At 45.8% G+C, this 242,707-nt stretch overlaps 3 protein-coding genes across 29 annotated transcripts; 1 reads left to right on the top strand and 2 right to left on the bottom strand.

Moving 5' to 3' along the window:
- The first annotated feature begins 28,714 nt into the window (after positions 1–28,714).
- RASD2 (RASD family member 2) lies at positions 28,715–34,976 on the top strand. Its single transcript, XM_003202348.5, has 3 exons — positions 28,715–28,853; positions 32,485–32,764; positions 34,296–34,976. Exons 2-3 carry the CDS (start codon positions 32,494–32,496, stop codon positions 34,823–34,825), a joined length of 801 nt encoding a protein of 266 aa, XP_003202396.1. The 5' UTR covers positions 28,715–28,853; positions 32,485–32,493; the 3' UTR covers positions 34,826–34,976.
- Positions 34,977–63,471: 28,495 nt separating this feature from the next.
- Positions 63,472–67,165, bottom strand: MB (myoglobin). The gene is made up of 3 exons (XM_003202347.5): positions 66,986–67,165; positions 64,782–65,004; positions 63,472–63,875 (listed from the first exon to the last, which is right to left on the bottom strand). Exons 1-3 carry the CDS (start codon positions 67,078–67,080, stop codon positions 63,729–63,731), a joined length of 465 nt encoding a protein of 154 aa, XP_003202395.1. The 5' UTR covers positions 67,081–67,165; the 3' UTR covers positions 63,472–63,728.
- A 9,000-nt stretch (positions 67,166–76,165) lies between these two features.
- On the bottom strand, positions 76,166–239,002 carry RBFOX2 (RNA binding fox-1 homolog 2). 27 transcript variants are annotated; one of them, XM_085227325.1, is made up of 15 exons: positions 238,523–239,002; positions 205,869–205,919; positions 133,612–133,836; positions 123,434–123,580; positions 112,496–112,549; positions 103,499–103,591; positions 100,801–100,861; positions 98,361–98,414; positions 98,120–98,212; positions 96,943–97,075; positions 91,597–91,636; positions 86,541–86,617; positions 83,710–83,798; positions 82,705–82,777; positions 76,166–81,593 (listed from the first exon to the last, which is right to left on the bottom strand). In XM_085227325.1, exons 1-15 carry the CDS (start codon positions 238,727–238,729, stop codon positions 81,539–81,541), a joined length of 1,452 nt encoding a protein of 483 aa, XP_085083451.1. In that variant the 5' UTR covers positions 238,730–239,002; the 3' UTR covers positions 76,166–81,538. The 27 variants fall into 27 exon arrangements, 22 of the variants coding, with proteins under 22 accessions (XP_085083451.1, XP_085083444.1, XP_085083291.1 ...); XM_085227318.1 differs by lacking the exon at positions 91,597–91,636 and adding an exon at positions 88,935–88,977; XM_085227165.1 differs by lacking the exon at positions 86,541–86,617.
- Positions 239,003–242,707: the final 3,705 nt, after the last annotated feature.

Raw genomic sequence — 242,707 nt, 5'->3', positions numbered from 1 at the left:
CACTTTCCCTTGTTGCAGGATGGATATCCCATGTACCTTGCACAGGACAAGGCATTCGGCTCTCTCCTTTGGCCTAGCCTCCTTTGTGTCAGAAAGAGTTGGAAGTTCCAGGTGGCTTCAGGTTTACAGTGCCCCGGGGTGGGAGAGGTCATGCAGTGCCACACCATTCCCACAGCCCCTCCCTGACATGCTGGCTGTGTCCCATCATATAATATGACCCCTCAAGCATCACACAGGAGAACGCTCCAGAGATATGGGCAAGGAAGATAAACCTCTAACTGAAAAGAAGGGGAAAAATCTATTTGTAACTTCAGGGTTAATTAGAAGGAGTTATTGCAAACTATAGTTTTCTCTCTGTATAGAGGAGTAGTGGGTTAGATACTCAGCTGGAATGAATCAGCATTGCCACACAGCCAAATGAGCATCCCTCACCATGTACGGCAAGCTGTTTTCACACAGAGCTTCCTCTGCCAGTAAATCCAGAGCACCCCTCTCACTTCAACATAAGATTAAATCTCTAATTCCTGATGGTGCCATTGCTCTGGCAGCTCTCCCTGGCTTTGGATCATATGATATCCATATGTCCTGTGTATACTGTCCTTAATTCCCCGATCCTTATATCTCACTTTTTCATTATACGAAAGCTTTTCCAGTGAAAATAACAACACAGAAAAACAGAGATCCTGGGCATATTTAGAAAGGAAGAACAAGTTCATGATGAGGGCTGCAGTTTGGCCTCACCATACTCAAGTCCCTGCCCTAAGCAACCCAGGCAAATTCCCTGGCTTTTTATCCAAGAAAACAACCTCCTGTCAAAATAGTAGCTGGAAGGAAAAAGCCCAGTGCTGTGGTACTGGAGAACCTCAACACCCTCACTCAGTCACCACCTCATCCCACAAGTCATAAGTGCAATTCTGCCCTGACTGCACACTGCCTCATGCACAGATAATGGAAATGTGCCTTGGGGAGTCTATCAGCAGCACCAAGTGGAGCAAGGATCTGGGTTGTGCAGAGGGTGGTATTGCACAAGGCTCACCTCTTAAAGAAGAGATGCTTGGCTTCGGGTAATCATAAAACGTCATTGCCTCAGCAGGAGATGGAGACAATAGAAACCCCAACCTGAGATAGAATTGACTGAAAATGTAAAATTGAAGGACAAAATTGTGCTGCATTCTGTATTTGCAAGCAGGGAATGCCGGGGCTGGGAGAGGGGGAAATGGACTGGTAGAAAATGTCAAGGTTGAAATGGAACATCAGAGTGAAGTGTTTGTAAACAAAGTAAAAGATCTGGTAGAAATGGTAGAAAAGTTTTATTTCTAAAAAAACAGCACTGCAAGCCAAGCTAGCTGATTGTCTGGGCTAATCTCTTCACTTAAATTCATGAAAGCATTTTTGTCGTGGCAGTAGCTGCAGGCATACAAATTCAGTGCTGGGATGTAGTAGATCCAGGAAATCCCCTTCACTGAGGGGAATGGCAGTGACCCTCTGCATACTGTCCCACACAGTTCTGGCATGCATTGAACTTCTTGGTTTGCTGATTTGACTCACTAAGTTGGCAGAAAATTAGCTCAGTCACAAAATATAAATGGTTAGTCTGATGTTAAGTTACTGAGCTCAGCATGGGAAGAACAAGAGCTTGTGGATGGGCTGGATTTTGGTTCAGGAGAGTGTGGTACCTGGGTGCTAAGGAGCACAAGGACCCCTGGGCTGTATGGTTCTGGGGGAGGATGAGTGAACATCAGAGGACTTATATACAAAGCACACAGTACAAGATGCTTGACTCCACCCAAACACCTCCACAGAAGATTTTCATTTGTATCTATAATTTATTCAACCTGAGTTTGTTGCATCCTCTCCCTGCCATCCTGGAGTGTATCTGTCAGTGCTGCTATTGGTGTTAAGCTCTTTTTCTCACTGGCGAACTGTAAGAATATTTCTGTTAGCCCCAAACTGCCTGTCTGTAGCAGACTGAAGACCATGATATGGTGCTTTCCATCCATCCTGGCCATGCATCCTCTTACTGATCTCTTTCCCCAGAGCAACACAGAGATGCCACTCCCTGGCTTATTGTGTATAGAGCCAACAAGGCTAAGCTTCTCAAACAGAAATGCCCTTGGAGTGATTCACAAGCTTTTAAAATCCAAGAACAACCTTTCACTTCTGTAAGGGCTTTCAGGACATCTTATGCTATGTGCCATCACAGGACACACTTCATTTTACCATCAAGTAACAGTTAAACCATTAGAAATGCTTCTCTTAGTTTTGTTTATTCCACCTTTGTGTGTATTTTCCAGCTCCTACAGCAGGTGAATGGTGAGTGGGAGGAGGTTAAAAAAGAAGCAGATTTGCAATCATTTTCATGGCCACAGTCTGACGTTTCTCAAGGATATCATCCTATAAGGTATGCTTCTTTCTTTCTCTACGACAGCTACCATGTCCTCTCCTTCTCAATGGGACCAGGGCTCGTTCGATCCTTCAGTATGCTGGCTTAGAGACCAAAAGCAGTGGTGCTTGTGCTGTGGATCACCCCAAAGACAGAGAATCACCAGTGTGAGGACAAGAGAAGGGGTGAGAGCATGTGGCTTGGGACTGCATACAGGAGCCTTCCCAGAGGCAGGTGGGTTTGGGACCACACCACTCACACTGTACTGACCTGGTGAAGGGGAGTACTGCCCAAGGACCTTGATTCTAGCTGAGATGCTAAACTCCCAGTCCCTTCCATTTGCCTAAAATTGTTGAGCTTCCCTAGCATCTTTCTTCTCTCACTGTAGATATTCAGGAAAAATAGTCATATTATCGTATGCTCTCTACAACAACCTAAAAAGAGGTTGTAGCAAGGTGAGGGTCAGCCTCTTCTGTCAGGTAATAGTGATAGGAGAGGGAAGTTCAGATTGGACATTAGGGAAAATTTATTCTTCAAAAGAGCAGGCTGCCCAGGGAGGTGGTGCAGTCACCATCCCTGGAGGTGTTCCAGAATTATGTGGATGTGGTACTGAGGGACATGGTCAGTGAGCATGGTGGGGATGGGCTGGTGGGTGGACCAGGTGATCTTAGAGGTCTGTTCAAACCCTAATGATTCTGTGATTCAAATTGAAAAATTTTCTCTAACAATAATAATCAAATCCTCAATAATGCTAGATACAGATTTGACAGTCCTTGCAAAAAGAACTGAATGTGTTTCCTCCACCATCCATTCATTCAAACCCCACCTTGGCTATTAGTAACTGCAACTGGTTCCTGTCAGATGGATTTTTTCATTCATCTACAATAAAAAAAGAGAAAAAAGGTGAAATGAAGAAGATTCTTAATCCAGTAGCCAGATGCCAACACCACAGCCCTTGATACCACTTTCAGTAGAGCTGAATAGATCTAATGAATTATGAACAGCATCTTTTTCACTTGGTCTAAATATTTTCCTCTTGGGTCCTCTCCTGATGGAGAGTAGCTTACCTCACTGCAACTGCAGATGTAGTTTTTTTGTGTGTGGATAAATGGAAGATCTCATTCTTCCGGGCTGTCAATTAGGTGGTTTTCACTAATAGCTGGAGTCAGGGGAACGATTAAAATGAAGCACAGACTTTTGTACCTGTCCTTTGCAAAAGGAACAAGCAGCCATTCAGGATAAGAACAGAGACTTCTCCCACTTCCAGCAGTCTGAAAGATGGAATAAAATAACTTTCAAAACATTAGAAACGTTGATATATCACAATTTTTGTCTTCTATTTAAAGAAGCAAGTTGTCTTTTTTCTATGACTCTTGACATTTTTTTATTAAGTGCTTTGCCTTTGTCCTGGACCTCTGCTCACAGGGGGTAACAGCAAACATTAGTGACCAGCTCTAGCCTATCTCTTACTCACAAAATAGTAATTTCCTTTGCCACTACTCAGCGTAACTGTACAATTTTCTATTCTCAGAAATCTATGAGTGTCTTTTATAGGAAACTGACATTCAGGTATCAAAAGACCTTCTAAATTCTAATCAGAAAATTTTTAAAAAGACAAGAAAAACTATTTATGGCAATTCACAAGTAAGAAGTGTTTTCTCAAAGAGTAGCAGCCAGTTTATATCCTGGCCAGATCCCAGTCTGGTAAACTTGGATTTCAGTTTGGGCTAGAATATTCTTTTTCACTCCCAACACTAAAGCTTTCTGCAGGCTGTTAAGCAGATGCCACATTTCATACCAGATGTGAGTTTCCTCAAGTAATTCCTGCTGTATACAGAGAGGATGAATCCAAAGCCTTTGAAGTAAACAGTAAGATCTGCTGTTGACTTTGGATCACATATATATGGGCTGTAAGGATATTTGCAGTTTTGGGGGATAAGAAAACTGAACATTACCGCAGGCTTGTATAAGAGGCTGTGATTCATTGAAGATGAGAATCTCCTGCCTGCTTTTCTCAATGGAAAATACATTTCAGACAAAATCTAGAGAGCACATCTATTTTTTCACCATGACAAGTTTTTGGAGTTTCAAATCATAGGATCATTAAGGTTGGAAAAGACCTCTAAGTTCACCTGGTCCAACCATCAGCCCATTCCCACCATGCCCACTGACCATGTCCTCAGTGCCACACGCACACAGTTCTGGAACACCCCTAGGGATGACGACTCCACCACTCACTTGGGTAGAATGCTCTTCTGTTTCTGCACAAGTACAACTCAAAGATGTTTCAAAGCTTCTAAGGGGCATGCACACTTTCCAGTGCAAGAATGGCCAAGCAGGAGCTCCTTTGCCAACTTGTAGGCTACAGCCTTTGCTCTAACCTGTTATTAGAGTCAGCAGGACATAAGGTCAACAACAAATACACAGTGTGGTGCTGAACAACGACAAAGACACCCCAAGGACAATTTCATCCTAAGTGGCAAAAAAAAAAATCTGCAAAAATTCTCCCGTTTCAGCAGATGGGCATGGCAAGATGTAAAGACAAATGCTTCTTTGGAAAATTCCTGACCAGGAGTTCTGTTACAGGCAGTTCTGAGCAGAAGCTACTACTGAGAAGGAGACTCGGAGGTATTTGGCTCCTGCCAGGCATTGTTTCTCAGTTTGATTAAGCTCTTAATCTTGTGTTTCCTCTGTGGGTATCAAGCTCCAGGAAACTGCCTCATGATAAAGGATTCAGATGCCTAAAGGGAAATAAAATTCAACTTCAAACAAACAATAATCACCGCTCCATTTTTGATCGTGATCTGGGGGGAAATGTATCATGAAGCACCACAGCCCAATACCTCCAAAAATCAACTTTGGGAGTCAGAATTTAAGAATCTGTCAAAGCTAATCACTTCAAATAATGCTGCAATAGAAAATTGGACTCACCACATGAAGCAATTGCAGCAGGAGATAAAAAGATTACATGCTGAATGATCTGATGTGAATAGGAAAGATGCTATTCTTAAAGCTCTGAGCTCCCATGATGCATTATTTTAGCTTTGGGCTGAAGTGGCAAAGATAAACTAGAGCTGTGCACCGATAACGTCAGAGCAATCAGCCTCTGGGATGGGAGGAGAATTCCTATCCCAAAAGCATTTTTTGTTGAATCAGGATTATTAGTATTTAAAACACAGCAGCAACTGGAGTTACTGAATCTGAGCTGCGTTATGCTAGGCTTTATTCCATACATTATAATGCACAGCCATTGCCCCAGGGAGTACTGATGCATAAAAAAGAGAAAACAGACATATGGTTGGAGGGGACATGGAGAAGTAATGATCTGCCTAATGCTTCGTAACAGAACAGTGTCAGAGCCAAAAATGTGATACAGGGTTCTAGTATTCCACCTGCTTCAACCAAACATCTCCCACAGCTGCCTTCCACTGAGGATTCACATTTTACATTAAAAGAATCTCATGATGAGACTTAACCTTGGCAGAAGAGGGGAGGGAAATGACTGCCTCTTCTATAAGGTAAATCTCCTGGATTAATTACCTCTTCAGCTTCCACCTCTGAAATGAAAAGCCTTTTGGAAAGACATTCCTAAGGGAACAGGGTTTGAGTCCAAGCCTTCCTAGCATATATCTGAGCACCTCTTTGGGAAAATAAAATTACTCTGCAGATGCTCAAACATCTGAAGGATGGTGGGTATCAGCTGTGGTGAAACCTGGGCTGGCAAGCTGCACCCAACCCAACCCAAGCCATGGCCAGGACAGATGAATTCAACAGATTGAGAGGGGAGTTTCTTGGGAAGGTTAAGGAAATGGAAATCTGGCATATTGGGAGAGAGCAGAAGAACCTATCTGTTTAGGCTCCAGCTAAGCACAGCAGGAGGAAAATACCAGACTGAGAGAGCAGATGTTAAAGCCACAGGAGGATGTTAACAAAACAGAAAATGAGAAAAAGTTTTTCACAATTGAATTTAACCTTATATCAACACCCACTGATAGGACTAGTAGGGCCAAAGCTACTGATGATTTCAAAATGGAGCTAAGAAAGCTAATGAAATGGGTATTGAGTTACGCTCGTGCATGGAAAAGGGAATTGAGCTAGTTGGCCCTCCCAGGCTTTTGTTTCCAAGATGCTACTGTTCTTCAAAATATACTATTTTAGCCAAAATAAATAAATAAAGCTCTGCTTTTCTCAGATGTCTTGTAGAGTCTGCCTTCCATCATGACATCATGAAACAGCTTATGAAACATGGGAATATCTGATAATGTCTTTGAAAGGCTCTTGTGATACTGTGAACTCAGTTTTGTTTGGGGTTTTTTCAGCACAATCTTTCACATTTTCAGGAATGATACTTTTAAATCCCAAATCCTTTTAGCCAAAAAAAAAGCTCAGACTTCCCCCAAAATGCAGGAAACTGAAAGAACGACTGTCCCCATCTGAAATACAAGCCGGTGAACTGCAGTTATCTCAGAGTTTGTAACAGGAGTGTTTTGTAACAGATATGTTTATAGCAATCTTTTGGCCCACCCGTCAAGATGATTCATTTTTTGAGAAAGTTTGAAGCCTGCCTTTAAAGGGTATCTTCACTACCACAGACACTCTCTGTGTGTAGTGGAAAAAATCAAAAACACCTTTATAATACAATGTGTTATGTTGGTATATTAATCACACATATGTGATGATTATTCTTGATCATACAGCTTAACAATACAATGCAGCATTAAGGTAGGGGTCAGATTACTTGCCATTCAGCAAGGATTGAGCTGCTATATTTAGATGCTGACTAATTTGGAAGAGCTTGTATCCACATTTCTGAGGAATTTCTGTAGCTCACCTTCCTGAGGTGTCTGAAGTGTTTCGGTGCTAGTACTCCTGCACACTGGACAATGCTATCCTTTCCAGCCTCATATCTGCTTCATGGGGCTACCTGCCTCCTTGTGGCACCATGGCCTGCAGGTATCACCCCTCCTTCTGGCTTTCTCTAGGGTAACAAAGTCCTCACTCTGGACATTGTGATGAGGGTTGAACTTTTCCAATAAAGCAGTGTCTGTGATGATGTGGATATGATTCCTCTGCCAGGACATCACACAGACATATGCTTGCTTTGTATGTCTTAGAATATTGGTTTGACTTGACTGAGCCTGATTCTTGGAACTTTCCTTTTCTCTGGCAGTGTGTGTAGGAAAAGAGGAGTAGAGAGTTCTTGAGAGAGTATAAATGTTTTCATCTATATTCCCCTCACAGTGCCCCAGAGTGTATTTCTAGCTAGGCCACTCCGTCTTCCCGCAAGGTGGAATCAGAGAATCAAAGAATGGCTCAGGTTGAAAGGGATCTCAAAGATCATCCAGTTCCAACCCCTTCCATGAGCACGATTGCCAACCACTAAAGCAGACACTGGAACAGATTGCCCCTGGCCCCCTCCAACTTGGCCTTGAACACCTTCAGGGTTGAGGCATTTACAGCTTCTCTGGGCAGCATCTCATTACTCTCTCATTGAAAATTTTTGTCCTGATGTCATCTAAATCTCCCCTCTTTTGGTTCAAAACCATTTCCCCCCTGTTCCATCACTATCTACTTGTATAAAAAGTTGGTTCCCCTCCTTCTTGTAAACTCCCTTCAAGTACTGGAAGGCTGTAGTGATGTTTCTCCACAGCCTTTTCTTTTCCAGTCTGAACAAGCCAAACTCCCTCAGCTTTTCTTCACAGGAGAGATGCTCCAGCCCTCTAATCTTCCTCAAGACTCTCCTCTGGTCCCACTCCAACATCTCTACGTATTTCTTGCATTGGAAGCCCCAGACTTGGATGCAGTACTCCAGATGGGGCCTCATGAGGGCACAGATGAGGGGGACAATCACTTCCCTCCCCCTCTGGCCACCCCTCTTTTGATACAACCTAGGATTCTGTTGGCCTTCCGGGCTGCAAGCGTACACAAGTTAGCTCCAAGAAAACTTAGATCTTGAAGGCATGAGGTCCCCATGTCCCCAGTGCTGCTGAAATAGGCTTGCTAGGGGATGGTAGAAACACCGCTCACCTCTGAGGCAAGGAGCCAGGGTTGCAAAGCCCTCAGGGACAGCAGAAGTCAACTAAAACAGTAACTTTCTCAGATTGAAATATCCCTATGCCTGGGACAGACCCAAGGACTTGTTCCAAAGCTTTTTTCAGAGCTGGTGAGCAGATCACACAGGCAGTCCCCATCAGCGGCCAAAACTGGAAGAGGCAACAAGTGGTTGGCAGCCAGGTTGACAGGGAGAGGTTGCAGGGGTGAGTCCAGGCCAAGAGAGCCAAGGTCCATCCATCACTCAGCCCAGAGCTATAGCAACATGAAGAGACAAGACAATCAATCTTTCTAGCTTACTTGGCTACATCATCGAAGAACATTAAGCACTGCATCATAAGGTTGCTGTACTTGGAAAGATATTTCAAGTCCACAGTGTACTGAACCGTAGCATACCAAGCAAGGATGGATGGGAGATTATTGAGTGCTTTGTATAGAGACAGCGAGCTTCTTGGTGCAGCAAGAAAGGACCACACAAAGATCACAGACATGACCTATACAGATCTTACGCTCGTTTAATCATGCCCCAGGATCCATGCAATGAAATACATCTGAATCTCTCTGGCAAGAACGCAATCCTGCGGAGCGCAAAGACACTGCAGTACAAGCAAGGTCAGAGATGGCTGAGACAGAGGACATAAGAACTCAATCTCACTTTGGCACAAGGACCCATCTATCCCTGCCTTGTAACAGGTGGAAGACCAAATAACAGGATGATATATGACAGCTCCCCACAGAAATGTCAGGTTGCCACTCACAAGGGCAACTGGATTAAATCAATGTGGTTTTTAAATTACCATCTTTAGCTGTGATTAAAACTACCAAACAAAAAACGTTGACTTATTATTACTGATTTTTTTTTTCTTGTTAACTTGCTTCTCAGGGAAAAAAAAGTTGCTAGTCTTTGAGGCTAATAAACAGATTCACATTTTACTACAATTTGAATAATAAATAAGACATATACTTCCATTAATCAAGGTGATAACCTGTGTGCATTTTTAAACACGTTAATATATTGGAGCTGCCATTCACAATTGTCTAAAAAGATATGTTCCTTTTAATCATAATCTATGTAAAGATCATTCTGGATAAAGATTAAGAAACAACTAGGATCCAGAAAACAAACATTTGAACTGATGTTATTAGCTAAGTCAAACGATATTTGTACTAGATAGATGTACTATATAGAAGTCAGTTATCAAAATATTATACATTAATACATTTGGTTTGTTTTACAAGGGAAACATCTTAATGGAAATCCTTGTTCCCTTGGCTTTCATCAGGGCTGTAGAATTAGTAGAGCTCAGTCTAATTGTCAGTTCTAGCTTGGAAGATAAAAGCAAGCTTTTATTTTCCAATGTTGATTCTGTCTCTTACCTTTGAGTAACTGTTAGGCTGATGTAAACTGGGGAAAAAAAAAAAAAAAGTTAGTCGTCTGCAAAGGGGATCTCAGTTATCCAAGTGATCCACCAACTTGATGCACTCTTGATCCTGGCAATTAGCCAGCTCAGCTGTTCTTTTAATTGTCTCTAAATGTAGAGTGGCTCATATCCTTTGACAACTATCATTGTTAAACCTTGGCCCTTCACCCTTCTTATCCCCAAGAGGAAACAGCCCAGGCCTCCCAGACCAGCAGCAGCTCATCCCATCCCATCCCTTGTTCCCTGCCAGGCAGAGGCTGCCAACAGGGTATGGAAACTCATGGGAGAATTAGGATTTGCAACTGGATTCCTCATAAGCTGAACAAGGCAGTGCCTGAACTAGCCCATATGTGCCTGAGAGCTATGGATTAATGCCATCACTACTGGGTGGCAAAGATGAGGGAGTAGATGCTGCAAAAAGATAAAGGTGTTCAGATATCACTGCAAGAAGCAGTTAGGGGCCTGACTGCATTTTAAAGAATGTACATAACCATGACTTATTTTTGTTCTGAAAGCAACTTATGTTCTTCACATATGGGTGTTTTAGAACACAGCCCCAAAGTAACAATCTCCAATTTGTTGGAAGTGAGAGTATGGAAGAGCAGCAAATAGCCAGATTCTCCAGGAAAATAAGTAGCAATTAGGAGGTTCAAATCAAAGGCTACTTCATCTCTTTACAGGTACTATCAGACGCTTAAAAGAGGAAGTTTGTCTTGGGAACTCCCGATCTGTGTGATTTCCTCTGGCAAGGAAATCTTAGGCGCAAATTACAAGATGTCTCACCACCAAGTCTCATGCTTGAAAAGCACTGGCTACCAGTTGCTGAGGACATTGGCTGTTCCCCAAAAAAAGCAGCTCAAAAGCTGTTTCCATAGATCTGGAAGGTGCATAAAACTGCTTTGGGGGCTGTGGAGACTGCTGAGTGATTATTTTGAGGCCCATAGCAGATGTTCAGTGACAGGAAAGGCAGAAAAGTGCCATGTCAGAAGATTTTGACTACACTGTGAGGAAGACCTCTCCATCCCCTGGCCATACAGTGCACTGTGGGTTGTGCACCTTGCTAGGAGCCACCATGAGAGGGGCCTGGATGTCTACAAGCCATGGCCTTCAGCCTTGAGTCTTTTCAGGCACCTATGTGCACTAAAGACACATTTCTGTGTATACAAATGGCCCATCTGGACGCTTCCCTGTGCAACCTACTGTACAAAACCTGTTTTAGCAGGGAGCTTGGATTTGATCTTCAGAGATCCCTTCCAAATTCTACAACTCTGCAATTCTGTGATTTATTACCATTATTACTATCCTCGTGTCCACTCTTCCCCCACCAGCCCATGTGCTGTCTGAAAATATACTCCATATAGACTCCATGTGGAGTCTGAAAATACGTAAGGGCTGCACTGCAACCCACTAGGGTGGAGTTTTTTCAGCCCCATGCTGTGTGCATATGTTACATGCCTGGAAATTAGTGTAAGGGACATGTAAGCATGCATTGCCTATGGGGAGAATGCCCCAGAGGAAACTAAGTATGGTGAAGACTGCACCATGCCTCCTGAAGGGCAGAGGCAAATGTCCATAGAAGGACACTCAGTTTTTGCTTCAGAAGCAGTTGGTTTACCCATTCTAAAAGAGAAGCCAGGAGCAAGCTAACATATGTGCAATCGGGATGATCTCATGACCAGCACTCAGGAACAAGGCAGGGAGCTGAGTTACTGGCATTGTGGACATGCTCTGTGATGTCCTGTCTCCCAAAAAAGCTGCACAGTGCCAGTTCACTGCACAGCATTTGGGAGATGTTGGGTCCCATCTCCCACATGTGCACAGGCAGCTCTCAGAATCACACCAGCATGGAATAGAACTGTTCCATCCATCAGCCCCTGCTATTTATTTTCATCTGACAAGAAACAAATCTGAGCCTGAAGGCTCCAGGAAGATCCTGGGGCCAGGCACCAGACTGAGATCAGAACAATTGAAAGTCACAGGTGTTTATATTAACATGTACAGTTCTGTGCATGTGAAAAACATTTTAAGGAAAACAAAAGTATCAAATATTCAGCAGATTTGTATTGTATCTTTAATGTTTAGCTCAGCATTTATGCTTAAGTTCAGGTTCAATAATGTTTTGCAGTCATCAGATGCTGTATTTTGGTCCTGGTATTAAAGAAGGCTCTTTCAGTAAAATAGTCCTGAAAGAATAGTCTGGTATACCAGTTGTGAGTACAAATAATAGACTTACATTTCAAAGGCTTAACCAGTGAGACAGAGATGCAAGGTGGGAAGGGCTGCTTAATCCCCATGTCTTTTTTAGGAATAGGCATTACCTTCAAATTCTCCCTAAACGTGAATACAAGGCAGCCTCCAGAAAGGACTCCAGTCAATGTATCCATGTATCCATGATATGTCTCTTCCCAAAACCTTTTCCTTAAACCTTCCCCTCTGCAGAATATTTTCCTGGACTGTGCCAATGCACAGACCACTCAAGAGCCAGGCTCTAACAGTTATTCCAGGCTGTAAGGGCCACACAAAGCTTAGACCATGGATGTGGATTATCCCAATGGAAACCTCAGCAATCTTTCACCAGTGGGTACGTAATTCCCCATGATACATTGGGATACTTTACAGGTCAGGAATGGCTTTGAATGTAAATCATGTCAGTCTGTCCATATGTCATGCATCCTGACTCTAAGGTAAAAAGAAAGCCTCTTAGTTCCTTGCACTTAAAATCTAGTGTAAACTGTGAATTACAAGGTTGAATATCTTATCCAGGGTAGATTAACGTGTTCTAACTCTACCCTCTTTTAACTCTGATGGGGATTTGCAGCTGTGTAAACGAAATGAGAATTACATCCATATCTGTGCCAAAAAAAAACCATGCTAAATATACAAATAGGCTCAACAGAATATGATTTAATCTTCAAAGCAGACATATTTTGAAGGTTTTTATTTCCCTTTCCTTCTAAAAGTCAAGATCTTGTTGCAAGCCAGATGTACAGAAGGAGACTCTCTGCAGGAATCCACCAGTTTTTCCATTGGCCGAGGGAGCACCATGACCTACACCAGCCAGGGAATGGAGCAATCTCTGTCTCAAGGACCTAATAAAGGATGGGGACACCTCAGAGGAGCTTGCTGGGCCTCACATACAGTGAAAATGATGATAGCACTGAGCTAAGTGCAGGGCAAAGGAGATGAGATTATTTTAAACGTTCATCCAAACAGTGTGCCTCTATACACCCAGTGATGCCAGTATACAACAAATCTGCCTTTATGTCCCGAGTCTTTAAAGGAGCAGAGATAGTCTATAAAGGCTCAAAGAATCATAGAATCATTGAGGTTGGAAAAGACCTCTAAGATCACCAAGCCCAACTGTCAGCCCATCCCCACCATGCCCACTGACCATGTCCCTCAGTGCCACACAGTTCTTGAACATCTCCAGGGACGGTGACTCCACCACCTCCCTGGGCAGCTTGTTCTGATGCCTCACTACTCTTTTGGAGAAGAAATGTTTCCTAATACCCAATCTTAACCTCCCCTGGTGCAGCCATTAAGCAAAACCTTCCCTTATTTTGGTGGATATTAGACTGAAATCTGGTACCAGAAACCCTGTGGTCATTCAGAGACCTGTTATCTTCAAGCAGCTTGCAAAAGGTGCACCTGTTGGGCTAGGTTATCCAGCGTGCTATAAAAGGCAACCTGTCAGTGCACTCAGCTGATGGGGGTTTAGGACAGGTGCTGCATGCCTGGATTAGCTCTGCAACAAGGATGCCTGTTTCTCTGTACTACAATATTTCATCTTCCAGAAGCTGGAGAGGCCACGGCTCAGTCAGCCACGCACTCGTGCCCTTTCTGAAGACAGACTGGGAGCAGTGCTTGGGGCTGTTCTGGCAGTGTTGGTGGCTTGAGTTAAGTCCGCCTACTTATTAAGGTGACATTTGCCCAAACACCCTCCAGAGCTCTGCCACCACTGCCTGCATGGATGGTCTCTTAGCATTTCTGCATTTTTATTGTCTAGAGATTTTTGTGCGAGAATGTCCCTGGTTTGCTTCAAGTGCCAGGAATGTGAAAGGAACTGCTGCTGGCAGACTCAGCCAAGGGCCACCAAAGCACTCCTTTAAGGGAAAGAGGTGCTTGTGTAGGTGCTACTGGTGAGTAGAATGGACAGGAGAAGAGCAGAGATGGTTGTATCCATTGCAGGCAATAACATACACTAGGAAAATGGGATGTGTGGGCAGAAGAGGTCTGTACCTACTTACAAACGTGGACAGGGACCCCATTCCATCTGGAATGTGGCATTTAGGTGAACTTCTGCCATGTCTGTGCTAACACTGCTTATGCGTGATAAAGCTTTCAGCTGCAAAATGTCACATTCTTTAAAGCCTAACCAGCCTGTCGTGCTCTAGGCTTTAACAGCTGTAACTCTAATTGGACCATGAAAATTAATTGATCTGCAGCACGAAAACAGAAGACATAGCAAAAAGAAACCTAACTGCATTTGCATGGAGGGAGGGTGTGCGCCTCATAGGCGCCACATAGGTGCTCCCCTTCACTGTCACCTCCCCTGCTGACAGAACCCTCCAAAACACTACAGCCTCTGAGATGCAACTATCACATCAATCTGCTCCATAAGCAATGCAGTATTGCTGCTATCAATCAGCTGGTGAGCAGAGAGATAACCAGCTCAGCTGGGTGATTTGCCTTCCTGCAGCTGCAAGGCCATAAGGTCAGCATCATCGAGGGATGCAAACATAGGCTGACATCATCTTCCCACCCTCACCTGGCTGCTGCCTTCTTCCTGGGGAGAAGAGCAAGGACCCCTGTGTCCATACAGACAGCATCGTACATCATTTCTCAGCAAAATTATTTCTCCTGCAATATGCATCCCATCATGCCAACAAGAATAGCTCCAGATCTCAGCGCGGGGAGGGGAATGTACAGGGTTGCATTACAGAAGCAAAGAAAATTCTTCCAAGAGACACTCAAATGCACAGGCTCCCGTTTCTTATTTATTTATCCTCACTGCTACAGAGCAGATCTGGAAATCTGCAGTGGAGAGTGCTGAGGGCTGAGGTGTGTTGCAGCCTGCCATGGGAGGGCTGCTGGGTCCTGTCACAGGGCTATCCCCAGTGAGCAGGGTGGTGAATGTTCCTGGGTTGTTTAGGGGCCAGGAAGGCTGGTGTTCATAGCAATGGCATGTTTACTTGCCAAGTCCTAGAGATGGAAGAGGTGCTAAGATGGTAACTCCTTGCACACTCCAGAGTCTGAGTCACATGAGGCGTGCAAGTGATAGAAAGCAGTGTGACTCTCATCGCTTCCCCTGGAGATGAGCCCAAAGCCAGCTACATCCAAGCTTCCAGACACTGTCAGGGCATCAGATTAAGTGTTCTGCTTTCAGACTCACACTTAACAGTTCTCCCTCCTCCTTGATGTCTGCATCCTTAGAGTGTTTTTGGACTGTGGTTCTATCCTCTGTTAATCTTCCTGTCTCAAACATGTCCTATGTGTGAAGGTTTTACCACTTACAGAGGGACAGATTAACAGCTGTTATCCCTCTTCAACCAAAGGGACTTGTATTTGAGGTAGAGAATGCTCTTGTTTTAATTTCTGACTTCATAAAAGAGCTTATCTGCTCTCTTGTAAGAAAGGCTTGATGGTTGTTTCATATATAAAGCTGCTTAATTCCTTGATTTGCTGAGGGATCACAAAGATCTTCGTGAGATCCACATGAGCAGCTCAAGAGACCAGAGAAGGAAAGGGAAAGGAATTTCTCCAGGGAGTATTGAAGAACTGCACTGCCATCCCTGCTCTCAGCAGTAACAGATTTTTGGACAGGTTTGGCCTCATCAGGAGGCCTCTTCTGTTCTTGAAATATCGGGGTCAGACCATGATCCCAGGGGTGTGGGTTCAATCCTCACTCTGTGTAGGGCAAAATGGGTATCTCAAAAGCAGACGTCTCCTCTACATATTTTTGTGGTGGATTCTGGCAAGGTATAGCTGAGAGAACAAAGAGATGTGGTCCTCTGCGAGAAGAGGGTGATTTCAGCTGGGTTCCAGGCAAAGGAGTCACAAGGCACTCCACAATTCCCAAAACCTTGTTGGTAACAAAAGGATCACACATTAGCTCATATTTTTCCAATGATTTACTGGCCAGAATCACGTAAAGAGAAGGTATTGCCTTTCAAGGCTGTGACAGAAACCAATGTAGGCCAAATTGTGTTTGTTTTCTGGCTGACACGCATGGCCTGCACAGCCAAGATCAATTTGCTGCCCTTTATTTCTCTCAAGTGGCTCTTTAGACACTGATGCTTCGCATTTCTCCCTCCCAGGGCACGTCTGTGCTTTTTGCTGTTTTCCACAGTTATTGTTTTATGCAATGTGATCTTACTGTCCTCTTTTACATATACCTTCCCTCTCTAGGCTGTTGATGTGCTGATGCTTTTGAGCTTGGATCGGTGAACATGTTGAGACAATTTGTGACTGTAGGCTGGGTTTCAGAATCAAGTGCTTTGTTGGGGTCCTTTCTGAGAACTGGAGGAGGGCCAGGCATGTCCACTTTACTATGCAGCCATCCATCTCCCTGGAGTTTCATAATAATACCCATCTGTTCTCTAGCTTGCTTACGAGAAAGGACCGTGGGGTTACAGTGGTACCAATTAGCACATCTTGTTGAGACTGCATTTAAAAATATTCACTGCCCATCTGCGTGGAGAGAAAAATCCATTTCTGTTAACGAGGTTGTTTTTCTCCTGATTCTTGCTGTCTGCGTGGTACAATGAGACTTGGGGGGAGAGCCTTATACCAGTGCCTTACTTTGAATGAAACTGGCCAGAGTCAGCTCTGGGGGGTGAGAGAAAAGTTCTAGGATGTGACAAGTGACAGAAGAAAACGAAGTAGGGGAAGTATTTGTAATGTTCTCCCTTCTCATCCCCAAATCCCACTGGAGACAAAGCCTACAGAGGTATGTTGCTATGCCTGGCGTGTTCTATCAAGCAGGACTCTGCTAAGTGCATGCTCACTTGCATTCTGCTGATTAAAAAAAAAGGACCCTGAAGAGCAGTTTAGTAGTTTTCCATAACACAGCTGCTGCACAAAACTCAACTGAGATATGCTTGTCTTACAGAGGCCCTTAAAGATCTCATAGCAAATGTGTCAGACATATCTCACATCCAGTGACTCCAGCTCCATATTGTTTGAGTGCTTTATGTAGGATCATTTTTACTCTCCATGACAATGGCAGACAACAGAAAGCAGCAGAGATGTGAAAGAATTTGGCTGTACTCTCATCTGAGGGCAGCTTTGGCAGTCAAGCTAAGCTCAAGAAAATGGCTGGCATTCTCTCACTGTGCGAACAGACAGACGTCATGGCGGCAGCGGAACAATGAGAAGGCTCTCCACAGCTCAGGAGCCACCCCCCTCCAAGAGCTCTTCATTCCATTTTTGGATCTGTTCACTGATGACTTTCTCCTCTAAGCTGACAGTAGCAGTGAAGCACCATGAAGGCACTGATGGTGCCTCCTATATCTCCTCTGAATGCCTGGGATCTGACTTCATAGCTGCGTCCAAATGCCAGGCTGGGCTTGCTAATGGTGCCACAGTAGGAGGAACACAAAGCAACCATGGTTAAAGAGGGTCCTGATGGACAAAAACCTGGACATGTGACAGCACTGTGTTCTTGCAGTCCAGAAGGCCAACAGTATCTTAGGCTGCATCAAAAGAAGGGCAGCCAGCAGGGAGAGGGAAGGGATTGCCATTCTCTGTTCCACTCTCATGAGGCCCCAACTGGAGTACCGCATCCAAGCTTGAGGCCCCATCACAGGAAGGATGGGGAGCTGTTGAAGTTGGGTCCAGAGGAGGGGCACAATGATGATAAGAAGGATGGAGTACCTCTCATATGAAGAAGGGTTGAGGGAGTTGGGCTTGTTCAACCTGGAAAAGAGACAGGTCCGGGGAGACCTCATTGCTGCCTTCCAGTACTTGAGGGGAACTTACAAGCAGGAGGAGGACTGACTTTTTACAAGGTCTGATAATGATAGGACAAGGGGGAATGGCATTAAACTAAAAGAGGCAAGATTCAGGCTATATGTTAGGAAGAAAATTTTTCCTCAGAGCATAGTGAGGCACTGGCACAGCTGCCCAGAAAGACTGTAGGTGCTCTATCACTGGAGATTCAAGGCCAGATTGGAGGGGCCCTGGGCAGCCTAAGCTGGTGGGTGGTAGCCCTGCCTATGGCAGGGGGTTGGAACTGCATGATCTTTAAGGTCCCCTAACCCATTCTATGATTCTATGATTCTGTGACTCTATGAAATAGCCAGCAGCAAATCTGGCTTGACTGTGTGGTGTATATGTCTGCCAGCCAGAAAACTAAGTGCAACCTTGGCCTACGTTATGCATTATTCTCTGTCACAACTTCAAAAGGCCATACCTTCTCTTTACAAAAGTCTCCATCACCATAAGCAGATGCAGACTATATTCCAGGACTACTCTATGTCTGTGGGACAGTTAGAGAATGCCTTTAGTTAGACAGTAAACCTTTAGTGCAAGCAAGAGTTAAAAACTGAGTTGCAACATGTTTCTCAACTATTTATGACTTGTGTGATCTCAGGGGAGTTGCTAGTGACGTGCTTCAGTCGTAGGTCTGCCTACCTTCCTTCAGCAATGAGCAGAGGGAGGTGACAGTACCTGCCATATCATTCTCACTGCTACCCACTATTTTCTCCTTGGTGTCATAACATGGGCTTGATAGAACAAGTGAGCCAAGTGGAGCTTACAGACACAGGCCACCGAATCTGAGGACCTTTTGGGCTGGACTACATTCAGGTATTATCTCACCCAGGCAATGATGAACAGACAGTAACTTTCTTCTCACCTGTGAGCCCACTGAGTCTGGGCTTATTGTGAGCAGGCTGTAGGAGCAGCATTCCCCTCTGGAGGTGGCAGGGCATGGTGTGGCCATCCCTCCCTCCTTTCCCATCACAGATCCATTATTAGGAGTCCTGTGGGCCATACACAGACTGGCTGTGAGACAGAAGTTGGGGCAGAGTTGTCCCAGTTGTCCCAGGGCCTGAAACAAACTCTCCTGACTCCAGTCCATCACAGCAACCTATTTGTGACAGTCTTCCTTACGTTGCATCTCAAGTGCCTCTTCAGCTGATATCTCAGCTGGATTTGTGGGATGCGTTTTTGACAGCTGTTAAAGGACACTGAAGGCAGCTTGTGTAACTGTTCCCCTTTCATAGGCGTGTGTGGATTTATATCAGATCAGTTGGGATGAGCTTGCTGACTCCCTCCGTCACCTTCCCCTGCTCCCTGCCATCCAGAGGATGAGAAATGCGTAGACATACCACCAAAAAAATAAAAATAAAAATCATGTATGTTAGCTTTCCCCCAGCAAACCGTATAACAAAGGCCCTGAAGCTCAGAGTCTGGAGTGCTGGAAAGCTGCATCCTGTTGAGAGGTGCTTTCCATAAAGAAAGAAGCTGTCCAGACACAGGTAGAGAACAGGCTGAGCTTTGCCCAGCCAAACGCTCCCCACATCTTCTGATTATCCGTTGTTTAAAGAAACCTGGCCAGCTTCATTGAGAAACATAGCAGGGCATGCTTGGCAAGCCAAGGCAGAAAGGATATCAAAATGTTAAGATCTGGGCAGCCAAGGCTCTGTGCTTATGAGGCAGCTATACAGGAAGCCCTAGCACCTCTGACTAGGTGTTAATGGGGCACTGAAGTTGTTCCCAGCAGTGTCAATACCACCTCCCCAAACATTTTGAAGCATGAGTCACCTTCCCTAGAATCATGAGACTGGTTTGCATGCTATTAATATTTATTTTCTAATTGAAAATAGGAAGAACCTGTCATTACTTCCAAACCTTTGGGTTCGTAGGGTAAATTTAAATGACACAGTGATGTTTCTGTAAGCACAGAGACTTTGGCTTGTTGTCTTTGCGTTGCTTTTCCTGCTTTAAATGAAAGCTGAGATTTCTTTTTCTCATCACATGGATCCAAATCTGGGACAGATTGAATCTTGTCAGCTGTTAGGAGATTTACCATAAAATCACAGGGATTTGCACTGGTTATTGAGTAGCGATATGCTAGGCTCAGTGCAGCACCCTTTTTCAACTCTGCCCAGGCTTCCTGTCTGTCCACTTTAAAGCTGTCCTTGCTGGCAAGAGCTTAAACTAGTTCAGATAGAGTGAGGACAACATATTTATTCTCTCTTTGCCCTTTTCAGTATTCTCAAATAAGCATGATAGATACAGCTGCTAAAAAACTCATAACTAAGGATGCAATGAGCAAAGACAGCTGATGAAAGCAAATCACCAGTCGTCTCCATAAACTGCCTTATGATGGAAAAGCCACTTGGCAATCCATTCTGCAAACAAAAGCCCCGTCTTCTCACTGTCTTTCTTGCAGGGGAGAAGAGAAAATGGGCATGAAGACCCAGCTGGTCACCCTTATCAGTGCAGTCCTGGCTGTGCTCTGGTAGGTGACAGATGGGGTGAGAGGTGCTTTGGAGGTCTCTGCTGTTGCCCAAAGGCTTGCAAAGCCAGAAGAAAAAGCATGGCAAGGTGAGGACTTTTGGGGAAGCACAGAGCTCTGGCAGACTGCTGATTTCCACACAGCTGCCTGGGATGCAAAGTGCATGCCAATGAGGCTTTGTGCAAAGTGCCCTTTCACACTTTCCCAACCTGTGTGTGATTGCATAAGCCTGAAGAGGCAGATACTGGGGTTGCCATGCCAACTGGTGTCCCCAGTTCCTTCCATTCATCCTCCCAACAGAAAAAGCACCCAGGAATGGTCCAGATGCCATACCCATTAGTGGGATAGGCTCTAGGGCCTGGGAATTGTGCATCCCCATCTCCCTTGTGCCTCTGATGAGGCATTGCAGACCAGCAGCAGTTCTACAACATCCTCCCAGTCTGTCACCTAGGCTGCTGAACTGGTTTTCAATCTGCACCAGCACCCTTGAGCCTGTGCTGTCACTCAACAGAGGAATTGCAAGCATGGCATGAATCCGTGTGCCTGGTTTCCTTTCTGCCGCATTAAAATAGCATAAAGTGTCTCTCAGAGACAACAAGAAGAAGGAATTGCTATTTTGGGGCACTTATGTAAACTGACTTCAAACGCAAAAATGAAAAAAAAATCAAACTCCTTATGTTTCTTCCCCTGCCCCCTCCCTTATAAAGAGCACTGTACAGAGTTTTTCTGCATGATAAAAGGGTCAAATCCTCAAGACAGAACATAAAGGCGAGGTAGCTTAGGTTTGTACCGCATGGAGCTGCATGGCAGAGGAAGCAGCTCTGAGTTTTTGCATCCTATCCCAATTAGCAGAGATTTCCAGCAGTGAACAAATTCTTGTGGTTATCCTCTTCCTTTCCCTGCCTTTGTTTGACCTGCCACATAAATCAGAGCTCCTTTTCTCTGCACTCCGCCACTATCAGGAGTGGGAATCCTGATGGGTGAGTTTGGCACTAATTAAATTTGTCCCTTCTGTTCATTTCACGGATGTAGTTGCCCTCTGCTTTGAAGCAAAGCGCAGGTCAGAGCCAATGGGAGCCTTTAATAATGTGGCCGTCTCATCTGGCGCTGAAGGCAGAAAGTTTTCTTGCTAATTGGATTGTTGTGAGATTAGCTGAGGAGGAACAAGCTCCTCTGGACAGAGGAGGTCTGAGAGCACACAGAGTCGTGGAGAAGGTAATGGGCAAATTTATACTTCTGTACACGTCCTCTGAGCCTTCAGCCAGAACAAACACACAGAAAATGCCTTGGGCCTTATTTCCTATGCCTCAGCAGCTAGCTTAGTCATTTGAACCAGAGTACAATTGTGATAGACTTCCATGTCAAAATGATAGCTTTTTACACCACTGAAAGCAGGGTTCTAAGTTTGTACAGCATGGCAAGAGTGCTTGCAGCAAAGCTAGGTTGGTGCTGCATCTGCTGCAGGGCATTGCCCCAGCCTAAGCACCCCCATGAAAATACAGAAGTTCAGTCTGAGTTCTGATTTTTTACTTAAAAACTGAGATGCCGGTCTCTGCTGTTGCAGAGAAAAACCTGACCTTGCAGTACCCCGAGGGTTTTTTTCCTCTTTTCTAGTTTGTTTTAATCTTGCAGCTTTTCAGGCTGCCTCGAGCTGTTGAGGGTCTGACATACATTCGTGGCAAGCTTGCAGCAGGCAACACAACCTTTTGAAAGCCAAAGTGGCTTTGCGTGCGGGTTCCCTCCAAGGACACGGACGAGGTTATCAATGCATCCATTATTAGCTTTACTTCCCTGGGAGGTTTTGGTATTCCACAGCCAGTGCTTGCTATATACACACCTCTTGGCCATCCAGCTGGTGCCCTGCACAGAGGAGGAGATGAGGACTCTATTTCCAGCCCTGCTGCCTGGAGGCTGCTATTTGCATGGCCCTTTGCAGACAGATACAACTTATTCTGCTCATGCCCCGAGCAGGCCAACAGCCACAGAGCTGATTAGCTCAGGCTCAACAACTCCTCAACGATAGTTGCTCAGTTTCCAGATAGTTTCGAGTGTGGGCAGAGGGAGCTCACATCTGGAGGTGTTCACTCTCCTGAGTCAACTGAGACTCATCACTTAAAAACCTGCATCCACATTTGGTTTTCCCATCTCTAACCTGTCCCTGCTTGTTGCAGGGGAATTGACTGGCCTTTAACGGTCCCTTCCAGCTCAAATGATTCTATGACTCTATGATTCTACAAAACTGCTGAAATATTTGTGCTCCGGCTCCTTTCTAGGAGTTGCAGTGCGTGTGGAGATATTAGCAGTAGTTACACTAAGAGTACACAGTATTACCATCATTATTATTATAATGGATTTCATTCCGGATCTTGAGTACATGATTGCAGTCCTCTGAGAGGGAAAAACTGAACAAGAACAAAAAGAAATATAAAAAATGATCTGTCATTCTCACCTGTTCTTTACTCTGGAATTATTCTCATTCACTGACTCCCTTTGATTATAAATAAAGGCGTATAATATTTCTTGGATCAAAGGAATAAGACATTTTTCAATCCCCCAAACTTCCTTTTTTTTTTTTTTTTTTCCCTTTTCTTAATGAAAGGAGCAGTAAAAAAAAAAAAAGAACCGAGCAACAGAAAAAAAGAAAAAGCACTGTACTCACACAAGCTCTAGCATAAGACTGGTCTGCTATAGAGGAGGGCACAGCAACAATCAACCCCATGCTGAGGACACAGCATCCATACTGACCATCAGCAGGCGGCAGCTGTTCTTCTGGAAGGAGCCAGTGAAGCTCAGAGCCAAACAAAATGTGCCCAGAGTCACAGAGATGTACAGCCAGTACCAACATGCAGCATCAGAGAAGGTGACTGAAGAAGGTCTCTTCATACTGCACAGCTGCAGTGGAAGATAAGGACCATCAAGTCCAAATCTTGGCTCTACACAAAACCACTCAAAAGTCAGACTATATGTCTGAGTGCGTTGACCAGATGAACTCTGGTATCTCGGGGCTGTGCTCACTGCCCTGGGCAGCCTGTTCCATGCCCACCACCCTCTGGTGAAGAACCTCATCCTAACCTCCAGCCTGATCTTCCCCTGACACAGCTCCATGCTGTGCCCTCAGGCCCTATCGCTGTCACAGAGAGCAAGCTCAGCGTTTCCCCTCTTCTCCCCAAATGGAGACCAAAATAGAACAACTGGTCACGGTTAGCAGAGCGTGTGCTACGGTGGGCTCAAGCTCATCAGTCTGTCTCCATTTCATGCATTTTTCATGCATTGCCTCTTACTTCTAAGCTATCCATTATATCTTTGTTTTTACCTGCATTTAATGAGTCTTTACTGTGCTTTTGATCAGAGATTTTTCTGTGAAGACTTTTGCAAGGCTTTTCTCTTTTCATCTTCCTCAAGTCCTCCTTCTCTTCTGCCCTCCTTAGTTGTTCATTTCCCATCACAGGTAAAAATGTTTGAGAGACAATCATCAGCCCTGGTAAATGAGTCAGGATAGTGAAAGGGAGGAAATAAGGGCACATCCTGCGGTGCCAAATAGCAGCAGCTATAGAAATGGCCCCAACAGCATCCTTTCTCTCTCTCTTCTGGAAGAACCTGGATGGTGCCATCTAAAGGAGAGCCTTGGGGGCATGCTGAATGAACCCTTCCTCTCAGCATCATACACCAGAAGAGACAAGCATGGGCTCACTGCCATCCATGCCGTTATCACTGGGCCAGGAGCAGCTAGTGAGATGGGTCCTGAATGGGGACTGAACATCATGATTTCTCCCTATGCCTACTCCTTCCTGCAGTGTCAGTACAGTCACTGTCAGGTGAGTGCATCACTTCTCCTTCTGCATGGGTAGGACATGATTTGGTGGCTTTTCCTCCAGTAAGGATTGGGAGACCAAATAACAACCCCCTTAAGTACTCACTCAGTGTACAGGAATGAATTGTTATCCACTTATCCAAAGAAGGGCAACAAAGCTAGTGAGGGGTCTGGAGCACAAGCCTGATGGGGAGCAGCTGAGGGAAGTGGGATTGTTCAGTCTAGAGAAGAGGAGCTCAGGGGAGACCTTGTGGCGCTCTACAGTGACCCAAAACAAGGTTGTAGCAAGGTGGGGGTCAGCCTCTGCTCCCAGGTAGCAGTGATAGAATGAGAGGGAATGGCCTAAAGTTGCACCAGGGGAGGTTAAAGTTGGGTATTAGGAAAAAATTATTCTCAGAAAGAGTGGTGCTGAGTGGCACAGGCTGCCCAGGGAGGTGGTGGAGTCACTGTCCCTTCCGTCTGGAGATGTTCCAGAACCGTGTGGATGTGGCACTGAGGACATGGTCAGTGGGCATAGTGGGGATGGGCTGCTAGTTGGAATAAATGATCCTAGAGGTCTTTACAAGCTTAATGATTCTGTGAATCATTATTTTTTCTCATGTTCTTCCCTGAAATATTATTGAATACACTTTTACTGATGGTTTTTGGAGGGTTTTTTTTTAGCCTTAATCTTGATTCCTACCAATTTTCCAGAGATGGGGAAAGTTTTAAAAAGTTTTCAACAATGGGATGAAAATGAAAGGGTGCGTGCATATCTGGTGAGTAAATCCAGATGCACTGTGCCCTTAGTGGCAAAAGGAAAGAGAGAGCCTAGAAATGCAATCCTTTTTCCATAGTATTTCATTAAAATATAATTTAAAAATGATTCATAGCAAATGCAGCAAATAAGAAGTGATCTGGATGCTCTTCACATCCAAAGTAATGCTTTTCCATTTTGCAGAGATCTCAGTAAATATTATTAACCCATCTCACACCCTGGGACGCTGAGAAATTACAGATTCATAAAGAAATGTGGACAGTTGCCTTTTTAAGGGAACAATAAGACAAGCCAGATCACCATCTTCTCAAATGTGTGCCTTCTCTACCCGTATTCTCCCCAAATGCTACTGCTCTCACAGCTGATGATCATCACTTATTTTCCTGCACACCATAATACCTCTGGAGGAGTTTAGATGCCCAGGGAGTACAAGTAATTCAGGGGAAGCATTGTGTTTGCCCATCTATGTGCTGTTCAGAGCATAATACCTACCTGCAGCTGAGTGGCTCCTGAACACTAACTTCCCAGCATTGCCTGAAGGGAGGGGCACCACGAAGGAGAAATAAATGTGGGAGGGAAGGAGGGAAGGTGAGGGGGTGGAAAAATGAGCCTGCTTTACTGAATAATGAGGGGAGTGAAAATGAATGGGAAGAGAGAGAGAATAGCTGGTTTAAATATTTAATCTCTGTTGCATATGCTTTTGAAGAGGAGACAAAAGCCGTGGAACATCTTTTGTCTTGAACTAATTCTGACCAGAACTGAACAGCATGTGATTGTCACTTCTGTCGTTTTTCTTAAGGTGGAGAGAAACAGACTGGTCCTGCTGCAGCAGCCCATCGTATCAGTCTGCATCTCCAGCCAGCATCGGGAGCTGCAGAAGGGATGGCTCCAGATGGTGACACCTCTGCTCCACGAGTGTGCACTGCCCAAATGCTGATGCTGGTGAGTGCACCAAGCAGGCGGGCATAGCCCCTGGTAGTCATGGTGGTTCTTGCAGCCACAGCCTGCAATGCTCTGAGACTGCATTAGCCACATAAGAAGCTCAGCTTGGATTTCTTCATACAGTAGGAGTAGGAGGAATAAATGCCTTTGGAGCATATTTCATTGTATGTCTGACTTTTATATCAGTAAATAGTCACAAGCTCTAAGAAAGATTGATGGTCTCTGATTGACCAGAGAAAACTGCTGAGATGGGGATCTTTTTCTCTTCTTATGGCCATAGCTTTAACACTCTGATTTACTTATTCCCTTTTCAGCCCTGGAAGCAGAGAGGTACTGCCATCCCTGCTTCTCCAGTGGGCAAGTACTCAGAATTAACATTATTTCTCCACAAGGTACACCAAGAAGCCATGGGAAAAGCAGCGATACTTGAGCCACAAGGGAAGTCTTGGCCTTTTGTTAACTGCTGAGCACACTCAGAAAAAAATAAAAAAAAGGAAAAAAAAAAAAGGAAAAAAATACTCAACAACATAGCCACAGCAATATCTGTGAGCCTCTGAAGACTCATAGTCAGCAGCTGTCTTTTGAAGGCTTTCTTTAAAAGTAACTTCTTACTAGCTATCTGCTGAGAGACCAAATAATGCCAAGGTGCCTAGCCGAGAATGTTCCCATCCTATTTTGATGTACTTAAAGGAAATGGAATGGCTAGCTTAAATGCTGGAGAAGACAACTGAGTGGGAGTCCGGGCTTGGTGGCTTGGTGAAGGTAGCTAGGCAAGAGTTTTGCATTTGGTTTACAAAGATCTTGAGTAGGCTGAGATTCCAGGCTGATGAGATGGTCTCTGCAATGACTACATTTCTCTACACTTTTTTTTTTTTTTTTTTTGCAAAGAACTCAGGTTCTTGCAAACTATAGACATGAAAGAGGAGTATATTCTCTGTAGCAGTATAGAACTTGAATTTTATGTTAATTTTGTCAGCAGCAATTCTTCCTGTGGCATCAACACCAGCATGCTGGCCACTTAGTTTGGATCTAAGCTACACAGATTGCAGACAAGTCATCAAAGATGACACCTTTCGGTGAAGGTTTGATCTGAACCAATGGCTTAGGAGCAAAAAGCATCGTATCTTATTTCTATCTGAGCTCTAAAAATGCTCATCAACTTTGTACCAAAGAGAAAAGATTCGAGTTGACAGAGGTGTTGTGGTCTAAAAAGAGCTGAGTTCAGATCATGACCCATTAGCAGTTAACTGGCTCCTGAAAGAAGCCAGCAATGTTTTGGTGGTTCTGTGCCAAGCTGTGCTCTTCCTTCCCAAATTTGAAGCTGCCTGTACAAGGAGCTGCTGCTTCCCAAAAGAAAAGAACCTGTGGAATTCCACCAAAACAGCACAAATTCTTGTGGGGATTCTTGAGAGGAAACAGATGATGAAGTTGGACGATTATTTTCTTCAAAGAATAGTACATTTGCTCAAAGAGAAAGTGAGAGAAAAGGTTGAGAGACTCGAAACTACAAGTATATTTGGATTTGAGAAATCATACCTCCCTTCTATTTGTTTTTTTGTTTGTTTGTTTTTGTTTTTTTTAATTGTCGAAGTATCTTGAAAATCTGTGTTCTTCTTCTTCTATCTGATTAGAAGTCGTAAGTAGGCAATGCTGAAATACTTCATTTTAACTCTTTTTTAAATGATTTTTTTTCATCTTTTATAATAGACATTATGATCTAAACTATTACTACTTCAGCTCAAAAAGGAGAAAAGCACAGTTAGCAAATGATGAAATAAATTGCAAACATACTTCTTTAACAAGGGCAAAGCAAACTGCCTGAATTCACTCTAATTTTCCTTTGTTACTCTGATTTGTCTGCCTCCCCACGATGCTTGTTTAGCTTATTTAAATATTAATGAATTAACATCACCCTTATTTCTTAATCAGACCAACCATCAATCCCAAGACAGTGACACTGAGGGTGAGGGAAAGGGAGACTGTATTCCATACGGCAAAAGAGTTACGGGAATTCTGGACAGAAAGCCCCTACTTGGGAAATGAGTCAGTCCACTTCTGCCTTGCAGAAAATATCAGTGCTGAAGTATAGAAGCAGTCTTTAGAAACAGCTTCTGAATTTGCAGCTGGCAAAGTGAAGTCTCTGTCTCTCACACGCATCCACTAACTGGCTCCCCACACATGCATACGTACAGGTTTCTGGTGGGAAGAAAAGGAATGTGCAGTCTGGGATGCATATGAACTTTCTATTCAGAAGGAAAAAAATAAAAGATTTTTCAACAGGCTCAAAATCCCACCCCCTCAGCACCCCTCCTTCCCCTGTGTCTGACACCGACTTCAAGGGAGGAGTTGAGCCAATTATCTGAGTCCTACAGAAGGGAAATCTGCAATTTGCCGGTAGTTGTGAGAGCCACGGAGAGAAAGGCAGGGAGAGAAGGAGAAAAACTTAATTGGCAAACGTAAAGGAAAGCCCCTTCTGTCCTGGAAAGAGAATAGCACAATACCAATCCCAGGTCAGAAGAAAAGAAGCTTGTGGGGAGAGGGTTGTGTGCAAGGAGAGACCTGGGGAAGCTTAGGCTTGCCGTAGATAACTTCCATGCCCTCAGTGATTTTTTCCCATAGGGACTGAGGTGGCATAGAGTGCATGAACCCCCAGCTCTGCAGGACTAGGTGTTGCTCAAGGTACCCCAGCAGAGCTGCCCAGAGGAGACTCTGCCTCTCCTCCTCACTTGAGGCTGGGAGCAGAAGAGCTCATCTCACTAAAGAGAAAAGCTGCTGCTGGTCCGGAGACCCTTCTTTAGCCCTGATCTAGTAATTGCCTTCCATGGGGGGACGTCCTCTGGAGCCCTGCAGTCCCTCCCAGTCCTGCTAAGTTCCCAGGAAATACTGGTGAAGAGCTGAGCCCCAGGCAAGCAACGTGGGATCCACAGAACAACAGCCTTCTACAGCATAGCTGCTTCTGATTAAAATTACCGATTTCATCAGACAACGCCCAGACCCAAGGCTGCTCCTCGGAGGAGAGAGAGGTAAGAGAGCAGTGTGGAGTTTGGGATGGCAGTGGGAGACAAACATCCCAAAGGAGTGATTTGAGTGTGCATGGGAACTGAGGGGTACTAGTGGTGACTAACAGGTGCCAGGTCTGTTGCGCATGATGCAGTTTGTATATCTGCCTATGTTATTTTCAGCTGGATGCACTGAAGTACGTTTGGATGGCAAACGGAAGCAACAAACTGTAGATAAAGACAGTGGAGTGCAAGAAGGGTGCTCTGGGAATGTGCTCGTGGATGGGGAGCAGTAGGGAGGATAAGCAGATGTCACTGCATTTTCTGATAGGAGCTGGGGAGCTTGGGTGGAAAAGCTGCTGGCAGGTTGAATGAGGAATGTCTTTCTTAAGTAGTTCTCTCCAGGTGCTCAGGACTAAACCTGGCAGCACCACAGAGGAATTCAGACAAGTGCTTTTCGGAGTGAGGAAAATCAGGTGCATTGTCATTTGCTCTGATATGCACCTACAGAACAGGCAGCGGGGGTCAGCAGGTAGAGGATGCGGGGAGTCCAATGAAACGAGGCTTGATGCTGATTTTGGACAGCTGTTTCATTTCTCTATGGGCACACAAGCCTTTCCCTTTATTGACTGGAGATAATACTCACTACCTGTATTTCTCTGGCATTCTGAAATCCCTTTACCACTATAAAATACTAATGCAAAGTTTCTGCCATGGAGACAGTGCATAAAGAAAAAGGTACCACTGAGAATTAATCTATGCTTAAGCATTTAATAAACTGGAAGGAAAAGATGTAGATTAAAGCCAGCTGGAGGTTGTTTGCCTCCTCATTTTCTTCTGATTGATTTTGCTTTATTTAGTACATGAGCATGTGGCTCCTTTCTAGTTCTTTTCCTCTGTCTTTAATCTTTTTCAATGTATGAGTGCCTGTGCTGGGAGTGAGGGCTGAAGTTTCTTTCCTTTTTTGAGGAGGAAAGAAGGAAGACTGTGCTGAACTGGAGAAAAGCTGAAGTGGGGGGATAAGGAGAGAGCACACACACACAAAAAAAACATAAGCTCCCAGCTCAATGGCATGCTCTGAGTCAGATTTGCAGCAGAGGTGATGAGATGAATAGAAACTCCAGGAATCAAAGTGCTGAAAAGCACCGTTAGATTCCATGTGAAATGAAAAGCAGTCAGAAAAACATAGGAGACCTCTTAACTGAATGCCTGGACAGGCAGAATGAGGACAGTATAGAGTGACTATTTAATACATTAAAATCTTACCTCCCTTCCTTCTCAGTGCATGTGCATCCTTGGGGCAAAGCGTCCTGAAACGCACACGCCTGCAGATAGGATTTTGTCTTTGATGGAGGTGGGAGGCATCATGATTTAGTGGCCAAAGGTGCCAGAGTGTCAATTCCTTCTCCAAGGTGTTTTGGGTCCTGTGGCATTAGAATCTTAGAACCACTGAGGTTGGAAAAGACCTCTGGTCCTACAGTCAACTCATCACCCACCATGCTCACAAATTAACTGAGGTCTAAGACAATGGAGTCCATGTCAAGGAGGAAGACAGAAGCACCTCTTGCCCTTGGGGTGCAAAACCAGCTGTCCAAGAAGCACGGTAACACATCCAGCTCCCTTGATACCTGATGGGGGTTTCTGATGGCCAGCAGCTCAGTGGTTACCTGTCAGAAAACAGTACACATAGTAGGAGTCAGCCAGGAGTGCAACTATACCAGTCCCTCCTGGTCCAAGGAGCTGACTCATTTCTAAGCACTGAGCACAGCCTGTAGAGAAACTGGTGTTTTTTCTCATAAAATCTATCTCCCTGCCTTTCTCTGTCAGCTAAATATAGCCTGAGAGAGTGAAAGGAAGTATCCCATACTGTTCTGTTGACATTTGTCTGGCTTATGGATGCCTGACAACACTGGACTGGCCATGTAGGATAGAGACACTGCACGTGGAAGTGTTGTTTCAGATTAAATTTGGTGTTTCTGCGGTGCTGGAGATGGGTCCTATTCTAAACAAAGCAATCCAATCCATAACAGGTGTGCTCCTTGTTGTCACTTCAGCAGCACCATAACTGTGTGTGTGTGTTTACATCCAAAGTTATAATCTGACATTACTGTCTGCCTCTAATATTGTTCAGCCCTGACCTCTGTGTGTAATTTAGACCATACGACACTTCAAGGAAAGTGCTGCATTTTCTTCTATGCTTTATATAGGGATGAATGTGCTGCTAGCAAATGATGGCAATAATCATAAATAGTCATGTTTTGCTGTTGCCTCGGGCTATAGCACTTGTAATGATTCTGGATTAGAATTCCAGAGACTCCTTTATTTAGCAGTGGCCGTATCTTCACTTGTGCTTTGGTGCTTTGCACATGTTAAACAAAGTCAAAGATTTTAAGCTCTTGACTGAGATAAGTGTCAGCTGCATAAACGCTTGGGAGATAAAATTCACTCAAGGGAAAGACAAGAATCCAGATCTTAACCCAGAGATGATATTTCAGTGTACATAAAGTGCTCAAATTATAATATTAAGTAAACAATACCTAAGTTAAATAAACGGCACAGTGGGAACTTGATTATTCTTTAATAAGATCCTAGTAACCAAAATAAACTGCCCAGAATGTACTTTCTTTGCTTTAATGTTAGCTTTCCCCACACTGGGGTTGTATTTTTCCTTTCAGCACACAATGTATTTGAAATAGCACATGTAAAATGTCTGTGCAACCCTCTTTTTTATTTTCCCATCAAAGCTACTGCATCTGAGTAGCATCAAAACATGATCTCCAAGGTCTCGAGACACATTTTCCTTGACAGGGGTTGGAAATCTAGTCAGATAGTAATTTAAGATGGCTGTCCTTTGTCCTTTCTCCTCCTGTACTAGCACACTCAATGACTGCGGCACCCACAACATCTGTGTATGTATAAAGATTGAAACTCCTATGAAATCTTTATTACTGCAACTCTATCCATTGTCAGCCGTCATACTGCAAGGCAGTGATAATTGCAGCACTGATAGTTTCTTGGTAGGGAGTTTCCACACTATCAGTCCAAGCAGCTAGATTAAATTCTGGTTTCTGAAAGGTCACTGAAGGCACAGAATTTATCACTACTCAGTGCTATTTTGCGTCTTGAACTCCTCGCGTCAGCAATGTAGGCTATATGGGACCAGCTATTTAAAATAACTGAGATGTCTAGCTTCCACAGATGTCAAACGTGATTTGGGCTTCTGTCTGACTTTTGGTTGATCTCAGAAAATGAATGCTGTGAGCTGTTCCTATTTAGGCAACCAAATGAAGTGGTCTAGGTCCTGACAACAGCTGCAGTGGATGTAGTACATTAGGAAATGTGATGGTAACCTCAGTGGGCGCAGTATATTGGGAAATCTGACCTCTGTGTTTATGCATCTAAAACAGAACCAGAATTGAAAAATCTGGTAATGTCTAAGTGACGCAAATGGTGGGAAGGAACCTGGTGTCCAAGTTCAAACACAGCCGATAAAATTAGCCCTTAATGCTTAAACAAAATAGCAAATTACAATTAAAAACCATACTATCTTCAGTGTAAATGCCGGAGCGCTCTTTGACCAACTCATGGTATGGAACATCCCTATTCTGTCCTCCACACAGTTTCTTACCTTCAACTTTGTCGTTCCCTCCTTCAGGCCCAAGCAATGATGAAAACTATGTCCAGTGGAAACTGCACCCTGAATGTGCCAGCCAAGAATTCGTACCGCATGGTGGTGCTGGGAGCCTCCAGGGTGGGGAAAAGCTCCATAGTCTCACGCTTTCTCAATGGCCGGTTTGAGGACCAGTACACTCCCACCATTGAGGATTTTCACCGCAAGGTCTACAATATCCGGGGAGATATGTATCAGCTGGACATCCTGGACACCTCAGGGAATCACCCTTTCCCTGCTATGAGGAGGCTTTCTATCTTGACAGGTGAGAAAGTGAAGAAAGTTTGCAAACAGGGAACAATGGATAAAATATTATAATGAAAAAGTGTAGCTTGAAAATTGTATCATGGAGACGAGTGTTTCTTGGGGATCGGGTGCATTTGGGAGACAGCAAAATGGGCTGTGGGATTTCACTGCAAGATTCACTTCTCCAGAGGGATGTTTCCTGGCTGGTATGTATGCTTCCTATGCTGTATGGAATGCACTAGCCGCAGAGGAGAAGTCCACTGGGTGAAGGTCTGAAATTAAGATTTCCCCCTAGTTTACTCCCCTGCTCTACCACCTCCCTCTCCTGCGGTCACAAATGAATGGTTGAATAAAATCTCGTGGGCAATAAAGAGCAGCAAGGGACAAAACAGGCATGTCATTACAAGACACCAGCAGTGAAAAGCAAATGCAAAATGCACAGGCAGGGAATTCAAACTGAGAAAAGCTCAAAGATTTTTTTTTTCTTAAAAGTTCCAGCCTGATTCCCTTGATTTAATATACCAGTAAAAAAGATCACTCTACTTTTATCCTTTCTCCTTAAGTCTACAATTAATCAAATGAATTAAAGAGGGAAAATAGTGGACTCATTTTGTACATCCCCATTGTCGAGCGGTTCCTGTTGTGAACTAAGATATGTTCTTGAACTGCAAAAGTGACAGTGGAGATATATATTCGGCCACAGCTCACAACAAACCAACTCTCTGGGTCTGCTATCTTCCCTTCTAGATAACCATTGAAACATGACATTCATATCAGACCAGGCTACCATCTGCATTCAGGGAGGTCCTAGGGCCAGTTTCTGGGACGTGGATGTGAGCTTTTGTCCATGAAATCTCTTCACACTTTCAAGATGACTGTCATTCAACAGGCAATGATTCCTTTGCAAAAGGAATTGTATGTCAGAAAATGTCAAAAGGAAATGCCAGGGGATCTGTGTCATTTATGTATTTCTTTTTTTCCATGGTCTATTTCTCTTGAGAAAATGAAATGGCAGCAGAGCAGTGAACATTGGGAAAGCACTCATTCCTCATTTAGGCATTTGGGACTGACTAGCTGGAAATCTTTCACTCAGGTGTTTCTTGTACTGCGTAATCAAAAGGCCAAGGCTGAATGGATACTAGTTCTCCACTTTTCCCGGTATAAAAATAGCTGTTTTACACAGCAATACAGACAAAATGAAGAAAAAGAAAAGTGATGCAGCAAAGCTGGATAGAAACTTGTTTACAAAGGACAATACAAATGGGCAATAACTTGCAAGTCCAGTGCAAACTGTGGGTATATACTCAAATATGGCTGAAATAACATCAAAGCCATAAGCAATTGCACTACAGAAATGAGTGGGGAGTTGGATTGGAAGAACTGGAACTAAAGTAAAGCAGAATGAAGAGATTCAAAAGGACCACATGAAAAAAAAAAAAAAAAAGAACAACTATGGGGGGGGGACAGCAAATAAATGTATTGTTTTCTGAAAATTAGCTTATCTAACACAGGTTGTTCTAAACATTTACAGTTTCCTTTTTCAATTGCAGGTGATGTTTTCATCCTGGTATTCAGCTTGGATAACAGAGAATCCTTTGATGAGGTCAAGAGACTCCAGAAGCAGATCCTCGAGGTCAAATCCTGCCTGAAGAACAAGACCAAGGAATCAGCTGACCTCCCCATGGTGATCTGTGGCAACAAAAATGACCACAGTGAAATCTACCGCAAAGTGCGCTCAGATGAAGGTGAGAACCTTGTGTCCAGTGATGAAAACTGTGCTTACTTTGAAGTTTCAGCTAAGAAGAACACCAACGTGGATGAGATGTTCTATGTTCTCTTCAGCATGGCCAAGTTACCTCATGAGATGAGCCCTGCTCTCCACAGGAAAATCTCCATCCAGTATGGGGACACTTTCCAGCAGAAATCCTTCCGGATGCGGCGAGTGAAGGACATGGATGCCTATGGCATGATCTCTCCCTTTGCTCGCCGGCCAAGTGTCAACAGTGACCTGAAGTACATCAAATCGAAAGTTCTCAGGGAAGGTCAGTCAAGGGAGAGGGAGAAATGCACAATCCAGTGAAGAGGGCTTGTGCTTCTGGCTGAAGTCATCATCCACATGAAGTGCCTTAAAGAAAAATGGTCTGTGGAAGCACAGAACGGGCTCACTGGGTTCATCGAGGAAACCCTACACAGCAAAAGGGTAACTCTTCCTGCGGATTCTGCTGAGTCAACGAATGTAAATAACATCAACCTCATAAGCAACTAGGAAAAATCATACGCCTGAGTGTGCATTTCTCTATAATGTAGTCCATCTTCATTCCCCTTTTTGTCTAAAGAAAACTGACTTGAGAAGTAAAGAAAAATCAACCTCATCCTTACAAAGAAAGGTCAAAAATGCACAGAAGGCATCAGCAGTTACCCAGTGTGCAGAACTTGCTAAGAGAGGAGGTTATGTCTTTATATGTGTGTGTGTATGTGCATGTGAGGAGCACTCCGTTAAAAAAAAATGGGACTTTCATTTCAAAGAACAGCAGTCCTACCAAGGGAGTGGACTCTGCATACGAACACAAGGCTCTAAGTCACTTCTGAGAGGGCCTGCAAGAAGGTCCTGATATTATGCTTGCTGGGTCAGTTATTGACATGAATGTTGTTTTGTATTATAGATTTTATTTGGGGTTTGCTTTTTTTATTGTGTGGATTCTTAGAAAAATCAGATGGCAGATGTGCTTGATATCAAAACAGTGTTTACTTTCTAGAAGTGAAAGGTGTTTTCCATCTGTAAAACTACGTAATATTTACATTGATTGAAAATGAAATTGTTCTGCAAAAGGCCAATACATTTGACTTCTTTGGAAGCATGGTGTGATAGTTTCTCAAACCAGCCACACCAACTCTAAACTTCACAGTACAAATGCCATCCTTTGCCTTGCTGGCCACCAGACCAATGGTTCCTTCCCTCTGCCTGTATCAGCTGAGACTGACCACATGTTGGCTTAGACCACTTCATGGCAGGACTAGGTTTTCCTCCAACAGTAGAAACTGATTGATTATAGACTTTTGATCTGGGACCAGCTGCATTGGATTTATTTTGTTAATGTATCTCTAGTCATTTTGTTCATGAATTTTCCTCTTGTCTGATAAAGGTTACCTTGACGGAAACCTTTGTGCTACAGAAGACCTCCAGAAGTGAAGCTTCATGCTGGCTGTCCAAACGGGGCTGAATTGGCTGGCTAGATAAATCTGCAGCCATCATTCACATCTTCCCTTCCTCAAATCCATCCAGGCTTCTTTGTCTTTAGCTCTCTCCCTGTCCTGTTTCTGGTTTTGTTGTTTGATCTGCTTTTCTTTGCCATCAAAGCCACATATATTCCCTTAGATGTACGCTTGCTACTCTCACCGACTGAAACAAGAGGTGTGCATGCATAACTGTGGGCAGAATGTGGCCCCCAAAATGTACACAACAGCAGAGCATATATATGGTTTATATACCTCAGAGTGGCCTTCGGTACCTTGTGTCTCTCCCTCACCTTCCTCTGTTCTTGGCTGTATTTGCTTTGCTGTGTCCTGGTCAGAGCTGTAAGCTAGTTCATTCTGTAATTTGACAGAAAACTAGGAATTATGGTTGACCGTGAAAATTAGCCGCTGGGACAAAAAATCCCATATTCATTTATCAGTTCCACCCTTCACAGGTACTGTATATTGACTGGTAAAATACACTGTTCTATTAACCCCATTTCCAGGGCAGCAACTTCCCAATCATTTCTCCCTCTCATCTATAAATATGTATGCCACTTATGATTAAACCTGTTTTATTTATTAGCTGTGTTCCAGTCCATTTTTACTTTCTCCAAGAACAAGGAAGGTCCTATTTTGTTCTTGTGTAAGTGCAACTAAGCAAGTGCGGTATGAGTTGAGAGCCCAGATGAGATCTCCAGTAAATTCTGGAGGAGTTTTTTTCTGTCCTCCAGAGACTAGGACCTTAAAAGTGGTCTGTCTGAAACAGAACTGTATCTATAACTACATCTATCTATCTCTCCCTCTCTTTCTCCCTTCCTTCCTTCTTATCTGTCTATCTCAACACCAATATATATGTACAGATATCCTCTCAAGTAGAAGCAGACAGCTAGTCTTTCCAGTGCTGCCTCCAGCAGTGGAGAACAGTCTCCCATACACAGAGCTGGTGTGCTCATCCCTAGTGTGATTTACCAAGGTCTCTGCAGAAACATCACTGTTTCTCTCAGCAGTTTCTCCATCGCACCATCTGCATCTCTCAGCTATATGAGTCTTGAGCCCCCTGAGCACTTGCCTAGCTCCTTACAGACCCTCTGTCTAAGGCTATGACTGGTTGTGTCAGTGATCAAGCTCTGGGACGCATGTGCCGCATGGACACGGGTGGAGGGTTGAAAATGGAGCATGAGCACTGGGCACTGATTAGGATTTCAGGAAGCTAGAAAAGAGTTCCTTGGACTATAGCCTATACACTGCATTACTGAACTCTCCTTGTCCTGCTTAATAAAGCTGAGTTTTTTAAGAGCCTTTATGATCATCAACTCTCTGTCCCTACCTTACAATATTGACCTTACAATTATTTTCCCTACTGCACTTCTACCCTCACAAAGACCCCCAGCTTTTCTAACTCTTCCATGTCTTCCCATTCCTCTTTTCTGGCATGGGTAGGAAGACACTGGGTGCAGAAAAACTTTATAGAGACAGCCAGGGCACAACAGTAGGGGAGGGTAAAGACCAAGCAGTAGCAGCTGACTGGATCTCATAGGACAGAGAGCGAGACTCCTCTTCAGCATCCAACATGGCCTGCCAATGGTTGGAGTGAGTAGCATCTGTGAAACTGACGGAGAGAGAAGGTGAAACAGCATCACAGGCAGTGACAGAAACAAATGAGAAAAATCAGATAATCTTATTAAAGTAATCCTAGATTTCTCTCTGCATTTTGTTACTGATGGTAATTGCTTTTGAAGTTAGATTATCATGTTCCCAAGGACATTTATTGCTTTGCTTTTATTATATCATTGCGGTCATTCTATTAATATTCATATATTATTTGGACTCTAGAAGTGCTTACAGCCCCTAAGACAGACAGAATGTCTCAATTGTTTATTCACAGTTAGCAGCCGTTATGTTCTGTGAAAAGGGTTGGGGCTGTTAGCAAGGCTACCTGTCTGCACAGAGGGCACAAGGCAAGAGAGGCAGAGGAAAGGTGAACTGTTTCCTCTCTGCCAGCAGTTTATATCCGGCTTCAAGGCAGAACAGGGCATGATGCTATTGCTATGGGGAGCTCTATTAAGTACATGCAGAGGCTGAGAACCAGAAAGCAGCAGAGAGCAGACTCACAGCTAGTCTCAGAGGCAATGAAAGGAGATAACTTTTTTCCTCATGGGATTTTTTCCTCATGGGATCATGGAATCTGCTTACTGTGACCCCCAAAACATGGCATATTGCTTATCCCTTGGAAAGAGATATGTATCTCTCAGAAGTCATTGTGATAGGACAAGGAGAAATGGTTTCAAACTAAAAACAGGGAGATTTAGACTGGATATAAGTAACAAGTTTCTTACAATAAGGGTGGTGAGGAACTGGCACAGGTTGCTCAGAGAGGTGGTGGATGCCCCATCCCTGAACACATCCAAGGTCAGGATGGAGGAGCTCTGAGTAACCTGTATCTGCACTCTGTACACTACATGGGAATTGGACTAGATGATTTTTAGAGGTTCCTTCCAACTTTTGTGATTCTAGGATTCCATGATTCTAAGTTACTAAATGTGCTGGACTAAGGGCAAGCCTAGAGGAAGAGATCCGTCCTGAAAAGATGCTGCAAGAATGTAGAGAAGTTTGTTCATCGACAATCCACCCTTAATTGGGCTTACCTAGCATAATTAAATTGCTTTATTTCAAGACCTACCTTGTTCTGCATTGCAGTCTATAAACCTAGCATTAGTGAAGCAAAGCCTCAGTGGGTTTTTCTTGTTTTTTTTTTTTTGTGTACCCTCTATCAGGGCAAGGAGCAGGGACATGCAACTGACTTAAGATCAGTCATAGTCATGGAATAAGACAGGGCTGAGATTAATTTTGTACAGTGCTGTACACAGTGAAAAAGTCCTTGTCTTGAAGAAATTACAACTCAACATATTATAGAAGCTACTATAAAAAATTAGGAAAATCTAATTAAGCCACAGGGTCAGAACAAATCAGGAAGGAAATAATGGTCACAGTGAATTAAGAAAAGAATAATTTGAGGGTGGAAAGGGCAGAGTGAAAGCCTGTTTTGACATCCAGAGGACTAAATTAGATTTCTGTTCTGAAGGATCCCCAGGACGACTGCTGCCACTAGGCCAGACTGGTGCTAGAGAAAGTCTCTCAGGGTGCAGCACTCAAACAACATCATCTCCTTGAAACCCCAGAGTGTCAGTAGGAGGATGGGTGAGCAAAAGAAAGATAGATTTGGCTGTACATTAAGAAATGTAGCTTTCACCCTATTTCGTGTTTCATTACACATAAAGAAAGTATGACTACAGTTTATTTAGACTTCGTCCTTCTTCAAATGTTAACCTCTGCTTGCTGCATCAGACCCACACACAGCCTCATTTTCCACCACTTTTTTTTTTTTTTTTTTTTTTTGGCCTTAGTTTTATCTTCCTCTCACGTTCCATGTCATAGCTAATCTTTCTATCCCTCTCCCAGCATCTTGGCTAGGGTTGAGGGTTATGAGTAGAAGTGTTTTTGAAATAAGTGATGATTATTTCATTTGATTTGATATTGCTGCTACTACTCTTAGGGTTTTTATTAGCAATATTGTTTCTGTAAAAATACATAGTGGCAGGCTAAGATTAAAGGGTCTTCTTAGAACAAGATATAAAATGTGATAAAATGTACATTTTCCCCATTGGTTTCTATAGCAACACTCTTCTTTCTGCATTCAGAAAGATCAAAGAATTTGCAGGGGGGAGATGAGTAGCGTTGAGCTGTCCTAGATCCTTCACCTCTGAGCCCTCACAGGAAGTTCTCCTCCCTTCAGTTTCTGTGATGTGGAGAAACAAAGACCACCAACCAGACCTACATTGCCAACCACTCAATATGTCTGGTAAAGCTGTGGGATATCCTATAACAGATAAGAAAGTAATTTCCATGGTAATATTGTAAACTGAAGCATTGCTTGTATCACAGTACCTATGATTCCTTGGGGAATCATAGAGGCTGAAAAAGACCACTAAGAACATCTAGTCCAACCATCAAACCGTCACCACCATGCCCACTAAACCACATTACTCAGTGCCATATCTACCCTTTTCTTGAAAACCTCCAGTGACAATGACTCCACCGCCTTCTTGGACAGCCTGTTCCTATAACTACGTATCACCATTATAAACCCAACTTCTATACTCAAGTTTAGAGCTCAAGGTTATAGCTATGAGATTTTACCCACTTTTCTCTTTCCTGTGTCTTTGCAGGCTGCCATAGGATTCAGTCAGAGCCTGAGACTTCCTGGAGATGTATTTTTTTTGGCTTTCATGACAATATCAGTCAAAGGCCTTTCCCTGCCCCCGTCATCATCAGACATCCACAGCAAGCAAAGCTGCCCTGAGTCCCAGGCACCACATTCCTAGAAAGTTATTGACTGTTTGGAAGGAGGCCAAGGACCAGCAAGAATAAACATTTTATGAGCGTAGGGGGATTGACTTGAGTAAGCCTTGAAGGAAGTCTGAAAGGGATAATTCTATGCCACATAGGAAAACAAAGTCTGAGAAAGGCTGGCTGGAAACCCCTAGACATGTTCAAAAGATAGAGATGACAGCTAAGACAGCACATTGTTTGGAGTTGGACAGTGGGATATCTCAGTGGGAGCAAGAGTATTAAGTGGGAAGTCATTGGCGAAAGAGCAGGGCAGACTTTAGGGCGATGTAATCTATTTGCAAATTTTCTGAGATGTCATCAAAGTCCCATTGGGAAAATATTGGGAAAAAACACTGATATCTACATAGCCAATATGGGTAATTCAGTGTTGACAGTGAGATGGACTGGCTGAGCCAGTAGAGTATTCTAGCCCTCACACTTCACTTGCTTCTGCAATGGAGCCTGATCTAAATCTTCAAAGCAATTCCCCAGATTGCCCATCCTCATTGCAGTCTCCTGACCCTCCATGCAGAGGGTCGGTAAGTCGCCAGTCCCCTCCAGCCAGACCACTAACAATAGAGACAAGGCTTCTTACGTCAAAGCCTGTTGATTAAACTATTTCTACAAAGATCTAGGACTGCTTGCAGCAAAGAACCCTTTCAGCAAACTATCCTTGAACAGTTCCTTGCGTATTTGTTTATTGTTCAGAAGTATTTGATGAATGATTTATGCAGAAGTGTACTGTGCTGTGGCTGGGATGGATAGCTGAGATTAGCTCAGATTAAACATGGAAACAAAGAGGGATGAGATCACTGTGTTTCAGGACATTTAGTAGCAAAGTAAAAGAATTTAAATGGAAAAAAAAACAACCAACAACTTGAATATGTGTCCTCATATCACTCTGACATAGAGGGAAGAAAACTTCCTTTTTAGCCCCTTATTCCTCCTCTCCAGGCTGCTGAAAAACTACAGTTATTCAAGACTATAGTTATTCAAGACTGTCCACTTGCAAGCTTTTGACATTCGGCAGTAAAACAGTTCACAGATGAGAGCACTGAATACTTTAGTTTGGTTTCAGCAGTATGTCAAGTCCATATTTTGAAATTAAAAAAAAAAAAAAGAGAATGAGAGAAAATAAGCTCTACAATTGTAGTGAATAAAACGGAGAGGAAAAAAAAAAAAAAAAAAGAAAAGAAAAGAAAAGAAAAGAAAAGAAAAAAGGACATTTCTGTCTCCAAGAAGCAATTGCTTCACACACTGAGACCTTATCTGGAAAACTACAGAAACCTACTAAAATAAGACTGGTGAACTGGGAACCAAAGCGGCACAGAAACACACTCCCAGAAGCGAAGTCAGAGCCTGCATTTCAGATCCTACTAACGTGAGGTTGGATATTATGGAAAACTTGTTCTCTGAAAGAGTGGTGAGGCATCAGAACAGGCTGCCCAAGGAGGTGGTGGAGTCACGGTCCCTGGAGGTGTTCCAGAACCATGTGGATGTGGCTCTGAGGGATGTGGTGGGCAAGATGGGGATGGGCTGATGATTGGACTAGGTCATCTTAGAGGTCTTTTCCAACCTTAATGATTCTATGATCAGAGCAGTAGCAGAACTCACCTAGTCCCTCAAGATCTCTGCAAAGCTCCCAGAAGCCCTGGGGTTAAAGTATGTTCAACTTGCTAAAATACACGTTAGGTACCAAGGATTTATATTCTGCTCCTTGAGACAGCCCAGAGGAACAGCCCTACAAGGCTCCAATCTCTTTACATAAATCAGCCTCTTCGTTTCCCATCCCTGACACAGGGCCAAAAGCACTCACGGGAGAGCTGAGAGAGGATAAACACCTAGATTGTGAGGCACTTGGGTTACGGCAGCAATGGATAAACATGTTACAGGCAAAGAGGCAGACCTGAAACAAATATCACCTCATCAGAGCCACACTGTGGCAGTGCCAGCTACACAGGAGAGCAATTACATTTTGCATAATCCTTGATTTCTGCAGTACTTACGGTCTTGTTCAGCTCAGCATCCACTGAGCTGGCAATTCCCAGGAGCCTCAGGACTAAAATTACGCACCAGATTCCCCCAGCTCTTACATCACTTCCTACCTGCATGCTAAATGGGAACATGCTGCAGAAAGGTTTGGGCACAAGGAGCTTTGGGCAGACACACAGAATAAGCTCTTCTTTTACCCTCTTGCTGCTGGAGAAATGAGTCTCAGGGAAATGCAGCCTCGTTAAATGCAACCTGGGGGGTTTAAAAGACAGCACAGTGAAGATCAGGGGCCATTGCTTTAGGCTGATCCAAGGCAGAATGTCTCATCTTTTCTGCCACAAAACAGTTTGTTCCTTGCTGGTTGGCTCACTGCCAAGGTAATAAATACAAGTTTCTAAAAAAGAATAAAATAAAAAGGAAAAATAAACACAGAGCAATGACTTGCTCTGCAAATTGACAGGAGACCTGCCTGAGGCAATGGACAAGGGGTGACAGGGATGAACAGCTCTCTTGTGGAGACTTATTAAAGAGTGGATCACAGCTCTTCACAGATACTCTTTATGAGATGCTGCCATCTGGGAGAAATCCAGATTGGCAATTATCAGAGAGAACAATTCCAGCTGGTCACAACACTGCCAAAGCAGAAATTATCCCCTTACACAATGGCACTGACTCAGACCACTCACAACTTTTATCAAGTATGGGGCAGTTACACAAGGGTCTGTCATTAGTCATGGTGGTATTTGTTTATGTTATAGAACCCTGCCCACAGATCAGGACCCAATTATACCAGTCAATATACAGATATAAAACAAATAAAAAGTCCTAATGTACACAAAAGCCAGGGTAGAATGTCAGTCATTACCTGCATCAGTTATACCCATCCTGTGCTACGCAGCATCTGTCCCATCCTATCATGGCTATCTACCTCTCTCCTACCAGGATCCTACATGGAAGCTGAAGTGAAAATGAGCTGTTGTATGCAATGCTAAAACACCACTTTGCCAATTAATATATGAGAGCTGATTATTTCTGTGGAGATCTTGTAGCTACTACATTGAGGTAGCATCAAAACTTGGTCTAATTTAGTAGTGCTCTACCTTCAGTTGGATGCATTGAAACAGAGAAAGCAGATGTAAGGGTTATGTACAATTTCCAAAATGTTCAAGAAATGGGTAGTTTCATTATTATTCTTGTACTAAGAGGTGATTCTTTGTAGTTTTTCCAAGGAGAAATGTCTTTAGGTAGAAGCAGATTGTTTGTGCCATGTACATTGTCCAGCGGCTGTGCAAACCTCAAGGCAGCTGTGACCCATTCAGGAGTTGAGACCCAGCTCCAAGTTGTGCTCTTTGACAGTCAGCAAGCTGCCTGAAACTTTGCTGTCATGAAATCTGGGCCCACACTGGCTGAGACAGAGAGGTAGCTATGCTGGCATTGCCAAGTAATGACAAAAGCCTGCTAACTGTCCTGTCCTTTAGTGATCAGCTGATGCTTCAAGGGACATCTGCTTCTCTCTTGCCTGTGAGCTGCTCCGGGACTTCCCATAGCTCTCAGAAAAAAGAAGTGGGTAATACACTCCCAAGAGCAGGGCATCTACCCACCTCTGAAATACAAATTAAGCTATGGCCTGAAGATCAGGAAGAATTTTTATCCACTCAGAGGTTTAAAGTTGAAAACAGTGAAAAAAGAGAGAGAGGATGGAGGCCCTCCTTGGTGGCCCACACAAAAATCTGTTGTGTGCCCTTGATCTCCCAAAGTCAAGTAACCCTGAAACAAGCTTTGACGAAACACTTCACAGTATCATAAAACATCCTTTCTTCCCTCCACAGCATGATGGCTAGATAAAGGTTTTCCATTAGAAGAATGGTAAAACCTTTCCCAATCATAAAGATCCCAGCTGATAGAAAGTACCCCAGCTGTGGCAGGACACTTCAATGTGCTAGACAGCAAGCAGATGAAAAAGACATGAACGTCCCTGATTGTAGAAAGAGCCTTGTACAAGTTTTTTTTTATCCCTTCTTGGGAGTTGAGACATCTTCCACACCATACTTTTCTCTTGTCAGAAAAGAATTCTACCAAAGAGGAAAATTCATGAAAGCACGTCATTAATTAAGGAGCCTTGATTTTTGCTGATTTTCCATGAGACTTTAGACTCTGAATTGACTGTTGAAAATGAGATAAGCTTTGGCTCGCTTAAGCACTTTCTCAACTTTATCCAAATGTGTTGCTTGAAGAGGGATCATCTAAGGACTCAGATTTATCAGGAGGCAATGTTGTTCTGAACCAAAATTCTACTGAAGAAGAAAACTGAAAAGATAAGTAATTTTGCATGAGAGATGCTTGAAGTGGGAAAGTTTCATCAGTAAAACTAGAATTGTCTGAGAGGCCCTTCTGCTTTCCCACTAATTTACATCAGAAGAAAAGATAAGATTTTGCTTAAAAGAACTGAGAAAAGGAGCACATGCCAGTGATGTGCTGCTACACAGTGAAAAGTTTTCCCAGCTTTTTTTTCCCCCAAATGATATCACAAAAGCCACAGAATTAAGATTTGCACAGACATCTTGTCCATCTGTTCCAGCCGCTGCTCAAGCAAGGACACTCAGAGTAAGATGCCCAGGACCACATTCAGATGGCTTCTGAAGATCTTCAAGAAAGAGAACTCACAGCCTCTCTGGGCAACCTGTGCCAATGCTCCATCAGCTGCACAATATAGTTGTATTCCATATGAGCTGTGTCTAAACCACAAGATATTCCCTATCTTGCACATCATCCATTATCCTCAGGTTGTCATCAAAATCCACATGCTGGTACATTCTGTGACACACTGGAGCCTGCTTCGTGGCTTTTGGTACAAGATCTCGTTCAAGGCTTCTACAGATTCTCAAGCTTGTACAAATGCTGTTCTCAGATGCTATTCCCTTCTGGCACTTCTAGGAAGGTGCCTACGGTGACACAGGCTTTTTGTCTCCAAAAGCACAGCATAGTGACTTCTATTGTCACCCTCACTCTTCGCTGCAATCTATTGCGTTTCACCTCACAATGCCATCAGATGTCATTTCAATTCATGATAGCAACACGTAAAATGATAAGTGCCAGAACTGCAGGACTTGCCCTGTTTTATCTTTCTTCAGCCATTTAAGTAATGGTACCAGGCAAAGCATTAAAAACTATACTTTTAAAAGAACAATGTGATGGAAAGTACAGTGATAATAACAGCATGGCAATAAATGAGGACAAGCCCAAATGCAGCAACTGTTGGCACAGAAACAAAAGGGAAAAGCTGCTTACCTTTAAAAGGCTTCAGATATATAAGGATCTCCAACAAGATACCCTTGCTTCCACTGCCAGACCTTACATGAGGTCTGGAAACGGGTGGATCTTGGCTCCACCCCTTCTGGTCACTCAGGTGCATTGCATGCAGCTGAGCTCCTCTGGGTTGGCCGTGCCTTCCTACCAGGTGCTCAATCACTGTTTTAGGCCATGACTTAGCATTTCTACTACAGTACTGTAAAGAGTAAGCTGAGACTAAAGGAGTCTTTCCAAATTTCTATACTTCAATGCCTATCCTTCCTGTGTTGCTTCTACATGTCAGGCACATGCTAGTCATCCACAGTTTGCTTTGCAGAGACAAGAGAGTTGGGTGAATATAAGAAACTTGTGATGTGGTCCAAGAGATACTTCGTGTGTTCTAATATTGTACATGGAACAAGGTAAGGTCAAGAGATGGTAGGAGATAATCTTTAGGTTGCCCCAAAACACCTAAACTCCATTCATATTCTGGAGCCTGGAAGGGGCAGAAAAGAGAATGCACAAAATATTTGGAGGAACAGGCAAAAACAAAGCTGTCATTGGGTGAAGTCTGTCCTCTGGGCAGAAAATATTGCTTTGAGACTGTTTTACAAGTTTGGTTTTTGGCCTGTGCTCCAGAGGCCAATTTCAAGCAGTCTGACTATTTTTAAAGATAAGCTTGACGCACTGGGAAAGAGCTTCTGTGACAAAATAGGCAGGAAATGGACATCCTGACCCAGGAGAGGCATTCCAGTGATGTGCTCCTGAGCTCAGGCTCTGGCTTTCTGCAGATTTCTTTCTCAGGAGGAGGCAGGAAAAGAAGAAAGCCTTTAGTTTCAACCCAAGTGAAGGCAACCCTGAGGAAAATAGAGGTCTTGGAAAAGCAAACCCAGATTAGCAAAAAATGTGGAAGTAGATGTGTATGTCAGATGTCTCAGTTAACTAACTGACTGGTAGTGCTATTTCTTGGCTTGGAAGTTGATATCAGGTCAGCAATAGCTGGGCACCAAGGACTTACAACTTGCTGAGTTAATGTAAAATCAACTGTCCATGAGAGGTCTGTGCCTTCAAATCAGCTGTAGGAACATGTTGGCAAGGTAAGGCCATGCTAGCATGTAATAAAAACCAAAAAGCTGGAGGTACTGATTTTTGAATGTTAACCAAAGACGCAGGAAATTAATATACCAACAAATTTTTGATACCTGATTAAAAAAAAACTGAAGAAGTTGAACAGTAGTTAAAGGGGCAAGTTATCTCTTGGAAGTACAGGTCTCAGATTCTGGAACTGAATCACTCGTTCTGTTAATTTGTAAATTTCCTGTCACAGCTTTGCCCATACTAAAGGGGTCTTCCCAGAAAACTCCTTCAAGTCACATGAGGTCTAGCCATGTCAAGGAACAATTTTTAGTAAGAAGCTTGCAGGCAGCCACCCAGTTCTGAAGGGTAATGAGGTTAAACGGAGTGTCTACAGACCATTTCAGCTGGTGTCAGTGCCAGAGAAAAAGCCTGCATTTAATTTTCTAGTATAGCTACAGCCTATATTACCACTGAAGGAAGGCAGAAAAGGTTACAGGACTTGTAAATGTATTTTCTGTAACCTGCCCATCATGTGAAACAACGTAACTCTTTACATTTCTTCAAGAGAGTTGTGTCTGTCTTCTTCAGCTCTACCTCTCTTTATAAAACATCCACTGGTAAATTAATGGAAATAAACTAGAACCAGCACAGAAGGAACTGTGGAGAAACAGCAGAACATTTCTACATTTAGGTCTCTTGCCTGGCAAGAGAAAAGTGGTGGGGATGAGGGAAGAAAGAATGTTTAAAATGAAAACAAGGAGGGAAAGACTAGGTTGCTGACTCTAACCACGCCTCAAGGGGCTCGTGCCAATTTATGTTGCCAAGCTAATGCTATGTAAAAAACCTACGTGTAAATGAACAAGTCAAGTTGCAAACTTTCAGCTCCATTCATCTTTTGCATCAGAAGTACTTGGAGCACAACAGCAATAAATTTATGCCAGCCCTCCTGCTGAGATAATTCAAAGTATCTTTCCCTGCCCAGCAGGGCCTGATATTTCATGTTGTTTACAGATTGTTATTAATATGGAGTTATTTGCTCATTTAATGAGGGAAAATATATTAAACAAAAACAAAAAAAAAAAAAAAAACAACCCTAAAACCCTCACCAAATAGGGCTTTTGGGGGGAAAAAAATCCCTGTTTATTCTTTTCTTCTTAGTGAACTATTAACTTAAATGAAGAACTGTCGCAAGCAATGGGCAATGATACAAAGATACAATGATAGATCCACTCTATTTCGCCCTCATGTATCTATTGGAGTACATGTAAATTCTGAGTGAGGCTTGTCAGTCACCTCGGTGCTTGATATTGTCCCTACCTCCCACACCACTGATTAGTGTCACTCACTGAATGAGCACGGAGAGCGCGGAGGCAGATTCTGCCAGCAGTAAGAAACTTATTTCAAATCAAGTATGTGAAATACAGCCTGAGATTCATGCCACGTAGGTGGAGGGAGGAGGAGATGAAAACATCTTGGAGGACTCATAGCTGATTTTATTTTGTGCGAGAAAGAAATGATCTAATTTACTAAAGGGAAAAAAGAGAAGGCAGGTTGACTTCAGGAGTACCATTTGATGTCCTGGCAATGAAATGGTTCAGGGCCAGGGGGTTGTGATATATACTGGGAAATTATGTTTGTTATGGCGTGTCCCTTGTGAAGGCAGGTGATCAATATCCATCTGGCAGAGATAGCTTGATTGTCTTTATGGGATTAGCTCCATGTGGCAGGAGCCCAAAAAGCTCTGCAGTATGAAACACAGGCAAGGAAGGAAAGGGGAGGGAGGCAGGAGGATGATTTTCATGTCTGCACGTTGGCAGCCAACATCCTGGAAGCTTTGCACAAAAGAATTTTGCCAAGGATTGGTCTAAGGAGAGGTGACGTCGGTGGCTACCAGTTGCAAAGATCTGAACAGGAATCTTGCCAAAACCTCCCTGGGAATTGGAGTTGCGGCCACCATCCTGTGTGTTTATTTGGATGCTGCAGAGTTGGAAAGTGAGTTACGGAGAGTCCCAGGTGAAATCTTGTTGAAGACAAAAAACAGGAATTTATGCCCTAGACTACAGCGTGACAGAAACGTCTGTGTTGCTTAGTAGCTATTCAATGCACTTCAGCCAGGACTTATGCAGCAAGAGGGAGAGAGATCAGTTATGTAGTATAAGTTCCAGTTTCTGTAAAACTAGGCTATTAATACTGCTAAGATAGAGACTATGAGGCTTATTCATCACCCTCCACCAAATCTCTGGGAGCCCCAGCCACTTCACCTTCACGGTGCTGGTGGAGGGAATCAGCAGCTGAAGCTGCCTGACATCTTTCTAACAAACCACTGCTCAAGGAAGCTCTGTTGTGCTTCTGCCCAGATTTGTTTGCCTCACCTGTAATGCCTGTGAAAGCAACAGCTTCTATGTTATCCCAGCCCTTTGCAGCACCTGGCACATACAAATCTACCCTCTTCTTGGGGTACTCACTACAATCCACAAAACTACTGCTACCACTAAAAGGCCGTTATCTGCTAACATAAAACTACATATTACAACAGAGACTGAATCCGCACACTCTGAAATTGCTGACAAAGCTTTGCAATGGTAAGAGTCCTTTCTAAAGCTGTGATGGGGCTCTCCCACATGAAGTTCACACTTTCTGAGGAACTGATCATTTGACTGTCAAACAAAAGCCATACAGCTGAATTCCGTACACAAATGACTCTATCCAGAAATAGATGTCCAATTAAGGGAAAATATGTTTCCAAAAATCAGTTTGTCTCCTGCAGTTTATAAACCTCCTCTCCTCTCCCCAGCCCTGCCCTCCCTTTCTTTTTAACTGATTGTATGTCAGTCAATTTGGGGTCATTTTATTCTTAACTGAGTTAGTAATCTCCTACAAACCAAAACCCCTTAGTTGCTTAGAGAAAGCAACCTTCACTATTTGTTTGGGTTTTTTTTTTTTCAGTAGCTGAACTATCATTTTTTCCACTCTTTCTCTTGCCCAAAAGCCATTGCAATTCAATGGACATAAGACCTTTTTTAAGGGAACATGTAGAGGCTCTGAAAACATCAACAGCAGGCCCTGCAAGCTTTCCAGTGCTGCTAAGGATGATAAAGATAAGTCAATATTTTAAGATGAGGTATGCAAAAATTTTAACATAGGAAGAGATGAGCACAATGATGTGGTTTATACTCCCTAACAAAAGTACATCCAACAGTCCCAGCATCAAACTAAATGACTTCTAAAGAGCAAAAAAAAAGCTGAGTTCACAAAGCACGCTCTTATTTCCAACAGAGATGCTTATATTCCTCAGACGTTATCATTCCTTGGAGGTGGTGAAGGCTACAGGATGCACGGAAGAGAGGAAGGCAAGCTGCTGAGAGCAGGCATGTACTGGGCAGGTTTGGATGACAGGAGTGTTCGGGTGCCACATCTTTCATCTGGGCTCATCATAGACTTTAGTGAAGTCTTTGACTCTGTCTCCCACAGTATTCTCCTGGAAAAGCTGGCAGTCCATGGCTTGAACAGGCGTGCTCTTCGCATGGTAAGAAACTGGCTGAAAGGAAAAGGTTCTGGAGGTGTTAATTGACAGCCGGCTGAACATGAGCCAGCAGTGTGCCCAGGTAGCAAGAAGGTTTGTATCAGAAATAGTGCAGCCAGCAGGAGCAGGGAGGTGACCATCTCTTTGTACTCAGCTCTGGTGAGGCTGCACCTCGAGTGCTCAGTTCGGAGTGTTCAGTTCCAGCCCCTCACTACCAGAAAGGCATGGAGGCCCTGGAGTGTGTCCAGAGAAGGGTAACAGAGCTGCGAGGGGTCTGGAACGCAAGTCTGATGGGGAGCAGCTGAGGGAACTGGGATTGTTCAGTCTGGAGGAGCTGAAGGGAGATTTTATTGCTCTCTACAATGACCTGAAAGGATGTGGGAAGGTGGGGTTCAGCCTTTTCTCCCAGGTAACAGAGATAGCACAGAAGAGAATAGCCTCAAGCTGCTCCAGGGGACATTCAGGTTGGATATTAGCAACAGTTTATTCTCAGAAAAAGTGATGCTGCGGTGGCACAGGCTGACCAGGGAGGTGGTGGAGTCATCATCCCTGGAGGTGTTCCAGAACCGTGTGGATGTGGCACTGAGGACATGATCAGTGGGCATGGTGAGGGGAAAAGGCAGATCTCAGAGGTTCTTTCCAGCCTTCAAGATTCAATGATGCCATGATCCTGAACCTCTTCAGTGAGTGCTGACATGGTAATCCTGTGCTTCCTAAGCCTTAGGTTAGAGCTGCATTTCGGCAGCGACAGAGGGCAGGCGTGAGAGAGGAGCAGCCGTTAGCTCATTTTCCTTCCAAATGCTGTGTCTATTACAGGAGAAAATGCCAAATTATTTCACTACAGGACCTCACACACTCAAGGCAGGTTTAAACTGCACAGAAGCTGCTGTAGAGGGCTAGGAAGAGACCCAGCCGCAGGGCAGCGTGTGGCAGGAGGGTAATGCCATCAAACCCAAGTGTCAGCGTGGCAGCCCAGATGACATTTGTCACAGTCTACTGCCGTGAAAAGAAAATTAATAATAATAAAATAAATAAATAAATAATGTCGAGAGCGAGGAGGGGGGGAAAAAAAGAAAAGAAAAAAAAAAAAAAAAAGAAGAAGCACCCAACCGACCCCGCTGCAGGCCCACCCCAGGCCGCCATGGCTCCACCCCCGGCGGCTGTAGCGGGGCGCGAGGCGCCAGGACGCCATCTTGTGGCGCACCGCTGGCAGCCGGGATCTGGCACTCCCGCCTCCTACGGCCCGGGGCGGGCCCTCTGCACGTCGGTCTCCGATCCGGCCTTTGCCCCATCCTATCTTCTGAGGGGAAGCGAATCTCATGACAGTACCAATTAAAAATGTTACGTGTACTGGCTAATAGCTGTACAAGATGTTCATGTTTGCCCTAGCGTCTTTGGTGTACCTTACAAGTTCACGTGTCTTTGGATTTCTTTTCTAGTTCTCTTCAAAGATGACGTGCAGTTAAGTCAGATTTGGCAAACAAGTTTCTTACGTACTCTGAAATGAACATGAGGGGTGAAGATCTGTGGAAAATGCACTCTTATGTGCAGTTTTCTTTCATCTGATCTCCTTATAAGTTTGTTTTATTTTCTTCAGGGAAGGCAAATGCCCTCCTGCCTATATGTTCCTCAGGTGGTGCTACTGTTTCTGCTGAAGAAATGACTACCTTGGGCCAGAAAGCAGCTTACTGTCAAAACAGGATCCAGGTCTGGGTTTGCACTCTTCTAAAGGTTATAGTTCTCTTAGTTCAGTCCTGCAACATAGGCCACTATATGGCAGGGCATGAGATGTGATATCCTCTGGAGGTGATGTCTGTCCTTCTGCTGTCTCTCCTTCCTTAGCACAGATTCATATAAAAACTTTTCCTAAAAATCTGAGAGAATGAATGGAGTTGAAACATTTACTCCAAAGTTCCCAATATAAAAAGATTTTGAACTTCCAGTGCGAATGCATCCCAGACAAGTCTTAGTAGGATCCTTTGTACAAAGTCTTGTGCTCTGTTGCATAGTGATGCATGGATATGCTCACACAATGGTATAGCTAGTTATGAACCTCATGTCTTAGAATATCACATCTCTTTGGTTATGTTTCTTTTCCCATACTTCACATCTAAGAGTCCTGCACATTTTGAAAGCTGTTCCACATCTCCTGCTTTGTCCGTATCCAATGCTCATTCTCTCAGGTCAGCTCAAATGACCGTCACTGGAAATGCTTTGATGTCTTTTTTCCTTAAACTAGAACGAACAGGTTGATATTTTTCTGTAGAAAGTAGTAGAGATCATCCATAAAGTCTGAGATCATCTTGTCTTCAGTCATCCTTCATCCTTCAGTACAACATAGCTAAAGAATTTCCCTCTATAAACATGGAGTCCTTAATAAACTAATGTTCCTTGTGCTATGGGTTTTGTTGTTGTTGTTGTTTTTAATCAGCACTTGATTTCAGTGTTGTTGCAAACTACACCCTGGCTACCCTACTTCAAGCAGCCTCTTCTGACACCTCTCTATCTGAATGAGTCTTTAAAGTCCTTTGTGTCTTGGTGCTTTTCCTACAGATAGTATGTTGTCTTTCATGACCACTCAGAGGAGCTGTGTGGAGAGCAGACAATGGAGTGTTTTGTGTCTGAATGGTGTTGCTTCTGTTTTATGTAGAGTCAAGTATATGTGGTAATATAATGAAATAAAAATCACATTACCTTGCACAACAGGACATAGCGTTTGGAAGCAAATGAGACAAAGTTTATTTTTCATTGAAGTGAATGGCCTTTCCTGCAGCATGTTATACTTAGATGAGAAACACAAAGAATCAACAGGAATCAACAACTGCTTTTCAGGTATTCTATGCTTGCACCCAACTTTTCTCGAGGAACATTAGAAGTTGCTCTTCAAAATTGCACATGGTCTTCTGCTACAGTTTTGTTGATACAAAGACAAACCTCCAAAAGAGAGCAGAAGGGTAGCTTAGAAAATGATAGTCATGCTCGTCTCATTTAATTTTGCCTGTTTTTGTATTCAGGTAGAGTGAAGCCCCTGTAACATTACATAAGCAGATTACTTTTTCTTTATTGGGAAAAGTCATGGTGCAGACCTCATTAGCAAGAACAACCTAGGTCAGCAAGGTTGTCTTTGTTTCTGTGGGACAGAGACTGTGCATTCTTGGGTGTTTTGTATTTTGTCCAAACAACTGTTGATCCGTCACCTATTACCATAAAGGCAGTATCGCAAACAAATCAAAGGACCTTCGTTGAGGAAGGGTGCTTTTTCGTTCCTTGTCAGACAAATGGTGCCTTGTGGGAGGCTGTATAATGAAATTATGCAGCTTGTCACCTGAATGTGGACCTGTGTAGCCCTTTGCTGTATCTGTGATCTAGAAGCAGGTGGAAACAGAAGACCCTAGCCTCCTTCCCTCCACTCTAATTCTCATTCCAGTGTGAGTTGTGGTTAGATGTTTCTGTGTTAGCAACTTGTCTCACACTTGGGACATTAGACAGTAACACTGGAAGAAAGGGTGTGAACCACAAGTCCCAGCTGTCCTGATTTGAAAAGGACTTTAGGATTTACTGGGAGGTTGGGAGGAAGGAGTCAGAGACGTACTTAGACCAAACAGTTTCTCCTCCAGTAATACAGGAGGCAACATCCCAAGGAAACAAAGAGTGATCACACTGCTGCTTAGAGCTCTTTCTTTTTTCTTTTCTTTTCTTTTCTTTTTTTTTTTTTTTTTTTTTCATTTTTCCTTGTTTTGTTTCCCAGAGATCTGTTTCTCAAGTCGACTGTGCTGTGGTACCAGGTGTGACTCAAATCACTACTTGACTAATGTTTAGTACCTCATCCAAAAGCATTCTCAGAAGCCTGGGTTGGCTAATATGTTTCCCATTCTTGTCTGTCACAAGCCAAATACCAATTATTCAGATATATTTCAGGGAAATAAAAGAATGAACAAGTGACGTCATGACAACTAATTTAGGCTGTACTAGGGGTTTGCATTAATTACTCTGTATTTTTCTTAGGAGACAACAGTCTGAAACTCGAGTAGAGCAAAACTTGGCCTCTTGTGATCCGAGCACCCATGATGTTCACCAGTTGGTTGTGAGCTGCACAGTCCTCTCTTTCACCAACTTGGTGGACATCATGTACAACAATGTGGCTGCAAGAGAAAAGCTGTCACTGGGGAGTCTGGGTGGCATTTTTGTCTGGTTGTATCATTGACAGAACTTTTTATCTCCAGGCGTTAGCCTGACAAAGCTTGGTAAAAACAGCACATGCCCCTTTGGACTAGGAAAACCCAGATACTGACTATACTCCAGTAGAAAAATAGCTATGCTTCTTCCCTGTCGCCTACACCTCTTCTAAACAAAAATACTCTGCTGTTGCTATGCATGAACTAAGGCTTAAACAGCTGATTCTCAGCCATGGCTTTTTTTTTTTTTTTTTTCTGTTGTTTTTCCCCTTTGGAAATGTAAAAGGGTTTTCATGGGATTAACGTGTCTTTAAGAAACCTTTTCTTAGCAAGTATAAATTGTATTTCTTTTTATAAGAGCCATGACAGTGTGAGGCCTACAGGAACAAGACTGCAGCCATGAGGTGTTGCAACTTCATGATACTGTGTGTGGTGCTTTAAAACTTGCTTCCTGAGTGAGAATGAGATGATTTCATTCATTCAGGCCCTGATAGGATGGGCAGAATAGAAAAACTGAGAATGAGGGTAAGAAGACATGATCAAGGGACACCACAGAGGACACCACTCTGCCTTCACAGGACACATACATAAGTGCCTCTTTTCTGTTTCTTTCATTTGCTCCATTCCCACTCCAATGAGAAAAGCCTGGCAGACAACAGTTTTTATGAGCCTTTAAGTAGAATTTTGTAGCCAAACTTTTACTATCCAGAGTTCTTTATAGCTCTTCATGGTATTCTGCCAGGCTATTGTCCAAGCAGAGAAACCCTGTGCTTGAATGGCTCTGATACTGATCAGTGTAGTGCAAAGTTAATAAAATGGTCAGTACAGAAAAAAATAGAAGAAATATCTCAGCAGTTTCTCTTATAAAAGGGTCTGTCCGAGGCCCTCTCATTTCCTGCAATATTTATCCATTCATGCAGCTGTAAAGTTCATATTTAAGGACCAACTGCTGGGTTGAGAATGAGTTTGGTGCTGTTAACTTGGGACTGAGGCTGGCAGTCATGCCACACGGATTTAGCCATGACGTCTCTGAGGACGCAGACGCAGATAGGCCACGAGAACAGAATGTCTCCTTCTCCTTGAATACCCTCTAAGGGGAAAAAAATGAAAGAACATGAGTATGAGACAGGGAATATAAACTGCAGCACAACTTTCCCAGGAAGCCTAACCTCCTTCTAAGCTCCCAACCATCAAAGAAGGAACCAAAATCCATCTTCAAGTGGCAGGACCTGGATAACTGTTGCTGCTTGGGTGGATCCTGGCCTTTAGCAGCAACACGATGAGTTCATTTTGCCTCACTTCCATGGATATCTGCTGCTACATCTGCTGCAGGGAATTGCAGTTTGAAGGCTTAGCACTTTAAATAGATCACAGCTATTGCCACAAAAGGCACTAATAAAGGGGCTCACACTGCAGCTGATGAATAGACGCAGAGCTGGTTTCCAAGTTTCTACTGCATCATGAGCAGAATGAAATGAGTGGTCCCAAGACTGTGGCAAAGAATTTGCTGTACGAATCCTTGTCTTTGAAAGGCCTCACCTTCACTGAAATTAATGAATACTTAGAGGCTGTGTACCTTTGGGGCTCCAGAACAAAACATTTAGTTCTGTGTTCTAACTATAGACTTTGTGCTGTACATGCGTACACACACACACACCTCCACATGCACACTCTCATCACAGAATTAATTGTAAACTAAAGACTCCCAACAGGAATGAAATGAAATACCCGAAGAAAAGACTATAACTTAAATTTATTTCTGAGGTACTCTGCCCTCAAGATACAAGGAATGTATGTTCTCTCTCTCTTTCTCTTTCTCTCTCTCTCTCTCAATATATACTCTCAAAGTAAATATTATCTCTTATCTTGCCAGCGCCAGTGCTTAAAAGGATGATGTACTCTGAAGCACTGATTCTGTTTTGGTCTATTTCTCACGTTCAGAGGCTCTAGCAATCTTCATAGATACGATTAACTCCTTTACTGCTGAGATGGTTGCAGTATTGAGACTAAATTTGTCTATCTTCAAGCTTACTAGAGATGAAAAAGAAAAAAACATTACTTCCGTTTCCTTCAATTTTTCCCAGCAGAGGAGATGTTCTCGATCGTTGTGCATGAGATCTGTAAATTCCTTCTAGGTCGGCACAGCTGCAAGCAAAAAGGAAAGAAATATCTTTCTGCCATTGCACTGCCTCTCTTCCGTAGAGAACTGAGCACAGATAGATCCAGATGCTACTGCCAGTGAGGTGGGAGAAGCTGCAAGCATAGCAACCTCAGAGCCTGGGCACTGAAGCCAGGGAGGGATTCATGATCCAAACCTGCTCTCTTGGAGGCAAGTCGTTTCCAAAAGGGACTATGAGGAACAAGCTCTTTTTAAAAGACTGGAGGAGAGTGAGCTGACACAGTGATCTGTGTGATGAAAGGTATGCACCTTAGCATCACTCCCTAACCACACTGTTGGATGGGAGCGGTTGGACCTGCATTTTTTGGAGGTCAGATGTAGGCAAAGTATGACTGGATTCTGCTCGATGAGGCAGAGGAAGGTCACATCTGAGGATCACAAATGAATTTAGGGATGAACACTGGCTGGCTTAGGACCATCTGAGCTGGTGGAAGGTAAGGGTACAGTTGAAGCACAATGCCAAAAACCAGCACTGCTTTCACTGATGAAAATATAAGCATGTAAAGAATTATGCATGAGGGTTCAAGGTTCATACGCTTGGATTTAGGGGCCTCACTTCTGTCAGTAACCTATTTTAGGTATATAAGTCCTTTATGATCTCAGTCCAAGGCTTTTTGCTCTGGGAGTGAGAAGATTAGCAGTGTCCCAGATGATACCATAGTGTATTAATCTCCAGAACACTTCATTTCAAGTTCAGCCCAAAGGTCTTTACACTGCTTTGCTTTGTATGCAGCATCTGTAATATATCTGAGTATTCACGACACACCACTGTTCCAGCTGAACAGCTACATCCTTTGTCAATTGCTGAAATGTAACCACATGAAAGCACGAGTTGCTTTCTGGCAGATGGCACAACTCCACGTCTTTCTATAGAAGGAGCTCCCCAATATAACATCCTGCCTTCTAGTCTGCAGCCCTGCCTAGTGGACAGCTGAATGACGAAAATACAAAATAGTGGATGTGCTGCTGGCTCTGCCTCAGTTTACCACCTATGGTTCCACAGTTCTGCAGATGGAATGCATCTATATGCAGAACTTTAAGTTGGATGAAACAGTTCTTAATTGCTATCCACCATCAGAGGAGAGTTTGTCCTGAATGAGACTCATAAACAATCCACAAGTTTGTGATCTAAAATAGACAAGCTACAGGACAGCTGTACTAGAAAAAAAAAAAAAAAAAAAACGTAGGAGGAAATATGTTGAAGATTATTTTCTAATCACTGCTGTTGTTATAAGTTTGCAATCTGTGAGTGTTACAAATAGCTCCATTTTGGGAAAGACAATTTCAACTGGAAAAGAAAAAATGATCATTCTGTGCAGGGATCATTTCAGCTGCAGAGGGAACATGGCAGAAGACATTGGGACAGAAGCTTAAATGTGACATGCTGAAATTAGCTGGGGGATCAGCTGGGTCAGCAATATGTGCTATTGTCAAGGCAAAACCAAAGTGCGCAAAAAATATTTTTCTTGTGATTTATGGGCCAGTTTTGGGAAACAGTGCTAGCACAATGAGAAAACACCCAGTCCCCCTTTCATCCCCTACAAAAGCACACAGATTACCAGCTCATGTTAGGAAATCCCCCCATCCTCTTAGAGCAGAGCAACTGTCAGAATGATGTCATTGCTCTTCAAAGGGCATTGATGGTCCTTGGGCTTAGGAGTCTAGGCAGAGATCTGTGCCTCCATCTTCCTAAATGATTTTAGAGATCTTTTCCAACCTTAATGATTCTGATTCCCATCTGCATTTCATTTGTCGTTCTTTCTCACAGACCCCACAGATCCATTTGCTTGCAGAGAGGAGTGACTTCTGCTTGCAGTGAGTATGGCACGTGGCGTGCTCTGCCTGCTTTCCTCTCTGTGGCTGCACAGCTTGTCTGAGCCTAACTGGTGCAAGCCCTTAGCCCAGGGCAGGCTCTCACTCAGGATCTGCACAGACACTGGATGGATGGTTTAGGGCAAAGCTCTGTTGTTTTTTTCTTTCTAGTTTCCCCAACTGACTCACAGTTAATCCATGACATACAACATCAATCAAAGGGCACTGGACTATTCGTGTGTGTGCCTATCCAGCTGAGAAGCAAGTGAAAAGATGCAGACCCACTTTGACATCATATATCACTTATATATCACTTAGCTCTCCAGATAACCCAAAAGCTCACCGAGAGTCAAGAGGACAAGACTGCTACTGCGCATGCCCTGGGCAAAGCAATCTGAAATCTTAGTGGGTGTATCAGCACCAGGAATTTCTCACCCATTTGCTGTGAGTTTGGATGCTGGAATTCAGTTGGAAAAAAGAAACAGATGGACTTGTAGGGGAAGGACAGAAGAAAGAAAAACTTCAGTGAATTAAAGCACTATTACTTGCACACAAACAGAAAACCCACAGGAGATTCACAAGATAAGCATGGAGACATTGATACTTAAGTGCTAGTAATCCAGAAGTTCTTCCAGCCAAAGCTATTCTATCACTGGAATGTTTGAACCTGCGTTAAGGAGAATCTAAAATAAGATCAGAGATTCAGAGGCTGAATTCATACTGAGCTTTCTTTGCAGAGGGAGAGCAGGCTCAATTTTCTTTTTGCAGTACTCCAGACATAAGGCTGCAGCTAAGATACGTGCTAGGATTAACTTTAAGGTAGCCATCTTGGATATCAACAACAGCATAGCTGTGTGGTCACAGCCCCCTCCTCAGCCCTATACCCTTGGTAAATTCAAAACTTCACGGTCAAGTTTATCTATGTTGTACTCATTTTTAATACATAAGGTAGTCAGAGGGCTGTGTCTGCTGCTGGATTGCAGAGCAGCCACACCAGCAACAGCCTCCTCTCACCAAATCCAGTAGTCCAGCCCAACAGCCCTTGCCATTTCTTTGAGGCTATGCCTCAAATGCAGCAGAATACCCTCACATCTAGGTTGTCAACCCTGACCTTGCTGCACTTGTGTTTGCATTTGCGTGGGCATAACCCAAATGACTACTCAACTAGCTCAGCACCACTGAACTGCTCTTTGTTTCTGTTTTGCATGGCATAAGGAATGGATACTCCAATACCCTCCCCTTCCCAAATACACATTGCCTTGTCCACTCAGCTACCAGCCATGCTGGTATATCCTGTGCCAGGGCCTGTCTTGCCTCGGAAAGCCCGTGAGGTCCCTGATTGCTGTAGAGATGGCCTCTGCATGGCTTGGGGCATGCCTCTTCTTGTTTGTTTACAGGAGATAGAATCCAAACAGGGAAAGAGTCTTGGAACAGCGCAGCCAAGTGCACTATAAAATAGTGCTTTAAAAAGCCACAAGGTCACCTTTGCTATCATTTGCTTAAGGATTTTATAGAAGTCACAGGACTGGAGATGGACTGTGATCATAGGGGAGGGAGAGATTTATGTGCTGGCTGAGAAGGCTTCATTGTTGTATCATATTCATTAATGATCATTTATTAGCTTCTTGGATAAAAGAGGCTGATTGGGAAATCTCACTTACTGTAATTCCAGCTGGCTTCCTTGACTTTGCCTGCATAACTTTATGAAATGTAATACCCCTCCTACTTACCAGTACCCTTCAGGTACCATACCCTCACACTGTCTGTCTTCTCACTTAGTCAGACCTCAGCAGAACTTGATTTCACTGTCGTATTTCATTTATGCACAATGTTAAAACTGACACATGTCAACCTCTTACATGAAGAACCAGCACAAAAGCACACAGGAATCTGAAGGATTTGGCCAGAGGATCTTTGCTGACAATATGTGTTGTGAGCCTGGTGCTTGTATGTAACTGTGAACGTTGAGCCTGGCATAGTTCAAACCAGCAAGAATGCACCCTTGAGCAAAGCTGAGAACAGTGAGTATAAGGAGGTGGAGGATGTGCTCTGACCTCATGCACCTAAAGAAAAAGCCATGGCAGGCAGGCAGGACTGCATCAAAGGAACACCTGGCTCCACCACTGCTTTCTGTTCCCCTGTGGCATAACATGGAGGAGAGGTTTTGGTTAGCTAGCAGGATAAAAAGGAGTTGTGACAAAGGTACTGGAAGCCTGTGGTGTGAGTGTTTGAGTCTCCTAGCAAAATTCTGTGTCTTGCAGACATTGCAGCCTTACAGCACTGCTGTATCTGCTCAGTGATCATGATGAGGCTGGAAACTTCCCATCCTCTTCCTCATGTCAGCCCCACAGAGAGGGGCAAACGTGGATGGTGCCACAGATTTCACCTCAACGGGCTAGATATGTCTCATAGTTTGCCACTGGAGCCCAGTCCCTTTCTCCCACTGAGCTGACCCAGAGACGGACCACAGGATTAATTGTATGGTTCCCAGCACCTGGCTGTAGTTGGTGTGCACATGACAGAGTGAGGGGCTGGCAGCCACACAGCTCACTTCCCATCTTGATACCAGGAGCATGTATGTGACACCTGGTTGAGCTAACTGGGGCCCAGCCTTCTCATGCAGAGCTATTCCTGGAAAGGAGGCAGGACAATTTCAGAGTTTATCCTGATACAGTTTATCTTACTGATGGACTTTGTCCCACACACAGATCAGAAAAGCTGTTTTCCTGCAGCAGCATGGAAAAACTGACTCCAAACGCAGATGCTCAATCAATATATCAGGGAGGCCAAAGATCTTCTCCCCTCCAATCCCTTTCATAGAATCATAGAATTATTAAGTTTGGGAAAAACCACTAGGGTCATCTAGTCCAACTGTCAACCCATCAACACCATGCCCTCTAAACCATCAGGGTGTACTGGCCCCATAGTTATTGTTGTCTGAACTTGCTGGTTCATTCTGGCTTGCATATTTTCAAGGGGCCAAATGCTCAACAAAGCAACTTACCTCAGACCCCATATCTGACAAGCATGGTTTTTAAGATGCTCCCTTGCAAACTGACAGAGGGGGTAAGGCAGGCTGAGTGAAGGATCAGCTCTCCCAGTGTACCAGGAAATATTCCAGGTAATGATAACCAATAGCTAGGCACAATATGCATGCAAATTCTCCCTCCTCCACCACGTTGCCTTACATAAATATATCTAGAGGTGACTACAGTGCCACTCAGACTGACAGAGGCAGCTGCCATAGCGGAGCTTTTAATCCCAAAGTAGAGCCTGTTGTCACTGGCAGGAAATGTTATTGTGTTGGACAGGCAATCCTAGACCTTAATTAAATAGGTTGCCCTTCCTGCGAGGCCAGACAGGCCAGACAAGAGTCAGAAGGAGCAGGCTGCTTAAGCCAGGGACCACCTGGCTGTAACTTCATCTGTGTGACAACATATGCTTTTGTGACTCTTTCTGAAAGGTTGAAACCCTAAGCAAGTTCCCAGAGGTATACTGAGGATTTATAAAGAGCAAGAAATCAGAGATGCTCTGTTCTGCAAAGGAATTCATTCCTTCTCCTTTCAGAGACTGAAATTTTGTGGCCTTTGCCCTGACCAAAGACCTGGCAGATCACACTGGTTTGAGATGATTGATTTGTAAGGGAGCTGGTGGCTCCTGCTGTCTCCACTGCACACAGCCCTGTAGTGAGTGCTTTGAACCAGACCCTGCTTGTAGCTCCTCATTTTAAGCACCTCATTTTTCTTTCTCATGCTTGCCCTCATGCTGTCTCTGGGAGATAAACTGCATTACTTTTTCCATACCAGAAAAGAGCAACGGTGTTGTTGCCATATATTTTCCCTCACAAGGACCCAGCTGCTCACCTCTGTGACATCTCACTGCTGCCAGGATGTGACTCTGTCATGGATGTTCTCACCCCTGTGCACACATACAGAACAACAGCAAGCTGCACACTTTCTGCATGGAAGCAGTGTAGGTGCATGTACCTCAAGAGAGTCACAACATCGTACTGCCGAGGCCCTAAGATGAATGATGGGGAAAGAGGAAGAGGAGGGAGCACAGATTCCAGTACTCACTGTGGAGAATAGCTGTCCTTCCAGTAGGTCAACTGCACAATTCCCATACAGTCAGGCTGTGAACTTGGGAATCAGGTCGAGACTTTGCAGAGACCACTCAGCAAAACCGCAAAATGGGATGGACAGCAAAACTTATGGTTTGAAAGCACCCATTGCTATTAAACAGACCTGTGGCAACCTGCATGTCCTACCTCTGTGTAAACATCAAGACATGGCGATGGCATCCCTTCAGCACAAAGCAAAATGCGGAGCACTCATGGATAGCTCAGAGCCATCCATCCCTTCCAAGCCCCCTGAACTCAGCTGTGGCCTCAGCCTTCAGTCATGGAGCGCTTCTTAGCCCTGAGGCATGGAATGAAGGACCAGGTCACATCCCCATGGTGACCTGTGAGTGCCCAAGTCCCCTCATGCCACTCAAGTGATGGGCTGCTACCATGTCACCAGCACTGGAGGATGGGATTGTATACAAAACACTGTGCTTCTGCCATCTCGTTGGAGTGAATTACACAGCATCAGTGCAGGAATTTTTATTTTCTGAGTAACACGTATTTTGCTTCCCAGAGCCACACAACTTTACATGCATAGCAGAAGCTGCCAGAAGCCTACAGATCACAGAGCACACTACTCCTTATGGTTTTGCTAACATGAGTTTAGCAGGTTGCCAAGCTGACAGACCCTGGAGACAGACTGCGTTCACCCCCATGAAACAAGGTAACAACAGTGACGGTGCTGAAAGCTTTCCACAGTCACCTGCTAACAGTCTCACCTGGGAGAGAAATCAGATGCCGTGTCCCCACTTCCCACTCTGACATCTCTTTTGCACCTTTGAGTTCTCTCTTCACCCACTCCTTCACCACACTCCTCAACACGCCCCGTGTTCTTCCACATCCCTTCATCTCCTGCCACACCATTTCCCTCTTGAATGAGACTGGGTGTTGGGGATGAGGAAAGAAGAAGGACACAGAAATAAGCAGAAGGTGACAGATAACCCCTTATATTATTTTTCCTAAGAAAACAGATTATTTCTTTTGCATACATGAAGCCAGGGAAGGACAACAATTTATCATGGACATCACTCTGAGTGCCTCTGCGCTGCATAGGGTGACTCTTGGCCTCTCATTGAAGCATTCCCACACATCGTGGATGACCAGTTGGAAGATGTCCAGAGTAATGCTGGGGAAGCTACTCTGAGATGCATGGCTAGGCCTCCATCGTGGTGTCCTTCTGCGTACATGCTAACCCTGGAAACCAAACTCCTTATACTTGCTGGCCATGTCATTTCGGAACAGCTCCAGAGCCTTCTTCATCGCAGCCTGGGAATCGGCCCCAAAGTCTGCGGCGTGTTTTTCAGCAATGACCTTGATAATGACTTCAGAAATGAACTGTGAGGAAGGAGAGAGAGAGAGAAAAAAAAAAAAAAAAAAACAGAAGGGACTCTCAGGGTTTATTTTCAGAATATCCAGATTAAAAAATAGGTTGCAGAGCCTGGAAATATCTCCAGGCTAATTCAGTAGCCCTTCCAGCGGTCTCTAGAGAAACACTGTGGTAGAATATGCGAGGAGCCTTGGCTGGGCAGAGGAATTGGGCTCTGTTCCTAGCTCGGACACTGATATACTCTGTGACCTTGAGTAGACCATGGTCCTTCCCACTCTTTGGCTGCCCATCCACTAAGGCTGCAAATCCATGTCCTGCACTTTTAAAGCGCTTAGTTTCATGAGTCTTGGTCTCCAGTTCTTCCCCCAGGGCTTACTCTAAAATTGTATATCCCTTGTGTATGGCCACTGCCAATTCTTATGTAATGTCATTTCCCAGGCATGCAGGGACTGCATGGTCTGGTTTATTATTGTTAGGAGTGTCTCAGACAGTGTATAGTGTTTGGAACAGGAAATCGAATGGAGATTCACAGGAGCTGAGTACTTCTGTGCCTCCTCTTGTCTGTACACAGAGACCTTTGTCTTGAGAAAGTGCTAAGTGAAGTCCAGTTAGACATCACTAAATAGAACCATAGAATCAGAGAACCTTTAATGTTGGAAATACCTCTAAGATCACCTCGTGCAACCTCCAGCCCATTTCCACCATGCCCACTGACCATGTCCCTCAGTGCCACATCCACACGGTTCTGGAACACCTCCAGGGACAGTGACCCCACCACCTCCCTGCAGCACCACTCTTTCGGTGAAGAAATTTTTCCTAATACCCAGCCTGAAATAGAAGCGCAGCTCTCAATGTATCTGCCTTGCACACATCCATCACACATCAGATACCAAGTTTCCCTGTCTTTTCCATACCTCCAGATATTTTACTGGGATTTTGTGCTTCGTGGCATGGGTTTGAGCCAGGGGTTTCAGCTCTGACTCATGATTACCCTTCTGCTTCAAGATTTTGCCAAGCTGGGTGAGGACGGTAGCTCCATGTTTTTTCAGATCTTCAGAGCCCTTCATCTGATCAGGGGTCTTCAGGCCTTTGAACTTATCAAAGCGATCCAAAGTCTCAGGGTGGTCATGGAAAAGTCTGTGGACAGAAGCAGAGGGACGTGTGAGACATTAAGGAGCTGTCAGCCAGAGGAGAGCCAAGGTCCTGCTGATCTGGATGCATATGGACGGGCAAATGTGTGATAACTTACATCCCTCCCCAAATAAATCTCTTAGTCCCTGCTAGTAAAGGCTGCTTTCACTTGAGAACTCCGATGCTTTAGACTCTTTCCAAATTGTCACCATTCACAATCACTGCATTTAGCACGTATATAATCCAGGAAAGCATCTGACCCTACTCTGAATCTGTGTTTTTCCTCCTTCCTCTGGGAGGCTGTTCCACAACCTGATGGCACTCTGTGTTCAGAAGTTTATTTCACCATCTGTTTTATCCAGGCTGCTTTTTATCATTAGCAACTGATAAAATGCCTCTTGTCTTTGGAGTGCAGAAGCTCATGATGTACCTCTCTTTGAGTATTGTATCTACTTTAATCCTATGCTCTTACATGTCCTAACATCCACTCTGACTGAGAAACGTCCAGCTGGAGCAACAGAGCAGCCGTCTTTATTTCTGAATAGCTCTGCTAACGCTTTGGCACCAGTCCCCAGAGGTATGGCAACAGTATCAGGACAGAGATGGGTGCTAAGGCTGGTGGTGGCACTGGGAGGTGAATTCTCACATTAACCTGAAGGAAAGACAAAACCAAACAAACCCACCAATCTACACTGTCTCACTAAGGATCCATCCTCTTCTTCCCCCAGCCTGTCAACCTGTCAGCTACTGCAGACCCCAGGCTCTCACTAAGACCTTCTTCCCAGCCCATCTCTGCATTGACCAGTGCCATTCAGTGCTATACACAGATGCTCTGATTCCAAAGGAGAAATGAAATTGGGAAGGGTGGTGTTGTCCCGTGCTTCCCCTCTGCTGCATTTCCCAGCTGACTCCACTGGCAACCAAACTGTAAGGAAACTTCACTCTTTCTCTAGAGCCGGGGTGAGAAGAGAAGGGATAACTGCTCCTGGTTATTAGGAGCGGCCTGATAATTTGGTGCTGGGAGACGTCAGCTCTGTTGCTCATGTATATTTGCGGGTATTAATGCCCTTTGAAGGGCATAACCCAAGTCGCTGCAGCACCAGCAGGAGCGACGGCAGTATTTACATCCATCCCAAACCAAACATTCCTCCCCTATAGGTGGCCATTAGGATGAGGGCCAGACTCTCCATTATACGATGTAATTGTAGGTCAGGCTGCATTAACAAATACCTCAGCTGCATGGAAAACACAAGCTGTCTTGCAGCAAAAACATTCTGTGACCAGGCTTTGCTGGCATCTCCTTTCAAAGGTCTCTCTTTGTATCCTCCATGATGAGATATTCCCAAGACTCCTGAAAATTCTTTCAAGGAGTATTTGTTTGTTTGTTTGTTTCCATTGGAAAATATCCAGTTGGACCAATATTTTCTAAACGTATTCCCTAGATACGTTACCTACCTAAAAAGTCTTTACCAAGGCAGAAGCAGGCACATTTCTAAACCAAGTCTGCTCCTCTTCCCCTGCTTCTTTCCCTCAGAAAACCCCTGAAGAAATGAGAAATTACATGGGAGAAGCTTTGAACGGGCCGTGGCTTTGCCCAGTGGTGTGGGCTTCTTGCTTTATCTGTGCTTGAGATAGGAAACCCCAGATACCCACTGCTGTCCTTGGCATCCGTACCCTCCTGGCACTGAGTGCTGAGTGCAGCCCAAGGGCACTCTCGAGAGGGTCTCCCTGTCTCCAGCCCTGCTGGTCCCTAAGAACAGGCAAAGATACTGTGCCATTTTCCACTCCAAAGCCCTGAGATCTGACACATGGAGTAGCAAAAGCACAGCTTCTTCATTTCTAACCCAGAAACCACAGCAGTGGAAAACCACCACCTTACACAGAAACAAAACAGCCTGTTGAAACATACGCGGCTGAGCCCCGATACTCAGCATTCCGTGGTCTCTCACTCAAAGCTCTCAGCTCACGACCGATGCTCGTTGCCTACCTCATCAGAACCTCATGTCCGTGGCCAGCAATATCGGCCTCCACTTTTCCCCAGATGGTGAGGACTTGTTGCCACTCCTGGTCACTGAGCCCCATGGTTCACTGGTGGCAGGGACAGACGGGTGTCAAGTGCTGCGTACGGCGGTTGCCTCTCCCCAGAGGGTGGCTGCAGAGCTCACCCGCGGGTTTTATAGCCCCTCCTCGTAGACCTACACCTGTTAATCGTCAGCTGGACATCTTGCTCTCTTTCAGGCTTGTCTAACTAATCAGCCTCTCTTTTTTTTCTAGGAAGTTATTTCGGGTCAGGTGCTATTGTGAGTGCCACTGATGGCATCATTCCTTGGACTGGCACATGTCCCACGCCAGCCAGAAAGGGCATTGCCCAAAGGCACTGCCAGGAGCCTGTCCCGGCTTCCCGAGGTCCCACTGACAGTGTCAAGCTGTGCAGCAGGAGATTCCAGAAGAGCACATTCATCTGCAAGACCACACTGCCAGCCAAGGGACGGCTGTGGCATCACTCTGCCCTCCTCACGTCTCTCCTTTCCCTGCAGTGGGGTAAGGTCTCTCAAGCCAAGAATCACAGAATCACAGAGCCATAGGAGTTGAAAGGGACCTCTGGGGATCATCAAGTCTAACCCCTCTGCTAAAGCAGGTACCCTACAGTAGATCAAGTAAGACAGGTCACCATGAGCCACCACGGGTATGATTTTGGGGTATCTCCCAGCCTTCCTCAGGACTGGTGGCAGCCTGGTGTGCCATCTTTAATTAATCCCTTTCAAGAGGTGAGTGTGAGCGGGTGAACCAAAGGGTTAAAGGGGACAGCTTAGGTAGGCAGGCTGACCAAACCAGCTGAGGTGATGGCTAGCATCCAAACCCAAAGGTAGGGGAATTTCTCCCACTGGGTTTATCTATTGCCTAGTGGCCAAGCAATTCTCCCCCTCTATGCACCAGTTTGCCATGTTTGAAATCTCTCTTCTTAAACACCTCGAGGCCAAGATTTCACCCTGATTTCTCAGTGCAGATAGCAGGGCACTATCAATTACCCACACTTGGCTAAACCGATGGAGGAGCGCTTCGAGAGATCCCACCCCGCAGCCTCTCTCCTCAAGTCCTCCTTGTTCTAAACATGGATTTGCACCATGCTTGGCTCCACCTTGGGCAGGATCCTGAATGATGACCTTACTGCTTTACATGCCCTTCAGACACGAGAGCAATGTGCTCCCAGTACACAAGAGGATGCTCCTTGGACACCGAGCTCCGTTCTATTCCGCAAGCTGAAGCTGTTGCCTTAATATCTCCCATTGAGTTTGGTCGGCAATCCTCTCTCTACAGCTTTCCCCAGGGCTGGGAAGCCAACAGTCTCTGTGCGGACATTAACACCAGACTGTCAGAGTGCTTAACAAGAATACGGGTGTCCTCATGGCTTTTTCCGCAGGTGGCCCCGCGCTGTCGGCCAGGACGTGCTACCACCTAGTGGCCACGGGCGACAGAGCCAAGCAGAGCGGGGCACGGGCTGCAGGGAGCGGGACACACAGGGACAGCCCCGCGCCTCTGAGCCGCATTTCTTTCTCCTTCGAGCATCGCTGTTGCAGAGAGAACGCAACCCCCATCGGTCAGATGAGAGCCCCGCAGCCCCGCGCTGCCGTGATTCCGAGCTGCAATGAAACGAGCACTCGAGGCAGAGGATGCTCAAAAAACACCCAATTTTAACAACCCAGAGCATCTTCTGTGTTTGCACTGCAGAACAGCTCAGCGAAGCGAACAGATTTTTTGATCGTTCCCTTTCTTTGCCTTTTCTCCATGATGCAATTAAAAGAACAGCACCAGAAGCAGGGGATGGCTGTGGCCTGGCCACACTGTGGTGCCCACTGTGGTGCTGTGCTGGGGGAGTGCCAAAAAAAGCTGGGCATGTTATGTAACTCCCAATTACATAATTAGCATTGCATAATGCTGGGGAAAAGGCCCTCTGCAGCCCAGCTTCGGTATCTATGGCATTTTGCTGATGCGTGGCTTCTGCTAGGAGATGGAGCCGCACTTTGCTTTCAGCGCCTGTGGTTTGTGCAGTGCGGACGGACAGCCAGACAGTGGGACACTGCACTCCCCTGTAGCGTGAGCTGGAGAGAGCAGGGCAACAGCAAATCCTACAGCCAAGGCAAGGCAACAGCATTGCATTTTTCCAGCTGTGCCTGGCTCCAGTTTTTGCAGGATCAGAAGGCACTGCATGCACTGCGTGGCTTCTGCCTCTTGCAGGAGACCTGCTGGGACAGGCTGGTGCTGCAAGCCTGTCTCCTCTCCTCTCTCATCCTGAAGCTCTATTCTTAGCAGTGCTGCAGGCAGGGCTCCCACACACTGATGGATTTCAGCAGCTGAGAGGTGACCTCAGTGCCTGTTTGAAAGGAAGAGGGAGAATGAGGAGAAGGCAGCACCAGAGGAATGTTTGAGCTGCGGGTCACAGAGCTTTGCTATGCATGGGGCATCTTAGCATGGGATGCCATTAAGTCAAAGGGAGCTCTGCCTTCATTCAGTACTCACAGAGGGATCTGGACAGGATGGATCAATGGGCTGAGACCAATGGGATAAAGTTCAGCAAGACCAAGCGTTGGGTCCTGCACTCCGGTCATAACAACCCCGTGCAGCGGTACAGGCTTGGGGCATGGCAGCTGGAAAGCTATATGGAGGAAAAGCTTCTGGGGATGTTAGTTGACAGCCGGCAACTAACCAGCAGTGTGCCCAGGTGGCCAAGAAGACCAATGGCATCCTGGCTTGGATCAGCAATAGTACAGCCAGCAGGAGCAGGGAGGTGACCGTCCCTCTGTAATCAGCTCTGGTGAGGCTGCACCTTGAGTGCTGTGTTCAGTCCTAGGCCCCTCACTGCAAGGAAGGCATTGAGGCCTTGAAACCTGGGGATTATACCTCATATTGCTGTAGTGATACCCGGGGGATTTCTGTCCTATGAACCAGAATAATAAGAGAGGAATTCCTCTCACTCCCACGGTGAGCTGGTGAGTCGCCCTCCAGCTACCAGTGCTTAGCCAGAGGCTGCTATGTTGGACTGGGAAGCGAAGCCAGGACAGCCTTCAAAGCTCACGTTCCCCTATGCATTAACATTCCCACACAAAGCACTCCCTCAGGGAACCAGATTTTTCCCTTCTACGAAGCAGCAGCAACTGCAGCAGTCCCCTATGCAGTACTGCTTTCTGTGCATCAGCATTCTTACAGGGTATGCTAGAAACAGATCTCTATACAGAAAAATCTGGGCAAAAGATAAATGTTTTCTTCAAGCAGATCAACACCGGGTGGCAGTGAACAGCCTGAGCACAGCCCTGGTGGCCTGGCTGCAGGAGCAGGGCATCTACCACTGCATTTGGGATAGGCTCTGTGTTTGCAGGATCTTTTCCCCGTTATCATTATTCTTGCAGCTTTGCCTCCTCCTGATTCTGTAGAGATCTATTGACTTGTCAGCTCAAGGATCCACAGTGCCCATCACACATGCTGCACACTGCAGCCCACAGCACGGCTGGCAGAGCTGGCAGCAGAGCTTTGTGCTGGGGATGCTCACCAGAGAGAGTTGGATGGATGTGGCACTGAGGGACATGGTCAGTGGGCACGGTGGGGATGGGCTGGTGGTTGGATTGTGTGATCTTAGTGGTCTTTTCCAACCTTAATGATTCTCTGTTTCAGTTGTCTTGTTAAGGTCTATGAAATCACAGTGGTAGGACCAGGTGCACCCCGGCCCATCAGAGCCACTTGCTCCCATAGGGTAACCTAGGCAGATCAGTCAGACAACACTGTGAACGTCTTAGCAGATACAACTGCTGCAGGCAGCCTGCTTTAACACAGCTTCGGCTATGCAGACAGGAAACAACATCACCAGAAGCCATCAGAGTGAGAAGAGGAAGAAGAAAAAGAAAGGCCAATGCACTCCTTGGCAGGAGCTTATTTACCAAACAGCTGGTGGATGTGTGCCTAATTTACACAGAGTAAGAAAAATAAAGGTGCCTGCTGCGAGTACAAAGTTATTGTATGTCGAGTGGGATAATTTCATAATACACAATTACTTCCTACAGATTAGGGTAGAAATAATTAAACAGAAGGTTGTGCTCTGAGGCAGAGCTCCCCTGGCACCAGATTCAGGTCTATGTGGAAGCTCATGCTCTTAGTTGCTCCCAGAACCAAATCCCCAAACTTCAGTCCGTGTTCCCCAGCAGCTCAGCCACCTGCTGTGCCCTTTGAAGTAATATCTCAGAGTTTAATTTAAATCTTTATCCTCCTTTCTTACCTTTAGCTTCTCTCTAACCCACACAGCTGCAAATTTCATGAGTTCACACTCCATCTTCCCCTATTGTCTCTGCAGGAGCATCACTGGGAGCTGTCTCTGTGCCCCTGTCCCACCTGGGCAGGGATGAGGGACCTCCAGTTGCTTGCTGGCAGTGACATCCCTATATCAGGGCAGGGGGCCCTGGGGCTGCCAGGAGCCAGAGAGAAGTATCTTCAGCCTGAGGGAGGTTGATACCATTGCTTTCTTTCTTTCCATTTTTTTTTTTCCCCCAACCTGAACTCACAAGTGAACCAGAAGCCGAGATTTTGGACATCTCTGCTCAGGAGTGAAATTACAACAGCGGCGAATGCTTTTCAAGTGCCTCAATGAAGTATGAAACGTGCTCCTTCCTTTCTGTCTTTGCCCACACATGCATGTATCGGCTTCCCTCCGTCTCTGCCAGTGCATGACCTCAGGCAGCGAAGCAGTAGAAGAGCATTAACCCACATTTGGCCCAGACCTTCACTGTTCCCTATAGCTGTGCAGCCTGCCATGCGTGGAGCTGCCCAACTGCACTCACATCAGAGGCGACACAGATGGTTTTGGGGCTGGGGGTTGATGGCTCTGCACGACTGCACTCTGCCCAAGGTCCAGCTGGGGAGACAGCACTAAGCAATCTGGCCATGCGCTCACCCCCATGACACAGCTGCAATATCCCATTGCATTCTGGCTTAGACACTGACAGGGAGAGGTTTCACAGTGATGGGTCCAGTAGGAGCCCATGAGGAGGGGTGTTTCATGAATGCCTACCACCCAAACCTGCAGAACACAAACTGCAGAAGCGTGTTGCTCGCTAGCTGCGTATTCCCAACATTTTATGCAACCAAATAGTGACTTTTTGTCCATTAAAAAAAAAAAAATCAAAGAAAACAATCTAATTACAGGATAAATATTTAGCTTGAAATGAGCAGACAGATATTCAAAACCATTCTGTGACATGACAAATGATCTGAAAGGAGCTTCGCCGTGGGCACTGTATGCTGTTCAAACGCAATTTAAAAATACATGGCGTGGTAGCAAAAATAGACATGACCCTGAGCACAAACATCACTGCTCAGACAAACATCTCCTGTAAAATGCCGTCGATTATTTGGATGGCAGCCAGACCTGGGGACAGCGTCACCCACCTCCACGAGCACTGCCGACATCAACTCGTGCTGGCTTGCGGGCCTTGACATGGACGCCAGGCCTTGTTGAATACTTAAGGGACACTCCTGTCCCCTTACTCACACGGCCTGACCTTGGCATGCTCTTGGCATTCTGGACAAGCCCCAAAATGTCTCTTGCTGCCTTTGCCATGGCTAAGTTATGGGACGTGAGCCAGGTAGCGTGGGAAGAACGAGCTTTAAACCCTGAGGAATTCACATCAGAACTCACAGGAGCGAAGGGGTGCAAGCAGACAGGGGTACTCCCCATATGGGGATCACAGTTATAGGCACAGTGTGGTGTGATTTAGGAAAAACAGTTCTCAGAAGGAACGATGCTGCAGTGGCACAGGCTGCCCAGGGAGGTGGTGCAGTCACTGTTCCTGGAGGTGTTCCAGATCCGTGTGGATGTGGCACTGTGGGATGTAGTCAGTGGGCGCGGTGGGGAGGGCTGGTGGCTGGACCAGGTCATCTTAGAGGTATTTTCCAACATTTCTGATTCTATGATTCTATGAAAAGGCCACAGGCTGTGCAGAAGAAAGGAGGTTCATCCATCACCTCTGCTGTTCCCATGGCAAATTTCCTTGGATTTTCAGCAGGGATGCTCAGACTGGGATAACTAATAGAGAACAATGTAGCTCCAGGAGAACTACACAGTGGTAGAGAGGGAAGGGATGCATGTGGGCATCATTAAGAGAGAATCAGAATCCCTACAGTTTGCTAGAGAAGTACACACAAGAGTCTGGCTGTCCTCCAGACCTTGTTTTCCAGCCTGTTGGCTGCCCATAAGGATGCTGCTGCTCTGCCCCCTCCCTACCCTTGGGGCCTCTCTGCCCTTGGGACTTTCAACATCTCACGTCTGCCCAAGGAGATCCAAGCACAGACCCACCATGCACCTGCCCAGGTCCATGGCCCTGCAGGGACAGCCCTGCCGTGGGATGTCCCCATGGAGCACCAAGTGGTTCTTCTCCCCTCAGGCAGCTCTGAGCCTCTCACCTGCATGAATCTGGCTGAAGGCGCGAGCTTTATCTGGAGAGCAGCAGCACAGAGGGGGTGCGCTGATGGGGAACAGCAAAGACCCAGAGGTTTTCTGCATGGTGAGATTTCCCAGTCTCTGGGAGGATGGGAGCATCCTTGGCAAAGAGCAGAGGACGGCAGCACGAGGCTGTGTTGGCAGTGATGTAAACACGTGGGGGCTGCTGTTGTCGAGGGGCTCCATGAAATCGGTGATTTCTGAGCGGAGTTCAGCCGGAGAGCGCTGGGGCTATAAAAAGCAAAGTGACTTTGCGTTTTGACGCTTCCTCCCGAGACACACAGAAGTGATTTGTGATTCAAAAGATGAGGAATTTATCATCAAAAAGAGCTGGGACAGAGCTCGGTGTTTACACATGGAAGACAGGCACCGAGAGCAGATATATTTATACGCACCCATTAATAAAAGAAGCCAAGTCAACCATACCTTTGTGCTAAAGTTAGAGTGCAGCACTCGGCATGTCCTTAAAAAGGCAAGAAAGTTTCTGCAAACTGGGACGGCTGCTGGGGGTGCTGGCTCTGCATGGCTCCCAGCATGGATGCGTTGCTGCAGCAAATCGGCCAAAGGCTGTGAAGCTCCTGCTCTGCTGCTGCTGCAGGGAGAGAAATGGGAGCACGCAAAAGCTGGAGGAGCAGCAGCACTCAGTTGGAGGGGCTTTGGCCATAGGGCGAAGGCAGAGCAGCCAGGCCAGCGGGCGAGTCACCACAAAGAAAGTCAGCGGTAGGGCCAGCCAGCATGAGTCACTGGAAGCTCCTGGCTTGGGATGTGACATTTAGAAATGCTTCAGCCATAACTCACTGCAGTGAGTCCCACAGCCAACACAGACGGCTGGAGTTTTCCAGCCTCAAGACCCAAACGCCAGGGTGTGTTACAGCCCTAGGAAAGCCAGATCTTTGCTCCTTGTAAGGTGCTTCTAGAAAGCAACTAATTGCCCTTCTTTGGGGAGAATAAGCAGACAAGCTCTGGCTGTCTCATCTCCCTCACTCCTGCCACCTCCAGCCCCAGCTGCTCCAGCTCAGCCCCAGCTGCAGGAGCCATGCAACACAGCCGTGCTCATACGGAACGTTAAAATTGTGAACAACAAATGCATCTTCCCTGAACCAAAGTTAAAGGCTATCAGAAGAATGCCCAGGCCATCATCCTGAAGCCAGGATGGTCAATAGGAGACCAGCAGTAAACTCCAAGCAAAAATCACTCCTCTGCTGCCCTGGGAATCGGGGCTTCTCCCTGGGCATCAGTACCTGCCCACCAGATCACCAGGCCAGGGACGGTTGCATGGTACAGGGCCTCCTTCTCCGCAGCCACTGGATCAGCACTGAGACACTTCCATCCTAACTGCCCCTGCTCCCAATGGACCATTCTTTCCCTTGGTCAGCTTGCTAAAGAATCACCATCAACCTCCTTGGACAAGCTTTATTTCTAGCAAGCCTTCTTTGAGCAAAGCAGAAAGGTAACTGAATTGAGAAAGCCACTTTTTACATGGGCTGATAGTGACTGGACAAGGGGAAATGGCTTCAACTAAAAGAAGGGAGATTTAGGTCAGGTCTTGGGGAGAAATTCTCAGAGGATGTTGTGGTGCTGGCACAGCTGCCCAGATAAGCTGTCGTGTCCTATCCCTGGAGGCTCAAGGCCAGCTTGCATGGGGCCCTAGGCAGCCTGAGCTGGTGGGTGGCAGCCCTGCCCACGGCATGGCCGGGGCTGGGTGGGCTTTGAGGTTCCTCCCAAAATTGAGCTGTTCTGTGATTCTATGACTCCTTGAAGGGCTTAATAGTCAGCTCCAAGAGCAGCCATTTTACCCACATACCTTGAAATGAAGGCTGAGCCCTGTGCTGCCTTATCTTCACTCTCTGAGCACCCCATTGCCTCGTGCTTCAGTCCCAGCGCTGCAGGGCTTTATCTCCAGACGTCTCCTGATGCAGAGCCCCTGCTCCAGCTCTGCCACCATCACCCTGACTCCCAGGCATCTAATTTTAGCAGCTGCTGCTGAACATCCTCTCGAGTTATTGTTAGAATGCAGTGAGCATCATCTGACGGGAACACACTGCAGCTCCTCAGTAAACACTGCAGAGGAATGCTGGAGGAGCACACCCCCCCCCACAGCGCTGCCCACAGCCCCTTCCTCTTGTGCCCGGTGTCTCACATCTCCAAAACCAACCAAACAAATCCAGTGGTGGCTTCAGCTGTACTCGGCCCATTCCGCACCATCGTCTCACTCAGCTGATGCTTCCGTAATTACTTGCAAATTGCCCACAGGGATTTATTATTTGTTATTTTTAGGCTCATTTCAGCGGAAAAGGCATCTGATTATTTGTGTGTGTATATATATATATATATATATTTGCATGACATCTTTCACTCTGGGCATTTCACAGAATACGAATGAACTCCTGCTTGGCTGCAGCTGGTGCAGGTAGGAAGAACGAAGCAGTGGTTAAAGTCACGTCTGAGCTCCTGGAAGAGCGTGGGGTTACGGGCAGGCAGGCTGAGATGACACCAGGCTTCACCCTTTACAAGACAATCCCATAATCATTAAGGTTGGAAAAGGACTGTACTCTCATGTAGTTCAGCCATCCTCCTGCCACCGATATTACCCGCCGTGGATCCATCTCCATCTCCCCCCCTTCTTGGCTGTGCCCTGCTGGAACCCACCCAGACACCGACAAACACACCAAGGAGCCATCCGACTGGTGTTTCTCTCTTTTATTTAAAAACAGTGCTTCATTACCATTTGCAAAGGGTTAGGAAGGGTTTCCCCCCTTGCTTAGAGTTTATAAAAGCCAGCAACATGATCAATAATTTATACACATGGATAGTAATACAAAAAAAAGGAATAAAAGCTAAAGATCTAACTACTCCGACCTTCACAATTCCAGCTACTTGATAATTATAGGAATAACCCAATGAATACTGTATGGTCTGAAAGCTACTATACAATATGATACTTAACGAGGGAGGGTGGGAAGTCAAGAGGCTGTCACAAAGCCCTGGGATGCAGCTGCTGCTTCTCCAGGGTCAGCGGGGAAATGGGACCCTGGGCAAGCGGCTCGGGCGTCCTAGGAAATGAGCCAGGGGAAAGGGCCGCGTCCGTGAGGGCACGTCCCGCTCCCCAGTGGTACCTGGCAATGGGAGGTGCTGGGGGGGCCGTGGGGAGGGGCGACTCCATCGCTGCCTCGGGAGGTGCTGTGGCATCTTGGCCTCACACGGGAATCCTCCAGCAGGTCAGCCTGGGAGGTCAGAGCCACGCTCCGCCAGTCAGCATCGCTCTGCAGCCCCACTTTGAGGCTGCTGAGGGCCCCAGGTTTGAGCTCCAGCTATTTACAAGCAGGATTCTTATCATAGGAAAAAAAAAAAAAAAAATCCCAAACAAAACAAAACAGGAAAGAAAAAAAAAAAAAAAGCCCCAAACCAAATCACATCCCCTGGGGTAAAAGAGGATTATTTCGTCACATGGTAATGCAGCCAAATCCAAGCTGCTAAAACTACAGCACACACACAAAATACTGTGATCAAACAAAAAAACAAACAAAAAAATCATAGGAAAACATGACCAAAACTGAGGCTGCTCCTGCAGGAGGCCTAAATGCTGCAAGGAACCCACTCCTTGGGGAAGCAACGAGCCCCTCCACCAGCGGAGAACTGGGTGCCTGGTAAAAGATTTCTCATTGACCCAGTCCAGGAAAAAAAAAAGTGGGGTGGCGGGGGGGATGGAAATATGAAGTGGCATTTTACTAACTGCCAGTCAACTGAACGTTGGGATGGACGGCTTCAAAACACCAGCAGTCTCTTGATGAATCAGGTAAGGATTTTGGCTTGCCAAGAGGCACAGCCCAGTACCCAGGGGATGATCACTGGTAGAGCTTCCCAACGTGGAGTCGGCAGCGGGGACAGGACCCAGACGTCACTCAATGCACGCTGGGGAGGGATGGGGGCTGTCCTGTCGAGTTCTGCTAGAGGAACACGTACTGGGGAAAAGCCCTGAGCCTGCTTGAGTAGGGCCCCATTTCACACGCTGGCCGTCGGCCTCCTGCTCGCCTTGGGGACTGGAGTTGTTGTTGCAGAAGAAAGGTCTCACCAAAGTTTGAGGCTAGAGAGGGCAATCAGTAAAGTGGGGTGGAGGGAAGGGGCTTGTCAGACATTAACATCACCAAAAATAGTGTTTTATGCAACGAAGAATCAAGTCTCACTGGTGCATACTACAAAATGTTTGACATTTTCCAAGAGCATGACAAAATAAAAACACAAAGAAGTTTACATTGGATGCTCATCGCATTCACTAGGTTGGGTTGGTTTCATTTCCCCCCCACTCCTATATTAAAACAGTGCAAACAGGTAACACGCTTCAACCATCACCCTCTGCACCAAGGGCTGCAGCTCCCCGCACGCTTCCCCTGCAGAGCTGGACCCAGAGCCCGGAGTGGTTTCCCTTTGATAAGTTTCCAAGTGCTCCCCAACACGTTCTCCGCCCATCTCCTGCTTTGGGGCTGAGCTGGGATGCAGACAGGGAAGGGCTGGGGATGTATGTGGGTAGGAACCAACTGGGGGGCTCCGCACTCCCCACTTCAGGAGCTCTCTACACCAGCAAGCAGCCCACATCTCCTTCCAGGATGAGAAGGGCGGGCGATGAGATGGTGGCACCAACGGTACCGCAGCTAACACCTCAGCCTGGCACTCCGACAGCCCTCGTGTTGCACACTTCCACAGATAAAATGGGTGAGAACGGGGGATAAACTATTACCTGTGCATTAGGGATGGGGAAGCAAGCCTAGGGCAGTGATGTGAAGGTCACTGACAGAGCCCTGACTGAACCACAGGTCTCCTGAACAAGCCCTTGCTGGGCCAGCCTGCTCTCCCTCAGGCTACTTCAAAACATGGCTTTGTCTCTCTGAACTCCTCATTGGATCCACCCAGACCTGGGTGAGCTCCCCGCTGGCTCAGCTCCCAGCACAGCTTTTCCTAAAGCTTTTCCTAGCAGCTGGGTGGTAGAGGGAGGTTTATGCTGCACACCAGGCACCGATGAGACCTATTCCCAGTAGAGAGTGTGCTATGCCAGTAGAATCTGTTGTGCTGTATACCAGCACAACTATACACCCTCAACGAAAGACAGACTGGCATACTATAGAAAAAAAAGGAGCTCTTCAACTCAAAATTGTATCGGTATAACATGGTGCACCGGCCAGATCTGCTATAAGACAGAACAGACAGCAACACTCAGAGGAACTTCCCTTCCTCTGCACCAAGAGGAACCCTTGGGTGCCACCGGACAAGAGGTGACAGCAGTAAGCTCTGTGCCAGCCTGTGCTGCCCCTGTGAAAGCCAAGCCCCGGGGACTCGCCTGCAGAGCCGCCTCAGGGACAATGTCAGCTGCTGTCTGCCAGACAAGCCAGGACCCAGTTAAGCTCATTAAGAGCAACTCATTTTGCATAGGGAGATATAGGCTCTGTCCTCACTCTTCCAGAAGACAGTATAGCCAAGGCTTGGCTGCTCTGAACGCACCTCATAACGATCCAAGCAAAACCACACCTGCTCACTGCAAAGTTTCAGACTTTGGGAGCCTGGTGGGGAGTGATGGGAGCAGGAGGAACCAGGATGCTCTGGAGCAGGTTTTACTTGGAGATCGTACAGCGGGGCACCACAACGAAGCCCCCTGGCCTCTCAACAGATGCGGGTGGGCTGAAGCTGCCGTGCATAGACTCTGCTGGGAGGCAGAAATGGGGCCGGCCTCCTGTGCCCAAGAGGAAGAGTTGGGAGCGGGTAAGAAGGGTGAGAACCAACTGAGCCAAACTGCAGGGAAGGGGCAGAGGGGTGTGAGCCCCTCAGTGGGCAAAGCTCCCCTCACACTGCTCCTACCACAGAGCCTCCTGCAGCTCAACAACAGCCCCAGGAGCCCCGATTCCCTCTCATTTCCTAGTTTTTGTGAAAGCCCCAACACCCTGTGCCCCCCTCCCCGTTTTTTCAATCTAACTAAAATATTTATATACAAACAAACAACAAAAAAAAAATCGTCACAACAGCAACAAACCAAACTTTGGCTTGGAAAAAAAAAAAATTAAAAACCAACAATAAAACCAGGAAAAAAAACCAAAACAAAACAAAACAAAAACAAAAAACAGCAAAAGGTGGCCAACAGGCTGGCAGTTTGGTGTCCCCTTTTTCTAGCTATTCCTCCAGAGAATCAATAGCTTTAGGGTCTCTAGCTTAACTAATGGCCTCCCCATTCTTCCCCTCTGCTGCACCCAGAGAGGCTGCGTTTCACTGGGGGAGAGCAAAGAATTGCATGGCTGTGCATGGCTGGGCCAGGACACCTCCCCAGGAGCCCAGCTTGTGGACATTGCTTAGTGTTAAATGCAGGAGGTCTCCTATTCTGCTATCAGCAGTGGATGGAGAAGCAAGGGTATGGCAGGAGTAGGAGAGGCTCCACCAACAAACCCATGCTCCAAGAAGTCCTTCCAAGAAGCAAGAGTTGAGGCAGCCCAGCGACACCACGCTTAGGGATGGTGTAAAAGCACTTCCCTCCCAGCACCGGGGCTGCTGGGAACGTAGGGTGCAGGTCAGCCAAGAATGCCAACCTTGTGGCCCAGCCAAATAGCTGCTGGGGATTGAAGGGAGATAGTGCTGGGGGAGTCACAGAGCTGTACCCCGAGCAGGCTCTCCACTTCCAAATCTTGTCATATGTAGTGTCATTATGAACCCAGCAGCCCAGGTGTGCAACTTTCTATGGGAGGCTGAGCAGAATGGACCCGGGGCTCCAACGTGACTGAAAGGTTCTTAGATATATAGCTTGTGGTGGGAAGTTCCTATGAATACAGAGCTTGTACAAGCTGCTTCTGCCTCTCCCCAAACTCCTGACTGAAACAAAACCACTTCAGGATCACGTTTGCACACAAAGGACGCTCTTTCCCCAGACAAACCCACGTGCGTATGCCCCTCACCTCAGCAGCTTATACACTGACTTGCTTTTCCTCACTCACGTTACTTGAAACAGATTGCTCGCTGCAGTGTCTAAGCAGCTCAGGATGAGCAGAAGGAGAGACCTTGCTGGCTGGATGTCAGCACCGATGCACGCTTCTTCAGCCACAGCTTTCTTCATCATCACGGCTGCACTCAGCTGGAACCGCTTGCTGTCCGCAGCAGAGGTACTGTGTGATGCTGCACTGCATCAGCCGCTCCTCGAGGAAGAGAGGGAGCAAAGGGACAGCAAGGGAGAAGGGTCTCGAAAAGGAGGATGGAAAAGTAAGAGAGTTACAGCCACCAGCAATGGACAACGATCAGCTAGAGTAAGTTGTGTGTGCGGGAGGGAAGGATCCTCCTCCTCAAAAACTCCTTTCAAAGTCTTGTCCCCTATGCAGCGGTAACAGCCAAAGTCTTTGGGCAGGTTGAGGAAATCTTCTCTCGCCGAGTCTAAAATTCTGACACTGCTGCAGCTGTCCCAAACCCGTGCGCGTCGGGTGCTGATAAAAAAAAAAGGAGGGAAGTCTCCGCATTTCCCCCTTCTCCATATGCAAAATCTCCCACCAGCATTTAGGTCCCAGCCACAGCCAAAGGGCGCTTCCTTCTGCAGAGCAGAAACACGGCAGGTGGAGACTTCTCCCTCATGTCCTCCCGCCTCCTGGGCACTGAGCACCAGTCCCAGGGCAGTAACTCTGTCTGCGTGTTCCTGATTAATAGCAGTTTCTAACAGCTTTCCTTATCGCTAATCGCCTTTTCCGTGATTGGTAGGATAAGCTATGCACCAACATACAGACACGGAAATGCATTATCTTTTTTTTTTTTTTTTTTTTTTTTTTACCACAGTTAAAATAAAAATTAAAAAAAAAAAAAAAGAAAACAAACAAAAAATCAAAAAAAAAAAAAAAAAGCACAATCTTTGGAACAAAAGAATTAAAGGCAGAAATTTAAAGGAAAAAAAAAATACATATTCAAAGAACATAGTGAGGTATAAAAAAGTATTCTCTTTTGTTTTTGTTTTTCCTCCTCGTCTTGCTATAGAGTTCCTCTACTAGTAAATATTGCAATAGCCAGGCCTCATGAACTGGGGGGGCTGTCCCACTTGCAGGGGGCTCACGTCACTTCAGTAGGGGGCAAATCGGCTGTAGCCACCTCGGTATAAACTCGCCTGTAGAAATCAAACGAGAAAAGAAGAGGTTGTTAGGAGAGCAAACCATGCCTGGAGGCACAAAGGACCAGCGGACATGTCCTGGCACTGACCTGCCACCATCTAAGAGACAAAAGATCACCTCGCAAGCCGTAGCTCAGGGGCCAGGCTCAGAGGCAGCCAGCTGGAGGGGAAGTCTGGCAAGTCCCAGGCACAGAGACCTCAGTACGAGAGGGACTCACAAGTCCTACCCTCTAAGCCAGTTGTCTAAGCTGATGTTTCAGATAGCAGAAGTGCACTTCTGGGATGCTCTTCACCTCAGCTTAACGTACAGGTCTGACAGAGGCACGATGACCTGCTATCCTAGAAGAACCTGTTTCCTCCATTGACTCTAAAAGGAATCCACACGATGAGCTGCGGCTCGAACGGAGGTGCTACACTGCAGACATCTATATTTAGGCGCACTTTTTCTCCGCACACATTTGCATTCCAGCCTTTGCAGCAACACAGATACTGCACTGGCTAGAAGCAGATGGGCAGGCATGCGTTCTCAGCAAGCTGTGCCACTCCCGTGCGATGCCAGCATACCTCACTCCTGCCCTTGCATAACCGCTGCTGGCAGGCAGGACACCGCATGCTCCTGCTAGCGGAAGAGGGAACCAAGTGCAGCTCTGCTGCAAGATGTCACAAGAACAACTTATTCCCTTACTCTACCTCGCACTGATTTTTCAATACGCAACAGAGCCCTTAAAGCTAATGAAAAAGGTAAGGAAGAACGTCCTGCATCTTCAGCCATTGCCGATTCTTGCTCTATCCACCTCCTTCATACAGGCGTACCAATGCACCTACAACGCTCTGGTTCTCCATGTTTCTGATGATCCTCCCACCACCTCCTCTGTACAAGATGTACAGTACTGAGGGATAACCGCTCTCCTAAACCTGGCTCCTTTCCTAGCACACACATGCAGATATACGAACGCACAACTACGAAGGAGCTGGCACTGCAGCTAGGGACCTCCTCCCTCAACGAAGAAATCTTCCCGGATGAAGTTCCAGTACCCGACACACAGTTTGAGCAGCTGTTCCCCATGCCAGGGTTGCGAAACAGCACAAGAAAGAAAATTGCACTTACCACAGCGCCAACTCCGTAGCTAGCGGCAGGGGCAAGGGCATGGTAAGGATCTGCTGTGTACACCCTGCCATAACTGAAGAGAGGGAGAAAACATACAAAAAAAGAGAAAGAGAGTCACTTTGGAGTGGCAGAGAAACAGCTGTCTGACCACAGGTAATGGAAGAAGCAGCATGCCCTTCTACACACATGTATGCATACATGCACACACATGCACATGGGCTGCCCCTCTTGGAAGAGAGCCTACGGGCATGCTGCCATGCACGGTATGAGATGGGCGAGAGACAGGCCTGCGAGGAGGGACGTGGCAGCACCAGGAGCTCAACCTGTAGGAAAGAGGTCAGCACCTCACACGTGGCAACTACTGCAGCCCTCGCCTCGAGTGATGTGGTAGGGGAGGAGGGTGAGCCCCCAGTGCCGGCGCTACTGGCACCGTACCAGCTGCTAAACGGAAAGTAGTGTAGGGTTCTCCAGAATGAGAAGGGAGCATGAACTTCAATGCTCTCACGTGTGCTAAGATTAAAACACAGCCTCACTGCACAGGAGATGAAAAATCTTATGGTGAGCACTCTGATGATGATCATCCTTTGCATTTATACGGAGCTGCATGTTAAAGCACCCTATGCCATATGAGCTGAGAAATTTTTGAGTTCTGGATGGGGAGAGAAATGCACGCAGTGATGGAGCAACCTGCTCAGAGTCAGAGAGCAAGGAGCCAGCAATGCCAACCATTGAGCCTTGACCACACCTCCTCCTTTGCACAAGGAGTCCCCAGGCTAAGGAAGGGGCCAGGATTTGTGCTGGCTCGCACACACCAGAGAGCAATGCTGCCTGGGAGCAGAGACAAGTCGTGCACTCATCCTTCACGTTGGGCAGTGCATGCATGTGTGCGAGTGCAAGTAAGACAAAGAAATGAGGAAAGAAGTAGAGAAGAACTGTAATGGATCACAGCTCCTCAGATCTCTGAGCACAGCAAGCCAGCCCCGTGGTTGCCTGCCCCTTACATACCCATCGCTGTAAGCTGCTGCAGCGGCTGCAGCGGCCGTGGCTGCTGTTGCAGTAGCAGGCTGTGCATATCTGTAGGCTGCGTATCCACCCTGCAGGAGAGAAGAGAACTGACTTTACAGATACCTGTCCACCCACGTAGAGAAAAAAAAAAAGAAAAAGGAATCACACATCACAAGGAGAGGAAGTGTTTCAAACTGCATCAGCTCCCATGTCACGCATATTACGAGCATCGCCCATTAGCACATGCGTCTTCCTTTGCTCAGAAGGACTATGAAGACTCTTCCATTACCCCGTTTAGCAGAAGGAATAAATTAAAGCAAGCTTGAGCATGGTGATATCCCAGTAGGAAACTAAATTTGGCATGTGGAAACAGAAATCCAGAAGAGAGCTGAAATACTGCACGCAACATAATTTCTATGTCCCCTTCCTCCTACGCTGGGGAAATCAGAGGTGGGCACCTTCTGTGAAGCATGTATTTTAGAAAGGACATAATTCAGACAAACTCCTGTTTTTTTCCCCCTTGCTTTTTGTCTCTTTTTTTTTTTTTTTAAGCCTAGGAGACCCGAAAGGATAGATTTTCTTTTGGTTCAGATGCATAAAAGCATCAATAGCCAGGAAAGCCAAAAGCAACCAGGAAATGATGGTCGGGTAGATAAACTTCTGGTGGTCTCAGGGGTGCCAACAAGCAAACCAGCACAGATACCCCTCCCTTAAAGTAAGAAGGAAACGGGTTGGCAGAAATTATGTCTGAACAGTCTGTACTGCTGCTGCATTTCTATCTCTGCTACACATCTGTATTAAAGATCTTTAAAATGGTTACACTCAGAAGGGGCAGTTCCTGAAAACAGAGCTCCAGCTGAGTAGGTGAAACACGAATCCCGACCCAGAGGGAGACTTGGGAGTGTCCTGCTGGAATTCACACCTAAAAGTTCTCGGGGCAGAGGAAGCCCAGGCTCAGACCCATGGCTCTACGCACCTCGCAGCAATGAGGGATGGACCCCAGCCACCTTTCAGACCAGGGGACAAGGGCTGCACGTGGCAGTCAGGACGAAGCTCTGAAGCCAAGGTCAGATCTTTCTTGATTGTACGCATCTGAATATGTTTTTGTTAACTTGGGGGAGAGGGGGGAGGTGCAGTGGTAAATGAACCATGGGTTTGATTTGCCAGAAACACAACGAGCCGTAAATAACACCGGAAAACTCCAGATTGCTTCGGGCTTTTTCCTTTTTCTTTCTAACTGACATTTCAGAGTTTGAGGGACCAGAAGGCAGACTTACGCTCTTCACCTCCAGCACTGGCTCAAAATATCACTACCACTTTTTCCCTATAAATCTTATGGTTGTATGCAACTACGAGCACGAAACATGCTCTAGTATAGGACTTGCTTTAGTGGAATGGTGGTGATAGGTTGATGGTTCGACTTGATCTTAGAGGTCTTCTCCACCTGTAATGATTTTATATCTACACAGGTAGATAGTGAAAGGACAAGAGGGAATAGTTTTAAACTAAAAGAGGGGGCATTTAAATTAGATGTCAGGGGGAAGGTTTTGTTTATTTGCTTTCTTAACAGTGGTGAGCTGCTGGAACAGACTGCCCAGAGAGGTTGTGGATGCATCATCCCCAGAGGCACTCAAGGCCAGGTTAGATGGGGCCCTGGGCAACCTGGTCTAGTACTTGACCTAGCCGTTGACAACCTGTCTGTGGCAGAGGGGTTGGAACTTAACGTCCCTTCCATCCCTTGTCATTCTATGATTTCCATGATTCTACGATTTGTCTTTGTTCAGCAGCTCTCAGTTTTGGGCCAGATAGCTTTTAAAATAGAGGCCATGACTTTCAACTTCATTTTGGTTGCCCCTGTGGAAGGGCTATCCAAAACATGCCTAGGGGTGGTTTCCTACTCTGAAGGAGAGGGACTTGCTAGACCTTCAGTCTTCTTAACAGAAGAGAGTAACATGAATCTTTAAGAGTGAATTCAATCACCAGTTTGCTCTTAACAAGTTATTTCAATCTATGCATTTCAGATTGATGGTCCGGGGAGGTCTGGCTCATTTCTGGCATGCTAGCATCACACCACTATTACCCTTATCTCTAAAACATGAGGGAGACGAGACAAAGGGCAATCCAAATGAAACCTTGACCGACCTCATCAAATTAGGACCTCCTGGTATCTCCCTAAGCTTCCAACCTCAGTGAACTCCTGGTGCAGTCTGTCACTTGGGCATGGCACAGAAGCAAAATTTTCCTAGCACTGTCCCCTTCTCCTTCTCACCCATCAGCCACGTGTCACATCGGAAGCCATTTCGAATGTGACCGGCACACGCCCTACACATGAGAGCAAGATGCAGTTTGAAACCTAGAAAGGGTTATCAAGTAATTCTCTTTTAACTCATATCTCTCGTAAAGGGAAACGAAACCAAACCAAACCAAAACAAGAAAGAAGAAAAGAAGGGTTGGAATCAGGTGTGGGAAAGGGGGGAGGGATGGCGTAACATTTATTAATCAAAATTAAAAACTAAGCATGCTGACATCTGGAGCTAGAACAACCAGCAAAGTCACCACGTTCAGACTCATATTGGCTAGTTCTATCCATCCCAGCATTCTCTTGGGACAGCAGTTCGCCCTAGGCTCTACCACAAGCTCAGTGAAGTACACAGCCTCAAGTACTAGAGCGTGCAGCCACAACAACCTGCTATTACGGAAACAGTCAGTCACCACTGGAGTTAACATTCCAACCTCAACAACTCCCGCAGCCTCCCGCCCTCCCCCCCGAAATGGCTCCCACCCATGCCCTGTCCCACACCACAATGTTAATAATTATAACAAGCAATAACCCATCTGTTATATCAGAGAAGGGAACAGAGACTCCACTGAGAGATTTAGAGCGGGATGTTAACATTTCTTCAGTCAACTGCACAACAAACAAACAAAACAAAAAAAAAAAAACACAGGAGAAATAATTCATTGGAGAAATGAAGTTAAGGAATAGCTGACGTGTATTGCTTTTTAACCATGCACTGATGCAAAATTGAAGCTACTGTTAATTTCAAAAAAAGAAATAAAGTCACAGGATACAGGTACACACACACAGCAGACCTGCCCGGCTCAAAGCAGTCTGCAAATTCTACTTGTGTGTACTTCAAATAAAACCAAAAATGGGGATTATAATGGCCATGGTACGGTCCTGTTGTAGGAGCAATGAGTGCGGACAGCTGAAGGATTTCTGACAAGGGGATGTATTTAGCATGACCAGCAGGTCCAAATACACCAAAACAGGCTGAAAGAAAGAGGAGAAAGTCGCAGCTATTACTCCTTTTGGTTTCATCAACACTTTTGTCAAGCTCTGGGAGCTGTACAGAGCAAAGGAGATGCTGTGTGGGTTGCCTGCCCCAGCTGAGGCTCCCGTTCTCCGTAAGCCAGGATCCACGTGTAATTCCCTCAATGCATCTGAAGCCCTACTCAGCTTGTCCAATGCACCAGTTTTCTTCCTGCCCTTTCTGTTCACAGGCAACTTTAACTAGTGTGCAAAGCTTGCTCGTAACCTCAGCTACAAGGTCCTACCACTCCTAGTGATTCCTGATGCCACTCACTTCAGGTACTATAGTAAGTAAAAACTGTATCGATGTAGAGCATCCTCAACAAACGTGAGCAATCATGTTTACCAATGACATAAATAATAATTTCAAAAAGGCCCTTGCTAGCCGCATCACACTCCTCCAGACTGCAACAGAAGACACCGTTCAGTGGCATGATCCCTGAAACCCAGGACAGCCACGCAAATTTCCACTCCATCTAGTTAGGTGAAGTGGTTTACCCATGTAGGTTCAGTGTTTAAAATCATTAGCCTTGTCTCAAAGGAAATGAGCGTGCCTGAGCTTCTTGTGAAGATGCTAGGTCCGAGATGTTTTTATCTATGGGACAGTCCAAGGGCAGCTTCAGCTTATGCATTTTTACTGGGCAACGATTAACAATCAACAAGACTGTCTAAATCAAGACTGGTTCTTTCTGGTATAATCTTTCGGATTATCTGGAGAGCATGTGAGATAAATTAACACAATTTTTAATGCCAGTTATTTTAACTCAAGTTCTCTTTCTCTTGTTATATTGCCAGTGTTGCTGGGGGCTATGCTGGACCCCCTTTCTAATAAGAATTTGTAGAGAGCCCGAGTCTATAGATCTCAATTGGCAAACAACTGGATTTGTCCAGGTGTTCACAAAAGCCCATATTTCAAATGACTCTTATGTCATGCTTTTATCCTTGGCTCATCAAGGAAGCAAAAAAAAAACAAAAACAAAAACAACAAAAAAACTTTTTTTATCCCTTCTTAGCATTAGATAACAGCTTTTTCAATATTGTGTTATTTCAGGGAATGAGACAAACTTGGCAAAACAACACAGATAGGAAACTGCAATCCCAGCTAGAGCAGCGTTCCAATTACAGAACATGTTAATATAGATAAATGAGCATGTTAAAACTATATATTTCAGCTCAAAAGAAGTCCCATCTTCTCTTCCGCTCTTCGGGCACACATTAGGTGTTCAGTGCAATGGGAACATCACTGCAATGGGAATATGAGGAAATCCAAACCTACGGCTTACTATGTCAGCATATTCTATGGTTATAAACTTCCCTTTTCTTCATCCCTTGCTGCCTTAGGCACAGAGTGTGGCTGGGCACTCTTTATGCCACTAAGCAACATTTAACTCACGTACCTGTTAGACACATTTGACCACCTGCCAGGTTTAGACTGAGAGCCCAGTTTAGGGATCTTTAATTTGCTGAAGCATGATCGTGTCTTCCACCCCAAAACTGCCCTCGAGCAGAAGTCAGAAGCAGAATGGGCTAGAACTGTTTCCAGCGTTTCTGTATTAGAAGGGTGGCATACATGCACCAGGAATGAGCATGAATGAATTAAAAGAGGTGACAGGACAACAGTGTCCATTGCAGCCAGCAGGTGCTTCTACATGGTAATGGGACAAGCATGACCTTGTTAACTCTTCCACTGAATTTACATAAATACATTTTTTGAATGAAATGCCACTCGGTGTGAAATCTGGACACATGCCACCCTGCTACAGCGGGGGCTTGGCTCACACGGGAGTCTGCGCTGCCCTAAAAAAGCCTCTGTTCCCATCTCTAATGTGGTGCTGGAATGGTTAGTATAATTCAGTTTTTTCCACTGCAATCCACAATCTGATTGGTTGGCAGGTCACACTGGCACTCCTACCTGAGGTATTTTAGCGCTAATGATTGGTTCCTGTAAGACTATTCTATAACAGAACACAGGAAGAGCAGTTCAAAAAAACACAGCTGTGGAAAGAAACAATCATACAAACAGCCCACAGTGGGGCTCACCAGCCTTTTCTTTCCAGTGGATGCAAGCACGCTTTTCACAGGCAGGAGTGGTCTTTGCAAAGTGGGGTGGTTTGTGTTTGTTTTGTTTTTTCCTCTTCCCCTCCACCCCAGATTAACCCCATTGAAAAATAACCTTCCTTAGGATCTGAAATGAAGCCCTCTGCATCCTGGGGCTGGTTGGTTTATGAATTCAGGTGTCTTGCCAGAGTGGGACGCATCCAACAAGAGATGGGAGTGCCCTCATCAGAGAAGACATGGCTAGCAGGCTGGTTGCCCCAGGAGAGAAAGGAGGAGTGAGGAAGAGGAGGAGGAGGAAAATGAGAAGTTGGTATACAGCACTTATGTAGAAAAAACAGCCCAAATTTGGGACATTCCCCTTTGTCTCACCTACTGCTAACCCCTCCTTCCTACCTAGCTCAGGGTCTCTGCCACCTTGCCTTGACTCAGAAGGGAGCCTCAGTTCAGTTTTCCCTCTAATCCAACCAGAAAGGACTAAGCCTAATCAAAGAACCCTCTGCTTTCCCTTCTGTGATCTGCACTATCCTTTCATGGCAACCAGAAAGATGTAAGCACTGCAGGGAACAGCACTGTACACCAACGAGGCAGAAGGGATGCAGCATACCTATGCATGTGCCAATTAGCAAACTGCCTGCAACAGCAACTTTGTATTAGGACAACTTCTTTCTCCTGAGCTCTGTTACAGGGTGCTGGGCAGCAGTAATACAGGATAACAGACCATCGTCTCCCTTGATGAGCGTCCCATTCTGCTGTCCTGCTTTCTCACAGTGAGACCTGAGCAACTGAAAGCAAAGTCACCAGAAGTTCACCTCCCACTTTTATCCTGATCTGGAGGCTGTTACATACTACATGATGCTACTGCACCAAGTGATGATGGGTATTCTTCACTGCTGAAGTCAGTGTCCCTAAAATGTGCTCAATAAGAATCTCTCCCCCACCGGTAATGAAGGCTCTGAAGGAGCCTTCTGAAAATAAACGGGGAGTAACCTTGACCAGTCTTCCCTTTCAACATGACAACCTCTTACACATACTTTGAGGGAAGAGGCACTAAGCAGAAAGCATTGCTCTTATATTTGCTTGCTGTAGCAAAGCCAGTGGCCACCTCATTTTAGGACTGAGGTGAGAAAACCCAGAGCTCGTGTCAGAGAGCACCATCTTATAAAGTAACACCTGACTAGGCAGATCAATTTTTAGAGGGATGTGCAAATACTACTGTATGTAAGCATGAAGAAGCACACCCCAAATCTCCGTGCTTAGAGTGCATGTCTTCTGACTGCTGTAACTGTGGGGAAAAGTGTCCCTATAAGATCTGATCTTCCATATGAGCCAACAAAATCCAAAAGCTAATTCCATCCATTATCTTCAGTCTAGCCCCCAGGGTCCTCTTCATAAATGTCAGGAGTAGCATCTTCAAAGGAGCAGGGACATGAAATCCATGCTGACAGCCATGCCACTACCAATACAAAGCTTCCCCAGCTCCGAAGAACTATTACCTACAAATGTTACACAAGAGAACTTTGCCAGAGCTAGACAGGCCACAAGTAGTGATGGCAGCAGTAGGCCTAAACATTTTGGCTCTGAAAGGCATACTCCTATCAGAACTGTTCTACAGCAGCTCTCCACTTGAGAGAAAATGGCTCTTCTCGCTGGCCAGAGTCCTCAGACCCACAATGGCCACAACCCAGCTGCTTATAGAGATACTTCAGAGATGTGTTATATCAGCTGGCTGGATAAAGACAACTACAGGGCAACGTCTCCTGTGGTACCAGAGCTAACAGCCAAACAGGGGTAGCCTGCTGGCTTTTCTAACCGAACATCTCCACATATTTGTACTTTACAACTCCCCAAAGAGGTAAGAGAATCTAGCCTATTTAGGTACCACTTTGACTAGCAAACTGAGGTGTCAGTTTTCACTCTAGCATCTCAGCCTCCATTTTTAATCAGTCCCAGTGTCTTCCCCAAAGGGATAAGTTCCACATCCCAGTGGCACACGAACATTTTTAAACATCTACTCGGCTCCGTTTAGAGTGGGCTGCACAAATCAAACCTGAAAGGGTCCCAAGAGTGGAGAGAAAGGGGAGGGTGGAGGGGGAGAAGGAAAGGGAAGGTCTGAGGCTAAACCAGTCCTGTTATTTTTATGTCCAAATTATGTAAATGAGAGAAGTGTTGAGAGAAATTTTAATTCGCTAATCATCTCTCAGGTTGATTAGTAGCAGTGTGCATGTGAGGGAGAGGACACCCAGTAAACTGACCCTGGCAATGATCAGGAAACCCAAAGGCTTAGGTCTTGCACCCAGGGGCAAGCGCAGTGACAGAGAAGCATGCTTGCATTCCTAAATATATAAATATATATCCACAAGGAAGAAGAAAATTAAAGTAAATGATATTTAAAAAAAAAAAAAAAACCAAACAAACCAAATCAAACAAACAAACAAAACAAAAACAAAAACAAACAAAAAAAAAAAGGCTGGCTTGTCAGGGGTTGGGGATGAGAAGGCTCCGGTGTATGTACTTACATAGAGGTCAGCACCGTAAAATCCGTCCTGGTAAACCACACTGCAGAAAATCCACACAAAAACAAAAAAACAAAAAACAAAAAACAAAAGAACAGAAAACACATTCCGGTTATTGAGGACGGCAGCATGCACATGCGTTTTACACAGGCAGGTGATGTATGAATCCATAACCTGGGCTTTTGGCAGGAGCAAATCAGCGAGAGAATGTGTGCGCACGCACGCTAGACGGCTCCAAGTCATCTTCCATGGCATGCAAAGGGGAAAGGGGCGGGCAGAGGGGGAGACAGTATGCAAAGGAGAGAGGGAGGGGAACAACCATCTTGTACAATAAAAATAGACTCAAAAAGATCTGATGTCCTGAAGAAGAGAAACAAGGGTTTAGAAACCTCCGCTCTGGTTATTCTCCTGGAATTGTTTAAGTTACCCCCTACACACACGGAAACATTGGTTTCATGAAGTGGGCTTGGAAATCGAGAGGCCCCTCAGAAGGCATCCCACGGGGGCTGAAATCACCTATGTCAGAAGCATGTTTCAGAGAGCTGTGTACGATTACGTATTTCGAGCTTCACAGGGCTGCTTGGCTTTGTTTCTGACATCCATACATCACCTGCTTTTACCCTGCACATTAGACATGCGATAAGATTTGGCTGATCACACAAGCATGCAAAGTATTATTATTCAGCATCTTAAAGAACCAATGCAACACCTCAGGAAAACAAGTCAATCAATTCTGATCAAAGTAAACACAGAGAAATGTAATTAAAAAGAAAAAACCAAAAATACCCACAATGCATTGCTTTCACAAGCAGAGATAATGAGCTAAAAAGGTTAAGTGACTGGTCCAAGGTCCGAGAATTGAAAGGTGCAGTGGGAGTCCCTGGTAGTAATGACATGTTCCATAGCAAAGAGGAGCAACTGGAAGGGTTTCCATGGGATGATACTTTTTCTGTTTTAAGCCATCGATTTCTTTCTCTCAGAACTTCAAGTAGGAAAAATCGTTAAACTGGAGCCTGGGGTTCCCAAAGAACCACTCTTGCCAGAGCATTTGCTAGCGTAGGGCTACGCAGCTTGCTTTGGGGACAGGGGTTGGGGAAGGATAAGGAAGGAAGAGAGGGTATGCCCCCCACCCGTGTGCGTTCAGCCTGTCCTTCGTGGAATCTCCTCTTGCTTTGTCCTCTGAATAGCTGTGAACCACCTCACTCAAAGCTTTAAAAAGCATTAGAGCCCCATCATGTGATATTCACGGACCTAATGCACATGACTTACCAATAGCATTAAGGAAGAACAAGGCATGGAAGGCCAGCTTTTCTATTATTGCTTTCTTTTTTTTTTTTTTACCGTGAAATTCTGCCAAGAGCCTGCCATCCTCAGACACCCACCTACTGTAAGGAACACACACACAAAAAAGCCCAGCACATCTTGCCAAAATTCTGCATGCTATTACTAAAAATAAAAATAAATAAATAAAAAATCTGTTGCAGTGTTAGCTACTGCTTGAATAATTTAGTCTTGCTGTCTTCCCCAGGAAAAGTACACTGCATTCCCAGTGGACAGAGTTACTACGGTCTCCAAGAGGGCTGGGAGCAGATACAAAGATAGAGACCCTTGTTAGAGGAAGAGGGGAGCCACTTCAGCAGAGAGAAGTAGGCCATAAGACCATGTATGTTGAAGCCAATTTTTTTTTTTTTTTTTTAAACAATCACATAACGAAGAATTGGACTCCTGGGGCAACGACTTACATTGCTGGGTTCTCTATCTAGGATCAGGAGTGTTTTAGCAGTGATACTCCACCTGCTCCTGCAGGAAAGGCAAACGCATGACAGAGGAAGTGACTGTTGGTTTATGAACACGTTAGCAGTTTCAACAGTTATTCCAAACACAATCAGTTGGATTAATTAAGAGCATTACCACATTGGATCAGGGCACTGTTCATGTAACTTAGTATCCTGTCAGCAAGAGATGCTAGCACCAGCTCTCCAGAGAAAACTGCAAAAAACACTATAACAAGTAAGAGAAAGGCTTCTCAAGCCCAAGCAACAGAGCACACATGCATCCTGTCTTAAGTGAGGACCTGGCACCAACTGCTAGGGCTGAAATCTAGCAGGGTTTATATATATACTAAAATAGCCATATTTGTGATTCTCAATGTTAGTGAAAACTCCAGTTGAGAACCACAGAGGCCTTCTGGTTATGCAGACTGACCAGTAGCATAAAACAGCCCCATCATATCTCAGTGGCATCTGTGAAAAGCCTGCTAGCTGAGCTAAAACACATCCACAAGAGCAAGACATATGCAGATTTTGTAAAGCAGCCGTTCTATCACTGAACTGTACCAACAGTTGACTATGTTGTAAAAGGAACCCAAACCAACCAAAACAAAACAAAGAAATCCCACGAAGATCCCCACTGCCTTATGTCTAGTCTGACTTTTATCTACTTTTGGTTCTGAGTGGGAAATCTTCTATATATTTACACTCCTAAACTAAATTTGACTTTACCATGACAAGCCTGCTCTTCGTATCTGTACTTAATGACCATGAACAAGCCAATGCCTAAACCTGCAGTTTGTGAAATAAAATTGATCACACTTGTCTCATTTTGAGAATTTTAGAATAGGCAAGGAGGTTTCTTCAGGCTTCGATTTAATTCTTACAGCTCTTGGTCTGAAGTGCAATTTATCAGCTTTCATTTAGAAAGCATGGCCACTACAAATGGGGGCAATGCTCCAGCACTGGCTCAAGTCATACTACAGACCAGAGGTTACTGTGTCTCCACACTTGTACTGAGCGCTGCCTCAGTTATACCTTGAGGGTTGCACTGGTGCGCTGAGGTCAGGCTCAGGTGACTATCCACCAGCTTCTTCCCTGCTCTGAGCCATTGCTTTCTATCATACGAATAACCCTTCCTGAGTAAATATTCATGTCTGCACATATGTTTAAGTACCTTTTACATATGCATCAGTAGATCTGAGCTTTGGATCTAGCTTTAGATCTTGAAATTTATTCATTTAAGAACTATATGATTTCTTGCACCTTCCTCTGGAGAATCTAGCACTACAGACACAGTCAAAAATTACAGTAACCTGAACAGTGCTCAGGTCTGATCCAGTATAGCAATTCCAACAAGCTTGTATTATTCTACAATTTATTTATATTTTTTATAATGCTGCTGAGCTCACAAATTCAGTGACACCATTAGGTTTTAAAGCAACTTAAGCACCACTAAGTTTTGTGAGAAGTCAGTTCCCTGTACCATGTTTGAGTAAACCCATAGCTCACTTTACTGCCTTTTTCACAAGACTCACTATGTTTCCATCATTCATGTGCTGCTGACTGACCTTCTGGCGTCTGCCCTGACTCAGTGGGGGGTCAGCAGCATCCGCACCTGTGGCTGTCCTATAGGTTAATGCAACATGGATCTGAACAGCACAATATACATTATTCCAAAAGGAATCAAATTCCCTCTACAAAATGTTATGTAGAGATTCAGCCTATGACAATAATAAACACCAGAATCGGTTAATTACATCCCAGTGCTCGGGAGGAGGGGAAGTTCTGGGCCACTTCTGAAGGCAACTCATGTACTGCTATCCTGCAAACGTTTACTGGATAGAACGCTGCCCATGAAGACATGAAATAGGTCAGCAGGGTCAAACAAACCCAACGTAATGTAAATAAATGCAGTCACAAGACAGTATTTAGAAAGGATAAGCATTGGAGCCTGGCCCATATTCCAAATTAAATGCATGCTTTACAGGGGACTCAGGCTGGATTTATATGGAAGACAGAGCTTGAGTCTCTCCTGGTGACAGCCTCTTGCCAGGAATGCTCCAGCCGTTACTCCCAGGGATGAAGCACACAACCTCCCCAGCGCAGGTACTTTGCATTCTCCTGGATGGTACCTCAACTTTGCTTCTCTGTTTTGCTGTGAAGCACCTCCTAATTTAGCAGGGCTGGGCCATTTTCAGAGCAACAGACTGACAAGTTGCAGGTCAGAGGTTTAAGTTAGATGATGTCACATACGAATTAAAGGAGGTGGCAAAAAGATGGACCTGAGAGCTCAGAAGACCACTCCATTCAAAAGCCTGTATTTTCTGAGGAGGTTTCAATTAAAGTGTTTGGGTAAATTAAATACAAACATTGCTAGATTTGTCTGAGAGCAAAGCTTAGACCACTGCACCACCACTGCAGCTTGCTTCCTTCAGCTCCACTTTAAATATCAGACAGGACACCAATAAGGAAGGGCCACAGAAGCTCTCTCCACTTCATCTGCTACAGATCATAATACAAGCTTATCTGTATCAGGCCAGCTCCTTTTGTTAATGTGTGTAGCTTCCTCCTCCCTTCTAATAAAAAGATTTATAGCTTAATTTCTTCCCTTTTGAAGCTAGTCTGAGAGGGGGGGAAAAAAAAAAAAAAAAAAATCAGCCCATTCTCTGTGTTGAAGGATTTGCTCCTATTCCTTTCTGAGAGACCTATCTGAAAATATGGCCAATAAAATTCTACAGAGACAATACGAACAAAGCATCCTCAAAATCAGAAACAATAAAAGGACAGTTCGGAAGGGATTTGTGATCTCTGTCATTCCATCACACTTAACCAAACTAACAAAAAAAAACCCAAACAAAACACACACATACCAAACCGATTCCTTCTACTTCTGAACAGCAGACTATTGTTTTGTAACAGAATCTCTTCCACTGCATTACAAGTGTAAAGTCAGAGGACAGAGAAGCGTGCTGAGGCTGCGAATTCAGCAGTGCTTCATACAACAGTTAGAAGAACGCTGCACTTTCGTTCTCACTGTATCCCAAACACTCCCAACTTCAAATTAATGGACTTGATTAATCTTTGTTTTAAACCTTTTTAAACCGTCTCCAACAAAGAAAGCAAATCCATTGTGGGTAGCTGGCTCTTCTTTGTCCTACTGCCAGATGGTGAGGCATGAAGGTAAGAGATAATATTCCTCATTCCTGGGCAAGAAAACCACAAAAGGAGTGCAGAGTTGGAACTTTTTGGGACCTCTTAGACCCCTCTTTTTGTCCTTCTCAGTAGTGGTGCAATGTATTGGATCAATGGATGACAAATACCAGAAGATAAATTGAGAAATTCTGAGAAGGAGTACATCAGCACTTTAGGCTGTTCCAAGTACTGAAAATTCTCTCAGGCAAGAACTTAATATGGCAAAATTTAGGACTGCCCCCATTGGATGCCATCGTATGCAGAACGCTCTGGCGCTAAGCAAATACCCTGACTCTCACCATCCAGACAATTTTAGTTACATTTTTGTTAGCCAATTATTTGACACGGTTGTGCAGAGCACTCTGCTCCTGTGACCAGTGCTTACCCTGGGTAGGCAGGGATGGCCGTAGGAGGTACTGCCCGGACTGCCCCATAAACCGTCCTTCCTCGGCCCCTCAGGTGGGCTCCCCGAAACGCGGCTGCTGTGGTGGCTGCAGTTGGATAAGGGAAGCCTGGAACTGTAAAGACAGACAAGGGAGAAGGTGAAAAGGATCCCAGCTCCTGCCCAGGGAACAACCGCCTGCTTCAAACAAAGTGACACAAGAGCTCCGCAGCGGTGGGATGTTTTGCATCAATCCTGCGGAGGGGCATGCTTCTAACCCAGCAAGCATCGTATACATACGTCCTGCTACACCATGGCCTTTCGGGGAGGAGGGGTTGCAGAGAGGTTTGGCATGCAAGAGGTTAATGCATTGGCATGCCTCACCCACCACAAACAGGGTCCAAATCCCCCCCTCTGACACCGCCATGCAGTCTGGTTAGAGTCCGAGAAGCGCAGAGAGTTACTATCAATATAGCAGGCGGCTCTTCCAAAACTGCAGAGGCTCTTTAAAATAATTTGTCAAGAGGCCCTTAAAGTCAATCAACTTACATCAGTCTCTTCCCTCCTTTCCCCTCCCACTCTTTGCCACCCAATCCTCTGTATGTTCATTTTAAAGCCTGAAAGACAAGATAGCCCATATAACAGCAGCAGAAACTTCCCATAAAGTGCCAGCTTACTGAGAGCCCCTCTTCATTTAATTTCATTACACTCGATGCTGGCTCACCACGGAATGACGTGAAGCCCTAGAGGCATCTGCAGACACGTCATGAGTACATACCCAGAGGGACAAGTGGAGAAGCATGAACCCAACCCGGCGTGCGCCCAGGTGCACACCAAGGGGCCCTGACAGCTTGTATAATATGTACTTTAGGAATTGTCCGTTTGGTTTCTTTGATTCCAAAGGGGTGGAGGGAAATAAAGGGAATGGCCTATTCCTTGCACACACCCTCCCCTTGGTCTGCAGCCTCCTCGTCGCATAGATGAACCCATTCACAGTACAGAAACACTGCAGATGAACAGGTTACAGCCACTGCGCAGCATACTTGGGCTATAGGTAAACTCATTCCCGACAAGACCCATCCTTTCAAGTATATATTATACAGACCGGAGAAAAGAAGGGAAACAGGTCATAGTTAACTCAAGCACAGTAACAAGAGAGGGGCCAATGGGGGCTACTTACTGATTAAAGGAATGTAAGTGTTAATACCCCCCCTTCCTGACAGGGGCACTGCGGCGTCATTGCCCAGCGAGACATCTGCTTGAAAGCTGGACGCTAATTTAATTTTAAAAAGAATAAAAAAAAAAAAAAAAAAAAAAAAAAAAAAAACGTAAAAAGGTTATAAAGAAACAGCAAATTGAGAACATAAACAAACACCACTGCAGTTAAATGGCAGAAGTGGAAGTGTCTGCTGAAGCTCTACCTGCATATAACTCAGGGCCGTACACCGCTCCAACCACAGGACTCAACTTCCAACCTGAAACAACAAAGACTGCAGTGAATGCCAGAATCTACACCAAGAGAAGGAGCAGGCAGCGTGGGTACGGGGAAACGGTCTCGTGCATGCGCCCCAGCTTCACATGCAGCAGCAGCTCTTTCCAATTTCTGCTTCACCACAATCCCCCTTGGTGTAGATGGAGGCCAACTGCTTTTTTTCTAACATCGAGGTCTAGGTGTAGGTTGCTGTACTGAAGGGAATAGCCAAACGCCAGCTGATCTGCAGGAGGGCACTGAGGGAATGCCAACTGCCTCACACACGCACTTGCCGCAAGCACCGCGCAGACCTACATTCCCTGTGTGAACCGTGCTGTCAGCTCCTCCACGCATTCATGTCGAATGCCGTAGATCCAAAAACCTCTCCGAAGCCACAGGGAAGTCAATTTACACCTTTAAATTCTCAAATCACCGCTCTGTCATATTTGCTAGACATCTAAAAAGCAACAGTGATTGAGATTTCCTCACTAACTGGATTGCATGACTGCATTGCAAAAAAAAAAGCAATTCACTCTCCTCATCTCACATTTGCTCTCCGTGTTATTTTAGAGTTTCCTGTCACCTTTCCACTCCTTTTCGAATGAAAGCCTTCCCAGAGAATTGGTTTTAATATCATCTGGATAATTGGCAAGAACTGAAGTCATCAACACAAAAAGCACAGGAGAATAATGCTTAAAGGAGCCGCCACTGGCCTGCCACTGTGGAAGGGGAGTGAGGAAGAGCACCTTCCCCAGCCAAATCTAGAAACCCATCTGCCATGCCCATCACCTTTCTCTCTGGGCACACAAGATGGATGTAAAGCTAACACCGTGATCTGGGCCTGGTGTGGAAAGAGGAGGAAAGACTCAGCTCAGCTAGCAGTCACACAAGTATTTCTACTGAAATAGATATCTATCTTTCCTCTGTCTTGCTTTAGGAGTCCTGACACACACTGCACTTCCACCACTCCTACCCAGCCTAGAAACCACACGAACAATCGTGTGAGGTGCAGCCCCATCAACAGTACTCCCTCATCTGAACCAATGAGATGCAATACACGTTCCCTCTGTGAGTCTGGGCACACTGTCCTGCACTGCACACCTTGCTAGCAAACAGTAATGCGAGTGATGGCAATAACAGGGCTGGGATCAGCCCCACGGTACAGAAATGATTGTACCACCACTTGTTAGCATGCTTTACACTTGGCCTAATACCGAGTCCTTTGCACAGCTTTAAAGCAAACATTGTTGACTGCTAAAGCACAATATTCCTACCTGTCACCACATTTCACAAGACATTTTTATGTAAGACAGGTTTTGATACCAAATAGCCATGCACAATTTCTGTCCTTCCACTCATGCAAATGTAAACATGGCTGTATTGCCTTTCACTGTAAGATTTCCTAATTCCTTTCAAATACTAAAAGCCAGAATCCCAATCTTTCTGCCTGTCCCTGCTTCCCCAGTTCAGTAACCAAAAAAACAACTATGTGATTTTTCAAGAGCCACACAACAGCTCAGTAGTAGAGCCACATATAAAATCCTTATTTTCTCCTTTCTGAATCTTAGGTTGTAATTAGAACGGATTCTTGCACTAGCAACTACCTATGCATAGCTTCCTGCTTGTTGAAAATGTTCCTGCTTCAAGACGAGAAGAATTCTTCCTGCCTGGTTCAGGACTAAGATTCAGTTTCAAAACGTTTATCAAAGCAACATTCAGTTCAGTCAGGAGAAGAATGACTTTTTAATGCTATATATGCACCCATGCAGTAAAATCACTGCACAGACAGAAGAACCTAGATAGCCCAGTAAAACAGGATTCTTCATTGCCCAAACAACTTGGTCATTCTCTATTCAGGTTTGTTGGAAAACGACTGAATGCCAGACACAGCCTGTAACAAGGGAACATACAAACAGCCCAGTGCCTCTATTTTCCCAGCTGCTTGGGGACACTTGCACTTTTGCTGCTAGAACTTGAGCTGAGATATATCCAGCTATATATCCTAAGTGATATTCCATTTGTATTTAGGTATTTAAGCGAAGGTCAGCCCACTGCAAGCTGGCACAGAATCAGCTTGCAGCAGTGGCAGGTGAAACATCAGACCTTGTGTTTCCTTCCTAGCTTGGCAGTACTGGGCACATCACTACTCCTCTCTGCCCCAACTTCTCCACTTGAAAAATGGTATTCCTTCATAAACTTGTACAGTTATACTGAAGTATAAAGCTGTAGATTAGAGCTTGGGAGTCATCTCCCTTTTTGGGGAGAAGGTCTGGGTTTGTTTTTTTTCAGCTGGGAGGTCCTGAGGAGAGCCCATGACCTTCCCTCACCAGGAAGCTTTAGTCTTTCTTCTAATCTTTCAGCTCAGCACTAGTACAAACAGTCTCTCTTACCATTTGCATATGGCGTGACCATCTTCTTATTGGTCATCACTCGTGCTGTGGCGTTGTTAACCTACAAGCAAAAAGGGGATGGGGAGGAGAGGGAAGGAAGCAGAGGGCATTAGGGAAAATGATGGACAACTCTGATATCACACACACACACACACACGCGCACGCGCACACATACACACTATACTTTTCTGAGCAAAAAAAATTAGATAACTAATTTTACAAGAATGCAGTTTTAAAATTACTTTTAACAATTGCCATTTAATTTTAAATGTTACAGCTAAACATGGCACTTTAAATTATGCATTAAACAAAAGGCCAACAAGAGTAAAGTGCAGATTCTCAGACACCCTGGCACCCCTTGGTGCATGGTTACCATCAGCTCATCCCTCTGAAGGGCAAAACATTTGGTGCTCACAGCTGCAGCCCAGGACAGGGTAGTGGGGCAGGTGATGCACAAGCTGACTTGTTCCTCAAGCTCACCACTGGATTGGAGCCCACAGATCACAAATGGGTTTGAGGTAGAAAAATGTAAACTGCCCATCAGCTTAAGATCTGAACTGCCATGGTTGGAAATTTTGGGCAAGCCACAAAGTGTCTGGACAGACTGCATTCACTGATTTGCTCCCCACCATATTTAAGTCTTTTTCCAAATTATTTTTTCCCAAATAAAGAGAAGAAATGGATAGCAGTAGAGATGGGTCTTTCAGTGTTGTTTATTGTGCCCTCCACCCTCTTTACAGAGCTCTGCATCGTTCCAAGCGGTTTGATTGCTCAAGCAAGTGGGGTGTTACCACAGAGATGGTGCTGACAAAGAAAAGATGGACCAGTTTGGAAGCCAAGTTACTGCAGCCCTGCGTCAGACAGCCTCAGAGTTCTTGCAAAGAGGGCGAAAGTCTTTATCCACCATCAATAATTTATCAAAACATCTACCAAATGGGAATCCAGGTTAAGAAAAAAATACTATAAGAATAAAAGCTGCTCTGGGCCCTTGAGACTTAAAGAAAGGTGAGCGTATGCAAGGTGGGGAATCTGGAACTACATTTACTCTCGTTTTAGCCCCAAAACAATTGAAACATTTCACATTTAAAAAGAAAGAATGGGAAACAACAATGATGAGACTGAGAGCATGCAGTTAAACACACACAGATAAAAGAAAGAAAAAAAAACACAATTGATTCAGTGGTTGGGGAGGGAGGAGGGAGGAGATAGGGTCTCACAGACAATCATTAAAATGGAGCGAGTGCCTGAAATCAGCTGCTACAGCAAAGTGCAACACAAGCACTTAAAGGAAAAATCGCCAGAACTGATCAGAAACCACCAGTCAGCAAAGAGACCAACAGCTGCATTTAACCGAGTAAACAAATAAACTGGGAAAGGGGGAAAAAAAAAAAAAAAGAAAAAAAAAGGTAGAGGAAAGGAACAGTAACAGCTACAAACAGGTCTCAGAGCGGCAGAAAGAAGGGGCAGGAGAGAGAGAAGAGGAAATGAGTGCATTAATAAAAACCAGCCAAACTGGAGTTCAGTAACTCTGAGTAAGATGTGCAGGGGGAAAATCACCATGAAGTCAGTAATCAAACAGCTCAGACTGCTACAAAACGATATGTACATCCAAAGTCCAGGCGGCATTACTCAACAGCATTGAAAATAAAAGGGGGAGAGGGGGGAAGGAGGTGGGTGGGGACAACAAGTCAAATCACATTTCGTTGTGTTAATGTGAGATGGCAGATGGATTTTTTCTTTCTTAATTTTGTTTTTTTTTGTAATTTTAAGAAAAATTAAAAAAAAAAAGCTTCTTCTCTAGCGCTTTTGTTTCACTTACCGCCAACTCGTACCATCGCCAGCATTGTGTATAGTTACCATGGAAAGAGTGAGTCAAGTGAAGGGCCCTAAACGCTAGACCATCGAAAAGGGAAATAAAAAAAAACAAAAAACAAAAAACAAAACAAAAACAAAAACAAAAAAAGCAAAATATGCAGACATCTTACTCAAAACGGCGGCTTTTGTTTTTTGTATTCATATTCGTTCAAATATTTGTACTCTTTTTTTGTTTGCTTGTTTTCAAGAAAGGGGGAGAGAAGGAAGAGCCAGTTAGCCTTCACCATGGTGGATCACCAAATTGGCCAGCTCTGGGCCGACCCCACATCTACGGCCCCGCTGGCCGTCCAACATCACCCCATCGCACCCATCTAGGGCCCACGTGAGAGCCAGGAGCGTTGCAGTCTAGCTGCCCCCCACCTCCCTGCCCATCATCTCACACTTGTGTGGAGGAGAACTGGCCTCGAGGAAAGAGAGGAGACTGGCTGGCCCCCTGCTCTCTGTGCAGGCACAGAGTCACAAGTCGGACAGTACTCTTTCAGTTAGTGTCGTTCAGGCCTGATAACAGGAGATCGGAGCCTCGCAAACTGAAGCAAAGGAAAAATCAAGACAGCAGAAGGGCAAAAATTTGGAGTGGGTGGGGAAAAAAAAAACTCAATAAAAAAGGAAACAGAAAAGAAGAATACCCAAAACAACGATAAAAATATTTTATAAAGGGGTGTAAAACTTGTATACATTTCAGTGCAGGGAGGTGAAGGACACAGACACAAACACACACGCACACACGAGACTGGGATCCAAATGTGAAATAAGTGAGGCAAGACACAAAAAGAAATCAAAAGAATAAATATAAAGAAGAAATTGAATTACTGAAGACATGCACCTCGATTTTACGGCCCTCTACCACGGTGCCGTGTAATTTCTCCCTGGCCCTGTCTGCATCAGCACTATTCTCGAAAGTTACGAACCCGAATCCCTGCATGCAGCGGGAGAAGGGGGGAAAACATGCACATCGTTATATATTGAAATACTGATCTCTAGGTAAATAGAGAAAAAATATCACAGTATGAAATCGACATCAGCACAACTCAGCAATAACCTCCTAGAGTCACATTGTTGGTTCATGCATGTTTCATAAATGAAAGAAATTAAAATTCAATAAAACAAAAGGAACTGTAATCATAATAAGAATAATAAGAGTAATTAAAAAAAGAAAACATAAAAGCAATTGAGGCCAGACCAAAAAAGAAGTACAAAGTTACTCGAGACAATTTGTTTTGTTTTAAGGGTTTTTTTGTTGTTGCTGTTTTTTTTTTCTTTTTTTTCTTTTTTTTCTTTTTTTTTTTCTTTTCAAAGAACTAAACCTGGCATAGGCAGCAAGTTAGGTCCTGTCCCTGAAAGCAAACGCACACAGTGCTGAGCCCGCTGCCTGCCCCGGGCACAGGACAGGACAGCACAGCACTTCAGTCTCTTGAACATTCACTGCCACCTGAGTTCCTGGCATCGGGAATTCTGCGAAGCTTTGGGCAATTCGAACACTGAACTTTGCTTTTCCCACCTGTAAAATCGAGACATTAATAATCACCTACCTTGGAGAACGGCTGAGAGGAAGGACTGTTTGCAATGCATCCCTTGCAAGCTCTTCAGGGCACAGCTCACGTCTACTTCTAGGCCTATGACTTCCCTAATAATGCATGGGGCCCTGAGAGAAAGGAGGGCTTCTAGGTAGCATCAGGAGAAGAACATCACTCAACGTCATGATTTAGAGCAATTAGCGTTGTTCTAGTTTCCATATTTTCCTACCTGCGCCATGTTGGACCTGCTGAACACCTCAACACAGACCTATTGGTAAAGAGAGGGTTTTTCTGGCTCTTCTGGACTACTGTTCCCTGCTTCAGCGACTGCCACCCATCTTACTTCGCTTTGTTCTAAGCTGGCAACCTCTGTTCCATGGGTGGTGATCTCTACCTAGACACACTACAAAGCTTGTAAAAACAAGCTCAAGGACTACCAATGTGTCACCCCTGATTGTACCAACGATTCAGATTTACCTAGTCTAGGACGGCACATGCAATGCTCCTGTCCCACATGCTCACATGGCCATCAACTCAAGCAGTTGGGTACAAGGGCAGTGGAAAACATGCTCACTTTCTCGGAGGTGAGTGCTCTGACAGTCAAGCAGATCTATGACTAAGGGGATTAGGAATTTAGCTCGTAGGAAACGGTGCCCTACCACAGACAATCAGGAGGAGATAATTTTCATGCCATTGCAGAGAGCAGGGCCAAGCCAAAAACTTGCCTGCGTTTTGCTTTCAGAGTATCTGAAGAACAGGAGGAGAAATGGCTTCTATGGCTTACTGTAAAGCAAATCCCAGTTTAACGCAAAAGCAGGAAGACCAAAGTCTGTATCCAATGCAATGGAAACCCCTGATATTAAGCAGAGCAACGGGTAAGCTGATCAACTGCAAGCTATGCTTTGTCAGGAAAATGGCATGCTAGCCTGGCAGCCCCTCCATGAAGCTCAGGCTCAGGATGCTTGGATACTCAAAAAATACCATCTTGGCTTCTAGGCACTGTTACAACAAGACACAAGCAAGCCATCACCGTAAGTGCTTTTTAAAGGGCTGCACCACACTAGTCTTAAGAAGCTGCCTTGCACATGCTGGCCTTTATCATCCAGAGCTAGGCTTCCAGCACAAAACTGTTACATGTTTGTAAAATGTAATGTAGCCTTTCTTTTTTTTTTTTTTTTTTTTTTTTTCTTTTTCCTCTTTCTGGAACAGCAGTAATAAAAACAAACGAACAAACAAAAAACCAAACTTGGATATCCCAATACTGTCACATTGAAACCAGTAAGAGCTCTCCCTTTTGGGTGCCAAGTCTCTAATCTAAAACTTCAGATAATTTCTTTTCTCCACTTAAAGGAAATAAACGGTTATATAGATAAACTGTTGCCTTTTTCAGAACAACGAATGCTTTCAGTTGCAATGAATTAAAATCAGAGCTACGAGAGATCAGGGCCAATAAATCAGTCCAACCACACGCAACTCTATAAGAGGTTGCAGGGAACTGGGGGGTGGTATAATAACAAAGCTGATTATGAAGGGACAGTGTATTGTATCTGCTTCAAAGAACACTTACAGAGAAAGGGGAGACTGAGAAATAGAGTAACACGTTTCCCTCTGTTCAATGTAATGGGGAAAAAAGCACCTTTAAAAAGGTCTGGGGAGGAGGGGAGGAAAAGACTGCGACAGCAATCTCTATTTCCCTCTTCTCTTTTGACATGAAAATTTTTGTTTGTTCTAGAAAATCCTGCAGAGCCTGAGCACGATTTATGTCTTCTGTGATTCTGTGAACTGAAAGCTGGAGAACAGAGGGAAGGTAATTTTTTAGACATTAGCCTGTGCAGACTAGAACCAAATTAAGACCATTTAAATTCACATTTGTTCTCAATTAATGAAGTCTGTAAGGGACTTCAAAACATTACCATCAAATACGTTTAAAGCGACTTGGAATTTTCAGTATTTTTAGTAAGTTAAATCAAGGTAGGGTACAATCCACATGCAGACTAGATAGGAATAATTAACAACGTGAATTAAAACAGAGTTGATTTGATTCTGAACAACATACCTAATCAACTAGATTTTTTATTATTCGCAGATCAATCCTTAGCTTATGCAACTCTGTTGAAAACCATTTAACATCAATGCTGAATTAACACTTTACATAGTTGACTATGATAGAGTCAATATTTGTGCCCGCTTGGTTAGTCTTCTTAATGCAACTCCTAAGACATTCAACTTTTCATCAGGAAAAATAAGTGAGCCATGCTTGATATTTCTATTATTTCCAAGTTCGAAAATCAGCAATTAAATACACATTTTTGATGCAGGGAAGAAAAATTATACATGTATTTTAAATTCCTTCTCAGAGATGACCTGCAAAGAATAGGGATTAATTTGTACCTAGAAACATATACAACAAAGCATTCTCAGTTTTCCCTCCCAAGGTTGTCTTAACCATAAAGAAAAAAACAAGAACAGGAGGCAGATGACCAATGTTTGCTAGCTCAGATCTACAGCAGGTACTGGTTTGCCCCACGGTACTACGTATGGAGCCAGAGGAAGGGAAGATGCAATCCTGGGTTTTAAAAAAAAAAAAAAAAAAAAAAAAGACGACTTAAAGTTTCTAGATAGAATTTATACATATACCTTGAGTTTAATAAAGCTGTTAAAATAATAAGGCTGATTTTTTCAACATTTCCCCTCCACCAACAAGTGCCGGGAACTTTTCCCAAGCAGAAAATAAATGTAAGCCTCAATGTACTCAGTGGGCACTGAATAAACCCAACAAACATTTTCAGAACTTCTGAGCAATTTGCAGGGCCAGACTAAGCCCCCTTTTACCCAAAGGTTTATTCAAAGGGCCTGAAGAGACCGAGTAACTGCCACCCTTTTAGTCTGGCCTCAGACTCTGCAATAAATAACAAGCAACATGATGAGCAGTGTCAAAATAAATAAATAAATAAATGTATAGAGAGAGTTTTGAACGTTTCCATCTCTGAAGAATGAGAAAGAAAATTTACCATGTAACCGTAAAGGGAGAAATCAAAAGCAGACGGTTCTCCTGGGTGTGGCCAGAACACAGAAATTAAACAAACAAAAAAAACAAAAAAAAAACAAAAAACAAAAAAATAAAACAAAAAAATAAAAATAAAAACAAAGGAAACTAAACAGAGCCCCTTGAAATCCATGCATTGTTAACCCTTCATTTGTCATGGAGTTTAGACAGTCACCTCAGCAGCAGAGTCTTTGCCTTGTACCCCCACAGAGCACGCAGCCAGCAATGGGCTTTGCCTTCCTCTACTGCTGTGCTTGTTTTTGAACAGATTATATATTCCCCCTTCCCCACATACGTAAACCAACTTTTAGGAGCCTGAAGAAATGGCCAAGCGACATAAGTTTAGGCTACCTGTTTCCAAGGCATCTGAGAGCGGAGGAGGGTTTCAGTGTAATCCACCTGAGATGAGCAGGACTGGGATGCACCAGCAGGAGTACAGCCCGAAATTCAGAAGCACACCTTACCTGAGTTACATGCATGCACTTCAAACTGATGAGAGAACCAGTGTAAACCAAAGCTGCCATCACTTCAGCAGCCCTTCCAGTTCCCCATACAACTCCTGAGCGTGTCTTGAAATTAAAGGCCCTCAGAATCTACTTGCACTACCTAGTGAACTAGATGCAGGAATTTATCTAGCTAAAAAGGAGAGAAATGAAAGCTTATCTTCTGCTGGCTCAATATCAAACTCTCACCCTCTCAGATCATTTTTTTATTATGATTTTTAAATCCATTCCCCACATTTTGGCTAATTTAGCAACTCCCTGCCCAATGAAATGAGCACCACCAGGAAGGTGCTCTGTTCCATAGGGGCTTTGTGATATCAGGCCATCAACTTCAACCTTAATTACTCAAACGTAAGTAAACCAGTTCACAGTGTGTGGACCAATTTTAATTCATTCGTTTATGATCAAGGAGTTGAAGGTAGCCATGGTATTACACTGTAATTGAGTAAACTGGGACTAAGGGACAAAGGTCACATCTCACCTCAAGCCACCAGTATTATAAATTTGTTGACCTAAGAAAGTGACACTGGCTGGCATCTTGTATTTAAATCTCTGTGTTAATAACATCTGAATTTCTACCTCAACTGATGACACCTGAACAAAAATTATAAAAATAGAATTAAAATGAAAACACCTCTTGTTACCTCTGTAACAAGAGAGTGTATCTATTTCCTTGGCTGGGAATTAGGTCCAGAATTGCAGTGGCTAACTCAAACCATCTATTTCACTCAAAGAAATAAACATACATGCAAACATACAATCTTTTAGGCAGAATTGTTAAAACCTAAATATCCTTATCTTAGCCTGTAGTTAACAGCAAGCAAAGATTTATGTGTTTCCATACAGCTTTCTGTATGAGTTTCTAGTTAGTACAATGTATTTAAGGATTTTCACCCACTAAACATGTGCATTTCCCTCATGAAGACCAGATGTAAGCAACTATACAAACAATTACTGAAGAAAATACTGCACTTTGACACTTGACTCCTAAACAAGAATTCAGAGACCACTCTCCTTTTTTATCAACTTGTACTTTCCAACTGGAAGGTAATCCTGAAATCTAGGCTTTCAGTCTGCACTAACACGAACTCTTACCATGCAGAAACCTAAAACATGCCCCTTCTTCAGCCAAGGTTTTGTTGTGTGCTTATATGCTCTTGGTATCTGAATGTCATTGAGGGCACATCTCAGAATGCCACCCGGCAGACAGCATCGAGCAGAGAACTGGGATTCCCCTCCCCTGCAGCTTTATGAATGTCATGGGCTTCTCATTTCAAGTGTTACTCGGGCAGACTGCATTAATTCTGCAAATATGTCCATTTGTTCAGTTCAGCACAACAGTGCCAAAATATGTATCTACAGCTCCACAACAAGAGGTGTGGGAATCCCATCCCTCAGTTTCCTCCGGAGGTGTTTTACTCATGGTTCAGTGAAGTGCATGGCGAATTGCAACCATGAGCAGAATGCTATTTCTAGGCATTTATTTATATGGGTCAGAACTAGAACTATAAAGGCACACAGGACAACTGGAGCAAACTGATAGCTTCCTGAAAGCAAGCAAAAAGTAATAAATAAATTGAGGGAAGACTAACGTCATTCTGTCACACAGGCTAAAGAAAGAACTGAATGAAATTCACTGGATGTTTCAAGTTTGTATCTTGTTTCCACGTGCAGCTAAACAGCATCGGTGTGAAGTCTACCCATATAATCCTACTAAATAGACTGAATCCAGGCAGAAATCGAGTTAGGGAACAATCATTCACATTGCTTTCAGAGAAGAATCAGCAAAACTAATTATTAGCTGCCTCCTAGTCTGCCGTGATAAGGAAAGACAACAAATAACACTTCCTAAGCCAAGCACAAGAACCTGAGGCATGAGGTGGCTGTGACGTACACACACTGCTCTTACAAACTTCTTAAATGCACAGAGACCTCAAACACATAGTCTGTCTGGTATGGTTCCCTCAGGCACACCACTACAGCTGTGAAAGAACACTGCCTGGTCATCTCAGATGGATTCAAAAGGCAGATTACCAACTGCAGCTCTCCTCCAGGCCCTCCTGCCTGCCATCACTAGAGCAGGCCCAAGGACAAAGCGCTGCTCAGGCCCATCGTAGCCTGGGTGGGCAGTTTGGGATTCACCTGTACCTTTTAAATATTGACAAAACATATACACAAAACTCTACACCCTTAGGAACCCAGGGAAGGGGAGGGAGCATTGAGAACACAGCACAAGGCAGGCAGCAGGAGCATCTGCTTTCGGATTCCCAAAAGAGAGGAGGAGGAGAAGAAGAGAGAGGTTTCATATCATTAGATTAGAATGGAAACCACAGGGCAGGAAAATGCATTCAGATTTTTTTTTCCTAAGGTGGAGGAAGAACCCAAGAGTGAGTGAGCGGCCTCCAGAAAGATCCGTTTCCTTTGCTTCACCATCAGATCACCAAACTGTTGTTTTTCCATTATTATGTGAATACCAGGTGCTTCGTGCAGCTACACCCCACTCAAACACTGGGGCCTCCCATTTTCATGCTAAGCAGGAATAATCTCACATTCTTTTAAAACACTGATTATTTTAGGTTGAGAAGGATGCAGGGGTACCACAAAATTATTCTTTGGGTGTTTTCTCATTCTGTTCAGATTCTGCCCCATCCCTCACGTTGGCTATCAGTTCTGCAACTGCTTTTTGCTGTAAGATGACCAAAAAAAGCAGTAGAAAACTGCATGGTCGTGGGCTGGAAGAACATCTCTTTGGATCGCTTTATTTTTTTCGCGTGCTTATTAAGGGTTTGGAATAAAATTGGTCAAGGAACTCCTCAGCAACAATTTTTGTTTTAACTGAAAACCAGAAGCCTTGATCTTTAACAACTGCAGAAGAAAATATCTTTCATAGCGATAAATCAAGTCTTCACAGAAAGTCTCCAATGTTAGTGTTGCCTAGAAGGTAAAGGGCAGCAGTGGGTGTTTAATATAGGCCTGTATGGATGGCAAAGCAAGAGTGAAATTCACATGCAGAGAAGAAAACATTGTGCTGGAAAGCACAGGCAGACGAAGATGAGGGATAGAGCTCAGCACTTTGTCAGGCCAGTTATTTTTGTTCTTCCTTTTGCACATACATCCAAAAAAATAGGGATTTTGATAGATGCCAGAGGCTGTTCCCAAAGCCAAATAGAAATGACCAAAATTGAGACTAATTCACAGACAGCTCTGGCCTATAAATATCAGAAGAACAGCAGAGAGCAGAATAAATATTTACAAACTCAGCATAGCTGATTGTTTTGGTAAAGCGTATAGATTTTTATCCCCAAAGGGAAGTAAAGCTCTCTAACTAAGCCATAAAGGCATTTACTCTTTCAGACTGCTTTATTAAAACAACAAAAAGAAATAAGAAATACCATGTTTGGTGGTGGGGTTTTAAGCACAAACTAAACGTGGAAAGGGAAAGAGCCAAATCTCATTTGTTTTGTATGCAGATCAACTGCTTTCTGGTTTCCAGATAACACAGAGACTGAAGAATTTCAGAATGCATCTTGGGGAACACGGGTTGAATTTGCAGAGGGCTCTGAACATGAACAGACCCCAGAAGATATGTTAAAGCAAAGAGGCCACGTTAAGATAGTGAACCTCAAATCCAGGAGACAGACATAAAAGCTCTAAACTGAAACTGCTTAGCTGAATTGCAACTTCAAAATCTCTTGTGTGCATGCACACATGTGCACACACGTGTACGTGGGGAGTAGGGAAGTTTTGTTTTAATTGAAAATGGGAATCTTAGCATTGATTAAGTCAAGCAGAGTATAGACATGCACTGTGCAAGCTTCCCCCATAGAGCTTTGGCAATGCACCTTGCTCCTGACCTGCAAAATTCCCTGCTATTCCAGTGCTGAACCTCCTGGGCAGAGAGAGAATCACATCAATTTGTCATTGTGGTGACACTGGTTACATGATTAGACCAACTGCCAATTAGGACAAAGATCACTGAATCTCTCTGCAACTGACCTGAGCAACATCTGAAATTTCATTTTGAGAGAAATATATTACCACTGGCTGCTCTCAACAAAACCTCCCTCTTAATACATTTTAAGAATGAAGATAGGTGTTCAAGTGCAAATTCAACGGGGAGAGGTCCACAGGGGCAGGACAAGGGGAATTGGGATGCTTTTATTAAGCATCAAATATCTCGAATGAGAAAGGTCAGCTTCTCAGAAATACTGAGCAAGTCTACAGAAGAGAATAAACAAGATCCTTCCACATGTTAGATACTACACTTATTCTAGGGGAATATTTTAATGCAAGGAAGATGTGGTTTCGGGGGGGGGGGAGGGGGCAGAGTGGTCAGTCTTTGTTTCTTTATTATTTATTTTTTATTATTATTATTATTAATATATATATCTTTACTAGCTCCCTTCATATGACACTGATTTAATTTACTCTGCCTTCCCCACAGGGCACCCATTGCCCGGGCAATGAGAAGGGGTTGTTATGAAGGCTCAAGTGACTCCCTGTTTGTTCAAAAGACTGGGAACCTGATCCCTTATTACAGATGGGAGCATCCAGGAGCATTCGTACATGCTGCCCAGAAATGACCATGCTCAGAGTCTGGAGTCAGAGGGAACAGGAGACAGTCCCCAGGATAGCTTTTCCCTTCCCCCATCACACTAATTCCTGGTGATCTCTACAAAGTATATTCTCTAGGCAACAAACTGCCTTTTACTCTGTGCAATCAAAACATGAGAAGCGAGTACAGAAACAGGACTTACCTTGGAGCCGCGCTCATTAAAGATTATCTCTACATCAAGGATTTTGCCAAATTGCTGCAAAGAGACAAGGGGGAAAAAAAAGATTTATTTTTGTCAATCCGTTTCAGGTAACTTTTTGGGGCTGGCTAAACGTAAGAAGGGAGATGAGACTATTTCAATTTCTAGCATATACACAAAGGCATAAAATTGCAGTGATGTGACTGAATTCTTTCAGCTTATGACATGCAGATCCTCTTGGCCACAGACACAAGGTTTTTTCCTCAAAAAAGTCTGAAGAAAGATCTCCAGAAGAGTTTTAGGAATTCCAGCTGTCCGTGCACAGACCAAAACTGAGGAAAACAAGAACTACAAGTTAAAAAGGCTTCCACACTGTGAAACCATATACTGATCACATCCTTTAGCTGGGAACACATTTTAGTGCTGCTACCGAACTGGTCACATTCAAACCAGTTATCTATTTGTAAGGCATTACTACTTCAACAGAGCCCCGCAATACTCCACTAGAAATGCTGTATTTCCAAAGGTTTGTTCTCCAGAAAGACAGGTCCAAGATCTCATTCTCAGGAACACACATATGGAAAAGTCATAATTGGTTTGAAAGCAATGTATATCTCCAGAATTTAAGCATTTTTCCTACCCTGTTTTTCACAAAAGCTTTCAACATCACAGTTTTCCATCTCATCACCTGCAGAAGTTTTAAAGGGTGTAGGAAATGAAAGAACAGACAACAAAAAAAGAAAGGATGGTTCCACAGTTAGAAAAGATGATGAACACCATCTCTAGGGACCATCATCCTTATGTTTTGTCACCATGCAAAGTGATATTTGTCGATTTATTTTATTTTTTTAAATCAACATTTCCATATCAAGTCAAGTGGGTATAATGCTTATTTTTTGAGTGCCCTGCTTGAAAGATTTGTGTCCAGATTTGCAGACGTGGAACATTTGCAACAGTAAGCCATGATGACTAAAGAGAAGCTTTGGATATGTAAAGCAGTAAAAAGCTATTAAGTCCCTTCAATCGTCTTTATGCAAATGAAACTTCCAACAATTTTAGCTATAGTTTCTGTCTGCTTCCATCTTCCATTCTTAAAAAGGAGATAGTTGTATTCTTTTTACAAATGCTGGATCACAGATGTTGTTTTTACTGTTCTATTGTGTAAGGACAATACTTGATCTTCTATTCATCTCCAGAACAATTGAGTGCATAATATCTTATGTTACACAAAGTTTGAATAATGTTAACGTAAACGTGAGCAGCAACTGCATCTTCCTTTAAGCCTCAACATCTCAACAGCTAGGCTTGATCCATGCTGGATCCTCTTTTGACCACTGCTGTGCCAATCACAGCTAAAATACATTTTCTATTTCTATCCCATGCTTGGTGTGGGCTTGTCTATAAAGGAGATTAGCCATTGATTGCTTTTTGTTGTCTTTGTTACTTGGGCACTGCCATGAAAGAAATCAGTCACGACTGCTTTCCTGATAAACTACAAGTGTTTCAGACAGGCTGAACCAATCTGACAGCTTACGGCTGCCAAAGGGCTGCTCCTGCTCCTTCATCCTTCCTGCCTGGCCTCACCAGCTTCCAAGAGCTGGCCCTAGTTCTCATTTTCACTCATACATCATGTGATACAGCCCCCCAATTCCACAAGAGAGTAGCCCAACAAATGGAATGAGTAACATATTTTTGACAGTTTACTGGTCAGAACTGATTCAAAGGGTCATGGGAGTGTAAAGGCTTTGAGAAGCAAGAGAGAACGGAAAGCTGAATGTTCAGCCCAAGAGTGGGATCCGTCCCTGCCAGATCAGCTCAGCTGTCTAGCCTTGCCACACACGCTGAAACAGCCGGGCTCTTGATAAATGCAAATGCCAAAATTATTTTCAGAAACTTCAAAGCCATCAAAAATCACCGGTTTCTTCTTCATTAGAGTTGTCTTAAAAGAGAACAAACTGTGCAGCTTCTGGTGCACAATTACGCTTTGCCATCTTCCCCTTTCTCCACACCCAGCTGGGCCTGGATACTTGGGTATTGCTGCCAGAGCTGCTTGCCAGCCCCAATCGGCCAAGCTCATTGCTCAGAGTTTCCACACCAGCAGGAAACCTTGTCTTGTGCATTTAATTCCTAAGGACTGGCAAAAAGCTGGAGGTAACGCTGAATGTAAGTGAAGCCTACAGTGGGCTATGGCCACCTCACCACTTTTCCACCCAAGTTGTGTCTGATGAAGCAAGAGGGAAGAAACTAGCATGGACAACAGCAGCTAATTGCTGTACTGAGGCTTGCTAGAGAGGTTTCGTGCTCTGTGAAATTCCTTGGAAGAAAGCAGTGAGGCTGTGAGGCAGCAGGCCGTGTGCTGGGCTATCCAAGACTCTGCTGCAGCCGTTGCCACAGCTGCTCTGGCAGCTCCAAATATCGCAGCTCTTGTCCTTACTGCTGCAACGGTTACAGCAGGTCCAGGACTGGAGGCTTTCATTTTTTGGTTGCGTGCCAGAATTTTCCTGGAGAATGAAAGCAGGAAAAAAGAACTAGTTCATTTTAACAGTTTATATCTCCTTCAAAGCTGAATCTAATTTAGTGGAACATAAAAAGGCACTTTGTTCTCTGATGGTGCTTCCCCTACCAGTGTCAACAACCTACTGCAAACAATGGAAGTTTTAAGAGCTCCTTTGCAAAAGGTTACCAATTCTGTACAGATAAGCCAGACCATCTAAAAACAATGATCAACACCAAATGCCCCCGTATTAATTTTTTAAAATCGTGCATACAGGCATGTTTGTGTTTTACAGCAGACAGTGGCTCTAGCCAAATAAAACAAGACCCGTGCTTATGTCATCCATGATGGGGACTAACCCTCTAATCTCTGACCTTGAAGGCATGAATCACTGCGCTCACAGACCTGATTCTTTCACTCAACTATTACCATGAATGTCTATTTACAACCCAGCAGAACAGCAGTGGAAAAAAAATTCTGAGCCTCTAAAGAAAGCACAATAAAACTACACATATCAAACATTCTTCATCGTGACTTCAACAGCTTATTATGTGACTGAGAGACCAGCACATCACCCTGCTACACATCAGGTCACAAGAAGCCTCCTCCATGAACTGGCTGTGTGTCAGATATATAAGTACATATCTCAACCATATGTCAGGTATGCACATACGTACACACACACTTTCAATCATGCTATGGCACAGGACTCTCAGAATCTTGTTGTGTCTTAGTCCTCCGCTCCCTAAAGTGATTTTGCACATGTATTCAGTTGTTTTTTAGGAAAGCAGGTAAATTAGAATCATCTTTTCTACAATGGCAGCAAGGGCTGTTGGAGATTACAGTTTTAAGGGGTATTAACAGACAACAGCTATGAACAGAACCTAATTTTCTTGCTTGAAGTTGATGCACCTCATAAAGCAAGGGCATTGTGAGAGGAGGAGCACGCATGCTGTGTGTTTCTTTCTACCCAGATGACACGAAGGCAGCAGATTTTTCCAGCAGAGGCCATAACTACATTACATATAATAAATTTGAGAGATCTGGCACCAGAGAGCTTTTGCCTTCCAAGGCACTGACAGTTTGGTAGGGCCCCTCCTGCGGGCTCTGTTCCAGCTGGCCCTACCTCCTCTGCCTGTCTATAGCTTTCAGAAACCAGCTCCAAAATGTGCCAGACAAATAACTTAACCCTACAGAAGCCAACAAAAGGGATTATAAGGTGAATTCTCTGTAAGTTATAGAACAATCAAAAGGTAACATAAGCCACTATCTGACAACCTCCAACTGCTACAACAGATTCTTCTATGCCCAAGCAGCTATGTAATTCACTGAGAGATGAGTGCAATAAAGTAACTAAACCCAGAAGATACCCAACAGTCCATTTTCAGTGAAGGTCTAAATTTCACTAGAAGTTCAACATCACCAAGAAACCAATTGCTTATGCAGGAAATAATTTCAGGTCCTCAAGCCTGAGGTGCACAAGCAAGAGCATTTTGTATGTAGGAGGGGTCCCAGCTGCACTGAGTGCCCTTGCCCCAGCTCCCCACTTGATGGGATGTCTTCGAGCTGAGAAATCTCTATCTGGAGCTGCACCCACAGAAGCAGCAGAGACCCGAAGATGGGTTTGAGAGGACTCGTAAAACCCTTATGAGACAGTCCAATAGTTCATGACAGCTGCTGTGGCACACGTACTTCTGTAGAGGAGCACTGTGGTCCTTGGTGTGGCCATTCAGCCAGAGCATGATGCTCAAGCAGTGCTGAGCACACCACCATTCAGTCACAGAAGGTGACTCCAGGAACTGAACTAGTGAAACATCAGGATAAACAGCCTTTCTAACACTACTCAGATTAATCAGCAGAAGCAAAGGCCTGGTGCTCTCTTACTGCAGGAAGAGCTAGGAGACAAGAGTTGTCACAAAGAGGTTTCTTCATGTCAGAACTCCTGTTCTGCAGTACTGTCATACAGGACTCAATTACATGTAATCAGGAGTCAGTACTAGACAGAGACTAAAGAAGCTGAAATCCATCTCAACACCCAAAAGATAGATTTTCTCCTTCGAATGTTCAATGTAATCAAAAAGCAGAGTCCTTTTCCAGATCTGATCTATTATTCTTGCTCCATCGTATTATTTGCCTACCTTAATACCTAATGAGTACTTTTTTGACATTGTCAATAGCTGTGTATCATGAATTACTTGTGGATTCAAATCCATTTACTGGCAGAAAGACCTATAGTCAACTTTTTAGCCTGAAAGCGTAGGCTCATGGAGGTGTTTTGCACTCTTGACACCAGAAGAAAGTTAGATGAGAAATTATACCCACTGATATATTTTAGGAAATGCAGAGTGCCAAGAAGCAGAGACTTTCAGGTTGCAAAACCTTTCAACAATATCCATTATAGAGCTCTCAGACTCGAGTTGTTTGGATCACATAAAGCTCCCTTTATCACCTGGGCTGGGCTGATGAGGTTTCCCCAACAGAAGCAATTAACAACCTACAGATAGAAGCTGTGACATAAGCTAGACAAGATGTTGTACTAAAAAGAAAAAAGCAATGCCATTTGAAGCCAGAGCCTGAGATTTCACGCCCTTTACACTGCTATCCCACCTTCACCTACAATCGTCATCAACATGTTCCTTATTTTTACCTTATGCTTTTTTTTCTCTCATTTTTAATAACAGGAGAAGTTGTGTGAGCACTTGAAAGCATTTCACCAAGGCAAATTCTGAGAAAAATCACTTCTGACTACTTGCACTGTTGCTCCTACAACAGATAAGTAGGATTTAGTACACAGATGCCTGCATGAACCACCAAAACAATTGACTTTTCTTTTATTTGTGGAGGAAATTCGTGATTTAGCCAAAGAGCAGATGATATTCCTCTTTCAGCAATCCAGTCCAGCCTCCACCTTTCCCAGCAGACTTTGAAGGGCATCAGAGCTGACCACATTACCTCAGCCTGTTTTACAGTGGGAGGCAAACTGCTTCTTGAAGCCAAAGAAGGAAGGACTGAAGGTTATCAGTGATGAGGTACAATCACAGACACTATCAAAGCACAAAGCTGAAAGGATTGGGAATGTGCCCGATGGAAACATGAGATTTTCTTCTGCTTACATAGTCCATTAAGGAAGGGAACAGCCTGCTAGCAGTTAAGGAGACTGTCACTGTGTCAGAGACCTTTCACACACAAGTTGTCCCTCAAAAACTAGATAAGAACACTTTGAAAATATGGGCTAGCTTGTTTTTAGCACTGGGAGCAACTCCTTCACTCCCCAGTAAGCTACTCCATTGTTTAAATCAGCCTAAACGACTAAGAATTTATCCTCTTATTTCAAGGTTAATTGTGATAACTCCTAGCTTCCAGCTGGAGAATCTTGTTATGACTGCAAATAAGATCTAAAAGCCCTATTAATAGGTATCATCCATGCGTAAGCACCTGTACAGCACAACCTAGTCATCTTCCAACCTCGTTTTGAGGTTGAGGCTGAATAAACGAACCCAACACCTTACACACCTCAAAAGCCATTCATCTTCAAAGCCATAAGTTATTTTTATGATCCTAAACTGAACTCAGAAGTGAACAAAATTATGCAGTCTTTTTAACTTTGAACATGAGCAAGATCACATCCCTCCTTCAATCCGATGGTGCCTTTTGCATTACTGAAGCAGTTATCTTATGTGATCACCAGTTCTCTCCCAAATCAGTGTTTCCAACTAAAAACTTCTATCCCACATGCAGAGCTCATACCCAAATACACAGTACCCAGCACTAAACTGTGTCTAACATAGTCTTACTGGATTTCTTATTGGATTTATCAGTTGACCATTTCAAATTGTTCTCTAAATGTAATCTAATCTTCCTCCTCCTCAAATAAATACACATATACATGTGTATACTTTTTTATAAAAAAATATATATATATATATATATACACATATACACACACATACATGTGGTTTTTTAAAATATAAAAGGCAAGGTTTGAATAGTACTATCTCCATGGGTTGATACAGACACTGAAGAAGGCAAAGACTGAAAAGGATCCTTGGGGAAACCTACACTAGAAGCACTCCTGATCATTGATGCCTCCCCAGTAAGCGTGACTTTACATGATCTACCATTAAAGATTTTTTTAACCTCTCTGACATGTTCTCTTCTATGGCCTTGTTCTAAATAAAAACTGGTCACACAAATTAATTCAACTGCTCAAGCAATGTTCAACTATCTCAATATTGTTTTGCATAATCTTGTCAAAAGAGACAAAATGAGTTAGAAAGATACATTACCTTACAGAAAGTCATACTGAATGACAGTAAACTTTTCCTTCAGATTCTAATGTTTTTTAAAACTTTCCAAAATTATTTTTACATTGGATCAACATTCAGATAATTAACGTGTAGCTTTTTGAATCACTCCCTTGTTTTGTTCCAAATATTGAATTCAGTCTTCTCCAATTTCCATAGCTTACACAAATTGGTTAAAAATTAATATTAATAAAAAAGTTTATTGGTATGGCTGTTGTCCTTGGGCATACCTTATCTATCTGTTAATGCTTGCTTGGCTTTTTTGTTTTTGTTTTTGTTTTTTAATAAATATTAGCAAGCACTATCTCATCTTCCTTCATTATAAATTATGTACAAAACCAGATACAGTAAAAATACTTCCTATTACATCACAAACGCAGCAAATACTATGCAAATATTTTGTTTTTAATTTTAAAATACCGATTTTATACTGGACCTACCCCTTCTTAGACCTTTGTTCTTTGCATGTAAATAACTGACACTTTCTCCTTTGAAATTACGTCACCAATATCCCAGAGATTTAGTGCATTTTCTTTCCCACCTAATTCTTTGCTTAAGTAATTACATTCACTGCTATTTAATTCGTTCTTCCTCTTCATCCTCCCTGTGTGGTGTTGCAGATTGCTTTATAGTACCACACTTTCCATGACCGTGGAATCACGCCTTCGTGGCCATCAGGATGATTTTGCTGAATGCTTTATAGCTTCCATTAATGCTTCCCCCTTTTAAATGTACCTTCCCAGTTGGCTATCCTGCCAATTGTTTAAACTAAGAAACGGACTCTTCTAAAGCTCCTTGCATTACTGACTGATGCCATATTCTATTTGCACAAAGTAAATACAGACAAATAACAATCACTGGTACCTAGGCAACCGTGGGATTTCAGATCAGCTATTAACTCTTCTTTATCTCCTAGAACAAGGTCAACTATTGATTTATTCCACACTGGGTGCAGAACTGTGTGCATTAAAAATGACCTATTCTTTCTAGAAGCTTTCTTGAAGTCTTTCCATTGGCATCACAAAATGTCAGGTAAATATTACCTGCTCTAAGCAGCCTATTTTATTTGCCAGCCTATAAGAAGCATATACTTAAGGAAATGTTTGTTCCATCGCAGAGGATATTTCGGGGACCAGTTAGAAACACGTGACAGGAGAGAGATGACTTGAAACCCAAAGAACTTGGATTTGTCAGGAAATCCTTATGTCTGCAGCTCTCCCAAATGGCGATGGTTTGGAAAGCATTATGTAATTTCCACTTAATCACACACACAACAACACACTGAAGTCCACCTCTACTCAGGACTGGATGAAGGCATCAGCTAATGTTTTGTGCCTCGGGACTGAGCTGACCTCTCTCGCATGCTGTTCAGTCCTCAGGGGACTTCTTTCCTCCTATTCCCCACCATCACATTTATTTCTCCCTCCTCCGTTGCTTGCTGTCTACCCAATTTCTCTCATTGTACAGTAGTTTGGGAAAACCACTCCAGGCAAGGATTTTGAGTCTCTCAGATATGACGTTGAAGAGATGTGACCTGACACACGGAAGGGAGAGGGAGAAGATGGGGGTTATAGGCAGCCACAGCTGAAGATTCAGACAACTATGAGTCCCCCGTAGGAGAAAGGGTTGGTTTCAGTAAGTCACCCAAGGGAAAGCATCCTGATCCTGAAAGAGAAATGGGAGCAACGAGGATTCAGACAGAAATGCTCTCCTGCTTGAGGCTCTGAACATGCTGAGAGAAGCAGCACAGAGAAGAAGCGAGAGCTGCAAGAACCATTGATTATTTCCTCGGCAAAGCAATAAAGTTTTTCCTTACAGGAAAACGGCACTTTTTTTTTTTAATGTCTCAAAAGATGGATGATGGTCTGGTATGCATAATTCTCAGAAAAAACAGTGCCAGGTGAACTAGCAAAAAGGTTTATAGGAAATACACCATTTACCTAAGTCAAAATCATAACACCATGCAGGAACTAAAGATGATATTCAGACAAAAAGCAAACCAAAATCAGACGACTTGGGGAGCAACAGAAACTCATATAGTGCACAGAAAGGAAGTGCATAAGTGGCAATATCTGGGTCCCCAAAAAAGATAAGAAACCTTAATGAAAGCAGCCAGGCCATATTTTCTACATGCTCCACACCAGAACAGCAGTTTATTCCTATCGCTCGTGTCTCTTCATCTCTAAAGCAGACATGAGAGTTGCGAGTCACCAAGACAGGGATGTTCTTGCCATTTCCATTTCATTCCTGTCCCCATGCCAGGAATACAGGGAGGAAAGTATCAGTGAGAATGTGTATGAAAGGGTCCAGTCTTGAGCAAAGCACCAGGCCCAAGGGAAAGGGCAGCACAAACACAGAACAGTTTATATAAGTGATGCAGTTCCCAGGAGAGGGGAGAAGCAGCAGCACAGAGCAGGGTGTGCTAAATACAGAGTATAGCAGGTGGTCCAAGAACTGGCTGTGATTTCAGCAACCAGTTTATCCAAACCGGATGGAAATGCCGACTGCACAGCTCTGAAACAGCAAAAAGCAAGCTAAAAAACACAAGCAGAGCAGGCAACTGAAGACTCAGCAATCACAGATTGCCAGGAGATGAGTTTCACCCTGAAAACATTCCCACAGATGTCAAAAGTGCAGCAATCTAATGCATGAACAAGAAGGAATGCCAACCCAGGCCTCTAGCAAAATCACAGAGTTGTAATTTCAACTGGGACCTATTTCCAGAGGTCATTTAGTTCAACACCTGCTCAGAGCAGGTTTAATGAGATCAGTTTGGCTGGGCTGTATCCAGTCAAGTCGAACACCTCCCAGGATGGAGGTGTCTGAAGACCTGCTGAGGTCCCTCTGAATAGCAGCCCTGCCCTCTGGCATTTTGACAACTCCTCAATTTGGTATCATCCACAAAATAGCTTCTTATGGCTAATAAATAAATAAATAAATAAATAAATAAATAAATAAATTGAAGAACAAAACCCAAATATGTCTCATGACATACAGCAACTTAAGCCTCCTGCTGAAGACCATCAGTGAAACTTTCAATATTTCTGCACTCTTTCTATAGTCCAAGCAATGAATCAATAATTCCAGTTATCCCTTTTTCATGCGTAAGTTGAAGCTTGAAGTCGGAATGTCAATCTGACACGCTCAAAATACTGTAACACCACTCTCCCTGTGACAGTGCATACACATACACAGATGTCTAAAGAGATGCAATAGCTGAAACTGCAGAATAGTGCAGAATTTGGAGGAATAGCTAGCTATATGTTTAGGATCAAGGACACAAACTCAGTGCAGCATGGTAAGGCAACCTTACCTTTGTTCTTTCCTGACTTGAGTGCTCTGCCCTGCATCTTAAATAGGCAGCAACATTTTAAGCCTGTTACTTCTATAAAGAAGTATTTCTGAAGACTTTGAAACACATCATCAACCAAGAACGCTACCGTCATACCAACAACTCACAGATTCACAATGATGATATATAGCCAACTTCACCTAAATGTTAGGTCACGAGGCACCCAGCTCATCTGTGTCCACATGGAAAAAGTCACTGGCTACACTCATGTAAACTAACTCTTCCCCAAAGAGCTTATAAACTGAGAAGATGAATAGCACATGAAGATTAGGGGAGACAAAGTATTCCATCAAAAGAAACAAAATGTATATCATACCTGACTCAAAATACCATCTGACTTGCACTAGCTTTTCCACATGCAATTACTAGTTGGCCAGCTCCTTGCAACAATTTTTCATCACAGAAGTACATCACGAGGAAAGACAAATATTTCAACAAGTTCCTAAGCAACTGAAAAACAGTGCTTTGTGAGGGATATATTAAGTCAACGTTTAATCCTAGTCTTCGCTGGGAAATAAGGTTAAGTTTTGTTGTGGTCTTTTTTTTTTTTTTCCCCTCAAGCCAGTTATTAGCTTATAATTAACATCTCTGTATGAACAACACAGAGTTTTCACGTGTACTGACCAAATGCTACTAATTGCCATAATCCTGCAACAACTTTATAAGTGCTGAGTAAACCGGGACAGGGTCAAAAGAAGGGCTTTTTCCCCAGAGAACATAAGCCAGCACTGTACATTCTGCCTGTGGTGAAGGAGAACCTGCTGTGCCTTGAAGGGCTTTAGTACACTTACCCCAAACATCTGTCGAAGGTCAGGATCTCGAAAGCGGAAGGGAATGTTAGACACATGAAGTCGTTTTGGAGTGGATTTGCTCTCGGTGTTCTCACTGCTCTGTGTCTGTGATTGCTGTCCATCTGTCTGTGCCCCTCCTTCTGTCTGCTGAAATCAGAAAGACACAAGTGTGTGCATGAATAGAAACCATACAAATTACTTTAATGTGCTCCGTCCATCTCTTCTTATGTATTAGTGCTCTATTTGTCACTGCAGTATCTCAGTACTTGACAATTACTTTGATAAAGCCAGCAATGCTTAACCATTGATTTGTTGTTCTTCCCTTCCTTTTCCACAACTAAACAGTAATGAGATCTCATCTTCTTTCCCCTCGTATCACCTTTTAGCTTAGTAGATTTGCCTTTGGTTTTCTTAAATTGCTTCTCTTTTCCCCTGCTCTTCCTCACTTCAGCTGCCACCATATGAAAGCTCTAATGAAGAGGCGGATCTTCCGTATCCTGAAGCTGGGAGGTAGTACCGCCGCTCTAATCTCATGTGGCAGGATGTTCCTGCAATCATCAAAATCCCACAGCTGAAGTGGCAGCTCTTCACCGGGCCAATACCAGAAATGCATCTCCAGGCAAAATGGCATCTGCTGTCAAGCTCCCTTCAGAGAAACACCACCCCCAAAAGGAGGTCTATAATTAAACAGTAAAATCCATGCATCAACAGCTTACGGATGTCTTTGATTAACTTTTCTAGTACATTTAAAAGCCATCCCAGGGACAGGAAACAGTCATTAGTGCTGCCGGATTTATAAAAAACCCCAAATGCTACTTTCTGCTGCCAGCTCCACAACTAAAATAAAGGAATTGGGTCTGGCACTCCCAAGTGCTGACTGGTACAGCAAAGCCAGGGCAAGGGTGGGCTCTTAGTACTTTTGCACAGAGAATGTACAGCAAGGAGGTAGATGTGTGTGCCAGGAGACAGACCTAATGGCCCCACAGAGAAGAAGCAAGGAAGAGAACTTCAGCAGCTTGTGCTGGGCTTCGAGTAAAAAGCAGTAACATCTGAGCAAAGTACTCAATAGGCAAGGGACAGCCCCTTTGCAAAATGCACTGATGAGAAAATGGTGGGGTTTCTGCACTTCAGTCAAAACCACATCAGCAAACACTCAGAGCCACAGAACAGAGCAGACTATAACCTGGCCAGTCTTATTGTTCTGTCCCTGTGCAAGAGCAGGCAGTGATGGGTAAACATATTCAAAGAACATCCACCCACTCACTCCCGTCTCCTATTGCTTGCCTCAGCCCCGTGGGACTAATGCTCTGACACTTGTATGATGCACTTCAAAATGTTTTTTTCCTTTCTTTAGGTGCCAATCTGACTTCCTCCTTAATTCACCAAGTGAAAAGAAGCTCTATGAGAAAGAAAGACTGCGTAGCTATTACTTAGCCTTTTTCAGGCACCTTCAAGCCTTAAAATACACAAATAAGAAGTAGAGGGGTGTTTTGGTGAAGGCCTCTTTTTCCTTTCTTCTTTCTCTAAATATAAGTTTGTCTACAAAAAAGGAAAGTATATGGAGAGTTGCACTGGTTCCTCAACCGCTGTCCAGGCACGCTAGACTGCCCTGCACATCATCTCACATACAACACTTGGTGATATTTGAAACAAACAAAAAAATCTCATCTCTCCACAGATGAGCTATACCGGCAACATTAAGAGAGCTTCTTCTGGCCAGAAACGTCCTTGACAAATATAACCTTGACCTTGTACAGTGGTTATAATGGACTGACAAAGCAAGCTAATAGTTAAGCACTGGCCTCTTGTGCTGAGCAAAGCAGTGGCAGCTTTCCATACTGTTTTAGTAGGACAGCGTAAAACACATTTGATCTGATTAATATAAATTAAGCTATGATAGGAGGAACAGAGATACTGCCCTGCAATTATCTCTACTCCCCAGAGCCATGTGAGTCTCGGGAGAAGCCCAGAAGGATGAAGAATTTTTATTTGGCCAAGGCTCAACCCCTCTGCTCCTCAGATATCAAATTTTCAAGAACAACCTCACAAACTTCCATTTGATCGTATATAAAAAGAAGCCACCCCCTCTTCTTCCTACCCTTACCCCTATGGCAAAATGCATCTCCAAACACATCTCCCCCTGCACCCTAGGGGAAGAATCAATGCAGCTGGCTTGTGATTAAATCACACCATGCTATTTGGTGGTTTTATTTTTATTACTCCATCAGAGTCCTTTGCTCCTCAGGCTAAGTCTGTCCAAGCAGGACAAAGCACAGGGGTAGCCCATCCATCACCACTGCACACAATGTCTGTGTTGCAGTGAGCGCTCCAAAACAACTCCCCCAGAACCACCGATGCTCTAAGGTATCTCTTTCTGACCCATCTTCAAGCACGTTCTGGAGTCTTGATAGAGCAATTCACCACATTCCAAGTCATGCACAGAATCAGCAAGTGGGCAAACATTCGCATGCTTCATCATTGCATCTTTTGCAGTGGGAATCAGGAAAGGCAGAGAATCTGAACAGTGACAGCAAAACCATGTTAGATCCTAAATTGAAATATAGATGGCAAAGGACTGATCCTGCTGCTGCCAGAGGAGAGGGAGCCGGGAGGTTGCCAGCACTCCTCTCCCAGCCATTTGTTCCTAAGCAGAGGGCAGAACTCCTTTCTTACCGAGAGTGCAATCTATCATGTACAGTGGTCTGCTCAAAAACACTCACAGCTGTTCCCGCATATGGCAGCGTGCTGCTGTCACACAGAAGTCACTTTTCCAGCCTGTGAGATGTGTACGAGACAAAGGCTTTAAACTGAAGAAACAAGAGAAGGGATGGGGGCCTCACAGCCCAAGCTTACCTTTCTGACGATGTGTTTTTGCAGGCCCTCTCATCTCCTTGATTTTTCAGCAGTAGTTTAACATTAAATAACCCTTCTCTCTGGATGCTGCAACCTCTCTCATTTCTCTGCATCCACAGCCCCAAGGTAAGAGCTGAACTTTCTGCCACTATAACATTAGCTCGATACATTTGTCTACTGCCACACATTCAGCTACAACATCAATGAAAGAAACAGTCTCCTCAGATCTCGCTTTCCCCTCCCCCGTTCCTTTTATAGTTATTCCTTGTCTTAATTCATTAGGAAGGAGATGAAAGGAAGGGCCCGGAGCCCGTTCTCAGCAGCACATAATGGAGACTGGCAAAGTGCTGCCCTGACCGAGCCCAAGCTTTTATCATCGTGTCTCACCCAGCACCCACTCCTCACCCCAACTCCTTCCCTTCCCCACATCAGGTTTTGAGACGCAGAAGGGAGCTGACAGCTGTTCCCTCGGTCTCAGAACTCACAGTTGGGCAAAGACCCCATGTTTGGAAACAGCCCTGGTTCCCCGCTGCCTCCTCACTGCAGTCTGGGTAACATATACTTATGCAGCGATAATGTCATTCATGCCTGCACACACAAGCTCTGAGCTGTTCAAGGTCACTGAGAGCTGCACCGCAGCTCAGCACGCGCACGGGATTTGCTTCGCTCGACTCCTCACTCCCTTTGCCCCCCGTGCCACCTCCCTGCACCCACTGGCAGTAAAGAAACCCTAAGCAAGAAGGGGCTGTAAAGGGAAACGTAAAGGGAAATGTACACGTAAAGGGGGAATGGAGCGTCTCGCAGGGCTTGGAGACAGCTCTACAGCCACCTTCCTGCCTCCCAACCAGGCTCTTCTCCTCAGAACAGCTGGCAAATAAGCCAATGCTGAAGGATTTCTTCTTGGAGTGAGGGGGAGCAGTGGGTGCATCTGAGCCCAGAGTGGACATCCACCTGTGCCAGCAGACAAGGAGACATCCCACCAGGAGCAAAAAGAACCCTCATCCCACAGGCCAGCCTAGGGCACACACTGCTTCCCACTTGCTTCTTCTTAACTGGAACTGCTTCAAGTTCAAGTCGTAGCAAAGTGAACAACAACCCCCTCCCTGACTTCTTCCCCCAGGAAACAGGTACTCCAAAGGCTGAGAACCATCATGAACCATAAATCACTGCAAAAGAAAATATTTACAAAATACAAACTGTAACTAACAGCTATATTTAAAAGGGTACTTGGGGTGGCTTACAGCATCTGAGAGACAGACTGTGCTCACGCCACTGCTTCTAGACCAGTCTCGGATGCATAAAAAACAAAAACATCTTGATGGGATCAAGACCTTGAGGAACTGTGTGGAGACAGGGACTGCACACTGGGGCTGGCAGAAAGCAACCTGCCCGCTGCCAGGAAGAGTGCAGGGAACGCTGGAAAATCTCTGCAACTTCCACTGAAACGCTTGGATCAAAACAACCAGATGCCCACCACCAAACAGATTCCCACAAGGATGATTTGGTGGAAAAATGAGCAAGGAATCAGGCACTGGATAGCAAAACCTCTCCTGTCTTATCACACTGCACCTGAGCAGCACTGAGCGAAGGACGCAGGAGTTCCCACTGCTTACAAAAAATGGCTAAGGATATACCCAATCACTTCTGCTGAGCTTTTGACTATTTCCATTAGCTAGGGTAATCTTGGGTGCGTTTGCTTCTGGCTGTTACCTGGGTAAGAACAGAGGAACGGGACAAACACTTGGTGGTGCTCCTCTGGCCTCCCACCCTGAAGGTCTCTCAGACTCCAGCAAGCAGAACCAGGTCAATCTTTCTTCGTAGCTGACCACTGGCAATAAACCCACTGCCCATGAAATGTTTCTGCGAGTTTTATGAACCCACTCATACTCTCAGCTTCCAAAGTATACTGTGAACACACCAGGGGAGGTTTAGGTTGGATATCAGGAAAAACTTCTTTACAGAAATGATTGTTAAGCACTGGAACAGGCTCTCCAGAGAGGTGGTTGAGTCACCATCCCTGGATGTGTCTAAAAACCATTTGGATGTGGCGCTCAGGGACATGATTTAGTGGAGGGTTGTTAGAGTTAGGATAGTAGGGTTAGGTTGAGGTTGGACCTGATGATTTTGAGGGTCTTTTTCAACCTATGAAAATTTCAACCTTGAGCAATTCTATGATCCTATGAACAAGAGTTCCACAGCTAAATTCTTCATTATATAGGCAAAAATATGAAGAAAAGCTGTGAGTTTTTTTTTGTTGTTTTGCTTTTTTTTTTTTTTTTTTTTTAAATATGCACAGCACAGGGTTATTTCCTGCACGTATCCTAGTAAGTGAAAGCGGTAGAGTTCTCAACACTGCTCAGTATTCTACACATGTCACATCCCTTCACTCGTCTATCAGCTCTTTTCCTAAGTGAAGATTTCATTTCTTCTCATAAAGAACCTGCTACACCCTTTTCATCATCACTATTATCCTTCTCTACACTGCATCTAGATCTCCTCTAACCTTTGAGAGATACACAGCACTACCACGGCTGTATATGCTCACATAATGATATTTTCTGATTTATTCTCTATTTCTCCTTTGAAATCATTTTTAAATCTGCCTCACTAGATGCAAGTCTGGAAGTGCTGACAACCAAAATAATCTGCCTCGTACTCAAAGCAAATTTCTGATGTTAAATGTCAGAGTTTGCTACCTTCAGACAATGATTTCCAATCTGTGGTGTCTGAACAACCAGCAGCTGCATACTTACTGGGAGCCTGCTCCTCCTCACATCTACCTGCTTAGCTGTATCAAAAGAGAACCGAGGATCCTCATTAAGCATATCTCTCACCTGAAATACCTTAACAAGAGCAAACGCTTTAATTACTGAAGTGATGAAAAATAATTACAGAGGAAATTTTTCCTCTATCTCAGACTGGGTAAAAAATACCCGAGGGAAAGTCATCCTTACAGCATCATCATAGAATGGTCGGATTGAAAGGGACCTCAAAGCCCACCCAGTCCCACTCTCTACTGTGGGCAGGGCTGCCAGCCTCCAGCTCAGGCTGCCCAGGGCCCCATCCAACCTGGCCTTGAACCTCCAGGCATGGGGCACCCACAGCTTCTCTGGGCAGCCTGTACCAGTGCCTCACTGCCTTCTGATTGAAAGATTTCCTCCTAACATCTAATCTAAATCTCCCCTCCTTTATAGCCTTTTCACTTTGTCCTGTCACCATCCGACAGTGTAAAAAGTCATGCATAATAGGAACAAGTTGAGGAACCTCCATAATGCTGCTGGCTCCCTCCCTTCTCAACTCTTGGTGGATGCCTGGGCCACAGCCAGCTGACCCAGCAGCCTCCCATCTTGCTTCCAAACACGGTACACAGGGGTCCCCCACCACAGATGCGTCTTCACAAAACCCAGAAGACTGTATCCCTTTATGGTGCGGCAGATGAGTTAAATATGCCTCAGTATGGCAAGTTGAAAAGCCGAGAGACACGCTGCTCTGTAATTAAATAATGCTTTATATTGGTTCACGACAATGCAGTGCCGAGGCGACAGCACCTGCCATTTTCGTGCAAAGTCATTTGCATAAACTTACTCCTCGACTTCCATAGCTCCAGCTGCATTCTGTAATTTATATAGACACACAAATTCTTCCCTCTGACATTAACAAGAGAAACGAGCTGAATAATCAGCTCACAGTATTAAGTGCAATGCATTTACTATCAAGCAAGCTTTTGTAGCTCAGCGATGATTAATCTTCCCTCTGCGGGTAGAGCTCTGGGAGATGCAGCGAGCTGACAACTGCTCTCGGCTCCTGGCCACGCTCTCCATGCACCTACCTTGAGACAACAGCATGTGCTGGATTCCTCCAAGAGCCCCTCTAATTCATTAACCCAGCAAAAGAATTGGACAGCTTTCTGCCGGGTCAGTGAATTCAAGTGGCTCACGTGAGGAATGCCAGAGCCGGTAAACAGGAGAGGGAATTTGTGCTGGGAGCCAGATCTCTCCTTTCTGACAGCGGTGAATCTTTAGATCAGCTCAGCTGCCAGAGGAGCCACGGCCTCGTTAGCATCGCTCCCTGGGGCTCTCTGTGCCGGGTGTCTCCAGCAGGGAGAACTCGTGTAAACCAAGAAAGGGGAAGGGGAAGAAGCCAGGCAGCCCAGCACTATAAAAAGTGAAATGCAGAGTGTCAACAGTTTAAGAGACAGGCTGTAACAGGCAGAGCAAGTAGGCCAAATATGGTCTGCTACCTCGGGCTATTTTTAAGGCAGGTCTTTCAGCTGTGCTTTCGGACAGTATCAAGAGAAAGGACAGATGCTTGGAGATGATGACCAGGAGACCCACATGCCAGACAAGAAACAAAGCTTCACAGATGAGGCCTGATCCTAAAATAAAAAGGTTCCAAAGTATTAAGCTGTTTGTATTACACCCCCTATTGTGTCAATTCCTTTTTCGTGCCCCTGCTCCGAGAGCTTTGAATGCTTTCCACTACTCTCTGGCCTTCAGAACCAAGCTTACCCTCCGCTGATGACACCAACCAGTCAACTCCCTTCACTTGGGAGCTTTGCTCGGCCTAGAGGAGCACACGGGAAGGCATGGACTTTGACTATCATGGTTTCTTTTACTTATGTTCACATCTGCTGTTTGACCTCAGCCTTCCGGATCACTGTGTATTAACTCAGCAGATCCCACAGCTAATCTCAAGTCATTCAATCCAACTTGTTCGTGAGATCCGGAAAAATTCCTATGAGAAGACGTCCCCACGCTGTACAAGGGACCCCAATACAGACCCCACTACACTGCTGCGTAAGTCAACACCAACCAGATGATAGTTCTCTTTCCATGAGGGACCTTTAAGTCACCCCATATTCTGTTACTTCTGGAATTCTCCTTAACACTACCAGCCTGAAAAGCCAAAAATCCACACAACTTCTGCCATCTCGCTCTGTCCTGCCAACAGGGCAGCCATACAAGCCTTGTTCTTAAAAGCAAGGAGGGACCTGATCTGCCTGACCTAAGGAAATGTGTGAGCTATCCCATGGGAGCACAGGCTTGCAGTCAGAGGCTAAAAAACCCGCCAGCTATTCAGTCAGGGGTATCGCCTTCGCACAGATGACAGCAGCTGTGCTTGTCAATCCCAATAATGGGAGGGGAGGATCGCATATCACCCGCAACGAGTTTTTGCTATGTTAAAGTTAGCACTGGCATTTGAGCAAGACAACAAAATGAAGGGAAAGCTCCTTAAAGCATAGCAGTCTATTCCACATGGATTGGACATGTATGTCAAACAAGCAATAACCAGTCTGTGTGATAGACAAGATGCTTGACGTTAGCTGTAGATGTTCAAGATGAAACAACCAACCTGTTCCGCTGTATTTTAACAGCATGCTTTAGCTTGAGCAACTGCTGAGCCTTCTTCCTCCCCCTAGATCCTACATCATTAATCAGTGTACTGAGAAGGAGAAAAGTTGCAAGCAATTACATCCCAAGGCACCCCACGGAATGAAAATAAATTCATACAGTAGGGTTCCTGCACAGAGAGATAGAGGGACAAAGGCGATCCAAAACCAAATGCATAAGAAGTGTGGGAATGCCTGCGGCCAAGCTGCCTTCCCTATCCCCACGTGCCAATATCTGGGATGCTCTGGGTTCGAGCAGTCCCAGCTGCACCCTCACTCCCTTCTGGCCATGGAGACTGGACTATGCATGCTCAGCTTGCATCTTTAACCACGTTAAGTGCTCGCACCAGACGTGCCCACCTGCTCCCAATAACCAGCTCCGTGCATTACCCTGCCTGCATCCCAGATCACCTCTCCCAGTCACGCTCCCTCCTGGCAACACCAGCTTCTCCCTGCAGTCAGTCTCCCAGCAACGCTCCCTCCCACACACAGGCTGCTCGTCCCCATCCCCGGTTGGCGCGCACACCGGGGCTGCGCAGAGCCGGCGCTGGCTGATGGGAGGCAGAGCCAGGCCCTGCAGCACTGTGGGGACGGCTCCTAATAAGGAAGAGGAGCAGGAGGTTTGGCAAGAGCCCGCAGCCAAGGTCAGGGCTCGCATCGCTTCCATTAAAAAGAAAGGCTCTCAAGCTCTGGGCAAAGATGGGAAGAGCAAATGCACACAGGAGAAAAGGCACCGCTCCGGTTTGCTCCCCATTTCCACTCTTCTCATCGACCCAGCTGTTTGCTGGAGACGGGCAGCCCAGATCCTCCAGGCTCAAACAACATGCCTTTATGACAAATTGCATTTCTGCATGCTGTACCCTGCATCGGCCTTAAGTTTTATTTCCAGCCTCATCTCTTCTTGTCTATGTTTGCATTCGCCTTAGGCCAAGGAAGGCCTTTGAAGCTCCTTTTACACACTATCGATGTGCTTTACTGGGTTTGTACCGTCACCTTCTCCCAGCTGAGGCATTCCCAGGATAAACTCAATGATACCTTATCAAAGCCATAGCTGGCGTTGTCAACCAGTGCACACTGCAGAAGCAGCAAGGCCCCATGCTGGGAGCCGTGCACACTCAGGCTGGCACTATCAGCTCTTCCCATCGCTGGCACTAAATTCACTCAGTACTTACAGGGGGGAAAATAATCTCTATGAGCCAAACACCCAACTACAAGCAAAACTGAAAGCATTAACAGATTAAATCCACCCCTGAGCACCGAAGGCTCTCACCATAAGACTCTTTATTAGGAAGTTAAGTCTTAACAAGTGGCTTAAGGGGTGGATAAAGCTTTTCCCGGGATAATCTGTCAGCATGTTGCCCAGTGCCAGTTCCAGACCACAGGAAGAAGAAAGCGAAAAACGTAAGAAGGTGAAAATCTTTGTTTGGTAAATGGATGCCTAGTAGCTGAGAGGTCTTCTTCTATCTCTGCCCCTGAAGCTCCCTGCCATTTTCAGAAAGTCAAAGAAAAGTGTTTTTCTACTCTGTTAGCTTCCTGAAAGCAGAAGCATTCCAGGATTACACCTACAATACACGTGCTCTCTCAAATCCTTCCTGCTGTCAACTTTCTAGAACTTGCCTCCACCATATTCATGTGAACCATTTACCAACTGACTCAAGCTAACTAATCTTTCTAGGAAAGCCCGTCTTTGGACAGCACCACCGTGGTGAAAGCACCACAGTCTCAGGTACCGTTGCAGGCATTTATTTACAAGGGAAACACGCAGAAGGGGAAAGGTGAGAACGCAGCAATGAATCATCAGAACCCCTGGCTTTTTGCCATTCTCTCCTTTCCAAGCCTAGGACTTTCTGCACGCTTGAGCAACAGGCAGCCACCTCCTGCACAGCTGCCTGCTCCAGAGGCACCATTCTGCTGCCCCGCGCTTTTCGGCACTTACTGCGAGAGATCCATTCTGCGTGCTAGCTGTGGTCGTGCTCTGCTCGCCGTGTGGCTGCGTGCTCCCGTAGAGCGTCAGATTGTGCTCGCTGGTCTGGCCTGCATAGTCCTGAGTGTGTGGCACCCCGTACTCTGTGGGAATCCCGTTCTGTGGGGGTGGCGGAAATGGGATTGTGGTGAATGGCTGCACCATTGCATCAGGAGTTGCTGCTGGCTCCTGGTTACCCTGGAGAAAGGAGAAAGTTTTATCACCCCACAGAAGACGGATGGAAATATCAGCCTGAGAAATCATCCACAATCACACATATGTTCCACACGGACCATGTAAATATCCCATTCGCTGCCACAGTCTGCTATTTTCTTCTCTATCGGGCCTTGCTCTGCTGAGTCATCATGCTGGTTTTTAATCACACTTGGGCAACTTTCTCACTTCTGGGTGGCTCATGGAGAACCATCTATGGGGTTTGCAACTTGCACACACCTAAAATCTCATGAAAATGCTTCACAAGCAGTAAGGCATTATTTTGAAAGGGTAGAGAGGCTCTGGAGCTTGAGAATGGGAATGGAAGAGCAGGGTGCTAGCTCCATCTCCTCCAGCCCCATCTTCACAGCTCTGCACCCAGGCACACAGTGTTTAAGGGCACACTGTTGCATTACAACAAGAGAAAGAAGCACACATCTGTGCAGCAGCCCCATCCCCTGTATTGGCAGCGATGAGCACTGAGCACAGGTGCAGCTTTTAGCACACCAACTGCACAACCCAGAAACAGCCAGCTGACTGTGCAAAATATATCCCCAAAAGACATCTCATCCTACTACTCCTGAAAAAACCCCAGCAGCAAACCCAAAGCCTGCAGCACTGCAGGGCTGTCGTGGAGGGGACAGGAAGGAGCTGAGGGCGACCTTCACGAGCCATCCGGGTGAAGGACAAGCATCTCAACATTGAAACCCAGCCCTGGGAAGCACAGCCTGCTACACTGCTCCTACTGCCACAGCAGCAAAACCCACAGAGAAGATTTATGAGAGCACGGCTGTTTGATTTATGTGCGTGTCAACAGACTAATCCTGATTTTAAATTTTGGCTGCTGTTCCAGCCCCTGGTCCTCCCCCACAAAGCCCAGAGGTACACCAGCATGCTTAAACCAAGAGAGGAAAAGGGAGAGGGAGCTTACCCTACAGACAGAAGAGGCAGAGGGGAAATTACTGAGCAATCTTCAGCAGAGAGCACACAGACCTCCCGCTCTCTTCCCCTGCCTGCAGCGCTCCCTTCCCAGCCTAGATGACAACCTCACTGCTCCTTCAGGTGTTGGCCAAGAGCCTGCTTGCTCTGCCCAGTGCTCGGCCTGCCTGCCCAGGGCCACGTTTCCTGGAAGAGCTGGTCTGCTTCCCAGATTAGGGCTGATCCTACTTCCTTTGTGCTTACTCTGTCTCCTGTCCAGTCCTGGCAGTGGGGAGATGCAGGCAGCCTCAGCTAAGCCCAAAATCTGAGAGCCTTACCAGAACTTTGTTATACCCCATCTCTAGCATGTTTCCATACAGCTCAGGTCTGCCTGTTTCTTCCATTTTAATGATAGCTTAACATCAACCGTTTAACATTGGATCTAAATACTAAACTGTCTGCGTTTTTGTTTGGTTGGGTTTTATTGCTGGTCTTTTTTTTTTTTTTTTAATTTCATTTCAAGAACTGCTACAACAACCCCTGGGAAGATGCCACAGCAGAAACTTTTTCCAATCTTCTTAGAACAAACCAGACTGACAAGCCCATGGTACCCGACAGAAGGAAGAGAATGCTAATTAGCCGCCAACAAAACTTATTGTGCCTTCTTCCCAACAGAGTGGGGTTGCTCTCTAAAGGACATACTCCAGCATTTTGTTTAATCTCACCCCTCGACTTCTTAAAATGCCAGCCCACAAACCTCGTATCATCGTATTTCCAATGTTCCCCCCTTCCTCAGTTAACACTGCACCCCTTCTAGTTAAACGTTTTTCAACCTTTTAAATATTTTCTCCCCCTTCTTCAATTATCTACAAGTGTTTGAAGGATGAAAAATGCTATCTCTCTCTCTCCCCCCTACTTCTTGTGGTGTTTCGATAACACATTTATTTTAAGCTTAATCACATCTCACAAGCCAAAACAGCCTGACAACTTTATTTATTACTTCTCTCTGACCTTCCTAAGATTTTTAAATAAGGGATTTTTAGTGCAGAATGCAGTGTTTTAATACCATTCTAACTTCAGGGATTTTTTTTTTCTAATCTCATATTTATAATAGTATTAAATATACTAAAATGCAGAAATCATGCCTCAGATTATCAGTAAATCTATTGTCATTATATTTGTCCAGCTTTCACCATCCAAAGGAGTACCTGTATCTGAAATTATTTTTCCTCTGGCTATGATTATTTACACGTTTCTTGCCTAATTACTTTTTAACATTTTTATTTCCTTCAGTGCTTTCTCCCTGCCCCCACTCGTGTCTATGAAGGGAACTCCTAATGTGTTCCCTGCAGGTTTCAAGGTGTACTGATATCCTTCTCTTCTGTCACTCCGCCCCATTTCAGCATTTACCCAATGCTTTGTATTTTCAAGAACGCGCGCAAAAAATCCCATTTATGTTCCAACAGAGAACCTGAACTCCTTTCCCTACCTCCAACCCTTTGCAGAAGGTCCTGCAGTCAGAAGCGCTGATTTTCCCACATCCCAAGAGGTACGAAGTGCTTCAAGAAAACCCTCAGTGAAGGTATGCGGGAGGGAGATGCAACCAAGAGAGCCGAGCTGGAACTATTTTGTCTATCCTGTCTCAGAGACATGCCTCCCTGCACTACCAGCACTGCCTGATTTAGCTCGTGAACCTCTCAGCATCATGACTCAACATCGACAGACTGAGATGAATATGTCAAAGAGTAGTCACCATCCCCAAATGCACGCACAGATGCCATCGCGGGACAAAGAAAGCTCAGCTGCAGTTCCCACTAATTACTGCTGTTATCAACTTGTGCGATAGCATAAAATGAACCAAATTAACATCCAGGCTCGGACAGACTCTTTTCGCAGCCACAACACGAGATGGATGGTGGTCTCCAGGAAGGAAGCCTGAGGGACATCCGGCTGCAGGAACAATTTTGGCAGCTCCAGGTTAGCAGATATGAGTTCATACCACCAATAGCTGCCATCCCATGTCTACCAAGCAGGGATAGGCTGTTCAACCCAACTGTAACTCAGAACAATTAACCAAACATACACCCCTCAGAAAGGGAAAAAGCCTCAGTACGACACAGTAACTTCCAGTTCAAAGAAAACCAGAAACCCCTATGTTGTATACTCACTCAGCTCTCGGGCTCCCACAGGAAGCACTTGCACAGAAGGCAGGGATTCGGAGCAGCTGCCTTCCTACAGAGCTCTGACATGGTCTCACCACCACACCCTGCCCAGTGCACCAGCAGGACACGGGACACCAGCCTGGGTTCCCAAACCTCCAGAGCTACGGCTGTGCCTCGAGGTGTCAGCTTCCCTTCTTTGGGCTGTGGTTTCACCTGCAGCTCATCCCACGCTTTGTTTGAAAAAAACAATTCAGCTAAGCCAGCGAAAAATCCTAAACAGGGACACGTTTTTAAGAGCTGATGCACACGTACCTTAATTAACGAGCTCTGCGGCTCCAAGCTACGCGGCCAGGCGAGACGCAAACAGACGTAGCGGTACCTCGCAGAGGGGAGGAAGCCAGGAACGCCTCAACCAGCACAACGTGGTTCCGCAAACGCGATTTCGGATGAATTCTTTCAGCAGACAGCAGGTGGTGATCCAAGATCACGGCACCGAGCGCGAGCACAAAAACATGCACAAAGGCCTCCCACTTCCATAAAGCTGTCAGCTAACAAAGATCAGTTTATTTTGTGAGGGGCTGGTTTTGTTTCGTGCGCTGGAGAAATGAGTGTAATTAGAGAGACGTGAAATGAAAGGAGCCTCAGAGTGAGGTGACTGTGGATCCCTTCTGTATTGGCATGCTGGTATTTGCGTAGATAGCAAAGAGGAACAGATTAAAATGGCAATTCCGGTAAAACTGACCTGGTGCAATTTCTGCATGGACAACTCCAGGTGAAGTGCCATAAGCTCTGCGTTGTCCGCTACCTTACGAAGAGCTTCAGAGGAAGGCGCAAGGCAATGCTATAGTACGTACACATCAAGTAACCTCTCCAAAGTACTGTTCAGCTCTGGAAACCCCCAAGCACTATGATAGATAGAGCACGGGGGGGGGGCCACCCACTGTTGACAGGTTCGCCTTCGCCATGTCTGTGTTATTAAGCCTGGGAAGAGCTGCCTCCCATCTAGCTGCAGGCAATTAAGGTGTTTGTGACAACCGCTGTGCTCCCGGCTACGGCTGTTTGCTCTCCGCACAACCCTAATCCCTTCCGTAAATAGCAAAAGCTGCTCCTAGCTCCAATCTGCAGAGGCAACAGCTCAACCTGGAGCCACTGCCCAGCCCACGCTGCCACTGATCGGGACACAGGAACTCGCACCATTCCCCTCTGACCAGGTCAAAGCTGGCCCAGGGGGAGCAGAGCACACCCTCCCCAGGCTCCTGGCACTGAGGTCCCAGCCTCCATGCACATGCTGCCTCCACCCTCTGTGAGCCCCTTCAGCACGTATCCCAGAAAAAAAGGGGAAAAAAAAAAAAAAAAGAGGAAAAAAGACTTGCTTTTTATTGTCAGGTTAGTTTTGTTCCCAGCTGAGAGCGTTGAAACATCTTGGCAAAGGGCGAGGAGAGCAGGAGCCAGAACAGTGAGAGGGTGGAAGAGTGAGGAGGGAAGGGCTAGGGGACATCAGCGACTCTCACAAACCCTGGAACTGAAGCTATGATCTTTCAAAATTGTCCTTTTGCTCTTCAGGTCATGAAAACATTTGAAAATAAGCGATGTGTATAGAATGATTGGTGATGGTTTTTTACCTCCCCACATCCTGAACACTGATGCAGCCATGTGGACTCCTCAGGTACCCAGAACACCATACAAGCTCTTTACCTCTGCTTTCCATATCACGGCCATTACTTTCCTGTTCAGTTTCTGAAGAGTTTTAAAACTTTGGGTCTTTGCTCTCTATCAATCAGCCTGTAGCACCTATCATATAGGCAAAAAAGTTGAGAGATGGAAAGGATGTACGAAGCTAAAAAGAAGGGAAAAGAAAGGAAAGGAAAGGAAAGCAGGGAAAGAAGAATGAAAATAGACAAGTGTCCTAGAAAGCAAACATGATTTCCCCACAAGTGATACTTACTGATTACAACCCCCCAGGGACAGTAAAAAACAACTCCAAGTACAGTTACTACAGAACCATCCCCTAGTAGCTCTCTGCACAAACCTTTGCTGGAGCCCAGGGGTGCACGGCCCTAACCCAACATCTGCACCACAAAAGGCACTGCTGTGGCTCCAGGGCACAGTGCTGGCATGCCTGTCTGGTGACCCAGATGGATAAAATCAACATCTCTTCCCTTGATGCAGACTGGTCAGAAATGCACCTTGAGGAAGATGACAATAATGGAGGGTTTGGGATTTGATTTACAACACGCTGGGGATTTCAATCCTTACTTCCAACATCAATTCCTCCTTCGCCCTCCCAGAAATAATGCTCTACCTACAGATAGTTTTGCAAGAGTTTGGTGGAGTTTTATGTCAGTTTTGTTAAAAGCTGACAGGCACACATTCACATGCTTTTTTTGAATTTAAACTTCGAGCAATCGTTTTAAGGATGCTCTTTTTCAATTGGCTCAACTTAAGCCTAACTGAGCTGACCTTCCACTAAAATAGCTGCTTGCACACAGACACATCTAACCATTTAAAGGCATGTTTCCTCCAACTTCCTGGAGCAAGCTTGCACTGATTATCTAATCTTCTCCTTCCTTTTCCTTGATATGTAAAGCAAGGGAAGAGTAAGTTATCTTCCAATATACACTATCATTCCAGGCCACCAAAAACTGTTCTGTAAAAGAAAACAGATGGCTTTCTTGCCTTTTTTTTTTTTTAATGCATTTAAGTACTTTTTTTTTTTTAAATAGATAAGTTCAAACCTCACTTTTATAGGAAAAGAAAAAAGAAAATCACAGTCTTATCTTATTGCACTACCCAGGAAGCACTCACTCACTCCAACACAGCCATTTCTCCTAGCACTATACAGCCAGAGCTGTGCTGGCTTGCCAGCCTGAAACATACCCACTGGCTTTCAGGTTTTAGTACTGATTTACTGCTCTTGAAATCTACATTATTCCCCCTCCCAAAAGAAAAAAAAGACCTAAAGAAGTGAAATGTTACTGGCAATTAAGGCATCCTACCAAATGCTTTCAATCAATTCACACTCTCTGGGGTTGATTAGGAAGAGAAATGTGCTTCATGAGACCCCATCAAGGCCTCAACATCTGTTTCCATTCCACATTAAAAATGAAACTACCTCTGAACATTATAGGGAAGAGGGGGGGCTGAGGATGAAGGAGAAAGGTCACTAGGATGGATGCTTCTTAAGCAGAAAAGCCAGCAGGCAAATGAAAGGCCAGGCTCACATTTTCGCTCTAGACCGGTCCTTTAGCATCTGCCCTGGCAGCGTTCTTCCCAGCTCTGCAATCCCCTACATGAATATTTTCCATTTGGCATTCCCTATCAATGTTCTTAGGAGAGAGATTTCTGTGAGACGACCAGCTTTCAACAAATCAGTATGAAAGCACAGCCTCCGAATGTGCCGCATCCAGTCACACACTAATCCAACAGGCACCCGGCATGGTGGAAGCGTCCCCGTACGAGCGAGATTACCTTACTGCTCAGCAAAGAGGGTTAGGTATCTTCTTCTGGACCAGAATTGAAATGAACCACAGCTAAGACACAGTGCTCTGCAGATGTGTCACGTACGTTTAATCCGAGCTAACCGCCGTCAGCTTTGCAGCGGATTAGCAAACTGATCACACTCGCACCAGTGTGGGTTCCCATACTGGGAGGCAGCAACAGTGGGGAAGAAGTGCAGTATCGGCTCGGCTGGGAGTAGTCTGCGTCTGCAGTGGCTATATGTATTTATGAAAACCAGCATCCTTCTCCCCAGACCTGATCAGGGACCTGGGCTGGACTGAGCAGCAGCCATTTCCCCTCATCCCACAGCCTTGCTCTGTGGAAGGGCTGTCTCCCAGTATCTGCAAGCACATCACCAAACCACACTGCATGAAGGGTTATTCCTGCAGCCTCAGAAATTCAGACTTCGTTCCTGAAAAGTTAAACCCTTAAGAAGCTCATTCAACCCCTTTCAAAGATTTGTATCTATGTTGGTCAGAGGAATTTTTCAAAGCCCTTACTATGTGACGTACCTATCTGCAATATTCTTCCAGATCTCTCTCTAATACCTGGTGCTCTTCTAGGAAGGGTTTTGAAGATGGCTTCTGGCATACAGCATCCCCCTCAGTGGCAGGAGATGCGTGATGGTGCTGCTCTAAGCTGGCTTAGCTAGAGGATGGACAACCAGGGAGAAAATTAAAACCTCAAAGCCCAGTCAGTCATCTCCATTTGTATCACACAGGCCCCTTCTGTCCCCCCAGTCTCACCAGCCAGTGCTAGCCCTCCCCTCCTGCCTGCCTGATTCCAGCTCCTCCCAGAAAAGCTGCCAACTGAGGAGGAGGAAGGGAGAAAATGCAGGGAAGGCGAGCACATCTGGAATCAATTGGGAAAGCTCTGAATGCCTCGGAAAGAACTGCAGAGCTGGCAGAAAGCAGAGCAAGAAGTCATGCTTTCAGACGTGACTATGGAGCAAAGGTGGAGGACGAGACGCATACAGCATACTGAAACAATATCAGAGCTCCTCCTGAGGTTCTCTCCTTTTTTTTTCCTCCCCTCCTTTTATGCAGGCAGCTAAATCTCCAAGCCCTGTCACTGCTGCCGGCCCATTGCGGGGACGGCCACAATTCAGTGCTGAACAGACGGGCTCTGATGCACACAGCTCCAGCCAAGGCAAACGAGACTCATCTGTGACTCAAGTGCCAGGGTAACAAAGCAACAATATTATAATCAATCTGCTGTCGGGGTGCGATGGGGAGGAAATCTGTGACTTGGCATATGCTCGAGAACAGAAATTTGACAGTTTAAAAACGCAGACTCCTTCCCACAATAACTTTCCGTTCCAGTAACGCGTTCTCCTATCTTCTGTTACTTATTTGTTCCAAGATGAGTTTTCCATTTTCAAGGAAGACTCTTTTACGTATCCTGGAAAGCAGGGATGCTGGAAAGGAACAGGGGGGTCACTAAGAAACAACTCACCAGAGCAACAGCCTGGTGAAAGGCGTAAGTAAAATCATTTGGACATATTACCACCAAGTAGGAAATGGGAGCAGTATCACTTCAGCACATGGCCCTGCACAGATAAGAAATGGGGTACACACTTCCATATGCACATTTTTAAAGAGGGAATAAAAAAAATTTAAATAGGAAAAAGCCACAAAAGTGACCACAAACCCAAAACAAAATGTGGCTATACACTGGAAAAACTTGAAAACCCCAATCTATGTTTCTTATTGTTAAAAAAAATTAAGTGCCAACTGATTATTCGGTGAAAGTATATTAATGGTTTGGGAAAAAAAAAAAGCCAAAAACATAAAAACTGGGCACTAATAGTACTTAATCTAATGAGCAAAGGCACCAAGAAAACCAATAGCTGGAAGCTGAGTCTGATAAATTCAGCTCTGGTAAAAGACACCATTTTATTCTGCTTACTGATTTTCTAAGCAGCAGTCATGAAGTTGGCCAGTGAGAAGAATTCAGTCCTCTCCTCGTGCCTGTTTGCTGAGAGCACTCCCTGATTCAAAGCAGAGGCATCAGGGTGAGGCATAAGGGCTTACAAGGCAGACGTGGCCAGAAGGCTACATAAAGGACGATCTGTAGGACCACACTCTGGAAAGCCAGGAAAAGTTGGTGGAAATCAATGCGCAAAGGAAAGCAGGTGAGACTGAGCGGCAGGCACGTTTATCAGTAAAATGGCTCAGTCTCTCTGAGAGGAACAAGCCGCCGAGAAGCATGGTTGCAGTTCTGTGTACCAGCTGCTGTGATAAACTATCCACCAGCCTCGGAAGAAGTGACTCCGCTTCCTTCCCTGGCTGCTGCGAGATCCAGCCGTGTCACAGCCAGAAGTTAGCCTGAACAATAGCCTTCTGTTCAACCACAAACCGAGGCGGCCCGCCTTGGATCAGCCCAAGCAGGACGCCCACTGCAGGAGGAGGCTGCAGCATATGGCCGGGGCGGGCAGGCGGGGGACCATTCTTCCTGCACAGCCCGCGGATACGCCACATTAACTGCGGTTGGAACGCACCTGAAAGCTGCTTTATCCCAGAACAAGAGGTTCTGCCGACATGTAACATATTATTGCCAAAACCTGCTTTGCTTATGCTTAACTTCTAGAATGTCCCAATGTAAGCTAGCATAATAGGTGTTTATTTACACGCCGCGCATGTCAGGTATCTCAGGAAAGAGGACCCCTTTGCTTCTAAGCCCTTAAAAAGCCTCTTTCCCCCAGGCCTTTCAGCTAAGGTGTGTTTACCAAATTCCTGCTGCAGCCAGCAACCAGCTCAGGCTTCTCCTGCACATGGCCCACCTGCGCCCCACCAGCATGACAACGCCTTGAGCATTCAGTTTAACAGCAGAAAGGCAACGAATATCCTGATTAAACTATTGCTTCTTACTGGCAGCCACGCTTTTAAGCTGCTATATATTACTGAAGCTGAATCGATAAGACTTAAAAGCTGAATTGATAGAAGAGCTTCTCATTTTGATGACATGCCCGCCAGCACCTGCAGCTCCATTAGTGTGTCACTACACACATTCCCATGACATTCACCCCTTGGTGGCCCTCAGCAATCTCCACCCCTACAGCAGTGTCTACCAGCTTGCACCTCCAGAAGAGCAGAGAAGAGACTACATAGGACCAGAATCCATCCTGCCAGCCAGCTCCCTCCTGACCATAGCACCAGGATGCAGAAAGCCCCAGGATGTGGGCTTGGAGAAGAACATCAGCATCTAGCAGCTCGGAGCAGCACCCTGCACCCAAACCAAGGAGCAAGTCTTTGGCACAAAGAGAAAACAGCGGAGACGCTGCCTAGCTGCTTCTGTCAATCTGTGGCAGAGGGGGAATGCCCAGTATTTTTTTTTTTTTTTTTTTAATATATATATTTTTATCATATTACCGAGAGGAAATGCCGAGGACTGCTGCAGTCCCTGTCCCTTGAGGCTCTGCTGCTGCCATCCGGCTGCGCTGCCTTTGCAGCGATGAATATTTAAACAGGGCAATAAATATTTCAGAGCACATCCATCCCGATGAGAAGTCTATTAGAATAAGAGAGAGGACACAAACATGCAGGGCCGTGGCCGCTTCCTGCTCTGCCCCAACCACGTCCCCTCTCTCCAGCCCTCAAAAGGCACCTGAACACCTCAAATATTCATGAGCACAGCTCCCGTTACTGTCCAAACACTCTAAATAACACAAAAAGGTAAAAAGGTGCTCCACTTTCCAGCAAGGTGTGCTTCCACCTCTCACAGGGCTGCTGGCTCTGAGATGCAGCGATCACAGGCTGGGAGAATTTGCTTTATGCCCACGTAGTACACCTCAAGAGTGCAACAAAAACAAAATCACTAAACCTTTGCTCCACCAGGCACTGAGATTTTAGAAGTGTGAAAGCCCATATCTTTCCCCCACAGCTCCTCTCCTTCATTTAAGTGGTGCAGTCACGCTGGTGTTTCTCGGTCGCTAGCAGCTCTGCTTGGCTCTCTGCAGGATGCTAACAGATGCACAGAACTTTGCCATCACTGGAATGAAGAAAATTGGCTAGAAAACAGGTTTAGGACACAGCAAAAAATGCTTTCATTTAATCAGCTGTCATCTGTATGTCATTCAAGTTAAGGGGGGCTACTTTGACTAGCACAGTGCTAAAAGCTTGGTTCTTCTTTTTTTTTAATCATGTCCATAAAGAAACCTAAAGAAAAAAGTTCAGGGAGAAACACAAGTTTTGAAGAAAATCAAAATCCCATATAAGACACTTGGGGCTCTGACATTACGTAAGATTCCAAACAAAACAAATGGCCATGCTCAGACTGACTCCCATGCCAGCCTCCAGCGCTTCCCTTCCCAGATTCACAAGACATACAACAACAATGAATGATCACGTAACAGGCAGGGAAGCTTCAGAAAGATTAATTAAGCCCGTCTTGTACAAAGGTTGGATATTAGGAGAAACTTCTTCCCAAGAAAAGCGGTGCTGCAGTGGCACAGGCTGCTCAGGGAGGTGGTGGGGTCACCATCCCTGGAGGTGTTCCAGAACCGTGTGGATGTGACACTGAGGGACGTGGTCAGTGGGCATGGTGGGGATGGCTGATGGTTGGACTGGGTGATCTTAGAGGTCTTTTCCAACTTTAATCACTCTGTGAAAGGGAAGCCAAGAAGACACTCACAAGGAACAGCCAAAGGGTTTATCTCAGTAAGGGACAAGGCTGGTCTGCCATAGCCCACAAGTGACCTGCAATGGATTCTCTCCTTTCTAGGATGTGCTTCCATTGCTTTTGAAGGTCACCGCTGGGTTTTAACTGCACACAGGAACAGCCTTGATGGATATCATTAAGCTTTCCACTGCACTGCAGAGCCTCACAATACTTCCATGTGGGTTTTTTCCCCTTGACCAAGGCAGCACCCAACAGCTGCGCAAGGCTGCTCAGGAAAGCCAGCTTCATATTCATGAAATTCTCTCTCGCTGCCCAAAGCTCCTGCAGAAATTGGCTTCAAAACGAAGTACTGAGCTGTCAAATGGCAAAACTTCTCTGCGGATAGTATTTCAAGGAGCAGTCAGATCAATCACTTGCTGCCTCCCTCCATGCCTTCTGGATCACAGCTCCTGGAATACCAGCAGCAGCACCACCAAAAAGATACTGTTTATATTAAAAATATAAAATAGCAATCACAGCAGTGTAGTCCAGAGAGTGACAACAATCCCGCTGCTCCGCCAGCAGTGAGTGCCAGGATTTTACAATTCTGCTCCCAATCACCACCACAACTGGCCTCTGTATCACTGAAACTGAAAAAGGATCCAGTAAGAAGCCAGACCCAGCCTGGCCCTGAAAAAACACCTCATGCTTTTCTATCCTATTAAGGGACCTCATGCACAATGTAAGCAAAATACACTGGAAGCTAAGCAATTACCTCACTGAGTAGTTTAGAGCAGGAGCCACCATTTTGCAGCAGACATCAAAATAACAAGAGCTCCTCTGCTGACAGTGCAGCTGCGAATTACTCCCGTGATGGGCCATGTACCAGCACCAGCACACTAAGGTGGAAAGAATCCAACCCAGGCAAGAAAGAAAAGATTATTAAAATACAAAAAGAAAAACGTGAGGAAGGAAAATAACATTTAATCCCATGGCTCCCAAGGACCTCTCATGACTCAGAAAATAAATGTAAACAGATGAAGAAATTAATTTGGATCATATCAGCCCTAATGGCACGCAAATGGCAGAGCAGGCACTCTGGGGAGAGGGAGGGAGAGATTTGCCATAGATCAGGTTACTATCACTGACAGCTGACCTAAAACATCACAAGATTTCAGCAGGCTCTGCCAATAACTTTCAAAGGTGCAACCTCCTTCTTTAAGAGGAGACTTAATTTCGTAACTGAAAGCAAGGAGGAAGGAGATCCTGGAGCATAAGTACTTAAGTGGTCAAGATGATAATCCTCTTTGCTTCAGAAGGAGGACAATTAACTGAAAGCAAGAAATAAGCTAAAGTGAACCATTTCTTTCAAGATGTAAAAGTTTTAAGCCAAAGCAACAAGAACATCAGGAACTGGAATTGTTCTTGCTGGTATGAAAGCACTACATGGCACAGGGGCAGGCAGTTGCTATGCCCCACAAACACGTGCCTCCAAAACAGAGTGACCAAACACACTCGTTCCTCGGGAAGCTGGAGACCCAGCTGGCTGGATCAGCTCCACGCAGTCATTCCCCAGCTGGGCCAGCACAGCCCGTGGACATACTCCATCACTGTCAAACTTCAGAAACATTCTTCAGTTTCTCCAGAACAACCCTCAGCACTTAGTTTTAACTTTATCTTGTCTAAGCTTCTCTGTTTTGCTGGAAGTGACAGGGCAGGCAATGCTGAGAACTTGCAGGCCTAGCCAGGTGCCAAACAGATCACTGCTTCAATTCACACTGCTGTTCTGCAAGATCCTCTCCAGCTCCACCGTAACAGGGTAAAACTCATTTGTCTGCTACTAAATTTGCAGTGAGAGCCGATGTTCAAAAGTAGCCAATGACAGTGTCATTAATACCTATAGCAGGCAGTGTATTGTTCCATGAAGTCCTTTGCTTTCCTGCATCTTCGAAACACACTAGGAGATTTAACAGGCAGGCCAGTACACATGAAAAGCTCCTTCAAATCCAGAAATTAAACAACAGTGTTTATTCAAGAGAGCAATAGTCCAAAAATCATTTAAGATGAACATGTGATGACAACCTATCAGTGTTAGCACTTCCCCTAGCATGCCTAGGATGTAAAGCTTTTCCAGAACCCCGGAATTCCCTACTACAGTGTAACCAGGACTACTTTCACACTACGGCTGTGATCAATTTTTGGTGACCACAGAGGGAACAGCATCAGCAACTGCAGTGCTTTGTGCTCTGCTTCTGCTGGACATTGCTGCCATCACTGCAGGAAGCAATGGACTCAGGAAGGTGGATCAGATGTAGTTATGGGCAACTCCTAAACCACTTCAGCTGCACGGCTGCAGGCAGCCCAGCCACACGCTCACACTTCAGCAGTGTGAGCCAGGAGGCCCAGCATGCTCTGCATGTCAATCACAGGAGGTTCCTTTCTGCCACCAACTTACTTTGTCCAAGACTGAGGTCAGACAGCATCTCAGAACAACTATATGGCAACGTACTGAGTCTCACAGCCAACCTAGAGCCCTACTGCACTTCAGAAAACACTCCGCTCCTTGATAACCTACCTAGAAGAATGAATTTTATCTTTCTTCATGCTCCTCCAAGATATTAAGAAATTACTATTAGTCAGCTCCAGCTGTCCTTCCCCTCCACGTGACACATCAAGCAGCTCAGAGCTTCAGTCTCTCTCTGGCTTTCCGGCTGTGCTTTATGCAGCAGACAGGCCTCATGGCTTCTATCTGATGGAATGGGAGTGGGCCTGGCACGCATTCTCCCTGGCGAGCTGGAGCCCACAGTCCCCAGCACAGCTCTCTCCTTGCTTCTGTACCACACTCACAGCAACTCCCGCAGCTCGTTGTCAGAACTAATTAAGAGTATCGCTAACAGGGGAAAAAAAAAAAGAAAAAAAAAAAGTCCTGAGAAATCTCATTTGAGCCAAAAGCTGAGAGGGACAGTTACATCGCTGCCTCTGCTGCCTCCTCACAGAGGGCTGATTTTTGGGGGACCCTCATTGTGGCCAAAGCTGCTACCAGGCTGCCTAAAGCTACAGTTTCAGAGTTGATGGAAAACACAGCTCAGAGATCCTTAATCTGATGTAACGTGATTTATTTAAGTTCATCTCTCACTTTCTGACAGTGCATCAAGACATCAGCAGCAATGTTTTTTTTCCCCCACTTAAGTTCCCACCAGTTAACTTCTTCTCACATCCCTTCCAGTACATTAACCAAGAACAGCTTTGAAGACTTAGAGTCCCTCCAAAAATTACTTCTTAGGATACAGGCTGACAGAAGGCCTTGGATGACCCAAACTCTTTGTGCCACCAAGGCCTGCAGTCCCCTTGACTGCATTCTGCATCATAGTCATGCTGGTATCGACAGTCTTGGGGACAGCAATCCAGCTGAGAACTGTTCCCAGCAGAACCAAATGAGAAATAAATTAATAGCCATCCAGGAGCAGCACTGTCACATGGCAATGGGCCATGGGGACCGTAGACACAGCCACTTTCAGTCAAGTGTAAGACTGAACTAATCGTGAAATGGCATTTTTTGGAATTCCCAAAGATGGCACCCCATGGTAAGCACAGCACCAAGCACACATTACTCTTCAGACACTCCGTCAGCAGCTTTTACCACATACTCATTCAGAGCCTGGTCCGGAGCTCCCAGTCACCTGGAGCAGAGAAGCACACCAGGCTCACCCCAAAGCCTCTGGCATTCCCATTTCCCTCCACACCACATCCTTTCAGCTCCACTGCAAAGGTCTAAGCTTACCCAACCCCTCCACCAAAACACCAGCCTCAAAGCTCAATCAAATGAGGGATTCCTAGCTGCTTTAAGACAGCAGAGAGCTTCATCCTACAATGAGGTGAGATGTAGATCTGAGAATGGTTTTGCATACCAATTCTGTAACCGAATTTAACAGTTTCATCATGCACACAAAGAAAGGCAAGGGAAACAGAGCAAACTAATGTGTACAAGATATTTGAACACTGAGCAAAGCTGACGTACCACAATGCCTTACAGTCCAACCAACAGCTGCAAATAGTCTGATTTACTAATTTCACCAAATTTCCATGCTTTTCCTCTATCTCCTGATTCAGGCTGGAAGGATCCTCCACAGGATAGCACAGATTTAGAACTCTTCCTATTGAAATTCTGAAGTCCTTTCCCCTGCTGCCCTATTTATCTAAATTACATTTTACAGAGCTGGAAAGGACACAAGTTGGAAAACAAAAGCCTTTCTTACTTCTGCTCCCTAATATTCCTAAGTCCTCTGCATAATCATTCAGTTTTGATAACCCCCTTTTATATACCATACCGAACAATAGCAAAAATAAGAAAGGCTACAAAGAACAACAAATCAAATTAAGGGTTTTGCTATTCATTGAGGGTACATGAAACAAAGGAGGACTAGCACTATCCAAGAAATCAGACCTCCTCTCCAAGGCATTTTTAAATTGGCCTCTAAATAATTTGAAGCAGATTTTGCTATTAGGACTGGAGGGAGAATGCAGGCTTCGTATAAGCGCCCTCAGCAAGACCCGATAGGAGAACGATGTCTCTGCACCATATAGGGCAAACTCTGACTATCTAAATCTTAGTTAATCAAAAGCAGTTATGTGAAAGTCAAAAATGCCCTCCAAGTCAGATAGCTCAGTGAGATCAGGACTTACAAAGCACGTAGAAAGCCTCAACTCCCCAGGACCATGAGTGCAGACTGAATTTTAAGCAGGATAACAGAAGGAGAGGGTTTTAACAGTATCCCAGCCTCCCGACCCAAGGGCAGGCTTCAGAGCCTGCTAAAAGATTACCTGTGCAATTACTTGGACATTTTTGGTGTCTCCTTGCACCCTCAGATTACAGAATACTCAGACTGCAGTTCCACTTCGGCATTTACAAACTGATGACTCTAGGAGAAGGTCTCCATTACAGGCAGAGCTGGTAGTGCCACCTACTATTAAGGCTGCTGATACTTCCCATTACAAGACCCTGCTTTCAGTTGTTCACAGTCCTGAAAAAAACATCCGAACTTTTACTTGCGCTATCTGCATTTCTATTTGGGGGTCACTAACATTTGGTTCTGCTCATCTCTTTATCTCTTACATTCTATTAAGCTAGTTTGCTAGCAAAGCTATACACAATGGTCCAAAAGAAAAAAAAAAAAAAAAAAAAGGTTAAAATTATAAAAAAAATAATCCAGCATACACTGTCTGTAGCAAAGGGAAGAACAAATCTGTTCTTTGCATTTATCATGGAAAGAACAAACGTGGACAAAGTTCAATATGAAATACTAGGAAAGATTTAGTAATGCATGGAAAACAAAGGACTTGAACTGTCAGGGCAGGCAACAGCACCAGAAATGTTTTAAGGCAGGCTGCTCAAGCTCTCCACAGCAATGGTTTATATGCCATCAGTTGTATCAGGAAATAGAAACGCTCCTGAGGACTACTGGCAGTGCCACTCATATCTCATTTTCTGTGATTTCATGCTCTAGTTCAGGCCTCATCCACAGCTTACAGGAGACACAGGCCATGCCAGATGTCTGGAGACCAACAACAGCAGAAGGATGACCCATCTCCTGTACTTTCAACTATCCCCTTTGTAGGGATCGCGTAGCATTGCACAGCAGTCACCCACTCCAAATACAAACAAATAACGATCTAGAGATGTAAAAGAAGGAAAGTAAATTGGGACTAGGAGCCTGAGAGCCAAGAGGGCATACGGTTACTTTGGAAGAAAGAGATGAGACAAGTTTGACTGCATTAGGAGCAGGAAAGGATGGACTTGGATGGGACAAGCTACTGACTGGAGCTCATGAGGAGTAAGTGAGAAGATCCATCTCACCTCAGCCATTCATGCCAGGGTCACATAAGGATGGAAGAGAAGAGAAAACATGCCTATTTCTGCATGCCTAACATTGCGAAAAGTCACCATTCCTCTGCTGTCAGCAAATCTATAAAACCAACTGGCAAACACACATCAAGCCGGTCTGTGCAGAAAACGACAGCTAATTACACATTCAGGGTAAGTGGCAGAGGTCTGTGGGATGCATCTGGAACGGTCAACCCTGCTACTGATACTGGCAGAGGTCATCGTGGTGCCACATGGACTGGAGCTGGGGGGATGGGAGGATGGCTGTCTGGTTTTTCTTTCCTTTTTTTTGTGGAAAAAAATAGCAGGCATTCATGTGATTAAAGACCATCAGAAATAGACACAGAAATACAGAGAGCAAACAAAGGTTTCCTTCCCAACTTAAAATATGGAAATGCCCTAGAACTGAAGTGCCTTCCCATTACCATCTCGATACTCTCAATGCAGTTAATGAATAATGCTGCTGAATCGTATCAACAGACAGTTTTGCAAAGCAATATAAATAAATCCATCAGATATTTTAAACAAATCACGCTGTTGAACAGACCCTGCGTTTGTCCCATTTTCTTTTCTATATGCGAAGCACACTACTTTTACACGGCTTTCACTTGATCATTAATTGCTCTCGCTTCTGGGAACCCTACAAAAGCAGCCTATCCAATCCACTGCAGAAACCATCCCGTATGGCACAGCATCACAAAGCACTCTGCAGTGGCAAACTAAAATGCTTTTGGAAAGAATGTTAACATCTTTCTACTCAGATTCCAGGAAGAGGACCTGACTACATCCCTTCAAGTATTATTCAAGACCACACTGAGGCAAAACAACCACTTCCTCACAAGTATTTAGAGGAATGCCCTTTAGTGAATTCTGTGACTTTGCAGCTAGGAGGGAAATAGGTCAGGCATTTTACCTGAAGCAGTTAATAAGACCAGAACCAGAAAATAAAGAAAAACAAATAATAAAAAAAAGATAACTTCTCCCCCCCAACCCTCTTTGCACTGGTAATAGAGGGAATATTATAGTAAAATGATGGTCAATACTAATTAAATGCACTGGAGCCATCATAAATGAACAACTTGCAGAGAAAGGCATTACTGATATTAAGGGCTCCTTCCTTCTCAGCCTCCAACTGAGGATATTTTGGGTAGCTCGCTACAACCTTCTGCACTAATCTAGATACTTCACAAATTATCAGTTCCTAAGATAGCAATAAAACAGCATTTCACATTGCATAGCTCTCCATCCGAGTAGGAAGGCGTGCACTGAGGCAAACCCATGCCCCCTCCTGTCCCAGCTCCCAGGTCTGTGGGATCAGCTTCCCAACCACTTGCAGAAGAAACGCGCTGCGGAGCAGTGAGGTTTTTTCTAAGACGGGGACTTAAGGAAATGGCACTGCCGTATCAGGTTCCCTTTGCATTGCCATCCTTCCTAGGCAATGCTATATGCGACTTCTGCCATCCCAAGGCTGCCTCGTGAGCTTGCTTTTACTCCAGCACATCTGAAAGCTCTCGGGAAAGGTGATAAAGGGAAAAAGCTCTTAAGAACAAGCCTTTCTTCACCAGCAGTTAAGTTCCTACATATCCCAACAGTTACAGACACAATCCATAGGCCCACATCAAACAAACAAGTCCTTACATCAGGGCAAGCGAGCTGCAGGTCCATCCTTCAATCTCCGGGGGAGATTCTCCTGGAAAAGGGCCTGGCCAGGACTCCTCTCACACAAACCTCTGCTGCTGACATGGTGCCCGCAGCGCTAAACCGAGGTCCTACGACAAACAGCAGAAGGGAGGCAAGAACTAGGGGGTACACAGAGGCAGAAAGTCAGGTAACGCATAAACAAGCACCGCGTTCAGAACGGCAACGAAAGAAAAAGAGCATGAGGCCGTGGGATACAAGAAGAGCAATCCCCTTCAGACAGCTCATGCAGGGGGGACACCAAACCAAGGAGCAAATAGCAAATAAGCTGAGGGAGAGGGGGCTGCCATCCTCCAAGCAAAGAAAAGGGCTGGGGAATAGCGGTAACTCCCGAGAGAATCCCTCAATGCGTGGAAAAAGCTCTTTCTTCACCACCACCCCCCGTTTTTGGGGGAAGGGTGGGAAAAGGGGGAGGAGGAGATGCTGGAGCATCCAGCTTGCCAGAGGGAAGGAGAACCCAAAGAAGCGATACGGGGACAGGAGGAAAGGCTGTCCTGGCACTCGGGCTCCCCTGCAGACAGTTCAAACAAAGGAGGATGCTCTCCTACAACAGGATGCTTTGCACGTTTGCAAGGTGGCTGTCATGATGGGCATCGTCTCTGGTCCCCGAATGCCCTCACTGCCTGAGCCCAGCACAAGCACAGACTGCTGTCACGGGAGGTAGGGAGAGATAGGGGGAAGAGAATGAGGCAGAGTAAAGAAAAGGAGACAGAGAGGCCTTTAATGAGTCAGCTGCCGCTCTGATTTAAATAAGATCTCCATTTATGGAGCTCTGCCTTTTTTTTTTTTTTTTCTCCTTTTTTTTTTTTTTTTTAAATCATTGGCTGAGTGAGCAACTTTGGGCTGCGCAAGGTTGTCTCCAGCTGCACACGGGGTCTGGGAGGGAAAGGGTTATGGAAGGGGGAAGGGATGAAAACCTCTGGAAAAAATGAGGCTGCTCGCTGGTTCGTTTTAACAAGGACATAAATTAGTCTCAAAGCCACAAACGCCATCACCTCCCCGAGCCTGGGCAGAGCACAGCGAGCGAAACACGTGCCAAGATAAACGGCTCTAGCTGGAGCCGCTGAGGGGTGCTGGGGGACAGGAGGGGGGCACGCCGGCGGCGAAGGCACCTCATATGGTGCCGCAAAATGGAGCCCGGTGATCCCACAACCTCACAAAAGGGGACCTTCAGATGTTCCTGCCTACACCCACATCAAAAGGCAGTCACTCGAGGCGGAGAAGGAGGGAAACCGGGGTGCTGCAGGCTGAAAATAGCAGTTCTCCCTGCTCTGGTTTTAATTATGGCGAGTAGCCCTTCCTCCTCCTCCTCTTCCTCCCAGCTTGGAAGCAGGCCCGCGCGCAGGCAGCAGCCCAGGTGAAAGCTCCATCGCGGCAGCAGGGAGGGGAGCAGACAATGGCGGGGTGATTCATTACAAAGGCACACGGCCCTGCGCGCAGCGCTGCCACATGGGCTGCGGGACTCCCGACCGAGGCAAAGCTCCCCTCCCACCCCCTGAGATGCTCAACACCTTCCCCCTCTCCCAGCTCTGATGGGAAACAGATTCGGAGGAAAACGCCAGCACGGCACTGGGCTGTCCAAGAAAGGGAGGGCTTTGTGCTCCGCGCAAGCCAGCAGCCTCGCCATGCACCACAAGGAGAAAAAGCCCTTAAACGTGGAATTCCCATCCACCCAAGAGTTTCTCTTTCATCTGCAATTAGCACATGTTGTACTGGGTTCCGTTTAACACTCATTTTCACCGATTTAGGATTAAGGGGGAAGGGGGGGGAAATCAGAGCAGGGTGCTTTCTGTTAATGAATCTGAGCTCTTGCTCTCATTAGCTATTTAGGTTTCCTCTTTTTTCCCTTCCAGCACCTCCCGTCTATCGCTATTTCCATTCTCCTCACCCCACACGCTGCCATCTACCTTGTCTCACCATCCCCTGGTGCCTATACAGGAGCTCATCTCCCGGATTTCCAAAGGAAAAACGGGCAAGCTGCTCCCTAAAAAGCAACAGACAAGGCAGACAGCGGCGTCTGGAGATGGAACCAAGCAGAGCAAGGCACTGCTACAGCAATGCCGAATTCATTCAGCAGCTTCAGGCACCAGCAACGTGGACTTTTCATAAGCTAAATGGAGCCCCAAGGAAGCAAGTTCACAAGCTGTAAATGAGGCCACGCCACTGCAGCACGCTGTGGACGGGGACATCACCCTGGAGATGCCACTGTCCCCCATGCAGCCCAGCACTGCGGTGCTCTTTTAAGTGAGCATCATCATCATCCCCAGAGCCCCAGCCAGGGGAAGCCCAAGCTCTCCTTCCTTACTGTTGGTGTTTTCTCACACGTGCATACTCTTCAACATCAGTGCATCACTATGCGGTCAAACCCTGCGATCCCAGCCTGGGTACTGCATGCTCCTAAGACAGCTATGATGCAAGGTCAAGCAGTGCGAACAATGTGCGGTCCACAAGGGTATCTAAGAACCATTACAGTACGAAAAGACCACTAAGGTCATCTAGCCCAACCGCATCCTAAACCTCTAGGTGAATTTGTGCCCTCTCGTTTCACCTAGTGCTCCAGCAGCACCCCATCCTCCCCAGCACCTCTTTCTCCAGCTCTGAGGTGCCAGCTCCCAGGCACGCACTGACCGCACACACTCAGTGCCATCCCGCACTGCAGGGAGCACCCCGCATATACAGCTGTGCATAGCAACTCCAGCGCGTGCCCATGGGCATCCCCCTCCATCCAGCCTGGCACAGCCCAAGCATGCAGCCACACACAAATGGACCCCGCCTGCAAAGAGACAGCTTTTCTGCATCACTCACGGAACTAAACATAGGCTCAGAGTGCCTCCGGAGATTTCTGCAGAGCTCTTCAGTCTCAAAACAGAAAGCCTCGGTCCAGATATAAAGGCATCAGTAATGGATGGGACGAAACAGCAGGAGCAGAGGTGGGGCTTGGGAGATACCTTACTGCATAGGATAGAGACCCATTTTTCAGCCCCTGACAATGGAAGCGGGATGGGAGATGAAGGGTCAGAGAGGGTATCCCTCCCTGCAGCAGATTGCTCGGCCCCGTGCAGCGGGACATGCAGAGCTCGGTCGGGGCTGGCACAGGGGGACGCAGCCGGGGGCAACGAGTGCAGCCAGGGCTACAGTGTGCGTCTGGGTAGGAAAATGCAAAGCTCCGCAGGAAAGAAAGAAGAAAAAACCCGAACTGAAGAAAAGTTCCTTGCGAGAGCCCTTCCCTCCGCCTCCCCTCAGGAATATCCCCCCAAGGTTCCCAGCTCCGCAAGGCACTGCGGGGCATTATATAATGCCCAACTCCAAAGGATTCCAGCTCTGCGATGCCGTTCTCCTCCTCCCTTTGCCCCCCTCCCTCCGGTGGCGACTTGCAAATGCCATGCCAAAAATAACAAGTTTTTAAAAAACAACAACAACAACAAAAAAAAAAACCGACCCAAATCCCAAACCACGTAGCAGCCTTACAAGGCGAGCAGCGGGCGATGCACACCCCTCGGCCGCCGGGCAGCTCTCTGCTCTGGGGTAGCCGCTCACCTTTGTGCTCCCCGGGTCCGGCGGCCCCAGCCCCGCTCTCCCTAGAGGGCAGTGCGGGACCCCCGCGCCAGGTGAGCGCTGGAGCGCCGGGGCTCTCTCCCACCCTCTCCCCACCCCCCGGGCTCCGGCAAAGCCCCGCGCTGCCCTCTCGCCTCCGAGACAAAGCCGGGCACGGCAGCCGCCCGCCAGCCTTACCTGAGTTACCATTTTCTTTTTCTCCATAAACCAAAATGGGGGAAACCCGACAACAGAAGAGGAGAAAGGGAAGGGAGAAGGGGAAAAAGGGGGGGAGGGGGAAAGGGAAGAGAGGGTTGGGGAAAAAAAAAAAAAAAAAAAAAAAAAAAAGAACTGGGAAAAAAAAAAGCAGCAGCCCCGAGGAGGCGGGCGGGCGGGCGGCGGGTGCCTGCGCTGCACTGCCTTGCCGGCGCGGTGCCCCCCGAGCCCTTTTTCCTCCCTTTCTTCTCTCGTGTTCCTCCCTTTCTTCCCCCTTCCTCCCGCCGCCCCCCCCCCGGCTCATCCAGATGGCTGCGGGAAGCACCGCCCCCGAATGCCGAAGGTAATTAATGCGAGCCGGGCCCGCCCCCGCCCCGCCCGCCTAGCCCCGCCCGGCCCGGCTCGGCTCCGAAGGGGTGCCGCGGCTCCGGGAGCTCCGGCCGCCCCCCGCCCGGCGGAGCGGCGCTACCCCGGGCCGGACGCCGCGGGGCGGAGGGGCGCGTCTCGGCGCGGGGTGCCGAGCTGTCAGCCCCGCACAAAGGGGAGCGGAGGGGGTGCGCGGCCCGGGTGCTGAACCGGAAGCAGTAGCAGCGCCGGGAGCTGCGTTTCGTTCGTGATAAAAACCGGAGAGCGCCGGGCTCCTTCCCAGCTTGGTTATTTCCCCCTTTCCGCACCTCCCCCATTTATCTTCAGTGAGCATCTGGCCCTTACTACCTCCGTACCTGAGCTGCCCGCGGCTGGCTGCGTTCCTTCCCTAGGGAGTCCAGGAAGGGCCCACTGATGGTGCCTCACTGGGCAGCCGGACCCCAGACAACCAGATTTCCCCAACACGCTACGCAGAGATGCCAAGCACTGGGCATGGTTCCTCAGCCAGAGCAGAGTGCTGAGCTGAGCCGCCCTCCTTCTTGACCCCAGGCCCTCAAGGGGCTCCCCAGGCTTTTCCAGCAGAACACGCAAGCGCAGTGACACCTTTCATCCCCATTTGCTCTCCTTTGCATTCATATCCCCTGTTATAATTTACACTTAGATATATACGCCTAGTGGTGATTCTTCACGGCCTTGTGTTGCTGTGCTGCTCCATGCTGCTTCCCAACCTGATGGCTGCAAACCCACCTCCGCCTCCCTCCCTTCCTCCTGTTCAATCAAAGGGCAGCAGGAGCACGCCTCGCAGCCCGGCTCCCTCCTTTGCTGTGAAAAGCCCGAGCAAGCTGCTGCCTCACTGCTCTGCTGAGTTGCAGAGAGCCCCAGCGGGCAGCCCGCTGTGTGGTCCTCTGGGAGGCAGCCAGGCCCCACACGGCCCCATGGGGCTCTGACTCAGAGTCCGTGTTCTCCTGAGTTATTTCATCCTCTCCACTAACTCACTTTTGAAGACACTACAGGTTTGCAGGCCATATTGCACAACCAGGGAAAGTCTTGGATTTTTTTTTTTTCCCCCTCTATTACAAACCTGAGATTCCACAGCGCAATTCTGGGTCAAAACACGGTGACCTCCTTATCCTTTCACCATAGCAAAGCTCTGAGTTTTAGCTACGTGCATCTCATCTTCAGCCCACTGTAAATCAATCAGCATTGACTCCATTCATTTAAACTTAATCCAACTTTCGCATTCACCCGGTTTCTACTGTGCCACAGGGTGGCAATTTCTTGTCACAGATCAAAGGATATAGCACGGACCTTTAGAATCACAGAATCATAAATGCTGGAAAAGACCTTTAGGATCACCTGGTCCAACTGCCAGCCCATCCCCACCATGCCCAGTGACCACATCCCTCAGTGCCACATCCACACGGTTCTGGAATACCTCCAGGGATGGTGACTGCACCACCTCCCTGGGCAGCCTGTGCCACTGCAGCACCGCTTCTTCTGAGAAGAAATCTTTCCCAATATCCAACCTGCCATAGAGGTGTGCTACATTCATCCCATCTCTTCTCAGTGAAACAGCATCATTTTCTAATCCATTCTGGCCTCCACCTTAGGAACTCCCAGAAATATCTGCCACAGAAGAGCCCTTTGCAGAAAGGAGAGAATGGGTAAGTCCCTACCCAAACACTGTGCCCTGCGATGCTTCCTGCCACCCTGCTGGTACAACTGCTCTGAGCCTGTGCCAGAGGACTGGGGATTCCCATCGGTCTGAAGCATCTCATCTCTCTTGCTTGAAGTTTATCTACCTTTGCTCCTGTTTGGCAAAAGAAAACACCCTAAAGGACAAGTTCAGGCAACAAGAATCACAGGTCCACAGGAGATCTGACTGCCCCAACCCATCTGAACTGAGTATCTAATACAGAGTTTCAAGAGCTTCAAGAATGCCACTGAGAACAAGATGACGCTTGTTAACACTTGAGGGCTTTGTTGTCTTGGGCTCACCCTGGAGCCAACAAAGCAACATCCAATAACGAACAAGGCAGATAAAATTAATTGGTTGATCCGTGCCAGTCACCTTTCCCCCTGAGGACTGGGGTTCAAGCAGTGTCTGATGGTCAAGCACAATAAGCTTGGTGGGCCCCTGCTTAGCTGCCCCTTTATGCCCTCTATAAAAGGGAACCAAGGACCCCAACTGCAGAACAGACCGCTGAAAGCAACAAGAATGCACTAGCAGAGCTAAGCACACTGGAAGCCCAAGGAACATAGTGCTTGGAGCCATGAGATCATCCCTTCCTACTTACTGCATTTATTCAAAAAGCACGTATTTAGAACAGATCTAGATGCCAATACTTGTGGTTCTCAAGGGGGGTTTGTGCATCACAAGCACACAGACACTGAAACGTCATTCCTGTATTGTGGAAGTGGCATTATAGCATCACAGAATCATTAAGGTTGGAAAAGACCTCTGGGATCACCTGGTCCAACTGCCAACCCATCCCCACCATGCCCACTGACCACGTCCCTCAGTGCCACATCCACACAGATCTGGAACACCTCCAGGGACGGTGACTGCACCACCTCCCTGGGCAGCCTGTGCCACTGCAGCACCGCTCTTCTCTTCCTGAGAAGACATTTTCCCTAACATCCAACCTGTGCTCACTTCAGATGTATCTGATGACACAGTTCCTATCATTCACACCCTATCAGGAAATGAGTTGGATGAGACTGTTCAAGCAGGAGCTGATGGAGCAAGGCTGCTGAGCTCATACTGGAGAGGGCACAACTAGGGAACTAACCTTCAGCTGGACCAAGTGGTTTACATGTGCACCAAAGTGACAGAAATGCACAGGGAAGAGAAACTCACAACCACTCTGCTTTCAGTAAGTTTCAGGACTTTTTCTTTTGCTATGCCTCTAATTCCCCTCTGCCGCTAGGGTGGAAAGAAAGCACAGCCTTCGATTTTAACATCCCATTACCTGCATTTCTGTGCTGGCTCAAGTTTAGATGGAACAAACCTGCCAGCTGGATCAAGGCCAGAGGGAGAAAAAAAAAAAGGTTCAAGTGCAAAGAACCAATTTATCAGGAACAAATCTTAACAACCAAAAGACACACTTCTGGTGGTGGAGCCTATTCATGTACGTAACAAAACCCGCAGTACAAGGTAACCTAACAAAATACTCTTTAGTGGCTATCTGAAGTATCTCAGAGTAGATAATCTTCACCTCGTAGTCTACCTTTCACATTTTCTGGATGAATTTGAGGCCTCTGAGGATGAGGAATGCTGACACTGAATAGCCGAGGGCTGTACAGAGAACATCATCCTTCACTTGGCTCCGAAAGCATTCGAGCCTGACCCACGGCCTCTGGCTCCTCCAAGACTTCACAGGACGGGCCAGAAACGCACACGTGTGCTCCAAATATAGCCCCCTCCCCAGCAAGGCTTGAGCAAAGTGCTACACCCATTCCTGTCACCCTACAGATCCTTGCTGGGTCTCCAAGAACGGGAAGGTGACAAACAAGACTTTGCTCAAGGTTTTGTCGGTGGTTTCAGGGGAGAGAGGAGGAAAGCGGGCGAGCAGCCGCTCCCGGTGGCTTGCCAGCCCCAAGGGACAGACTGCAGTCACACTCACAAGTCACATGCCCTGGACAAAGCAGCGAGGCACTTGAGAACACAGCAGTTGGCAGAGCGTGACATTGCTGTCAAATCACAACCCCCACATCAAAAAAAAAAAAAAAAAAAAAAAAAAAAAAAAAAAAACTTTAAAAGCCAAAAATGCAAAACAAAGCACACAGGTCTCAAACACCGCAGTGTCCGGAAGTGCCAAACAGGAGCACTCGCATGCAAGGAGGCTCAAGGCAGAGCCTCTGGGGAGCCGAGGCCTGGCACGCGCTGAGCAGCGCCCTACCCAACCTGCGCACAGGCTGCGGCGTGCCCCAGGAGCAAGCACCGCGCTGCCGTACAGATGCCGCTCTCCTTCCGCTTACCTGGACGACTGGGTATTGATAATCCATACAATACACACCATACATAGCCAAAGATCCTCCAGGTGAAGGCCAAGAGGACGCGGGACTGGAGGCTTCAGACGCGAGCCTCCGTCTCTCAGCCTGGTGGGAAGGACTCTGGCAGCCCTGCGCAGTGCTTGGCTCAGGCCTCTGGGGCCACTCAGGTTGACACTGGCTCAGCTGAAAATAAAAAGGCGCTGCCTGGCTCGGCTCGGCTCAGCCCCTCTCTTCTGGGATCCAGCGAGGCAGCGCTCAACCATACGCAGCGGAGGCTCCTAAAATTAGAAATCCCGTACGGAGAATGGCCCTGGAAGCCTCGACCGCGCGGCGTCCTGCAGTGCCCGGGCAGCAAGTGGCGCGGCTGCCGGGGAGCAGGGAAGGCAGGATCCTCGCTGCAGCCACCGGGGATGGAAGGAAGCAGACAGCATTTCGGATCTGAAGAGAGCATATGTTCTGGGCTCTAGGTGCGTCAGAGGGAACGCTCCCAATCCAGGACAGCGAAAAACATATGGGACCGCTCCTCCCCCAACCCCAAACTCTCCTTGCCACCCCAGGCAGGGACAGGTGCTGGGATTAGCGTCGCAGAACCCTTTGGTGCTGCGGAGGGGGGCAGAGGAGAGCGGCCGCCTCGGTGCCTCGCGCCAAGGGATCTCTTTCGGGCTGGGTATCGGCTGACGCCTCGCCCTCGCTCCGCACCGGGGCCGGGCAGCTGCCAGGGGGGAGCCAGGCGAGGGGACCCCAGGGCCCACGGGCCACCCGCTGTCAGCTGTCCCGCTCCCCCCGAGGGTTTCAGCGCTGCCCTGGGGCCATGGGGCAAAGCCAGTTGTTGTGCCCGTTTTTGGAAGCGTCCCCCTCCCCAGCACCTTTTCCAAAGACATGGGCGCGTTCCTTGGGAGGGATAACTGACGGGGACAGATGTTGGACTGCTCTGACAAAAAAGGCCAGCAGGTTCACCCGGCCCAGCCCCTTGTGCCGGACGTTACGGAAACCCGAGAGCCCACCAGTGATTCTTAGAAGACACCACACGGGCGGGGGATGAGCGCCCACGGCAAAGAGCGTGAGTTGCTGCCCATGGCTGCGCTGAGTCTAGCAAATGGTCAGCAGCCCAAACCTACACATAATTCCAGCTGTCCTCTGAGCAGGTGAAGCACCCTCCCTCTGAGGCTTCTAAACTGAGAATGCTACAGTGATCAAAACGAAGGAAAGCTCTGTAAATCCCCTCTACTCTTTCCAGTGCACACTGTGTGGTGGTTTGTAGCCTGGGCTTTTTTTTCGTTTGATTGTTTTTCTTTAACCACTTCTGATCTTTAGCTCCTACATAGTGCAGCTGGGTACTACCTACCTGCTCTTTCCATGGCTCTCAAAGCCATTTCTGCAAGACAGCATTCAGAGATTATCAGCTTTAGAGACAAGAGAGCTGGGTTTCCTTCTCTCATTCTCTCTGCCCCTACTGCATTCTTGTGGTTACTTCACTTTACTTCAGACACCAATACAAAAAAAAGAACTGAAAGTCTGAGCTCTGCCCTTGGCTTGCAAATAAATTCCTTCCCTTCAGAAAGAGTTAATTTCTGTTTTTTTCTTTTTTTTTTTTTTTCTCCCGAGAAGTTATATTACCTAGTGCAGTTTGCATGCATGGCACTTCACAATGTGGGGACGGGTGCCCAAATTGCAGCCTCTGACCTGTCCACCAGCAGGGCAGTTCCTGGCGTGCCCTCTGCCCCCAACAACCTTTCTGCTGAGGCCCTTCACAAAAGGACAGCTAGGAGCCACATGAGCAGCAATTCCAGTTGCCACCTACTCTCATCAGCTTTCCTAGGGCCACTCCAGGCCAAATTTGGGAGTATAAAGCGTGCCATTTGCTACTTCTTAAACACCACCAACAAAACACTTCTATAGTTGTTGTTTCCATCTAAAGATTTGCACAGACAACAGAGAAATTAACTCCGTAAGTGGGAAAGCAGCTATGCTTCTAAACCTCCTTGCTGCAGAAGGACGATGCCCAAACAGATGCCCATCTTCTGCCTTTGCCCAGTTGACGTGACCCCTGTCTCAGACCAACTATCTGGAGCTCACCTCCAGCAGATTATCACAAAATTGCCTGAGCTGGAAGTTACCCTTAAAGACCATCTAGTTCACCTCCCCTGCAATGAACAGGGCCATCCATAGCTACATCAGGATGCTCAGAGCCCCTCCAGCTTGACTTTGGGTGTCTCCAGGGATGGGGCATCCACCACTTCTCTGGGCAACCTGTTCCAGTGCCTCACTGCCCTTACTGTAAGAATCTTTTTTCTTATATCCAGACAGAATCTCCTCTTCTTCAAACTCTCTCCCCTTGTTCTATCCCAAGAGACTATGCTGAAGAGTCTGTCCCCTATCTTTATTAAAGTCCCCCTTTAATTACTTGGATTGCTTGGCTTCCCTTCATTGCCATCCCCGCAAGCCCCACCGCAGGGCACAGACTGGATCTGGTTTCCTCTCAGCAGCCAATGCTCTTCTTTCTTCCCCCTTCCTGTAACCACATGTTCAATAGGTGTCTGCCCCTCATTCTTTTGCACAGCTCATTATTATGCATCCAGGCAATTTAGTATCTCCAATAACATCTGTTTATGAAAAGGCATTAATTTACAAAAACCCAAAGTCTTTTTCCACATCTTGTTTTTGCTACTCCATATTACTGCCCCAGGTTTTAAAAGCAAATCCCTAACTAAGTTAAAAACCTTACATTTATTTCACAATCCAATTTTTGTTATTTTCAACCGGGCCTCCAGGGAATAAACCATTTCCAAATCCTAGTGCAGATATCTTGCTATCTATAAATAACTGTCAAACAGGCACAACAAAACAAGGGGAGGGGGGAGCAGGGAGTGTCACCCAGCCTCCTGGTTGCTTCAGCTACGGCAGATACACACATAACTGCAATGCTTTTGAGTTCTTAATGCAGATTTAAGAACTTTGCCTTAACCAACATTAGGAGACCCGGGTGACAATGCAGCAACAAGGCATCACATCCCCCTCGTCCCAGAGAAAACTGAATTACACAAACCAGCTTTAAACCTGTACCTGCCAGTACAGACACAGCAGGACTACCCACACTTTACTGCCCAGCAATGAACTACTGTCCATAAAGCTGGTCTACCACTGCACGTTGACTCGCAACAACAGTATTAGTCAAATATAAGAAGGCTGCACTCCATAATTTTATTCAGAGATAAATGCCCAACTCCATTACCATATAACTTGCTATGTACACGTATTTCCAGTAACACAAGTTAGGTAACTGTGGTAAAACCATAGCCTTGTTCCTGCAAATGCTTACGCAGACAAAAAATTCTAAAATCACAGCAATATTCAAGCTGGAAGAGCCCTTCTGACACAAAGAATCAGATCAACTGTTACTGTACATATATAGGTTATAACATAATCTAATCTCTTCCTAAGGTTCAGCAGGCTATATCTTAGGTTCTGCAGCTATGCTTGCTCCCCTGGGCAAGAGCCTGCTCTAGAACATCACCCACCAGCAGCTGGGGACTGTGCTCATCTCAGGCTTAAAGTTATTCCTGAACAATTTCTGCGTGTCCTTTGTTCCTATGCCAGTGCCGTCCTCTGGCTTAAATGTATTTTCTCCTTCCCTTACAATTAACCTCCCTGATGTATCCCCTCTAAACAAGCAGCTGTTCCAGTCTTTTCTCACGACAGGCTTTCTATTCCCCAATCTCTAGAAGCCTTTTCTTCCACCTGAGCTAGCCTGCATTCATCTTTTCTCTTCTTTTTTGAATAAAAAAAGACATTAGCCAGAATAAGATGGTTAGCAGCTAATTCGTTTCACAGTTCCAGCACTAAACTGCACCTTCTTTTGCCTCCTTAGCGCCTCCCTCTGTGGCACCACCATCATGCTGCAGATCTGTGCTACAGCAGGAGGTATCAACCTATTAAGAAAACAAATGGTTACTTTAAAGAGCTAGGTTGACCTGGCACAACCATGTTCTGATCAATCTGTGTTGTATTTTAGCCCATTCTTCATTAGTGTCCTAGTCTTTAATTACTATTTTCATCTCAGATTTTGCATACAAGAGGCTGGACCAACAGGTCTGTACTTACTCAGATCATCCCCCATGAAGAGGGCTGTGACGCTTCCTTTTCTCCAAGCAAATGATACCACTCCTGATTTGACAGCATTAGTAAAACTTGCATTAGATCTGCAGCTTTGTTCTCCCACTTTCAAAATCAGGTAGCACTGCTATCCAAGCAGACGCGCTCCCCAGCCCAGCCCACACACACTAGGGCCATATCTCTAAAATGGCTGCTCCTACAGTAATTCCATGCCCGCTACCCATCCTCTGTGCCCAAGATCAACTCTTTCAACAACACAAAAACTTTTACTTTTGTTCATATCTCCCTTACAGGTATGTGTATATATATAAATATCTTAGGTGTATCTATTGATTTATCTATCTTATCCTACAGCTTTATCTTCCTTAACTATCTTGTCCTGAGTGGCTCCACAGCCTTCTTTCTCTTTTGTTGTATTTTCAGAATCTGTCACCCATTTTCTTAGAAACATTTGCAAGGTTTAATTCAGCCGAATTTTTGGCAGTTTACCCCTTTATCCCCACATTTTTTGACACTGAAGACAGAGCAGGCTCTGCCGATTCTTTATTCTGTCTTTTGTAAACTCTCTTTTCACACCCATCATCCTTTCTAAGATGATTATGGCTCCACTTAAGTTAAAGTTTTTACATACAAGCTTTTCCTTCCTTTACTTGTATCATCAGGAATAGGCGTCCAAAGCACTACTGACAAAAAGAAAAATAAATAAAATCCCCACCACCACACAGCTCTACATTTGAGTGTCTCACTTTTCAATCCAGCTCACTGACCTCATTAAAGATGTAACTTCATGTATTGAAGTTTGTACCACCATCACCCAGTCCCAAGCTGGGGACATGGAGCTTCTGAACAGTTTGTTTTCCTGCAGCAGTCGCAGTGGCTATGATACATCCGCTGTCTCAACAACAGACGATGCTACGGTGAAGAAATCTTCCAACCCTATTATTATTAGCAGCATTTGTTCTCCAAGCTATATCTGAGAAATTAAAGTTTCTCGTACTAATATTTATCTCTATAATGGTTCTGGGAATAATATCATTTCACAGATTCGAGTCTGTATCCGAATCCAATCCTAGGAGAGATTTCAGCAGACTCACAGGGCTCCCCCTGGGACCTCTTTTACCATTCTTCCCCACAGCAATTTTGACCAGGAATAGATCCTGTGTTATCAGTATTACTCTTTTTTCTTCTTTACAGTCTACTGCATACTGCACAGCCTATCACCTTTTACATCTACCCTATCTGAACCACACATAATCTTGAATACATGTTAAAGTCACGATTACTATTCTTGCAGATTGATATTATCCCTATAATATCCAGTTTCATGTTCTGCATCAGTAGCTCTGGCTCCTCTACTTGCTATTTCTAATGCCAGGACCCTGGAAAAAAAAAACCAACCCCGGTGTGTTTGCATATTTACCGATCACACAGCTCACAGCTCCCTCTACTAACAGCATCACCCACCTAGTTAGTGCTGAATTTTATTATCCTTTCTGTAACATTGAATTTTATGATTTTCCATCTCCTACCAACCCATCACTTTGCCTAGAGACACTGCTTTACATGCCACTGTAGCAGCGTTTACCTAATTTTCCTCTTTCTGTATGCTGAGCAAGGCACGGAGATTACACAAGTTTTTCCCAACGTTCTCAAAACCTCGGATTTTTTTTTCACATGCACAGCTCTCTTTGATGTCTGCAGACTGAGGAGAGTTTTTGGAAAACACAAGACCACAACCCTGGGCTTTGCTTTGCCTGCTCTCCTCAGGCTGTACAGAGGCAGCACGCTAAGCCACAATTCCAAGTACAGTCACACGGACACAGATAGCTATGGTCTCCCCGCACTTGAAGTGCATCTGTGGTAGACATTTTCCATGGACATATTTTTCAAAAATTGCTAAAAATCATAGTAGTGTGGGATTACAGCCATACAGCATGGAGTCTGAGCCATCTCCATGCTGTACAGTTGTTACACCACACTGATCTTTACTAAGGAAATTATACCAAGTTTCATTTTATAAACTGAATTTATAAAATCTTTAGTATAATTCTCTGTTCTCCAGACAAATTAATCTAAGCCTTATCTAGTTACTCCCTCTAAAGAGCTCTTACCTCCGCTGATTCTAACTCTCCATCGCTAGAAGCCTGGCTGATGCTCTTCCTCTCACCCACCAAAAATGGCATCTTTAACAATTAGCCAATCACTACATCTGCTAAACTGGGTCATCAGGGATCTGATGAGCAGCATACAATATGTCTCTGCTTTTTAAAGACTGATGTAAATGTAGGAAACATGCCAGCAAGCAAGGATGCATTTTCTGGCTGGGTATGTACTGATTTCCACAGCAGCTAAATAGATCAAGCAGCTCAGCCAGCTCGTACCAATGTTAGACAAACAGCAAACGGTACCAGGACTACATCTTTAAAATTGCAAGAGATTCTTCATTTTGCACCAAAGCAAGTCCCAGCCTGGGCACAAAGGTGGCCTTTGCTCGTGCCAGGTGAGAACTGCACTGCAAAGCCATCACTCCCAGACAGGGCTGCATTTTATGGTCTTCTGGTTTGGTTGGTTGTTTGGTGTGAATAAGTGCAACTTTTTTTCCAAAAAGCTTGCTTGATTGTTTTCTTCCAAATTTGATATAACTAAGGACTAGAACAAAGAACTGGTGACGGATCAGCTATTCAGGAGAGTAAACAACTCAGCACCAAGCCACCGTGGGTTTTTGCCAGTGAAACATGTTAAGCATGCTAATGCTCCAGATCAGGGATGAGATGCATTAAGCAGAAATGGAACCAGCAGGTCTGGGGGATGAGGAGCAGCAGCAGAAGCAAACAGGAGCGTGTTGGATTAGTGTAATAAGGACATCACAGAGAAGCATTTCAATGCTCTGGTAAAATCATAGGAACCACTGCTCTCCCGAACCCGGTCTGATTAGTTAGCGTTACTGATTCTTTACATTCATTAGGATTAATGTTCCTAAACCACATTAGTACAAATGAAATTACCAAAAAAATACACTTTGAATCCATGGAAATTAAAATCCCTCTGGCAAAAGAGCTAAGAAGCCCAAAGCTAGAGAGAGCGGCCAATATCGAGTTACATGTAGCGGAGAAGATAGCCCCATCACAGCGCTGCTCCTGCCAAGGAAATCTCTCGGGCACACAATGGGACCTCAGTCATTACCTCCTCCTGCTTTCATGGACACAATTCAAGACTTTAAGAAGGTTAAAAGAGAAAAATACCAAAGACCTTATTTAATAAAATGGAAGCTCTCAAATAGTTCCTGTTCATTTCCTTTCCCCTCAGAGCGCTGGAGATTTCCCTTTTCAATCATCTTCTGCTGCACATTCTCCATTCGCAAAGCAATGTGCCCTATCAAAGCGTTACGCTCAACTTTCAGCTTCCTTCACAATACCAACTTTAATATCTATACCTAGTTTATAAGACAAATTAAAACAAACAAAAAAAAACCCCTTTCCCTATGACCACAAACTACAGATATTTTAAAAAAGCAAAAAGGATGGGAGAAGCGGATAAAGGAAGAAACCAGAATCCAGAAGAATATCCCCAGCACTGACTGCAGAGGTAGCAATGCCTAACATGAAACCATCTGCACACATCTGCACAGTCAATACAAGCAACCAACTTTCCCAAGGCGCTGCTCCACAGGCCTTTTGGCCACAGTAAATAGCAACTGGAAGACTTGCTGTCAGCCCCAAGGAACAGCGATGATCTCAGCCCAGGCCCAACATGGAGCCACAGACTTCCCAGCACAACTGTGCGAGGCTGAGCCCTTGGGAACGCTGCTCCAACGGTGACACAGACAGATTTTTGAGTTAGTGGAAGCAAAGCTTCCAAGATGCATGAAATTATACCCTTGCCTACCTCTGTAAATCATCATCTGGACCACTCAGACACCTTTGTTTCTAACATAAGATGGGAGTGAGGTGAGGGGAGCATAAATTCTACTCCTATAGCCAGTACGGCATCTTCCTTTAAGCTGCAGCATCTGCATGCAGGTCAGGGAGCTCAGGAGACTTGGGTGTCCTAAAAGGCAAAGACTCATACAATCATTAAGTTTGGAAAAGACTACTAAGACCATCTAGTCCAACCATCAGCCCATCCCTACCATGCCCAGTGACCACGTTCCTCAGTGCCACATCCACACGGATCTGGAACACCTCCAGGGATGGTGCTGCTACACCTCCCTGGGCAGCTGTGGCACTGCAGCAAGGCTCTTTATTAGAAGAAATTTTACCTAACATCCAATCTGAAATTCCTGGACAGACTCAAGCTAAGGCTTGAGGGACAGTGAGAGATATTCCTTTATTAGTGATGGAGTTTGTTTGCCTCTACCACTCCCAAAGGAAGCTTTGTAGTCCTGAAACTGATCTAAAGAAGCTGAGCAGCTAGGCAAGATGCACACTCTGAACTCGGTCATAAGATACCTGCATCCCGTTACTGTCCTCTGCTCTTCCCTGCAACACCTACACTTAGATATTAAATATTAATGGTTTGTCTAGACTGGAAAACTAGCGCAGTTTTAAAACACAGTTGCAAACACACAGCAAAAGAGGACAGGTCAGAACTGAAAATAATTATTTCCTAAGTATCACTTATTTTCAAAGCCTAAACACACTCTGCTTTAGGGAAGGGCATGGAAAATGGAGGCAGAGCCAGGACACCATGTGAGCATGCTAGAGCAGCACAGTGCAAGACCTCTGATTACTGGAAAACTGGCTTTTTCGGTTTTTAGAGCTTTCTTGCAGCCATCCAGTAGAACAGGAGCATTGGCAGGCCCCAGAAGCCTACAAAATAAAGCATGAAAAAGCTTGGATCTTCCTAAAGCAGAATCCAGGATCCCTGAATACCCAATCCCCACAGTTAAAGTTGTCAAGAAAGAAACAGTGAAGTTGCAAGAGAGTGAAGTCTCTTCATCCTGAAGTTAGATCAGTGTAGGCAGGAGCATCTCAATGTTGGTGAAACCTCATATTAATACAGAGGTAATACACACAACCTCAACTGTCAAACAAAGCTCCAGAGTCTATTCAGGCAAAATTGAGACTGCCCAAAGTCTGAGTCTTAAATTAATACAAAGGAGAAATGTAAGGTGGTGATGAACACTCATCTGAACTATGAAAGATCCACTGTCAGAAGACTGCGCTCCCAAAACTTACGTTTTAGGCATCATGCTAGCTAACGAGCCAGCTCCCAGGAAGATAGCTTTAACAGGACAATAACTCACAAAAATATATTAGTGATTAAGTTGCAAAATAAAGCTGACAGCAGTCTGGATATACCAGCAACATGCGTAAGACACAACTTCAACTTTCGTGTCTACCCCAGCCCGCTGCTTTACACACATTGCAAAGCAGGTTTTAATTATGCTGTCTTGAGAAAACACCAGCACATCTGAGTATGACACGCGACAAGCCCTAAAGGAACTTCTAAAACCCAACAGGCTTCATCACTTCGGTTATTACCAGAGGCACAGTATGAAGGAGAAAAAAAAATATATACATCTTCCAGAAAAAAAAGAAAGAAATATCCACATGTTGGGCCTCTTTTTAAGGAGAACTCCAAGTGCTTGGCATTGCTTCAGGAAGAAAATAAGTGTACTTCTGGGCTAAGCCATTTGGCAAAGAATGTGATCATAGCACAGCTTTCTTTAGGGATCACTTGTGTATGCACTGATCTTGGTAATGCTAGATGTCCGTCAAAATGCTTTCTGCCTGTTACACGAGAAACAAAAAGGCTTCCAGATGCAGGATTTCAACATCAAAGAAGAGAAGAAGTTTTCTCTTGGTAGTTTAGACATGACAGCCACGCTACCTTTCTTTATTCCTTGGGGTGGGAGGGGAGAAGGGGAAACAAAGACAAAGAATTCAGCCAAGAGCTTCGCTTCACTGTACAAGCCTGTTATATCTACCAGTGAGCTCCAGATCCTCAGAGAACAGCTATGCCCACCTGAAGTACAGATTTGCCAAAATCCACTTGGATCTTCCCCTAGCAGGCAGCAGCAGTTCAATTAGACTATCCTTCAGGGGACAACTTTTGCCTAGACAGTTAACAAGGAGATCCAGAAGAGAAAGACTTAAGCCTGAGCATTTCTCCAGATCTACATTAAGCCTACAAAAATTAAGGTTAATTCCTTAATTAAAGATCTATCTTCCTAGGAATAAATATTATTAAAAGTCACCAGATGGTAATATCCGAGATACTCTCACCAAGTATTTTTAATTGAATGAATCACAAACGAGGGCTGCACTACACTGGAGATTTCGCTGGCGGTGCAAAGAGGAGCAACAGTCGCTGCACTTCCTGGTGCTCGGCGGTGGCTCACCGGATAGAACCCTTTTGCTGAGGGTTGGAGCCAACATGTTTCACCTTGCCTCAGCCTGGGGCAAAGGCAGCACGTGATCGTTTATCACAGAGCGTTTCAGTACAAGGCAGTGGCTTGCTCGCATTGCCAAGCGCTCGAGCCCTAGCAGGGAAGGGTTGGGTATGGGTTTTCCTCCCCCCATCGCTTATCAAATTGCTCCCATGTGACAAACTAAAATAGCAAAAGGTACTTGTGTCAAAATAAAGAGCGTCCACACATTAAATCATGCTGGTATTGACTGAGATTCACCCCTACCTTAGATCAGCACGGCTCCCCTACCACTCATACAGAGACAGAATTTGGGGGAAAGGATTCCCCAGGCAGTCATTTGTTCTTTTTATGCAGGAGCAAAGGCATTCCCTACCTAAATTGGTTCCATCAGAATAGAAGAGCAGCTGCCCACACGCTGTAACCATGCAAGCAAAAGAGAAAACATGTCAAAAAAATTATTTAAGCTCAACTCTTAATTGAATGGAAGTACAAGAAAAATAAACAGGGAGCATGGGCCGCGTGAGATACTGGTAGGAACTGAGGAACTGGAGAACACTGCAGGTGGGTCCTTCAGATGCTGAAACAGCATGTCACCAGTACATCTCAGAAAATGCTTTGGAAATGGTTCCAGCATGGCAGCATACAAAATGTGATACCTTCAGCATAATCTGCAAAGATAATTTCATGAGAGAAGAATTACATCTGTCCATTAATTTCTGTCAGCCTCATTTAAAATCTTGCATGGCTGCAAAGCTTCCAGTGAATCCTGCTTTTTCCTCATTCCCATTTAAAAAAAAAAAAAAAAAAGAAAGAAATCCCAAACTCCTCAAACTTGCAGCCAGCTCAAAAGAGATTTGAGCAAAATACCAGAAGCACTGCAGCAGAGAGTTCGGTGCATTTGCTGAGTGCACAGAAAGGCTCCAGAAATAGCACACAAAGCCACGGTTTGGCAAGAGCAATACAGTTTACCCTGAAAGAAGAAAGTCAGACTTGCTAAATGAATGGCGACAGCAGCAAACCGTGCCTTAATGCAGGAGAGACCCCAGGGACGCCTCTCTCAGGGCAGAAGTGCTGGTTACCATTGTGGGTGTTACAGCCCCACTCTGGTGGTTTTACTCAAGAAGCAGAAAGCTGTGATGGAGAAAGAAAAGGTAAACTGAGGCCACGCCAGCAGTTTGGTATCAAGCAGTCTTCACATCACCTTCCGCCTCAGACTGAGACAAAAATAGCAAGAGGTGGGAAGACCTAGATTTTGTGTTTGTTTGCTTGGGAAACCTATTTATTTCTGAGAAAGCGGCAATGATCAAAGCCCAAAATTCTGGATTATTTTCATCACAAAGTCTCAAGACACGGGCTCAGTAGTCTTCTATTAGTACGTAATGCAATGGCTAAAAATACTTTTCCAAAATTCATGGACAGAAAGAAGCCTGAGAACCCTGGGCCTCCTAGCCAGCTCAGAACAGGCCAAAGCACCTTGAGGCACTGCAAAGCCATCTCTGAGGGTCTCCTCTGGTTGTAGCACCAACACCATCTCCTCAGCAGCTTTCCGTGACCTCTACAACCCACACGCATTCATCCACCCCAATTTCAAAGAATCACCGCATAGTTAAAGTTGGAAAAGACCTCTAGGATCACCCAGTCCAACCACCAATCCATCCCCACCATACCCACTGACCACGTCCCTCAGTGTCACATCCACACGGTTCTGGCACACCTCCAGGGATGGTGACTGCACCACCTCCCTGGGCAGCCTGTGCCACAGCAGCACCGCTCTTTCTGAGAAGAAATGTTTCTTCATATCCAACCCTCCCTGGCACAACTTGAGGCCATTACCTCTCGTCCTATTGCTGCCACTGTCTGCATCCACTCAACCAAAAGCAGGATGCTGTAAAGATGCTTTCCTGGCTCGCATGAAAACTCTCCTCTCTGTTTTCTATCTCTATCAGGAGATCTTCACCAAGGACTCGGCTCATGTTCTCCATGCACCTCTCTGGTTACGCCGCGATGGAGCTGCTTGCACTCACAGTAATGGGTCCACCACTGCCAAAATTAACAGCAGCCCACTGCTATCAGCTTGGGTAACGGCAGCACTCGAACCTCAGCCTCATGGGTCTCTTAGCTTGAATTTAAGAGAACCACTTATCTCAAGATAGGGATTTGTGCGTGGGCCAGAGTCAAACTAGGGCAGCACTTAAGCTGTATCTCAAACTCACACTGTAATGAAGCAAAAGCTGCAACTTCAAGCGCTTAAGGAGCACAGCAGGCACACCTCCTGCAGCGGCTCAGAATTAGACAGCTTCTGAAAAAGGTGTATGAATATTGAAGGTATATGAACCTAATACAGCTTGGGTGTCTGTGACTAAACTGCTTTGCAAGTCAAGCTACAGCGTCCTCTTTCATAGACATCACCTGGACCTTAGCACCAGGGCAGATAGTGATAGGAAGAGGAGAAATGGCTTTAAACTAAAAGAGGGCAGATTTAGGTTAAATGTTAGGAAGAAATTCATTACTCAGCATGGTGAGGCACCAGCACAGACTGCCCAGAGAGCTGTGGTGCCCCATCTCCAGTGGTGCTCAAGGCCAGGTTGGATGGGGCCCTGGGCAGCCTGAGCTAGTGGAGGGCAACCCCGCCCACGGTATGGGGCTGGATCTCGATGATCTTTAAGGTCCCTTACAACGTAAGCCATTCTATGATTATGATTTTATGAAGTTTCAGAATGGCGGAGTGCCAAAGGCATCTCTGGGCAAAAGGCCTTAAAAATGACAGTGCCATCCAAGTGTCGCAGACCAGCGAAACGCGTGGCCGCCATCGAGATGCAAAGAGAATGATGGCTACATAAAAAAAAAAACACCATGCTCTGTGCACATTCCGTTCCTAACTTACCTCCTGTACAATTACGGGATAGCTCTAATAACAGCCCCTACAAATTCAGCAGTCACAGTTTGCTAGTTCAGTGATTGCCCACTGAGATCTCATTACCTCGGCCAGTCCGTATGGCCAACAGCTCGTGTGGGCATGGCCATTTCTCAGCCTGGCCCCGCCAGAGGCCTGCAGAGCGGAGGTGAGCACAGTGCTGCAATGATCAGACAGATTTTGGGGCCGTGCAACAAGGTCACAGTGTAGGGACAAGAAGAAGGGAAACACCTGCTCCAGAGCTTGAGACAACAAAATACTTAAAAACCTAGAAAAATAATTAAACAGACTAATGAGCCATGGCTGGCTAAGGAGCACAGGTCAAGAAAAATACAAGTCCTCGGTGAGGGGAGAAACAAAGATGGGGAGCAGCTCTCGAAGCAGAAGGGGACCAGGTTACAGCTTCACAGTGGGGCTGTGACAAGGGGGAGAGAAAGGGACATGTCAAGAGGAGAAATTTACTCTAGAGCTTCGGGGCTGGAATAAGCATTAGAGGGTGAACAAAAAGGAATGGCTGTGGTAGATCAGAACAGAGAACGGGGTGGGACAGCAAAGCCAAAGGGGTTGTTTTATTATTGTTTTGTTTTGTTTTGTTTTGCTTGTTTGTTTTAAAAGGAAGCTAACAGCAAAACAGTGGCAGCTTCAGAGGCTTTGCTCTGCTCCTCCCAGCTCGTGGGGAACCTCCCACCCCGCTGGGAGAAGGAAGGGCTGCTGGGGATCCTGCAGCCCTCCCACCCTCACCCACGGCCGGGGGCGAGGGGGTTCCCGTATCAGCGCCTCAGCAGCACGGAGCTCCTTGCACCAGCACCGGCCGCCTGCCCAATTCAGACCTGTAATCTCCCTCGACTTTGATTTAATGCAGCAATTACTGGTAATGTGGTTTGAAGGAGATAAATGCCCAGTACAGGGCTGGCTGGCACTGATGCTCATTCCGCTCATGATGCGAGAACAGTTTTAATTAAAATCCCCTTTATGATAAAGGAGCTGCTTGACTGGATGTTTCTGTGCAACCCTGATACGGAGCCTCCTCCAAAGCGGATTAGAAATCAAAGTTTCTCCCTTCTCGCTACTGGCAACACACAAAAATATGGAACACAGTCACCATGTCACCCCTCTGCAGTTTCCTTAACCCTACAATTGCTGGGAAAATGCCCACATCTGCTTCAAAACGATTGCCACCTCTTGTTGTGGCTCTAAGAGCTTTCCAAAAATTAAGCACCGGGGCTACTTCAATTAGCATAAACACATCCGGAGAGCTCAAAGATCCAAAATCCCTTTCCCTCTCTCTGGTGGAAAGGGAATTAGTGTGGCTGCTTGTGCCGCAGACCTGTCACTGCAACGAGGAGGAGATCAGCGCATTTTGGCAAGATGGGAGGAAGCCGGGATCTGGCCGAAAGGCTGGAAAAGCAGGAGGTTCTGCTGCGTGAGGCAGAGCAGGGCTGGCAGGGAAGAGGGAACAGCCCCGCGAGATAAAGGAAGAAAATCTGGCAGGGTGGTCACGATCCCAGCGCAGACATGTCCCAGCAATGATCTGTCAGCTCTTGATCGAGTTACAACAAATGGAGGTGCAGTTTTGGGTCGGTTTTCTCCTTTACAGTATAGGAAATACCAGAAATGAATACATTACGCACAGCTAGTTTCTATTATTGTGAGTGCCAAGAGCAGATTGTCACAGTGAGAAATTGGCCTTGTGCATTACACAGAAAAGGCAGCGCTGGGTTTGGAGGCCAGCAGACAGTGCAACGGGAAGATAAAGAGCCCTGAGTCTGGATGCACATAATTTCATTCCTTAAGCGACCGAGCACATGTTAAGATTAAAAGGCTGATTTAAGCAGCTTGAAATCCTCCTTGACCCTCAGAATAGATCTGGGGTCACAGGACCGCCCAAGCCTTGTCCCAAGACCCCCCCCCAGAGCCTTTGCCTCATTACCACAGGATTGCTCCATACTCCCCAAAAGTTCCTTGTCCCACAGTGCCCTCAATGCTATGCCAGGCAGAGAAACCACCTTCTTTCAGTTTTTTTTCCTAGGTTAAAGCAGCTCTCCTGCTCCATGATTGCCTCCTCCTTCAGACAGCACAATACCAAAAACAGATGGGGAAAAAAAGGAAGCCCTCTGGGAACCAGAAGGGACTGGGCACAACACCTCGCCCTGTGGAAGCCCAAAGCATCAGGTCATGATACTGTCAGGAGCACCCCACTATGCAGCAGGAGCCACAAAGGGCAAAAGCACCAGAGATGGCAACATGAAGATGTAACGGGGTTTTGCTGGTCAGCTAGGGAAAAAAATGAGACCGAAAAAGGCCTGGTGTAATTAACAAGATTAAAGGGGGATTTAGGATCAGGACAGAAAAGCAACGGGCCAGATTGATCCTTACAGGATTAAAGCTGGAATCCTACTAAGAGTCCAGTGGTTGAGAGATCAACGCAATGTAATGGGATTAAATCAACATCAGCTTTTGTTTTTACACAACTGAGCCCCCAGTGCCCACAGTCTGACTGCTGTGGATACGGAGAAGGATTGATGGGAACCCCCAATACTCTGCGTGGGGCTCAGCCAGGCTCTTCCCCACTTCAGCCCTGCTACCACCGAGCAGAAGACCCCACTGAATCCAGAAATAAAGGATGAGAACCTGAGTGTGTAATGAGTGGTCCAAATGGCCAAAAGAGCCAAGGATTTACTAAGCAACCGCTGCAGCCAGCTCTAAACCAAGAGGCATCAAGTGCAATGGGATCACCCTGTGACTGATGGTTGGAAAAGCCAGGAGGACAGTCCCAGCTGTATCTAGGAGGACAGTCTCAGCTGTATCCAGGCACGCCGCAGACGGGCAATTGGATTTTGATATTGTCTCTTGCTAAAGAGGAACAAAAGAAGCAGTATACTCTGCGGGATGTATCAGCAAACACATTTAAGACAAATTATCACGTGTCCCCATTGCACAACAATATCCAAGAATTGCAAAAGTGAGAAAAGCCTCTTTCAGAACATATCATTTGCATTACAGCTGGTGCAACACATGCAGGCCAGCTGTACCTTGATTCCACTGCCCTGAAGTTTCCAAAGCTTGCTGGTAATTTGAGTTGGTAGCAGGGGGAGGAAAAGAGGGGGCCAGGACAAGGCACTTGTTTCTTTCTAGACATGTACACTATTTTGGAAGTTCTTATTCTTGTAGGAGAGAAAGAGCATGTATGTTTAAATTAGATGGTATCCATCACCACTCTGCTTGCTGAAGAGGGAAGGAGTGCTTATCACACACCTGTTCTCAACAGCTGCATTTGAGAGCCATGCTCCACATGCAAGGAAAAAGCATTAAAGCATCTCATATTTCTACAGCACTTCTGAGTCCTGAAGATGCTAAGAAACAGTGGTTATACACACATTGTATGCACCCCAGCAAAGTCTGTCCTCTTTTCAGTGGACACTATGTTCTAGCTGAAGAGAAGCTTCCCCAGCACCAAAACTTAAAGGCACAGATACCACTCATTTCCTGACAGATGCCACCATGCCCTCACCCATGCTGAAAGTGCGTCTCCTTCTCAGCTGGCTGGACAAAAACAGTAACTGCCATTCTCTGCTTTTCCACAATTAAGTATCAGTCAAAATCTCAGAGTAATAAGCTGGAGAGCGTTACTGAGACAGCGTTGATGGAGCTGCGCATCCCACTTACACTGCCAAAGAAGCCCTGCCACCTTTCCAGGAGAAGCTTTGCCTTTACTCAGAAGGGCTCTGCACCCCAAAGGAACCACAAGGATGCAAGCAGGCATCGCCGCAGCAGTTGAGGACACGAAAAGAGGCCCTTGTGACAGAAATGAAAAGTTACAAAGCAGCAACAGGCAGATCACACTGCATGCACTTTCTGTTTCCTAGCCACATTTACATATTTGAACTCAAGCTTTTTTCTGCATTTAAACTTTGTTTCAACACTAGATGATTTATAAATTATAAAAAAGTACAGAGGAGTGTTCCAGTATCACCCAATGCCAGCTCCTTAACTCATGATGAATAATAATCCCCAAGAATATCTGAAAAACAATTGTCATCTGGTCAAAATATTTTCACATTATCGTTGTCTTAATGTCCAAAATTCAATTAGAGCATTGTGTGGGGGACAGTATGTTTCGCTTGGGTAGGAGAAAAACTAACTGTTTTTGCCCTGGATTCAGCTATAGACCCAAGAACCATCTGGTAAAAAATCAACAGCATTGTGCAGGCAGCATATTAGTCATGAGATGGAGGACTCTGAGAACAATGAAAACTAAATTTGAGGGACAGACGAGGGAAACTTAATTACTTGCTTAAGTTTCTTCACAGCTCTGAGGAATCCTTAACACTTTCAGCAGAAGAATTTAGCACCAGAGAGCACAAAGCACATCCTCAACTGATTTCTTAATTTTCAGCAGACTTGTTTTCACTTCCAATGTGGGACTATCCGCACTGGTCCACCACCACACAGCCTGCCTCCCCAGCAAACAGCTGCAGGATGCATCACCTTGTGCTACGTATAGAGCAGCACCCAGAACCACACCACTACAGACCTGAGGGCAGACTGCACATCCTCCTCCAAACTAACTTCCTAAAGAAAACATTTGCCTGACTTCACAGCCTGACTCAAACTTCTGCTGTACCCAGAAGCCCTCGCTGATGGAGCATGGGATCTCCTCCAGCTAATCACACAAGTCATTTTGTAGTGTAGCAAACACACATATATGTCCCCAGTGACTGCTTAGGGCTTTGGCAAAAATGTCATCCAAATCCAGATCCACTCAAAGACCTTTCCTGTATCAACACTGTAACCTTTGGGGTTGGGATAAGCATGAAGTTCTGGCACTGCTGGAAGTAAGATTTGCAAACAAGCACCATGGGAAGTGCAAGAAACACAGATGTTCAGCCTCAGGTCGCTATTATCTACGCTCTTCCTCAAACCTTCAGCTGGAAACCAGGAAGGCTGAGGTTTATTCTCTTATTCTCTGAAGGTTTCTTCTCTTCCTTCCAAGATAAACAGGCTGCTTTGTGGAAAACTAACTCACACAGAATTCAGTCCCCATCAGTCTCCCAAGACTTAGGCAGTTTTACAGAGTCCCCCGTGCTCACTGCTGTTTGGACAGGTGGGAATAGAGCAGACAGGCAGAAGAGCTGCAGGAGAAATTCACACCGAGTCAGCCAGCCAAAATCCTTGTGACTCTTTTGTTTGGACTCATCAAGGAAGTAAATTCCTGAATATGATGGTAATATGACAGTTGCTGATTTTACCTCTTTTTATACTAATCAGGTGTAGTGTGCAGAATGGATGATCATGATTCCTAATCTCCCTTCTCTGAAGCTGGTAGCTTAATCTGAAATGCCTTCTCTCTCTGCGCTGCATTGGGCTTTCCTGTCTCTGGTAGTGACCTTGGCATCTTCTGGGATTACAGGCCTGCAGGAACACAGAACTGGAAAAGACTGCCTGAATTATCAGCTCTACTCCCCTAATAACACAGGCGGTCACATTATACAATCTCTTTCAGACAATCTTCTTTCTCCATTTCCCAAATCTCCAAAGCCTGTCTAAAATCCCAGATGCAAATAGACGCAAGTTGCTTTGTCACGCTCCTCCCCGGGGAAGGTAGTGAAGACGTCCCAAAAGAAGCTGCGCACAGAGCAGCTCGGGTATGGAAGCAGTACAAGGTGCTGCACCAAAGCTAATAAACCTTATCGAGCAGCAGAACTCATTATCTCAGTTGCAGTGCTGGACAAACAGAACTATATTACCTCAGGATTCAAGCTGCTGCATATGCATGCCACAGTATGGCACCACAAGGACTTGCAGGCTGGGGAATCAGCTTACTGGCTGCTAGCTCAGGGATCTCTGCATGAGCTCCATTTTACGGTTTCCCAGGGCTTTCCTGCTCCAAAGCATGAATCTAAAACTGGTGTTTATATTAGCAAGGAGTGCCTTTTGCCACTTTCACAGAAATCCATCCAGATCTGACCTCTAAAGAGTGCGGTACACCGGCATTCAGGGAAACCTCCCTGCAGCCTCCCAGCAGCCCCCACCCCCTCACCTCTTCCTGTGCTGACCACGTTGCTTGCGTACCTTCATGGCAGCTGCATGCTCTCCAAGCTTCGACAGCCTGTTTATGGCTGCTGCCTTTATTTGCCATACCCACCAAACAAGTTCCAGCCAAAGGCCGAAAGGCATAGCCAGACTTCCCTCCCCAGGCCTGGCACCAGAACAGAGCAGGCAAGGCATCTTCCTGGATAGCCACTTACTCTGCTGCTAGCCAAAGTGTGCTTTGAAAGCCACGCTGTAATGACCAATCCTCTCAGGAAAAATAACAACAACAACAACAAAAAAGATGTGGCGTGAGGAAAAGCACGTTGCTAAGGCCCACGTTTGGCAGCAGAGTTGGGTTTCCAGTCCCTTGGTGGTAAAGCTGATGAGCTTGGAGCCTAGGGGGAAAATTTATTCCAGTGAATGCAAAGAGAGGCTTTTAAGTGACAAAAAGGCAAGTAAAAGGCAGGTCAAGAAGAAAACCAACAGAAATAATTCAAAATGAGCTTGGCAAGCTTACTAGACCTACTCTTGCTTCTATGGTAGATAATTAGTAGGTCTAGGTACAATATTCACTTTCATAGGCCTCCAGAGAAGAAATCATTTCTAGCTGCAATAGGCAGCCAGCCCTCTCACAAACACTCAGCATGTCCTCTGCACATGGCTTTAAGAAACAAGGAAATTATCTATACCCACTATAATCGAAGATCAGAGCAATGAATCCAGCGCTTTCCTATCAGAAGCCTAGCAACATGGACCTCCCCTACCTTGCTCTCTCCTGGCTTTGATAGTTTCAGCTGCATGGGCGAAGGATGGTTGATAAATTGCTTGCTAGGGCTGCTGCCCCTTCCTTTTAACCTTTCTCGTAACAACAGACCTCTGACAAGGCAACATTCATACATGCAACTCTCAGAACACATCATGCTCTTTAGAAAACACTTGGAATGAAATGACTCTAGATTGTATCTTATGACTCACAGAACACGGAGATTCATCTGCTCATAAATGAAAAAAAAAATAAAATAAAATAGGGCTTTCTTATCCTGAAAAGTTGAAAGCTTTTCCCACATCCAAACCACCCTGCTCCTGGCTGTCTCTGCAGGGTGCTGGCTTAGTCTTGCCAAGCCAGGACCCTCTCCCCTTCCTATCAGCAATTATCCCGCGGCCCATCTACAAAATCAATGACCAGCAGCCTTTCTGAGCAGCTCGAGAGCTCAGGCAAAGGTGGTGAGGGAGAGTAGAGACAGGGGTAGATTTAAGTGTCCCCCTATGAACAAAACGCTGTCTGCAAAACCAGAGCTCCTACATAGAGAGATAAGTGCCCACCTTGAATTTCAACACAGATGATTGAATGCGCACACTTGAACAGTCTGCGACATCAGAAAGAGACTATCAAACTGTCTCTGCCTCAGAAAGGCTTCATACAACTGCATCCCACACAATAAAAGTGTTAAGATAAATAGTCTCTCTTGATATTTAATGGCACAGCTAGTCTGCCGCCTTCACTTCCCGCACAATGCCAAGCATTAGGTCACCACGACAGATATTTAAGTTTCCCACTCTCCAGCTCCCCACAGCCCACAATCCCCTGAAGCCTCCAAGGCCCTCATTTAGAGCATTCTGCAACAAGTTTCACTCCAGGGAATACAGTTCAGCGAGCAAGAATGTCAGCCTGAGCACCGGATGCAAAGCTGGTTCCTTTTCAAGGATAAGCACTATAATCAAAGGACTGTGATGTTGCAGATAGGCTGTACTTATGGGTCCAGCATCCACGCCACGCTACAGCTACTTAGAAAGGTGTGCTCTCCTCTAATTGTGTTACTTGTCAAATGTGACGGCATTCGGCATTGCACAGGCTCTTTGAGGAAGATAATTCTGTAACTTGCACCCCTAAGGGGGGAAGAAACATTACGGTTGCTGTGGGAACCTTAATTCTGGATTTCAGGACTTGCATATTTAAAACCTCAAATTTAACTTTGCATTAATGTAGCTTCATACATTGAATTAAAGAATGACTCAGTACAAATCTCCGTGCATCTTCTGAAGTCCTGACATCCCAAGGACAAGAGGCTCAAAGCAGCACCACAGTAGTGTAGTGTGGGGAATGCGAAGGGGAACTTGCAAGCATGGAAGCAAGAAAGCAGCACAGTGGAAGCACAGCAAAGCCCTCACCATGCCAGATATGCAGCTCAGGGCTCTCCGTTGTTCCTACGGAAGGTTACGTAGCCCAAACAGCTCAAAGCAGAAAGAAGAAAGGGCATGGAGGAAAAGGTTCCTGAAAGGAGCAAGGGGAAGATTCCCCGAAAGTAACAGGATAACCTGTGTTAGGAAGAGAAAGATCATACCCAGATAGCACAGATCTACTCATTTTTTATAATTAACATGGCACTGTTCCCAGATGATGCCCTTACGACCCGTTCAGCTATTCTAGTATTTAACACTTCTTTTACCCACTGCCTGGAAGTTTAACTGCAATGCAAGGAAGGCACCAGCGCTGCTCTAAGTCAGGGGGAAGCCCGCAGAGGGCTACCACTCATTGAAAAGTGCCCCAGAACTCAACCCCGCCTTAGGAACAGGGCTGCAGCACTTCATCTTTTGCCTCGAGGTCAGTCCCTGTGCTGGCTGACACTTCTGCTTCCCAGCACAGCAATCACACACCCGCCACCAACAGCAGGGGGAAGGACACCAGGCCTGCATCCTCTGCTTCTCAGCCCGGTAAGGAACATCCCCTTGGTTTACCACTTATCTCAGATCAGCAGCAGCGTGGCTGAATTACTTCTTGGCTTAACCCACGCGCTAGTGAAGCACAAATCTTAGCCCAGCCACAGGGCCTGCCCAGCCTCCCTCGATAAAAACCAGCGTGCCAAGCCAGGGTCTGCCTGCGAGGTTGTGGGGGGAAAGGCAAAGAGGCGACGTGCCCGCCAGCAGGGCCGGCTGTACAGGAACAAGCAACTGTGCATACCCGGCGCAGAGTCAAGTTACTCTGCAACAAAGATAGAGTGTGTGTGTGCGTGCACAGGAGGGAAGGAAAATCCTTTTGCCTGGGCTCCAAGGCTTGTTTTGTTGTTGAAATAAATCTGTGTTTGTTCCTGGCAGGGATAAGGGAGTCAGGCTCTACAGGCAGGAACTATCACAGCCCCCAGTTTCAGAGTTACGGACAGATTAAAAGAAAAAAAAAGCAAAAAAACACTTTGGCATTGATTACTTTTAACCTCCCGTATCTAGGTGAGGAGCCCAAGGGCAAACTGCTGATATCAAGGGTGCCCAGAGCAGACAAAGCTATACGTCTGAGACAAACGGAGCAGCCCAACAGCTGGCTGCTCCAGAGGAAATTCCAGTCCCTGCTCAAAGGCTGAAAATACATATGCTTTTCTGTACACTTTTACTTTGCTCGCTGGATCTATATAACATTTTACACATGTTTTTCCTGACATTATTTTCCATATTCCACCAGAAACTTGAGCAATTGTGCCACTTCTGGAAAAACAACCTCGCGTCCAACTTTTGTCCCAGCAGCTTCTCCCTCCGCCCCCAGGCCCCCGGATCACGCTGTTTCCCCACAACCACAGATCCTCTTCAGCAGGGCTCCTCCGCTACCTGGGCTGTCTGTCAGCAGCACCAGAAGCCTATAAAGCAGAGGCATATGGGTGCACAGGGAAAACGGATACACAGGTTTCAGATGGGAGACAGTGAGCAGCATTATACGGATAATTCTGTAGGTGAGGCACCTGCCCAAAGCTGTTCTCTCCGTAGGAACTCAGAACTGCAGGAAAAGCCTGCTCGATACCCAGTTAGCAGTACATGCTCTACGTCTTTCTTTTTTAAAGGGGAAACTAAAGCCCGCTGTGTGTAGAGGCTGCAGAGCAAAGCTCAACGGAGAGGGCCGCTCGTGTTAGTGAGGAGCCCTTCAGCTTTCCATTCCTTATATGTGCAAAGTGTGCAAGCCCGCACACACAGCTCTCTACTCACCCAGAGGTACATCATGTTAGCCTGGGTCGCTCGAACCCAGCAGTGAGATGATCCGGGAACGCAGGAGGCACTTCAGGAAAAAGCTGTCGAGACTGAGATTTTTTTTTTTTCTTTTAAATAAAAAAATCAAACAAATCCGAATGGCTCAGTTTGAGGCTTAGAAAGCGTCTCGCCTCCTCCTCCCCCCTCCTCCAGCTCTGGCTGCTCCGCGCAGCGCTCTCGCACTTAATCTCTCCCTGGGAGTTCCCAGCCCGTGTGTCTGCACTGGCGTGCACAGCACACACTCTGCATTTGCCTCCAGGGAATTTCTCTCTGTCATTCTACTTCTGAAAACACGATCTCGGCCTCGCAAGATTCTTGCAAGAGGCAGGGATGGGTGGGGTTAGAAATAAATGCAGCCCAGCTCCCAGCACCAGAGCATGCTCCTTATAAAAGAGGGCTCTCTGTGCATGGAGGAGGCAGAAAGGCGTCCTCTGAGGCTGGGGACAGGTCCCCCCTTTGCTCATTGCTTCCCCAGAACCTGTCCCCCCACCCGGTGCTATGCACAGCACTGCGTGCCTTCACCTGCCCCATCAGCCAACACCCACAATTCGGTCTCGATTCTGCAGCCGCGCTTAATCACCGCCACCGGCGGGCACTGAGGGGAATCCTGACGCTGAGAAAACACACCACCAGTCACCCCGAGCGAGGCGAACGCTACCGGAGTGAGCTCGGAGAGAGGCAGCTCTCACATAAAGGGGTTAATGTGCTTCTGCAGGTGGCTCAGCATGCACGGATTTCACAGGCTCGGCAGTGCCGGAGGGAAAGCGGCAGCTGGCTCCAGCTCCCGGAGCGTATCGGGTGTCATGCACAGCCCAGCCCAAGCAGCAGCCTCTCGCCGCACCACGCTCCCATCCTTCTCCCTTCTCTGGGTCACCCACTCCTGCCCCAAGCCAGCAAGACCTGACAGGCCCGGCCCAGTGAGCCTTCAGCCCAGCCCGTGCCCAGCAACAGGGGACGAGTGTCACTTCTCGTCTCTTTCACCTGTCACAGGGCTCTGCCAGACTCGGGAAACGGGTTCTACGACCCCTTTCCACCCCCTGCTTCAAAATGAAGAATCATCTTTCCTCTCCAGGCTCCAAACGCTAAGTTAAAATTGGCCTCTTCTCAAATGGGGAGAGGAAAAAAAAAAAAAGAAAAAAAAAAAGTGTTTTCATTGAGGCAGCGGTCTCCTTGGAAATGAGTGTTGAAGAAATATTTTTATCTCCGGCAAAGAGAGAGAAAGGGTGCTCTTTCATGTATCCCCTCTGCTCCTTTTGCTTACAGACTACCTGAAGGCAACAGAGCAGACCAGCAGCATGGATGCCCTGCTCCAGCCCTGGTGACGTGGGGAACAAGCGGGTTCTGCTCCCAGCCAAGGCCTGGACTCAAACATGGACAATGCCAGCCAGGCCTCTGCCTCTGCTCTCACCTCTCAGCACAGCCGATCAGGTGCGGAGGTGAAAAGCGATGTTCCTAAATATCACAACTAGACGCTTCGGTTCATGTTCCAGCTGCAAGGTCAGACCAGTGGCAGCTCCCAGCTCATCTTGCCTGCAAACTCAGGCAGGCGCTTCTGCATCTCAGACACCTGATGAGCTTTTCAAGATTTTCTTCTGATCCAGAATCCCAATTCAAAAATGACCTTACCATCATTTTAACGAAAGCTAAGATTCCTAAGATTCCTTGAATGCAGAGAAGAAAGTTAGAAGACTCACGGACGAGGACAGCAAACCCAAATTCATCTTATTTCATATGCACTTTCACAGAACACCACTTGAAAAAGATGAGCGCTTAAAACTAAGCTGAAATGTGGGCAACAAGCTCCCTAACACCAAGACACACACAAAATTCCTCCTCCTTCTTTTCCAGGCTCTCTCATTCTTTAGGCCACTTTTCCAAGGGAGAAAAAGAAGAAAGAAAATCCTCTGAGTGCTTAGTTTCATTTAATCCTTTCGAGTTGCATATTAGGAAAAATTTCTTCCCAGAAAGTGGTGCTGCAGTGGCACATTCTGCCCAGGGAGGTGGTGCAGTCACTGTCCCTGGAGGTGTTCCAGAACAGTGTGGATGTGACACTGAGGGACGTTCTCATGGGCATGGTGGGGATGGGCTGGTGGTTGGACTATGTGATCTGAGAGGTCTTTTCCAACCTTAATGATTCTATGAGCCTATCTTCAGGGACTGGTTACAAATCATCCCAGCTGCTCCACAGCTGGAGAGGCTACACTAAACCTCCAAAGTGAAGCAAGGCTGATCAGCCCTCCTCAAGTCATCCAAATGTTGCCTTGGAACCTATCTGCTGCCAGTGAAGTGAAGCCACCATCTCACCATGGAAGCAAAAGGAGAAGACTACTAAAGCAGCAGACTTTGGATGATGACACACCCCAGACATCGAGCACTTTAGGATGAACTGCAAGAGCAGGTTTCCTGATGCTCAGTATTCTCAAGCAATGAGAGGGTACCTGACCAGGAAGGAAATGACGCTGTGGAATGTCTCCAGCAGCACTACTGCTCTGATTCAGCTGAGCCCTGCCCCGATGGTCAGCGAAATGCCCAAGAACATGAAGGCTCCCAAGGCTCTCCACAGCTACAGACAGTACTGGTGGCAGTGAGGCCATGCTAGCTTCAGCTTATAAACAAGATGACAAGATGTTAATGAGTCTGATTCCGGAAAAAAAAAAAAAATCCACAAAGCAAGACATCACTAAGACAGGGCTTTGAAACAGGTAGCTAGGATCCTCAGCAAATTCTTTGTCTCAGTCCTAATGACAGCATTTTCCAGGATGTAGACACCACAGAATTCAGAAGGCTGCTGTTTGTGGAAATGCATGCAATCTATTAGGGATCCTTCCTGTCTCAGAAAGGATTAGAAAGAAAAAGAAACACATTTTAAAATTAATATAGACTGAGCTAGAAGAAAAAATGTTCAGAGAGCGTTGGCCTAGTGAAACATGGGCACATCTTCTCCAAGGGGAAGCTGTAGTGTAAATCAAAGTGAAAGGGGAAAAAACAGCCTGTAGAAGATATTAATACTTGCTAGAGAGGTAAGGAATGTGTCAGCAGGTAACAAAACAGGAACCGAAAGAAAAGGGAGCAAGTAACCACTTTTATTTGACAAAATAAGAAGCAGCGGTAAAACAGGAAAAAAAAAGACTACCTGTGAGTTGGACTCAATCATTCCTTTGGGTCCCTTCCAACCTGGGACATTCTGCCATTCTGCGCTTGTGTATCTGTATCAAAAGCTCTACATACATAGGAAGAATTGTGGCTGCTCAGTTATGTGCACACATTCAATCCCAGAATATCACCGCTACGAACGTTTCCACCAAGCCAAGTGATTAAAAAAAATAATTTTAAGATGTTCTAACTTATTTAGGAAAGATCTCACAGTGGGCAAGTGAGGAGCAGGTATGGCACCGTTTCAAACCGACATTATCTGTTTCTAGCTGATGGTGTCTCAGAGGCATATGATTTCAAATGCTTGTGGATTAACATTCTAGCAGATAAAGCTCAAGACAGGGTATGAGCTAGTGTGTCTGCTACACACTACTGAAATCACATTAGATAGTAAGCAGGATGAGTGGCTAGCTAAGCACCTCTTCATAATGGAGGAAAAACCCATATGATCATCAGGAATTTCAAAGGGAATGACACACACAGGAGGCGTCGTGGAGCTAATGCCAAAGAACACCCTTGAAATTTCTAAATTATAGAAAACAATTTCTTAGTTCAAGGAGTGTTACATTTAAAATGAGCAATTTCATATTAGATTTCATCTTGACAGAAAAGAGCAATCAATCGTAAAAATAGAAATTAGTGGTAGCTTAGGTAAAAAAGATTGTGACAATCACATTTTGGTATGTGGAAGCAGAAAGGAAATTAAGCCAGTACATTTACTTATATACTTGGCATCTGAGTGGGACCAGAGGTACACTGGCCTGCTTTTCCTGAATAAACAGATCACTTATTGGGCTTGCTAGTCACACTGCCACACTGGAACGCTGTTACATATCCCAGCAAGTGGGAAAAAAATCAAAGTTGAGAGAAGGAAACAAACTAGAAAGGGCAGGAAAAAAAAAAAAAAAAAGACAAGGGAGTCATAAAGACAGGAGGAGAAACCTACAGCCAAAGCTGAAGGACAATAACGAGTTTTTCAGCGGTTCTCAAGAACAGCAAGCATAGCAATCAGCTTGATGTGCTATGATGGGGAAAAGGTAGAAACACAGGCAATACTGAAGAAAGAACTAAAGCATTCAATACGTATTTCTGTTCTATATTTGGAAAAAAAGTCAGCTGTTGTGGTCCTGTGATAACAAAATGCCTTCCATTCCAGCAGTAACTAAGGAAGATGTTCCAACAGCTTCCCAACAAACAGCACTGTTGTCCTCTTATCAAGCTAGAGCTTACAAACAGGAGGAATATAACTAGATAACAAGTGAGTTTTAACTCAAATACAGCTGTGAACACATTCAGGTGTAGACACTTAGAAAGGCCTGCAGTTGCTAATTGCTCCATCTGTACTCATAGCACCAACAAGCCGTAACAACACTGCTCCTGCTGTAAGGCCAAAAGCACAATGCAGCAATACCCTCAAATGCAAGCATTGGTTGGAACCTGTATCATGAAAGATCATGAAAGCCTTGCTGCTGTTAGCTGAGCTTGACCAAAAAACTATACCTCCACCAACTCCAGAATGCTATATCAGGGAAACCGTGCTACTGAAGAAGCTACAAATACCAATTTTTGCAGCATCTGAATTTTCCTAGAAGCATCCACTTCTTTCACTAATGAGATTTCAAACAACATCCCAGCACTGACCAAAGCAAAGAAACCACTGTGGGGTCTTAGAACAGGAGAAAGAAAATGACTGAAGGCCACAGGTAGGGGAGCACAAATTCAATTGAGTTCCTAAACACATTTGGGAGAGCATTCAGGTACATGAATGAAAAATACTGACCATGAAAACATCCACTCCTGATATTTAACACGGCTTCCTGGCAACCTCTCCTATAAAACAAAACTGAAAAATAGTTTTTAAAAATAGCCTGAACGCTAAGGGAAGACAAAGTTCTTTTATGATTAATAACTGCTTCTGAACACACGTGTTACTCTTCATTGGGCAGCTCTCCTTGACTAAAAAGTGGGAGGGAAGGTATTCTGAAGCTGGGACAGGTTGAAGAGGCAAATTTCATTTCAAAGTAGCTGCTCTCACATTTTATACAGACACTGGGTTCAGATTGAGGATGCCCATCATCCCACAGTGGCAAACACTTCACCGACTGCCCACAAAGGCTTGACTGCAGATGGGAAGCACTGCATTCCTCACAGGCACATTTCTCTAAGCGGCTGCGTTCCACAGCTTATCTGACTCTGGCAGAATGTCCCAGCAAGAGAACACGGGAATAGGACTCCCGCTATCTGCGGGGTTCGAGCATGCCTTGTGTCTGTTTTTTTCATTTGTTTTTTTAAAGAAGATTAGAGATGAGGCTGGGAACTACATGGGGAGATGCACAGAAGGCAGCTTTGGGCACATTTGCAGTTCCTATGGAGATAAGAGGATGTTCTTTGAGGCTGGTTTGCTCCTTTGGGTGCTGCTGGAGACAACCCTCGTGACAGACTACCACTCATTTGTGACGATTCCCACCACTCAGGATCCTGGCATTACCTCTGATTATCAGAACTGCTGAACCACAGGTAGATTTCCTCTGAAAGTCCAAAAGGACTCCAGGAAGCCTCTTTCTGCATTGTTCTGTTTGTGAAAGAAAAATACAAAGTGCACGCAACAAATCACTCAGAACACCACAATCCATTTTAGATTTTAGATGTTTAGCCAAGCAAATAAGCTCAACATTGGCATATTACAAGAGAAAAAGCCATTTTGCTACAGAGTAACTCACTTCATTACTGGAAAACTGGATTCCCTTTTCCCTCTCCAGCAGGTACGGTTTGGCTATGCAGAAAGAGGCTTCTGAAAAGAGATTACTTATTTAAAAGCAAATGATCAAGGGCTAGTTTATCTTCCACAAAATAGAGCAGAAAGCCTGAAGCAGTAAAACACCTTGACGCGCAAACAAAACCAACAATTCTCAGGGACTGTCCTGCTGCTGACTTCACACGGTAATTAAATTTAAGTCGTTAAATGAGCTTCAGAAGGTCTCAATTCACAGGCAAGTATGTAGCAAATAGAAAGGAAATGGGTAACAAGAAAAGCTTGTTACATTTTGTTTGGGATTTTCCTCTCTTCACAAGTAGTTCAGGAACACCATTCTGAAAGACACTGCCAATTCTACAAGAGAAACTCAATGAGCTCAGTAACTAGAAAAAGCATTTTGCTCAAAATATGTTCCCAGACAAAAATATACTTTTACATTAAGATGAAAAACGCCCACATCAACAAAGCTAAATCACGAAGCCAGAGAACTCAAAGTCAAACACTGAAGAGCAGGCAAACTTTCTGATATGAGGAATTCTTACAGCGATGCCATGCTGGTTTGGACATCCATTTGCAGAAATGAAGACAAACGATGCAACTGCTCCCAAGACACAGCAGACCTGAATTTAGGCATTCACATAGGAACATCCATGAAATGTCAGTCTTACCTTGGAGAAACAGAACCAAAGCTTGCAGTGCTCCAACACCTGAGGAAAAACTAGCATGCTTAAGGTCTGTAGAGAAGCAGGTTCTTGAAAGCCCAACTAAAGCCAACTAAACCTTAATCCTAACGTTTAATATCTTCGCCAGTAATGTCCAGAAAACAAAAATTCCTATGCCTTCACTTTTTTCTGGCTCTTACGAAGTAGCACAAAGTATTAAACAGTATCAAACTCTGGCAGAAGTCGATTTTTACTGTCAAATCAGGAGTACAACCCCCATTTGAACTGATTAAGAGCAGCAAGATTCTCTACGCCATAGATTTATACGTCAGTGCTAAATAAGGTATTTATTTGGCTGTGGATTTTGAAGAGGAACCCGTAACTAAAAACCCAAACTCAGCTCCCACCTTAGATAGTTCACAATGGTAGCTGTACCAAAGGATGAACTGATGGCTTCCAAGTGTTATCCTCTTCAAGGCAGAAGGCTCCACATAGCAAGAAAGAAACTGCTTCAGGTATCTCAGCAATGGAGATGCAGCATCACTGCACCATTTTTCAACTCTGCTTACCACGCCAAATGGCTGTACTGCGTGAGTGATCCATCAGTGTGGCAACAGTCCAGCAAATTGAGAAACGATATGAAGATGAGAGTATTGAGACAGTGGAAAAAGGAGGAGAGGGCACACTTCTCCTCCCCAGACCACACACGTTCATTAATATGCTGAAACTTTGGCTTGGGCTTCCAGCTGAAAATGGGCAATGCAAACCAAGGACAAAACCATCCTGCAGAAAGGGATGCCTTTTGGCTTGTTTGCACAAAGGGAGGTTAACAATGTTAGGGAGTTATTCAGGAAGTAATGGATACTCTCTTGCCCTGAGCAAATTCCTTTTCAATAACAGTAGTAATTTCCTAGGCAATACAACTATATCAAAGTATAATGGCTTACTATATTTATCTACACAGGCCCTGTACTGCTGGGATCTAATTTACTACAGCTTAGAAAGCAGTTTACAAATCCTAGGATAGTAAAGCTGATAGAGACTTGAATGAAATTCTCTTCTGTTTTACTTAGTTTGAAGACCAGGTTTTAACAACTCTTTTTTTTTTTAAGAGTATAAAATGTATTCTCTCCAACTCAGAGTAACAAACCCCACAAGGAGACTGGAAATACACCTGTGAGAGTGAAGAAATCAGCTTAACAAATTACATGTTGTGCAATTTTTTTTTTATCCCGTTGTCATAGGTGCTATATTTCTTTTCTTATTCAAATATCTTTCTGTCAATCGACACTCTGAGGAGCAAAATAATCCTTGACACTACATAGGAGACTTACATGCCTAATGAAGACAAAATATCTTAAGTTTGCAATGTCTTTGTTAGCTCAATGCCTGAAGTACAGCATTTCACTATGAGAAATGGCACCACTATATAATCAGCAAAGAAGAGGGGATTGACTCTAGCTAATGAAGAGGTAACACTGATAAACACCAAGAGACATCTCCCGAGAAACAACAAAGCTAAATTGCTTAAAGACTTTGGTGGAAGGCAGCATCAGCAAGATAAATAAGGGTGGGTGGGAAGAGACCAAACATGCGTGTCAGGGGACTGCAGATACTTTCATTACATAACGGTCGTAAGAAAACCCAGGCAAAATCGCCATTAACTGAACTAAAAGCAAAATATTTCAACGGGGGTATTGGCAGTTGTCAAACCACATAAAGGAACGGCAGACTGTTCAAATGTAAAAGGCATTAATAAAGCATGAGGCAAGAGGCATAAATAGACACAAAATATACAGGAAGATTTCTGGAGGACAGAAACGCTACTGGAAAAATTTAGTTATAGAATACAATATCTCAAACTTCAATTCACAATGATCAGCAAAGGTCAGTTGTCAGAAAAGCTGTTCTGCCTGTGATCTCATTCTGAGCAGAGCAGCCCTTAACCATACCTTCGCCACCACTGTCAAGCTGGATTAGTCTAATGGCTGCAGCCAGCAGCTCCCCCCATCCAACCGGCTCCCCGCTGCATTAGGAGCACAAGATGATAAGAAATCTGTGTCTATGTGTAAAGGCCAACTAAGCTGCTTGTTTCCTGCTATACCTGCAAAACATCGTCTGTTGGTCAAAGTGTTTTTAGTATATGTATTTAATACGGGACTTGAAGACATTTCGATAGGCATCTACCTGTATCTCTTGCGATATGCCATCCTGCAGATCTTACACACACTTTAAACCCCTGGAACTTATGTTCCAGCAAATTCCCACGTTTCTTGGCACACACGTCAACTAGCATACTTGTGTGAGGAGGCTTTTGACTCTCATATGAGCAGACTGGCTACAGATCTGGTCTTCAGCATCACTGCAGACCGTGGGGAACAAACACAGTGGGACACTCAAACACTTCCAGCTGAACCCGTATTAAAGTTGTTCCATCTCTCCTTTTTTCCCCACCCCAACATGGCAAAATAAATTACAGTACTGTAAATTCCACTCTGCTGCCTTGTCTGATGAAACCCTGACAAAATTAGATTCTTCCATTACAGATTGATTGCAACTTCCTTGCTCTTCCCTGCAAGAGTAGCAGCTGCCTCACATTCAGCTCAGATGAGATGAATGGTGTGAAGTGACAATGGCCAGCCAACGCATGGAATTACAGTGCCAAAGCTCCTATGAAAGAGATTCTCACCTTACTCCAAAGTTAAGTTTTGAACTGTAAACATACCCTCTGACAACTACAGTATCGTCCACAAAAGCTACATGCTTTGCTATCAAAGCAGCCAGCAGAAACAAAAGATGAAATTCTTCCCTGCTCCCAAATTGCCAGAGAGCAATAGCGACCTGAAGAATGCGTGTTTCCTCTCAGATAAAGGCCCTGCTATGGTTATCTAATGCTAATGTCACTACAAACTGGATTAGAGACGCCCAGAAACCTCAAAATATGCACACGGATAGTCAGCTGTATCCTAATTCTAAGTCTGAAGGAAATCAAATGCTCCAAATTGTGCCTAACATAGTTAAGTTTGCCCTTTAGGTAGGATAGACCAGTAAGAACATATTACACAGTGATTAGATTAATTCTTGACTGAAATTCAGAGGATTGGCTCTATCTGTCTATTGTGCCAGTATATTTCAAATTATTTCAGAGACCAGCACTCTTCACTTGCTCTGCTCCACAGCAACAGCTGCTCAAAAAACACAGCACTTCTCTGTCTGGGGTGAAGTTGGCAGCAACTGGGGACAACGCTTCTGTCAGAGTTCAGCTCCCAGTTCTGAAATGCCATTCTACTGGAAATACCAAAGAGCCTAAATCCGGCTACATATACTGTGGGACGTAAAATACCTCTAGCTCAGCTTTCAGCAGAAAGCTCCCGAGCTTATGACATTTACTCCTTTGGCCCTTGTCAGTCTTCCTGCAGACCCCGCAGAGGATTGGAGCTAGCTGCCATAAATGGTTGGAAAACAACATGTTCTCCAAGCCCTTGAAATTGAGGAGCGCTGTTTTAACTCAGGGAAACAGTGGCGAGGAGCCACAGTGACAGGTGCCCCAGAAATGGAGATGATGATCAAACCGTTGCCAACATTAGCCACTGCTCTCCTGTTGACCTGTAAGAAAGGGCAGCCCGGGCTCTCCAGGTGTATCAGGGGAATGATGGACCAGAAAACGACAAAATGTGTTTGCTGGCAGTAACTCAAGTTTCTCCTCATTAAAACCCAACCGTGAAGCAATATAATGGGTCTCATCAGAAACAGTCCTCCCAGGAAACCTTTATTAGGCATCACAGCAAGCACGGCCCAATGCCGCTGTGCCACCACAGAGCAGCTCATCGCGATCTGCCGGCACCAGAAGTGTTAAAAACACAGATTCCTGCTAAAACTGCCAAGAGCTACAAACCTTCTCTTGTGTGGGCGGCAGCAGCAACTAAATCCACTCCCCAGCAATTGGCTGGCCTGCAGAAAGAGAGGCGGGAAAGAGACAGGTCAGGGGGGAGCCCCCTGCCCCCGAGTAAACAGCAGTGCATCATATGCTCAGGTTTTCAGCTAAAATCCGTCATATAGGTCCCTTCATTTTACCTACAGCCTTTGGAGACAGCAGCCTCCGACCTTTGCAGGAAGAGCACCTGGAAAATGCAACTAAGCCAGCAATTAATACAAAATCATTAAAAAAAAAAAAAAAAAAGCTTCATAACATCAAACGAGCACCACAAGATTTTTAAATACTGCCAAAATGGCAGAAGAATTCCAGTGTGTTCTCACAAGCCATCTCTCTCCCACTAGCATTACCTAACAGTACTCATCAAAAACATTTTCTCCCACCTTTCCTTTACCCCTACCAAAATGCCTGCCCTCCCCACAAGGCCCTGTTGTGCAGATGTCGCCGGCAGCAGCACAGCTTCTTGCAGCGCAAGCTTCAACACAGGTGTGCAGAGCGTGACCTGGGCAGAATTACATGTGCCATTTCCACTGGGAAATCTAAGAGACTTATTAAGCCAGGACAGTGCCGATTAATCTACTAATGGAATGAATCAGAAGTGTGTTCCTGGACCTTTCCCTTTCACATCCCAAAGCCTCGGGGGAGCTGAAACCATCTGGCAGATGCCTGCTCCAAGTAACGTTATGCTACTGCTGGAAACACCTCTCCCTTAATATTGAGAAGAATGAAACCATCTTCTCTCCATCAGCTATTCTGGGGAGCATCTGCTTAGCTCGCCGAGGGAGCCTGCTTGCACGCAGCATCCTTCAGCAGCAAGTGCAGAGCTGCTCACTCACTGTGCCTGAAGAAGTCAGCAGAGGAGCAAGCGATCCCATTCATTGGCTCAGGGTCCTGCTGAAGCAGCTGGCACGAGCCAGGCAGTGAAGCAGTTAACACACAGCTGCCCTCCTACAGGTCCTGACAGTAGGGAGCTCCAGCCCAATTGTCTCCGTCCTTTTTTGGTGCAGCGGGAGTCGCAGGTAGGGTAGCAAGAAGGTGTTTATGTAAAAAAAAAAAAACAGGAAATCTCTAAGCACTGGAGAAGGAGATCTGACCAGAGAGCTTAAAGGGAAATAAGACAGCAAGCAGTTCCAAGGATCATACATGACACATGTTATTACACTGAGGAAGAGAGAAGGACTGACTCAGAGATGCTGAACATCCCGCACTCTTTTTGAGTAATAAGCAAGCTGAGGAAAAACAGAGCTATGAGACTGTTGTCACAAAGAAAGGACTTGCCACTTGTAACATCATACAGCAGCAGAGAAGCCTCCTTATCTTAAAATGTAGACACGCCCAAGACAGAGAAAGGTCCAAAACAACAGTAGTCGTATGGCTATGGAATTATGCATCTGGTAACAACTGGTTTTGGACTGTCACAGAATATTGCTAACGCAGGGCAAGGGAGACAAGAGGTCCTCCACACTCAGAGGCAGCGCAAAGCATGTTTAGACAAGCATCCATCAGAAATTGCCTAACTTGTTATTACAGACTCCAAGAAACAGGAACTCTGGTCCCCTAAAATTACCCTGCTTTGGTGCTTTACTGAGTGAAAACAGAACAAGTTTCACCCCATAATACTCAGTTTAGACCGTGGTGCAAATTAAGCTGCCTTAAATAGGCACAGCAAATAATCAAACCCCATCCTCCACACTCTGATCTTTTTTCTTTTTTTTTCCCCCTGCTTTTAAAGAAGGAACAACCTCAATATTTTCCTCATATATCACGCTATCCAAGCCTCCTTTTCTTGATCTTCCCTGGATGTTTTCCAAGTTCTGTCTGTATCTTTCCTAAAACTAGGGCTCAACTCACTGCGCTGAGCTCTGAAGAATAATTACCTTCTGTAGTTACTTGACATAGCTGGAAAGACGTTCCAGGTTCTTAAAACCACAAAAAAAAACAGCACCACGTATTCAGTTTGTTATCTTCTGTTACCCGAGATGTTTCCTTCGATATTACTGCTTAGCCAGCTACTCTCCATTTTACATTGTGTATTCAGTTCCCTTTGTTAATACAGCTTGGTTTTATTGAATTTCACACTGTTGGATTTCAGATCATTTCTTCAATTCATCACGATTGTTTTAACACCTATTCCTGCCTTCTAAAGGCTCCACGTACGCATGTGTGTGTATATATATATATATATATACACACATATATTCAGTCACTGAATTACCCTAATGTTTGATAAAAAGCACAGAAGAGCACGGCAGCCAGGACAGCCCACGCTATGACTCCAGATAACACACACAGAGAAAACCATGACACAATGACTCCGGACATGGCTTTCCAACGAGTGCTCAGCCGCTTCTTAATTTCACCTTCCATTTGCCCAGTGTATGTAAAGGTCAGGCCACGCTCCATCCAAAGCCAGTGGCTTTCTCCATCTGCCAGGCCTGCTGCCACGTCAAAAGGAGAAATTAAATTGATCTGACATGATTGGTCCTTAAAAATCAGCAACGTACATCTGCTGTTGCCTTAATTTCCTTTAGTGAAGCATCTGATCTCTGTCAGTATCCGATTTCTGTCAACATCTGGGAAACTACACTGACCAGTTGTATTTCTTGGGGTCTCTACCCTCCCTTTAAAAATAAAGAAATAACAAAGGATGGAGGACTAATATTTATATTTTACTCACACGCAACGAAACCGTGCCGAAGTGGCACGGAGGAGGAGAGCCCTCCCGACGAACCGAACCGCTGGGGCAACCCGAGGGCCGGGCCCATCTCGGCGTTCCCCGCGCAGCCCCGCAGCCACGCTCCACAAACCGAGCGGGCTGAGCGGCGCAGGCCGGGCGCTGGGTGCCCCCTTCTGGCAGCGCTCGGCCCCGCCGCGGCCCCGGCCCGGAGCACGCGGAGCTCCCCTCGTCGGCTCAGCCCAGAGCGGAGGAGCTGAGGGGTGGCCCGATGGCGGCTGCAGCTCCTCACAGGGAGCGGAAGGGCAGCGCTGAGCTCTGCTCTGTGTGACAGCGACAGGGCCCGAGGGAACGGCATGGAGCTGGGTCAGGGGAGGGACGGCTGGGGGTCAGGGACAGGGTCTGCACCGGAGGGCGGTGGGCATGGAACAGAATGCCCAGGGCTGTGGGCATGGCCCCGAGTACCAGAGTCCAAGGGGTGTTGAGAAAACGCTCTCAGACACGAGGTTTGAATTTTGGGTGGTGCTGCGTATAGCCAGCAGTCTGACTGCAATTCCTGTGGTCTCTTCCAACTCCGGATATTCTACAATTCTACATGCAGTGGTTCAGCTGTGGATACACTCAGAAACCGAGGGCCCTGAACCCATCCAGGCTGTCCCATTCCTTCGCCCAACAGCTTCCAAGACGGTTTTAAATTAGATGTGCACATCTTTCTCTTCCTCATAAAACACGCCTAAAGTGCAGGACTCATTGCTGCAGGATGTTGTAGATGCCAAAGACTCAGGCAGCCTCAGAAACCATTTAGATTTTGCTTTATTCAGTCTGTCTATTGCAGGTGACCTCAGAAGATATCTATGGCCAGGAAATCCCAAAGCCAACAGACAGTTTAAAGAGGATATAGGAGGAGAAGTATTGCCGAATCTTGGCGCTGCTCCCTATGCTTTAAGTACTTGCCATTAGATACTGTCAAAGACAGAACACTGGAACACAGAAACCTTCTGTCCAACCCAGAATAGCGATGTTTATGTTCTTCAATACGATGTAATATCCATCAACAAGCTGTTTTCTCAACACCATTTGGCCTTAGCAAGCAGAACTCCAACTGATCATTTTACAGACCTCATCTAACCCACGTGACGTGATCTCTAACGTTCCTGTAACTGGTCAGAGGGAGGAAATCTAATCAAAATACTGTCCCATTCACCCAACTAACTGGGGGGCTGGGAGACTCCAAGACTCTTGCAAGCACTTGGGTAACACCCCAAAGGTCAAGAAGTACATCACAGAACAAAATAAAGTGGTCTCCTGGTCCTCACCCAAGAACGATGACTCACATCTCCTCTCTTTGACCCCAAGCAGAGATGAGAAATTGCTTGAATCAGAGAACTCAAACATGAAAGGAATTTTCATTACATCATCCAGCCTATTTCCTGCCAACGCCTTGCAGCTCCAGAGCTTTGGCCTGACTATTCATCAGCAAGGTAATCATTACTTCCCTTGAGAAACTGCTCATAGGACTAAAGGATCTCATTGTCAGGAAGTCCTCTCGTGTATTTGAATTAGATGTACTTCTTATTTTCTCCTTCTCATACAACTTCATAATTTGTTTGCTGTTGTTATTGAGTAACAGTGAGGCACGCTGACAAAGAGCTTGCTGAAGGTGTTTGTGAAAGGTATTTAAGTTTTGCAAGGAAAGGAACCCCTACCTTGTATTCAGAAGAGTTAAGAGGACAGCAGATATCATGGAAAAGAGAAATAAATATATGGTCAGAGTGATCCGTTTGCAGCACTTGTGTAAGCTACAAGACAATATGCTTGCTCACATACTACTTAAACCTTTGGATGAGGCTTTACAGTAGGAAATGAGTTAAAAAGAAAGGAAAGCAGAGACTGAGGGACAAGTGGCCATCATGATGCAGGTTAGAGCATAATTTCAAAAAGCAGTTTTATAACAAACTCAGTATTTAGCAGCTGGCTAAACATGCTACAACTTTTACTAATCTCCATTTCTGTATCTTTCCTGCAGTTTCTTAGGGATATAGCCAGGGCTTGAGAAAAAAGGAACCACTTATTATTTCAAGTGACCAACCAAGACAGATTCTTCCCAAGACAGTTCTGAATTTGAGGAGAAAGATTACTAGAGGGGTCTTGGTGCAGGTCATCCTTCCTCATCCTTCCTCTTCCAACTCATCTGTGATTGCATTTGCCTGAACTTCAGTCTGTAACCAACTCCTCCTTCAACTTTAACCACTCTTTTCTTTCCTTCACAGTTTAACAAATTACACTTAACTCTTTCTGCTGTCAGCAATGCTTTCTCTTGTAGATAACGAGTTACAGAGCTGGAGGCACTTTCTTCAAGGATGTCTGAGAAAGTCCTTCACTTCTGCCTTCAGCAGTAACTGCCTTTCCATACCTTAAAACTATCCCCCACACCTTTTACTGCTAAGGTGCTAAACAGTATTCCCCCAGTTAACTCTCTACACACCACTGGACACCTGTGTGTGCAACTGCTTCACAGATATTTCCCATCCCTTGAATATGTTATATGTTGTTGCTCAGCCTGCATTCCCTAAATGAAGCTCTTTACTTTTTATGGGACACAGCAGTTAGGTGAATAAAAGAACATCCCATCAGTCCTGGCTAGTACATAATGGAAATATTGCACCACTTGCCTGAAGAGAGTCTGTGGGAGCCAGGAAGCACAAGATCTGGCAGTCTTATCCATAATTCACTCAAATCTCAGATAAGAAAGAAGTTTAGAACAGCTTTCCCTTGTTAAACAGGTTCTATCCCAAGCTTTGGATTGTTTGCTTTCAAGCAAAGAAGTACTCCCCCAGAGCACCAAGATCGCTAAGACAGGCCTTCTCCATTTTATACAGAGGATTTCCTGATCTTTGTCCTGGCTCTTCACTCAAAAGATTTTTAAATTTTATTTACAGCTTTTATCCCTCCCCTCTGTCCTTCAGTTTAAGGACTTGCATTAAATATATTTCACTCAAACCAAAAGTGTAAAGTTAAGTGGCAAACAAACCTAAAACCCACAAATACCAACCCTCCTTTTCAGCTCCTTAATAACATAGCACTTCTGCTGCTGCAATCCTACCGCTCGCACAGTAAGTTAGCATATTCACTAGAGGGTGTATTTCCATATTAGATACAAATAATAGGAAAATAAATTAAAAAACAAACTGGTTTTCAGGAGAACACTACTTAAAGATTTAAGCTCTTCAGACATGAAATCTTTTTACCTGGAAAGACCATGGTTAGTGCTACCATCAAACAAATAAAGATAAACAAGTGGCAAACAATTTTCCCCCAGACATAGTACTTACTTTTATTTATTTATTTTATGAGAGCATCTCAGTCAGTTAATAACATAAGCAAAGAGATTTTTGTTGATACTCTAATCACAGAATGGTTTGGGTTGTAAGGGACCCTTAAGATCACCTAGTTCCAACCCCCCTGCTATAGGCAGGGACACCTCCCTCTAGACCAGGTTGCTCAAAGCCCCATCCAGCCTGGCCCTGAATGCTTCCAGGGAGGGGACATCCACAACCTCGCTGGGCAACCTGTTCCCAATGTCTCACCACTCTCATAGTAAAGAATTTCTTCCTAACGTCTAGTCTAAATCTGCCATCTTCCAGCTTAAAGCCATTTACCATCATCCTGTCACTACATGCCCTTATAAGAAATCCCTCCCCAGCTTCCAGTAGGCCCGCTTCAGATCCTGGGAAGCCAGTACAAGTTTCCCTCAAGAGCCTTCTCTTCTCCAGGCCAAAGATCGCCAGCTCTCTCAGCCTGTCCTCTTAAGGGAGATGCTCCAGCCCTCTGATCATCTTCATGGCCCTCCTCTGGACCTGCTCCAACAACTCCCCGTCCTTCTTGTATTGGGGGCTCCACAACTGGACACAGTACTCCAGGAAGGGTCTCACATGAGCAGAGTAGAGGTGCAGGATAACTGCCCTCAACCTGCAAGCCATACCTGTCTTGATGCAACCCACAATACAGTTGGCCTTCTGGGCTGCAAGCACACACTGCCAGCTCGTGCTGAGTCTTTCACCAACCAACACTTCCAAATCTTTCTCCTCAGGACTGCTCTCAAGCCATTCTCTACCCATCCCATATCTACGCTTGGGATTACCCCAACCCAGGGGGCAGGAGGTCCACAATGTCCACAAACTGCTAAGCAAGTTGTCATATGCCCAAATTCACACCTCATCCACACGATGGAGAGAGGAGGAAGATGATAAAGGAAGCCCGGAACACTCAGACAAGAGGCCAGAGGATTCCCTGTGAGCTCTGTGCCAAGAGTCCTGCTGCTTGAGGCGGAGAACACCAAGGGAGGGGAGCAGCAGTGCCTCCAGAGGAAGGCCCCACGTTGCTGTGGGAGCTCATACATCCCTCACATCTCAGGATGAAGGGCTTCCTTGCTGAGCTCCCCACACTAAGAGGGGGCCACACAATGAAAATATACAGAAGAAAAGGAAGAGGGAAGGCTTCCTGTTCTCACAGACTGCTGTGCTGTTCACCCAGACCTGCTCTCGGCCACGGAGAGGGAGCCAGGCAGCCTGCTGGTGCCTGCAATTCTTCAACAGACTACAGCAACGCAGCTAGCAAGCAGCAACCCAGGGGAACAGGCTGACAATTGGAGAGGATTTAACAGCATTTCACCTTAAGCTTGAACTCCAGTGGAAGGAATGGTGATAAAGCTGTTCCTAGTAGTTGCCATGGGCACCCAGGCTACTCTAGGTTACAGGCTCATCTACATACACGGGAACAACAGGTCAGGCCTGGCAAGCACTCAGAAGGTAGATGAGCCTCCAAAATTATGCTGCTGAAGGAAGTGTCACTTGTGACAGGTAATGATGTTTCCACCACATTAGTACCAAGCCAGCGGCCCAGTTTAATTTCAGAATGGCACTCACGGAAGTACAAGCTTTTAAAAAGAGGCTTCAAATCAACATCCTAACCTGTTGTGATGGCTGAGCATCACTTCCCATAACAGAAAAGGTGTAACAGCTCTAACATCCTGACCTAGTTCTGGGCGTGTGCAATTACCTCCTGCTTGCATAAACTCTCTCCTCCCCTCTTCCCTTCAATGGCAGCTGAACAAGGTGTTCTCTCTCATTTTGCTTTCTACTGGAGAACATATTTACTCTGCACAGCTGCCAATTGCTGCCACAGAAGTACCAGTATTCAGTAGTAACTCAAACAAATTTTGGATACCACATCTAATACACATGAAAAGCACTAAAGCAATAAGACATGGGCCTTGGTTATATATAAAACAAGCTGGCATACTTACTACAGAACAGCTTTCCAGAGGCAGAGTACTGTCAATGAGTTTGTCTGTACATAAAAGTTATATCAGTACAGCTCTCAAGTCATTTTCCATGTTGAGACAAACTCATAGTATCTCAGAGCTGTTTGTCACAGCTTGGGAAATGAAGCAAAGAAGTCTTGCTTCGCTGCATTTCAGGCAGGCACTCATGTTACAAAAAAAGAAACACCATTTTGCTGGCAGGCCCAACAGAGGGATACAGAACTGAACAGTCCCCAGAGAATAAGCTCTCTTCACCAAAAGACTTGGTTTTCATCTCGGTTAACAGCATTATGCTAATGCTTTCCATATTCTCCCTTTACAGAACGCTTCGTTCTTGCCATCAGCCTAGCACTCGGAAAAGCAGGGGCATCCTGCCACGCCTGTGTATGCATTAGACATCCACAGAACAAACCCTGAACCCTGGAAGACAGTCCCAGAGAGCTTTTCAGCTCCTTACGCAGCTTTAACGGCCCCAGCAGTGCAACACTTACAGCAACAGAAAGCCTTCTCATTTTATGAAAAGTTTTATGGTACAGATTTAGCACTCATGCTCCTCAGGCCCTGTTATCACAAAAAAGGTATTCTGGCAGGACAGCCAAGAAACAGGGCGGCCATGCTACGGGTTGTCTTAAAGCAATCATGCAACACCTGAATTAAGAGAAATCCAGCCTCAACATGAACCCGTCTGCTTTGCCTCAGTGCTGCTTGCCCATGTGTGATGATGACAGAACGCTTAAATATTTGGGAAAGGATACAAGATAAACTTCGTACTGTAGACCTAAGCATTCCCAAAAGGCCGGAGCAAGGACTCAAACCAATCACTGATTTCCACTAGCGGGAAGAAAAACTGTAATAATCTGGAACATCTGGGTACGATTTAACCACTAGAGGGTGTAAAAACAGCATAGTGAAAGGTTTGCAGCCAGCAATTAGTGGAACAGAGAGCTGAAAGGAAGGAAAAGGACATACAAATGAAGAAGAGGACGCTACGTAAGGTGAAAGAAAGGGTAAGTTATATCTAGAGAATTTCCAGCAGGATTACTGTGGTGACACAAAGAAGTGCCCTGAAAATAAACCTCAGCTCTGCTAACTGTGCTAAGGAAAACACTGTGGTAAAAAGCACAGTACAGTATTTACAATAAATAAGTGCAATAGCAAAGTACAGTACCTGTATTTACAAGTAAGTGCATCGAGAAAGAGCAAGATGCAGACTTACACTTTCCAGCTCAAATCCAATTCCTAAACTGATGATAGGGAGAAATCTGACACAATTGTTCCTACAACTCATAATGACTTTGTTACAGGGTCAGGATGCACACAATCTCACACCACTTCCTTCCTCCCTTCTGAGTGCAGAAAAGCAAGCAATGCATCAGGCAGCGCTGCCTCTCCCACACCAGCCCCAGCCTGAGACCTTCCTTCTACTGCTATCATCTTAGAGGCTCCCAATCAGATTAGCTAAAAGCCTTGGAACCTCATTAGCGAAAACCAGACCTGAATCTAATCCGTTTCAGGGCCACGAAGGAAGGAAAAATGTTTACCACAGATCAAGATATCACCTAGAACAGATAAATGTAGATATTTATTTTTAACAAATATTTGCCAAAATGAAAACACACAAGTGAAACTGACCCTGTTTGTCCACTGTAACACTTCCCTGAAGATACAGGCCATCTGAAGGACACAGGCATGCTGGACACACAGCACATACATCCCTCCCTGTGCTCACCCACACAGCGCTCCATGGGGCTGTGCAGTCCACAGCCCTCACTTCAACCCTGGTTGCTGTAAGGCCTCCCGTGCCCATTGCCTTTGCTTTAGTGAGCAGTCAGCAACAGCAGCTCCGGATTTTCTAATCAGAAGAGTTATTAAGGGATGAGAATAAAGAAACTCATGAAGCAGGACACCAAAATAAAACTCCAAGGTGACCCCAAACCGCTCCTAAATGGGTACAGTGAAACACAAAATCCGGTGCAGACACTGCTACCAGAATGGAAAAACTGAAAGCAGATGGGAACTGCTTTAAGGAGCCAGGACTGGCTCTAACTCTCAACGCCAGCATTCCTTACTTAGCCTGGATAAGTAGGAACACAACTCCCAGAGCATCCCAGCACATATTATCTATTTGTGCTGGTTAACAGTTTAGTATATCCCAATAGGCATTCTGAGTAACTCCCTCCTACACTGAAATTCATACACGCGTTACAAGCACCAAAGGCTGAGCTCTTCAATTGCTGATGCTGCACTAGGCTGCAGTTCCTTTACAAAAATATCTCCCTTTAAGCCACTGCTACATACGCTCAGGCCTCATCAAGACATGATGAAAATTGCTTGCTTTACATAGCAGTACCTGAGAGTATTAAAGAACTTGATTTTAGTTTTTTATTATTTGTTCATTACTGGAATGTGCTGCATTATTGATTTTCCGTGCATATTAATTTCCTGTTACACTGGTTCGTGCTCTGCTTTGCGGCATAGAAAACTGAAAAGAAAAAAAAGCGCCTCCATTCCAAGAAGGGAGATTTAATGCGTGACAGTTGTATCTTATAATCCATTAAATTTCATTTGTTCCAAAGCATCTCCTCCTTCCCTTGCACAAATTCATCAACTGGGATTTCTCTGTCTTCTGCTAGGAGACAAGAGAATGCTTACAGATGCAATGCACTGAACAGAATAATTTTTTACTGCTGCAGAGTGAGAATATCCTGAATGAGAGCAAGGGGCAGGGGCCCTGCAGGACATGAAAGGAAGGGGAGAGAAGTTCAAAGAAACTAGAACAACCCAGTGTGACACAGCATCCCCTATTCCACCAAACAAGTTAGCACAGGCGGCTCTCGAACTCACTGCCGTCTTGCTCCCCTGATGCTGGAATTCCCACATTAAAACAAGGGAACACTAAACATCTACATTCATTTACTCTGAGGAGATACAGTGGGAGTTTAGGACGGGGATTTTAAGCTACAAAATTTTTAAGAATAAAGGATTTCCTGAGCCACCAGCAATGTGGATCATTTTTAACTCCTCACCAGAGACATTGCCACATACTGCTGGAGGCCACATTCAGTTCACCATCTCTATCTCCACAAGCACTGCACAACAGAACAAAATAATTTCCACTCCTTAACAAGATGGTCACGAAGCTGTCAGACAAAACATCCACAAGTATACAGAAACACACGCACGCATTTACTGCAATCAGACTCTTACTTGATTGTCTCTTGCTGGGTATCCATGATAACCTGAAGTCAGAGGCTCGTTCTGCAAGACAAGAAAACAAAGAGTGAAATGTAGTGGTTACAAGGAATGGAAACCAAGTAATTGCAGGTCTGTCTTAACTCAGCCAAAAACAAGAACATGCATAAAATGGGGGAAGAAAGAGCGAAGATTAAAGCACACTAACTTCCTATTACCCATGCAAGCCAATACACACAAGACTCATTTTCACCTACATATTGCTGAGTTGTGTAAAAGGAAAATAAAAAAATCAAAGCCATAAAAATAAGCATAAACTAAACTTACCTTACCCCCTATAATCTCAAGTGTGTATATTTGGTAAAAGTTTTCCGAATAATTTTTATATGCAAACATCATTTACCACCAGGTAAACCAAATAAAGTAGAACAAGAAATGACAGAAGCTGTTGCCCATGTTACCCAGTCCTGAAGAAATGCTTCCCTAAACATTAGCCATAAAAGTGTCAACTTTCTCCTTTTCAAAAACTACACCAATAGCTTAGCATGAGCTTAGAAAGCAGTTGGTACAACCTCAATTACCCTTTCAAGCCTAAGCAATACTTCACATGATAGGAAACCTCTAGACTTTCATCCTTCACCCCTGAAGGGACCCTAAGTCTACATTCCTCATGTTAATGTCACTTTGCCCATTGGGAACGCATGGAACTCCAGCACTTCCAGAATTTCTCCATTAATTTCCCAGGCTCTTCTGTATTTTACCAGTTGCAACAGGAATTAAGATAACACAGCATGTTATAATTCCTAAACATTAATTTCTGCTTATTTCTCAGTCTTAATTTCTTCTCCAATACACTCCTTCCAACACTTCCTATTCAAAACAGAGAGAGGGTGCTCACGTGTGCCCCATACATGCACCCTTCACCCTAAGCGGAGGCTAAACTAAACTACACAATGCCTTTTTGATAGAATCATAAAATAAACTGAGTTGGAAGGGGCTCACAAGGACCATTGGGTCCAAGTCCTGGCTCCATGTTGGTATCCCTGCTCATTTGTCAGCAGCTCCCTGCAAAGAGTTGGGAGGGAAGGAGGCCAGCAGCCCTCCACAATCAGTTTCCAAGTCCGTTTCTCTCTCTTGTTATGGCTGATAAGGAGAAACTCCTAAGCCAGTCTTGCACTTTCTACAGCAGCTCTTGAGGAGGGGAGAGAAATTGACAAAACACAGCAAGACAATCTCAAAGGGTCAGCAGCGAAGTTATGCAGGGCCAGCAGCTGATCATGGATCTCAGCTACCTTCAGACCTTCCAAAGTTTTTGTCAAGATCCTTCAGGTTTTGTTTTCCCAGTGCTGGGATGTTCGGCTCCCACCTGCCAGCCCCAACCAGAAAGGCAGCTTCTACCCTATGCAAGACATACAACCATGGGCATAATTTCACAGTTTACACACAAACACTTTAATGCAACATCTGCTAAAGAGCAAGATGCTAATAATTCAATACAGGGCCTAGCAATGCTGCTTGAAGTTTGCATTCATCCTTCCTCTCTTGCTTTTTACTTCAAATCTGCTCAGGGGATTGTCTGCAGAAACTTGCCAGGAAACATCAAACTTCATCTTCAGGCTCTCACGCTACAGCATGCAGAGTATATGAACTTCAAGGACAGAACAACTTCTGGCAGCCAGCTTGGGGGATTCACAGTCATTAATTATGTGGACCACCCTGTGAGTACATTCTTTTCAAGCACTGACAGCCACCAAGCAGGTAAATTACAAAACTCCACAAATACAGACCAGAAGAAGCAAGCACACAGAGACCTGAAAAAGCAAGGAGAGCCTGATGGCTCTGGTACTACAAGGTAACCTAGCTTTTGGTTTTATCCGTGAATCTAATTCAAAACCAAGCAACATTAACAGGCTGCCCAGGGAGGTGGTGGAGTCACCATCCCTGGAGGTGTTCCAGAACCATGTGGATGTGGCACTGAGGACATGGTCAGTGGGCATGGTGGAGACGAGCTGCAGTTTGGACCAGGTGATCTTAGAGATCTTTTCAACCAATATGTTTCTGTGATTCTATGAACTGCGCAGATATTACTTCCTCCATACCCTCAATGTAAGTGCACACTGCAAGAAAACACTTTGATTGATGCTTCTCCCACACAGTCTACCAATCTAGAAGAGTGCAATAAACATCCACCTCCTGTTTCTCTTCTGTGAGACTGTTCCAGGACCAGTCTGAACAGCACTTTGTACACACATGTGGAAGGTCAGTATTTCCAGCATGCACGTGTGCCAACAATGCCTTGAATACGCAGTAAGTAAGGAATAAATGGAGAAGATACTACTACAGCTGCTGAAGATATGGGCAGCAAACACAAGTAGAACATAATAATAAAGGAAAACAGGAATCCTCCTTTTAAGGATGATGTTATTTATCACATCAGGGACTAAGGAAATGAACTGTCACCACAAAGCGATGACAGAGAAGAGACGAGCACAAAAATTTTGTGAGATTCCTGAAAACAAAGGACCTGAGTGCAGAGAAATCTTTCAGAAACAGTATTTTTATGAGTAGAAGCATATCACAAGAGTGTGAAAAGGAAATGAGATTTGCTCAGAGAGGTCTAAGGATGGTCCATGGCACATAAGATAACTAAAAGAAGGAAGAAAAGAGAGCATCCAACCTCCACTTTGTTTTTCAGGACAAAATCCACAAATGGCAGAGTAAAAATATTTGAGGGATACAATTACAACAGAAGGTAAAAGGTGAAAGACTGTTACTCCAGGCAGCAAGAGCTTGGAAAAAGCAGAGGTTAGAAAAAGAGTAGCAGCTGGAACATTAAGGTCACCAAAGGGCCAAAGCTATCTCTGCCTTTTATACAGCAAGACTGCCACGAAGTACCTAACTATTTGCAAAATCCCCGCTGTGCATATCATTGCTCTAATTGAACCTCGCTCTCCAAGAGAAGGCAGGAAGCGCCTAGGGAAACTGTCTCCCGCCAATAATCTCCAGCACTGCCAATTTTACAGGTCACTAATGGTGAATCCAGGGCCTGCTGCATGATTATTCCATACGGAGCTTGCTTTTGTTGTAAACTAAACAGAGCAGAAAGTGAAGGAGTTAAACTCCTGTGCCTGGGGTGGGACAGTGCAGAGCATCCAGAGAGAGCCCTGTCAGGGAGCAGGGGATCACAGGCGGCAGAGAGCGGGGATACGGCCGCATCACCTCAGTCTGCTGACACAGCAAGTTCATCTCACAAAATGCAAGTGAAAGGAGAGGGTGAGAACATTTATCACATGCAAATTCCCTGCCCTCAAACATGCAGGGACCCTCCTTCCCTCAGCAGCCTGGCAGAAGAGGGAAGCCCCGGCTAACTGGCTTTCTCCCAGCAATTACCTATCTCTTTCTCTACCACCATGCAACCAGACATTCACAAAGAAATCGAGTTAGGCAGTGCTAGCCTGCCAAATCAGATCAAACTGCCACTGGGATGTTTCATTACTTTGTTTACCACTGAAAGACATTTCTCAGGTACTTGCAATTTGCTTTAGAGCAGAGAGAGAAAAATAGACAATAATACAGTACATCAGATCTCTGTAGCATACGCTGTCATTTTATTCCAGCCGTACTGACAGTCTCACACGTGGGCTTCCACAATTGCACGGGGCACCTGAGCATCATTATGTGCTCTGGGAATAGCCTTCCCTAGGCTGGCCAACTGGATTGAACAAACATGATAACCACACTTCAGTCAAGCCCACTAAGACTTAAACATACTGTATCTTGAATATTCACCAATCCTTAATATTCCAGCTTTGTTAACACAAGTTCAATTAACTCCTTTTTTCTTTTGACAACTTACTGATAGCATTTTCCTCAATATTAGAAATTTCAGAAGTTGTCAAATTCAAATCTTGAAAACAGAAGGAGCTGACCATAAACCAGGACATCAGTAAGGAACGACCAGCTCTGCATGTGCTGCTAGCTTAAGAAAGGCCAGAGAGGACTGGAGCAGAGTCAGTCATCTAGAAGATTTGTCACAGTTGTAATGGATCATGGAAGGCCTAAAAGTCTCCTCTCCCTTTCCTTTAAAATAAAGCTAAATTTACGCTTAAAGAGGAAGTAATTCTCTTTGACATAACTTGACCCTAGAACAAATTAATTTTACATCTCAGACTCATTTTGCCAGACTCAACAATCAGAGAAGTCTGATAAGAAATTTTCTTGACTGCCACACTAAGCCTAAAGCCTGCAAAGTTAAAGCTGCACTACCAGGTGCTATTAGCTCAGTAAGTTAACCATATTTCCCAAGCCAGAGAATTGATTTCCCATTGAATTCAAACTTCATCTTGAAGCGTAAAGCCCCTTCAGTTGCAAAGAGAATGCCAGAAATAAGATCAAGCCATCTCGCAAATGGGTTTGCAGGATGCCTGCTTTCTCGACAATGCTAGGAAAAGCAGAGTGAAGTTAATGCAATTTTTTCAAGCTTCACAACCACCTTCTTGAGTCCGGGCAAAAGCAGCACAGCTGGAACAAAACAGCTCCTTTCCCTTTGCTTTAGCTGCCCCAGGAGTTCCCACAAGCACAGCAGCCAGGAGACTGGGCAATACGTGTGGAGGGTGAGCCCCAGGAAGCGAGGAATCCCAGGGCTACCCAGAGCAAGGACATAAAGGCGACAGAAAGTTACTTCTTTCATCTGAAAGCAAAATGGGATTTTGAAGTGCAAAAGATAGCAAAAGCTATCCATTTATCAGAGACTTGAGCTAGACAAACAGAAGCCACTTTTCCAGAACACAAAGAATAAGATGTTCACAAAAAGAGACTGAAAAAAGCACTGGCAACTAAGCTATTAATCTGAAAGTGGCAGCTGTGAAAAAGTAACGTTTGTGAGCCAGACAGAAATCCCAGCACCGTTCACTGCAGCTCAGTGGTTTCACTGTACTCCCTGCTTTACTCTCTTACACAGCAGGAGAGACAGAAACCCCAGGCTTTGAAACAGGTGGGCTCTAAATGGACATCTCAGTGCTTCAGTTGTGGCAGGGCAGTAGTAAAATGGTAAATGCCTTGAGCTTATTACCAGCTCCCAGGAAAACAGGTATGTGTTCATTAGACCCTTCCTTGTACAAATCACTGCGTGTAAGCAAACAGGAAATAGCTTCTTCTTTTCCCAAGTGCATCTGATGCATTTAGTTTGCCCTCTCGATTGTTTGTGCCATTTCCCTACCTCAAATTATCTGTGGATAAAATTAATGGGAAAAGCAGCATCTACAGCTGAACTACCGATTACTAATGAAAAAACTGAACTAAAGTAGTTTTTAAATGGATCTTAATGTCACCCTTCTCCCTTGATACTTACCCTAATTTGATACATAGCTCTCGCTAATCACTCTGCAGTTCCAATAACTGCATCTATAGTGTGGGACGCTTCCCTTCAACTGTCTTCACTTTCAATTAAATTTGGATCTCGGCTTTGGCCAGACTCCAACCACACAGACATCATCCAGCAGAGAACCTCCATTTATCCACTTCCTTGTTAGCATCCTGACATCAACGGTCCATGCTTACAGGCATGTGAACAGCAGGACTTAGTCTTTATTCCTTGCTCATCCTCTTTTATTCTAGAATGTGTTTGGAGGGACTAAAAGCAAGAGATTTTGATAAAAGGCGCCGCACCAAGCATGCTGCACACCGCTGTCCTTGATCACTTGGAGGACGAGTGCTGGCTCACATGGCTCCCACTTTCCATATCTGAATTACTCAGACTGTGCCTTGAGGGAAGGAACACCAGAGGCACCGCCGCCATGGGCTCCAGTGCCGGCCTGGCTCCATCGGGGCCTGGAGGCCGGAGGCCCATCCGGGCCCTCTTCCTTCCTGGAATTCTGGCCTGTTGCCACAGCAACAGCAGCCTCCAGCTAGGCCCGCCCCCTCCAAGTTTTCCCCTTCTCCTAAAAATATGGTGTTTTCAGGAGGAGCCAGGGCGAGTGGGCAGGGAGAGCAGGCAGTGAGGCCATCCTTCGTGGGTGTGGGCCATGGAGGGCCTCCCACCTCCTCACAGTGCCGCAGTGAGCCAGCCCCTATGTACCAACGAGGCCGCATGCTTTCCCTGCGTGGCTGCCATCTTGCCAGCTGCGTCCCAGCTGGCCGTAGTTCCAGCCATACTGGAGGTGGTGGGCTGAGACGCTGCCAGGAAAAACGAAGAAAATTAAATAAAAAGAGGAAGCCCCGGCCTCTTGCCTCCCCTCCCCTGCTCCTTTGTGTCGGTACAAGCAGCCCACCTTCCCAGGCAACCACCAGAGCACACAGCCCCACACAACTCATAGCTCGCAGGCTCCCTTCCGGCCACCATGGGCAGCAGGACATCAGCGAGGCTGACAGGAGGGAGCACCCAGTCCCGATGGACTCCCTGAGCAGGAAGAGGCTGCGGAGCAGAACGGCATGCCTAGAGACACGCGCTCTGCAGGGCAGAGACCCAGCCCGACGTTGTTTTGCTACCCAGTGACACAGCGGAGATGAGAAAGGAAGGTGATGTCAGATTAATAAAAATAGCCTTCTGCCCTGACCAGGATTTGAATAGTTTGGAGCAATTAGCCAGGCGAGCTTATGATGTAGACAGTAAGACAAAACACAGGAGAGGCCAGATCCCTGTCAAACAAAGCAGTGTTGAAGTCACTCAAACTTATCGGTGCGACTGTCTGGCACGGAGGAGGCATTGCCACATCTTCACTATTCCCTCCTTCACTGAGGTATTTCCTCCTCTCCTCCCAGATTCCCTTATCACCTCCAAACCACTACGAATGGATCCCAAATAAAAGTAAAAGCTTAACTTCCAAATTCAACATATATACAACACTTAGTCTTGTGATTTCTGCTTCTTATGGTCATGTCTTTATTCATACGCATTCAAAATATATATCTTAATTCCAACCTCAGGGCACTTCTGACCAGGGAAATCCTATATATATATGTATGTGTGTGTATATATACTTGTGTGTATATGTGTATATATACACATACACACACACACTACAGTAACAGTAATTAGCTTGTAATAACAGATATTGCAGAACTGAAGGCACACAAACAAACACTTGACCAAACCACACATGAAAACAGCACTTAAATTTTCAAGTCTTAAAAATGCAGTATGCAAGAAGTATACAAATACACACTCATGAATGCTGTCATCTTGAAACCTAAGGACATTACAATACAGACATCTGTAACTCTGCAGAGAAGGGATATTTTCACATACAGAATGCACTTCCACAGCTAAAATGGAAGAGCTAAAATAGAAGTATTTTACTGAAGTTCTCTGCAACAGTGTAGATTCTCCTCCAACGTGTTCCCTCCCCACTTTTTTTTAATAATGGAAGCAGCTTACAAGAGGTCAGAAGCAGCTTTCCACCAACTGGGTTTTTCATTTTCCAGATCAGCCAAGGGGTGTTTTCAGCTTCTCAAAGAGATGAGATTTCATTAATTTGAAGTAATTTAAATGTGCAAAGTGTACTTTTTTTTGGACTACATAAGGCAGCATCTTCTCCCTGCTTGAGGCACTGAGGAAATATAGCCTGTTTCTGTTGCTCCATGACCTATGCCAGCAACAATAGATTCAGCACAAGTTAAAGCCCCTGGGAATACTGTGCACAGCGTGACGTCTATGATCCAGCAAACACAAGGACAATCTGCATGCACAGAAGTCAATAGCACAGAATATTGATTTCCCTCTTCTTTTTAGTACGCAGAAACATTTTAAAATGGCAGCTCATCTTCCCTTCCACTCCTACTCAACAGAACAAGGCTCCTAGCAAGGTTTTAAAAATCCAGCACTGGGGGGCACCTTTGCATGCTGTAATTACCACATGCAGCTGGGGAAGCATTTCACGTGCTCTAAGCCACTCATTACAGGGCAGCACGCTCATGACATGAGAATCTAGCTTGCTCAAACACAGCACCCACAAGCTTTTGCAAGGTAAGGAGGACAGCAGAGTTCTGCCTTCGCAGGCAGTTTCTCCGCCTATGCTTTTCCAGGAGCACAGAATGGGAAATATGGGAGGAAACAGGACACAGGAGAAGGCATCTCAGACAAGGGAAGTCAGCGGATCACAAGCTCCTTGGCCGATCTCGCAGATATTCAGAGACTGCTGCTCAGAGGCTAAAAGGAAAGAAATGCATTTCTACTCTGCAGAAAGAAATTATAGTTGTTATATTACTTGCAGAAGGAAAGGCTGAATCTCATTTGTGGGTTGGCTGTGAAGAGGTTGCAATATAAAATTAAATCTGCCTTACTTTTAGGGCAATTGGCACAAGAAATAGAGTGGCACAACAACATGATTCTGCCAAAATCATGCCGTATACCAAGTCCTGCAGGCAAATAGGTGCAAGAGAAATTTTCTGTGCCCTGGACATCCTGGCCTGATTGCATAAACTGCCCTAGATAGCTACAGAGATGATTTTTCCAGGTTCATCTTACAAACTGTTTCCTCTCCCCACAGACATCATCTCTCGGGGTCAGTCGCTCAGGCAGTGGCAGCTCCACCTCCTGGGTACCAATGCCCACAGCCACTGACCAAGGAAATGGGCAGAAGCCAGAAGGGTCAGAGATGGAGAAGCAAGGGGTTAAAAAGCCTGGGGGAGGGAGATGGCAAGGCTAGGGGTGAAAAAAAGGCAGGTTTCATCCGAGCCCCATGGCCATGGCTGGTTCTGATTAAGCCTGCACGATTGTGGAGCTGCACAGGAAGCGCTGGGGGTGGGGGGGGTCTCAGTCCTTGCCATCCCAAACACACTGGTAATCTTTGTGTTCCAGCAGCACCATCTGGAAACAGTTAGAGAGAAACAACTCTCAGGCCTTCCCTCCCAGAAAAAAAAAAAAAAAGAAAAAAAAAGAAAAAAAAAAAAAAGGAAAAATATTTTAAAAGTCACTCTTAAGACCATTAAGCCTGGCCCCTTCATCCCCCTTCTGGAAAGCTCCTCTCCCTGCAACAGTGGTGAACAAAAGGGCATCTATGGCCTAGAAGGAAGGAACCTTCTGCATGGCTCAGTGCCCCTCTCTGTTTATGAGAGGCATCCCAAGATGGCACTACAGGGGACAATGGAAGGATTAGACCCCTCCTAACGTCTGTGCAGCACTGTGAAAGGGTACACAGAGCACTAATCACACCTACACGAGCCAGCTTCGACATGGTCCATCTGCAGCCAGAATATCCCCAAATGGGAGCTGGCTGCTCACTGACTACTGTGACCCTGGGAGCTCTCCTGAGCCATATCGGCACACGGATGACAGCAAACGCCCCAGATGCATGCAAGAGCTCTAGTTTCATTTGAAGAGGAAAGGCCCCATTGCAGACAGAGCTCACCACAACAATAATGCTTCCATGCTATTGCAGAGGTTCCAGGAATCAGAAGGGCAACAGCCTGGAGGAGCCATCTCCATCCCAAAAGGTTCAGCCTTTGTCCCAGCACACACTCTGGAGACACTGGAGGGGCATCTCGTCACCTACAGGCTGCTTGCTGGCATTCTAAAAGGGAAACGGTGGTGCCTGTTGAATTTCACCAGAGTAAATCACACCAGAGAAGTTTGTTTATTCCAGAGGTACTCCCTGGCATACAGCTTGCCACGGCTGCCACCTACGCAACAAAGTGCAGCCTAGAGGGTTCCTTCCCTCCCTCCTTGCCATTACCTTTATTCGCCTCTCTCCCACACATCAGTATTTTTCAGGGTTTTTTCTTCTAATTAGACACCCAACAGCTACACATTTGCCTACAAAAATGTAGAAACCTATCAAAACAAAATCAAAGTTAACCTTTCAACATCCCAATTAAGCAATTACAAATGAAGAGTAACGTGACTGATTGCTACTACAACACAATGCCATTCCACCACAGAAAACACATCTTTGCTTCCCTCTTACACCCACTCTATAACCAAGCACCATTTCTTTATGGGCCACAGGCAGTCTGGATGAGACGTGGCCACATGCCAAAGCTCTCTATAATCAGAGGACGACTCAAAAATACAGTCTTAAAATAATAGGTTTTCTCAACCATCAACCAAGGATTCAGTGGAATCCACTTATGCCATACAAATTTCCTTGTTGCTCCTGCAAAGCCAACTACTGCTGAACAGAGCTGCCCTGGGATGCCAGCATGGTAGCTGCCCCTCTGCCAAGCACACAACGAAGAAAAATCCTGCCTAAACTACCAGAAATACCCAACCATACCTGCACCCAATGGGTGCTGTCATTTCACTGCACACAGAGCAAGGCAAGAGGCTGAAGGCGTTCTGAAGAAAGATCGTGTTGCTGTGCAGAGCACGATTACCCACTGAGATGTCTAAGTGCTCTGAATTCTCACGTCTGGCTCGGATCAGAGTACTAGTCCTGCTTATAAGGGAAAAGCTGCTTGTATTCCACCCAGAAAGGCCAAGAACTTCATGTATTAATGGAAAAACAGAGTGAGAGACTGCCAGCAGTCTCGTGCACTGGATATTCTTATACTATTGTACATCTCAAGCTTAAAAACAGCCATCAGCCACAAAAGTAAGACTGAAATTAAACAAGACGTCCCAGGAACAAAGCAGGCCAGGAGAAGATCAGAACGGGTATCAGAGACCTTTGTGGTCACTGCAGCACTGAACCACCAAGGCTGCTGCACCCCATGAGACTGAGCTCTGCTGAGCAGACGGGAGGATACAGCTCTTCCCTGCAGCACCTCACAACCCTGCAATGCATTTTTCCCCTCATTTTACTAGCTTTAAGTTCAGTTAGAGCCTGGGAATTCCTCAGAAATAGCCAGCAGCCACCTCACAAAGCCTCAGCTCCACCCTGCTGCCTCTACAGATCATCTAAAGGCTACTGGAAGAAGACAACCAACCCCAAGAGGTCTCAAACTCCCAGACAGAACATTCCTGCACTACCACACAAAAGCATCAAAGCCCCATCTACTCCCTACCCTCCAGGCAATGCAATAAACAAGCCCTTTGTCCAGCCGAGGGCTAACCCAAACTGGTTCCTTACAGATTAGCCTCCCACAGCAGTAACCCCAGCCCTATGTGCAAGTCTCACATGGGAGAACCACCAGGCAGGCAGCTCACACCATGGCCCGAGCTCCACATATGCAGGACAACTGGCAACACGACTGCTCCGCATACGTAAGCTGCTATCCCGACTGCCTTTCTCTCAGCACAGCCCTAATCCAGACCTCCCCAGCCCCATCTCTGTTTCTCCATGGTGATTCTAGGAGCACAGCAGCATCGCAATCCTACCAGCTTGTAAATGCAATGGAAATTACCGCTCGGTTCGTAGGTGTGCGTGCGTGGGAAGGGATTGTCATAGCACATTCACATAAGTCTTGTTTCTTTCACAATTTAGTCTAAAAACCTCTTCCGTGTGCAGCCCCAGGAGATTTATTTGCATTAAGAAGTTCCATTTCCCTCCCCAAGCCTGGAGATGAAATGCAGAACAGCAGAGATCTGAAAGCACTCGGCTCCTGAAATTACAGCATCGTGTTTCTTTCTGTGTGGCACATCCATCTGAAGGAAACAAAAAGGGAGCAACCCTCCCACCACACACACACACACACACACACACACACACACACACAAAACTAGGCACAGAGATGCTGGTGGTGTAGCAAGCTCCTGTACTAAGGCAGAACAAAGGCACTGTGGCAAAAAGTGGCCAAAGCTTCAAACCATGCCAAAGCACTACTGCCATTCTTTGGTTTTGTTTTTCAAGGTTCCTTTGTAAATACAGCCAACATTTTTATTCAGAGCTCTAGTTGTAACCCCACAAATTCAGCTCTAAGTGCTCTTTCCCTCCACACACTCAGTTACTGAGATGAAATCTCAACCCCCTTGAGCTACACGCTGATACAAAACGTCTTCTTTTAAAAGCATGGCTTTTACAATCAGATCGAGCCAACCTCAAAAATCACTCTAGCACGGAAGGGCATCACCTTGTTCCTTCTCCTTCTGCTCCCAAGCGTGCAGCCCTACTTCATGTCTTGCACGCACAGTACAGACACATGGATGCCAAAGATTTTACAAGCCCAACTGCTGAAGCAATGACTGACGCTGATGCTAGGGAAGGTGTTGGTGGTAGGACGAGGCATGTTGAAGATTTCATTAATAAGCAGCCTAGAAGTGCATGTTCTCAGGAGATGGTTCTTATTTCATAAATATTCCTATATGTCTTCCTGTTGCTACAGCCTCCAGTAACGTGGTCTGCACAGTCCAAGAGCTGAGCCAGTCTGCCTCAACATGGAAAATGACCTGGCTTCAATTATTAATGCTTTCATTACCTCCCAGCTGGACTACAGCGTGGTAACAGTGACAGCACAAAGCTTCAGGCTTTTAGAAAGCTCCAGATCACACAGAACCTGGAACTAACAATTTCATCCCTTGACATGCTGCAGTTCTGCATGCAAGTGGCTGAGCACATCTCCATGGGAGCTTTCACACAGGTCGCAGTGCCAAACAAGCTACTTCTGAAGCCCAAGAGCATCACAGCTTTCATCACTTCCCAGGAGCAGCAGGCAGATATGTACTTCACGTCCTCTAACAGAAACGTATCGAAATGTTTGGTTTACCTTTAAAAAGTTGAACAGAAACTCCCAAAAGCAAATTTTGAAGGAGCACAGACTGCTTTTCCTCGAGATAGAAATGGAACAGGAAGGCACAAAGACTTCGTGGTGTTAGTCACATTGCTTAACACATTACAAGAAAATACCCAAATTATGGCTGCAGAGGACAACATGTACATGTAGGTTCATAAAATAGACACATGTGCACACACATTGCACCTATCTTTAAATGAACTGGGCCAAAACCAAAACATGGCAGACCCTAAGCTTTTCAACAACAGCAACAGCAGTGAACAACTGCAGCAAGAAAGCTGTCACGGAAGAGAAGAAAGGCCTACAAAAGGTGCCTGACTTCCAGAGCAGCTTCTTGTTGCCAGAATCGAGTGCTGATGCACCAACATTACCACTTGCAACGTATCTTTGTTTGCGTCAAAATGAAGCTTGTAATCCTCCTGGGTGAAACACCAAACCTCCCAAGTCCCAACCAACATGAATACAGCATTGCATCAGTCAGAGTCTAGCAAAAGACAACGCCAGTGCCTGGAGGATTACTTGCAGCTTTAAAGCAGCAACAGCAGAAAAAAATATAAAATGATGCTGGAAATTCACAGAGATGTCAGTGCTGCATGCACAAAAGCTGTTTTTTTCAGCTGCAGAGAAAGGCACTGTACATATTTGGGACAGAAGGTCTCAGCACGTGCAAATCACAGATTGACTGAGATTGCTTCTCACTCCCGTTGCTCTTCAGTCAGACCAGAAGCACGAAGGAAGGAGGGGGAAATCTGCTGCTATCTGAAAGGATTAAAAAAATCTCCTGTGAGGGGGGTGGATAAAAAGAGGGAAGAGAAGTTCCTTCTCCCACTGCTGTTACAGAAGTCAAAAAGAGGTAGCAAACTCCAGCTCTCTCCTGCAGCCTGAGAGAGGAGAGCTAAAACACGGCCCACTTTCTCAACCCATGGCACCTATGCCTCGCCACCCCAGCCCATCTGCCTCTGAGTGCTTCAGTCCTCAGCAAAACCCCATTTCCACATCCTGCACAGACCCCACCATTTTCTCTCAGTTGCTGCATGGACACATGCAAGCCTCACATAGAAGCACCTGTGCTACTCGCTTCTCCCTTCTTCTCGCCCCGCTTTAAAGGCAATCAGAGGCAGCTCATTTCAGATATTTCCCTCTTCTCTTGTTTCTCTCTGCTAGCAGGGAACATACCATCTCTCTCCATCCCCAACTGCACAAAGGACATAAAGGGCATCACCACCCCCTGCTCCCTTGCTCCAAGCCTTTTAATTCAATCACTGGTCGATGCTCACTGACACAGGCGACGATTCAGGCTTTCCTGGGATTAATGTTCTGCTTCTCACTGCACAGAATCACGTTGGGTCCCCTCTGCCACTCACTGCAGAAACTTCAAAGTGAGTGATCATAGATTGACAGAACCATTAAGATTGGAAAAGAACACTAAGATCATAGAGGCCAATCGTAAGCCCACCCCGCCATGTCTCTCACTGCCACATCCACATGGTTCTGGAACACCTCCAGGGACGGTGACTCCACCACCTCCATGGGCAGCCTGTGCCACTGCAGCATCACTCTTCCCGAGAAGAAGTTTTTCTTAATATCCAATCTCAACCTCCTCTGGTGCAACTTGAGGCCATTACTTCTCATTCTATCACTGTTAGCTGGGAAGAAGAGGCCGAAAGAGGCCGACCCCCACCTCACCACAACCTTCCTTCAAGTCATTGTAGAGAGCAGTGATGTCTCCTCTGAGCCTCCTCTTCTCCAGACTGAACAACCCCAGTTCCCTCAGCTGCTCCCCATCATACCTGTGCTCCAGACCCCTCATAGCTCCACTGCTCTTCTCTGGACATGCGTCAGGACCTCTTCAGAAGGAGCAGCATGCCCGGCTGCTCGGAGGAGCACAGGGGACAGAACACCCACCAACAGGTTCTGAAGCTGAGGCCAGATCTAATGTTTACAGAGGGACCATGCTGAGCAGGAAAGATATCCCCCAGTCCACTCCCTGAGAGTGAGCTCTGTTTTCCTTAACATCTGTCAGACCCAAGGGGCCCCAAAGCACTTTATAGTACACTGCAATCCCAGCGGGCCGTATCAACACAGCATTTAGAAAGAATGAAATAAATTCTGTCACTTTGTACTCAATCATTTGCTTATGATTTCTACTGCAGAAGTCAGTTTTTGATGGAAATTATCGGTCACGGCTCAATTACCCCTATTTTACTCTAGTTTTTAAAGATCAACAGGAAAAAAAAAAAAAAAATCAATCCAACAGCAAGGCTGATTTATTCAACAAAATCAGCAGAAGGAGATTCTGGACAAAGAGGAAGAGATAAAGAAAGAACTGATTTACATGATCCAATTAGAGGTGAAAAAACAGGACCCAGCGCAGCCAGGAGGAGGACCTGAAACTCCATCCAGCACCATCAGCCCGGACCAAAGAGCGCTCTGGTCACAGGCAGCTTCCCCAAGGACCAGCCACCTGCTGTCACCACTTCAAAAGGAAAGAGGGGAACAAAGCAGGGCTGGGAGCAAATCCGTAAGTTCAAAATGCTCCTCCAAAAGTTTCAAGTATACCTAGAAGCTTTTATGAGTTATGATAACATGAACAGGAGAGATCTTGCAAGCACTGAACAATAAAATTATTCAGATTAGTAAGACTAGCGGAGCACAAAGGTGGATGGAAACCAATGCAGATCTGCTGACAGCTGTTTGAACAGCAAAAAGGCCACAGATGGACAGACTGCAGGGCAGCACGATGTCACCAACCTGCGGGTACATGGCTCAGGGGCATGCCTGATGCTCTGAGCAACCCACTGCCCAGACGGTGCAGGGCACCGGGGCACGCACACAGCCCAAGGGAACTCAATACCCACAGCCAGCCAGGCAGTGAATAATTCAGGACCTTGATCACTTACATTGTGCAAAGGAAAGGCAAAGCCATGCTGCGGGTGCCCGCCAGCAGAGCCACACAGGGCCGCTTGTCCCCATGCACACTGCTCCCTGTGTGCTGCTGGGAGGGGAATGCTGCAGGGACCGTCATGTGCTTGCCAGCAGCCCGGCCCTGGGAGGAAAGCTGGTGAGGAGACGGGCAGATCTTTCATAAGAATGAGCAGTGTTAGGTTATTAGAAAGAAAAAAGGTGGGGAAAGGGGAAAGAAATAAAGAAAGGCAATTTTAAAGAAGTGTTTGGAGACATGAAAAACATTAACCTTCAGAGAGATGCAGTTGTTAACACTGTATCACACATCGGAGGAAACAGCTTTTGGAAAACAAATCCTCAGCAATGCCTACAGCTGAGCAAAGGCATGCACAGCACAGGGCCAGCTCTCCCTCTCCACCAGGCTGAGAATAGGCTGGCACAGGCTCAGCTCCAGAGACAGAAGTTACTCTCATCTCACAAGGGATGAGCAGACCTCAAGATGAAATATCACGTCTTCAGACTCGCTCGCCCCTCCCCACAGCCCCAGAAAATAACTTATGCTGAAACCGCTGTGCTAGGCCATGATTCCCAAGGCCAGAAAAGTCCTAGCTGACTCTGCAGGATGTAGGGTACCCCTACGTGTAAGGCACGCCTGGCTCCAGGCTGCTCCCTGCTCAGACCAGTGCATGAGTAGATCGATCTGGATAGGGTCCACCGGGCCCCACAGGATCCCTGGGGGTGTGGGGAAAACTATTTGTCACCACTCTTCCTGCTACCGGGGCAGATATGCAGGCCAAGGCATCTTACACACAGATGTCCGTCCCATTACGCATCTCCCTGGAGCCTGTGAGGGCTCAGGCTGCAGCTCAGCAGACAAAGAATCCCAAACCCGATGCGAAGCCACAAGTAAATCCCCACAAGCCTGGGCTTTGGCGGCAGCTTCATTGTCTTCACTGTGGTTTTTCATTTTTCAGTTTTTGTACTCTGCTGTCACAGATGTAACGTTTGAAATGTACAAATCCAGAGCAAAAACCACGCAGAGAGAAAACATTAACTGTATTTTAGCCAAATACAAACGTAGCACTGGGCACTTTTAAATCAAGACACAAAAGAGAGCAAACAGAGAAGAATACATAGTTCTTCTCAGCCTCAACCTCACGTTCTTTTTAACAAACACGAATTACTGCATCATTAGATTTAGTGGCAGCACTTAAAAACAAATCAGATTTGCTGAGAAGAAAATAAAGCTATCGACACTTGACATTTGCAACTTGGAGTACATTAGACCTGCTTTTCCATTTATATTTAGTACATCGGTAAAGAAAGCAGCAGTCCCTAATTACACAGAGGCAGAATCATCTTTACCCAGGGATCAAACACACAGGAAGCGTTCCTCATCCTGCTGCCGCCGCTCCCCAGGAAGCCATCCCCACTGAGTGAGTCACTGCCATCCCAGTGGGGCAGGGTCTTGGGGCAGCTGCAAACAGCTGGGACCAACCCCCAGGGACAGAGGCATTCAAGGCCAGCCCCCACATCAGCCACCCCTGGGGCTGTTTCACCCTGCTGGCTTTTGCAGCACCTCATGCCTCCTTGCATCCCTCAGCGCTGTTTTCCCCATCAAAGGGAACCAAAGGCGCATCTCAGCTTGGCTGAACCACAATGGGCTCCAGAACACAGGAGGGGCTGAAGCAATGAGCTCCCCCGTGGACAGATCTCAGGGCACATCCTGGAAAGACAAGGAAAGACGCACAAATTGGAAAGGGCTATCAAAAAACACAGGCTTCAGTATCCCTGAGTTTTACACAAGCAGTGAGCTAACAGCTCCCACCTGCCCCAACTCAAACCTTTCAAAGAATTTACTGATTTCCTACAAGCTCTTTTCTACATAATTTTCCCCGTGCTCGCATTGTGTTTGCATGCTGCTGTTTGCACTGGTACTTCTTTAGCACACCCTGTCTGATTGAAAAAAGATAAAGGATGCAATTTTCCTTTAGCCTAAAACTCACTATGAAAAGCACAGAAATCATCAGCATCTGCTGCCTTTATTACTCCCTGACACCTGCAGATACACAGAGGTCTATACACAAGCCAACAATCAAAACGTGACAGCCTTCTGCTAGTGCAGCAACACAAAAGAATTCACTGAGAGTTCTGGTGCCTTCATTTCTGTAGCCAACCCGCTTCGCTCCAAGGAAATAGGAGCTGTTTTACATCATGACCTTCAACCTAAAGGAAACAGCAAAGTAAGATTCGAGAAGGAATATTTACAGAGAGGAAACAGCTGGAAAGGGGCGAGATGAATTTCTTCAGCATGTAGGATGGTTTCTAGCTCCCAGTCTGTGTGTCTGGGACAGCTCACAGCCACCACACAGAGAGGTGCTGCATTCAATTACAAACACCCATCTACAAACCAGACACTCCTGGACAATAAAAGGAAGGGTGTGAATCCCTACACAGGAGGTGGAAACATGGTGCAATCGGCCAAACCTCATTACAAGGCATCCCTGGCCTTTCTCTTCCTTGATGGCTCACAGTGACAGCCAACCCATCCAACCCAACCACAGGGCCACTGGCACAAGCAGCCTCTGCCCCACTTACTCCTGCACTGTGTGCAGGCATTGCCTTTTTTCTACTAGCCCACAGCAACAAGGGCTGCCATGGCAACTCAAATTGATTTTTATATGTTTGGTCCCTTTTCCAGGGTGGCACTTGTGTGCATGCATGTCACAGACATATAGCAAAGTGGGGACTTTGAAATGCAGCACACTGGGGAAGCAGCAGAGTGAAAGAATACGCATTCCCCATCTCTGCAGGGGAACCAAGGGGGGACAAGAGCAGAGGGACACTCCCAACCACGTGGCAGCCTCAGGAACACCCAAGATCCCAGCATCTGCTGTCACTCATAGCCCTCCCATCTCACCCTCAGCCAGAAGGGTGTATCCCAATGCTTATGGTATCAGACACACTCGGACTGACCTATACAGCTACTTCCAGCTCTGCCCTGCAGCACTTACTCCCCTCTCCTGACTCCTTGATATCTGACTCCACACTGAGCCAGTTTAGAGAAGTAAATGAATTTTCACTGAATCACAGAATAACCTGAATAGGAAGGATACCGCAAGTATCACCCAAAATTCAAATCCTACGTGTGAGAGCACTGTCCAAATGCTTTGAATCACAGAAATACTGAGGTTGGAAAAGACCTCTAAGATCACCTGGTCCAACCGCCAGCCCATCCCCACCATGCCCGTAACCATGTCCTCAGTGCCACATCCACACGGTTCTGGAACACCTCCAGGGATGGTGACTGCACCACCTCCCTGGGCAGCCTGTGCCACTGCAGCACTGCTCTTTCAGAGAAGAAATTTTTCCTCATGTCCAGCCTGAACACCCCCCACCTGCACAACTGAAGGCCATTCCCTCTCATCCTATCACTGTTACCTCGGAGAAGAGGCCAACCTACATCTCTCCACCATCTCTTTTAGGGTCTTTGTAGAGCAGGATAAGGTCTCCCCTGAGTCACCTCTTCTACAGACTGAACACCCTCAGTTCCTTCAGCCAATACTCTTACGACTCGTGCTCCAGACCTGCTCCCTGTGGCATCGGCCCAAGTGTACTGCAGAGGAAGCTGAGCAGTGCATTATGGCACCTTCATTTGGGATCTGCTGAAGCTCCTGAGGGGGACGCATATGCTGCACACTGAGGATCACATTTCAGATAAAGTAGGTCAACACCTATCAAGATCCAGAAGGCACAGACCAACGTCCTTCTCCAAACAATCAGCAAGTTTGAGAACCTCGTGCTCTTTTCAAAGATTATCTTGCAAGCCACAAGATCTACCACAGCTGAGTCAGCTTGCTTCAGCAACAAATTTATCTTTGGCATTATTCATTTTCTACAAGATCACAACACAGGGAGAAATCAGAGCTGAAGAGACAGCAGAGGTAGAGGACCACTTCTTTCATAGAATTTCATAGAGGTAGTTTCATAGAATGGCCTGGGTTGAAAAGGACCACAATGATCATCCAGTTTCAACCCCCCCTGCTATGTGCCAACCACCAGACCAGGCTGTCCGGAGCCACATCCAGCCTGGCCTTGAATGCCTCCAGGGATGGGGCATCCACAGCCTCCTTTGGCAACCTGTTCAGTGCATCACCACCCTCTGCGTGAAAAATTTCCTCCTGATATCTAACCTAAACCTCTCCTGTCTCAGTTTAAGACCACTCCCCCTTGTCCTATCCCTATACACTCTCATAAACAGTCAGACCAGCTTAGCCCAAGGTAAGGTTTCACACCACACATCCCATGCTGGAAGCCACTGCATCGTGGCTACCATAGAAACCACCTCTAACAACAGGATACAGATCCACTTGAGTGTTTCAATGAACTCTGGTGCTAGGGAAGGATGCTGTAGTACACAGTCAGCCTCTGCAGCACAAGATGTGGTAGCATGCAGCTCCTGGCACTCCCAAAGCACTCTCCAAGGGCCATCCTCTTTGATGACCATCTGAACCCAGCGCTCAGAGATCTGTTTCTCCACAAACAGCCTGCTGCAGTCAATTCATTCCTCTGAGTGCATCCTCACACCACAACTTTTGTAGCTAGCATCAGTGTTATGCCATTACATGCATAAGGACTTAAGAAGGGCTCAGTTCTATGATAACGGAGGCTAGGCCAAAGAATACAGGGATATTTAACTGCTGAAAACAAAGGATTACAACTATGAACAAGAACCAAGAGATCTGCTTTGATTCCTGTAAAGCTATCTGCCTTGTATAAACTCTGCGGATACATTAGTCTCTGTCTAGCCAATGCATGACAAAAACAACTTGGCCCACCTACTGACTGACCACCCTGCAAGTGGCAGAGGAAAATGAGTTGCTGGAAGTGTTTTCCATCCCCTTTCCCTGACATCCTCATTGTTACTGTGAACCTCTCCCCCAAGCAATAACACTGCTTCGTTTTTTGCTGTACATCCTCCTTTTCTGAATAGCACGTGAAAATGATGCTGCATCCTTGCCAGATTCATTGCTGCCAGGGCGTTAAATACAGCAACAATGAATTGACCGGTCTTGTTAATTTAATTCAGCTACATGGGAAATCTGTAAACAGAAGCAAAAGCCATGACAATACTATCAGAAGGCTCTGAACACAGTATAATTTGCTCTTGGTTCTCACTGACAACTGTGTAAGGAAGAGGAAATCCATCGGATGCTTTACATTTTTACTGTTTAAGCTCATCCAGGTAAGAGGAAAGCATTCCACAGGCATGCTGGTTTTCCCACCTCGCCAATTAATAATCTTAACACATAACGTGCTGAATTAGCATTCAACAAGACAACTTCTAGCGAGTCCTGACCCAGGAATAATTCAGCAGTGGCCAGAGGTGAAAGTCTCTGTCGAGTCACTCAGGGAAGCAGTAGCAGCCTCCAGGAGACAAGACATGCCACATCCCATCCATGCTTCCAACGCAGTCATATTTCCATAGATCAGCTTTTAGAATGCAGCCTGTATAAAATTCACTGCATTTTCTGGTTGTGACCATGCAGATAATTAGCTCTGTGATAAGCACGATGCAGTAATGATTTACAAAGAAACACATCTTGCCAAGAGTGAAGCTGATCACCCAACAGCCTCCACACCCCAGGAGCATCCATACAAGACAGAACAATACTTACCTAGGAATTAAAATTGAACAGCGGCCTATTACAAAGTTCTCCATTACTTAGTGTGACCGTATTCATCATCAAAATCCTGCCCAGGAAGTCACAGCCAGAGAGAGTCTTACAATGGTAGGAATTCACCCATAGCAGGGAACAATGCCACATGTTTACTTTTGCTTAAAGGGCCCAGAGATTTAGGGATGGTCTTTAAAATCCTATTCTAGAAGCAGAAGTAAAGTTTGGTAATCCCAGAACGAACTGGGCAGAGAGACGTACCTCTGCATCTTCACTGTAGAATCCAAGAGTTCAGGAATCAAACTGGCAACCTGGAGTAAGGAACTGCTCAGTAGAATGACCATAATAACTGTATTTCCACAGACTGTTTTGACCAACCCTGATGACCAAGAGAGGCACACAAGCCAATAAAATACTTGCCATCAAGACTGATCAATCTGTCTGCTCTTATTTAAGACTATTTGAACCAAATCCTTATCAAGAATTAAACCCAAGAGAATCAACTCCACGTGACATCTTGCAACAGGAGCCAAAGCGCATAGATTTTCTGCTTATTTAGAGAGAAACAGACTACAGAGTTCATAGAAGAGCTCGCTAAGACCTTGTCAGCAGCAATGATGAAAAGGCAGAGATCCGTCATCTTGGAAAAAGTGAGTGCCTGCAGGAGCTGGAAACACGTGTTTTCATGCAGTGCCTGCTTTGGGCACAGGCTGTCACCACGTCCACTCGGCAGCCAGGGGCTCCCGGCTCAGTGGGGAAAGGACAACTGCCCCCAGCTCAGCTGCAGCATCCACACCAACAAACACCAAAAGCCAGCAGAAATGGAGCTTCTTCTCACACGATGAACCAGAAGGAGAACACATCCCCTGCCCTCATGTTAAAATGTAGGCTGGCTAGTCTTTTTCTTATAGATAGATTTTCAGATGCTAGCATGAAAAGGAAAGAGAAACAGATAACCAAAGGTTAAAAAAAAAAAAAAAAAAAAAAAAAAAAGCAGCATCTGGTACAGAAAGAATGCAATACTGAAAGCTGCATTGCAAAGCAAGCCAGTCTCTCTGCTAAACTCCAAGAAAGCTGACAAACCCTGTCCCATGAAGCTACCAAGACTGGTAGCAATTCTTCTATGGTAAGCGTCTGCAGTAATCAGGAGTTCCAAAAACGAAACAAACCCAAGCTCAAAAGATAGAAAAAAAAAAAAAAAAAAAAAGGCAAAAATTATCTTCCTGTTTTCACTGGAAAGGTCATGCCTATTTAAGGAAACCTTTCCAAGCACCACGGACATGCTCCATCGACATCCATCAACTAACAGTTCAGAGTTAACTCTAGTCACACAACAAAAAATTCCTTGTCCTAAAAGGAGTCATAGTCCAAGTTCCTCCCGGCAGGCAGCCATGAATAACTGATACCACTCAAGATCAAAACATCAATTTGTTGATCAGCGAAGGAAGAATCCTTACTTACCTCGTTAAGCCTCGAATACTGGGAGCAGAAGGAAAAAAAAAAAAAGAAAGAAAAAAAACAACCAAATGCACACACAGAGTCTCACAGTGCCTCCACGTACACCACATATTGTAGTCAACACCTTCCCCACAGAAAAGACCTATCCTCAAGATAATCTCTGCATCAGTCAAAAAGTCTGACTGAAAGAAGGTCAGATAACATTCCCGAGCTCTCAGAGAGATGGATTTCAGGCCAGAACATGAAACATGAACAATTTAATGATGCAAATTTGTGATTTATCAACAGCTAGAGACAAGCTATTCTTCTGAATCTATTTGCAATGTTTGGCACTGAGCATGTGATGCTGCTGTTGCACGTGAAAGAAGGCAGAAGAGACCAGGTAAGATGGTGAAAGGCAGCAAGTCCTTTCTGCAAGGACTCAATCGGCAGATAGTGACACACAAAGAAAAAACAGACCTAATTACACGCATCATTTCAGTTTCTTGGCATATTCCATACACGCACAGACGCATATGTCTACACACGTCTGACAAATGGGTAGTTGGAACAGACTCAAATGCCAGTCTCAGCCTTGCTCACCACACCCAAGTCCAACACAGCAGTCCAGTTCTTGGAGAAGAATAACTGCAGGTCCGAAGTGGGCCTTGGAAGCATGGATGGGCTGATGGAAACGCTAAAAACCATGGAATGGTTTAGGTTGGAAGGGACCCAAGGATCATGAAGTTCCAACCTCCCTGCCACGGGCAGGGTTGCCAAGTGCTGAATCGAGTACTAGATCAGTTTGCCCAGGGCCCCGTCCAACCTGGCCTTCAGCATCTCCAGGGACGGGGCATCCACAACCTCTCTGGGCAGCCTGTGCCAGCACCTCACCACTCTCTCTGTAAAAAACTTTCCCCTGACACCTCATCTAAATCTCCCCTCCCTTAGTTTAAAACCATCCTCCTTTGATCTATAACTCCTTCACTTAAAGAAATCAAAATCCACAGTAGAGGTTTTCTTCCTTCCCCTCTAAAGCTCCCTCCCACCCATAATTGATGGATAACCACATAGACAACACTATTAACAGGCATTGCTGTCACCTCCTGCTGAATCCACGCACTCTGGCAAATAACGGCCTTGCCTCTGCAATGGGTGCCTGTCAGCTCCCAGCCCAGCCCTCACAACAAGTACTTGGCATGAAGACCACCACTCTTAGGAAACTCCTACTAGCCCAGGAAGTCAAAAGTGCTTAAGTATACAGATATACAGGTATACAGAGAGAGAAAAAGGTCGTTAGATACACTTGGTAGTATCAAAAGGTGCCAGGTCTGCACTGGTAACATACGAGCACTCATTCCCTCCTCTCATTTCAAAGCAACAAGAGCTCCTGAAGCACATGCTGATGCACAGAGGCACTGCCAGGTTGGTCTTAATCTCCTCTTGGGAAAAGGCAGTGGGGCGACAGGGTACTTTTTTTCATCCACTACAGCTTTATACAACTTTCTTTGCTGTAGTCTGATGAGCCTGGCAACAAGATCAGGCACCCAGTCCAAAATCCTCATCCTATTCTTCAGGGCTCTGTGCAGATGGCAGAGTCCCAGCCACACAGCACATTTCTATGCTCCGCTTTCTCCTACATCAAACCTTGGGTCCTACAAATGAGGCGCCCTGCTGGCAGCCATCACATCAGCTGAAAGAGCTGCAGAGCAGAGGTGCTGGTCCCTGTCCTTCTTTGTGTGAACAGGCAGCCTGCTCCTTGTTAAAAGACCAAAAAGTTTTGTGTTGGTTTTTTTTTGTTGTTGTTTTGTTTTTTTAACTTTGAAGGTAAAGTAGCTACATTCCCTGTTGGTACATCATTTCATTTGCAAAAGAGCTCCATGTTAAAAGACATAAGCTAATGATATCCATGTAACTCCATTTAGTTTCACATAGGTATACTGGCTTCTATGCAATTTTCTCCCGACCGTTATTTCATTTACGCCCAGGAAGGACTGTGTTCAGAGAAGAAAAATGGCTGTGCAATGCTCTTGCCCATCATTGCAGAAACTGAGAGATAGATGGGTTTTGAGTTAGCAGCATCCCCTCTGCTTAGGAAGTTAGGTTTCAAGCCTCACTCACATTACAAGCAAAGTTCCTTTACAATGATGACCACGTTACTTAGTTCAAGCTTTTCCACTTTTTTTTATTCCCCCTAAATGAAAACTACATCACTTTGTATTTATCCAACATGGCACACTTAGAGATCAGCCCGTGGCAGCAGTGGAAACTGCTGCAGAGAGCTGCAGATCGAGTGTCTAAACATTACCACAGAGCCACCAGCTACAGTAAAAACAAATAAAAGTAAAAATGAAAAAGAGTCAGGTTGCAGTTGTTAATGAGATTTTTGCAAACCATCCATATTCTCAGTACCTCAATTCCTCATTTCCTACAATAAAGGATAATATATCTTTTCTACCTCTCAGGAAAACAGCAAAAATAAGATCATTAGTAGCTATGAAGTACCCACGCTACAGAGATGAGTACCATAGAAAAGACCATTAAAAATTAATAGTTTTGTATTCAGTGCAGGGTTTAGATTATCTGTGGTAAATACGATTTGGGGTCAGACATCAGATGAAAACAAGAAATGAAATACTGAACAGCTCTCAATCTGAACTTGCACCCATTTTATCTGATAACAAAACTCCCTCTAGATTAAACAGCACCTCAGTGAGCGTTATCCATTTGATGCCCTTAGAGATGAGGTCATCTATAAAAACACAGCACACAGCCGCTCAGCTAGGACTCCATAGGGAGCAAATTCACCCAGATCCCATCAGCATCAGCTCGGGTTCTCCTCCCAGTGCCTCACTCTATCACAGGACCAGATAAAGCATCACCTAAATGTGGTCTTGAATCCTAGAAACCACACAAGTTACTCAAAAGCTGAGCTTTCAGAAGCACCCAGAGCCCAACATCTGCGCACGTACTCCACTCCCATTCAGTTTCACTCCAAGGCTTTTCTAACTGGCAGCAAACACAGGACAGCAGCCTCTTTCTTTCTGGAACAGGAGAAGAAGGGCAATGGAGAAGCTCCTCATTTCTCCTTCCTGTGAAGAGGATGCAAAGAGACAGAACACAAATCAACGCAGGGCAGAAGCTACTCTGAAGCACCATCTCCCATACCCTGCCATCTTAGAGCATCCCCTCCAGCCCTCCTGCCTGCAAGACTCAGACCCAAGGGAGAAGATAAGACGGGCCCTGTGGAGGCCAACTCTCTGGACTCAAAGAAAAAAAACCAACATTCCCACCCCACTGCCAGCGCGGAAACGGCAACCACTAGCAGCAAATTACAGGCTTGGGATCACAGTTCCAGCCTTTTCCCAGCCCACGCAGTGCTAAATCAAGCCTTGTAAAGCCTTGGTGGGGTTTTATTCCTGGGTATCGCCCCCAGAGCAACAGCCACCCCAGGCACCTGTGAGGATCTCCTCCAGGAGAAGAGCTCTGCGGAAAGCCCATGCAAGGACAGCGCACGGCCCTGCAAGAAACCTGAGCTGGATCCAGATCCCAGGGCTTGGGAGCCTCTAGGGAAAATGTTTTGATATTTGCAACAGACAGAAACACCACATAAGGTTGCTTCTTTAGCCTCTCTATTAAAGGAAATTTAGCTACATATAGCCACAGGGTAAGATGTGCTGCTGCTTTTTTTTCCCCTCCCCTTAAATGGTGCACGTTGTTCCCCATTTCTATGCTAAGTAATACTTGCATTATTGCCGAGGCAATTACGAGCAGATAAAACCCAAGAAAGTCATAAAGAAAAAGCAACAATTGCTTCTAGCCCACACTCTTTGAAGAAAGCATCCAATTTTCCTGCACAGCGAACTCTCCTAGACAAAGGCAGAAACAAGCAGCAGCAATGGGAAGGCGCAGCCACTATAACAACATCCCACTGTCCTGCACCAGGGATGTGAGTAAAAGATCTCATGCCCTGTTTTCTAATTGGTACGAATCACAAATACGCTTTGCCTGCTCTCCAAAGGTTAGTAGGTGGCAATGGTATAGACGACTGAACATCAATGTCTCACCAAGCGAGCTAATGGAGATCGCACGGCTGTATCCAAAGAGACACTGGATCAAGCTCAAATTCAGCTGCTGGCCCTCATTAAACAACAGGAGTTTTATACGACAACTTTTCTTATTTCACAGCTACGTAAATACATCATGTTGTCACTGAGGAGTTAGAGTCCCATTTCCCTCTTTCTAGCCGTAGCTACTGGAAGTGGTTTCAACAAACGCTGTATGTTCACACAACAAGCCAAATGGGAAAGGGAGCGAAACTGTTCACAAGTGTCTTCCTAAAATTCCTGGGCACCATCCAGAAATGACAAATCACAAGGAGCACTGCAGGTCAGTGTAGTGGCACAGCCCGCACCCAGCAAGGAAGGTGCACAAGGCCCCTGCCAACATTGGGCCTGGATCTTTGCAATGTTTCCAGGACAAACTGGAAAAATGTTAGGGTGAATATTAGGAAAGATTTCTTCTCTGAAAGAGTGGTGATGCATTGGAGCTGCCCAGTGAGGTGGTGCATTCACCATCCCTGGAGGTGTTCCAGAGCTGTGCGGATGTGGCACTGAGGTCAGTGGGCATGGTGGGGATGGGCTGACAGTTGGACCAGGTGATCTTAGTGGTCTTATCTAGTCTAAATGAGTCTGTGGTTCTATAAAATGGTGGTGTGCTCATGAAAGAGAAACAGAGGGGAAGCACCCTTAGGGAAATATACGCACATCTTGCAAACCAGCACTTTCTTGACTAAAGAAAAGATTGCAGGCAAAATTAAATTTACTGAAGAGCAAAGGCAGCTAAGGCCCAAAACGCAGTCAAGCAACTAATCCCTAAACATTGGGATTATCTCATGACAGCTACACTCCAGCCTCCATTCAATACCACTGTAAAATGTAGATCAACAGGATGCTTCAATGAACTGGAACTCGTTACCTCTAATTGCTTCTCTCACTTCACTTCTGGATGTTCCTCTGATCCCTTAGTCACGGCTTTTCAAAAGCACACACACAGAGAAGGTCAAGTAATATCCAAGATTGGCAAATTAAACAACAAGTTTCCAGGCAGCCAAAACACCGACTTCTCTTTCTCTTGACTGAAAACCGGAGTTTGCCCCCACATCACAAGACAAGCCAGCAGTACAAACTAATAGGTTTTACAACAATTTCTACCAAAAACACCCTGAGGGCCAGAGGTTCCCACGCAGCAGCCCAAAGGCCACCAGCGATAGGCTTATTTTCACAAGCTACCAGCAAGCAGCCCTTTAGCAGGTCTCCAGGGGCCCCTAGCCCACACACAGAGCCCTGCTCAGGTCCATCACTTCCACACACGTCACTCACCACTGGCCTAACTTTGGTTCTACTTCCAGTGGGTTTTTTTATTACCTGAAAGCAGAGAGGTGAGCCACAAATGCCAGAGAGTGAGCGGGAGCCCCGCTGACAGACTGCCTGGGAGGAAAAGCCAACTGAGACCAAGAGACATGCCACTCTGCACTCCTGCAAAAAGAGAGCCCAGGCACCCTAAAGCATACCAGCACGCTTGTGTGTCTTAATGGAAGTTCTGAAAAGGAAAAATTAGCAAGTATGTGTGTACAGCTGGTACACACATGCAAAAGGAAACCATCGCCAGCAGAGCCAGACCTCTGCTCAGCTTCCAACCTCTCAACTCCAGCCATCACCTCTGAACACAAACCTCTGAAATGCAAAGAGAAACACCGGCATTGCCTGCAGGGGTACTAAAGTATCCAGAATACTTTACTGGGGCTTTCCATTTTCCTGAATATGGCAGGAAAAGAGCCAACTTTAAAGTGCTCTCAGCACCTCTATAATCCCAACTTTCAGCCTGCGTGCCAAAGGTTTGCTTTGAACTGGAGATTTTCTAAGCCTTCTCAGACAGTGTCAGGTAACTCCGAACACTCAAATATTTAAAACAAAAACAAAACAAAAAAAAAAAAAACCCACCATAGGTCAAAAGCAAACAGAGAAGTAACAACAAAGGAAAAGGTGACTCATTATGCCTCAGCACCTCCACAATAGTCTGTCCAAACAGCATCCCAGGAACCTCATCCTAGACCCAAGGGCAGGGCCAGCTTTTTAAAACTGGAATTCCATTTCTCTTCTGGGATATCTCAGACCCCTTGCACTGTTTCTTCTCTACAAAGATGGTCACACCATGAATTATAAAAGGGAGAGAAAGCTAACCTGATTACAGAGGTTTTCCACGACTGACTGGAACTAGATGTTCCCCTCCATAAGATTTAAATATTCCGATTTCCACAGGGTCACACATGGTTCAGAAGCTGTTGTTCACAGGCCCCTTCTGATTCACAGCCCCTTCTACTCATAAAGCTCAAAGCCAGCTTTGGAAATTATCAGCAGATCCATCCTCTGGATCATCCTCCTCTGAAGAAACCACTGGGGGTCCACAGTTTGAACCATGAAACTGTGGAGCATGCCAGTCGTTGATATCCCTCCCATGTGCACCACTCAAGGTTAAGCACACGGCTCCATCTCAGACCGTGCAGGAATTTTCACCTCAGTCAAACTGACAACAGCCATTGCATCCCTGCCTGGAGCTCTCCTGTTACTGATCTCAGAAGCATCAGCCATCTCTACAAACTCTATACTGACATGCCTGAATGGCAACATGAAGTCACTTGTTGCTGCCATTAAAAGTTCACGTGGACTAGATAAGATGCAGACCAGAAGCTGCATTAACCATCTTCCCTGTTCAGTCTCATTCCAGGGACTCAGGGACACTGAAGTTATTCGTGAACAAGGATCAATTCTACACACTCTGCTTCTAACTCCTACCACGTTACTGTCAGACACACTTTTAATTCACTAACCAGAGCAGACCTCAGAAAAATTAAATCAAAATTCACCTCGGGGACCAAATCAACTCATTCAACCCGATGCAAAGCTACAAGCTAGTTTAATAACAACTTCCCTCAGCACCTTAAGCCTGCTTCTAGCACAATGATGGGGAAGGAACACAGCATCTTGACTTGACACCCTCATCTACAGCCCCAAAGAGAAAGAAGGGGCTCCTCCCCACTGGCCACTACTTCCAGTGTTCCTTGCACAATGACTGACAAGATTACTGCACAGGTAGTTTCCCTTCCATCTGTGCAGCAGTCAACCCCGTCTGAAAAGCATCAAATACAGCTGCATCAACAACTACTTTGGGATGCAGTTTCACCAGCGACTTAGGTCAGTGTGATGTTTTCTTCCTCTGTTAGGGACTATTTCTATGCAGATCAGCAGGCTGATCGAAATGATTCAGCTCTCCCAAGCCTGCAAGCAGTGAGCAATCCCATTCCTAGCCAGTATCTAAACAGTTAAAAAGCAGCAGTACCTCTGGGGCCCTTCTTTTCCAAAGCTTACAAACACACCCAAATACTTTCAGGAGACATTCCTGGCCAGAGGTTTTTGCCACTCACAGACTGAATGGAGCTGGAAAGCAGCAGGTTGTACACAACCATTCCTCCCGTGCCACGATTAACTGAAATCAGTCCCAGGAGCAGATAGCAGCCATGATCCGATTTGTCCCAATCCTAACTCAAGCAGCTTTGCACCACCCTCCTAACAAGATCAGCACTGGCCAAACACCGTTTATCCGGCCTGATCAGAGATGGATTAGATAATGAAACCCTAACAGCATAAGCTGTCTGAGCACACAGCAAAAAGCCCCATAAACATAAGGGTTACTAGCAGCTCTCAGGCACTCTTTGCCTCAAGTTCTCAGCAACCAACTGCTATCTTATCTTCCCATAGACTAGGCTTGATATTCCACATTACCAGACACACGCAAAAAAGCCACTATTAGTTTTACAGTTGCATTACTAATCGCTATAGCTAAATGATTTCTCCCAACAGCAGAAGCTGTGTTCACATCCTGCGCCATCAGTTGTGCACGGAAGGAACCGTGGCAAGCACGGCACCCCGGGATCCCTCCCAGTCAGCCTCGAAACACGAGGTCACGGAGTTTGCACAGCAGCAGCCTGTGGCTCGGGAGCAGGAAGTAGAAAATTGACAGGATCTGCAGGAAAAACAAGGTACAACAGTCACTGGTGTTATTTCCAGCCTCCAGTACATACGAAAAAGAAAAAAAAAAAAAATATCAAAGAATAGGCTCTTTATTCTGCTTGTAAGCATTACATACAGTTAAACACAGAGAATTTGCTAAAAAGAACCCGTTATTTTAAAGCAAAGTACTTCAAAAAAATCACACTATCTGAACAGAAATGTTGATGAAAGCCACCTTACGTTATAACTTTCTGGGACAAAGATATAGAACTTCAAAACATTAAAAAATATGTTCTCGTAGAGCAGACGGTATCTGTAACGCTGCCTTCAGCTTCAATATTTGGTGCCTCCAACCATGGCACGATAGTCCAAACAGATAAACCATTCTCTTTAATCCTGAGAAATGTCACATGAAACCACGTACACATGTGCATATACATGTACTTATATTACATGTGTGTTTATATTATACACATATACACACACGCATATGCGTGTATATTCAACCTTTATATTGAAAAGACTGAAAAATCCTTTCCAATTCATACACATTTCATGATTAAACGTATGCTAAAGATACCAACTAACTACAGTATGGAGGCCCTACTACAACGAACAGTTCTTTTGTCCATAAACACATTTAATCTTAAAAACTGAACTCACAAACTGCATCTCTTAGTTCAATTTCCCCCACGCTGGGCAGTGTTGGACACTGACACCCAGCTCCGTTCATCCCTGCTGCTGCTAACACAGCTGCGTGTGCCCACTGCAGAAGCCCCACCATTGCAATCTTACTGCCTCGAAGTAGTCAACGGGCAGACAGCAAAATGCTTTCCTTCATCTGAATGTGGAGCACAGATTTAATAGATACAGACAACGTACATGTAAAAAATTGAATTTTAGGGCTGTTAAACCAGTTCAAGTCCCTTGATGGGGAACTGTCAGTAGGTTGACTGGTCCGCATGGATGCCACCCAGCTTGGCATCAGCTGCAGCACAACTGGCGCACCTTCCACAGCAGCACAGGACCCAGTGGCACTCAGTACCCTCATGCCATGCCCAAGCCCCACATGCAGGCAAAGCCGCAGCTTCACAGAATCAAGAAGATTGGAGAAGACCTCTAAGATCACCTGATCCAACCACCAGCCCATGCCCACTGACCACGTCCCTCAGTGCCACATTCTGGAACACCTCCAGGGATGGTGACTGCACCACCTCCCTGGGCAGCCTGTGCCACTGCAGCACCGCTCTTTCTAAGAAGAAATCTTTCCTCATATCCAACCTGAACCTCCCCCGGTGCACCGTGAGGCCATTCCCTCTCACCATATCACTGTTACCTGGGAGCAGATGCTGACCCCCACCTCATCACAACCTCCTCTCAGGTCACTGTAGGAAGCAATGAGGTCTCCCCCGAGCCCCTCAGATTCTCACACCGCACAGTCCCGGTTCCCCCAGCCGGCCCACAGCTCGCTGTGCTCCCTCATAGGCTCGAGGCTGCGGCTGTGCCACCCAGCAGGGAGCAGAGGCCTCCAGGAGGGCCCGCGAGGACCAGCCAGGGTACGGGAATGGAAAGTCACGGGATAACGAGAGGAGCGAGGAGCCGAGGATGCGCTGCAGTGGGCTGAAACTCTCACCGGCACGAGAGAGCGAGCGAGGAGAAGTTGGGATGGATACAGTGCGCGGCTCCCAAAGCGCTCCCACCATAGATTCGCTACGACGAACGGAAGCCAAAAAAAAAAAAAAAAAAAAAAGGAAAAAAAAAAAAAAAACCCAGCCCGGTTGCCATAATAAAGCGATCCACGCGCAGACAGACAAAGAGAAGCACCCACGCCTCGGCCCCAGCGAGGGGCAGAGCCCGCACCTGGGCACGGCGCTGCGGGCCGCCCCACCGCCCGGAGGCACCCCGCGCCCTCCGCCCGCCGCGCGGCCCCGGGAGGCGCCGTGCGTGTGCGGGCCGGGCCCCGCGGCCTCGCTACCTGCATGCCGCCGCCCTCCGCCTCCGCCTCCGTCCGCAGCCGCTTGCTGTGGCCGCCCTCGGCGCCGTCCCCGCCGGGCATGGGTTGCTCCAGCTCCGGCTCCCGCTTCACGCCGCGGGCGGCCCCGCCGCTGCCGCCGCCGCCGCCGGTCAGGAGCTGCGGCTGTGGCTGCTGCTGCTGCTGCGGGGGCTGGCCGCCCTCCGCCATCCGCGCCGCCGGAGCCCCGGCCGCCCCCCGCCGCGGTCGCCCCGCTCTGTCACCGCGCCGCCCGGCCCCGCCGGAGGAGAAGGAGAAGAAGGAGCGGGCGGAGGAGCCGCGTGCGGGCGCAGCGGGCTCCGACCCACCGGAGCGCCTCGGTCACGGGCTCGACGGCGGCCGGGGCGGGCCCGAAGCCCCTCGGCAATCTCCGGAGGTGCCGAAGCCGCGCGACCCCCGCTCGGCAACCTTCGGCAACGGCGGAGGGCGGGGCGAGGGGAGAGGAGGGACGGAGGGACGGAGGGACGGAGGGGCGGGGCGGGGCCGCGGCGGGGCACGGGACGCCCGGCGCCGGGTGGAAAATGGCCGCCTGGCTCCGGCCTCGGTGTGCTGCCCGCCTTCCGCCGGGCTGCGGGGCCTCCGCTGCGGGAGGAAGGAGGGGGTCTGAGGCTGCTCCCCGGGGGGGAGAGGTTGGTGGCTTCGCCTCGGAGGGCTGTGCTGAGGGGAGCCCTGGCGGTGGGATACGCTGTCTGGGCGAGTGGCGATCCGCTTTCGGGATCTGCTGCGGCACCTTCGCACCGTGTTTCTGCAATGTGACTTCTCATAACAGAAGCCTAAAGCCGTACATCGTCCCTTGTTCATAACCACTGTGTCAGAGGAAAACAGTCACAGAATCGTTAAGGCTGGATAAGACCTCTAGGATCACCTGGTCCAAATGCCAGCCCATCCCCACCATGCCCACTGACCACGTCCTCAGTGCCACATCCACACGGTTCTGGAACACCTCCCTGGGCAGCCTGTGCCACAGCAGCACCGCTCTTTCAGAGAAGAAATTTTCCCCAATATCCAACCTGAACCTCCTCTGGTGCAACTTGAGGCCATCAGCTCTCATTCTATCGCTGTTACCTGGGAGCAGAGGCCAACCCCCACCTCAGCACAACCTCCTTTCAGGTCGTGGTAAAGGGCAATAAGATTTCCCCTGAGCCAGGATGCCATTGGTCTTCTTGGCCACCTGGGCACACTGCTGGCTCATGTTCAGCCGGCTGTCAACCAACACCCCAGATCTTTTTCCTCTGCACAATTTTCCAGCTGCTCTGCCCCAGGCCTGTAGCACCACTCTATGGGGTGGTTGTGATCATAGACCAGCACCCAAAACTTGGTCTTGTTGAAGCTCATACAATCAGCCTCAGCCCATTGATCCAGCCTATCCAGATGAAAAGGAATCAGCCAGAAATGGCGGTCACAATGTGCCAGCACACACACAAGGAAGCCATGCTCTACTTCTCCTGGGTGTTCTGGAGCCTAGGCACTCACTAGGTGGTCTTGATGGGTCCCTACAAGTCTGCTGACATTCAGAAAAACGTACAGCTTTTGGCTGCAAGTAGCATTACAACGCTTGGCTCCAGTCTTCCCATACACCACATTTTTCTTCATCCAAAAATAGTCTTCAAGGCCACGTTAAAAGCTATTTTAAGTGGTATGTTTTTGCTATGAGGTGCCAGTTTGTCTCCTCCAGTGACAGAGAAATCTCTTTTTTTCAGAATGATTACAAATCCCCACGGAGTGGCAGGCACCCAGAGGACAATTACACGCAGCTTCAGTCTGCTCGCCCACCGAGGGTAAACACATGTCTCATTCATCTCCACTGGGTTTGATAAAGTGAGCCAGGCTGTCAAACAACACTGAAGGCACGCGTTCAGTCTGCCCTTAGCTCAAAAAGAAGCAGAAAGTCTTGTGGCTGGGATGCTGCTCCTTCAGAGAAAAGCATCTCCATCCTTATCTTCATCCTAATTTTAGTGGGGCAGCTGTGAATGGAGATCACGGGTGAAGATATTGCCTGTGAGATGTTGCAGAATGCTTCAAGTGGTTTCTTACAGGATCCAGCCTGGATTCAAGTTAGGAGTAAACAGTTTGGAGACAAATCTGTGTATGCACTTGGTAGCTCTCCTCTCTGATAGCCATACATCTATGATATGTCTGATATTCTCCCTGAGAAATACTGCAAGATGGAGTTGCTCTGTGGTACCCTGCTCCACTTCTACCTATCTTCCTCTACTCCCATCCCTACCAGCTCTGTCCTGTGGGTGATGTTGAGGGCAGCTCCCTTGGCAAGGCATTTTTGGCAGAGCAGCAGCAGATCCTAGAGAGCCCTCAGTGGTGGTGTGCATGGAATAGTCAACAAGAATTCCTGTGCCTTCGCTGCCGAACCAACCCTCAGTTTCCACTGGTGTGCTGTGTGCTAGTGCTTGCTTTCTGTCATTTCTACCGTGATGCTTTGTCTTAGTATTTCTCTAGCTCTGTGCATTTCCACTTAACAAAAGATTAATGAATTAATCTTCACTCTGTGCTTGTGGGATGGGAATTATCTCAATTTAACAGAGGAGATGGGAAGCATTCCTGAAGTCACAAAAAAGCTCTGGAGCTGGGACTACAATCGTAATCTGTTGATTTCCTTTCGTGCAACCCATCTGCCTGTTAGGTATGTGTATGTGCCATCTGAGACTGCTAACCAGACAGCTGCCTCTGCTGTTAACCCTTTCTCTCTGCAGCACAGCACTCCTGCCTAGAACTCCTATTTGCCATTATGCACAAGTCTGTGAAGTGCTTGCCAATGCCTCGTCTTTGACAGACCAAGAGGCAGCTATAAGAAACGTTGTCCTTCCAGAGAGCTCTCAGAAGTTGATCCATAAAATCGCAGAACTGTAGAATCATTAAGGTTGGAAAAGACCCCTAAGATCACCTACTCCAACTGCCAGCCCATCCCCACCATGCCCACTGACCACGTCTCTCAGTGCCACATCCACACGGTTCTGGAACACCTCCAGGGATGGTGACTGCACCACCTCCCTGGGCAGCCTGTGCCACAGCAGCACTGCTCTTTATGAGAAGAAATCTTTACTAATATCCAATCTGAACCTCCCCTGGAGCAACTTGAGACCATTCCCTCTCGTCCTATTGCTGTTACCTGGAAGAAAGGGCTGATTCCCACCTTGCCCACAACCTCATTTCAGGTCACTGTAGAGAGTGATGAGATCTCCCCTGATCCTCCTCTTCTCCAGTTTGTACCATTTTACATTAAACTTGATATTTTTGTTTTGTTTTGTTTTTTCAGAAAAACATCCCATGAAGGGTTTCCTTGAAGGATGTGTGCTGAGGCTCCTACTGGAATCGGGTGCCACAAGGATGCCTGAGAGGTCTATGAAGCACAGAGCATTGCACAGACACGGTGACTCACACAAGCTCTAAGGCACAGGAGTGAAATGAGGCACAAACGCAGCTATTAGTCTTTGACCCAAAGGCATAGAAATCATTAGGAGACGGTTCAAAGCCAACCTCTCCTCCCCAACACCACAACTGGGAAAAGTTCCTTGCTGCTGCCATCGTCTGCTCATCACGGCTCATCCCTGGTGGCTCTCTCTCGCCCTTGCAACCTCCTGCAACTGTGCCCCTCTCCTTTCTACTGGAATCTGCCTCTCTGCTGAGCGGGGTCAAGGACATTTAACAGCTCGCCCAACCCTCCTCATTTCTTCTGTTTCCCTCCTGCCAGCTGAGCTCCAGGTGCCAGATTCTTTTCTTCCCAACAGCTGCAGGTAACAACGTGCTGCCAAGGTGGAGCTCCAGCCTGCACTTTGCTCCTGGTTATGCAGGAAGCAGTGGTAGAGCTTTCCCTATCAACAGGCGTGAGTAAATGTTTCTCCTTGCTTATCTCAGGCTGGTTCTTTGGTCCAAAATTTTATTAGCACAAGTTGCCTTTTCTTGTCATTGATCCGTATGTAACATAAGCCAACAGAATGCAAAGGTTTTGTCACCTGATCTAACTCATCTGCCTGGAGGAGGCCAGTCCTTGTCAACACCTTGCTCTGATGCAGCAGCACACACTGGTTGCCTGGAATTTCGAGAGTGCCACTGCTTGCACTGGGGGCACCTGGCTTCAGCAAACAGTGCCCTGCCTCGCCATGCTTCATTTGGTGCTGGCACAGCTGCCCAGAG

The sequence above is a fragment of the Meleagris gallopavo genome, chromosome 1 (assembly GCF_905368555.1).
Source record: "Meleagris gallopavo chromosome 1, MGAL_WU_HG_1.1, whole genome shotgun sequence".
Classification (NCBI taxonomy): Eukaryota; Metazoa; Chordata; class Aves; order Galliformes; family Phasianidae; genus Meleagris; species Meleagris gallopavo.
This window is presented reverse-complemented; position numbering and strand designations above follow the sequence as displayed.

Coding starts and splice junctions, on each gene's coding strand:
- RASD2 (XM_003202348.5), top strand. CDS start 32,494: ATGATGAAAACTATGTCCAGTGGAAACTGCACCCTGAATGTGCCAGCC. Junction 32,765..34,295: donor GAGGCTTTCTATCTTGACAG/GTGAGAAAGTGA, acceptor TTTCAATTGCAG/GTGATGTTTTCATCCTGGTA.
- MB (XM_003202347.5), bottom strand. CDS start 67,080: ATGGGGCTCAGTGACCAGGAGTGGCAACAAGTCCTCACCATCTGGGGA. Junction 65,005..66,985: donor GGACATGAGGTTCTGATGAG/GTAGGCAACGAG, acceptor TTCTGTCCACAG/ACTTTTCCATGACCACCCTG. Junction 63,876..64,781: donor TCCCAGTAAAATATCTGGAG/GTATGGAAAAGA, acceptor CCTTCCTCACAG/TTCATTTCTGAAGTCATTAT.
- RBFOX2 (XM_085227318.1), bottom strand. CDS start 238,729: ATGGCGGAGGGCGGCCAGCCCCCGCAGCAGCAGCAGCAGCCACAGCCG. Junction 86,618..88,934: donor TTAGCGCTAAAATACCTCAG/GTAGGAGTGCCA, acceptor TTTGTTGTGCAG/TTGACTGAAGAAATGTTAAC. Junction 83,799..86,540: donor TTCTCTGATATAACAGATGG/GTTATTGCTTGT, acceptor TCTCTCCTGCAG/GGTGGATACGCAGCCTACAG.